General features: G+C 49.2%; 13 protein-coding genes, 3 long non-coding RNA genes and 1 other non-coding gene across 30 annotated transcripts; 8 read left to right on the top strand and 9 right to left on the bottom strand.

Moving 5' to 3' along the window:
- Positions 1-2,681: 2,681 nt before the first annotated feature.
- On the top strand, positions 2,682-27,195 carry EZH1 (enhancer of zeste 1 polycomb repressive complex 2 subunit). The gene is given in 22 exon segments (XM_047707599.1): positions 2,682-3,367; positions 4,263-4,306; positions 5,315-5,442; positions 5,561-5,689; positions 7,252-7,371; positions 8,729-8,849; positions 10,394-10,570; positions 11,414-11,516; positions 12,878-13,041; positions 13,447-13,538; positions 17,287-17,467; positions 17,926-18,039; positions 18,042-18,121; positions 19,540-19,631; positions 20,557-20,597; positions 21,088-21,213; positions 22,245-22,423; positions 22,943-23,038; positions 23,454-23,535; positions 23,983-24,063; positions 24,471-24,555; positions 24,838-27,195. Coding segments are annotated over 20 exon segments (2,241 nt in total). The 5' UTR covers positions 2,682-3,367; positions 4,263-4,306; positions 5,315-5,325; the 3' UTR covers positions 24,899-27,195.
- A 212-nt stretch (positions 27,196-27,407) lies between these two features.
- On the bottom strand, positions 27,408-42,692 carry CNTNAP1 (contactin associated protein 1). Its single transcript, XM_047707606.1, is given in 29 exon segments — positions 27,408-28,835; positions 29,316-29,363; positions 29,464-29,709; positions 29,900-29,993; positions 30,396-30,565; positions 30,702-30,761; positions 30,764-30,796; positions 30,799-30,825; positions 30,828-30,921; positions 30,924-31,045; positions 32,190-32,429; positions 32,686-32,907; positions 33,387-33,572; positions 33,872-33,999; positions 34,083-34,239; positions 34,455-34,584; positions 34,586-34,659; positions 35,028-35,147; positions 35,290-35,396; positions 35,861-36,032; positions 36,292-36,441; positions 37,653-37,914; positions 38,593-38,736; positions 39,274-39,458; positions 40,057-40,260; positions 40,355-40,502; positions 40,968-41,161; positions 41,255-41,356; positions 42,233-42,692. Coding segments are annotated over 29 exon segments (4,188 nt in total). The 5' UTR covers positions 42,297-42,692; the 3' UTR covers positions 27,408-28,530.
- Positions 42,693-43,167: 475 nt separating this feature from the next.
- CCR10 (C-C motif chemokine receptor 10) lies at positions 43,168-47,318 on the top strand. Of its 2 annotated transcripts, none has more exons than XM_047707605.1 (2): positions 43,168-43,191; positions 44,011-45,301. In XM_047707605.1, the coding sequence occupies exons 1-2, from the start codon at positions 43,168-43,170 to the stop codon at positions 45,076-45,078; spliced, it is 1,092 nt and encodes a 363-aa protein (XP_047563561.1). In that variant the 3' UTR covers positions 45,079-45,301. The 2 variants fall into 2 exon arrangements, with proteins under 2 accessions (XP_047563561.1, XP_047563560.1); XM_047707604.1 differs by lacking the exon at positions 43,168-43,191 and adding an exon at positions 46,304-47,318 and having other exon boundaries at positions 43,563-45,078.
- Positions 47,319-47,330: 12 nt separating this feature from the next.
- PLEKHH3 (pleckstrin homology, MyTH4 and FERM domain containing H3) lies at positions 47,331-55,724 on the top strand. 5 transcript variants are annotated; one of them, XM_047707597.1, is made up of 13 exons: positions 47,331-47,905; positions 49,863-49,918; positions 50,280-50,359; positions 50,463-50,654; positions 50,739-50,896; positions 51,007-51,127; positions 51,881-52,187; positions 52,744-52,951; positions 53,164-53,300; positions 53,509-53,641; positions 53,838-54,299; positions 54,596-54,787; positions 55,343-55,724. In XM_047707597.1, exons 1-13 carry the CDS (start codon positions 47,744-47,746, stop codon positions 55,517-55,519), a joined length of 2,385 nt encoding a protein of 794 aa, XP_047563553.1. In that variant the 5' UTR covers positions 47,331-47,743; the 3' UTR covers positions 55,520-55,724. The 5 variants fall into 5 exon arrangements, 3 of the variants coding, with proteins under 3 accessions (XP_047563553.1, XP_047563554.1, XP_047563552.1); XM_047707598.1 differs by having other exon boundaries at positions 53,164-53,291; XR_007123412.1 differs by having other exon boundaries at positions 47,597-47,905; positions 53,838-54,274; positions 55,343-55,480.
- An 886-nt stretch (positions 55,725-56,610) lies between these two features.
- On the bottom strand, positions 56,611-61,449 carry LOC125087362 (tubulin gamma-2 chain). The gene is made up of 11 exons (XM_047707603.1): positions 61,179-61,449; positions 60,790-60,902; positions 60,439-60,606; positions 60,056-60,124; positions 59,629-59,708; positions 59,090-59,216; positions 58,184-58,270; positions 57,915-58,064; positions 57,382-57,534; positions 57,130-57,291; positions 56,611-57,002 (listed from the first exon to the last, which is right to left on the bottom strand). The coding sequence occupies exons 1-11, from the start codon at positions 61,225-61,227 to the stop codon at positions 56,805-56,807; spliced, it is 1,356 nt and encodes a 451-aa protein (XP_047563559.1). The 5' UTR covers positions 61,228-61,449; the 3' UTR covers positions 56,611-56,804.
- A 4,788-nt stretch (positions 61,450-66,237) lies between these two features.
- Positions 66,238-75,600, bottom strand: LOC125087366 (uncharacterized). Of its 2 annotated transcripts, none has more exons than XR_007123416.1 (3): positions 75,415-75,600; positions 70,878-70,962; positions 66,238-66,459 (listed from the first exon to the last, which is right to left on the bottom strand). It is a non-coding gene; the product is annotated as an uncharacterized LOC125087366 (long non-coding RNA). The 2 variants fall into 2 exon arrangements; XR_007123415.1 differs by lacking the exon at positions 66,238-66,459 and adding an exon at positions 68,438-68,826.
- Positions 66,478-70,705, top strand: LOC125087365 (uncharacterized). Its single transcript, XR_007123414.1, has 4 exons — positions 66,478-66,632; positions 69,690-69,834; positions 70,283-70,355; positions 70,587-70,705. It is a non-coding gene; the product is annotated as an uncharacterized LOC125087365 (long non-coding RNA).
- Positions 75,601-89,742: 14,142 nt separating the features above from the next.
- On the bottom strand, positions 89,743-94,861 carry LOC125087361 (tubulin gamma-1 chain). The gene is made up of 11 exons (XM_047707602.1): positions 94,703-94,861; positions 94,273-94,385; positions 93,922-94,089; positions 92,653-92,721; positions 92,300-92,379; positions 91,731-91,857; positions 91,404-91,490; positions 91,135-91,284; positions 90,622-90,774; positions 90,370-90,531; positions 89,743-90,181 (listed from the first exon to the last, which is right to left on the bottom strand). The coding sequence occupies exons 1-11, from the start codon at positions 94,749-94,751 to the stop codon at positions 89,984-89,986; spliced, it is 1,356 nt and encodes a 451-aa protein (XP_047563558.1). The 5' UTR covers positions 94,752-94,861; the 3' UTR covers positions 89,743-89,983.
- A 190-nt stretch (positions 94,862-95,051) lies between these two features.
- Positions 95,052-114,442, top strand: RETREG3 (reticulophagy regulator family member 3). Its single transcript, XM_047707600.1, has 9 exons — positions 95,052-95,382; positions 105,215-105,321; positions 107,246-107,276; positions 108,210-108,336; positions 108,993-109,077; positions 109,878-110,015; positions 111,065-111,147; positions 111,762-111,894; positions 112,323-114,442. The coding sequence occupies exons 1-9, from the start codon at positions 95,144-95,146 to the stop codon at positions 112,778-112,780; spliced, it is 1,401 nt and encodes a 466-aa protein (XP_047563556.1). The 5' UTR covers positions 95,052-95,143; the 3' UTR covers positions 112,781-114,442.
- Positions 114,443-115,244: 802 nt separating this feature from the next.
- Positions 115,245-120,284, top strand: PSMC3IP (PSMC3 interacting protein). The gene is made up of 8 exons (XM_047707467.1): positions 115,245-116,100; positions 116,195-116,295; positions 116,470-116,559; positions 118,422-118,533; positions 119,043-119,188; positions 119,282-119,335; positions 119,452-119,511; positions 119,592-120,284. The coding sequence occupies exons 1-8, from the start codon at positions 116,067-116,069 to the stop codon at positions 119,646-119,648; spliced, it is 654 nt and encodes a 217-aa protein (XP_047563423.1). The 5' UTR covers positions 115,245-116,066; the 3' UTR covers positions 119,649-120,284.
- MLX (MAX dimerization protein MLX) lies at positions 119,592-124,768 on the bottom strand. 3 transcript variants are annotated; one of them, XM_047707463.1, is made up of 8 exons: positions 124,381-124,768; positions 123,970-124,006; positions 123,395-123,484; positions 123,012-123,118; positions 122,655-122,754; positions 122,353-122,452; positions 121,797-121,998; positions 119,592-121,050 (listed from the first exon to the last, which is right to left on the bottom strand). In XM_047707463.1, exons 1-8 carry the CDS (start codon positions 124,651-124,653, stop codon positions 120,994-120,996), a joined length of 966 nt encoding a protein of 321 aa, XP_047563419.1. In that variant the 5' UTR covers positions 124,654-124,768; the 3' UTR covers positions 119,592-120,993. The 3 variants fall into 3 exon arrangements, with proteins under 3 accessions (XP_047563419.1, XP_047563420.1, XP_047563421.1); XM_047707464.1 differs by having other exon boundaries at positions 124,543-124,690; XM_047707465.1 differs by lacking the exon at positions 123,395-123,484 and having other exon boundaries at positions 124,543-124,690.
- Positions 124,769-125,301: 533 nt separating this feature from the next.
- Positions 125,302-129,181, bottom strand: COASY (Coenzyme A synthase). Its single transcript, XM_047707462.1, has 9 exons — positions 128,282-129,181; positions 127,441-127,655; positions 127,042-127,173; positions 126,721-126,910; positions 126,572-126,636; positions 126,301-126,385; positions 126,033-126,130; positions 125,796-125,942; positions 125,302-125,694 (listed from the first exon to the last, which is right to left on the bottom strand). The coding sequence occupies exons 1-9, from the start codon at positions 129,147-129,149 to the stop codon at positions 125,644-125,646; spliced, it is 1,851 nt and encodes a 616-aa protein (XP_047563418.1). The 5' UTR covers positions 129,150-129,181; the 3' UTR covers positions 125,302-125,643.
- A 198-nt stretch (positions 129,182-129,379) lies between these two features.
- Positions 129,380-130,254, top strand: LOC125087290 (uncharacterized). Its single transcript, XR_007123400.1, has 2 exons — positions 129,380-129,535; positions 129,988-130,254. It is a non-coding gene; the product is annotated as an uncharacterized LOC125087290 (long non-coding RNA).
- A 4,126-nt stretch (positions 130,255-134,380) lies between these two features.
- On the bottom strand, positions 134,381-136,590 carry HSD17B1 (hydroxysteroid 17-beta dehydrogenase 1). Of its 2 annotated transcripts, none has more exons than XM_047708127.1 (6): positions 136,174-136,590; positions 135,901-136,068; positions 135,591-135,770; positions 135,375-135,468; positions 134,744-134,912; positions 134,381-134,628 (listed from the first exon to the last, which is right to left on the bottom strand). In XM_047708127.1, the coding sequence occupies exons 1-6, from the start codon at positions 136,268-136,270 to the stop codon at positions 134,404-134,406; spliced, it is 933 nt and encodes a 310-aa protein (XP_047564083.1). In that variant the 5' UTR covers positions 136,271-136,590; the 3' UTR covers positions 134,381-134,403. The 2 variants fall into 2 exon arrangements, with proteins under 2 accessions (XP_047564083.1, XP_047564082.1); XM_047708126.1 differs by having other exon boundaries at positions 134,735-134,912.
- Positions 136,591-136,736: 146 nt separating this feature from the next.
- Positions 136,737-143,912, bottom strand: NAGLU (N-acetyl-alpha-glucosaminidase). Its single transcript, XM_047708124.1, has 6 exons — positions 143,479-143,912; positions 141,662-141,809; positions 140,638-140,784; positions 140,404-140,489; positions 139,304-139,560; positions 136,737-138,238 (listed from the first exon to the last, which is right to left on the bottom strand). The coding sequence occupies exons 1-6, from the start codon at positions 143,862-143,864 to the stop codon at positions 137,028-137,030; spliced, it is 2,235 nt and encodes a 744-aa protein (XP_047564080.1). The 5' UTR covers positions 143,865-143,912; the 3' UTR covers positions 136,737-137,027.
- A 7,778-nt stretch (positions 143,913-151,690) lies between these two features.
- On the bottom strand, positions 151,691-215,698 carry ATP6V0A1 (ATPase H+ transporting V0 subunit a1). Of its 5 annotated transcripts, none has more exons than XM_047706828.1 (22): positions 215,578-215,698; positions 213,174-213,338; positions 198,847-198,925; positions 195,664-195,761; positions 194,812-194,940; positions 187,811-187,893; positions 187,354-187,480; positions 185,432-185,514; positions 184,287-184,380; positions 180,579-180,791; positions 179,272-179,422; positions 177,829-177,968; positions 177,333-177,490; positions 176,584-176,674; positions 172,213-172,331; positions 171,121-171,337; positions 170,636-170,743; positions 165,580-165,687; positions 164,364-164,381; positions 159,389-159,506; positions 158,913-159,084; positions 151,691-153,276 (listed from the first exon to the last, which is right to left on the bottom strand). In XM_047706828.1, the coding sequence occupies exons 2-22, from the start codon at positions 213,288-213,290 to the stop codon at positions 153,183-153,185; spliced, it is 2,517 nt and encodes an 838-aa protein (XP_047562784.1). In that variant the 5' UTR covers positions 213,291-213,338; positions 215,578-215,698; the 3' UTR covers positions 151,691-153,182. The 5 variants fall into 5 exon arrangements, with proteins under 5 accessions (XP_047562784.1, XP_047562782.1, XP_047562785.1 ...); XM_047706826.1 differs by having other exon boundaries at positions 187,811-187,914; XM_047706829.1 differs by lacking the exon at positions 164,364-164,381.
- On the top strand, positions 203,657-203,764 carry LOC125088236 (U6 spliceosomal RNA). The gene has a single exon (XR_007123635.1). It is a non-coding gene; the product is annotated as a U6 spliceosomal RNA (small nuclear RNA).
- Positions 215,699-222,465: the final 6,767 nt, after the last annotated feature.

Below are 222,465 nucleotides of genomic sequence, written 5' to 3' on the forward strand. Positions count from 1 at the left end.
TAGTAGAATGCAGTGTAAGTGAAATCATCTAGTACATAGTTTTTTGTGTGTGTCTGAATTTTTTCACTTAGCATAATGCTTTTCAGTTATATTGTGCATTTGTCGGAACGAGGAACTCCTCATTCCCTTTTATTGCTGAGTAGTACTCCATCCTATGTATATACTGTAATTTGTATCTATTCAGCAATCCGTAGATATTTGTGTTGCTTCTCCTTATTGGCTATTATGAATAAAGGTGCTATGAACATTTGTGTAGAGGACATATATTTTCATTTTCCTTTATATATTTTATAATATATATATATTCATATATATTTTCATTTATTTTGGATAAATAATAGAAACTGTATGCCAAGTTGTATGGTAAGTATATATTTAACTTTATTAAAAAAAAAAAAAAAGCTAGCAAACTGTTTTCCTAGGTGGCCCTACCATTTTGCACTCCCAGCAGCAAGGTATAAGGATTCCAGTTCCTCCACGTCCTCACCAATTATTGGTGTTACCAGTCTTTTTAATTTCAGACATCCTCGTGGGTGTGTTGTAGTCCATCATTTTGGGATTTTTTTTTGCTTTGTTTTTTGTTTTGTTTTGTTTTTGCTTTTTTTTTTTTTAAGATTTGATTTATTTATTTGATAGAAACATAGCGAGAGGGAACACAAGCAGGGGGAGTGGGAGAGGGAGAACCAGGCTTCCTGCAGAGCAGGGAGCTGGATGGGGGGCTCCACCTGGGATCATGACCTGAGCCAGAGGCAGACGCTTAACAACTAAGTCACCCAGGCACCTCCCCTTTTTTTTTTTTTTTTTTAGGGAGAGAGGGCACACTGGTGAAGGGGCAGTCTTAAGCAGACTCCACACCCAGCACAGAGCCTTTCTCCGGGCTTGATCTCATAACCCTGAGACTGTGACCTGAACTGAAATCCAGAGTCTGGTCACTTAACCAACTAGGCCACCTAGGTTCCCCCATCATTTTGGTTTTAATTTGCACTTCCCTAATGATTAATACTGATGTTGAGTATCTTTTTGTGCAGGGGTTTGCCTTTCCTATATCTTTTTCTAGTGAAGTATCTGTTCATATTTTTTGCCAACCTTTTTTTTAAGCCTTTTATTTATTTATTTATTTGACAGAGAGAGATCACAAGTTAGGCAGAGAGGCAGGCAGAGACAGGAGGAAGTAGGCTCCCAGCTGAGCAGAGTGCCTGATGCTGGGCTCCATACTAGGACCCTGGGATCATGACCTGAGCCAAAGGCAGAAACTTAACCCACTGAGCCACCAGGTGCCCCTTTTGGCAACTTTTTATTGGGTTATCTTATTATTAAGTTTTAGGAGATACACACACAAGTTTATTCTTAAATTTCTTGACCAAAGCAGCATATGTTTTAGAGTTTATTTTCAGTGTATAAGTGAATATAACGAAAAGCTCTTAAGCACTGGCCTAGTAAAAAAAAAAAAACAAAAACAAAACAAATCAAACAAAAAGTGCTGACCTAGTACTTAACTGGGATGTAAATGACTGTTTTGCATATGTCAGTAACTAAAGAATCCATCTAATAGAAATATAAAGTATTTTTGTGTGCCGCTCCCTTTGCCCAAGATGAATGAACCCATTTCTCCACATATGTTCTACTGAATGCTGAGTTTTTGTTTGTTTGTTTTTTAAATTGAAAAAAAAAATCTTTGAAGTGATAGTTGTTGGTCAGCATGCAGATGCTAGGAGAACCCATCTTTACGGCTGTGTTTCAGGTGTTTATTTAATACCTATCTGTTCCAAACAGTATGTCTTGTCTTCCTCATACACTCTGTGGGCGCTGACCAACTGCCAAATAAACCTTTAAAGACTTTGAAGACCCATTAAAAAGCTAGGCAAAATAAATATTGGCTCATGGTCGCATGAGAATCAAATATCACATTAATTGTAAAAGGAGGAAGTGTGACTTATTTTACATTGTGATTGGTTAAAATTCAGTGGCGTTTTCATGTGTGTGTGTGTATACTCCTCTGGCCAAATAAAGCACTTGAGTAAAATTAGAAATGGCACCATTAATTATTGGACTGTGTGTCCTTTCATCTCTTTTGACAGACTGTAGATCACATTTCTTTTTTTTTTTTAATTTTTTTTTTTAAAGATTTTATTTATTTGACAGAGAGAGATCACAAGCAGGCAGAGAGGCAGGCAGAGAGACAGGAGGAAGCAGGCTCCCTGCTGAGCAGAGAGCCCGATGTGGGACTTGATCCCAGGACTCCGAGATCATGACCTGAGCCGAAGGCAGCGGCTCAACCCACTGAGCCACCCAGTTGCCCTGTAGATCACATTTCAATTATAAGTCCTTTCTTTAACAAAAATGCTGATATTTTTCCGTGGCCATCTCTAAGAAATCTACCTACACATACCCTAGGAGCTGTGGATTTTATTCTTTTCCATTATTTGATCCCCAGTTTTAAAGGGACAGAGCAACCTGACATAAGCTTATTATTGCAAAAACAGAAATGTGCTCCCCCAGAAAATGGGAGAAGGATTGCAGTTCAAAACCATTTTTTAGGGATGCCTGGGTGGCTCAGTCACTAAGTGTCTGCCTTCGGCTCGTGATCCCAGAGTCCTGGGATCAAGCCCTGCATTGGGCTCCCTGCTCAGGGCGGGGAAGCCTGCCTCTCTCTCTCCCACTCCCCCTGCTTGTGTTCCCTCTCTCACTCTCTCTCTGTCAAATAAATAAATAAAATCTTTAAAAAAACTTTTTTTTTTAGGAGGTTATAAAGTCTCACTGAATTATGATCTATAACATTGGGTCTCAGTAGGGGTAACCTAAGGTTTCTGAGGGAGGTGGTTGTGTCCTAGATTTGAACCATTTTTTCCTTTTCTGGAGTAGATTTTTTTTTTATTTTTGGGGGGAGCAGACTATTATTATGCTTGTTCAGAACAAGAATTATATGGGCAGTGTATTTAATATTACAGGTGAGTGTGTTGTATGTACTTAAATAGTTTTATCATTCCAAAAAAACCCCCTCTTTGGCCCCATTCCATGAGGAATGAGGAGTATTTAAAAGATGTAGGAGGAAGAGAGATGGGGCAGCTTGTGAAAGGAAATTCAGATCTGTTTAATTTTTTTTTTTTTTTTTTTCCTGGTAACCCAGCACTTTAGCAGTCTGGGATTCAGATTCTTAGATTATGCTGTTTTCGTTTCATTCCCTTCCCCCAGAGAGATAATATTTAACTCACAGGGAATTCTGTTTTTAAGAGCTTGAATCACTTGATTGGGTTAATAGTAAACACAGTAAGTCTGTCTGCTTCTTTGCTAGTCTTTCCTTCCTTTATCCTCTAAATTTAGCATTGAATTACCCCAATCCATTTGGTTCTTCAAATGAAACAATCAGGTATAGTCTCTTTCTTAAAGTCCATGTGCATGAGATGTTATAATCATGTCTGACAGATATGAGACAGTGGGGCAAATTTTGCTGTTTTTTTGGTCAGTGCTGTCATTTCTTATGGAGAAAAATAGGTAATTAAAAAAAAATGCTTCTTTAGGGGCGCCTGGGTGCTCAGTGGTTAAAACCTATGCCGAATGATGGGGGTCCTGGGATCTCCCCTCCCTGCTTCCCTTTCTCCCTGCCTGCCTCTCTGCCTACTTGTGATCTCTCTCTCTCTTTGTCAAATAAATAAATAAAATTAAAAAAAAAATGCTTCTTTAGAAGAAATATGTTCTTAAACTCCAAAGGAAAAATTTTTTTCTCCTAAAACTTAAAAAACAAGGCCTGAAACTATAGTTTCTGTTTCACATTTTGGCTTTTCATAGCTTCTTGTAATGTTTTCATTAACTTAAAATGCTAGTTGAAATGAATAGAACTAGTTCTCTAGGAAATCTCAGTAGTTAATATAGAATAAAAACATAACCTCATAGATTTTATTGAATTTTTACATGTACTTAATATTTGTTCTTTATCTAAAACAATTGATGGGTCTGCTGGCTGAGCCTAGAAATTGGTTCAGAAAAGCAGAAATGTGAACTTGGTAATTGTGAGAATACATTTGCACACATGACTGGAAGGCTAGAATCTAATAAAAGAAAGGACAAATGGCATCAAGTGTGATTGGAGCCTGACTTACTTAGAAATAGTGGTAGCAGAAACTTCAAAGTCTTTGTAGTTCTGGGTGAGCATCCTACTGAGAGTATTAGGGTCTAAAAATATGCTCCATTGACTTAAAACCACTGTCTATTCTCTTTTGAACATTTGTTTTGCCTTTGTGTTTTGACATTCCTCTGAAGAACAGAAGGCACATTATAAAACCAGACACTTCCCCTTGCATTCTATGAGGTAGGTAGAATGTGTTACAGTAAGTACTTTTTTAGAATTTTGAACCTTAACAGCCCCCCACCCCCAAAAAGTGATTTGCCTGTTGTATTTCTTTGTGTCTTACTGTTGACTTGGAGATGAGGTTATGCTGTTGTCATAGCCTACCTTTACTGCTAGGCATGTGGTGGGGTTCAGACAATTTGGCAGGTACAGTTTTGTAGTGTGAGTGGATCTTTCCATGGAGCTCTTTTTTTTCCTGTTATAATTACTCTATTTTATTGTTGGTTTCTGTTGTTAATCTCTTTGGGTGCCTAATTCATAAATTAAACTCTACGGTTTCAAGCATCCACTGGGGGTGTTGGAACCTATCTCCTGTGGACAAGGAGGAAGACTGTACTTTGTTCTTTCTTCCATGGCAGGAGTCTTCTGTTTCATATGCAAGTTATGCATGAAGCTCTTTTTTTAATTAATTAATTTTTAAAAATATCTACTTATTTGAGAGAGAGAGTGTGGGAGGAAGGGGAGAGAGAGTGGGAGAGAGAAAATCTCAAGCAGACTCTGGGTTGAGCTTGTTCTTACAACCCTGAGATCATGACCTGAGCCAAAATCAAGAGTCAGTTGCTCAACTGACTGAGCTACGCAGGCGCCCCTGAAGCGCTTTGATATTAACTTGATCCCTGCTGAACATTTCTCTTAGTCAAGGTATTGAGTAGGCTTCCAAATTTCCAAGTAATCCAAATTCCTGAATATCCGTGAGAGAACTTCCTGAATGCTGAATTAAAAACAAGGGACCACAGGAGGACAGAGGCTGAGCTTTTTGGTGATCAGACCAGGAGTTGCTTATGTGAAATCTTTTTTTTTTTTTTAATTGAAATCTTTTGTTGAGCTCACAGATTTGGGTTCTTTAAACACTGTTTTTATGAATAAATGCAGTGGGAATGGAAGCATGACTGACCACGTTTATTTGAGTTTGAGGAATTCTTCATCCTCCGGCAGTAAAATGCCTTTTCTCATGTCTGACTCTCTTAGATTACAGCAAAATGGATATGCCAAATCCCCCAACTTCCAAGTGCATCACTTACTGGAAAAGAAAAGTCAAATCTGAATACATGCGACTCCGGCAACTGAAACGGCTTCAGGCAAATATGGGCGCCAAGGTAAAAAAAATACCCCCCCGGGGGCTATCTATTTTAATATATCGATCCACTGTGACCAGCTTGGCTTTTTAAAACTCTTCTTTTGGAATCCTAACCATTTTCTCCTTGGCTTTTCTAGGCTCTGTATGTGGCAAATTTTGCAAAGGTTCAAGAGAAAACCCAGATCCTCAATGAAGAATGGAAGAAGCTCCGTGTCCAACCTGTGCAGTTGATGAAGCCCGTGAGTGGGCATCCTTTTCTCAAAAAGGTACTTCCAGGCGTCTAAGCTCAGCCTTCCTCGCTTCCTTGGACTGAAGTTGTTTATTTGTTTGTTTTCTGTATTTGTGACTTATTAGAAAAGAAATAAGGATAATGGATACTGTTATTATAGTCAGCTTTCAATAACTAGCTTGGTAAATCTGTAGCTTAAAGAAAAGCCTATTTCTTACTATTCTCCTCAAATAGAGTATAACCATGAGTGGATTTTTTTTAACAGAAAAACATAACATTTAGTGTCTTCTTTCCTGGACTCTGTGTACAAGCTTCAAAACAACCTTGTTTTGCCTTGTTTGGCGCATCTGGTACTTTGATATGGGAAAAGGAGTGCCCAGCGTAATGGACAGGAATATACTGATCAAAGGGATATTCCTTGTTATAAATTTAAAATTCGGGCACCTGGGTGGCTCAGTGGGTTAAGCCGCTGCCTTCGGCTCAGGTCATGATCTCAGGGTCCTGGGATCGAGTCCCGCATCGGGCTCTCTGCTCAGCAGGGAGCCTGCTTCCCTCTCTCTCTCTCTCTCTCTCTGCCTGCCTCTCTGTCTTACTTGTGATCTCTCTCTGTCAAATAAATAAATAAAATCTTTAAAAGAAAAATAAATTTAAAATTCATTCTATTTTCTCAAAGAGATAATATTTTTAAAATATAAAAAGGAGGGGCACCTGGGTGGCTCAGTTGGTTGAGAGTCTGCCTTCAGCTTGGGTCATGGGCCCAGGGTTCTGGGATCAAGCCCCGTATGGGGCTCCCTGCTTGGCAGAGTCTGCTTCTCCTTCTGCCCCCTGCCCCTCCACCCCAGCCCGTGCTCTCTGTCTCGCTTCTTCTCTCTCAAGTAAATAAATAAAATCTTTAAAAATAAATAAAATAGGGGCGCCTGGGTGGCTCAGTGGGTTGAGCCGCTGCCTTCGGCTCAGGTCATGATCTCAGAGTCCTGGGATCGAGCCCCGCATCGGGCTCTCTGTTCAGCGGGGAGCCTGCTTCCTCCTCTCTCTCTCTGCCTGCCTCTCTGCCTGCTTGTGATCTCTCTGTCAAATAAATAAATAAATAAATCTTTAAAAAATAAATAAATAATAAATAAAAAAATATAAAAGTGTATAGTGTATTGAGAGCAATTTTATTTTCCAAAGCAGAATATGACTATAATTTTTATGCTGCTTTGCTTCCCCTGTACCGTCTCCATCAGCTCTGGAGCTAAGTCGATGTCATCTGTGTTAAAGTTGAGGTTCTCAGGAAAACTTCATCTCCTAGGACGTTCAGAGGCCTTTTGCTGTTGTGGACAGCCCAAGGAGACCAGCTCTTTTAAACTGAAATCAACACCAGCTGAGTGTGAGAGGCACAGTGCTGGAGTTTGTAGACGCCACAAAGAGAAGAGTTCCTGCTTTGCAGAGTTTTATAGTCCAGTGAATTTATAGTCCAGGAGCTGATTGTTACAAAGCTCTCAGCCTCTTAACTTGTAAGAATTAGAGTACTCCTGTGATCAGTTCAGAAGGAAACTGCAGTTCTCTCTGGGGTCGTGTGCTTGCCTTTCCCTCTCCATGTCTTTGCTTATATTTCAGTGTACCATAGAGAGCATTTTCCCAGGATTTGCAAGCCAACATATGCTAATGAGGTCTCTGAACACAGTTGCATTGGTTCCCATCATGTATTCCTGGTCCCCTCTCCAGCAGAACTTTATGGTATGTATTGAAAGCACTGGGGAAGTTGTGTAAACTGTATGATTTTCTTATGTTGGTATGCTGGCACTTCTCTTAGGGTAAAGGTTGTTAGATTATACTTAATAAGCCTTGGTTATGCAGGGCAGACTGTTCTTGTAATATATTTACTCTAAAATATTGTGTGGTGTGTGTGTGTATTTATATGCAAGTTTTCTAACTTGGCTCTCTGAAGTGTACTTCTAGGTTGATGCTGTGTTCGTTTTGAATGAATGAGACTGGGCAAGACTCCAATTCTCCCATACTACTTTGGCCCAATTTTGTAACATGTGCAGTCAAATGAAATCTAAATCAGACACTTGAGGCTTAAGCAGGTTGACATCTTCCTGCTGATGGAGCAATCCTTTCTGAATCCCCTAAAGGCAAGATGCTCTGAAAGCACCTGAGATAACAGGTGCACAGGGATCTGTGAGCCTTTCACTCTGGGCCGTTATGGCTGATTCCTTCTAGGATTAGTTGTGGTCCTGATAATCAGTCTTCTCCAAATACTGCCATTGCTTATCACCTGTGTGGTGACAGTTCTGCTGGCTGGAATAGGATACAGGTTTACAAAAGGGAATCGTCTCTTAGAATAAAACTTCACAGTAATTTTATTTGATACTTGGGGAATTAAGAATGACTGTGTTTTCTGCTGGACAACAACAATAGCAAAAATCCATTAGTATTGTTTCTTTAGCCAAGAAATGTTCATAGCTCATACTGTAATTGACTTCAGGTTCCCACCGAGTGTAACTGACATGAGTCGTTATCATAGCTTTTTGGTATGATTGTGGGAGGTCAGTACTTAGTCTGTATAATAGAATATCCAGACACTTTGTGGTTGCTCAGTTTCTGTTCTAACTGTTGTGGTTATATTGCAGGTTATACTCTTGGAAGCCTTCCTTTTCATCTGTGTGTCTCCACTTATGAGAAGAATTAAAATTGAAGACTTTTTAGATTGTTGTTTAAGTGATATTTTTACCTATTTTACAATGATGTTTAGTAGATAAAATTAGATAATGGAATCACTGTGAATAAGTGTGCTGTCAGATTCTAGATGTTGGTGGAAATATCACTGTTAGTACCAGGCTAACCATTTTGTAGTTGATATCCTCAAGTAGTTAAACTGCCTTTCTTCCCGAAGAGTAGCATCACCCCCTCCCATTAGAGGTTTTGCCGGCAAAACAAAGTGGCCAGTCTTTAAAAATGCAGGAAACTCTGTAACCAGAGGTGTTTTCAGGAAATTCAAGCAGCGAAAAAGGCCCAGCAAAGATTCCATTAAACAAGAAAGAGGAAATGTATAGTGGATTCGTGGAATGAATCACATCTGGTTTGATTTCAGGTAGAAGATGAGACCGTTTTGTGCAATATTCCCTACATGGGAGATGAGGTGAAAGAAGAAGATGAGACTTTCATTGAGGAGCTGATCAATAACTACGATGGGAAAGTCCATGGTGAAGAAGGTAGTGGTGCTGGGCTCTTTGGGACAAAACTTTATTATTATTTTTTTTAAGATTTTATTTATTTATTAGAGAGAGTGCACGAAAGAGAGAGAGCAGAGGGAGAAGCAGACTCCCCACTGAGCAGGGAGCCCGATGTAGGACTTGATGTCATGACCCGATCCAAAGGCAGACACTTAACTGAGTGAGCCACCCCGGTGCCCCGAGAAAACTTTATTAGAACGGTGTCCCCTCTTTGGTACATCATCATCTTGCTTTTATCTGCTGCATCCCCGCTGAAGAATATTTCAATGTCATCACATGACTAGGAGCAAAAATTTTATATTAAAAATGTCCCTCATCAAATTTTATTTATTTATTTAAAGATTTATTTATTTTATAGAGAGAGAGGGAGCAGAAGGAGGGGCAGAAGGAGGAGAGACAGTCCTAAGCTGAGCACAGAGCCCAATGTAGGGCTTCATCCCATAGCCCCGAAATCATGACCTGAGCCAAAACCAAGAGTCAGATTTTTAACTGACTGTGCCATCCGGGTGCCCCCTAGGTTAAACTTTAAAAGGAGTTGGGAGCCCTGGGTGTTATGTTGCCACTGATGAATCACTAAATTTTACCTCTGAAACTAATAATGTACTATATGTTAACTAAATGGAATTTAAATTAAAAATTTGGGGAAAAAAAAGAGAAATGTAAATTTTTTAAAAAAGGAGTTGGAACATATATATATTTACTTATATATATAGTAGTCATTTATGTATATAGGAATCAGTGGCTGGAGAGGAAGTTTAGTGCACAAAGAAGTATGGTCTTAAGAGTTTTCCATAAATCCATCCAGAGCCATTTTGTTCTTTATTTCCCTTTCTCTGAGAATGGCGGTGAGCATAATCTTTGTCCTACTTTGATCCAGATATATCCTGGATCTCCAGAAATTATTTATAATATTCTGACTATCCTGAAAGCAAGTCATTTGGATTTAGTTGTAGTTCTAGAAAAGGCTGCCAGTGTGTAAAAAGTGGGAAGATAGGAAGAGACTCCCCATGACTTTGCAAACCAATGGCCTCCGCAGCTGTTTTGACACTTGTGGGTACTGTTGAAAGTGCATTTTCTACCCACACTGCCGCCTAGTGTTCAAAGACTTTATCCTAGGTCATAGTGTAACCCCATAGAGTATTTTAGGAAGATAATGCTGTCTTTTGATTCAAAGAAGTCACTACCGAGCCCTCAGCAGCAAAACCAATACGTTTTCATGTTATCATTCATTCTCTGTTCCATTTGTATTGTCTGTGCACTTTTTTGAGACTTTGGACCATAAATACAGGTTGCTCTGTGACTGAGGAATGAACTGCCCTGTAAGAAAAAAGCCTATAAACCTGGATTTCCCAGTGTAGCCAGCTGAACTGTTCCCTTTGTAAGAGCCAATCAAATTATTGTATATCTCCTGGTTGTTCATATAAAAATGTACATATGTTATCTATCTGGGCCTCAGGAGTGAATACAAGAAAACCTTCCTAGAAGGACTAATGGAGCTCATGCATCTAATCTTCATGTTCCAGAGATGATCCCCGGATCTGTCCTGATTAGTGATGCAGTTTTCCTGGAGTTGGTAGATGCTCTGAATCAGTATTCAGATGAGGAGGAGGAGGGGCACAATGACACCTCAGATGGAAAGCAAGATGACAGCAAAGAAGACCTGCCAGTAACAAGAAAGAGAAAAAGACACACTCTTGAAGGTAAATATTCCATTTTGAAAGAGGCAGAGACAGGGAAGAAGGGAGAAACAGAGAGGACTGTTGGTGATTAAAGGCTGTTGGTGCTTCTCAACTGGTTCCCTTGAAAGGAAGACAAACTAGTGTGTTTGAGAAACATGAAAAGTTATGAAGAAGAAAATGTAATTATCCTATAATCTTACTACCAGGGAATAACCAGCGTTAATATTTCCTTCTAGATCTAAGATATGTGTCTGTGTGAAGACACACACGCACAAGAATATATACATACACATACTAAAGTAAATATAATGCTGTACGCCAGCTATAACTCAGGGTTTCTAAAGTACGTGTATAAATGAACATGTTTATATGCATCCTCTGAAATGGGATCATGACACACACACACACACAATTTTATATCCCTTGTTATTTGATCTTCTGTCATAAGCATTTTTCCATGTTGTTAATATTTAATTAACTTAATGTTTAATTATGCTCTGTGTTACTTAATTAGATGTCTGGGGACAGAGTGTCACGCTCCTGTTCTTCAGCATCATCATTATGGTGGCATTCTGCAATATTCACATCTCCCCACGAAAAACCCTGTGTTCCCTTCTAGTTTCTTTCTTGGACTGTGGGATTTGTCATTAATGTGTACATGACTCTGATTTCCTTACTACGAGGAGCCTATTCAATAAGTCCAGGAAGCACTGACCTCCTTTATGTGTTCCTAAACAGTCAGTGGTTAGGTTAACACAGCTGCTCTAACCAAAATGCTGTGACAAAAGGGAAAAATGACCAAACAGCTTTGTTTGCATATACTCTGATTATAGCACTCAAGAGTCTTTGTCATTTCCAATTCAGGCAACAAAAAGAGTTCCAAGAAACAGTTCCCAAATGACATGATCTTCAGTGCAATTGCCTCGATGTTCCCTGAGAATGGTGTTCCAGATGACATGAAGGAGAGGTAGGGAAAGCTGTCCCACTCAGGCCATGTAGAGTGCTCAGGCAAAACTTTTATTCAAGCCTATTTTTGGTTAATAAAAAGCCTTATGGGGTGCCCGGGTGGCTCAGTGGGTTAAGCCGCTGCCTTCAGCTCAGGTCATGATCTCAGGGTCCTGGGATTGAGCCCTGCATCGGGCTCTCTGCTCAGCGGGGAGCCTGCTTCCTCTTCTCTCTCTCTCTTTGCCTGCCTCTCTGCCTACTTGTGATCTCTCTCTCTCTGTCAAATAAATAAATAAAACCTTTTAAAAAGCAAAAACAAAAAAATAAAAAGCCTTGTTTCTGGTAAGTACACTGTGATTTGCTTGCACTTCCGATTATTTCCTGCTTGCCTCTTTACCTCTAAATGCCCATTCCCATATCAAGGGTCACATTTGCTGGATTTTTAGTAAGTTTGGGCAGAGAACTTTTAAATTCTACCATTTTTCTGGAGAGTTACTCCAGCACCATACTTACCAAGTCTTTCCCTCTCTTTACTTTCAGACATATGCGTAGCCCAGCACAATTGCAATGACATACCCACTTAGTTATACACCCTTCTGTCATCAACGAGACCCATAAAAAACCCGTCTTCCCTTGGCAGGCTGTACCTGGATGACTGTCAGTGTTCAATCTGTACTTTCTCAGTGAAGACATTTCCTTGGAAAGAATTCTTCTCTCTTTCTCTTAAAAAAAAAAAAAAAAAAAAAAAAAATTATTTATTTATTTATTTATTTATTTGACACAGAGAGAGAGAGAGAGAGAGAGCGTGCGCGAGAGATCAATCACAAGTAGGACAGCAGGCAGAGAGTGAAGGGGAAGCAGGCTCCCCACTGAGCAGAGAGCCTGATGCGGGCCTTGATCCCAGGACCCTGAGGTCATGGCCTGAGCCGAAGCAGAGGCGTAACGCACTGAGCCACCCAGGCACCCCTCTCTCTTTTTTCTTTTCTTTATTATTTATTTATTTATTTTTAAATTATTTATTTATTATTTATTTATTTGACAGATCACAAGTAGAGAGAGAGGAAGGGAAGCAGGCTCCCTGCCCAGCAGAGAGCCAGATTCGAAGCTCCATCCCAGGACCCTGGGATCATGACCTAAGCCGAAGGCAGAGGCTTTAACCCACTGAGCCACCCAAGCGCCCCTATTTTATTTTATTTATTTAACAGAGAGAAAGAGCACAGGCAGGGGGAGCAGGAAGCAGAGGGAGAAACAGACTTCCCGGTGACCAGGGAGCCCAACTCAGGGCTTGATCCCAGGACCCTGAGATCATGACCTGAGCCGAAGGCAGACACTTAACCAACTGAGCCACCCAGGCGCCCCTCTTATCTCTCTTTTTAAAAATAGGTATCGAGAGCTAACGGAGATGTCAGATCCCAATGCACTTCCCCCTCAGTGCACACCCAACATTGACGGCCCCAATGCCAAGTCCGTGCAACGGGAGCAGTCTCTGCACTCCTTCCACACACTGTTTTGTCGACGCTGCTTCAAATATGACTGCTTCCTTCACCGTGAGTGGGGCAACTCTGAAATGCTCTCCTGTTCTCCATCCCCAAACTCCATTTCCTTCTGTTTATTTCAGTTAATCACACAGAGTTCCTGGCTTCTGATCTGATGATGGTTTTACAAAGGGCCAGTTCGATATTCACTTGTTCAGTTGTAGTGTGATGTGCTTTGCATGGTCAGAAGTCAGGACAGAATAACCAGCAACCTAAGTGTCCCTGAGTACCTATTAGCTTTGAAAGGATTGTTGATGTCAGAAATGATTAAATTTTGTGCACCCTGATTGTGCACTTCTGTGCACTTGATGGTTTATATCTAAATTTTCCCACAGTGGCTCCCTAATTTGGTTTTGTTCTTCCCCATTCTATCAAGTGGATGGACCATTGGGAACAGGACAGTTTTGTGTTTTTCAGCTTTTCACGCCACCCCTAATGTATATAAACGCAAGAACAAAGAGATCAAGATTGAACCAGAACCATGTGGCACAGATTGCTTCCTTTTGCTGGTATGTTTTCCTTTTTTTTTTTTTTTTTTTTTAAATTTTATTTATTTAAGTAATCTCAGCACCCAACATGGGGTTCAAACTCATGACCCCAAGATCAGGAGTCACATGTTCCTCTGACTGAGCCAGCCTGGTGTGCCTTGCTGATATATTCTTGAACCGTTCTGCCATTGTTAATGCTGTTGAAAATTTAGCAGGAAATGGTCCTTCCGTTTTCTGCTGCTGGGAATATGAACCGAATGAGCCAGTATGTAGCAGTCTGTGGGTCATAAAGCACAGATAAAACACAACTTCTGCTTTTTTTTTTTTTTAACTTTATCCATTTAGAGAGAGTGTGAGCAAGGTGAGGGGCAGAGAGAGAATCTCAGCTAGAGTCCACACTAAGCATAGAGCCTGACGTGGGGCTCAATTTCATGACCCTGAGCCAAAATCAAGAGTTGGACCCTTAACTGACTGAGCCCCCCCCAGGGGACCCATGACTTCTGCTCTTCAGGAATTCCCAGACACTAAGGACTGTGAAGTTAATCTTATGGAGTGAGGAGTGCGTGTGTGTGGCAGCATTTTCTTTGCTGTCTTCCTTTAAATGCATATACATGTAAGAAAAATAACACATGAAAGCACTGATGTCTCGTAAGGTAAACAACCAGATGCCAGGTGGACCCTTCCCTGATGGACAGACTTCGTGCAGCCGCGTAAATTCTCCTGCGTTCATGTGGGAAGGCAGTAGCTTAGAACTAGAAAGGAATAATTTCACTTGGGCTACAAAGACACGGTTTTGCTTTCTGCACCATACAGTGAGGGTAGGTGAAGAACAAAATACCTTGATAAAATTTCTGCTACCAAATAAAGTCATACAGCCAAGTGCCTTTGGGACCATCTTTAGTGGGGTAATAGAAGAAAAGATGGTAGAAAGGGCCACTGGATATATATTTGGAAAATGAGTCATGTGATAATTGCAAAAGAACAAATAGACTTTGTTTTATTTATTTTCTCCCTGATATGTATTGACTCCTTCTTGTGTGCCAAGTACCATGCTGGCCCTTACCATATATTTTCTTACTTGCATGTTTACAACAACATCCTGAGGTGGAGAAACTGTGGGTATTTTGTCCAAAATTTGTTAATGTGTCAGTGGTGAGGCAATAATGAAATTCAAGCTCTGGTCTAACTCCACAGGCCACGCTTGTTCAATTACTCCACACTTGGGGGTGTCTGGGTGGCTCAGCCCGTTAAGAGTCTGCCTTCGCCTCAGGTCTTGATCCCAGCATCCCAGGATCGAGCCCCACATCAGGCTCCCTGCTCAGCGGGAAGCCCTCTTCTCCCTCCCTCTTTGCCCCTCCCCCTACATGTGTGCTCTCTCTCGCTCACTCCCTCAAATAAATAAAAATCTTCGAAAAAAATTAATAAATGAGGGACACCTGGGTGGCTCAGTTGGTTAAGCGGCTGCCTTCGGCTCAGGTCATGATCCCAGTGTCCTGGGATCGAGCCCCGCATCGGGCTCCTTGCTCGGCGGAGAGCCTGCTTCTCCCTCTGCCTCTGCCTGCCTCTCTGTCTGCCTGTGCTCATGCTCTCTCTCTCTCTCTCTCTCTCTCTCTCTCTCTCTGACAAATAAATAAATAACATCTTAAAAAAAATTAATAAATGACACCATGTTGTATCAACATAGCAGCATTTAGATGGTGTCCCTCTCACAGCGGTTACCCTGGGACCCCGTACGTACATGCTTCACAAAGATGCCATCAGTGCCCAAAATGTATGTCTCTGTGTGTGTGTTTCACATACAGAAATGTCTGGGCAGTCTTTCTTTTATTGCTTTTAGAAGTCAGTCCATATTCAGCTATAATGCCCGACTATTTCCCACACACATTTTATTTTTATTTTTTTATTTTTATTTTTTTTAAAGATTTTATTTATTTATTTGACAGAGAGATCACAAGCAGGCAGAGAGGCAGGCAGAGAGACAGGAGGAAGCAGGCTCCCCGCCGAGCAGAAAGCCCAACGTGCGGCTCGATCCCAGGACTCTGAGATCATGACCCGAGCCGAAGGCAGCGGCCCAACCCACTGAGCCACCCAGGCGCCCTCCCCACACACATTTTATTAAGAACATTCTCAATCATGCAAAGAAGGTGAAAGATACCTTTGTCTTGGATCTAAAGACATTTTTCCCGTATTTGCTTTGTCCCTCTCTTTGTTTATGCATGTGTTTTGCTGAGCCATTTGAAAATGAGTCGCGGACATTGAATACTTGTTGGCAAAATATTTCAGCACGTGCTTCCTAAAAATGAAGACATTCTCTTATATAACCACGTTATCACACTTGAGAAAATTCACAAGAATTTCATCATATCATCTGTCCATTCCATATTCATTCCATATTTAAATTTTTTTCAGCTGTACCAAGAGCAGCTGGGTTTGGGGTTTTCTCTAAACCAAGGTCATCCAGCCATACATACGTGCTGTTGGGTTATTATGTCTTTTCAGTCTCCTTTAATCTCAAATCATCACACCATTTTTTTTTTTTTTTTCTTTTTGAAAAATCCAGGCTCATTGTCTTGTAGGATACTGTCCCATATTCTGGATTTTGTTTGTGGTTTTCTCCTAGTGTTATGTAACTTGTTTCTCTATCCCCTATTTCCCATGAGCTAAAATTAGCTCTGCAGGCTTAATGATGTTCGAATAGCTGTTAAGTGCTGCTGTGTGTGCACATGGTAGCACGGGCACATGATGTCAGATTCAATTAACTTGAAAAATTCTCTTTTAGAATTTCCTTTAAGGCCTACGGGATATTAATCTGGATATCCTTAGTAATAGCAAACATTTATCCTTTACATGTAGATTTGGTTTTCAGAAACAGCTAGAAGTGTTTGGGAACCAAGTCTGAGGCGAAGATAGATGATCAAGCTGAATGATAGTTATTTGGTCTTTTTTTTTTTTTTAATAAAGCACAGCTATGAAGTAATGAAGTAGTCCTTCCAAGTTTAATATACGGATTTGGAGGGAAGTTCTAGAAGTAAGTAGTGATATTGTACAAATTGAAGGACTACATATTTTATTATTGAAACATAAGCAATGCAGTACAATAAAAAGAGCAACATGGCCTGGGGACAGGGATTCCTGATTCTTGTTCCTATTCTGGAACAATGAGCTATATACATAACATTATATTAGTACTATACTGTATATTGTATACTATATAGTATATTCTATTAGTGTATATACTAATACATGGTATAGATAGTATAAGAGAAGCCGGTCCCTTTCCCTCTCTGAACCTCATTCCTTCATATACAGGAGAATGTGTTCTCAAATTCTATATAGCTGACATGCAAATGAGTTTTAGATACAACTCACTGGAAAGTTAAAGATGCATATATTCTATCTTTTTTTAAGATTATAGGACAGCTCTTCTGTGGAGAGGTATAAATTTATAAGTTTTAGAATTTTTTTTTTTTAAGTAGACTTCACACCCCACGTGGAGCCCAGTGTGGGGCTTGTACTCACAACCATGAGATCAAGACCTGAGCTGAGATCAAGAGTTAGATGCTCACCAACTGAGCCACCCAGGCCCCCCTGGAATGTTTGTTAAGCAGCTTTTATATGGTCACACTGACATGGTACAGAGCAAGATAATATACTGATTTGGGGGGAAGCCTGTAAGCATAGGTGTTGAAGAAGGTGATTTGTGAGGTTGGGCTCAGGATAGTGACTCTGGGCCTGTTCCCATTTCCCACCTGTACTGTGTCCGCTGCAGGAAGGAGCAAAGGAGTACGCCATGCTTCACAACCCTCGCTCCAAGTGTTCCGGTCGCCGCCGGCGAAGGCACCACATGGTCAGTGCTTCCTGCTCCAACACTTCAGCCTCTGCTGTGGCTGAGACTAAAGAAGGGGACAGTGACAGGGATACAGGCAATGACTGGGCCTCCAGTTCTTCAGGTACACGGAACAGAAAGCGATCTTTTCTTTCAACACAAGGCCTCTGGTAAATGCGGGATCAGTGCCTAACACTTAAAAGTTACTACCTTTTAAAAATTCTTTCTACAGGGCGCCTGGGTGGCTCAGTGGGTTAAGCCGCTGCCTTCGGCTCAGGTCATGATCTCAGGGTCCTGGGATCGAGGCCCACATCGGGCTCTCTGCTCAGCAGGGAGCCTGCTTCCCTCTCTCTCTCTCTCTCTGCCTGCCTCTCGGTCTACTTGTGATCTCTCTCTGTCGAATAAATAAATAAATAAATAAAATCTTAAAAAAAAAAAATTCTTTCTACAGCTTCTGCTATGGGCAGTAGAGACAGGATATTTTGGTTCCTAAAAGTAGCATGAAGTCCTTTAGAGTCTGTGGCAAACTCCTGATAATTGCATTCTCTCGTCTCCTGTTTCTCTTGTCTCCTCCTCTCTTAGAGGCCAACTCTCGCTGTCAGACCCCCACGAAGCAGAAGGCTAGTCCGGCCCCACCTCAGCTCTGTGTAGTGGAGGCACCCTCGGAGCCTGTGGAATGGACTGGGGCTGAGGAATCCCTTTTCGAGTCTTTCATGGCACCTACTTCAACAACTTCTGCTCAATAGCCAGACTTCTGGGCACTAAGACGTGCAAGCAGGTACTGTCAGAGAAGAGCAGGGACACACAGGGCCCTCCTTTCATGCCCTGCTCTGTCAGTCCTTTTGCCATCTTGTGTGGCTGCCCGTCTCAAGGGGGTGCTTGAGGGGGTGCTTCTGGGCCACAAGGTGGGTTCCCCAAACATGGGACCTTCTGCAGATGCCAGGCTTCACAGCGCGTGGGGACCTGCTCTCCTCCTTGCTGAATTTTTATTTCTTCCTCTAGCCATTATTTGACTCTCCTGGATGTTTCCACACTCTTTTAGCTTTTTTTGGTCTTTGTTCTTTGTTTTTGGTTCCTACTTTTCTTTCTAAATGTGTACCCCTTTCCCAGAAGGGGCTCCCAAGTCTTTCAGGGGACCTTCTTATCTGGCGTGCTCCTTCTCCAGCAGCTGCCACTCCCATCCCCTCTGTGAGTCTCCTCAGTTGCTTTTTCCTCCAGATGGTCTCTCGCTAGCTCTTCTGATTGCCACCCCCCATAGCTGGGCCTGGACTGCACCCTTCTCATTCATGCTGTCACCGGAAGCACAGTCTGGTAGCATCTGCTGATGCTCTGGAGGCAGTGGGACTTGATGTCCCAGTGTCCCTCCATCTCTTCCCGACTGCAGTGAGAGGACAGACTGAAGAGCAGGGACAGGGAGTCACCGGGTGTTAGGGCCGGTCTGGGCAACAGGAAAGAAACACCAGAACTGTGCCATGCTGCTCAGCTCCCTGACTTCTGGAGGAGTCTCTCTGGCCTCCTCATGATGCCTATCCTTGGAACAAGCAATAGAACCATAAGGAGAAGTACACTTTGCTTTCATTTTGGAGCTCACACCTATTTCCTTGAGGCCCAGATTCTTAAACTAAACATCTGCAGAATCATATATAACACAGTTTTGTGTGTATTTTCCCAAGAAGAATATTTGTATTCTTCACAGAATCTCAAGAGGGTCCATAGCCAAAAAGGAAACGAAAAAGCAAAAAAAATGGATGTTAGAAGCTCCTGAAATAGACAAAGCTCTGCCCTCTTTGTACCAGCAGGGGGAGCTAGTGGTTAGCCAAGTGGTGCTGCTTGTGTCTTCTGTTTCACTCAGTTACACAGAAGTACCCAAAGTCGCCCTTCTTAAGAAGAGATAGTGTTTGTCAGAATCATCCCACTCAAGGCTTGGTGGGCAAAGCTGTCGATGAAAGCAACTGACCAGGAAAGTTGTAACTGTGCTCAGTATTTCTCTTTTCTAGAGTCAGGCTAGGTAGTTAATTAACTCGGGCTACTGATGCCATATCCCAGTGCCACTCTGTCTCTCCCTGAGTGAAGAGATGCTCAGTCAGCCACCTTGGAGCTCTCCAGAATGCTCCCACGCCCAGCCCCTGGTTGGCTCACTTATCTGACCACCTGGCTCAAGAAGGAGTGACAGGTCCCTTTGGATTTCTCTTCCAGGTCTTTCAGTTTGCAGTCAAAGAATCACTTATCCTGAAGCTGCCAACAGATGAGCTCATGAACCCATCGCAGAAGAAGAAAAGAAAGCACAGGCAAGTGTTGGACAAAGGACTTTCTGTTCCCTGTGCTCTGATCTCCCCTTGGACTCCCCAGCCGCCTCCCTCTTGAGTGTAGCATTGCACAACTAAAGGGCCAGCCTTCTCTGTGCTCCTTGTGGGTTCGTGCCTCAGACCAGCCCTTCTCCCCCGTCCCTAGATGCTATGGACCAGGAGATAAGTGTCTGCTTTCCCTTTAAGCTCCTGGCCAGTGGGACCAGAACTAGCCTCATGGCTCCACCCTGAGGCCATTTCTCCTCGTTGGGTGGTTAGTGACCACTTGTTTGCACTTCTCAACTCTGACCAGAGTTTCCCAGAGTTTCTTCTTTTGGCACTTGTATTGTTTTTCTAAGTTGCATAATAACACTGTCTTTTAGATAGCTTTTGCCTAGGGTTGGAAGGGTTTTTTTTTTTTTTTAATTCAACATTCTGCTTGCCTCGGTTCCCTAATGGCTATCACCTATGGAAGGAAGGAACGGACACCAGTTCTGGATAGAGAAGGAAGTCCCCGTAGCTTCTGCTCCCTCTCAGTTCCTTCACTCAGCAGATTCCTAAAATGTCTTCCCACCTCCCCATCCTGCAGTTCCCCCACATCCCCCCCTTCCCCAAAGAGAAGGAGGGAGTGGAGGAGGAGAGGGTGAGGGAGAAACAATAGCATTATAATAGACACAGAGGGTAGGATTTTGTGTTTGTTTTTTAGGCATCTTTGTTGTTTATATCTAAATCTCAAAGCATAGAGCAGCTGGACTCCAGACGGACTCCAGCAGCCCCCACCAGGGTAGAGGCCTCCTGTGAAGGGACTGGGGGAGGTGCTTCCCAGTCATCACACCAGAGTCCCTCAGAGCAGGTCACGTCATTATTTACTCAAATCTGCAGAGTTCCCTGGAGCCGTGACCCAGGCCCATCCGTCTCTCTTTTTCAGGTTGTGGGCTGCACACTGCAGGAAAATTCAGCTGAAGAAAGGTAAGTTGCAGCAGAGTGCTCTCGGGCAGTTCAGCCCGGGGTCGCAGGGCTGTGGTCCCCCGCCCGCCCCATCTGCAGCTGCACTCCTTGACCCTGCACCGCTTCCGCAGGCTGCAGAATTGTCTGCAGCAGCTGAGAACAGCTCAGCTTCTCACTGCCGCTGAGAACACCTCTCCGAAGGCAGAGTTGTGAACCCTGGGCCTCTGACTTGCATAGCGAGCTCTTTGCCAGGTTCCGGTCTTCATTTACTGTTCGGAATGGCTCTCCTGCAGTCCCAGGCCATTTCCACACTCTCCCCACAAAGAAATCCCCCCCATGGCGGCTGCCAAACAAACATCGCCTCTGACTGCTTCTCACTTCAGGTGCTAAATGTGCGTCCAAGACGGGGGCCAGGGCAGCCTCCCCTAGTGCGGGCCATTGGACAGTTGTGCGTGAGGACAGCTGGGGGCGTGGGCACAGCAGTGTTGTGGTCTGTTCTTTTCTCCCCTAGATAACTCCTCCACACAAGTGTACAACTACCAGCCCTGCGACCATCCAGACCGCCCCTGTGACAGCACCTGCCCCTGCATCATGACGCAGAATTTCTGTGAGAAGTTCTGCCAGTGCAACCCGGACTGTAAGAGTTCTCTGCTTTCCCCGGTAGTCCTCCCAGACAGCCGGCCCTGGTGCAGCCCACCTTCCCCTCCAGCCTGTGGCCCTTGCTGCCTCGGGCCTTCTGATGTTCTCTCTGCTGTGTTTTAAGCATTTTACAGAGGAAACAAGTACTTAAGATCTGGAAAAGTCATTTTTTAAAAATCTGTAGGTGTTTGATTCTAAAAGCAGCAATTACACAGGAACAGAAATGTTCCCATCTTTACCTTTCAGGGAAGAAATAAACCTGGGAATCGTTTTCCTTCTGGTGCAGTCAGTGCCTCCCTTTCTAGGGTGTTGTGTCACGGCATACACCCAGTTACGAGTCTGTGTGTGGCTATTTTAGTTTACTACTTGGGAGTTTTAATATCTGTCCCGTCTGGATGTCAGCAGAAGTAGGACAGAAGCTAGACGTGCTTCTCCCTCGCTTCTTATCTCTCCGCGCCCTTCCCCGCTCAAGGCTGAGCAGTTTGATAACAGCCTCCAGAGCCTGCAGAACTTGGTGCCTGGGCAGATGTGCTGGAAATCCCTTCTAACCCATAGCAGATATCAATCTTAGCCACAGCGGAGGGACACTTGTGCTGGGGAGGGCAGTGGGTGGAGGAGGGTAGCTTAGAACGGATGCATTCTGTTCTCAAAATGATTCTTGTTTTGATGGTGATGATTTAGCAGTGAAAAGCACTGATTTCATTTTCTGTAGGCCACTCACCACCTCCCTTCCAAATTCCACCAACAAGGGGGAGGGAGAGCATTGCTGAGGAATCTCTAGGAAACACCTCTCCATAGGCAAACCTGCTTTTTTGATTCCCAGGCATGAATGTTGGAAGGCACTCCATGTTCTCTGGGAAGAAACTGGACTAGATGCTTATTGGCCAGAGAGTTTCTCCTCTATTTTGCTAACTTTCCCGGAACATATCACATTTACTTCCTTGCTGACCCTCGAGGCAGACCTGAGCCCCAGCATTAGCCTGCCCCGGTTCCTAACCCTCCCCTGTGTCCCCCCCCCACCCCGCCCAGGTCAGAATCGCTTCCCTGGCTGTCGCTGTAAGACCCAGTGCAACACCAAGCAGTGTCCCTGCTACCTGGCAGTGCGAGAGTGCGATCCCGACCTGTGCCTCACCTGTGGGGCCTCCGAGCACTGGGACTGCAAGGTGGTTTCCTGCAAAAACTGCAGCATCCAGCGAGGCCTCAAGAAGGTGAGGCTTTTTATGGGCCTGCAGGCTGCATGATGGACGGGGAAAGATGGACTTGGCCCCAGCGACCTCTTTCCGCCAGCCCCTTGGAGGGCTTCTACGTAAAAGGGCTCGGCAAATCCTAAGTTCTTGAATTTTGAAGTTGCCTGTCCTGGGGAGGAGTTAGAAGCGTGACCCCTGAACTGGCCAGCCTGAGAGGAGCAGAGAGGAGGGACACAGGACCCATCGAGGATGTTGTCTGTTTCTGCTTGACTCGCAGCAGTGAGTTGAGCTCCTCGAGACTCGGCTCCAGGAGGCCCCCGGGCCTAGAGGAGGAGGTGTTACATTTCCTTTTGCCACCTCCCTTCTTTGTTTTTCCTCTCCCCAGAACAGAATGGCTGAGACCTTTTTCTGTTTTCAGATCCTCTTAACAGTTGCTTGTTCTCTCCACCCTGCCCACCCCCCCGCACACGTGCACATCTAGCACACACCCCGCCTGCTCACACATGCCCTATAGTCTGAGGTTTGACTCCTCTTCCCCAGCACCTGCTGCTGGCCCCCTCAGATGTGGCCGGATGGGGCACCTTCATTAAGGAGTCTGTGCAAAAGAACGAATTCATTTCTGAATACTGTGGTGAGGTGAGTGCTATCAGTTTGGACCACATTCCTATCTGGGGAGATACTGATGAGAAACTCTGATTTTCTGTGGGCCAGACCTCTATGACTTAACTCTCTAAATAACTCAACTGAGTTCTTGTGTGGCCTCTTGGGGGATCCCACAGAAGTGTTTGCAATCCTGAGATAAACCACTCTTCTGAAATTCTTTGCTACACAAGGCGGGGGAAGGCAGGGAACTCTCTTCAGGCTTCATACTGGTCACAGTTGGTGGGGATTGGAATGAACTAACTTGAGCTCTGTCTCCTGTGATTCTCATCATGATACTTAGCAAGCACCCCCATGTGACACCGCCCCCGCCCAGCCCTTTCTGTGGGCAGGGGACTATGCCCTGAGTGGGCAGCCCGACCCCCGGTTTGTTCCTTGTCTGTCTCTGCAGCTGATCTCTCAGGATGAGGCTGATCGAAGGGGGAAGGTCTATGACAAATACATGTCCAGCTTCCTCTTCAACCTCAACAATGGTATGGAGTCTCTTCCTCTTGCCCCAGGGTGGTCTCGGGTGGGTCTTTCTACCAGATTGCCCTTACGATAGCCCCCCGTTCAGATCAGCTGTGATTTCTCCAGCAGGTGCACAGAGCGAGGTGGGGAGGTTGAACTTCAAGACGCCATGAGTCTCGGTTCACTTGCTTTGGGAGAACCCCCATTTCTGGGATGTGTTTTAATTGGAGCCCTGAGCACTTCCACCTCAGAAATCTCCCCACCCAGTAGTTGGGAAGAGGAGATCCATAATTCTAGCAAAATGGGGGGATCCAAAGCGAGCACACTCACATGAGGCCATATTCTTATGCTGTGTGCTGCTGGCCTTCAGAATTCCCGCTGGATTATTTCTGTTGCATTTAATTGATTTTGAAATCAGGTTCAAGAAGCTGTGGATTTGTCTGGTGAGCTCATGGTCTTTCTTTGTATAGATTTTGTAGTAGATGCTACCCGGAAAGGAAACAAAATTCGATTTGCAAACCATTCAGTGAACCCCAACTGTTATGCCAAAGGTGAGCTCTCAGTAGTGTGGGAGGGAGGGTGGATGATGGATGCTTTATTTACTATGATTTCTATCCATTAGGTAACTTTTTTTATTGCTGAGTTATTTTTTGTCCAAAGACAGTCATGATTTAACATCTGGTATCATTTTGAGTCTTTGTTTTGTAATTGGCTTTCTTCACTGAATACATTATAACCATTTTCCCACAAACAAGAATCTCTTAAAGATAATACTCTTCCTATATCACCAGTCAGAACAACAGCTCTAAAAGCACAGAGGCAACAGTCATCACCGACTGCTTTTTAATTCCACTTCATTTATGTTTTCAATGGGAATTGGGAGAAAATCAGCCCAGCACCACCCATCATTGGCATGGAGCTGAGCAGGAACCTAGCCTTAGCTTTGTCCTGTCCGCAGTGGTCATGGTGAATGGGGATCATCGCATTGGGATCTTTGCTAAAAGGGCAATTCAAGCTGGTGAAGAGCTCTTCTTTGATTACAGGTGAGGGGGCCAGAAATGGTTGGGAGGTGGTTCCAGGGACAGAAGGGTGGCTGTTAGAATTGATTTGGGGGCTTACGGTGGGTGATATGGAGGAAGCAGACAGTGGCCAAGTCTTGGTGGTCATGTCTTTCTCTTTGTTCTGCTCTCGGGTGCCTTGCATCAGAAGTGGGAGCAATTGTAAACCGCTCTGAGGGAGGGGGAGAGGGAGCAGAACGGAGGGGAGTCTACCTGTTCGCTCACAAAAGCCTTGATAGTAACCTGGTTCCTCCTGCTCCGGGACAGGTACAGCCAAGCTGATGCTCTCAAGTACGTGGGCATTGAGAGGGAGACTGATGTCCTTTAGCCCTCCTGGGCCCCACGCCAGCGCCTATGGTAGCAGCACTGTCTTTGCTTCATGCACACACCACCGCTGCTCGAGTTTCCTGCACTACGTGTCTCCCACACCGAGAATCCCCCCACCCATTCCCTCTGCAGTGAGGCCTTGGCTGTGTCCAGTGGGAACAAGCTGTCTCAGTGAGAGGGGAGACAGAGGCAGCTAGGGCTTGGGCCCCCAGAAGAGAGAGTTGCAGAAGTGCGAGACTGAGTCTTAGGCCTCAGAGGAAGAGAGCACAGGCTGGGGGTGGGTGACTCAGCGTGGTTTCTTGTCTGCCATGTAGGCTGTGAGCCTCGGCAGTCAACCTGGGCAGTTCCTCACAAGCATTGTCCTGTAATTCTAACTTTCCAAGTCAAGGGTCCTTGTGTAATTTGGTCGCCGGCACCTCTCTCTGGTCACGGGACCTGGAGAGGACTGGCTAAATGAAGTTTAGTACCTGGAACTTACGAGTGGCCTGTGTCAAAGGCAAGCCTGGCGGTGGTACAGACTGACTTCAGAGGGGGAGACAGTCACCTAAACTACCTCTTCCCTCCTGGCAGGGTTCAAATTCAGAGTGTGGGTTCTAAGTACAGGTCTTCATCACTGGGAGAAGGAGAGCTAAGTGCCATTCTTCCATAGAGAGCCAGAGCCATCCTGATGACCGTAGTTAAACTGCTAAGCTTGGGGCCCTATAGGCTCTGAGAAGCCTTCTCCATACTCTAGAGATGGGTGGATACGTTTTCAGATTCCTGAAAGCAGGTGCCAGTGTGCAGCCGGCTGCCTCCAGAGCTGCGGCTTGGTGACTGCAGGCGGGCGGCGGCGTGCTGCTCCTGAAGAGGCACGGGGGGTGTGCAGGGCTGGGTGTGAGCACTCTAGTTCCAGGCTGTGGAGTTGTTTTCAGGCCTCTCATTCCTGTTAGAGCCCACGCCCACAGGGCCTCTGTTGCTTCTCTCTTCTGGGCAGATGGGCGAAGGCCTGGGCTGGAAAGGGGGAGGTTGTGAAGGTGATTTATTTTCCTGTCTGATGCACCTGCTGTTGGAAAGGGTGAGTTGACAGTTTGGAAGTGGGTGAGGGGCTCCCAAGTTCCATGTGTTTAGGACACCATCGCGCTCGCCATGCACACTGGCGGGGGTTATTTGAAGTATTAAGAAGTAGCAGGCCAACCCCCGTGCCTGTCCATGCTGCCATTCTCTCTGGGAGTCATGAAGAGCCAAGCACTTTATTTCTTTGAGGAGGTCTGCAGATTGAGGTGGAGTTGAGCTGAGGTCTCTGGGGCCCCTGCCCAGATCCCATTCCTAAGGGGAGGGGAAGGCCAGGGATTGGAAGATTCCCCTCCAGTTCCGTCTCAGCTCCTGGAGGAGTATGGAGGAGCCTTCTTGCCACACACGATGTAAATGAGCATGGGGCTGGCTTGGGGAGCTGCCCCTGTGTCTGTGGCTGCCGTGCTGAGCTGCTGGGGAATAAGGGGCATTGTGCTGGGTAAAAGGATGTGCGCAGGGACAGGCTGGCCCAGGGAATACTGGAGTAGGGAGCTGGTTTCTCTCCTCTAGGGAACCCAAGCCTTTCTTTTCTAGTCTATACTGACCACTCCCTTCCTCCAACCCCACTGTCTGTCCCATGAAGCAAGGAGTGGGGTTCCCTCTGGCCAGACTGTCATATAGGGATTTTGGTGGGATGTGCACACACACTCACATGCCCTCACACACCACACTTGTGGGCACACGTACACTCAGCCCTCAGCACACGCCCAGCCGGCTCCTGACGGAGGCCTCTTCCCACCTGACTGACCAGCCCTGCCATGATTCTGAAATCTCCGGAAGCAGCGGTTTGTGTTCGTTGTACTGGAGACACTCTCTAGCTGACTGTGGGCTCCGGAGTCCTCGTAAAGGACAGGGAAAAACCAGAGACAAATGAAGGAGGAGGAGTTAGGTCTGTCTGAGATGGGAGCTGGCTGTGGGGAGAGATGGGCAGCAAGTGACATCCAGCCATTGAGAGGCAAGACCAACCCCCGTCTTCCCTCAGTGTGCAGAATCCCTTCCTTGCCAGTTTCAGACCACTGGGACTCCTGTTCCACCAGCATTCCCATCCTCTTCCCCTCGCTGCCCCCCACCCCCACACCTTAAATGACGGGTCTCAACCCCTCCCCCCAGACCATGGAATGACGGATGGAGCAAGGTGGTGGGGACTGGGGGAGCCTGGTATATGTGCGGCTTTATTGCCAGTGAATCTCACGCACTTTAAAGTCCTGTGGCTTGTGACCTCTTATCTGAATAAAGTGGTAGGATCCATTTTGGCAAGTTGTGTATTGTGTACTTTGGGGCTGGAAGAATCAAGGGACACCAGTACGGGGGGAGCTCGGACTGAAGTGTTAGCATTCTAACGCCCACTTTCCACTGAGGTCTGGGGTTGGGGGGGGCGAGGGGGTTGGCAAGAGACAGTCAGGCTCCTGGTCAGTGATGCGAGGATCCAGAGGGCTCTTCGTAGAAATTCCTGAGCCCTCAGAAGAGGTCCCTTAAAAGCATCCCGCTTAACCCCTCGCCATGACGCCAGCTACCACGCACAGACTGGGGCTCTGCCACTCTGCTTTATTAGGACGGCTCTGGCTCTGAGCGCACGGCTTGAGAGTGGAGACTGGGTCGGGCTGGGTGAGTGGCCAGCAGACCTCACAAGACTTCCAACACGGGAGAAGCAAAAACTACAGACCGTGGGCACAGCACAGGACAGTCGATTGATTTTTCTTTTATATATAAACTGATAATTAAAAAATTAGAGTAATATATAGAGTTTCTCTGGAGAGAGACTTTGCAACAAAAAATATATATAAAGAATATGACCTCCTGGGCAAACAAAGCAGCATCTCTGAGCGGAGGAAAGAAGACTCCTCATGCACTGGAGAGGGGGCCAAGCCTTTGGACAGGCACCAAGGCTATTGCATATCTTGGGAGAGGGAGGAAGAACAGAGGGCTGGCTAGTCGGTGTGTCTGCATTTTTCTCTCTACATTGCAAGTTTTTTTTATGGCTTTGGCTAAAGCATGTGAAGCAGCGGAGGTACTAAGGTGCTAAAAGCCAGGCCTCTCGGTCTCTGTACAAAACAAAAACGAGAAGGTGGGGAACAGCAACAAAGTCTTCCCTAACCCCCAACTGAGTGGAAGCAGATGGAAGATGTTCTGCGGGGCAGGGGGGAGGCTAGGGGATATGATTTAGCAGCCTCCTCCCCCCATACCCTGTGCATCCCGGCAATCCCACACATCTGTCCCTGCTGAGACTGAATATTGGAAGGGAAGCGGTTAATCTCCCCTGCACTCTGTTGTTAATCCCTGCAGCAGCTGGGACAGGGATGGCAGAGGGGGCCTGTCTCAATCCCATGGAGCTTCTCCTTTGGGGCAGGCAAACAACCAGGAGCCTGGGGAAATGGGGACGGGGAGGGCATTGGTTTAGGCAGTGAGGCTGGCCACTCCCTTTGGTCCCATCTGTAGCTCGGCCTACCAGACTTGGCAGGAGGGGCCTCCTCTGCGTGAGCGGAACCAGCTAAGAGGAGCCAAATGTCCCTGACAGGGTGGGGAGAGGTGGGAATTGGGGGATTCAGAGGAGATGGACTTGGTCCCTAGAGCCCTTCTCCTGATTCACTCAGACCTGGACTCCTCCAGGATCTGGGGGAGATTTTGGTCCCGGGGACCAGGGGCTGGGGCTGGAGCTGGGGCTGGGGTTGGGGCTGGGGCTGGGGCTGGGGCTGGGGCTGGGGTGGAAGCTGCCGTAGGGGCTGGGACCGGGGCAGCGCCTGAAGCAGGGAGGGGAGGTTTGCTGCCAGGGTGGTAATCATGGGTGGCCTTGGGCTCATTGGTGTGGTAGGAGCCCTTGTAGCGATGATTTTGCAGATAGAAGAGCACCAACATCCCCACCAGCCCCAGCAGCAGGAAGGCCACCAAAACTGCAAGGGAAAAAAGAGTTCAGGGCCGATCTTGGGGGTTTCTCCGCAGACACACATGGATGCTTTTGGCCAAAAGGGTACGTGCGTGGCCATCCGCAGTTCGTGCGTGTCAAGCCAGTCCCAAGTGTCCTGCAGGTCTGAATTCCGGGCTCACCCCGCTGCTGTCTTTGGTTTCCCGTATTCTCTTTCCACACCCCTGGGCTTACCCCAGTTTCTCACCTCTCTAGAAACTGCTGCACCCTCTTTCTCCTCATCCCTTTGCTAGAGCCCCATGTTAATAGTTCAGTTCAGAGTCCGTGGTGTCCTCAGACACGGAGGACTCGGCAGCTTACGGCTCTGCTGTCGTCCACACAGCCTGGCTCATCCGTGTGTGTGCCCCCTCGCCTTATGCCTTCGCCGCCCTCAGCCCGGGGGTCCGGGACAGGGAGGGGATGCCCACAGAGGGTGGAATGAGGTCAAGGTAGTGCTCTTGTTACTTACAGCCGAGAAGTATGGCAACCCATCCCTCATCGTGGTAGTACGGGAAGTCTGGAGGGGAAAGGCACCGGTGAGGCGAAGCCTCCTCCGTGTTAAGAACTGCTGCCCTTCCCTGTCGACCCTCCCTCCTCTGTGTGTCCCCCAGACCCACCTGGGGGCAGATACCAGGGGTCCAGCTCGGGCGGCACCTCTGCGACAAGGCGCGGCATGGCTCCGCAGTTAGATTCGGACAGCTCCCCCTGAACGCGGAGGGCCTCGGCCAGCTCCGCTGTCATGGGCCGAGGGGCCCTGAAGTGGGTCTTGAGGGGAGCCACGTTGTTGAATCGAACGCCAGACAGGCACCCCGAAAACCCCGGGGTGTTGTAGCGCTGGATCTCTGGGTCGATGACGCCGGTCTCTGAGGGAGAGGCAGGCCCAGAGGGAGAGGGGCTGGGCCCCCCCAGCCTTGCCCCACTCACTACCAGCGGGTTTCCGGCCCCTCCTTACTGCTGCCTTTGCAGCCACCCTGGATCCCTCATCCTCTGGGGCTCCCTCGCGCCTCCACCCCCATGCTCCTTGCCCCAAACACACTGGCACCCTCAGCTCACCCATAACACGCCCCAAATACAAGGCCTTGGGTGAGTCCAGCTGGCTGTCCACCAACAGCGAGAACTTCTGCTCCGTCAGTGGGAAGTAGTCCACCTGAGGGGCAGGGGAGAGGCGCGGAGGGAGGGAGAACCAGAGGCTGACCAAACCAGGCCCACGAGGGGACTCCCGTGCTGCTGGGGAGCCCTCGCTCAGCCGCAGGTGGACAGCCACCCACTGAAGGATTCACTGTGAACAACCCGGCAGCCTCGTTCTGAGCCCCGTCGTGGCAGCTGCTGGTGGCCTGCCTCGGTGGGGAACCCCGAGACGCCCCGAGCCCGTTCACTGCCTACGGAACAGACATGAGAATATCCACCTCCCCAGATGACCTCCCAGAGCAACACGCAAGACCCCTGAGACTCCTCTGTAAACTGGGATGCACTTTCCCTGTGCTATTGGACACGTCCCTGGGGCCACTGCCTGGGTGCGTCCTGAGGGGGTCCCTGTCCCTCCGCGCACCTGGATGAAGAGGTTTCGGTAGAGCGGGGTGATGTTGACGCTGTGTGGCTGCCGTCCGTGGACCGGCCTCGTGGTCAGCTGGTATACGTAGGGGCTGGTGCCCAGCTGGTACCGCAGCTGCAGGGTCCCTGCGGGATGGGGGTGGGGCAGGGGGAGAAAGGGCGTGTCCACTCAGTACCCCACAGCCCCCTCTTTGGAGAGCTCCGGGTCGGGATGGGGGTTGTCCCAGTGGATAGCAGTGCGACAGTGAAGGGCGTCCTGCAGGAAGCTGGGGGCTGGGGGCCCTGTGGGACCTTACCATCTTACTGATGAGCACGGCCATGTAGTCACGCACGAAGGAGCTGACATAGAGCAGGACCGCAGGGCGGAGTCCGTGCTGAAGCTGAAGGACACCTCCTCTCAGTGACATTGTAGACTGGCCCTCGGTACCGGGCACCGGCCGGCCGGGCCGGGGGTACTCAGGCAGACGGTACCCGGGCCCGTGGTAGCCGGGCACGTAGCCAGGAGTGTCATAGCCAGGGACATAGAACCCCGCTCATAGCCCGGCACCGGGCGGCTCAGCATGTGTGAGAACTCCCGGGCTGCCGAGCGCAGAGCAGACTGCAGGTTGTAGCGCATCCAGGTGCCGGGCTCGAAGAATCCGCCGATATCTGAGGGCACATGGAGGGGGATCAGTGCTGCTGCTCCTGGCTTCAGACATTGTAGGTCACCCACCCACCCATGCACCCTGGACCTCAGCCTCACGTCCTGCCACTATCACAGCCTGCCTTCACTCACTGTCAGGTCCCCTGGAGCCTCTAGGTCCCAGAATGGAGTCTTAAAACCATGAGAAATGGAAAAGATCATCCAATACGACCTGTGCCTTTTACAGATGGGGGAAACTGAGTCTCAGGAAGTGGCTAGTGACTTCCATAAGGATATGCCATATGCAGAGAGCCACGATTAGAATCGAGGTACCATGGGGATGCCTGGGTGGCTCAGTCAATTAAGCGTCTGCTTTGGGCTCGGGTCATGCTCCCAGGGTCCTGAGATCGAGCCTGTGTCGGGCTCCCTGCTCAGGAGGGAGTCTGTTTCTCCCTCTGTCCCTCCCCCTGCTCGTGCTCCCTCTCTCTCGCAAATAAATAAATAGAATCTAAAAAAAAAAAAAAAAAAAAAAAAAAGAATCGAAGTCTCACGATCCTCTCTGGTACACTCTCCACTACTCACCCCCAAACCAAGACCCAAGGTCCTCTGCTGGTCCCTGAGTCCCTGCAAGTCCCTGCTCCGGGAGACTTCTCCCACCGTGAACGCTCCTGCACGGGCGTCCTCCTAGACCAGCCTTAGGAAGGATGTGGTCTGGGGCACGTGCCAGAATCTTGCTAAGGTGAATGTCCAGGGCTTGCCTTAACCAGGAACCAGGCTGTAGACACTGTTTAGGAGCTCAGCGATTATCAACTAGGAAATGGCATGGGAGCGCACTGCACCACCTGAGCTGGGAATGCTTGCAGGGGTGGGGGGGAGCCTGTGATATCTTGGTGACAGTGGGAAGATGGGGAAGTTATCTGGCGGTTGCTTTTGAGTTCTTTCAGTAACAGCCCGCTGCATCATCCCCTCCTCGCGCCTCTTTATGGCTTGGAGTCGCCCATCACCTTCAGCAGTCCTGGCTCAGAGGCGGTCCCAGCTCAGAGCTCAGGAAGCCAGGGACAACTCTAGTTTTCCCTGGTGCTGACCCTGCACCCACCATCCTTCCCTTGCCCTTCCAATACCCCTCTGCGCTCTGTGGCTCCTGGGTCTCCCATAAACGGCTGCACTAACCGTGGTTGCAGTATGGCCCATCAAATGCTGTGAGGTCACAGTCACACGTGTAGTAGCTGTAGCGCTCCACACAGCGGCCTCCGTGGAAACAGGGGAACCGGGGGTGGGCGCAATGGCCTGTGCAGTTGGGTGAGGTACCCTCCGAGGCATTGGCACGGCCCTCCAGGTTCAGAGTTACTCCATTCAGACGCATCGCCCTCAGGCAACCCACGAAGGGACGCCTCTTTAGCTCTGCAGATCCTGGGAAGGGCGGGCAGGTCAAGAAATGGGTGTAGAGCCAGAGGCAGGGGTAAGTATTGGGGCTGGGAAGGGAGCCAAGGGGGGTGAGAACATGGAATAAAATCCATGGCCTAGATAGGAGAGGTGAGCTCTTGGCCCACTCCGCAGCAGAGGGCGTCGGGACCTCAGACACAGGGCTCCTGGAAGCAAGGAGAGCTTCGGTGAGAGGGTGGGAAGGGGCAGGAGGCCTCAGACCTGGCGCAGGGCTGCAGCTCACCGACGTAAAGGGGCTGGTCGTACTCCAGCCAGATGTAGGTCTGCAGGGGCATGGGCCGCAGCACCCAGGGCCGGTGGTCCACACGGAGCCGGGCCTGCTTCACGTTGATTTCCGCCCGGACCAGGTGCCACTCATCGTCATTGAATTCAAACTCATCCGAGTGTACTGTCAGGTTCTCATCCCCATTCCCCACATCGAAGGCAAAGACCACGTCCCGGGAGGCTGGACAACGCAGGGGGTGGGGAGAAAGGACTCAGACCCCACTGGTTCCTCACTCCATACAACCTCTCCTCCTCACTCCTCGGAGTTCCTTGAACGTCCCTCTAGTTCTCCTCAGCCTGGGACAAAACCCATAAACTCCTTAAAACCTTACACTCCTGGTCTCTCCCAAATTTGCAGATCCCCGGAGCCAGCCTCCCAGTCCCACTGCTGAGGTTAGAAGTGTAACTGGTCAGGCAGAAAACACCTCAGGAGTCCAAGTACCTTCTTGAAGGTGAGGGGCCTGAGGCCCAGATTGCTGAAGTGAGTGCCCAAGTTCACAAAGCTGCTACCAAGACAGACCCGGCTCTAGAACCTACCGTTCTCTAAAGCCCTTTCCGTGCTGGCGCCTGCCTTTGCCCCTTCCCCCAGCCTCTGCCTACCCCACCTCCCTCCAGAGATCTCCGTCCAGCCCATGTCCCTCCCAGCGTCTGCCTGCTCACTGTTGAGTTCCACCCTCACGTAAGGCCGGCGCCACTGGCAGTAAGGGCCCCCCATATTCTCTAGGAAGACTCCCGAGGGAGCCGAGGTCCTGAAGTAGAAGGAGACATCAAGGCTGTGGTTGGCACGGATCGGGGGGAAACGCAGGGCAGCCCCAGTGTGGAAGGAGATGGTGTTCCAGGAATTTCCTGCAAAACCAGGAGGAAAGCCTGATCAGGGAGGTCAGAGGGTAGAGAAATAAGGGAGCCCCCCGGTGGGGTGGGGAAAGATGGGGCAAGGAGAACGGTTAGGGGGAACCGAGGGGAGAAGAAGGGGGTCTAATGAAGAGAATGAGCAGCAGGGGAACCACACAGAAGGGGTCCCATCCCGGCAGGAGCTGGGTGTCTGGCAGGATGTCCTAGAGACCTGCAGTGGGTCAGGTGGTCTAAATTTTGGAAACTGGAGAGCCAACCCTGGGGAGGGCACACAAAAGGGTTCTGCCACTCACGATCGCCATAGCAGCGCAGAGGCCTCAGGAAGAACTGGGCCTCAGAATTGGAGCGGTTCGTGTCCCCCACCACCACCTGAGTGACGGGCAAATGGTCCACAAAGGTCAGCAGTCCCTTGTCGGTTCTCCTGTGGGGGCAGGACGCAGCGGTTCAGCCCCTGCTGCTCCGCTGCCCCTGGAATCCTGAGTGCCCTGGCCCTCAGCCCCTCACCACTGGGGCTGGTCGGCATCACAGTTACAGTGCAGAGCGGGGTCCACGCAGCTCCGGTCCAGACCACAGGCACAGCGCTGGATCCCGGGCTGCGAGCCTCCCCAGTAGAAGTGCTGCTCCTCATTTCGCCCAATCCAGAAGCTGTAGGGGTAGCCTCCTGGGGAAGATGTGGGGGCCATTGGCAGGCCCCATCCCTCCATTAGCCCGTGGGCTCCTCTCTCCTCTTTCCAACCAGCCCAGATCCTTGCTCGAGTGTTCAAGAACTCCAGCTGACCTCTCTGGTTCCCTCCTCCCAGCCCCACCCCCGTTCCCCCTCCCAACCAGGGCTCTCCTCCAGCTCTGCACCCCGCCCACGGCAGCCCAGGCCCTCACCAGCAGTGTTGAGCAGCCGGGAATTGTAGCAGGAGAACTCGATCCACTGTTCGCAGTGCTGGGAAGCATTGGCCAGGGCACTGACTTCCTCCCAGGAGGCATTCCAGTACTGGATGGCCCCCAGGAACGGCCCGCTCCATGCTAGAACCTGTCACCCGAGTTGTCCACAGCCTGTCATGCCGCACAACTGTCCATGCCCGGTTCTCTGGGGGAGTGGAAGAGACAGAGTTTTGGCTCGAGATGGCCATTCTCTACCCATCTCCCTGCTGATGTCCACCACCGCTGCTGCTCCTCAGAGCCAATAAGTTGGCCAAGCAGCTCCGTTCCAGCCTAGCTCTGGGCCCTCGACATTGTTGAGGCTAGATGTGATGGCTGGACTGGATCAGGAAGCTAGAATTTATCTGCAAGGCTAGATTACAAATTCCTGAGTGTCCCCTTTCCCCTCTGCCATCCTTTACCCCCCCCACCCACAGTTCAGTCTTGCTAGCCCCTGCCCCCCCTTAACCCCTGTTTCCCCAACACCCCCTCACAGCCTTGTCACCTGCCCCTTCACCACCCATCAGAGTCACTTACCTCGGATATCGCAGTACACTACAAATGGCTTCAGAGGGCCACTGCCATCAGGATCAATGGTGAAGTTTCCAGAAGTTTTCCCACTAAGCCGATAAGCCTCACAAGATTCCTTATACAGAGCTGGTAGGTTGTGGGGTGGAGAAAGCAGTTATGGGGTCAGAGGGCGAGGAGGGCCAGTCCTACCGGCTCCAGCAGCCTCATGATCCCCAGCAACCTCCTGGCCTCCCTGTCCCTGAGCGACCCCCTCCCCCATTCGGCTTACGTTGGTGACAGGTCTCCCCCTTGTAGCCTGTCAGTTCACAGTAGCAGATGAAATCATCCCAGGACTGGTAGCAGCGTCCATCATGCTCACACATGTTAGGGCTACACCTAGAGAAGAGGGTCAGCACCAAGGGAAGGCGCCTTACTGTGAGCGAGAGCGTGAGTGTGGGGTCTGATCCCTACAGGCTTCACTTCCGGCTCCTGAGAGCACCAGGACCCCGAGGAACAAGCCAGGTATATGCCTAAGTGCTGGCACATTAAGGCAGGCCTCAGGGCTCAAGGACTACTGTGTACCCACCCCCTCCCTCTTCTCCCCCACAGAAGAAAACCCTCTAGGACCAAGAGCAGAGGCTTCGTTTCCATTCTGCGCATGTGTCGCTTTAATGGAAGAGCTAGGTAAAGAAGGACAAGAGGGTGAGATGAGAGGCCAAGGAGAAATCATCTCCAGGTGGGACACGGAGGAGCTGGGAGCGGGAGGGGGGAGATTATTGAGAAAGGCCAATCTCATCAGGAGACCACCGAAGAGGGCTTTGGAGGGGTCACCTCTTGCAGGGAGAGGGGCTTCCGGATACCTATCAGTGATGCCACATGTGTCAAAGAGGACCTCAGCATAGTATCCCAGCCGCCGGCCCTCCACCAGAGTCAGGTTGACCAGCTGACCGTCCACCTTGAGCAGCTCCATGCAGCCATGGAACGCCGTCTGGTTGGAGTGGCAGCCCGATCGACTGGCTGGTTTGGGACAACCTGGAGCAACCACCCCTGTGAGGCCCTCCCCAGGGGAGACCCCAGAGACCCTCCCCCAGGGAGATGCCAAAGGAAAGCCAGACATGAAGGAAGGAAGGGGGCCAAGAGACCATGGCAGTGACTTTCCAGTCCCCAAGGCTCCAGAGAGGAGACGGGGATTTATCCCTACCAAACTCTCCAGGCAGCGCCATCTGAGGAGGAGTTTGGTGGTGCCTTCCCACCCAGAGACAGGGGTCTGGCCGGGTTGGCTCCCACTTACCCCCAAAGAAGTATGAGGTGCCGGTGCGGATCAGCAGTGGGTACGAGACCCTGACCTCTGCCCCCTCCACATCATCGATGCTGATGACGGCATGGTTCTCCTGGGCCGCAAAATTCACCTCGTGCCAAAAGCCATCGTTCAGGCGGTACCCTGGGCAGGAGGAAAGGATGGAGTGAGCGTGTGGGAAGCACCACATTCTGAGAGAAGGGTGTCTGGAGCCCGGAGGCAGCGACCTCATTCAGTCCTATGTGCCCTCCATTACACTATATATATGTGTGTGTGTGTGTATGATATACAATATACAAACACATCACACATTAAACATATAAATAGTATATAAAACATGGGGCGCCTGGGTGGCTCAGTGGGTTAAGCTTCTGCCTTCGGCTCAGGTCCTCATCTCAGGGTCCTGGGATCGACCCCTGCATCGGGCTCTCTGCTCAGCGGGGAGCCTGCTCCCCCCCACCCCTGCCGCCTGCCTATCTGCCTACTTGTGATCTCTCTCTGTGTGTCAAATAGATAAATAAAATATTTTTTAAATAAATAAATAAATAAATAAATAAATGGTGTATAATATATATTAAAGATTTATTTATTTGAGAGAGACAGAGGAGAGTGGACAGTGCCTGTGGGGGAGGGTGGGGTCCAGAGGGAGAGAGAAAGAATCTCAAGCTGACTCCCCGCTGAGCATGAAGTTCAACAAGGGACTCATCACCCTGGGATAAAGACTTGAGCCCAAATCAAGGGTCAGATGCCTAACTGAACTGACTGAGCACCCCAGGCACCACCCCCGCCATTACACTGCTCCCACTGCGTGCTGACATCTTTTTTTTTTTTTTTAAAGATTTATTTATTTATTTGACAGAGAGAGATCACAAGCAGGCAGAGAGGCAGGCAGAGAGACAGGAGGAAGCAGGCTCCCTGCTGAGCAGAGAGCCCGATGCGGGACTCGATTCCAGGACTCTCAGATCATGACCTGAGCCGAAGGCAGCGGCTTAACCCACTGAGCCATCCAGGCGCCCCGCGTGCTGACATCTTTGACTGTCTTCCCTGACCCTAGCAGCTGAGGCAGAGTCTGCAAAGCCACAAGCAAGTAACACTTCTGGAGCCCCCTGGAGCTAGAGTGTACCAGGACTCTGGGCCTTCCTGCCGCTCCCAGCACCCTTAGACCCTCAGCTCTGACCCTGAGCCTCTGGCCACTCCCTGCTTTTCCCAGCCGATCCCCCCCCCCCCCCCCCCCCCCCGTGCTCACGCCCCGCCCCGCCCTCGCCCCTCTCCTCAGTGCTGGCCCACACCGGCTCCTCCTGGGGTCTCCTCCTCCCCTACCCACCCCCCACCCCCAGCAACTTTCCACCCCTCACCAGCAGCGAACTGAAGCTTTTTTCGGCCAGTCTGCGCGATGGACACGTTGACCTGCCCTTCACTGAGCATCAGCTCCACGTGGCCCAGCCCGTCCCCCAGGCGGGAGAAAAGCAGCAGCCCCGTGAGATCCCAGGTGCGGAAGCGGAAGGAGACCGCGAAGCGGCCTCGGCGCGGGAAGCCAGGCACCTGCACGAAGTTGTGAGGCCCTCCGAAGTTGACCGGGTGAGGAACCGGGTCCAGGCAACGGAAGGCCACCTTACCCTGAGGATGAAGGTGAGGCTCCATCAGCACCCAAGAGAATGAAGCCGCCTGCCTCCCTGGGGAATTCAGTTTCCATAGTGGTCTCGGACCTTCCTCCCCACACTGCCTCAGAGTGTGTGCGGGGGAGACCTCCCATTCTGACCATTCCCACCCCCCACAACCATAACCAGCTGTGGAGGGGGTCTCCAACCAAGCGGCCCTGGGGGACTCTCTGCTGGCTGTGACTTCTTTACACCATCTCCATGGGCCGCCGCTCCCTCCTTCCCTTCCTCCCAGCCTGGAGAGGCAACTTCCGCCTGGCTTCCTGGCAGGCACTAGAACACTCGCTGCTGAGCTGGGGTGGGGTGGGGTGGCGGACGGGGACCACACCAAAACAGACCTGGGTTCAAGATCGGACTCAACCACCGTACAACTCGGTGATCCCTGGCCAAGCCACTCCCGGTCTCTGCATCTTATTTTCCTCAAACATTAATTGAGGATGTGGTTAGACCAGACCACAGCTTCTCAGCTGGGGGTTAGGGAGGGGTGGCCTTTGCACCTCCTGTGAGTCTGTGATGGTGCCCTCCACCCACTTGAGCATTTGGCTGGGGAGAGAGGAATCCTCAGCTTTTATCTGATTCTCTTTGCTTTCCGAGCAGCTCTGATGTCCCGCCCTCCCTGAATGCCCTGCCCACTGGCCTCGAAGGTGATCCTCGAATGGCGCCGCACAGCCAGGTCTGCGATGTTGACTCGGTTGAAGATTATGTTTTCTATGCAGCCTCGGAAATTATGCCGATAAGCGAGGTTCTTCTGCGCAGCGCCCACCAGACCCCCAATGTACATCTGCGGGCGGGGCAAGGGGGTTAGGTTCCCTGGATGCCAGTACAAGCTCATGCTCCTCTCTCTCTCCTCCTCCCCAGGCTTTCCCAGGCTCCCAGCTTGGCTTTATATAAGACTTGAAATACACATTTCCCCAGCATCGCTATTCAAGCTGGAAGCTTGCTGGGCCTCCCAGGCTTGGGTGCTGGCCCTGACTCCACCACAGATTGGGTGCATGCCCTTGGGTAGGTCAATTAACATGTCTGGGATTCTTTATCTGCAGATCAGGGCCACAGAGTTGGGCAATTCAATGGGGCAATTTTCTCATCTCATCTGATCCCCAAAACCCAGATTTCCAGATCCCATGTCAGTTGTTTTGTGTGTGTGTGGGGGGGGGGTGCCCAGGAAATCTGCCTTCTAACAACACCAACAACCACAACAACCCAGGCCCGTGAACCACAAGTTTGCCAAGAGCTGCTAGGAGATTCAGGAACTGGAGAGCACTGTCCTCCCACGGACCCCCCAGCACCCCAACTCGACTAAATGAACCACTCTGCTCACCTCATTGTCCAAGTTCAGCCTCTCAAAGTCACCGTTGAGCACAAAGCGCTGTACATAGCCGTCCAGGGTGAGGTTTGCGTCCCGGCCAAATCGGTCCACCCGCACGTAATGCCAGTGCTGGTCGTTGAGGACACCACCAGCGCTCACAGTGGTGTGACCGGGCCTGGGCTGGATGGGGCTGCTGCCTGGGGGAACGGAGGAGCAGGGTCAGACCTACAACCTGGAGAGCCCCAGAGAGGCCTAGCCCCCAGGTGCAGCAGCATCCAGGAGCACAGAGAAGGGTTGGCACAGGGCCCAGGGCAGCCTGCTGGGGAGGAGGTATACAGAGATTGGATATCTTCAGCTTGGGATGGAGTGGTGCCCACTGGGGAGTATGTGACTGAGGGTATGTCGTTTAACCCCTCTGGGCCCCTGTTTTACAATAGCTGCTTCTACTTCATCCTATGGTTGTTATGAAAAGCTAATGAGATACAAAATAACAACTCTTTGGGCTTGTATGTGTATGTACACGTAATGTATATAAGGTTTCCACAATGAGGAAACAGACTGGAGAGGTTCCTTGTCCAAGGTCACACCACTGGTAGGTGGAGCTGAGACTGGCATCCAGATCTTCTGACTCGGAGTCCAGTGTTTTGTTAGCGCCAAACCGTGCACAGAAAACGCAAGCCGGTCCAAACAGTAAGGAATGGCAAGATCCGGAGTGGGTGCGGCTTCGCGGAGGCGGGGCCGCGAGGGGCGTGGCAGACAAGCCGCTGGGGTCTTACCCGCGACGGTGGAGCTCACCCAGGCTCATGTGCAGCAGCAAGTGCGCCCCCTGCAGCTCCAGTGTCACGTAGTCGCCCTGGACCCCCTCCGCATGCAGCAGGAGCCCGTCCTTCTCTTCCGTCTTGAAGCTGAAGGCGAACACGTCCCACAGACTCCGGCTGACCCCTCGCGGGAAGCGGTACGAGATGGCATCATCGCCGTCGAAATAGAGCACGTCGGACTCTGCGCGAAGGCCAGCAGGTGGGCCGAGGACACGGAAGACTGATTCCCGAGCCCTCCGCCCCCACCCCCACCCCCACGACTCCCGCAGTCTTACTGTAAGGGCAGCCGTAGAGGCCGAGCCTCAGGCCGATCTTGCCACGCGGGTTCCAAGCCAGGGGCACGATGCGGATATAGCGCGCGGTGAAGTGGTAGTGCAGGTCGTGGCGCACTATCGCCGACTCGTTCACGTTCCCGAAGAAGGTCTGAGGGGGAAGGGCAGAGGGGAGATCAGGTCCCCACCTTCTGCTTTATTTCTCCACAGCCTTCCAGCCCAGCCCGCAGTCGTCACACCCAGCCAATATCAGCTTCCAGAAAGCAGACTCTCCTTGATCTCCTTGGACCCTCGTGGCTTTAGAAAAACAGATGACCTAGCATAGCGTGTCCTCTCCCGCCATCCTATTATCTCCTCCGAGCTCAACTCGGATGTCACCTCATTCAAGAAGCTCTCCCAGATTTGACCCTAAAGTATGTGAAACCCTGTCATCTGAGAAAGTCTTGCACCCACGGTGAGTGGACCGTCCCTCTGGACTGAATCCCCACACGGGAAGCCGCTGTTCCTCACATGTGTCCCCATCTCCTCCTCCTTCATCTCCCCCAAGCCAGTGCCCAGAGCAGGTTGCAGAACTGAGGGGGTTCTCCAAGTGCATGCACAGGGGGCCCTGGAATACCGCATTGTGCCCTTGCTGGTAGAATGGTGTCCAGCTGTCCACTCGGTCCCCATAGAGCAGCATGTAGCGTGTGACCCAGTCCCACGAATTAAATGAGCCCTGGGTGGCCACAGCTCGGATCCGGTGCTTCTTCATTAAGTCAATCTGGAGCCAAGGATTCGGGTCCCCGGTTCGGGGAGACCATCCGCTTATGCCTATAGAAGAGGCAAGGGCTTTTACCCCTGGCTCTCCTGTTGTGCCTGGCCCTCCAGGGCCCCCACCACACCTTGGGGCGGCGCCTGGCTCACCGTGCAGCCGGGCAAATCTCGGCGCAGTGAAGAGCCCATAGTAGGAGGAGGCGCCCAGGGAGCGTGCGTACAGAGGCCCGACCAGCTCCTCATCACAGCCATCTGGGTTGGGGAAACAGACATTTTGGTCGCGGAGCCCCTCCCAGGTCCTTCCAAACACCAGGCACACTGAGCAACTGTAGCTCCTCCTTCTCTGTTCCCCAGCAGGCACCCCAGCACTAACTTAAGCCATCTACTCAACCTGGGCTACAGCAACAGCTGCACACTCAGGGGGGCTGCCTTCTTCTTCTGGGGGGACCCCTAAGCCGGATCTCCCCCAGGTCTGTGACTGCCCTCCTACCAGCTCAGGCTTAGTACTCCCCCAAACACAACCTTAGCATCTTTCAAAACCTGAGTCGGCCCAAGGCACCAATTCAGCCCCAGCCTTATCATGGATCCCACTCATCAGCACCCCCAACCCTCACCAACCCCAAATCCAGGCCTTGGTCCCAAACCCAGCCAGTCATACCAGCATCACCAGCTCCATGTCCAACCTTCGCAGCAATCAGAGACACCAACTCCTGCTTGGATCCCAGCCTTAAAATCCAGCCCCAGCCCCAAACCCTAGCCCCTGGACCAGCTCCAAGCCCAGCCCCACATCCTGGCAAAACCTTAACCCCAGCTGGGATCACCAGTACCACCCTTATCCCTAACCCTCAAGCCCAGGCACCAGCTCCCGCTTGGATCCTAGTCCCAAATCCCTCCCCGGAGCCGACTGATTTCTCCGCTCCTCGGAGCCCAGCACCGGCCCGGGAGCGCGCGCCAGCCTCGGAGCTGCATTGCGGAGCGCGGGGGAGAGGCAGAAAAGGATGGAAACGAGCAAGCGCGCGCCGGCCGGGGAAGGGACCCGCGACCACCTAGCCGCATTGCGGCTGGACCCGCCCTGCAGGCTTCGGACTCCCGGGTCCCACCCTGCTTGCACCTGAGCCCGGCACTCACAGTAGCCCCAGCCCCGGGCTCCCGAGACCGCGGCGAGCAGGATGCAGAGGAGCCGAGGACACATGGTGCAGGGCTGACGGGTCTCGGCGGCCGCCTCCCAGGGCCCGGCTCCGGCTAGGGCTCCAGGTCCACTTCGGGCTCCCAGTTCTCCTCCTGGGGTTCGCAGCGGATCGCTGTCTCTCTTCCTAACCCACCCCTCCCTCTATCCTCTCTCTCCCCCAACCCTTCTCCCTTCTCTCTCTCTCTCTCTGTCGTTCCAGGTTCTCTGCTGCTCTCTCTCTCCTTCCCACCCTCTCTCCTCTCACCTCCCCCTTCCCCAGCCTCTCTCTCCCGGCACGCGCAGCTTTCCCGGACCCCGCGCAAGCGCGCGCCTCAGCCCTGCTGCGAAAGGGCGGGGGTGGAGAGCCTCCAGCCGCCGGGAAATACCCTGAATAACCCGAGGCTGGCAGGGACTGTGGCCACAGGGGTGGGGGAAGGAAGATAATGCCAGTGGAGCGTCCCGAAAAATCCAAGAAAAGCGGGGGTTGGCTATCTGGAGATTGAGAGAAGAGTAAGTAAAAGAATCTAACATTTTCTGAAGGCAAATTATGCTTCAGGCACCTATCCTAGGCACCCTCATAACCCTGTGAATTCGACATTTTTACCTTACTCCACTTTGCAAATGAAAAACCTGAGGCTCAAAGAGGTAAACTTACTCGAGATCACACAGGTAGCTAGCAAATGATGATATTCCCAAACCCATTCTTTTTCTACTGGCAGGGTAAAGAAAGAGAGAAAAAAAAATTAGGGGGTGAAATGGGAAAGTCTGGTAAAGAGAGCCCACAGACCCTAATCCCCGCCGCCCTCTTGGTCCCTCTCCCCGCCCCTTCCTTCCTGTCCCACTAGTTTAACTTCTCTCCCCAGTGGCTATACCTCAGAAACCTGTGTAGCCAGAGATGGGGACGCAACCCGCAGAGCAGGTGGGAGTGGGGGCTGGGGGGAAGGGTCATAGAGAGGGAGGGTAAGGCAAAGGGATGGGATTCTCCACCTGGTAACAAGCTTCTGCCATGCTTTGACCTATCCAGGTTATCTGGAGCCATCTGGGACCTGGGACCTTCCAGATAGATGGGGCTGGTGATGTGAGGCTGAAGTTGGGGGATGGGACTGGGCTGAGGGGAAGGGTGAGCTGAACCTAGGGGTCTGACGTTGCAACAGGGACCAGGAAACCTGAGGCCCAACCCTTGAGATTCCCCCTGTCATGAGCAGTTCAGTGCACCTGTACTGGAGGTTAGAGGTGGGGCCGGCAGGGGAGAAAGGAAAAGACTTTGCGACCCTCTCCACACCATGCCTGGAGTCCAGGGAGGGACCAGCTCTGAGGCAAAGCCTGCATGTGGGTGTTCTTCCAGGAGAGGGCGCTGCAAACAGACCGGAACCTCCAGATTTATTGATAATAGAAACCCTGACCTAAGGAGAGCACAAATGCTTCACATCCATTATCTTCCTTATTTCAAACAACTTTGCCACTTGGGCTGGTCAGGATTTCTAATCTCCACATTGTATATTAGGCAACTGAGATCCAGAAAGTCAAGGTCATCCAGAAAGCTGGATGCAGAGACAGGAAGGGTTCAGTGGAAGCCAAGGCCTGTTGGAGGGTGTGTTAGGAAGAGTTCAGAGAACAGTTTGTATCTTCTCCCTCTGTACTGTTGTCACACAGCAGCCCCCAGCTTGGAAGGTATGTGTGGGAGGGGGAGGTGTGTGGGAAGATGTCTCATAAGGTCCCTCTCATTCTGACCTCCCAGGTCTCCTGGGGCCCCTACTCTGGGGAGGATGAGGAGGCATACTCTGCGGAACCATTGCCAGAGCTCTGCTACAAGGCGGATATCCAGGCCTTCAGTAGGGCCTTCCAACCCAGTGTCTCCCTGGTGGTGGCTGCACTGGGTCTGGCTGGCAATGGCCTGGTCTTGGCCACGCACCTGGCCGCCCGTCGGGCTGTCCGATCGCCCACCTCTGCCCACCTGCTCCAGCTGGCCCTGGCCGACCTTTTGCTGGCCCTAACCCTGCCCTTCGCTGCAGCAGGGGCTCTGCAGGGCTGGAGTCTGGGAAGTGCCACCTGCCGCGCCATCTCCGGCCTCTACTCAGCCTCCTTCCACGCCGGCTTCCTGTTCCTGGCCTGTATCAGCGCCGACCGCTACGTGGCCATCACGCGGGCTCTCCCCGCAGGACCGAGGCCCTCTGCTCCAGGCCGCGCGCACATGGTCTCAGCCATCGTGTGGCTGCTGTCGCTGCTCCTGGCGTTGCCTGCTCTCCTTTTCAGCCAGGACGGGCAGCGGGAAGGCCAACGGCGCTGCCGGCTCATCTTCCCCGAGGGTCTCACGCAGACGGTGAAGGGGGCAAGCGCCGTGGCGCAGGTGGTCCTGGGCTTCGCGCTGCCGCTGGGCGTCATGACCGCCTGCTACGCGCTCCTGGGCCGCACGCTGCTGGCCGCCAGGGGGCCGGAGCGCCGGCGTGCGCTGCGCGTCGTTGTGGCCCTGGTGGCGGCCTTCGTGGTGCTGCAGCTGCCCTACAGCCTCGCCCTGCTCCTCGATACGGCGGACCTGCTAGCTGCCCGCGAGCGGAGCTGCCCTGCCAGCAAGCGCAAGGACCTGGCGCTGCTGGTCACCGGAGGGCTGGCCCTGGCCCGCTGCGGCCTCAACCCCGTGCTCTACGCCTTTTTGGGCCTGCGCTTCCGCCAGGACCTGCGGAGGCTGCTGCGGGGTGGGAGCTGCAGCCCAGGGCCTCACCCCCGCGGCCGCTGCCCCCGCCGGCCCCGCCTCTCTTCCTGTTCGGCTCCCACTGAGACCCACAGTGTCTCCTCCTGGGGCGACTAGGTCTGCGAATCAAGGAGGGGAGGACGGGATTCCAGGGAGGGTAGTGGGAAAGGGGAGTGGCGGGGGGGGGGGGGTACTGAGACGGAGGTAGGGACCTAAAGGAATTGCTTCTGTACTTTGCCACATTAAATTGATAACATGGAAATGAGATGCAACCCAACAACTGTTACTATTTTTGAGTCACCGACTTGGAAGTGATTTGTAGCAGGGCAGAACTGGTGCGTTCCCCCTCCCCTTTCAACTCGCTTGGTTCCGAGTGGAAGGCGCTGAGAGTCTGGGTGGGGGTGTGCAGAGCTGCTGAGCCTGAAGCTCTAGGCACTGTCACTCCCTCCACCTTCACCTGGTCTCTTCGAATAAGATGTGAGGTGGGAAAGCTGCCAAGGGGGGGAGGGCTGGGGTTCCTCTTAAAGTAGCACAAGGAAGAGCTTTCTAACAACTACAGTGCTATCCAGTAATGGCTGCCTTAGCAAATACGGAGTTCCTGGCCTCCGGAATGTTCAGGGCAAGGCTGGTGGGGACTGTGCGTGCCTGTGCATGGTGTGGTGGTAGGTATTGACAATGCCCAGGAGATTCCAGTTTTGGATAGGGTCTTGGATTAGATTATCACTTTACAATCTCTTCTAAGATTCTGTGGCGGGAAAAAAAAAAAAGGAAAAAAGGTAATTTAAAAAGTTGAGTCGGAGTTTTTCACCTTGGAGAAAAACCAAGGAGAGAATGCCAATTTGAAAATTTCCAGAGTCGTTATCATGGGCGTGGTGGGGGTGGGGGTGACTGCTGTTCTCCATCTTCCCTGGGGACAGGGTCAGAGGAAATGTGCTGAGCCTGCCGGAAAGAGAGGTTAGACATCGGAAAGAACTTTCCTGCAGGCAAGGGCCTGGGATCCAGACAGGGAAGAGAGTATATGGTTCGAATGTCTCCGTCTCAAGGAAATCTCAGTGCTGGCCACTGTCATCTGGGGCGAGGGCAAGGCCGGGACGGCCTCTGACGGTCGCATGGATTCCTGGTCTTTGTTTTACACAAGCACGGTAGGCAGGATGGTGTTCACGTGCGACAACTCTTGCAGTTTAATATCCGGTCAGCAAAGCCGCCCGGACCACTCCAGCCTGGAGTCTGGGGACCCCGAGCAAGAAGGGCGGGGCGTGGCGGGGAGGTCTCAAGGGAGGCGCTGGCCCGACGTCCCCGCCCTGTCCCGCCCCGCCCAGCGCTGACTAGCTTTCCTTCCTAGAGCCTCCTGCGGCAGAGACCGAAAGCCACCGCCACCAGGGGACAGAATCCAGGGAAGGCCCGGAGATGGCGCCGATCCTCCAAAGGTCCTACAAGCCAGCCACTGGGGGCCAACCTGGAACCCTCCACCGGAGACCGCGGGAATCGCCGCTGAGTCAGCAACGCACGCGCGCGCCCGCTGTCGTCCTGGCCCCGCCCCGTCCGCGGCCCCGCCCCGCCCGGTCCGTTTAGCGCTTCGCTTAACCCCTTCAGACACAGGACCTCAGGCTATATTCCCCGAGAGGCCTCCACTCTCTTCGAAGACCGTAGAATTCCCTTGAATCTTAAATCACTCTCCCCACTGAAGTTCAGTGAGCTGTGCGCTCGAAATTAGATTTAATTTCCGACCTGGGTCTGCACTTCCCCGACTCTGCCTCAGCTTCTGCACCTTAAAAAGGAGGTGACTGTAGACCAAAGAATTGGACTACTCCATCCAGGGGCGGAGGACCGCCTCCAGGGCTGTGCCTGGCGCAGGTAGCTAAAGATCGTTCCTTTCTCAGGGACCCCGAGACGAGACAGGGGTTCAGAGAGCTGCAGTCGGGGCCTTCCTCTATGCCCCATGCCCTTCGTTCTCCAATGCTCCCTCTCGAGAAGGTTTTTAATCTGCTGGTTGGTGAGCCAAGAGTTAAAACAAGGGCATGAAGGCGGGCTTCCGTGACATCACCAGCACTCCGCGTCCGACCTCGGGGACGGGGGCGTGGCTGACATCGCACCGCCCCCTCCCTCTTTATTCCTCAGCTCCTCCCCGCTGTCACCAAGCCAGGGGCACATGATGCAACCCGCCGAGGTTTCAGTGGCCTGATTGGTGGCCGCGCCCGGCGCCAGGCACAGGGATTGGGCAGGGGAGACTGTGACGAAAACTGCACCCTGCCCTGTAAAGAAGGGAGGAGAGAAAGAGAGGGAAAGGGGGGGCCCTCGGAGGGGAGGGGGCTGGGGAGGCGGGGTCCCGGCGCTGTGCTCGCGCTCCTAGCGCGCCAGTCCCGGGGCTGCAGGGAGCGCAGCGCGCGCGGCCCGGGCCCCGGCCACCGGACACCCTACCGGACACGACCCTCCCTGGAGCTTGGACAACTGCCCACCTCGGACATTGCACCGGACACTGCCCCCCACAGGGCTGGACACTACAACGGACACTACTTCCCAGCTCCGGACATTGCTCCCCCCCACCCAGCCTTGGACGCTTTCCCCCTCCCCCTCCGGGGGCCCAGACACCGAGCCCCCCGCAGGCTCTAGCAAGCGACCCCTTGCAGCCCAGCGCCAGACACTGCCTCCTCCTAGTCCCCCTCTCCCTTCCCCTCCTCCCGCCGCATCATTTCCCCGCTGGGGTCGGAGCCCCGCCAGTTTCTCCGACCCCCCGCAGCTCGGCCCGGCTGCCCGCGCCCCCATCCCCCGGCTGCTCGCCCGGATGCCTCTCCCCGGGGGATTGTGGTGGCTCCTCTGCTGCCGTCGAGGCTTTACTCTTCTGCACCGGGACTACGGGGACGGCGAGCTTAGCGGGGACGGGGACGAGGACGAGGACGAGGAGACCTTTGAGCTGCGGACCCCGAGTCCAGCGGGCGGCGGGAGGGTAAGTCCCTGGGGGTTTGGAGCCTTGTCTCAATCCCTCTCACTACAAGCGGCCGTCACGTCTGATCCTGCTCCAGACTCCAGCCAAACGCCGTGCTCTGGGCAGACGGGGACGTAGGAGAGGTTTTTGCCTGGGGGGCCAGGAGCCCCTGGGAGCTCAAGGAGCAGCCCTACTCGGGATGTGCCTGTGGGCCTCGCGCCGCATGCTGGGCGCTGTCCACCTGCTAGGGGCCCTGAGGCAGGGGAGGCGTCACGCGTGGCCCGACCTGGCCCTGCCTCTCCCTTCCCCGCCGGGCCCGCGTCCCATCCCGTCTCCTTCCGCCTCCGCCAGCGCCGAGGAATGTGGCGAGGCCGGCTGGGCGGCTCGGACGCCTGGGTCCGCTCCGCTCCCAGTTCGTGAGCGCTGAGTGCTGGGGCCAGATGCCGGAGCTCCCGCCGCGGGGACCTGGGAGAGGGGGAGAAGGCATCCTCAGATTGGGGTCCGTGGCAGGGACCCCACGGAGAGGGAGCTGGGGGCCACAACTCTTCGAGGACCCCTCGTCATTACCCTGCCACTCAAGACAGAACTCTCGGCCCTCCCTGGTGAGGCTCCTGGGGAATCCCTGAGGGGATGGTGAGGGACACTTGGCTCCTCGGTTTTGTGGACTCTCCCCGTGGGGAAACTGAGGCTCGATTGGTCTGGAAGACCTCCATACCCTGAGGTCCCCTCCAGAGGCCCCTGCACACCGGCAACCAGACCCCCGTGTGCTATGGCTTGGGTCAGGCTCCCATCCCCCGCTCAGGGGTCCCCAGCAGGCCCGGTGGCTCGGTGCCCGGGTGGGGCGGGCTGCGCCGCTGGGGCCGGCGCCAGCACCTGGCGGAGGCGGAGGGCGGATAAATATAGAGGGGGGTGGAGGGAGGGAAGCAGGGGACTGCGATTAGGAGAGTTGGACTAAGAGAGTGGTCAGCACCTGCCCCTGCGGCGGTGTGGCTAAGAACTCCTCTTGGACCCTCCAAGAAAGGTGGGTCTGCGTCCCAGGAAGGCACAGGACCCAGGCGTCCCCAAGCTTCCAGCCTGGGCTGGGTCAGTTCTGTGAACCACGGCTCAGTGAACCACGCCATTGCCTCCCTCATGCTCCACCTCCACTCCCCTCCCCCGAGCTTGGGGACAGGTGTCCCTGCCCTCTCCCCCACCTCCCCCTCCTGGCTTTAGCAGTCTGGGCGCAATGGGACGATGGCACAGTTCCTGCCTGACCAGGCTCCTGGACGGGATTTTGGCCTCTCTCAGGCCCCACTCTCCTGTTGAAGTTCCAGGGCAGGAGGTAGAAGGGCAAAATCCTGAACTGTACCTCTCCTGGAGAGCGTGTGCCATTTTTCTGCGTGCTCTTCCAGAGCCCCAGCAAAGGGGGAGGGTCTGTCTGTGGGAGGGCATAAGAAGTTCTTGGAGAAAGCCCTTGAAAGAAAGTTCTTGAAAAAGTCCCACTTCCTTTCATCCAGCTCTGTGCCCACCACCTGCCTGTGTGCCAGCCAATGAAGGGGAAATGAGGAGGAGGGGGTGACTTCCAACAAAAAGGAGTTTCCTGACCTCTTCCTTTTCAAAGATGGGGAAGCTAGGGCCCAAAGACTTGAGAGGATCTGTGAAGGTTCCACAGCCAGTGATTCGAGTTAGTGGTCAGACTGTTACTAGAATCCAGGTCTCCCCACGGGACTCCCTGCACAGTGCTCTTTCCAGCGTATCCCGCCCTGATTTAAATCTTCAAAGGGAAACAGAGACAACGCGGGAGCCTTGACTTCTTAGCTGGGGCTGTTCTGTAGAGACTGGCAGAAGGGGCTTCCTCGTGGCATCAGCTCTTTCCCATGATCACGACCCTGCTCCTTGATCCCTCAATTCCCCCGAGCAGCGCTTTCCTGGGGGCAGAAGCCACCGGCATCCCGCGATGACGGCTCTAATCCTGAGGGCTGCTTCCCTGTTTCCCCAGGGCCCCCTGGACGTGACGCTGACTCAGCCGGTGAGGAGTGCGCAGGTCTCAGACAGGTGAGCTCGGCCCCTGCGTCTTAGGGTATGAAGCCCCCCCCCAAGCCTGTTTCCCGGACCCCAATCCTCGCAGTCTGCCCTCCCGCAGTTGTGCAATAAGGGAGAGGCCTTACGCCGGACGCTGTGGTTTGGCCGGGGTCCCGGGGGGGCGGTCCGACTGGGGGCGCGGGGAGAAAGGGGGGGTCTGGGCTATTTCTGGTGCGAGGTCAGAACGGCCCAGCGGTTCCCACAGCCTGGGGGAGGGGTGTCCAGGCCCGGAGCAGGCTCCCCTCGCGGTCTGGGGAGCCCCGACTGAAGAGCCCCCTGGAGGCGGGGTGCTGGACCGACAGCCTCGCCCAATCCTCCCTCCCCTCTGGCCCAGGCTGCAGAGCTGGGAGGAGACGCGGAGCCTCATCCCGGAGAAGGGGCCGCCGGAGGAGGACCCAGACGTCGTCGTGAAAGGTGGGGACCCACCTCAAGCACTCTGGAAGTCCCAATCCCAACCCTCCAGGGGGGATAACGTCTTCTCTTGCTCATCCCCTTTTTCTCCCTCCCCTCCCCCCAGGTTGGCTGTACGGAGAGCCTCGCGGAGGAGGGGCTCGGCCCTGGTTGCCCCCGCGCCGGGCCTGGTTCGTGCTCACCCGGGACTCTCTGGACCAATTCAGTAGCAGCGGGAAGGGGGCGCGGCGCCTCAGGAGCCTCGTGCTCACCAGCTTGTGCTCGGTGACGGGCCCGGAGCGCCGTCCCAAGGAGACCGGTGAGGCTTCACAGGGGGCTCTTGTACCTCCCTGCTATCGCCCCGTCCGGCCCTGATTGCCCTCCATGGCCTCTCTTTCCCCAGGTCTGTGGTCAGTCACTGTGTCTGGCCGGAAGCACAGCGTCCGGCTTTGCTCCCCGCGCCAGGCAGAGGCGGAACGCTGGGGTCTGGCGCTGCGAGAAGTGATCGCCTCCAAGGCGCCCCTGGAGACCCCTACCCAGCTGCTGCTGAGGGACATTCAGGTGTGACAGAGAGGACTTCATGGAGAAAGAGAAGGGTGGTGGACCCAGAAGCCTCCTGAGTTTGTGGGGAGCCCCTTTTTCCATCCTTGTGACTCCTTCCCTGATTCTAGGAGAGTTGTGGGGACCCGGAAGCCGTGGCCCTTATTTACCGACGGAATCCAATCCTGAGGCACACCAGTGGGGCCTTGTATGCTCCACTCCTGCCCCTGCCCTACGGGGTCAGCGCCCCAGGTGAGTGGTGGCATGGCTCCAGTCCTTTGGATGGGGAATCTGAATGCCTCACTTGACAGGGACTTAGAAGTCCAAAGGGGGCTGAGCCCCTCACTTTTCAAAGGGCTGAGAATGGACGCTGGCTGGATTGATACCTAGGGTGGAGGAGAGGGAAGCCAGCACAGGAAAAAATGCCCCCTTTGACCACCTTGTCTGTGGATCTCGTTCTGACTACTGGTATTCCTTCATGAGTTTTTACACTCTATTTTTCTTTATGCTCTTTAGACCCCGGCATACTATGTTTTCAACTGCTGGAAAAGCCAGTACTGTGGGGAATGGGCTGGCCTCATCTGGCTATACCTCTTCCCTAAAAGGAATAGTAAGAGTCCAGGTCCTAAAAGTAGAAGATTAAGGGGAGCTGGGAGAAGAACCCTTGTTTTCTGACTCCCAGTCCAGCCTGCTTTCTGGCCCATGGTGATGGGCTTTTAGTGCCCAGTTGCAGAATCTGGGGTTTGAACCTGTGTCCTTTAGTCAACCCCTGGAGCTCACTAACTCAGAGAGCAGCCCTAGTGGCTTCCCCCGGGGGAGGTGCCTGGGAGGCTCTGTGGGGACCACTGCTTTCCCTTCACTCTTCCTGTCGTTCGTACTCTCCCCTCCTTGCCACCCCCTGTCCCTTTACACTCCCTCTGACCTTTCCCTGGTTCATGCCTTCCTTTCAGGGCCCAGCTCTGTGTCCCTTCTCCAAACCGTCCCTCCGCCCCCACCCTCCCGCAGGTCCGGGCTACGCACCCTTGCGCGAGGAGGCGGTTCGGCTGTTCCTGGCGCTGCAGGCGCTGGAGGGGGCGCGGCGCCCCGGGCCCCTGATGCAGGGTGTGCTCCAAACCTGCCGGGACCTGCCCGCGCTCCGCGACGAGCTCTTCCTGCAGCTGGCTAAGCAGACCTCAGGCCCCGCAGGCCCTCCCGGGCCCCCAGCTACCCAAGACCCTGCGGCCCTTCGGTACTGGCAGCTCCTCACCTGTATGAGCTGCACCTTCCGGCCGGGGGGAGCTGTCCGCGGGCACCTTCTGGGGCATCTGGAGAGGTGAGAGGGGAGGGCTGGGGTAAGGACAAGGCAAGGGAGCTGCAGGCCCGGGAGAGAATGGTAGGCCTTGCCAAACTGGCGGTTGGAGAACTTAGACCCAGAGAGAGGAAGAGACTTGACCGCTGCTAATATGCTCAGGGTCTTTGTGGGAATTACGAGATCAATTCCCACTTTCCGGCAGAAGGATTGCAAAAGGCGCCCCCCTTGAGGCAGAGGAATTGCTAAGGGCTGCTTTTCCTCTGGGCTGAGGCAGTCTAGCCAGCGCTTCTAAGTTGCAGAGCGGAATGGGGCTGGATTTTGGATTTCAGCGCAGAAGATCATGGAGAGAATTTGGCAAGCGGGAGGACGCGGTTAGGAGAGAGCTGTAGGAGCCTTAGAAAGTAATTGAGCTCCACGCAGTGCTCCAAGGGTAGAGAGCGGGTCGTTAAGTCCAAGCAACTTAGAGTTGGAGGGGTGGGAATCCGTGAGAGGAAAGAAACGATACAGTAAGAAGGCGAGAGGGATGGGGAGAAGGAAAGCTCTCTGAGCACTAACCCTCGGGTTTTCTCTAACCCAGGACAGAGCAGGCGCTCCCGGACACGGAACTGGCGGAGTATGCGCGCTTCATCAGGAAAGCGCTGGGCCGGACGCGCGGCCGCGAGCTGGTGCCTTCGCTGGCAGAGATTTCGGCGCTGAGCCAACGGCAGGAGCTCTTATGCACCGTGCACTGTCCCGGGGCTGGTGCCTGTCCTGTGGCCATAGACTCCCACACCACGGCGGGCGAGGTACGGCCAGAAAAGACCCCTGAAACCTCAACCCGTCCTCCCAGCTTCCCATGCCCGGCCGTCCTGGTGCCTGGGCCCTAGGTTTGCCCACGTCTAAGATCCATAATTTGCGTAAGGCGTGTGTGTGGCGGGACCGGGAGACCTGAAAGAGTTCGCCAGCTGGCAAGACCCCAGCGCGGTCTGATTTCCCCCTCATGCCTCCTCCCCTCCAGGTTGCTCGAGAGCTGGTGGGACGGCTGGGCTTGGCCCGGAGCCGCAACGCTTTCGCGCTGTATGAGCAGCGAGGGGCCCAGGAGCGAGCCCTGGCCGGGGGTACTCTCGTGGCCGACGTGCTCACCAGGTTTGAGAAGTAAATGTCCAGCCCCAGCCCCGCTCTCCGGTAACCCATCTGCACCGAGGGGCCCTGACCGCGGGCGGTTCGCTGTGAGATTTCCTGGCGTCCCAAACGTCTGGCCCCGCCCCCAGCATGGCCCCGCCCCCCACCCCCGCCTGCCGCGGCCGACGCCTTGGAGGGGGTCTCTCTTCTGCGTGGCATCGAGTCCTCCTTTCTTCTGCAGTTTGGCGGTGGAGGAAGCCGGGCTGGACGACTCCCCGGACAATGGTTGGAGACTGTGTCTGCGTCTTCACGGGCCCCTGCACCCTGAGGGGCTGTCCCCAGACGGTCACGAACTGCCTTTCCTCTTTGAGCAGGTGAGCATCTCCAGCGTTCACTGCCCCCCCCAAAAGACACCCCCCCCCCCAGCCTGGACCCCTCGCATTCCGGGCCGTCACATTTAACCGTTATGGCAACCTCGCGGGAGGCTTTACTCGAACTCAGACGTCAGACTTTGCACCCCCAGGTGTGCTCGCCGCCACTCCCGCACTGACACCCGGTGCCTCCTCCTAGGCTCACGCTCTGCTACTGCGCGGCCGGCCGCCCCCGCCCGACGACACGCTGCGCGCCCTGGCGGCGCTGCGTCTGCAGAGCCTGCACCGAGACTTCTCCCCGAGGGCGCCCCTGCCGCGCCTGGATCGCCTGCTGCCGCCCTCCGCCCCGCCGCGGGACGACCCTCCCCGCCCCGTCCCCCGGCCTCCCCCCTCCGCCGCCCTGCTGGCCGGGGCGATCTGGAGCCCGGGCCTGGCCAAGAGGCGGGCTGAGCGGACCCGGCGCGGCGGCGGGGCAGGCGGCCCGGCGGGAAGCGCAGCCCGCGAGGGAGGAGGTGGCGCGGGCACGGCGGCTGCTGTGCTGGGCAGCTGGAAGCGGCTACGGGGCATGGGCCGAGCTGAGGCCATGGCTGCCTACCTGGCCCTGGCGGCGCAGTGTCCAGGGTTCGGCGCTGCTCGGTATGACGTTCTGGAGCTGAGCACGGTGAGGGGGAGAAGGGAGAGGGGACTCTGGCGGCCCAAGCCCTACACCTCTGCCCCAGAGCCACAGGCCCCACTGTGGGTCATCTCACCCCCCACACCCAGCACAGCTGACCCTCTCAAACCCCAGGAGTCACTGGCCCTTGGGCTCTCCCCTCTCCAGAGGCGTCAGCCCTTCCACACATGCCGTGTGAATCACAGAGGGGACCGGGACACTCCTGCTCACAGCTGTCTCCCCACACCAAAAATAATGCAGCAGGGTCCCCTACGTCCACCCTGACTCTACCCATCTGTCCCTAGGAGCCTGGTGGGGGCACTCCACAGAAGCTATGCCTGGGCTTGGGAGCCAAGGCCATGTCCTTCTCCCGGCCGGGTGAGACAGAGCCCATCCACAGTGTCAGCTATGGCCACGTGGCCGCCTGCCAGCTAATGGGCCCCCACACCCTAGCACTGAGGGTGGGAGAGAGCCAGCTCGTCCTGCAGAGTCCCCAGGTGAGTGGGAAGAGGGTGTGGAAGGAGGAAGGAAGGGAAAGGATGTTAAACATTTTATTAATGCTGAGCCAGGTACAGGTCTAGTCACTGGGGATCCAGCAGTGATCAAAGATAAGCTCAAGGCACTTACATTAGGGCAGGAGGTCAGACACTAAATAAGGAATCAGAAACTATCTAAGACAGTAATAGATGCTACCAAGGGAAGGGTGGTGTGACACGAAGTGACTGGAAGGGGTCATAGCATTAGGTAGGACAGTCAGGAAGGGATACTGGAAGTGACATTTAGGCTAGCCACAGGAAGATCTGGGGAAACAGCATCCCAGGTAGAGGATATCACAGGTGGAAAGGCTCTGAGAGGACAACAGCATTTAGAGAAGCAGAAAGACACAAGTGTGACTGGCACATAGTGAGTGAGGGAGAGCGTGGTGGTGAGGAGGGAAAGGTTGCGGGGAGGGGGGCAGCTCTCAGAAGGCCCTGGTGAGGAGCCTGGGCAAAGGATGAGACAAAGGAGAACCCAGTGACCCCTACCGCCCTTTGACCTCTGCCCTCTCTTAGGTGGAAGAGATCATGCAGCTGGTGAATGCCTACTTGCCCAATCCCTCCCCTGAGAGGCCTTGCAGCAGCCCTTCTCCTCCATGCCAAGACCTGCCAGACACCTCCCCTCCCAGCCAGCACCCGGGCCTGGACGAGCCCCAGGGACAGTCTGGCTGTTTGGGGCAGCTGCAGGACTGAGCCTGCCAAGAGGTCACGACCTCCCTTCTGCCTCCAGCCTGGACCTGGACTGCTCTGAGATTTGAGGGAACCATGGACCCTTTTGGCCCTGCAGGGACAGGGCACACCCCACACCCAAGGGCTGTAATGGGTGCCGATGATTTTCTAGTTTGTTTCTTAATTTATTTGTAGAAGAGAAGCGAAAAAAAATCCTTATTTACACAAACCCTTCCTGTGGGAGTGTTGTCGGTGGGACCAGTTAGAGCCCCATAACTCAGCGCTCCACCCCTGGGGACGCCCACACTCTGAGCTTTTACCAGCACTGAGGGGAGTCTGGACACCACAGAGCTCCACCCTCCTTGACCTTCTGGATTTAACCTCCTCCTAGCCAGCAGGCTGCCACAGGGTGCTGGGTGGGGCAGGCAACAGGGCAGTTTGGGAAGCTGGCAATTACTCACACTCACTTCTCCATTGAGCAGCACAGGGGTGGCCTCCTGGCATCCCTGAGGCCGGAAGGCAGTGAGTCATCAAGACTGGCACTACCCAGTTCCTACCCTGGTGTCCAGCATCTGGGCCCTCGTTGGGTCCATGTCGGTGTGCCTACTGCTTTGGGTCTGGAATGGAGAGAAGCTTGGGACAGGATCAGACCCAAGAGCTTCTCTGGCACAGATAAACGCCTTATCAGGATGGGCTCAGCCCTACTCCTGAGTTCTGTTCCTGCTTTATCAAGCTAGGTTGAATTGGGTTGCGTTCCTAGGGATCTGATAGCCTTGGGCGTTGGGAATCCAGAGTCCCAGGTTTCCTGACCTGCTCAGTATGCTGCAGGCCCTCCTTCACTAGCCCCCACAGCCTACTCCCTGAGTGGAAGAGTCTGGGGCAGTACTGATCCACCCCGGGGGGCAGAAGCTCAGGCACCAAGGACAGGGCAGACCTCAGTAATCCTCAGGGCTGACTCAGGAAGAGTGGCCTGGTTCTAGGCAAGGTATGCCAATGGAAACAGTGACCACATTGACACCCGGATTAGTGGTAAGAAGCTACAGCAGGTAAAGGACACACGCCTGGGAACTGGGAGGGAACGTGGGTCATCCCCCCATATTCACACTCTGACTATATGCACAACAAAGCTTTATCACTTTATTAGAGATAACAAGCATATCAAGGGTCAGGGCAGAGAAGGGAGGAAGGAGGACCAGCGCCTGGGATGGAGATGATTCTAGAAAGGTTTTAGCTGAGAGGAATCCATGTCACAGGGACCAGGTATTATGGGGACTGTGCTTACTGTCCAAGGGAAGTGGTGGCAAGGAAGTCACTGCTCCTGAGTGCCCCAGGAGATGTAGTCTGGCCGCGTGGCTGCGTGGTACTCGTCGATGAGTTCCTGCACCACCTCCCTGGACGTGTCCAGCTCGTCGAAGTTCTCCTTGAAGATGTCCTCCTTGCGGAACTGCTCCAGGAAGGCCTCCCGTTTCCGCAGCTTGTCATACTGCTGGCAGGAACTTTCAAAGAGCTGAAAGAGATAGAAATCTCCAGGATGGGAACCCGTGCAAGATAAGGGGCTGGAATGGAATGGGGCAGAATGATAAGAGTGGCTAGTGGAACAGACTGGTCAGTGAAGCCCAGGAGATTAGGCTCACCGAGGAGATGCTGGTGTGGTTGGCCATCATGAGCCCACTGACCCGGTGGGCCGAAGGCAGGTAGGGAGACTTCCTTGACAGGGCCACCTGGATGCTGGCAGGGCCCCAGGGGATGAAGTTGGCCAGCTTCCGTTCCCGGATCCTCTGCAGACTCTTGTGGACCTGGGGGGAGGGGTGCACACAGCAGTGGTGGTGGTAGCCTCTCCTCTACCCCTGCGGGGCCCGGGGGTGGCATGAAGGGGCCTCACCTACCTGGGTGGGGTCCACCTCCCCCTGGATGATGTTGAGGATGGCAATGTAGCAGTGATTGGTCTGGCGATCCCGGCCCGTGGACACCATCACGTTCTTGGGCTGCAGCAGCCGCCTCATGACATCCAGGACCGTGGTCTTCCTCACGCTGGCCACCTGAGGGGACAGTGGGCCACAGGGCCCGGGCCCGCACTCAGGCCGCCGTCCAGTACCTCAGCCCTGTCTGACTCGGGCTAGTGTGGTTTCTTGGGGAAGGGTCTCGAGATCCAGGTCTACACTGAGCCTCTGCTGTGGGACTGAGTCCTCCTCAGCTCGGCCAGGTCATGGCCCTGTGCGGCAGCATTCGCAGACCCCACAGAGCCCGGGCCCTGCGGGGAGGGAGCCAGAGGCACAGGGGAGAAGAGAGCGGGTCAGCGTGGAGTTGGATGGTCTATGCCGGTCCTGGAGCACAGAGCCTCTGGGGGCCGCAAGGGGCAGCTCCTGGGGCAGCAGGGGGACAGAAAGGCGAGGGCAGGGCCTGCCGCGACTGCTCCTACCGACTGGTCCGTGGTAAGCGGGGTGTAACCCGTCATGAGGAAATGGAGTCGAGGAGTGGGAATGAGCGAGGCGATGAGGCCGATGAGGTCGTTGTTCATGTAGCCGGGGTAGCGCAGGGTAGTGGTGCTGGCTGACATGATGGTGGACACCTGGGGACAGGAGTGTGTGCCGTGGGCCTTGGCCCCATGGAGGGATGGGGGTTCCCTTCCCAAGGCAGACCCCAGCAAGGAGGGGTTCCGGCCCAGAGAGTCCAGGAGTGGGGGCTCACCAGCTGATTGATCTGGGAGAAGGATGGGTTCTGGATGTGCAGGCGGTCTGTGGCGATCCGGTTCAGGGCTGTGTTGTCCAACACCACCTGGGGAGGACAGAAGAGGGTCACGGCACCTTTTTGAGGAGAAAGGGGGCAGGGAGATAAGTTATTAGCTTAGCAGGGCGTCTGGATGGCTCAGTGGGTTAAGCCTCTGCCTTCGGCTCAGGTCATGATCTCAGGGTCCTGGGATCAAGCCCCACATCAGGCTCTCTGCTCAGTAGGGAGCCCGCTTCTCCCCTCTCTCTCTGCCTACCTCTCTGCCTACTTGTGATCTCTCTCTGTCAAATCAATAAATAAAATCTTTAAAAAAAAAGTTATTAGCTTAGCCCCCTCTAAACTCCAAAACCAGGGCGTAGGTGTGTTGACATAAAAAAGGAAACTACTGTCTCAGGGGCATCACCAGACACTTTTCTATCATCCAGTAAACAAATGTGATTATCCCCACGTGCCATGCACGTGCCTGGCTCTGTAGATACCATGGGGGATAAAACAGGCATGGTCTGTCCTCCTCACAGAAAAGTATAGTTACAGCCTGAAATATGCACAAAGGAATTTGATCTTGAATGGGTGGTCAGGGGAAGTCTGACTCCAAAAGTGACCCTTGGGCTGAGAATTTAAGCATGAGTAGGCATTAAACAGGCTAAATGGGGACATATATCAGGCAGTATACATGTTCTTGAGAGTCCTGCTGCCTAAAGGGACTATAACCAACTTGGAGTCAACTCGTTTCATAATTTGGGCCACTGGGAATGGCTTTGTTGGTCATCTGTTCTCTAGGTAGGGACTTGGGAAGGGCAGGGTGTCCGTGTCTCACAGGTTTGAAGAGGTGGTCCAGAGCCCCCCACTCCCTTTTCCAGTGCTCACCACACAATCTGCGTTCTGGGTCAACCTCTTGAGTGTGAGCAGTGAGTTGTAGGGCTGGACCACCACATCGCTCATCTCATCCTGGTTGGGAAACACTGAATACGTTTGCACCAGCTTCTTGGGGTACCTGGGGGCAAAGAGGGAAAGGGGAATGTGACACAGTGAACTGGAAGGACTCCCATCACTGCCCATCTTGGTCTTCTCTAGAGCTTACACGACCATTCCTTTCCAAGTGCCACCAAGCCCTTGGTACAAAAGGGGGGCAAGGGCAGAATTGAGTGGTCAGAGCCCAGGAGCCAAAAAGAATAAACCTAAAGCATCAAACCCATCAAACCCTTAAGGTCCCTCTTCTCCCTAGGCAAACCCCTTCCTGGGAGTTCTTGCTTCCAAGACATTCCCTGGATGGTCAGGCTCCGTTCCTACCAATGACTCAAAGTGAGAGTGCCAGACCTTCCAGTCCAAGAGAAAAAAATTAATAAAAAGGAAAGACCCTACCCGTAGAACCAGGGCTAATGCCCTGTCCCCCAACACAGGCTTACCTGTCATTCAGTCGTTCGAGAAGGTAGGATCCCAGGCCAGAACCCGTCCCCCCAGCAATGGAGTGACACAGCACAAAGCCCTGCATGGGAAGGGATGGAGAGGCAGTCTCCAGGGATGTGGGGCAGAGGCTCCAGGCTTGTCTCATTCCCCACTCCCAACATACTCATGTCTCAAGGCTTCTTCTGTGTCTATCCAGGCTGACACTCCTTGGGAAGGAAGACTCATGCCTAAGGAGCTGATGCCATCCAGATGAGGATCTCCTTGAGGACAAGTACTGTACCTTATTTACCTCAATACCTCACATAGGATACTCAAAAGATTAGTTTTTAATAGAATTGCCCCCATCACACCACCTGTTCAGGAACACCCTGGCCTTTCCCAGCACTTTTCAGCCTTGTTTTCCATTCAGCAGGGGCGGAGCCTCACCTCTAAGCTGTCACTTCCATCTGCTTCTCGGTCTATGATGTCAAAAATGTCTTCATGGATTTTCTCACCCTGTAGAGAAAGACATGAGAGGAAGGGTGAGGATGAGGGTTCTGGGGAGTATCTCTTTTCAGCACCAAGAACTCTACCCTGGGACACCACTGCCACCCTCAAGCAGAGTCTCGGCCATGACCCTCAACCCCAAAAAAGCTACTTTGCAAATGACTTGCATCTGCCTAAACCTTTCCCTGGCTGTCCCTCTTGTCAGGTTACTCCGTTGTCTCTTATTTATTGTCAGTCTGGTCTAGTCAAATCCCCAGGAAGCCTGAGCCTGCCTTGCCCTGGGGAGGGAACATCGGGGGTTTAGGGGATGGTCACCAGGATACCTGCGAGAATCCACTGGCCCAGTTGTTGCCAGCTCCTCCTCCATGCTCCGACAGGTAGATGTTCTCTGGGTTGTAGAGCTTCGCATAGGGGGAGTTGAGGATGGAGTGGATCACCCGGGGCTCCAGGTCCAGCAGCACCGCCCTGGGGATGTAGTGCTCATCGTCTGCCTGCCAAGGGGCATCCAGCAAGGGGGCACAATCAGCTAAGGCCCAGCCCTCCATCCTCCCAGCTCTGGCTCCTGCCTGCCCTCCCTCCTCAAGCCTCCCGCCCTGGTTCCTCTGCCCAGCGGGTCTCCCGGTACCAGGCCCCTGCCCTTCCCTCAGACCCCCTGGCCATGTCGCTGGGGGCACCTGGTAGAAGAAGACGTCCTTGCGGTCAGTGCCCTCGGTGGCGAACTCCTCCACGATGCCCTCGGGGCTGATACCATGCTCGGCGCACAGCTGTTTCCAGAACTCGAACCCAACTGGGGGATGGGGAGAGATGCCTGCGTCACTAGTCGTAAGGCCTCAGGCGCCCAGAGTCAGGCTCAGAGGCTGTCACACTCAGAGGCTGCACCCAAGACACCTGGTCTGGGAGCTGTCACAGCCCAGGTGCGGCTCTCCAGCTGGGGCGTGTTTGTCATGCGCAATAGGGCACGGGGTTCATGGCAGGGAAAGGGGGACTGGAGGATGCCAAGCACTGGGAAGGACCCGAAGGGGCAAAACCGGAAACTGGAGGGTCCCGGTGCTCGCTCGCTCACTCTGGTTGCCGCACTGGCCCAGCTGCAAAGTGATGATCTCCCGGGGCATGGCTCTTCAGACGTGGGCGCGCCAGCCCTGCCCCGCGGGAGTCACGGCGGAGACGAACGCCTGGCAGCCGGGCTCGCGGGACGTGCGGAGCGCGCGCTCTCTTCGTCTTTTGACGCGACTGCTCGGTCTGCGCGTGTGCAGTGCAGGCCTCCCTGCTGCCGCCGGGCCGGGGAGCCCAAAGGGGACATCATTTCCCCCACAGCACTTACAGCTGGAACTCGGCACAGGCGCAGTGTGAGGCCACGCCCCCTTCTGCTTGCCCACCCCAGCTCCGCGCCTGCGCGGTGAGACTCGCTGGGGCTGCGGGGGCAGTGACCCGGGTGTGGGGGTGGGGAGGGGCGGTCCAGGAGGACCCAGTCAGCTGGGCGTCGCGGGTAGGTGAGTCGGCTGGTGGCTCTTTTGGACAGAGGGGTTGGATTCAAGCCAGTCTTTTTTCAATGTCTATTTTTAAGTTAAATATACCTAACACAAAATTTATTTTAATCATCTTCAAGTGTACAGTTCTGTGGCATAACGACTGTTCTGCCACCGTCACTGTCCTTCATCCCCAGAACTTTGTCACCCTCCCAAACTGAAACCCTGTACCATTAAATAGTAACTCTCCATCCTCATTCCCATCAACAGCCTACTTTCTGTCTCTGTGATTTTGACCAGGCATCTTTTATAAGTGGTATTTTATAGTATTTGCCATTTCGTGTCTAGCTTATTTCACTTAGCATAACGTTCTCGGGGTAACTTCGTGTTGTAGCAGTGTCAGAATTTCATTCCTTTTTTAAGGATGTATAATATTCCATCGCATGTATATACCACGTTTTGTGTTCATCCATTTATCTGTAGATGAATGTAGAAGCCCCAGGGTTGCTTCCACCTATTGGCTATTGTGAATAATTCTGCCATGAACATGGTTGTGCAAATAAGTTTGAGTCCCTGCTTTCAGTTGTTCATTATTCTGAGTAGACACCCAAGAGCAGAATTGCTGGATGATATGGTGATTCTATGTCTACGTTTTTGAGGAATTGCTGCACCATTTTCTATAGTGGCAGCACTATTTTGCTTTCCCACCCGCAGTGCATAAGGTTCTAAGTTCTCCACATCCTCGCCAAGACTTGTTACTTTCTATTTTTTTGTTTTGTTTTGTTTTATAATAGCTATCTTAACGAGTGTGAAGTGGTATCTCATTGTGGTTTTATTTTTTTAAATTCTCTTAAAGATTATTTATTTGAGAGAGAGAGAGCAGGACCGGGAGGAACAGAGAGCGAGGGAGAGAGAGAATCTCAAGCAGACTCCCTAATGAGTGCAGAGCCCAAAATAGGGCTGGATCCCATGGCCCTGAGATCAAGACCTCAGCCAAAATTAAGAGCTGAACGCTTAACCCACGGGAGCCACCCAGGTGCCCCTCTGTTTTAAGTTACAGATAAGTTTTGGAAGGCCTGGGTGGCTCAGTCCGTTAAACATCTGCCTTTGGCTCAGGTCATGATCCCAGCGTCCTGGGATTGAGCCCCGCATGAGACTCCTTGCTCAGCGGGGAGGCTGCTTCTCCCTCAGTCTGCTGCTCCCCCTGCTTATGTGCTCTCTCTGTCTCCGACAAATAAATAAATATTAAAGTTTAAAACATAAATTTTTTTATATTTTACATAAAATATTTTATATTGATTTTATATTTTTATTGTATACTTTTTTGTTTTAAAAATGTATGTAAATGCTATCAGAGTATACTAGCCTTTTGTAACCTGCTTTTTTTCACCCTATGTTAGATTTTTGTGATTCAGCAATGTTGATACATGTAGATTTTTTTCATCGTTTTTGACTGCTTTATAGTATTTCATTGGACGAATGAAATAGCTTTCCCACACAGGGGTGATTAGATTGTTTCTACTTATCCCCTGTTAGGTAGAATGAATACAGGATCAGTCACTTCTGAACATGAAGGAGACTATCTCTACCACTGGCATATGCATCTTCTTTAGAAGGCTTTACACGTTTTCACGTATTTTTTTCCTAGATGGATGTACCAGTTTACACTCTTACCGGCGAAGGAGTTTCCATTTCCTTACACCTGCATCCACATTTGGGTTATCAGATCTTAATTTTTGTCCATCCCATGGCTGCTCAGTGGGATCTCATGACTGTAATTTCCACACAATCTGGTCACAAAGGAGGTTGATTTGATTTGTTATGGTTGTTAGACCTTTCAGAATTGCCTATTCATATCCTTTGCCCATTTTTCTATTGGGCTATTTTTTTTTTAGACATAATAAGATATTCTACGATTTTTTTTTTCTTGGTTGTATGGGTCACAGATATGGCTTGTCTTTTTTTTTTTTAAGATTTTATTTATTTGACATGGAGAAAGATAGCAAGAGAGAGAGAGCACAAGCAGGGGGAGCAGCAGGGAGAGGGAGAGGGAGAAGCAAGCTCCCCACCAACCAAGCAGTCTGATATGGGGCTTGATCCCAGGACCCCAGGGTCATGACCCAAGCCAAAGGCAGACAATTAACCAACTGAGCCACCCAGGTGCCCCTATGGCTTGTCTTTATATTTTGCATCTGGTGTCTTTTGGGATAGAGAAGATTTTAATGTAGGCAGTTATTCTATTATTCCTTTCTGCTTGGTGCGTTTTATACCTTGTTAAAGAAATATTCCCCTTTCCCAGTATCATAAACCTTTCCTTTTATGTTTTCTTCCAAATGCCCCATAGTAGTTTTGTTTCTTCCCTGTGTTGTGTACTGACTTGTTGCGATTTCAAATCCATGTTTTTGAAAACTTGCTTTGGACAAAGTTGTTTGTGGTTTGAACTTGTTTTCGTGAAATTGTTTTGAAGCTGGATATTAGCACTTTCTTATCGAACTCTAGACACCATAGTAACGGGAGGCCGTGTTGTCCACCACACGGTCATTTAAACTTTAAAAACCAAGAGGTATGACCAGCCATTCAAAAGTGTTTGGTCTGGACAAGGCTACTCTTTGCTGATCTAAATAGTTCTCTGGAGATCGTGAGATACTTACTCCTGTGTGGCCAGGCTACCTTGGTCAGCTGTGGTGTTAAACCACGCGGCGGTCTCAGGAAGAGAAGGGACATCTGCTTCTTAGTGAGTCTATCCTTCCTAGGCAGTGGTGGTACAAGCTGTGTGGCAGACCCTGCAGTAACAGTCTTCAGAGTAGCCACCTTGCCTGTCAACACTGGCTCCAACACTCCCGCTAGCTACGTGCCCCAGCAGCGAGGGACCTAAGCAGGTAGCTGATATCCAGCTTTTAGTTGGAAGGACTGACACTACCCAGAACCAACTCGTAGAAAGGTACACCCCAACTAATATTGGTCTTTATTGCTTTCATCTCCCCTTTGCCTGGAAAAATAATGTAACTAATCCATCATTGGTTTGGAATATGTTATTTCTTTATTGGTGTATTAAGAGATAATATACTGTATGCTTGGCTTGTGAAATATTATTATTACTATAAGTTATAATTGTTACAGTGGACCTGTGTTAAATAAATTATTGGCAAAGACAAACTTAGTCTCTGAGCATAATTTGTCCTGAACAAAACATCCTGTAGGTCTTTAGCTCATCTGGAACTTATTTGGAGACCTGCTGTAAGATAGGGATCCACTTTATCCCTTCCATATGGATGGCCAGTGGTCTCCAAGCCAATTGCTGAAGAGTAGGTGCAGCGCCCCTCACCCCCAGAACTTTCTAAGTCCCCACTCTGGTGCGGGGCTGGCTTCTGGCTGTTCTTCTGCTCCATTGGGCTGTCTGTCTGTCCCTGTCTGGCAGGCTCTCTCTGGGAGCTGCTGCAGAGGCCCTGGCAAAGGCACCACGGCCAAGAGTCATGCTCAAACGAAGTTTTTTGTTTTCTTTTCTCTCTCACTTTCTCTTTTTTTATGAGAACTCGGCCACCTTCCAGCCCTGGCTGCCAAGAATCCTCTGGGCTTCTTTAGAAGACTCTGGCTTGCCCCATGCCCGTCCCCTCCCAGGCTTCTGCTCACTTTCCCTCCCCTCACCCTACCCCAGCCTCCCAGCCCACTTTCTCCATTTGGGCTGTTGGGGTGTCCCCCAGGCGGACTGGCAGCCTCACCCTTTCAGGGAGGGTCTAGGTGCTCCCTTTGAAGTCTGAGCTCCTCCATGGGGCTCCCTTCCCCTATCAGAGCTGTTCCTAAGGGCTGGCTGTCTTCAGAGGCTCTGCTAGGCCCTCCCAAAGTGCCCAGGTGAAGAGGAAGGCTTTAAGGATAAGAGCAAACTTGCCAGCCCTCCCGCCTTGTGAGTCTGGAACGACTGTCTGCTTCCTTTAACATAATAAGCTGTCAGGGCACCTAGGTTGCTCAGGCTCAAGTCGTTATCCCAGGGTCCTGGGATCGAGCCCCTCATGGGACTCCCTGCTCAGTGGGAAGCCTGCTTCTCCCTCTCCCTCTGCTGCTCCCCCTGCTTTGTTCCCGTTCTCGCTCCACCTCTCTCTGTCAAAGCAAGAAATAAAATCTTGTTTAAAAATTAAAAAATAGGGATGCCTGGGTGGCTCAGTGGGTTAAGCCACTGCCTTCAGCTCAGGTCCTAGTCTCCCAGAATGGGAAAACTTCCTTCAAATCCTAGTTTACAGGCAAACAGGTTAGAACTCGTGACTTGATCTGAGTTGGGGAAATTGCAAAGGTGGGTTTCCTTGAAGAAGCCATCTCTGGCCAGCCAGAGGCTCCTTCTTACCTGTAGAAATGGGCTGGAGACACGCGTGTGGGCAGAGCTGAACGTAAATCTTCCCAGTTATGGGCAGGTTATTCCCATTTCTGCTGAGAACTGACCCGTGCACGTTGTTGGTTCCAAGAGATGATACAGGAGCATCTACCACAGTGCCAGGCTCATAGAAAACATCCAACACGCACCAGCCGCTGTTATGATCACCCCTAGGCATAGTCAGAACTGAAGGATAGCTTAGCTGTTGCTACAGATGAAAGATCTTATTCAGGGTAAAAGCGAAATGAGTAGTTGCTTCGGATAAATTTCAAAAAATTAAAACCTGGATTATTTGTCACCATCCTACAGATTCGGTTTTGGATCTCCCTTCTACTGAGGTTGAGCAAAAGGACCAGGTTCAGGGTCTTTCTCATGGGTTTCAGATTCAGGCTCTCAAGGTCATCACCCATGGCTTGATCATTGAGTACTGAGTTCAGTTTGCTTGGCTCCATGTTCTCTGATGCAGGAGATAATAATGAAGTGGGATGTGGCATTCCTTTGAGGCTTTGGTTTGCCTTGGATAATAAATGCAACATTTGTAAACTACCAAATCTGTTAAATGTCCTAAGCTTGTATTTGATATTCCAGGTTGAATAAAACATTACTTTGGCTGCACCTTCCTTTCTGGCCTTTCCTGGACACTTGGCCTCCTGGAGCACAGTTATGTTGGGGAAGCAAAGAGGCAGAGGTATGAGGCGGGGAAAGGAGGGTGTGTCAGGGACGAGGAGGAAGACAGCTAGTTAGAGCCCTGAGACTGGGATCCCATTACCCCAGGGGGGTTAACCTTCAAAATGAAGCCAAGAGAAAATTAAAACAATGAAGGTGAAGAGCTGAAGCTTTTTGTATGGAGTTACATGAAATTCATCTTCCTTAGGAAACAAACAAAATAGGCTATTTAATTCTGTATTGTTTTCTCAAGGAATAGCAAAAAAGAAATAACCCTAAAAGTGATCCTGTTTGTGGATCGTTTGCTCATTGTTTCATTCTTTTGTTATGTATCTATACAACACCAGGGCACACTAATATGAATAGGGGAAGCAGAGATAACAGACCCCTGTGTCCACGGCCTTGTGGAGGAGATAAACACAGAGCAAGGTCAGCACAGAGTGCAGAGCAGGGGGCTTTCGTTGGGGGTGGGTGCAGGGAGAGGCCAGAGAATTGGAGAAACCTATTTTGAAAGAGGTGGTGCCTGGCCCAAGCCTTGAATGTTTAGTAGGAACGGGCCAGGTGAAGAAAATGGAGAAGGATACAAACAAAGAAGAGAACAAACAAGGGGGCACCTGACTGACTCAGTTGGTAGAGCATTTGACTCTTGATCTCAGGGTTGTAAGTTGGAGCTCTTGTTTTTTGTTTTTAAGATTTTATTTATTTATTTGAGAGAGAGAGAGAGAATGAGAGAGAGATCACAAGCAGGGGAAGGGTAGAGGGAAAAGCAGACTCCCTTGCGGAGCAGGGAGCCTGATGTGGGACTCCATCCGAGGACCCTGGGATCATGACCTGAGCCAAAGGCAACCGAGTAAGCCACCCAGGCATCCTGGGGGAGGGTTTCTTAATAAAAAAGAACAAGGAGAAGGAGAGGCAGAAGAAGGAGAGGAAAAAGAGGAAGAAGAAGGAGGAGGAGGAGAATGAATAGTCAAAAAAAAAAATAGGTAAAAGAAATAAAGGGTTCATGATAAATAAAAATGTAAAATGATACTCAGTCTCACTAGTAATCAGAAAAATTCAAATTTAAGGCAAAATATTAGATAAGCAAAAAATTTTTTTTTAAAGATTTTATTTATTTATTTGACAGAGAGAGATCACAAGTAGATGGAGAGGAAGGCAGAGAGAGAGAGAGAGAGAGAGGGAAGCAGGCTTCTTGGTGAGCAGAGAGCCCGATGTGGGACTCGATCCCAGGACCCTGAGATCATGACCTGAGCCGAAGGCAGCGGCTTAACCCACTGAGCCACCCAGGCGCCCCTAGATAAGCAAAAATTTAAAGATATTTAGTGTTGATGAAGGTTCTGAGAAATGGATGCTTTAATACAGTATTTTTATATTGGTGGTAGTTTAAATGGATACATTCTGGAGGGTAAACTGGCTATTCTCTTGATATGTAAAATTACATAACTTTTGACTGGCAATTCTACTTCCAGGAATCACCCGAGTCCCTGATAGCTAGGCACGCATGCTGGGACATATGCACAAAGATGTATGTATAGGGATAGGTGCTACAAGGGGTTTATAATGCTGGAAAGCTACCTGGCTGTCCATGTATCCATCCAGAGGGGTGGGTTTAAATAAACTAACAGCGATCCTTATTAAGGAACACAAAGGGGTCATTTTTAAAAAAGATTTTATTTATTTATTTATTTGAAAGAGAGAGCCTGAGAGGGGAGAGGTCAAAGGGAGAAGCAGACTCCCCACCAGGCAGGGAGCCTCATGTGGCACCCCATCGCGGGACTCCAGGATCATGACCTGAGCCAAAGGTGGTTGCTTAACCAACTGAGCCACCCACACACTCCAAGGGAGCCATTTTTAAGAAAGATAAGATAGAGCTGTCATCAGCATGGTAAGGTGGCTAACACATGGTAGGTGACAAAAATAAGTTTTGTCAAAAAAAATGAAAGTATTTTGGAGTGCACACGGAGGAAAAAAAGATGTGTGTGTGTACGCGCATGTACACGAGTTGAGGGGTCCGATGGTGGGGAAGCAGCAGCATGTGTGCGGGCTGGATGTGAGAGGTGGCATGTTGAGTTTAGGGTGAAGGAGGAAAGTGTCAGGTAGTGAAATGGAGAATTCAGCCAGGACCAGACGAGATGTGCCTTGCAAAACAGGAAGCTGATGAAAGTTGCTGAATTGGGCTAGAGAAGGATTCCTCCGGTATCAGTGACACAGGTATTCTGGAATAAAGCAAGGGGCAAGGTTACCACACAGCCCTGAAAGGAGCAGGTCCCTGCCCAAGTTTGGAGAAGAGGGGACCGATTCTAGAGACACTGAGTGGGGAGACTCTGTAGGAGTTTAAGATGATGGATTCTGCAATGGGGGTAAAGGAGAGAAAGGAGTATGAGCAGACAGATTTCAGTCCCAGGGTGATGACCGAAACACAGGGAATTCAGGAAGAATGTGGATGCACAGGTTGAGTTTGAGAGGCCTGGGAATATCCAGATGGAGCTAGGGTCCCAGGAGGTGACAGAGAATTCACGGGTCTCGAGCTAAGGAGCGAATTCTAGGTAGAGAGTGAGGCATACCCAAGTGGCAGTTCAAGCCATAGGGGTAAATAGGGTCGTTTAGCAAGAATTTGTGGGGTGGGATGGTCCCAGACTGGAAAAGGACAGGAAGAGAACCTGACACAATACAACACTTAACGGGGTGGGAAGGAGGAGTGCATTGCAAAGACAAAAGGACCCACCAAAAAGCAGAAGAAAAACTAGTGTGTATCAATGAGGTTGGATTGCCTGTTCACTTCTGGCAGAGCCCTGGTTTTGTTCTGCATTCCACCCTTCTTCCAAGTGGTTTGGCAGTGAATCCTGATTAATCCAAGCCAGTTGTGGTCATCACAGTTTCCTTGCCAGGGACTGATTTAGGAAGGGACATATGATGCAATTTAGGCCAATGTGATGTGAGGAAAGACTTCTGGGGGCTCCTGGGGAAGGTCTCCTCCCGGATTAGAAATAGACATACAGGAAGAGACACACCCTGTTCTTTAGCTGCATGTTATCCCATTTGGGCATGGCACCTGGAACTGCTACAGTTGTTCTTTAAGGTGTAGAGGAGAACATCTTTGAGGATAAGCCATCATGGTGAGGTGGGAGAGCAAAAACATGGAAGGCACCTGGGTCCCGGATGACATCGCTAAGCCACGAAATTGATCAGCCCTGGAGCAGCTTTGTAGCTGGACTTCTTAAAAGGTAGGATTTATTTTGGGGCGCCTAGGTGGCTCAGTCACTTAAGTGTCAGATTCTTGGTTTCAGCTCAGGTCATGATCTCAGGGTCGTGAGATCCAGCTACTCATCGAGACCCTCATCAGGCTCCTCACTCAGCACAAGAGCCTGTTTGAGATTCTCTCCCTCTTCTTCTCCCTCCCCTCTCCTTGCCTTCTCCTCTCCCTCTCCTTCTGCCCCTCCCCCTGCTCACAGAAGCATGAACTCTCTCTCTTTTTAAAAATAAATAAATAGGTAACCCTCTCGGGTCCCTTCTATCTTTTGGAGCTTTGTACTATCATTCAATATACTTTCCTATTGCTCAATAAAACCTTGTTTTGCAGCCCAAATAAATAAATCTTTTTTTTTAAATGTAGAATATATTTTTCCTTATGGTTTAAGCTATATGATTTGGATTCTGTTTTTTTAATTTCAGCTCAAGGTGCAGCCATAGGGAAGGAGAAAATTCCACGGAGGAAATGATTTGGAGTAATATGGAGATGGAAAAGGTACCTTCACATTTAGGGGACCATTGGTGACTTTGGTGAGGATATTGACCCTGGACCATGAGGCCATGACCCTGTGCCATGAAAACCAGATTGCAAAAGATTACTTACTGTTATACATAGTTGGCACTAATGGATATTTGGAGAATCATAAAATTGAGAGACGAATGGAAGATAAGGAGGTGAGCAGAGAAGATGGGCTTTAAAACAAGCATTTTAATCTGGTGCCCACAGGTCCCCTCCAAGGCATCTATGGAAAGAATTCACAGGACGGGGCACCTGGATGGCTCAGTGGGTTAAAGCCTCTACTTTCGGCTCAGGTCACGATCCCAGGGTCCTGGGATTGAGCCCCCTATCAGGCTCTCTGCTCAGCGAGGAGCCTGCTTCCCTTCCTCTCTCTCTGCCTAGTTGTGATCTCTGTCAAATACATAAATAAAATCTATAAAAAAAAAAAAAAAACGAAAAGAATTCACGGGACCCACGAACTTGGATGGGAAAAAAATTACACCTTGATTTTTCACCTACCTCTAATTAAACTATCGTCTCCTCTTCAATTATGACTGCAGGCATCAATCTTCAGTAGTATTAGTAGTAACTGTGACTTTGTCACCTGTAAAAATCACAGTTGTTTTTAATTCACATTACAGTTGACACAGATGTTGCAAAATAGTGTTTATAATAATCACTACATAAAAATACAGGAGTTCTTTTAGACCCACTTCAAGATTTTGCTATTTAATGCATTAACAAAGGATAGCCAAGAACAAAAGAAAGCAGCGCATGTATAACGGTGTCACAAATTTTTAAAATCTATTGTAACAACTGCACTTGCAGTCATTGGTGTTCATGGTAAGTTCCATGCATATTTCAGGCTTTCAAACATTATCCACCAGACAGCCAAAGGCATCCATGGTGTGAAAAAGGCGGAGAACTCCGACTGCAAAGGAAAAGAGGGAAGGGGAAGTTTGCACAGTGGAGATGGGAACGTGGGGTCTGGAGAACACTGCGTTTGAGAATATGGGAGAGCTTTCCACGTGGCGATGCTGTAGGAGCAGACAGGAAACTTCGAGAGCTGAGGTCCCTGAGGAGGCTGGAGCTATCGGGATGCGGGGCTCAGGTGGAGGGATTAACCACAGGAAGGAAACTTTTCCCACAATAAAAGGGAGGAAAGGATGAGTGCAGATAAAAATAAGTGTTTTAGTGGGGTGGCAGTGGGGACAGGAAGTTGAGGGGGCTTCTGACTGATGGCTTCTATTTTCACTGTCAAGTAGGAGTGAAGTTATCTGCTGAGAGTGAGAATGACAGGCGAGGTGATAAGGTAGGGAACAGAAGAGGGCTGACAAGGACGAGTAGAGGGACCAGCGGCTCACCACCCGGTTGTCATGGCAACACTTGGTGTGGGTGTTCAGCTGCTCAAGTGTAGGAGTCAGAGGGCAGAAAGGCAGCTAGAGCTGGGGCTGGGGTTTTACCAGGAGGATGAGGTGAAGATCAGGGGAATACAGGAGGGATGGACCAGCTTGTCCAGAAGCTGTGTGGAGAAGGTGTGCAGCTAGGAAGGGGGTGCTACATTGGAGTAAAATCCACATATCAACATTAGGAGGAAGAATGGGACAAAGGGAATGAGAACATGGAAGTACTAAAAGTGGTGGTCCAAGAGGGAGCTGGTCAAGTTTAAAGTTAAGTTTAAGTAGTTCACAGGATGGCAAGTGCTGAGGTCCATCCATTGTGTGGGTGACAAGGAAAGAAAGAGTAAAGGGCATTAGAGGTCAGGAGGTCAAGTCCAGGCAAAACCATCCATCTGGGTCTAAAAGTCACCTAGGAGGAAGGCAAAACTTGGAGTGGAAGGTCTAGAGGACATGGAGGAGTGATCTGGAAATAGATGGATCATTGGAGCAAGTGGGAGAAGAATCTGATGGTGGTGGATAACATGGGCCTCAGAGGAGGAGGAGGGCCTTTCGGCAAGGTAAAATGTAATTGTCTAAAAGTAGCAATAAGGATTTAGAGAAGCAATGTCCACAGTAGCCAAACTAAGAAAAGAGCCTAGATGTCCATTGACAGAAGAATGGACAAAGAAGATGTGGTAGATATATATATATATACATATATATCTCTAGAGATATATATGTATACATATATATAGACATACATATATATGTGTATGTGTATCTATATTTATATCTATACACACACACACACACGCACACACATACACAATGGAATATTATGCGGCCATCAAAAAATGAAATCTTGCCGCTTGCATCAACATGGATGGAACTAGAGGGTATTATGCTAAGCGAAATAAGTCAATCAGAGAAGGACAGTTATCATATGATCTCGCTGATATGTGGGATTTGAGAAACAAGGCAGAGGATCATAGGGGAAGAGAGGAAAAAATGAAATGGGATGAAACCAGAGAGGGAGACAAACCATAAGAGATTCTTAATCTCAGGAAACAAATTGTGGGTTGCTGGACTGGAGGGTGGTGCAAGGGTTGGGGTGATTGGGTGGTGGACATTGGGGAGAGTGTGTGCTGTGGTGAGCTCTGTAAATTCCGTAAGACTAATAAATCACAGACCTGTACCCCCGAAGCCAATAATACATTATATATTAATTTTTTAAAAAAGGAAAATAATAAAGGTAGCAGTGAGGAGATAAAGGAATACCAGCCCACCATGAGGTAGCAAATAGGGATCTATGTTCCTGTGGGAACATCTTCAAAAACTAACCACGTCTTCAAAAACTAACTCGCTTTTATGAAAAAGGCTAGAGAGAATCAGACAGTTGTAGACTAAACCTGATCTAGGACAGTGGCTTCCAATCCCACAAGATAGTTCCCTCCCATGCCTCACCCCAACCCGGAGGCATCTGCAAACCAGCAGATGTGGTTTCATCACAGTTGTGGGGGCAGGGGGATCCTGGCATTTGGTACCTGGAGATCAGAGATGCGTAGTGTCCTGCCGTCTGTAGGAGAGCCCCACAGTAATGAACCGTCCTGCCCAGAATGCCCATAGTGCATCCCATACACTCTACGGATGAGGAGGCTAGGATTCAGAGAGCTGAGATGTATACGTAGGTTTTGAAGCTTCCCTAGTCTTGATATTGTATTAAGATCTGTGTGTATGTCTGAGGTCACTGTGGTAATTAATGTTGGTTGGCAAATCCGGCTCCCTCACCCTAGTCACCTCTCAATGAAAGACTCCTGGGGCAACTTTTTCAAAAAGGCAAGTGCAGCTGGAGGCCGCAGCCTCTTTTGCTCTGCTCCTAGTCTTCTGCTTGGAACTTGGTCCAGCCGCCATCTTGTACCCATGAGCACCAAGGCCACACATGGGTGATGGTGGGACACAAAGATAGACAGGTCAGATGTTCTGGGTGGCTTCCTAACAGATGCCCCAACCCTGGATGGCCCACCTCTGGATTTACCAAGTGAGAAAAACAAACTATATTATTTATTTAGTTTACTGCTAACTGAATGTTCTCTTAACTGCCGCTGAATGTATTTCTGCCTGATAGAGTCATAGGGCCAGTTAGCAACAGCTGAGGCTAAACCCTTGTTTTCTCTCTCACAACCTAATAGCCTTTCCTTGACCGCAGTGGTTCAGTGTATTTTGAAATTTTTGGTCCATTTTGTCTCTACTGATGTTCACTGTGCTATCAATACATCCCTCCAGCTATGTCAGGCTACAGTATTTGGCTAATTAAAACTATTTAGGGGGTGCCTGGGTGTTAAGGGTCTGCCTTCGGCTCAGGTCATGATCCCAGGGTCCTGGAATCGAGCCCTGCATTGGGCTCCCTGCTCTGCAGGAAGCCTGCTTCTCCCTCTCCCGCTCCCCCTGTTTATGTTCCTTCTCTCACTGACTCTCTCTCTGTCAAATAAATAAATAAAATCTTAAAAAGAAAAACCTTAAAAGAAAACCCCATAAAAGCTATTTAGACACAGCGTGACATACAGAGATATCATACTCACTAAGTCATAAACCTGAAACTAATGGTACACTGTGTCAACTATGTTCAAATTTAAAAAAATTTTAAATAAGACTATTTAGGAGGTTATTAACAATTAACTTTTTAAAAAGGGATTTTATTTATTTACTTGAGAGAGAGCATGAGTGGGCTGGGGGGTGATGCAATAGAGGGAGAAGGAGACTCCCTGCTGAGCAGGGAGCCCGATACAGGACTCAATCCCAAGACCCTGAGATCATGACCTGAGCCGAAATCAAGAGTTGGATGCTTAACTGACTGAGCCACCCAGGGGCCCCTAAAAATTAACTTTTGACATGGCTTTCGTCTTCTGCTTTCTATGTTGGTTTGTTAAATCAATATGACAAAGTTCTAAGGATAGCTACTTAGCAGTCTAATTGCAATCTGGAAGGTCCAGGCCTGTGTTCACCTTTAAGGACTTTTTTTGTTTTAAGGTATATACACCCAGTGCGTATAATCTCTACCCCAATCTCTTGTGGCTTGAACCCACAACCCCGAAATCAAGAGGTGACTATTCCACCAACTGTACCAGCCAGGCACCCTCTCACCTTTTAGTGCTTCTTATGAACAGTTTTTGGTTGTTTTTTTTTTTTTTTTACTTTTTTTTACTATGTTCAGTTCGCCAGCATATAGTAACATCATTAGTTTCTTTTTTTTTTTTTTTTAAAGATTTTATTTATTTATTTGACAGACAGAAATCACAAGTAGGCCGAGAGGCAGGCAGAGAGAGAGAGGGAGAAGCAGGCTTCCCGCTGAGGAGAGAGCCCGATGCGGGGCTCGATCCCAGGACCCTGGGATCATGACCTGAGCCGAAGGCAGAGGCTTTAACCCACTGAGCCACCCAGGCGCCCCACATCATTAGTTTCTGATGTAGTATTCAGCGACTCGTTAGTTGTAACACCCAGTGCTCATCACAACACATGCCCTCCTTAGCGCCCATCACCTGGCTACCCCCTCCCTCCACCCCCCTTCCCTCTCTAACCTTCAGTTTGTTTCCTGGGACTTCTTATGAATAGTTTTTGTTTGCTCGTTTCTGAGTTCCTGTATTCTTAGTCCTGGCCAGCCCGCCCCTCTGGCTCCTCACCTCTCCAGTTCAAGACTGGGTGTTGACCCGAGGGCCTGCAGGTCTCAGGCCGTCCCTTTGTGCAGGTTCTCAAGGCAGTCCTGGGACGGTTCTGAGCATTCCCGAGTGAAAAGTCCCTTCCCCTACTTGCTTTGTCGCTGCCTACGACTTAGTGATAGAAGGACGTCAGCGAGTGTGTTTTCTGGATTGATCAAGACCAAACAGGCTGAAGCAGTGAATTCTCCCCAGCTGAGTCACCCTGTCCTCAAATAAGGAGCCAATGAACCAAGGAGCCCTGGAAACCACCTGTGTCCACCTCCCTGGGCCACCTCTCCTCCGCAGCTCAGAAACCGTGTGTGGCTTCAGGTGGTTTTCTGTTAATCACAGGTTGAAGCCAAGTCATTATCAAACTGTTCTCATGTTAGAATCAAAGTAATTTAAATCTTATCTTCCCTAATCTGAGGTGACATCTGTGTGACAGGTTTCTTCCTCCCTGGTGTATTAATGAAGCGTCTGAGGGTACAGAGAAAAAACCTTAGACTCTGGTACCCTTCACTTTGTTAATGTAGAGAAGCCTTTTTTCTTTTTTTAAAGATTTTATTTTTAAGAAATCTCTGCGTTGGGCTATGGTGAGTGCTCTGAAGTGTGTAAACCTGGAGATTCACAGACCTGTACCCCTGGGGCTAATAATACATTTTATGTTAATAAAAAAATTTAAAAAAATGTAAAAAAAAGAAATCTCTATGTTGGGGCTCCTGGGTGGCTCAGTAGGTTAAGCCTCTGCCTTCAGCTCAGGTCATGATCTCGGGGTCCTGGGATCGAGTCCCGCATCAGGCTTCCAGCTCCACAGGGAGTCTGCTTCTCCCTCTGATCTCTCCCTCTCATGCTCTCTCTCACTCTCTCTCTCTCTCTCAAATAAATAAATAAATAAAATCTTTAAAAAAATTTTAAAAAGAGATTTTATTTATTTGACAGAGAGAGACACAGTGGGAGAGGAACATAAGCAGAGGGTATGGAAGAGGGAGAAGCAGGCTTCCCGCTGAGCGGGGAGCCTGATGTGGGACTCCATCTCAGGACCCTGGGATCATGACCTGAGCCGAAGGCAGCCACTTAATGACTGAGCCACCCAGGTGCCCCTCATTTTAATCATTTTTAAGTGAACAGTTAAGTGGCATTAAGTACATTCACACTGACGTACAACCATCAAGATGGCTTCTCAACACATAACATTTTTGACCAATATATAGATGACACGTATATGAATTCAAAGTGCAATGGGGAACCGGTGTGTTTTGCCTGAATTTCTACTTCAAGAGAGAACAAAATGTAAGGACTGAATTATACGTATAATGAACTTAATAGGCAGTTCGCATGTGGCAGTATCAGATTCCCACCATCTTGGCAAGAAAGGAAAAACACTAATAAATATTTTAAGGGGAGAGAACACATTTTATTCTCTGTAAAATAATAACCTCTAGCCGGTTCAAACATTACAACATCAAAACACATTTTTTTGTACTAAATACAGAAAACATAGTTAGGCAGAAGAAAAAATAACCCAGAAGGTTATTTTGGTTATTAATGATATTGACTTTCTAGGAATTCATAACGTTGTTCCTTTTAGTATTTGAGGACTTCAATAATATTAGCTGGCGCATGAGTTAATTATAAGCCACAATTAGCAGACTCTGTTTAACAGCATCTTGGGGTGACCATTGAGTTTCTGGCAATTAGAGATCAATAGGTTTTATTTCTGGCTTTGTTTGAAAGAAAACCTTATGAGGGATTCATTCTGTGCGTGTCAGGGTTTGGATATTCCCCTCCCAAATGACGTGTTTGTTTCATCAGCTGGTTAAGCAAATGTACGGCACAAGTATGCCTAATGTCTTTGTTGACCTTTGAATTGGAAGGGACTTGATTTGACAAAGTGTCAGTGATCACCCTTCTAGGGTGATCATTAGAACTGGATAGTGCAGAAGTCTGATAAAAAGAATCTGGCTTCTACTAACTCTGAAAGAGGTGTTAGGGCCAACTGGTCAAATGCCAATGGTGAACTCCTTATCTGCGCTAGGGGAGGCCTGGGATTGCACACACGGCCCCGGAGCAGAATATCCAAATGGCTTCTGTGTCCTTTTGGAATGCACCACCATCTAAGAATAACAGACTCTTTGATTAAAAAGTCCCAACTCCCTTATTTTTACAAACCTCCATGCCCCTAATCAGACACAGGTGCTCCCCTCCCAGCTTTCTTCTCCTACCTTGTCCAACCTCCATTATTGTCCTGATCATGCAGCAAATAAGGAGTCATTGACATTAACACATCAACAATAGAGTGAGACCACAGCCTGCTGGACCGTATCTCACTCATCTTTGTTGTCTTGAGCACTTAGCACAGTACAGTGCCTGGAACTTACGAGCTTCTCAACAAACAAATAAATATTTGTTGAGTGAATGAATGATGAAACCAAGGCCCAGGGACAGGAAGTGACCTGCCTAAGATAACAAGTCTAGTTAGTCATGTTCTGAGAGGCAGGTTCTGATAACACTTTAATCACATTGCATTACTTGAAAGCACATAGTGAGAGGCCAGAATTGGGCTGGGTCTTGGAATAAAACTCTGGTGACTGGTTATTCACAGAACTGGAAATTCATCTGATAGTCTACAGCATCAAGAGTTGACTCTGAGGTCCATCTCAAGAGGTGTTTTTTTTTAAGATTTTATTTATTTATTTGACAGAGATCACACGTAGGCAGAGAGGCAGAGAGAGAGAGAGAGAGGAGGAAGCAGGCTCCCCACTGAGCAGAGAGCCCGATGTGGGGCTGGATCCCAGGACCCTGGGAACATGACCTGAGCTGAAGGCAGAGGCTTAACCCACTGAGCCACCCAAGTGCCCCATCAAGAGGTGTTTTTGGTACCTTAGAGTTTTGTTTTTCTTTCTTTTTTTTTTTTTTAAAGATTTTATTTATTCATTTGACAGACAGAGATCACAAGTAGGCAGAGAGGCAGGCAGAGAGAGAGGGGGAAGCAGGCTCCCTGCTGAGCAGAGAGCCTGATGCGGGGCTCGATCCCAGGACCCTGGGATCACGACCTGAGCCAAAGGCAGAGGCTTTAACCACTGAGCCACCCAGGCGCCCCTAGAGTTTTGCTTTTCTTGCTCATACTCTCAGTTAGAATGATGAGTACATGTTTGTGGTGAGGAGGAAGCCACCTTGGTTGTCTTTCCCATGATTGGGAAAGGCTAGAGTGGGAGAAGTCCCCAGTCTGTGGAAGGGCGGGGAGACCTGGGGTCCCTGGGGTCCACAAACCCTTGTTTATATTCACAGTCAATCTTTGTTAGAAATATGTAATCATTTTTGGCAGAGGTTGGGGAAGACTGGTGGCAACCCTGAGTGTGTGTGTGTGTGTGTGTGTGTGTGTGTGTGTGGTAAACACTTAGTTTTGCATCAAGATCAAGGGTGTTATTATTTTTAAAAATATTTTATTTATTTACTTGACAGAGATTACAAGTAGGCAGAGACAGAGAGAGGGGGAAGCTGAGCAGAGCAGCTGAGCAGAGAGCCCGATTCGGGGCTCGGTCCCAGGACCCTGGGATCATGACCTGAGCCGAAGGCAGAGGCTTTAACCCACTGAGCCGCCCAGGTGCCCAAGATCAAGGGAAGATCAAGGGTGTTTTGTTGTTGTTGTTATATTTGAGGCATAGAGGTTTGGAGTATCAGATGAGATATCAGACGACAATACTTGGCCTTTGAGGAGGTCAGAGTGACCCAGAAAATGTAATCTGGCCAGTAGCTGGGTAGCAGTCACCCTTAAACTTGGCTAAGTCCAACCTGAAGGCATGCTTGGGGAGCTCTGCTACAGGGAGCCTTCGAGATGCTGACTCTGGCTCTTCTGAGTGATGGCTGGAGTGCGTGTGTGTTCCTGTGTGTACATGTGAGAGAGAGAGATGAAGGGAGAAGAAGGAAGTGTAGAGAAGGTGTAGTGCAGCAGACCCCATAGAGGTCCTTTTCATCCACTATTCCTAGGTGACAAGGTAGGCATAAGAGTCACCTGGCTTGCCTGGATGGCTCTAGGGAAAGCTGTGTAAGGTCTGGGCTAGACTCAGGTGGGAGTATATTGGTGTGGACAAGGGAGCGACCTGTGTCAGTCTCAGACAGGAGCTGCCTCCTTTGTTGGTCATTATGAGACTGCTGCCATGGCAAGGTGGACAGGTGAGGACAGCACCTGGCTGGACCTCACAGATCAGGTTGACCAAGTTGTGTTCCCACATCCTTTGCAGGCCTTTATGCCTATGAAAAACAAGTGGGAAGACTTAGGCTGCAGCTCTTCCCTTCTACCTACCTCTCTTTAGAAATGTCATCATTTCATGCCATCAAGAATTGTTAGCATTGGCTTGGGGTCTGAAGGATGGGCTTTACAAATCAAGAAGTCTGCGAAATTGTTTTCAAGTCCATATGTCTACTCTTTTTCTGGGGAGGTTCATAGCAGATTCTCAGAGAGCTCCATGAATCAGCAAAGGTTAAGAACCATTGGTGTAGGGGCGCCTGGCTGGCTCAGTCATTAAGTGTCTGCCTTAGGCTCAGGTCATGATTGCAGGGTCCTGGGATCGAGCACCCCACTGGGCTCCTTGCTCAGCAGGAAGCCTGCTTCTCCCTCTCCCACTCCCCCTGCTTGTGTTCTCTCTCTTGCTATGTGTCTCTCTCTCTCTGTCAAATAAATAAAATCTTAAAAAAAAAAAAAGAAGAAGAAGAAGAACCATTGGTGTAGGGGACAGCAGAAGGAATGCATGCATTTATAAGGTCCTTATTCACGTGGGAGGGATATAAATGAATGGAGTATGACCGTGCAGTAATTATCAGTTTGGTGGCTCAGGGCCTATGAATTAACAGCTCTTGTATCACCTGACAATTGTAGTTATCTAGAGGCCTCTCCACACACATGGGTTAGAGGGTAGTGGTCAGAAACCTGCTGAATGAACAGGGGACCCCTGCAGTACCTACGGAGAAATGAATACTGTGGGTCCAAAGGAACACAGCTGGTTGGAATAGACCCGTCACTGTGGGGAGATCCCTGAACACAACTGGACACCAGAGCAGACAGAGTTATTACTGTGATTTTAGGACTGATTCAGTTTATAGAAGAGAGCCAGGTCACAAGGATTTCCAGGGGCCACAGGAGGCTTCCATTAAGGTTGTTCCTTGGCTCTAGGTGGGGGGACTCCCTTAACTGTATTGCCTATGGTTATGACCTAGAAGCAGAAGTAGTCTGGCCTTCATGGGCCCCTAAACACTATTATGTCTGTCCCCACTCACCCTGTTCATAAACCTCAGAGAACCTGGTATTTTTTCATACCATCCCTCTCAGGCAATGGTCTCTGTGACTCATTTCCATCCTTGGGGTCCAGGCTGAGGGGATACTCAGAATAGTGCCTTTTCCAGAACCAGAATCCAGATGGGCAAGGAAAGGTCTTGGGGAGCAGTTGCCTTTAGGTTCAGGAATCCTAAGCAAGGACAGGTCATAAAGGGAGTGGGAGTCCTCAGAGAGAACTGTGGGGTAGGGAAAGGAAGATGGATTGTTTTCAAGCCTTGGGCAAGATTTGGGGGCGTTTGGCCCAGTGTTTTTCTCCTTGGCCCAGCTATAGTTTCGCGATACCCTGAGGCTCCCTCTCAGTCCTCACCAGCCCCTCCCCTCCCGGCCATCTTTTTTTTTTTAAGGGAATTCCACTTTCTTTCTTTTTTTTTTTTTTTTAAGATTGTATTTATTTTATTTATTTATTTGACAGACAGAGATCACAAGTAGGCAGAGAGGCAGGCAGAGAGAGAGGGGGAAGCGGGCTCCCTGCCAAGCAGAGAGCCCGATGTGGGGCTCGATTTCAGCACCCTGGGATCATGACCTGAGCCGAAGGCAGAGGCTTTAACCCACTGAGCCACCCAGGTGCCCCCCGGCCATCTTTTGACAGTGACTGTGCTCTTGGACCAAGACAAGCTACCACAAGGTAGTTTTAAAGGCGCTCATCTGGGTGGCAACTTTGTTTAATCCCATGGATGACCTTCCAGCCGTGTGGGTTCTGAGTGCTCCCTCTTCCCAGTTCACTTTGCAGGTCAGGACTTGAAACTGCCCGCCTTCCGCTGATTCCACGTTCTGCTGCAGCTGTCTACAGATCAGTTCATGATTCGTGACGATTATTTGATATTGTAGGAAGGAAGATACTCGTTGTCACTAGTGTGTTTCCATTCAGGTGCTAATGTCATATTGTATAATGTATCCGTTCAGAATATTTCCAAAGGATCAAATATCAGAAAATCAGCAACATCAGGCCATTTAGTTCCTTGACATGTAGCTACTCTGTGTAAGAATCTTGGGTATATTTTCTTATGTCGTGTATAAAAGGAATCAAAAAAATTCATTTCTAGGGGTGCCTGGGTGGCTAGTGGGTTAAGCCTCTGCCTTTAGCTCAGGTCATGATCTCAGGGTCCTGGGATCGAGCCCCGGATTAAGCCCATATCGAACACTGTGACAGAGGTCACAAGTAGGCAGAGAGGCAGGCAGGGAGAGAGGGGGAAGCAGGCTCCCTGCTGAGCAGAGAGCCAGATGTGGGGCTCGATCCCAGGACCCTGAGATCATGACCTGAGCTGAAGGCAGAGGCTCAACCCCCTGAGCCACCCAGGTGCCCCTGAAGTACCAATCTTGAGCGTGTGAACTTGGCTATCCAGAGTGCCCTCTTTATCATTTTTTTTCTACTTTATATTTACATTCTTTTGAGGAATGTTTCTGAATTCCCGCCCCCTATCAGACTTTAGAGATATGGCGATGAACAGGTCAGTCCTTGCCCTCAAGGAGAAAAAAACAAAACCAAAAACATAAAATAATAAAGCGTGGTGACATTTATGGCAAAGAACGTAGAGGGTGCTGGTGGAATGTCTATGGAAAAACCAGAAACCTTCACTGGAAGTGACAGGCGATGTGGAGAATGAGTAAGGAGCCAGCCAGGTGAAGGAAGTGGAGTGAGGAGGAGACACCCCAGAGGAAGAGACATGTGGAGAAGGCTGGGAAACCAGAGCGTGAGTAGTTGAAGGACCTGGGGGAAGCCGGACATGGAAGTAGCGGAGGGAGCCAGGGAGAGGTGTGGCACAGAGTTGGATTGGGACCAGTTCTCCCTGAGAGAGCATCTTCCAGGTGGGGGAACACGCATCCTGTCAGGTGTCTGAGGAACTACTCTAGGCTCGAGATCAGTTGAAATATTGGAGCCCCCAAATTCCCAGGGATCTTAAGTTTTATTTGCCTAAGTGCTTTGAGAAAACAAAGAAATGTATTCATTAAAAAATTTTGGGGGACGCCTGGGTAGCTCAGTCGTTAAATTTCTGCCTTGGGCTCAGGTCATGATCCCAGGGTCCTGGGATCGAGTCCCGATCAAGCCCCGAATCAGGCTCCTTGCTCAGCAGGAAGCCTGCTTCTCCCTTTCTCACTCCCCTGCTTGTGTTCCCTCTCTCACTGTGTCTCTCTGTCAAATAAATAAATAAAATCTTTTTTAAAAAATTCTTTTTAAGAATTTATTTATTTATTTGAGAGAGAGAGCAAGCAAGTGAGAGCATGAGTGCAGGGAGAAGACAGAGAGAGAGGGAGAAGCAGGCTCCCCGATGAGCAGGGAGCCTGATCCCAGGGACTCAATCCCAGAACCCTGGGATCATGATCTGATGTAAAGGCAGCCGCTTCACTGAGCCACCCAGGTGCCCCTTAACAAAAATTTTTTGAGGGTACATATTTTAAAATCTAGTATTTATTGGAACTTAATTCATGCCAGAATGCCTGAACATTCTATAGAACACATGGGGTTGTATTTGCGAGTATTAGAAAAGGAAATTACATGACAAAAATACAATTATAAGACTAACAAAATAACGTGAAATTATGTGTGGGGTGGACTGGAGACAGAAAGGGGATTGTTGTGGTTGAGTGTGGCAGGAGGCCCCGGGTGTGCCTGGTCAGGAATGATCTGTGAGGGCTTTGGGGGAGGGAAGAAAGTGGGGCAGTTTGCTGGGCAGAGCTGGTCTGGGGCAGCTCAGAGCAGGGCAGAGCAGGCAGTGGCACCGGAGAACAAAATGATGAGCAGCACGGGCGTGGGCAGCTGTATCTAAGAATTCACCTTTAGGAAGGAGCAACAGGACTTAGGCTAGAGTTCTGATATCAGAGTCTGCCAAACACCGGTTTGCAGGAAGAGTTAAGGGAACAGGAGGGCATAGAAAGCAGGGGTGCTGTGTTATTTTAGGTGAAAAGTCCAGAAAGAGCAGGCTGGTGGCTATAGCTTCCCAGCTGCTCTTCAAGGATTCCCCTTTGCTGAGAGAATAAAGTCCAAGCTCCACATAGCATAAAAGACCCTGCATGGCCTGTCTGGTTTTGGAATATCAACTGCACCTTGTCTCCTGCTGCGTCCCCAAATGCACCTCTGGGCTTTTGCAGTTTCCGGAACCCCTTGTCCTGTTTCTAGGCCTTCCAGCCCCCTCAGGTCCTTTTTTCCCTTTGCCCACCATGTTTCTCCCTCTGAATGTCAACACATTAACCGCTCCCCCCTGCACACAAAGCTCCGTTGGCTTCTCTCTGGGAAACCTTCCATCATACCTGGGTTGGGCCATAACTCCTTTTCTCTGCCTTTGGCCTTTCCTCAGCCCCAGGTGGGCTCTGGTGGCCTCATTTGCCTGGTGTGAGCTTCCCCTTCCCAGCTGACAGGAAGGGGGTGGCTGAGCCCCAGAGGAGAAGTAAACTCCATCTCTCGCTTCCCTGCCAGCAGAGCCCCCTGCGAGGGGGCACATGCGAGGTCCCCCAACCTTCCTGTACGTCTCCGCTTGGAAAGCTTCCCTCAGAATTCAAGACCCTGTCAACTGATCGTTCCCCTGTGTGACTTCCACACAGGCCTCACATAGCCTTTCATTCTTGCTAACACTCAGTAAATATTTACCTAGAACACACTGCGGCCATCCTGCTGGTGCGCGCCTACCACCTTAACTGTCACTTTGCTGCGTGGGTGTCTCAGGGTGAGAATTTCTTGACATTCGAGACCTTAGCTTATGCACCTAAGAATCCCCAGTTCCTGCAAAGGGTTCAGGCATACAGTAGGCCTTAATATATTTGTTTTAAAAATGAATTCCTGGGGGTGCCTGGATGGCTCTGTCGGTTGAGTGTGTCCGACTGTTGATCACAGCTCAGGTCTTGATCTCAGGGTCGTGAGTTCAAGCCCCGCATTGGGCTTCACGCTGGGCATGGAGCCTTGTTAAAAGAGAAATATAAATACAAATAAAAAAGGAATATGCTTTATTAGAAACGAAATTGGTTTCCAAGAAATTCCTAAATCCTAAGGCTGGAAGACACGTTGAAGGTTGCCTCATCTGTGTCCTAGGACTCGACCGTTCTGGGCTAGGCATCACACAGAACTTGCTTGACCGAGTTCAGTGAAGGGGGGACTCACAGTCCCTGTGGTCGCTCCTGCCACCTGAAGACAGCAGCGAGCGTGTAGATGTTCTTCCTCCCACAGAGCTGCAACCTGCCCCTTCTTAGTTCCCTCCACCGGCCCCGTTCTGCTCCCTGGAGGGTCACGGTAGAGGCCCTTCCCTCCTGCAGCCCACACCCCACCATATATGTGACAGTTACTGCATCTCTTCCTAAGTTTCCTTTTTTTTTTTTTTTAAAGATTTTACTTATTTGTCAGAGAGATAGAGAGCACAAGCAGGGGGAGCAGCAGGCAGAGGAAGAAGCGGGCTTCCCACTGCATAGGGAGCCTGACTCAGGACTCGATCCCAGGACCCTGGGATCACGACCTGAGCCAAAGGCAGATGCTTAACTGACTGAGCCACCAAGGTGCCCCTAAGTTTTCTCTTTCCAGGGGAGGTAAGACCATTGCCCACCCTTTGTGACCCTGAGCTTCAGTGTCCTTGTTTGTAAACATCCAGATAAGACAGTGCCTATCTATGTAGTTACTGTCAAAATTAAATGAGCTCATATATGTAAAGTGCTTAGAACAGTAGTTGGTATATATTAAATGCTCAGTAATGATTTCAATATTATTTCATATACTATTTTACTTATAGCACTTAAAATTTTGCAACATATATTTTGAGACATTTAATTAAGAAAACAGAATAACGGGGCTCCTTGGTAGAGCATTAGACTCTTGATCTCAGGGTCATGAGTTTAAGCCCCATGTTGGGTGGGCAGCTTACGTAGTTTAAAAACAAAAGCAGAATAATATATGATCACGTACAAAAGTTATATTAATATATTATACCTATTTCATTTCATTGTAGTATATATTATATTCCCTACCCCCAATAAAATTGGAAAACCCCTTAGGTGGGGTTCATTATGAAGCTTGATGGGCAACTTGGTCTCCTTTTTTTTTTTTTTAAGATTTTATTTATTTGGGGCGCCTGGGTGGTTCAGTGGGTTAAGCCGCTGCCTTCGGCTCAGGTCATGATCTCAGGGTCCTGGGATGGAGCCCCGCATCGGGCTCTCTGCTCAGTGGGGGGCCTGCTTCTTCCTCTCTCTCTGCCTGCCTCTCTGCCTGCTTGTGATCTCTCTCTCTGTCAAATAAATAAATAAAATCTTTAAAAAAAAAGATTTTATTTATTTGACAGAGAGAGACACAGCAAGAGAGGGAACACGGGCAGGGGGAGTGGGAGAGGGAGAAATAGGATTCCCTATGAGCAGGGAGCCCAGTGCGGGGCTCGATCCCAGGACCCTGGGATCATGACCTGAGCCGAAGGCAGATGCTTAACTGACTGAGCCACCCAGGTGCCCCTTGGTCTCTATTTTTAATGAATGTTTGCTTAATTAATGAGCAAAATGAATAACTGTTTATCAGACCTTAATTGAGCCCTGATCATTCATATATACTGCTTCAAGATTTTCTCATCATTCTCAGGGGTGTTTCTTCATTTACGGTAACCAACTATCCCGGTTTTCTCAGGACTGAGGGAATGTGGGAATTATAGTTAAAACCAGATCTGAAGGGTTCTTGAGACTCAGAGCTTTCAGTCACCCTATTCATGATTCATAATGGATTTGAGGGCTGGAGGGATGAACTGCCTACCTCTGGAGTCCATGGCCAAGGTCACTACTATCGCAACGCCAGAGATACAAGGAGGGCATTTCCCGCTGGGTCTCACAGGGGTGAGATTGACCGAGCCTGCAGCTTTGCAAGAAACTTGATTTTACCAATTCACACGGCAGCGATCAGGCCCTAGGGCATTTCATTAAAACTTATAAATGATGGATTAGAAAATCAGACTGTCAATTTAAAATGTTCCCGTTACTTTCTTAGAGCAACCCCTTATCTGCTTAAGATACCTAAGAGGGATGGAAGGTGAGCAGGTGGTGGAGATGGGCCTTCCTGGAAGGTGCCCTGATGTTGGATCTGACTCTCCACTGCAGAGAGCCCCTTTCTAGGGAGGTGGAGCATACGGGTGACCAGTGGAGACCACAGATGAGTCTAACTGGACTGACTCACCACCCCTGCCTGGCATCTGCACTGACCGTGAGCTCCCGACCCACCCTTGGGGTGGTCCCCTCTTCTCCTTGTGCTGGTATGCTTGCCAAAGTGACATTCGTGAGTTCCAGATCGCTTACACCACTCTCTATTACAAAGCGCTTCCTGATACCAGAGCTCTGTCCCTGGGCCACATCACACGGGGGTCCTGGGAATATGACCCTGAAGTGGCTGATTTTCTTATTTGTTTAGTCAGAGAGGTTCCTGTTCTGGGCGTGAGCCGTTTTTCTCTGCAGCCGCCCTCACCTCTCATTGGGACAGTTACTTTAGTGGCCTGCAGTCTCTGCAACCACGGATTTTTCACCACCAGCACCACCTGCTGTCTTGATTCCCAGAGGACCTCCTCCCTGTCCACCTGGCCTTGCAGCCCTCTAGTTGACACACTTAGGGGTTTGCCGCTGGCCAAGAACTGGGAGGGGCCGCGCCGGCCTGGGGTGATGGGTGATCTGGAAATAGACTTGGGGGAGGGGCCTGGCCTTGAAGCTGGTACTGAGGTGTGTGTCTGTGTATCTAGCGCCTGGCCCTCAGCAGTGGGGAAAAGAGAGGCGTCTTTGCAGACCCAGCCATCCTTTCCAGAGAGGCCCACCTGCCTAGGGTATTCCCCGCTTGGATTGGTGGATGGAGTCCTAAGCACACACAACTTTTCCTCTGGACTGCCTGGTGCTTCCTCCCCCTAGGGCTCCTCACCCTAGAACTGGGTCTGGCAAAGAAGGTCCTGGGCTTGTGGCCACATCTGCCAGTGCTCATGACCCCCACTCAGCACCAGTTGCTCACGCGGCTACCCTAGGTGATGAAAGGTTGGTCATCGGGGCAGAGGCAGTCAAGGGAGAGGAGCCAGGCAAGGTGCCCAGTGGTGCCGGGGCCAGAGGTGGAGCCCTGAAGGCACCAGGTGCACGCTGGTTTCCCCTGAAGTCATCCTCCGTACTGAGACAACAGGCGGCTGCTTGACACCAACCAGGCTGGCTCTCCTGAGTCAGCCTCCTGCGGGCCCTGGCAACTGAAGGTGACAAGTTCATGCTTTGACTGTGGTGGTGACAGGCTAATGGCCTCCCTGCCACCCCTCAGGAAGCCCAGGGCCCAGCCTCTGACTGCCCATTCTCTGCCTGTCAGTCCCTTTGGTCTGGCCTCAGTGTTTTTCACTGTTAATATTCAAGGCTTTATTAAAGATAAGTGGGTCCATGGAAGGAAAAAGATGTCCTCAGGTCAACAATGAAGCAGGAGAAAAAAATCTTAGTTTGCCCAAGGTTCCTGGGTACTCTTCAGCCTCCATAGGGACTCACAGATACCTTCTGGAGCTGGTCCTTCACCTGTGTGCTAAGCTCCGCCAGCCCCAATCCTGATTCATTGGGCTGACCCTCTGGCTTTGGCCCCAGACATCCTTGTGGTCATGCCAGTCTGGCATGACACTGAGAAGGCAGGCACAGGTCCCCAGCTACCCTGACCTGGGTGATGGGGACACTTTCCAGGCTTACCTGAAGCCAGTTGAGGCTGACCCTCCGTCCAACCCGGGGACTGCACCTGTCCTATCTGCACAGCTGTTCAAGGTCCTCACACACTCTGACAACCACGGGCTCATCCAATGGCTCCAGACCGCAGGAATGGGATGATTCTACACTAACCCATAAGATACCTCAAAAGGCAGGACATGCAATGGTTAGGAATACTGATACCAGTCAGTCCAATCAGGATTTGACTCCCACTCTGTCATTTACTAGGTCTGAGACCTGGTAAATTAGGCATGATTAGTCTCAGTTTCTTGTTTATAAAATCTATTTATTTATAAAATCTACCACGTCATAGAACTGAACAAAATAATGTGAGTACCCTAGCATAATGTCCACATACGTGGTTGTTCTTACCCCCAAACCTCACCTTTGGGGTGCATAAGTACCTAAGAGGGGCCCTGACAATCCACCATGACCTAGGGACAACCTACTTTGCTCTTGTGATTCTGAGAATTTAGGTCACTACATATTTACTACTTCCTTGCAATCTTCCACCAGAAGTGGAGGCCACTGGCCCTTTAACTAGAGACCCCCTGTTCACAGAATCACGGACCCTTAGCTATGGGCCCACTTTGGCCCTGCATGTAGTCCAGGCTTTGGCTTTGGTCTCCTGAGCTGCTTGTCCTGGACTCCAGCTGCCTGACCAGTGGCTTTCTTGGACTGGCTCTCTGGCACACTCTGCTTACAAGATGAAAGGCACTTGGACCAACTCTCTTGCTTGCTCAGGGCCTGGCGGTAGGGATGGTGGCTGCAGGCCTGCTGCTGGGAGGACTAACAGGACACTCTGATGTGGGAACATGAAACTGGTGGAAGGGTCACCTGATCCATGGAGGGCTTGGAGGGGGTGGGGAACCTGGGGCCCACAATGTCATGAGAGAGTAAGGCAGTATCTGTTGGCCTTTTTACCCTGGAAAGAAATGTCTCCCATGAGTGGACCCCAACCATGTTCTCCAAAATGAGGAAGGGGAAGGAAAAGTGAGGGGAGGCATTTGCTCAGCGTTAAAGAGGCTGGAAGTTGGGGAAGACCCTTTCACTGTGATGGAGAGAGAACAGGCATCCCCCTTCTGCACATCTACAAGCCTTTTTTTTTTTTTTTTTTAAAGATTTTATTTATTTATTTGACAGAAAGATCACAAGTAGGCAGAGAGGCAGGCAGAGAGAGAGGGGGAAGCAGGCTCCCTGCCAAGCAGAGAGCCCGATGCGGGGCTCGATCCCAGGACCCTGAGATCATGACCTGAGCTGAAGGCAGAGGCTTAACCCACTGAGCCACCCAGGCGCCCCCATCTACAAGCCTTTAAGAGACCAGTGACTTGATTTATTATGTCCAGTGCTTTATTTAACATAAATAGTCTCATAAGAGGAGACATAAACATGTCCCCAGGCCAGTACAGAGTACGTGTGTGTGTGTGTGTGTGTGTGTGTGTGTGTGTGTGTGTGTGTGTTTATGAGGAAGAGATATGTGAGGTCCCTGATCGGTACTCTGAGGGCGTGGCCCGTCAGGCAGGGCCTGGGCCAATCAGTAAGGCAGATGAGGTCCCCGTCCTGGGGTCCTCACTGCTCCTGGGCGCCCCAGGAGATGTAGTCTGGCCGCGTGGCTGCGTGGTACTCGTCGATGAGCTGCTGCACCACCTCCCTGGATGTGTCCAGCTCGTCGAAGTTCTCCTTGAAGATGTCCTCCTTGCGGAACTGCTCCAGGAAGGCCTCCCGTTTCCGCAGTTTGTCATACTGGCGACAGGTCCGCTCGAAGAGCTTGGTGTGTGCAGAGAGCAGGGGTCACAAAGAACTTAGAGCAGCAGTATGGCCCAGAAAGCCAGGGAAGCAAGGCTGGGCAATCTGTATGTTAAGAGAGCCAGAAGCAGGGGCAGCAGGGATGTGGAAAGGTGAGGCCCAACCAGGGAAGCAAATATGGAAAGACATGTGTAAACAGTGAGCCTCACCGAGGAGATGCTGGTGTGGTTGGCCATCATGAGCCCACTGACCCGGTGGGCCGAAGGCAGGTAGGGAGACTTCCTTGACAGGGCCACCTGGATGCTGGCAGGGCCCCAGGGGATGAAGTTGGCCAGCTTCCGTTCCCGGATCCTCTGCAGACTCTTGTGGACCTGGGGGGAGGGGTGCACACAGCAGTGGTGGTGGTAGCCTCTCCTCTACCCCTGCGGGGCCCGGGGGTGGCATGAAGGGGCCTCACCTACCTGGGTGGGGTCCACCTCCCCCTGGATGATGTTGAGGATGGCGATGTAGCAGTGATTGGTCTGGCGATCCCGGCCCGTGGACACCATCACGTTCTTGGGCTGCAGCAGCCGCCTCATGACATCCAGGACCGTGGTCTTCCTCACGCTGGCCACCTGAGGGGACAGTGGGCCACAGGGCCCGGGCCCGCACTCAGGCCACCGTCCAATGCCTCAGCCCTGTCTCTTAGGGAAGGGTCTCGAGATCCAGGTCTACACTGAGCCTCTGCTGTGGGACTGAGTCCTCCTCAGCTCAGCAAGGTCATGGCCCTGTGCGGGAGCATCCGCAGATGCCACAGGGCCTGGGCTCTGCGGGGAGGGAGCCAGAGGCACAGGGGAGAGGAGAGTGGGTCAGTGTGCAGTTAGACGGTCTATCCTGGTCCCGGAGCACAGAGCCTCTGGGGGCCGCAAGGGGCAGCTCCTGGGGCAGCAGGGGGACAGAAAGGCGAGGGCAGGGCCTGCCGCAACTGCTCCTACCGACTGGTCCGTGGTAAGCGGGGTGTAACCCGTCATGAGGAAGTGAAGTCGAGGAGTGGGAATGAGCGAGGCGATGAGGCCGATGAGGTCGTTGTTCATATAGCCGGGGTAGCGCAGGGTGGTGGTGCTGGCTGACATGATGGTGGACACCTGGGGACAGGAGCGTGTGCTGTGGGCCCTGGCCCCTAGGAGGGGTGAGGGCTCCCTTCCTGAGGTGGACCAGAGCAAGGAGGGGTTCCAGCCCAGAGAGTCCGGGAATGGGGGCTCACCAGCTGGTTGATCTGGGAGAAGGACGGGTTCTGGATGTGCAGGCGGTCTGTGGCGATCCGGTTCAGGGCTGTGTTGTCCAGCACTACCTGGAGGGGGGGGGACAGAAGAGAATGACAAATTTATGGAGACAGAAAGAATAGGAGTTCTGCCTGAGTCTGGGCTCTGAAACTTAATTTCTTTGGTGCCTCATGGCCAAAAAGACCCATCCAAAAGGCACTGGCACAGGACTGAGGAACAAAAGGGCTCAAAATGGACTTTTTAAGTGCAAGAAGATGATGAAAGCAGAGGTGCTGCTGGAGGGGAGAATGGCAGAATCCAGGACGCACCACACAGTCTGCATTCTGGGTCAGCCTCTTGAGCGTGAGCAGTGAGTTGTAGGGCTGGACCACCACATCGCTCATCTCATCCTGGTTGGGGAACACTGAGTACGTCTGCACCAGCTTCTTGGGGTACCTAATGGGGTTGAGAGAAGAGGGTCAGGGTAAGAGACTGGAGATTTGGTTAACGTGGGGCTCATGATAGTCAGAAAGTGGCTGAACCTAGATGGGGAAACTGGGGTGGGACACAGGACCAACAGAGAAAGGAGACTTGACTTTTGGAAGTCTGCAAGCCCAAAGGAGGAATGGCAGAGACACATCTTCAGACCTAGGGTTCTAACTCTAAACCAGCCATGCTCCCTGAACCTTCATCTCTTCATCTAGGGCCTAGATTCTAAGCTGCGGATCCAAATCCCCAGAGTGTGATCAGGTTCTTGGTCATTGTACCTTCCCTTTCCTAACCACAGGACTGAACAAAAGGGCTCTTTCTCTGTTCCAGCAAATAGGAAGGCGTATCTGGAAGGCCTCCCAGCTTCTTGGGAAACCAAGTTTTCCAGCCTCATGAAACACAGACTTACCTGTCATTCAGCCGTTCTAAGAGGTAGGAGCCCAGGCCAGAGCCTGTCCCCCCAGCAATGGAGTGACACAGCACGAAGCCCTGCATGGGGAAGGGGCAGTCAGTGTCTAGGTATTGCATTGCAAACTGGACCCATCCTACGACTTCCAGGACTCCTATCTTCCTGAGGCCTCTCCTCCACTTCCCTCCCCCACACCTACAGCTTAGGAGACCCTGCCTTGTGTCCAACAAAGCCCAGTGGCTTGTTCAGTGGAAAGGGCACATGGGGAGGTCTTATACCTAACGGTTGGCTTCTAAAGGGTGTCGTCAAGCCTTTCCTATGACAAATCCCACCAGCATTCCTAAGACACTCACCTCTAGACTGTCACTGCCATCTGCCTCCCGATCTATGATGTCGAAAATGTCCTCGTGGATCTTCTCTCCCTGTACAGACATGGGGAGTGTCAAAGTGGCACAGGACCATGGACAAGGACTCTGACCTCAGAAGAGCCACCCTGGATTCTCTTTATAGAACCATAAAAGTCCTTTTGTGGAGCACAGTAGCCCTGCTTTTCATTAGTATTGAGAGACAGTAAAGCACAGTGGGTATGAGCAGATGGTACATCCGGGTCATGTATCAGTTCTAGTTTTATTTAATCAAGTGACTCTGGGCAGATTACTCAGTTTCCTCATTTGTATAATGAAGGGAATAATACAACTCTTCAATGCCTTATTTAAAATTCTTGGGGCCAGGTACGTTTTGGGATTCAAATTTTTCCTGTTCAAGTAAGTACTATGGTACATATGATGTATGTTAAGTAAAACACCAGTGGGTGTCTAATGTGTGTTAATCAAATATATTAATATATTAATATAAAATATATTAATATTTCTGCAATGACACATATGAGTAATGACAAGTTGGATAGACGCTAAAATAGCTTATCTCCACTGATATTTGGGTTTTTTTAAAGATTTTATTTTATTATTATTATTTTTAAATATTTTATTTATTTATTTAACAGACAGAGATCACAGGTAGGCAGAGAAGCAGGCAGAGAGAGAGGAAGGGAAGCAGGCTCCCTGCTGAGCAGAGAGCCGGACGCGGGGCTCGATCCCAGGACCCTGAGATCATGACCTGAGCCAAAGGCAGAGGCTTTAACCCACTGAGCCACCCAGGCGCCCCTTAAAGATTTTATTTTTAAATAATCTCTACACCCAGCGTGGGTCTCGAACTCACAACCCCCAAGATCAAGAATCACATGCTCTACTGAATGAGCCAGCCAGACACCCAAGATTTGGTTTTGCTACTAAATAAGTTATAAATCATCTTTTGGTTTCACAGCTTTCTGAAATCTGAAAAAGCAGTTAAGAGGCCATGAACCTATAATACCTACCTCTACAGTTCTGGGGAGGTTTAAGCAAGTTATATGTAAAACATTTAGTATAGCCTGGTACATAGCACTGGCAAGTGCAGTCTTAACCATATTATATAGTAGACTTAAAAAAAAAACTCTCCTCAGCCATCTCTCTCTCCACTACACATACATCCTTGATCTGGTTTCTTCTCTCTCTGGCAAGTCATACAACCTATCCTCACACAGGAAGGGAGTTGTGGGTCCTGCCAGAGAAATAGCAAATGACCTGCGAGAATCCACTGGCCCAGTTGTTGCCAGCTCCTCCTCCATGCTCCGACAGGTAGATGTTCTCTGGGTTGTAGAGCTTCGCATAGGGGGAGTTGAGGATGGAGTGGATCACCCGGGGCTCCAGGTCCAGCAGCACCGCCCTGGGGATGTAGTGCTCATCGTCTGCCTGCCAAGGGGCATCCAGCAAGGGGGCACAATCAGCTAAGGCCCAGCCCTCCATCCTCCCAGCTCTGGCTCCTGCCTGCCCTCCCTCCTCAAGCCTCCCGCCCTGGTTCCTCTGCTCAGCGGGTCTCCCGGTACCAGGCCCCTGCCCTTCCCTCAGACCCCCTGGCCATGTCGCTGGGGGCACCTGGTAGAAGAAGACGTCCTTGCGGTCAGTGCCCTCGGTGGCGAACTCCTCTACGATGCCCTCGGGGCTGATACCATGCTCGGCGCACAGCTGTTTCCAGAACTCGAACCCAACTAGGGGAGAGGGGCAGACGGGGGAGAAAGAGAATATCTGGGTCTGGGCAGATTCCAACTAGGAGCTGAGGGACTGAGCGTCTGGGTTTGAAGGTAGGAAGTCAAGCCTCGGGAGTCTCCCATGTAGGAGGAAAGGGCTGTATGCCAGCGACTGGGAGGGGAGGGCCCCTCGGGGTTGGGCAACTGGACACTGGGTCAGGCATGTCCCGCCTTCGGAAAACTACGATTCTGGGAAGGGCAGATGGAGTCCGGGATCACAGCGAGAGCCCACAGAATCTAAGGAACCTAAGTAGTGGAGGGGCCGGAGGTTCGCTCACTCTGATTGCCGCACTGGCCCAACTGTAGGGTGATGATTTCCCTCGGCATCGCTCCTCAGGCACCGGCGCTGCAGACGCTCCCGCCAGCCAAGCCGCGGCTCTGAAGCCGCTAGCCGCAAGACGCAGGCGCCAAACAACCTGTTCCTCCCACAAACTTTCTCTGCTCCAATGAGAACTGAGTTCTGGCGATGGCAAGTCCTTATTCATCCGGCTTCAGTCGAGCAGACTGCGCATGCGCAGCTCCGGGTCGCGCTCTGCGCTTGGGCGCGGAGGACGTACTTTGACGTAGTGTTCTTTCCTCTGGGTGGACGGGAACTAGAGCCCGCGCGCAGGCGTACTGTGGAGATCGCGGCCTCCCCCGCCGAAACGCGCATCTGCGCAGTAGGTGTTTATTGTGACCGTCGGGCCGCGGCCCCGGATGTTGTGGCTGCCGGGGGGGAGATGGCGGAGGCAGAGGGGGTGGCCGCGGCCCCAGGCCCAGGCTCGGGGCCGACTTTCAGGGGCCGCCGCGCTCTGTCAGGCTCCTGGGAGCGAGACCAGCAGGTTGAGGCGGCGCAGCGGGCCCTGGTGGAGGTGCTGGGGCCTTACGAGCCTCTGCTGAGCCGGGTGCAGGCAGCCCTGGTGTGGGAGCGGCCAGCCAGGAGCGCCCTGTGGTGCCTGGGGCTGAACGCGGCTTTCTGGTGAGAGAACTGGGCCCTCGGAAACCCTCCCAGGCGCGAATTCGTCAGGTTTTTCTAGGGCTCTACCTCTCGCCTCCCTGTTTTCTTCGCTGCATTGGCTCCTTACAGTAACTGTCTAATTTTGCCTCATCTTCCACTCCATCCCGCCTGCAGGCTTTGCACCGCAGTCCTCCCCAGGGCCTTCCAGTCATCGTCCCTGCTTTACTTGTCCCGCAGCCTCACCCCGTACATATGGCAGGAGCTTCTGATAACATCTTGAGCCGCTCGCAGTGAGCGAGGGCGCCTCATTTTGGCTAGGGAAAGCTGTGTCACTTAAGGCTATCACTTCCCGTCTCTTGTTTGCTTAAATGTGGTTCGAAGACCACCCCCCGAGCTCTGATTTTAGTAGTTGTTACTGGGGTAGATGTGTCAGACTTGAGATGTTGCAAAGGTCTCCGTAGGTGTGATAAGAGATCTGAATTAGAATTAGCACGTTAGGTCTTCTTTCTCCTGCTCAAGGGAGTTTGTGAAGTCTGAGCGTCAGTGAGAGCCTCCAAAGCTGCAAGTTGAAAGAAAATTACAAGCTTTTGAAGAACAGTTATGAAATAGTGATAGTGCGGTTTCGCCCGTTTCAAAGCCACTTATGATTGCAACTCCTCCCAAAGAATTAGAGATCCATCCTTAGGCATGGTTTATAGGCAGGGAAATTGAGAATGCCTAAAAGCGTGTGTGAGTTTTCCTCAGCTGGCGAAGTGAGACTGTATATATGCTCTAAGAGACTGTGTGTCATGCTGTGTGAAATGGAACTGCTGCTTCTTGGTTGTCATGACGTAAGGTGGACATAGGTCTTCATACGATCTGCTGAGCATACTTCGGAATTATTCATAACTAAGAAAGGATTATCCACCAAATTCCAAGGGAACTGCAGTATTGGGGAGGGGGTCTACAGCTGAATGAAAAACCTATTCTGGATAAGTCTGAAATGGAACATTTCAAAAAAAAATGTTTTGTTTTTAAGATTTTATTTATTTATTTGACAGAGAGAGAGACAGCAAGAGCAGGAACACAAGCAGGGGGAGTGGGAGAGGGAAAGCAGGCTTCCCAGTGAGCAGGGAACCCAATGTGGGGCTCGATCCCAGGACCCTGAGATCAAGACCTGAGCAGAACACAGACGCTTAACGACTGAGACACCCAGGCATCCCAGACAATATGTTTTTGCTGAAAATACTTTTTCCTCCTAAAATTCTTGGTTTTAAAACCAGCACATTTATTATTTTTTTGTCTGAAAGATTTTTAGTGAACTGGAGCACAATTTAAAATTCATTGACAGAAAGATACAATGTTCAGTTATTACTCCTCACAGTTTGAAGGAGACTCAGATTAAAGGTGTTGCAGCAGTCTCTGACACTAGTTGCTTCCAGAGACTTCAGCAAACTTGGTGATAAAGTTTTCCTACAGCATTCTTCATTTATTTTTGGTAGTGCTTCTTTGATCCCCAGGTGCTTACTTCCTTTCCTCTTCTACTCTGTCAGAAACCTTTAACTAGAGCACATCATTCAAGAGCATTTTCCAAAATGATCTTCTCTTTCTTTCCCCACCTCCCCCATCACAGCCCTAAACCCCAAACCATCCAGTCAAAACTTCATTTTTTTTTACCTACACTGAGATTGTACTCCTAGGGAAAAAATTGGTCCTCATTAAAAGGTTTGGATCCAAGTGTGATTGTCTGATACATAAAAACTCCATCAGGATTTAAATGAATAATGAAACCAAGGGTGTGTTAATACAAATGAATCAGTAGCATGTCTGTTGTTATTTCTCAGGGGACTTTCCATATGCCTCTTGCATGAGAAACTTTAGAAGTAGGTTGTGGAGTTGAGATCTGAACATGGCTGCTCCTACTGTTGGAGTTAGCTTTAATTTTGCCCCTCAGCAGTGTATGTTCAAGTTTACTAACAGGCTAAATTTAGAATCTCACTCAGCTCCTGTTTTCTTACATCTTGGTCTCTTAAAGCCTTGTGATTGGTCCTTATCTCTGCCATTTCCTGGTAGCTTGCCTACTGTGTATCCAGAACATGGTTACTTGTTATATTCCCATCCTTCTCCACAATGTAGGTGAAGAGCTACAGCAGAAGGAAGGTGTGACTCGAGACTCTGGCACTTTGTGGAGAGAGGACTCATACCCATGAAGGTTACAGAGGGACAGCTAAGGTAGTTTGGTAAGGCAGTTCACAGGATTGTTGTTTTAGGAAATGAGCCTCCTTGGGAGGCAGTTCGAGGTTCAAATTGAAGACTAGACTTAACATTCTAGTAACATCATATTTTATATGTGTATTGACATTTCAATTAGTAACTGTTTAGTTTTCAGACTTTATAAATAATGTTTAGAAAATGTAAGAGGATCATTGGCGTTTTTTCCTTTTTTGTTCTGAATAATGATACATCATTAACTGAGATGTTTTATACATTTTGAGGTATTAGAAGATTGGATAGGAGTATAAAAAAATCAGAGTTCAGGTAGGTAGCTCTTAACTTTCATTGATATGTATTCTCACTCAGGGTTTTTCTATGCCTGTGAATGTGCCCTCTTACATCTTAATTAAAAACAGCAACAACGGGGCGCCTGGGTGGCTCAGTGGGTTAAGCCACTGCCTTCGGCTCAGGTCATGATCCCAGGTCCTGGGTTCGAGCCCCACATCGGGCTTTCTGCTCAGCAGGGAGCCTGCTTCCTCCTCTCTCTCTGCCTGCCTCTCTGCTTACTTGTGATTTCTCTCTGTCAAATAAATAAATAAAATCTTTAAAAAAAAAAACAAAACAGCAACAACCCCACCACAAAAGAAAGAGATGTATAGCCTTGCTATATAGTATTCAGGGCTTTCATTCATGTTTTGTTCTGGTTTTTTGTGTTGTTTTTTTTTTTTTTTTTCCCTTCAGGTGCCAGAGCAATTATAGCTATTAGGTCAGAAATCTTCTATATTGCTTCTGGTCACTGATATGTTGTTATCTCTAGGATATTAACAGAAATGTTAACCCTTCCTTTTCGGTAGCTTGTGTTTTCATTAGCCTCAACGCCACCTGTAAATGAGTGATTTGGGGGAAGAATATCTGAGTCCGCAAGAGTGTATCCTCACAGGATCAGAAAAGAACAGGTTAGAGTAACCTGCTGGTTTAACTCTGACCTAGCAGATCAGGGGAGAACCAAGGAGCCTTGGAGATGTGTATGCATTCTAAGCCCTTCCTCTTCTCTTAAGAGTAGCGCATGATTCAAGGAGGGCTAGATGACTCTGGAGCTCCTTTACACTTCTTAACATTCTAGGATTCTAGACAGTCTCTATTAGGGATACTGCTTTAGAGCAATCACAAGTTGATTCCCTGTTGAGATCTGCTTTAACTGTCACTTGTCTGAATTAACCATCCTATACTATACCCTAGGGGATGTTATGGAATCTGTTGTTTCCATGATTAAAAAAATACAGGTGTTCCCTCCCCCACAAAGCCTCCCAAATAAAAAAATGACCGAGAGGGGCACCTGAGTGCCTCAGTGGGTTAAGCCTCTGTCTTCAGCTTGGGTCGTGATCTCCGGGTCCTGGGATCAAGCCCCATGTCCGACTCTGCTCAGCGGGGAGCCTGCTTCCCCATCTCTCTCTGCCCGCCTCTCTGCCTACTTATGATCTCTGTCTGTCAAATAAATAAATAAAAATTTTTTTAAAAAATGAGCAAGAAGTGATTAAGAGTACAACAATTCTGATTTAAACAGTTAGAATATGAGTGAAAAACAATAGTGAGGAACAAGAGATGGAAGGTAGGGTCCGTTTAAGTAAAGACATTTGTTCTATGAGAAAAATTTACAATCAAATTGCAGTTGCAGTCTTTTGAGCACGTGTTTCTAATGCTAGTCTCTGGAAGGTTCTTGTTGGTTTTAGTAGCCAGGGAGACTCCCAAGAATGCCTTGGCTTACTTTTTTTTGTCTCCCTTTCGCCATCAGCTTTTATCTATCCTAATTGCAAGGTTGGGTGCTTTATGTTAATGGACAATCATTAACATAAAGTAGGTGCTTAGCAGCTAGCTGGTTTCATTTCTGGTTTTGTGTAAGCAACAATGATCACTACATTATGTGGGTTGGGTTAATTTTTGTCATTCTCATTTACCAGTGACTGGCTCATTAACCAGACGGCCACAAGTGGTGTACAATAATGGGCTTTTTGTCCCTATAGGATGGGAGGCTTTGTTCTGAAGTGCCAGTGAGACAAGCTTACTCTGTAATAACAAAGGAACCCAGAAATAGTATCTTCTTTGATTGAAGATAGACATATGCCCTTTATTTTTTTATGATTGTAGCATGAACTTTATGATTATAGTAAACTCTAATTTACCTGTACTAATAATGAGGATCCATGGTATAGTTAACCTCAAAAAATTGTTTAGTTTTGGACTTTCTCATGACTTTGCAGGAAACCAGTTTTTTCGAGGAGTATTTTATTTAGACTGATAATTGGATTTTAACCCCTAATAAAGGGGATGGAAGGTTTACAAAAGGACAGGGGGAAAAAGGCAGAAAATAATGAATTGATGGATAGATAATATTTCACTCTCAATAGTAGTAAAGATTTTAAAGTAAATGGCAATGAGTTACTAATTTCTGCTTATTCGTTTATTTTTTATTTATTTAAAAACGTTTTAAGGGGCACCTGGGTGGCTCAGTGAGTTAAAGCCTCTGCCTTCGGCTTGGGTCGTGATTCCAGGGTCCTGGGGTTAAGCCCCACATCAGGCTCCCTGCTCGGTAGGAAACCTGCTTCTCCCTTTTCTACTCCCCCGTTTGTGTTTCCTCTCTTACTGTGTCATTTCTCTGTCAAATAAAAATCTTTAGAAAAATTATTTTTTTAAGATTACTTATTTGAGGGGCGCTTTGGTGGCTCAGTGGGTTAAGCCTCTGCCTTCGCCTCAGGTCATGATCTCTCAGGGTTTTTGAGAGAGAACAGAGGGGAGAGGAAGAGAGAGAATCTCAAGCAGACTCCACGATGAGTGTGGAGCCCAACATAGGGCTTGATCTCACCATCCTGAGATCATGATCTGAGCCGAAACCAAGAGTTGGACACTCAACCAACTGAGCCACCCTGATTTATTAGAGAGAGAGAGAGAGACAGCAAGACTAACTCTAGTTAGTGTTCAAATTTCCAGTTTTTTTCATAAATATTATTTGTGTTTTGGGGCAGTTTGCTGGCTTAGTAGACAGAGCATATATGACTCTTGATCTCAGGTTGGTGAGTTCAAGCCCCACGTTGGGTGTAGAGCTTACTTTAAAAAATTTTTTAAATATTTGTTTTTTTAGTTTGTTTGGGGGGCGCCTGGGTGGCTCAGTGGGTTAAAGCTTCTGCCTTCAGCTCAGGTCATGATCCCAGGGTCCTGGGATCGATGCCCAGCATCGGGCTCTCTGCTCAGCAGGGAGCCTGCTTCTCCGTCTCTCTCTTCCTGCCTCTCTGCCTACTTGTGATCCCTGTCTGCCAAATAAATAAATAAAATCTTTTTTTAAAAAAAGTTTTTACCTATATGGAAGAAACTGATTTCCCAAGAAATGTTATTTTACACCACACAGAAAAACTTCTTCGGAGGTTCCTACATTGGCTTATTCAAGAAAAAAGGTAAATCTGTTCCTAAAATTAATTTATGGACCAGGATTAATCTTGTTCAAGAAGATGTTCACACTTTTAGCCTTCATGACCCAAAAAATACAGCCTTTGTAAAACTCTTTATCACCTTTATCTGCAGGGTAAAATCTAACATGCTTATGATAAAAGGCCCTTCATAATCTGACTCCTGCCTCTCTCCCCATACTCATCTCCTCCTTGTGTTCTGTTTCAGTTCTATCAAAACTGCTTGTCGTTCTTTAAATATGTCATGCCAGCTGGCTCTTCTCCCTGAGTGTCCTCTCCTCCTTCCCCACACCCTTTTGTCTTGTTTTCTTACCATTTATCTTTTTTTTCCCCCCCAGTTATCTCTACACCCAGCATGGGGCTCAAAACCACAACCCAAGATCAAGAGTCACATGCTCCATTGACTGAACCAGCCAGGCACCCCATTCTTACCATTTATCTTTTAAATTCCAGCTTGATGTCCTCCTCTTTGTTGTTATATTGCATGTTATATTGCAAACACAGATAGATGCATAAATACACTTGAGAGTGAGGTCCATGTCTCACTGTTTTCTGTAACTGGGCTGCATACCTCCGGCCTCCACATAAAATGGGCACTCAGTAAGTATTTGCTGGGTTGAGTAGGCGGGGATTATAACAGGCTACCAAAATATAAAGTAGTTCAGGTCTTGGAGAAGCAGTATTTTTTCCTGCCATCATTTTTGGAAAATCAGCCTTTCTTAGGAGAGCTTAATATCCTTTCCCTACCCCAGTTTAGATGGGTGTTAGTAATCATGATCTGGGAAGTGGAAATTGCAGACAGTCTGGATTGCCTCCCCCGGGAGCCCTTTCAAGAACTCTGGAAGGAGCAGTGGTCCTGCCTTATCCTCCTGGGACAGAGAAGCAGCAGTGCTAGGGAGCAGGAAGCTCTAGGGCCCTTATCCTTGGCCTTGTTAAATTTGCTTATTTGTTGCGATGATGAACTGGTCTTGGAGAAAAGATTAATGACCTGAGGCAGCTCGAGAGGCTTATTTTTGTTAAGCTGCTTTCATTCTTTAATCTCATGTGTAATTACAGTGTCCTTTAAGTGGTGGGGTGGAAAAATCGGAATAGGGTTATCATTTGGTGACCAGATTTTTAAGTCCTTGTTTCCTTCATCCTTCATCCTTCGCGTTAGTTTTAAAAATTACATAACATGGATTCATGTTTATTGAAAACAAGTACAAAAATATCTAGAAGCATTGAATTGAATTGAATTGAAGTTCCTCTACCAGTCCCTGCATATGTGTATGTATTGATATATACACGTAGACAAAGCTTTTTTTTTTTCCTTTATGAGGCTCATACTCTGGTATTGTTCTGAGTTACACCAAGCCATTAGGTTGTGTGTTCAGTTGAGAGGAGACAGGTCATTTGTAACCAAACCTTGGTCATCCTTACCCTTGTTTGATCAGTTCCTGTGATAATAGCTGATAACACTTCTACCTTGTAAAGTTGAATAGAACCGTGTGTTAGGCTTGTATTTTCTTGTCTTTCTAGCAAGATATGAAGTATGATATTTTTTTTTTTTAAAGATTTTATTTATTTATTTGACAGAGAGAAATCACAAGTAGGCAGAGAGGCAGGCAGAAGAGAGAGGAGGAAGCAGGCTCCCTGCCGAGCAGAAAGCCTGATGCGGGGCTCGATCCCAGGACCTGGGATCATGACCTGAGCCGAAGGCAGCGGCTTAACCCACTGAGCCACCCAGGCGCCCCTGAAGTATGATATTTTTATAGGCAATTAAGTATGTTGTATCAAAAACTACAAACAGTCCTGCAAGTTTTGTTATTGTTACCACTACAAATAGATGAAGAAACTGAAGAGGTTAAGCTAATTCATTCAAGGACCCATAACTAAGAGTGAGTGTTCAGAGAATCAGATTCAAGCAAGTCTGGCTTTAAAAGCCATCCTCACTGCCCTGCGTAACGGTCTGTGAGGAAGGCTAGTGGTGGTGTTTTCCCTGATGTGTTGCAAATTAGTACTTTTGTAAAATACAATATAAATGAGTTACTAGAAAAATAAAGTTTAAAAAGGGACAGAATATACAAACCCAAATGTGTTCTTAGATTCAAAATTACTTGGTCAGATTGCTATAAAAATTTCTCAGTGTTTACTCTAAATTTAATACTGATTTCCTCACAGATGGGCAGAGTCAACTTGCAGCCCTGCACTGGCCTACAGATACTGAGAGGCACTGCTTTAGAGCCGTAGGTTGCTGTAGTAGAAGGACTCATAGAACTAGTTTTTTTTAGGGATGCCTCGGCGGCTCAGTTGTTTAAACTTCTGCCTTCAGCTCAGATCATGATCCCAGGGTTCTGGGGTCCAGTCCCATGTTGGTGGGTGGGTAGTCCTTGCTCAGCAGGGAGCCTGCTTCTCCCTCTGCCTGCTGCTCCCCCTGCTTGAGAGCTTTCTCTCTGACAAATAAATCAGATCTTTAAGGAAAAAAAAAAACCTACTTTAAAAAAAATTTTTTTTCCACTTTTTGTGGAAGATTTTAAATATTAGAATTTATCAACTTATCATCAATCTGGTTTTACTTTTTTTTTTTTTTTTAAAGATTCTGTTGATTTATTTGACAGTGAGAGAGAGCAGGAGCGGGGGGGAGGCAGAGGCAGAGGGAGAAGCAGGCTCGCAGGCTCCTGCTGAGCCGGGAGCCTGATGTGGGCTTGATCCCAGAACCCTGAAATCATGACCTGAGCCAAAGTCAGATGCTAAACCGACTGAGCCACTCAGGTGCCCTTGTTTCATCTTCTTTCATATTCTTTTCCTTGCCAGACTGTATTATTTTGACATAAATCCCAGATATCTCATCATTTTTTTCATGAATATTATAGTATGTATCTTTTAAAAATAGGGACTCTACCAACCTATTTTTCATAACATTATCACGCCTAAAAAATAAGCAATGGCTCCCTAATATCTTCGGTATGTATTCAGATTTCCCAGATTTTTTGTAAATATCTATTTGTGCTTGATTCCTTCAAATAAAAACTAACTTTTCGGGCACTTGGGTGGCTCAGTTGAGCCACCTGAGGGTCTGCCTTCGGCTCAAGTCATGATCTGGGAGTCCTGGGATCGAGTTCCTCGTCAGGCTCCCAGCTCCACGGGGAGTCTGCTGCTTTCTCTGACCTCCTCTCTCATGCTCTCTCTTATTCTGTCTCTCAAATAAATAAATAAAATCTTAAAAAAAAAAAAAAAAAGAACAATCTTTTCCTTCATTCTGTTATTGTGATGTATTACATTTACTGGTTTTTATATATTAAACTACCCTTGTATTCCTGAAATTAATCCTTTGAATATGTTGCTGAATTCAGTTTGGTAGTTTTTGTTTTTTTTTAAGATTTTATTTATTTATTTGACAGAGGGAGAGATCATAAGTAGGCAGAGAGGCAGGCAGAGAGAGAGAGGTGGGGAAGCAGGCTCCCTGCTGAGCAGAGAGCCCGATGTGGGGCTCAATCCCAGGACCCTGGGATCATGACCTGAGCCAAAGGCAGAGGCTTAACCCACTGAGCCACCCAGGCGCCCCGAGTTTGGTAGTGTTTTATTAAGGATTTTTGCCTCTGTGTTCATAAGGAATGTAGGGCTGTAGTTTTCTTGTAGTGTCTTTGTCTGGCTTTGGTATCAGAGTAATGCTGGCCTCATAAAATTCAATCAAGAGGTATTCCCTCTTCAATTTTTTGGAAATGTTTAAGAAATACTTGTGTTAATTCTGAAGAGTTGCCTTTTAAGATTTTAAGATGTAGCTTCAGTGCTTTCTGTTGACCTTGACCAAATCATTGTACTTTTTGGATCTGAGTTCCTTCATCTGTAAAAGGATATCTGATTGAATTTTGTGCTTTTTAACACATTTCTATCAGTTTGTTGCCCTCCACTAAGGTCTAATTTGGTAGAAAGGTGTTTGCTTTCCTCATAATGAGTTATCAGGAATGAATTTCTCCCTGAAATTAATAGAATTGCAGACTTGAAAGTCGAAAGGGGCTTTAAGAGGTCATTTGATTTAGCCCTCTGCCTTTACAGAAGCAAATTGTTATCATAGGTGAAATAGCTGATATTCAGAAAGTTTAACTGATTTTCCTAAGGTATATAACTAGGACTTAAGTCTGTTTACTGGAGCCTGAATTACACAGATGGTCCCTTCTGAAATTAGCTTAATTGGATAATAATCTGTTTTTCCCTCTCTGTAGGTTCTTTGCACTGACATCCCTTCGTCTTGTGTTTCTGCTTGCATTCAGCTCCATGATCATCGTATGTATAGATCAGTGGAAGAACAAAATCTGGCCTGAAATAAAAGGTTAGTTTGGTAACATTTAGAAGAATCTGAACTGGAAATGGTCTTGCCTTTAATTTTTACCTTTAGTTTTTGGGGTTTATGGGGGTGTATCTAGAACTGGGATATCCTTTCATGTCTGAATTGTTGCTTTAGGAGACACTTGAAGGGTTGGGGCCCCATCTGTAGTTCCTTAGAGCTTTGTTCCAGCCTTCCCATTGTTACCAAGCTCAGGAAATCTGTATCCACCACCTGAGATATTCTTGACCTCATAACTGGCCGGAGGAATAAGTAGTCCTCAAGTTAAAAAAAAAAAATTATCTTTGGATACTGCATCTTTTTTTTTTTTTTTTTTTTTTATTGGACAGACAGAGATCACAAGTAGGCAGAGAGGCAAGCAGAGAGAGAGGAGGAAGCAGGCTCCCTGCTGAGCAGAGAGCCCAATGCACGTCTCCATCCCAGGACCCTGGGATCATGACCCAAGCTGAAGGCAGAGGCTTTAACCCACTGAGCCACCCCAGGCGCCCCTGGATACGGCATCTTTACTGAGGCAGTGTCAGTTTGCCTCCCAGGGATTTCTTATGAATTGTTTATTTGCAAAGCACTAAGCTAAGCATTGTGACTTATGTAAAGTATTTTCTAAGATACGGTTCCTTTTCTCAAAGATGATACACACATAGACAACAGAATGGTACCGGAGATGTCACTCTGCAGCGTGTGATCGGTGTATTTGTCATGTATTTTGGCCCTGGCTCAGGCCTTGATGAAGCAAGAGTTTTGAACAGGTGAAGTGAAAAGTGTGTTTCTAGAGGGGCTAGTAGTTTGATTAATCTGAGAAACCAGAAGCTGCAAAGCATCTCCTGAGAGCAGGGAATTAGTCACTTTTACCAGGACGAAGAGGTCATTATAAAAGGAGTGCTAGAAGAGATAAAACTGAAATTGTTTAGATTTTACAAGCCTTTCAAGTTAGATCTAGAAGTTTAGACTTTATCCCATATGTAGTGTGTGGTCATTGAACATTTTTTTATTAGAGCTATATATTACAGATTAACTCAATAGCATTTTATAGGATCCCAGGGAAGGATAAAAAGGGGAAGGAGAGAGACCTGGTAGGAAACTATGGCTTGTATCTGTGTGAGAAGCAGTCAGAGAGGTGTTCCTGGAAATAAACCATGGGTGACTTAGCTGGGAAGAAGGAAGACACGTGAAGACTGATAAATAGAGGGTTAGGAGGGTAAGGAATAAAAGCCAGCTGTGAGAGTTCAGCGCTAGGAGGGTGGGGGGAATGGCGTTCAGGTACCAGATCCAGTAGTGTCAGGCAGGGGCGTAGGGGTTGAGAGCAAGGAAAATTGATGTATGTTTTTGACATTAATTTTGAAGTGTTGGCAGGATATTTACACCAGAGTATACAGTTTTTAAATACATTCCCATCCTATTTTGCAGAGACTTTAGGCAGTCATGTAGTTCATTCACAGGTCTTATGGCTGGTGAATGTCAAAAGACTTGACCTCATTCATTGTAGTTAATGGAACTTTTTCAAAGAGAAAAGGCAGATTTCCGGGGTTGGAGTGGTTATAACTTGCCTCGGTAACCTGGTGCACGTTGATGTGTATGAGCAACCAAGACACACTTGAGGGGCGGAATGGGTCATTTTTTCATGTGCACCTTGGCTCTTGATTGCAGTAAGTAGAAGGGGCCCTGATGCTCCATTTGGATCCCCTTACCGCCCCACCCCCACCCCTGGAGAAAGGAGCAGGCATCAGCCATCCTCCCCATGTCTGCACTTCCCTAACTCTGTCAGTATAACATTGTGTCTCCTTTTTATTGGCTATTACTATTTTCTTTTCCCCCAAACCTATTAAAACTCGAGCTGTCAGACCAACAGCCTAACATTTTTATGTTTAGTTTTCCCTACCAACTAATGCTGGTGTTTGTTTTAATATTGTAGTGCCAAGACCCGACGCATTAGACAATGAGAGGTATGGAACACTAATTAAATCCCTTTTTGTTGCTCTGATTGATTTTCTTGTTGTAATATTCTGGTTACATGTTGTTAACCCCATGTTATGGATATAGAGTATGACTGAGAACCCAGTCTGTTCCAAATAATCGTCTTAATGAGTCCTAAAGTTTAGGCAGCAGTATGTTGAGATGGCTAGCGTCCTCTGCTATTAACAAGAAACGTTTCTGAAAAAGAAGCATTATAGCGCCATGACCTGGTATGCCAGGGAGTGAGTTGCATTTTTTAGCCCTGCTGTAAAAACGCAGAAGAGGCTTACTTCATTTGTCTCCTGGCTTTTATACCAGGTCATTTAGTGTTTTCTGTGACCTCTGGCTTTTTAAAAGGTCCCCGGTCAGAAAACACATTGGTTCCTGGCGTCAGCAAGCCAAAGATTCATCTTGTGTCTTACAGCTCCTGCTTTATTTCTCAGTTCATTCATCCCATATGTTGGATCCAAGGAATTTCCTTTGCTATGGTTTATTTTGCTCTTGCTGAGTTTCTTTTCTCTCTGAGGGACACACCTACCATTGCCTCCCCTTCAGCAGCAGCAGCGTCAGACTGTGCTCTGCTTTTATCCCTGAATTGCAATCACAGTGAATTGCAATGGTCCGAGGGCGGAGAAGATGTTTCTCAGCACAGAGTGCCTTGGAGCTGGTGGCAGGTTTATACACGTGGACCGGGCGGCTTGCTCATAGGGTGGAGTTGTCAGAACCAGTGTGCTCTCTTAGTCCCTAAATTCAAGTTTCAACCTGGTGAGACAAGAAAAAAGTCCCGCTTCACCTCCAAAGCACCTACGACCAGCCACTCCCCAGCTCCAGTTGTAACCTAGAAGCATTGGCTGCCTACACAGCAAGATGGGGGGAGCCCCTCAACACCCTCCTTTCACAGCTCCCCCTTCTCTCTTCTATAGCTGGGGCTTTGTGCACCCTCGGTTGCTCAGCGTGCCCGAGCTCTGCCACCACGTAGCTGAAGTCTGGGTTAGTGGGACCATTTTCATAAGGAATCTTGTGCTTTTCAAAAAGCAAAACCCAGGCAAGGTAAGACTCTTCCCTTTTCATTTTCATTTCTGGCTTCTTAGTTCAGTTCATGCTAAACTGAAACAGTCCTTTGACTACATAGCCTCATTCAAGAAAGGAAAGACAGTGATGATTGTGGAGACAAAGGGAAGTTATGGGAAGGGGCTTCTGACCAGCCACTAGAACTAAGGGAAGAGCTTGATCGATGACTTCTTTGGGTGCTTGCCTGTTAGATTGAGCCATCTTCCTGCCCTAAGATGGGAAAGAGAGCTTGCTTATGTGTATTCTGTGTCATATTAAACATATGGTAGGTTGTTGGGTTTTTAATTTTTTTTTTACTTTTTTTTTTTTTTTTTTAAATTTAAAAAACCCACCACCAACACTTGCTTTCAGAGAGAATTTTTGGCTGAGCCTATGCAAACCAATTTTCCAGTGGAAAGGGTGCAGCCCTGTTGAGTTAGCAAGGGAGAAGGAATGTGAATAGAATGGACATGCTCCTTTTCATCTCAAACAGATGCACCACGGGGTGCACCGGTGGCTAGACACAGCTCTCATTCTGACCTGCCCACTCATAGTCATAAAGACTCATTTCAGCCACGTCTCCACCTTATCCCTTGTCTGCACCCCAGTCTCCTGCCATGTAACAGAAACTTAATACTGTTTCCTGACTCCTCTAGTTCTGCTTGCTGAGCTGTGGGATACTGACATTTTTGGCCGTCTTGGGCCGCTACATCCCTGGGCTCCTGCTGTCCTACTTGATACGTAAGTATGGCATGTACCTCCCCCAAGCTTCCCCTTCTCCTAGCTTTTCTAGCCAGAGCTAACTCTGGGTCTAGGAAGAGGACTTTTATATCTTGGTTCACCAGGAAATAACCTTTTTATATTTCTGTAACCTGTTTGGTGTCATGAAAATATCTTTCTCCTTGTCTGTAGCAAGCTCCCCAACATCAAGTCCTTTTCTTACCAAGCGAGCTTTAGAAATTGATGACGGTCCATTAACATATATTGTGTTACCAATCATAAAGGACTGTCTGTCCTTATTTAGGAGGAAAGTTTTAGAGTCAGTATATTGTATAACAGCAGAACATAAGTTTTAGGGGTTACTCTACTAGATTCTGCTTATCCTAGAGCACTTCTTTTTCTCCTGGAGTGCAAGGTTTTAAATTCCATTACTTCCTCTTGGCAAGAACTTTGCGTGGGGCCGGGAAACTGAGTAGTTAACGGCTGTGGCCAGCAGCTCCTGTGATTTGTTGAGTCGTTCCTGAGTCGTTGCCGGTCTAGCCTTATTTATGGCTCAGCGACACCCAGATGCAAGTGACCACACCTGGTTCTGTCCTCAATATATCAGCAACACACTCTGCTGTGCGCGGCCACATCGGTGGCCACAGAAGTCTCTGCCATCCAGAACCCCCGCCCCCACCATGTGGCATGGGAGACGAGTAAAGGTCACCGGGAGAATGAAGCAGAACTATGCCCCATCGACTCTCTGGTCAGAGGACACAGTAGAAGAGGGACAGTCCAGCTTCTTCTCCCTTGTGACTATTTCCTACTCCTCCTTTCAGTTGTCACTGTCCTGATGTGGCCCCTAGCCGTGTACCACCGACTGTGGGATCGAGCCTACGTACGGCTGAAGCCAGCTCTGCAGCGGCTGGACTTTAGTGTCCGCGGCTACATGATGTCCAAGCAGAGAGAGAGACAGTGTAAGTGTCAAGGGGAGGCTTCGTTCCACTTGGGCAGTTTGGGGAAGAGAAGAAAAAGCCCATAGGTCTGACATAATGGGTAGGTCCTCAAAAGTGGGAGTGGTGGGATGTGGTGTGTAGGAGGGTGGTAGGTAAAAGTGATATCTTATTCGAGGGAAATCTGTGCAGGCTTACGAGTTTTTGCATTTGAATTCTGGACACTTCCAAGTTGAGTAAAAGTCAGACAGTGAAGATCTCTATCCCTAGAGTTTGCTGCTTTCTGTGAAGCACTTTCCATATACCCAAGCACTGTGGTGGTAGCTCTGCGTATTTTTATTTATTTTATTGTATATTTTTATTTTATTCATGTGTATCTTATTTAACCCTGACAACCTTGAGAAAAGAAATTGAGCTTTATAGTCAGTAAATAGTACCTCCTAACTAAGCCATGCCTCTTTTCACTACTGAAAGCTGCTTTCCAAAGGTGATAGTTTGATACTGCCTGAGAAGCCAGAAGGGTACTAGCCCTATACCCTCCAACACAGGAATGACAGTCGTGTGAACATTCCCCTCCCTTCTGTGGGCTGGGAGGATGGGCTGTTTCATGAAGGCCCAGCATGCTGCCTGTGGTCATGTGGGCCCAGCTCCCCAGCATGGCCAGCTGAATACTATCAGTCCTTAGAAGCCTGATTGAACCAGGGTGGGGCGGCTCCCTTGCCTTCTCTGCAGTGGCATCTACTTTTCGCTTAACATCCTGTTTGCCCACAGCCTATCCTTCGAGTTGCTGATCCTCTGACCAGAACAAAAACGGAGAGGGGCTGGTGGAGGAGAGGCGCTGGGAGAGAGCCTTTCTGTGCTTATTATCAGCTTATCTTGCCGCTGAGGGTCAACAGCTGCCCCCCCACCAGGCATTGTTGTTTTGGTTGTTTTTTTTCAGGCATTGTAATTTTGGTTTGGGTTGTATTTAGAGGGTTCATTTTCTTGTATTCTGATCTTATGCCTTTGAAGTCCGGTGGGTGGGGTTTTTCCTTCAAGGGAAGGTGCCAAGGCCTTCTACTCTTTGCACGCAGTGCGCCGCAGAGCTTTGCACCCAGAGCGTGCCTTGGACAGCCACAGTGACAGTGAAGAGGAGCTCGCGGCCTTCTGTCCTCAGGTATCTTGGATGTGGGAAGTGCACCACCGGCTAGTTTTCTTTTAGCTCCCTTTAACCATATGACGCCTCACATTTAGGCTGTAACTAGGCTTTCAAACTTATGGTGCTCCAGGGCCCCACCCTCCCCTTGCCCCACTAACAGTGAGGAAAGCAGCTCGTGTTATACTGGGACTGTGTGTGTAGGTCTCAGTTTGAACCTGGTGACCAGCACACCCTCTTTCATGTCTCCTTTTAACCCCTGCCATCATGGCAGGACTTCTGGGACTAGTGTGATCGTCTTTTAAACAGCCCAGCTCACCTTTTGTTGGGCAGTGTATCTTCCCAGCCCCCAAGAAAAGTAATCTCTGCATCAGCTACTCGCTTTAGAGTAAGTGGCTGGTTGGCTTCCCCGACTGCTTTCCTTCCTGCTCGAGATCGATAAGTAAGGGTATTTTCCTTGGGGGAGCAACCTAGAAGGATCACGATGCTGACTGAAGTCCCCAGTCGTGTCTGATGGCAGTGCTAGCTGTAGGCTAGCCTTTAAGGCCAGCTAATTAGTAGAGCTATAACTGGGGAACTGCACCTGTTCCTAATGGCATCCGCTCTTCAGGCTTGTTGATCTTTTCTCTCCTAAGCTGGATGATTCTACTGTTGCCAGGGAATTGGCCATCACAGACTCTGAGCACTCAGATGCTGAGGTCTCTTGTACAGACAATGGCACGTTCAATCTTTCACGGGGCCAGACACCTCTAACAGAAGGCTCTGAAGGTGAGGGGGACCATGGATGTGAATTCGTAACGGCTCTGACTGTCGCTGCCCAGCTTCCCGGGGCAGAGAGGATACTGCCCCCTCCTCCCCTATTTTCAGAGGTGTGGAACAGGTGGCAGAGCAGCTTTGGTGGGGGTTGGGGGGTATGGCTGCAGCTGGGATTGTGCTGCTGCTCTCCTTAAAATCCTCAGTAGTCTCGGTTCTAGGCTCCTGTAGAGCATAGGGGAGGAAAGGGAGGGAATTCTTTGGCCAGCAGAGATCACAGCAGTATATAAGTGGAGGGGAAACGCCCACCAGTGCTCCAGGTTTTGCTTTACCCTGAGGAATTCCAGGTAAAAAAATCTGGTTGCATGGTGCTGACTTTGTGGGGCTAAGGCACAGGAGTGCCAGACTGTTGCCATGTCTCAGACACCCCTCTGTTCTCCCAGACCTAGATGGTCACAGTGATCCAGAAGAATCCTTTGCCAGAGACCTTCCAGACTTCCCTTCCATTAATGTGGATCCCACTGGTCTGGATGATGAGGACGATACCAGCATTGGGATGCCTAGCTTGATGTACCGTTCCCCACCAGGGGCTGAGGAGCTCCAGAACCCGCCTGCCAGCCAGGAGGAGGCTGTGCTGCCAGAGCTCCTGCTCAGTGCCCTGCCTGCAGGGTCCCACCTCACCAGCAACCTCGCCAGCCTGGTCTCCCAGGGCATGATCCATCTGGCCCTGTCAGGGGCCTCCCAGCCAGGCCCTTCTGGCCTGCCTCCCCGGAGAACAACAAGAGGCTTCCTCCGGGCCCCCAGTTCAGACCTGGACACTGATGCTGAGGGGGATGACTTTGAACTTCTGGACCAGTCGGAGCTGAATCAGCTGGACCCTGCCAGTTCCAGGAGCCACTGAAGCAGAGACTCCTTTTAGGGGTCACTGTAGTTTAGGTTTTTTTTTCTCCCTATCCCACTTAAGGTGAAGGGGCAAGGGAAGAACCCAGGTCCCATCCGCTGAATTACATATGAGTGCTTGGTGGCCTGGCAGAAGCTCAGGCCTGCCAAGAGGATGGATGCTCACGCCCCTGCTACCCGCTGGACGCCCGGTTCTGAGCTCAGTCGCTGCAGCGAGAGTGCTCCCCTGAGGGAGGCTTGTCTCCCCCAGAATGGTACTTTGGGGGAACAAAATAATCAGGGGTATTGGTTCCCCTTTGAGGGGGTGCTGCTGTTCGCTTCTAGGTATGGGTGCTCGGGGGCCCTCCGTGACAGAAGCACCCTTCCCTTCCTCCCTCCCTCCATCACCTCCTTGGAGCTCCAAGTCAGCAGCAGCTGCCATCCTCCTCTTTTGCGAAGCCATGATTTGATTTGTCTTTTTCTAAGCAAGTTTTTTGGTTGGGCAGAGCAGGCCTGCTCCTTCTGCCCCAGCCCATCCTCATTTCTTGAGGCCTAACCTCCAGTGCTCCAAAGTAGTGCTTGTGAAATTTAAGAACTGTGAACATGTTGTGGGGGCGGGCTTCTTCGACATTACCTTGGGCTGTGGGGTCAGCTGGCTGAGAGGGCGAGTGCCTCTGTGTCTCCTGGTCTCATGGAATCTTCTGAAGCTGCCTGGTTACTTCTGGTGCTGCTACCCCTGGCTCCATTTGACCATCAGCCTGAGCAACGAGCAAAGCAATACCATACCATATCCATGTCCGTGCTCCTGTTGCCTCCCCGGCTCCTCCGCTGGAGCAGCAATGGTTGCGCGGCGTGTCAGGGAGCACTTTACCAGTGGCCCGCCGGCATTCGCGCAGGGCCCAGCTCTTCCTGCACCAGCTCTTCCTACTCCCTGTTCAGTTCCTTTAATACTTTCATTTTTAACTGCTTCCCAACTTGGTGGGGCCTCCTTTAAGGAGAACCCAGTTAGCAAGAATGTGTCTGTAGTCAGTAGAGACTTCTCTGAGGGGTATGTGTTCTACTGCCCCTAGAAAAATCATGTGAGACAAAAACTAAAAATGATCATTCTAGACCTGTGCCAGCCTACAGCCTCTCTTTGGCTCCCCAGTCAGAGCTCAGGCCAAACTGTTCTGTCCTCTTGCCCTCTGCATTAACCCTTTGCTGATCCTCAGGGACCACTCCCCCAACACCCCCATACCTGGGCAAGGGATGTTGGACAGAGCCCATTTTCGTGTGCTGCAGGTGGGAGTGTGCTAACATGTTTGCTCTTGGTTGATGGAAAAGGTAGAGGCCAGAAGTGAAAACTAAGGGAGAAGAGCTAGGTGCCTGTTTCATAGTCACTTGTGTGTGTGAAGTTTAGGGGTAAATGGCATCTCCCTGCTTTATGGTTCTCAGACTTTGGACAGAACCCAGATGTCTCATAGGTGAGCTCTGATGTGGGAAAAAACGGGAAGTGTGGAAGAGGAGTGGGTTTGGGTGTGTTTGCAGGAGTGTGGGTAGCTTCAGGCCTTGGAAGTTGGCAAGAGGGAGGAAGGAAGGAGAGCAAAATCTTCAGAAGGTGTTTCTTGTGCCCGGGGGATCCGGCTCTGAATCTCCTTAGTCCTCCACTGTGAACTGGGGTGGGGATGGGCGGCGGGGGGGGGCGGGGGGGAGTGGTGCTGGGGAATAAATCTTGTATGAGAACAATCTTTAAGAGACTGGTATTGAATGGTGTCTTGCCCTTGGTAAGGACAGCTGGTTAATCTGAGATGGGATTAATCTGAGGTGACAGCCTCAGAAGAGTAAGCCCGGGTGTGAGGGACCCACCTGCCTGTCCCTATTTGTGACCTTTGTGATGGTCAGAACAATCACCACATACGAGGCCACTTCCCCTCCCTAGGAGAGCCCAGGCAGCACAACTGGCACTCTCGGCTAGCATCTAGCTTGCACTCCCATCATTTTTGTTTTTTTAAAGATTGTATTTATGTATTTGTCAGAGAGGGGGAGAGAGCGCACAAGCAGGGAGTGGCAAACAAGAGGGAGAGAAGCAGGCTCCCTGCTGAACAAGGAGCTGGACCTGAGGACCTGAGCTGAAGGCAGAAACCCAGCCAACCGAGCCACCTAGGCATCCCCATTTTTAATTCTTAATATTGTTCCCTAGCCGTGTGAAGACAAGTAGGTGCTTCAAAGGCTAATGAGACTTTAGGTAACAGGTTTTACTTTTTTTTTTTTTAATTTTTTAAGATTTTATTTATTTGACAGATCACAAGTAGGCAGAGAGGCAGGCAGAGAGAGGAGGAAGCAGGCTCCCTGCAGAGCAGAGAGCTCTATGTGGGGCTAGAACCCAGGACCCTGGGATTATGACCTGAGCCGAAGGCAGAGGCTTTTAACCCACTGAGCCACCCAGGAGCCCCCATTCTTTAAGATTTTATTTATTTAGGTAACACGTTTTAAAAAGTAGCACCATGCTCCTCCTCTGGAGTGAGCTGCAGGGACAGCTGCTCTTTGGCCTTCGGCTGACCTCAGAAACTAGAAACACTTATTTCAGGCTTTGTCCCACTGGCCACTGTGGGCAGGAGTGGAAAACACCTGCCAGGTGTTGCCATATGATCCACTCCGCCAACAGGAAACTTTTCTACAAGCTTTGCGGCTTAACAGTATAGCCCCCTCCCAACCCTGCCTTCCCTCGGCGTCCAAACCTCAGCGCGTGTGGAGCGCCCCCTGTGCGCGAGGCTCGGGAACCGGCAAATGTGGGCAGCGCTGTGCTCCCAGGGCTCTCAGGCACTCTGTCTTCCCAACCGCCCTCCTGCTAGTACCTCTTGTTCCTGTTTTTACAAATGAGACTGGCGGTCGAAAAGAACACCGGGCCGTGGGACAGGACACGTCCCTGTGGGTAACTGACCCTGTGACCTTGAGCAGGTCGCTAGCCCGGCGGGAGCTGAGCCTAAGTTCTCTCCCCCTTGGAACACCGTCCCAGCTCACGGTCACGAGAGCTCAGCCGCCCCTGGAAGTGGGTTTCCAGACCCCAAGCAGTGGTTGGCCCGACCTGCGCCCAGAGCCGGAGGGCGCGGGGAGGAGCGGGCCGGAGCCAGCGTCCCGCCCCCGCCGCTGCGACCCTGGGGGCCGACGCCCGACACGGGTCGGACTGAACTACGGCGCCCGGGAAGGTCGTTCCATGCCTCGCGAAGACGTCCGCTTCCGCCAATCACCGCTTGCGGCCCGCCCCGGAAGCAGCCGTTGCCTCGAGCAACAACAACGTCCGGCTTTCCGAGTTGGCGGCGGGAAAGGCCATGAGTAAAGGCCGAGCGGAGGCCGCGGCCGGAGGTAAGCGGGGCGGTGGGCGCGGGGGAGACCCGGGCGGGGGGGACGGGAGAGGCGTTGGTTGGGTGACCCCCACCCCTGCCGCGTGTCTTCGTAGCCCCTGGGATCCTCCTGAGGTACCTGCAGGAGCAGAACAGACCCTACAGCGCCCAGGACGTGTTCGGGAACCTGCAGCGGGAACACGGACTGGGCAAGACGGTGAGGACCCTCTCCTGGGACTCCTCCCCTTGGGGCCCCTCGAATCAGTCCGGGGTGCTGCCCTCTCGGGGTTGCCATTCCAGCCGCGGGCTTCCTAAGGCTTGTCGGGCTGAAATTCCCGCTGCGTGGGCCCCGAAGTCATTGCTCTGACTGCCCGCCGCCCTCCCCCGCCAGGCGGTGGTGAAGGCGCTGGAGCAGCTGGCCCAGCAAGGCAAAATCAAAGAGAAGATGTACGGCAAGCAGAAGATCTATTTTGCGGACCAGGTGAGGGAACCTGTGCAGATTATCGCCCATGTGACACCCCGACACTAGGTCAGCCAGTCTCTAGAATGAACTCTCTTCTGGGGAATTTGGGGCACCCCATGAAACTCACTTGTCCTAGGTCATGACAAGGGCCCCAGGCACCCTTTAAATCAGAGTGGGTACTCCCCTTGCTGTGACCCAGACTTAGTGAGACTTCCAGATTTGGGACAGGATAGATGACAGAAGATCCTGAATTGCTGCTGCGGAGATCCGTTCCCTCTTGGAAGTTTCTTTTTCCCAGTCATCTAGATTAGCGCCACCATCTGCCACACGGTTCGCCTTCTGCCCCCACCCCTCACTCCCAACACAGGTAATGCCAATTTTGTATCTCTGGGCCAGCCCACCACTTGGATGCCTTCTAGACCTTTCTGAGTCAGTATTACTCCTGCTAAGGTAGATTGCCTCATCCCTCCAAATGGGCACCTCTCCCTGCTTCTCCCTCAGTGGACTCATGCTTCACCCAACCTAGAGACTGGGGAGCCCCTCATCTCTCTCCCCCAGTGCCCTGTTGGTTTTACCCCTTCCTGACTTGGCCTGTCCTTTCCATCTGCATCTCCTGATACCCTCCTAGCATCTGCGGGCCTCAGATGTCTTCAGCACGGCAGCCAGAGTGGTCTGCGTGGGTGCACAGCGAGTGCCGTTGCCCAACTTCAAACTCATGCTCCCTAGAGTAGGGAAAAGGAACTAGGGAGACCCGGCCCCCGTGCCTCACTGTCCCTTCTCGGTCCACTCACCAGGACTAGAACATGTAGATGAGTTTTACTCCTCTGTCCTTCTGCCTGGAGTTTTAAAAACCCTTCTTCCTCTTCTGCCTCTTTGCTCAGCTAACCCTTACTTATCCTGTAGGATTCCCCTCAGGGATCACCTCCAGAGACCTTCCCTGAATTCTCTGATCGCCTCTTCTGCAGGCGCTCGCTTCTTTGAGGGACACGCTTGTCTTACGTGTCTCCTCGCTGGACCGCAGTCTTCCAAGGCAGGCCCCACTTCTCACCCGTATTCCTTTGCTCAGCACCCCCCACCCCAGAAGCTAATATCTAGTAGACACCGAATACTAGTTTCACTGAACCGAACCACCACCAAGGCTAATTTTCCTAAATCGGTTTAATTATGTGACAACTCTAGATTCCTTAAGGGAGAGTTTTGCGGATTTTCTTCTGTAAAGAGCCAGACCCTTAATATTTTAGGGTTTTGTGGGCCAGATGGTCTCTTGTCCCAGGTACACAGCTGTCACAAGCCCTCGAGACTGCCACTGGAGAGCAAAAGCCGCCCGAGACTGTGTGAAGGCACAGGCATGGCTGTGTTTCAGTCGGTGTGTGTTTTCAGAACTCCGGGTGTGGCAGGATCTGGCGCGCAGGCTGGCATTCCTCTTCTCCCTAATGTGCTCGCCATGTCGCCGACAAGATCCCCACGTGGCCCATCCTCGGGAGCAGCTGGTCCCTCGGGGCGGGCTGCTCAGGCTTGTCCCTTCAGTACTGTCCCCACCTCTGTCCCCGTCCCTGTTCTTCCTGTTGTGGGAATGTGTAATTCAGGTATCGCTACCTTGGGGAGAATGTTCCTCTACTCCTTTAGCCCAGTGAGTGGTCTTAGCACTAACTGAGATCTCCGCCGTGTTAGTATCCTGCCAGCCTTGACGCCCCTTGAGGACAGGCGCGAGGTTTCACTTATCGATCATACCTTGTTATAAGCTGGGACCAGTACTAAACTGAGTGGTTTCTCACAGGGAGCCCCACAGTCTTGCATGTATGTGATGCTGCCCCCACCCCAGATGAGGTTCCCCTCCCGTGCCTCACATCAGCCCCCTTGTTTTTCCTCACCTCTGGCAGGACCAGTTTGCCATGGTGAGTGACGCTGACCTCCAAGGCCTGGATGCCAAAATCGTGGCCCTCACTGCTAAGGTGCAGAGCTTACAGCAGAGCTGCCGCCACATGGAGGCTGGTAGGACTGGGCAGCCCCCAAGGGTGCCCCTAGGGTCAGGGTCGGTCTAGAGGTCAGGGATTATGGAGTGAACGGTTTGCTGGTTGCAGTGTTGTCCCACGGCAGTGACTCTCTCTGCTGGGCTGCCACAAGCATCGTATCAAAAGAGAGAACGGCTAATGGCCTTTGAATTGAGTGGGCAGGACATGCGTTTGCTTTTCCTAACACCCTCAGTGCCCTGGGCCCACACTCCCTCAGTGCCGGCTGCTCTGACTGGCTACAAGACCAGTCTGTGCAACTCACTTTACCACTGCTGGTAGATGGAGGAGGAGAGAAAACAGGAATAAACCGGTAATTCTGTAAGCCTTCATCTCTGCTGAGCATTTCCAGAATGTGGAACTCATTCTGGACCCTGTGTGTAGAACCGAGAGCAAGGTAGGGGTCCAGTCACTGCCTCAGGGAGCACCCGCTGGGAAAGACCAAGCCCCAGCTTCGGGGTAGGGAGTGACCCCGGAGAGCTGTGGTTTCAGAGCTGAAGGAGTTAACTAGTGCCCTGACCACACCGGAGATGCAGAAAGAGATCCAGGAGTTGAAGAAGGAGTGTGCTGGCTACAGAGAGAGACTGAAGAATATTAAAGCAGCCACCAACCACGTGACTCCAGAAGAGAAAGAACAGGTGAGCCGGGAGCGCGGGCAGTTGTGGGCGGGGCGAGGCCTCTCGCAGCCTCGGTGGGGCTGAGGGGTTAGAGGCAGCTGTTTCCCTGCCCAGGTGTACAGAGAGAGGCAGAAGTACTGCAAGGAGTGGAGGAAGCGGAAGAGGATGGTGAGTGCGCGTGCTCCGGGCAGGCCCGAGAAACGGCAGGGGAACCCGGACCCGACAGCGCGGCCCCTCCAGGCGGTGCTGCCCACCTGAAAAGGGGTGGTTTTGTTTCCTGTCAGGCAACAGAGCTGTCTGATGCAATTCTGGAAGGATACCCCAAGAGCAAGAAGCAGTTCTTTGTAAGTGGTTCTCTCTCCTGTCCCCGACCCCCTGGGTGCTGGGTCCAAGGAGCGCTCACTCACTTGTCTCCCTGCCCCAGGAGGAAGTCGGGATAGAGACAGATGAGGATCACAACGTGAAGCTCCCAGACCCTTGAGGGGTCCCCCGGCAGGATCCGGGGGGGGATGGAAAGAGAAGTCCGGCACTGGTTGGCTCCTCCAGGTTGGCTTCTGTGTTTGTTCCTGCTGCTGTCTTTGGGCAGAGCAGCTGGGAGAGGGGCAGGAGCCAGAGTATGGGGCGTGGGGAGTGAGCGAGCCCACAGCCCATGGTCAGGCTCAGGTTCGTTTTCCTGGCTACATTCCAGTTGCTTGAACTGAACGCTCCAACTGGAAACAACGCTAAAAGAAAGCATTTGGTAGTATTTATTGTAATATAATTTGATATAAAAATACTTAAATTTCCTCTGGATAACCAAACCTCCCAGATGTCAACCCTGCAGAAGGCTACAGAGTAGAGACAGGAAACTCTGGCATTCAAGGAGCCCAAGGCCTTACCCAGGACTTCTTGGAGCTCTGTACCCCAGGAGGCCTTTAAATACCTTCTCTACCCCTTCACCCTGACCCCAAGTCCTGGGAGAGATGCAGGCAGCACGGGGACAGAGACCCAGACACACTTGACAGGAAGGGTGGGAGTGGTTCTGAGGCCCAGTTTGTTTTCCAAAATTGTAAGTTTAGCAAAATTGCACTGTTGGTGTTTATTTAGAAAATTAAAAAAAAAAAACAAAAAAAAACTATTACTACGTAGTGCTGTGTGTCACACTTGACTTCTCTGTGCTGTGCTCCTGCCTGTGGGCACAGAGGGAGCAGGAGCACACAGGAAGGCCGCTTCCCTCTAGCACCCAGAGCAGGATAAGAGAGGCGATGGAGTAGCAGGTGAGGGCAGGATCCTGGCAGCCCTGCCCAGAGCTGGCCAGCAGAGCCTGGGGCCCACCTGGGGCCCACCAGGGAGCCCTAGCCCAGGTACTAGGCAGCCTGTCACACTTCATGGCTGTGAGAGTATTTCCTCATGTTCCTTTCTTTCTGTCCAACTCTGCCAAAATGGCCAAACTTGGGCCAGGTGTTGCCCAAATCTGGCCCAAGAGACCAAACCAAATGCAAACAGTAGCTCCCAGATATGTGTAGATCTGGAGCAAAAGTCTGAGGCTTAGAAGGGGAGAGGACGGGAGCTCTTGGGGATGCCCAGAGCAGACCCCCACCCTGAGGATTTTTACAGGAAGGGGGGAAAGACCAGAGGCTCGAGTTTTGTGGTCATTATAATAAATTAAAGCTTTCACAAAACAAACACCCCAGCCCCACTGAGGATGAGGGGTGTCGGGGAACCAAATGCCGGGAGCCAGCAGACCTGTGTGGAGCATCGAGTCTGATCTCAGAAGGCCAGCGGCTCTTTGGCCAAGCAGGAGACTCGGGCCTCTCGCTGGCTCTTCTGTGGGTTCGGGGCGCCGGTCAGTACAGCTGGTTCTTCAGCTGGTGCAGGACACCAATCACGATCTCCCGGAGGGTCTGGTGGGGGCAGCAGAGGGAGACATGGGTGGTGCTCAGGCAAGGACAGAGCGCCGGCTGGGCGACCCGTGCCGACACAAGACCGCTCTTTAGAATGCAACAGAAAAAGCCCCTGGGCCGCACTGCTATCTGCAGTTTACTCTGAAATGTCCCTGCGAGAGCACAGGGAAAGGGATGGAAGCATGGCTGGCTATGTGGAAAAGCAAATGCAAGAAATGGAAACGGTAGCATTTAGGTGTGGGCTTGGGAGCGTTCGGGACATACTATGCTTCAAGTGTTCCCAGAAAATGTCAGGAAACAAAAAAGTGGGACTCTCCGGATGCAAGTCCAGCCTCAGAAAAGGCAACCAGGCCTCAGGAGCACAAGAGTCCGGCAACAGCATTCACATGCTGCCCCATTACAAAGAACACAAGCCCCGGGGCAGACTACTCCCGCGGGCCTGGGGGTGGCGGCCAGCAATCTTCCAGATGGGCCTAGTGAATCTGCTGCCGCAGTGAGGGCAACACACTAGGCAGCCACACTGGGCTGAGAAGGGCCAGGGTTAGGCCCATGGGATTTAAGTGCTCAATCAGTCCTGCCGAATGAAACCTTATAGGAAAATCTGGGCTAAGAAGCAGAGGAGGGAGACACCCCCCAAGAAACCTGAAAGCTGCTGCTGCCTCCTCCTCTGGACAATTTCGGACTTGGGCCACTTTGCCAGGAGGAGTGTTCTCCCCCACCACCCCACGATCACGGCTACCCCGTACCTGAGGCTTACAGTGCTCCTCAATCCAGCTGAAGACACAGGCTGACAGCTCCTGGAAGCTGGCCACGGAGATGGAGGCATTGAAGGACTGGAACAGGGAGTCCATGATGCCTTGAAACACATTGAACTTGACCTGGTCAGAGACCTGGTCTTCCCCCTCATGGGGGTTGTCCTGGTGTGCCTTCACAATCTGCTCGTAGTTCCTGAAATCGAGGAGTGAACAGGGCTCAGGTGCCCGAGGTTCTCCCCCAGGAAGTGGCTCCTGGAGAGCTGCTGCAAGGTAGTCCACATCAGCCAGACACTGCTCCGGGACAGAAATGGTGCCCCCCCCCCTCCCCACCCTTCCCTTCATGAAGCCCACAGGCACTTCGAGAACGTGCTGTGCGTTAGGGACACGGGGGTACAGAGACCAGCCTCCAAGCGGCCACCTAAGGGAGTGAGAGGATTATCTGGCCTGTAGTATCTGATGTGGCCTTTAAATGAGAAGAAGGTATGAACTGAGGTCTGCCCGAGTCCCCTCAGAAGCCCTGGTTCACCCAGCTCAGTGTCGCCCTTACACTTTCATGATCTTCAGGGCTGTGACATCCTTGCGTAGCATGGACACTTCCTCCTCCTGCTTTTTCTTCTCCTTGTGCAAAAACTGGATGTAGTCAATGGCTGGGATGGGTGGGGGTGGGCACAGAGGAAGTCTCAACCAGAAGGACAAGGCTGACTTTGTCTCCCCCCGCCCCGCCATCCCACTCCCCACCTGCCCCATAACCACCACCCCACCAGGGCCAGGCCGAGAGTGGGTAGAAGGCTCTGGCCTCTTCACTGCCCTGCTGGCCCCAACCACTCCCAGGGTTCTCCCTGGTCATACTCTTCTGTAGAACGATGGCTTTGCTGAGCTTTTGGGAACCAATGGAGAAGTCCTGCTGCTGGCAAGTGGGGACGATTGTCTGAAGGTCATCATAGCCTCTCTATGGAGACATCAGGGGAAACAAGGCTTCCTTTAACTCTGCGGATTAAGGCAAACTCACACCAAGCTTTCTCTTCAAGAACTGAGTTCCATGCTTGAAACTCAAACAGGTGGGGGTGGTGGAAGGAGGGTGTTCTCATCCAGAGACGAGATTAGCTGCCCACAAGGATGCCTGGTGCTGTCTGATGAGGTCGGGGCAGAGCGAATCAAATGTAATGGGCCTTCCTGCGCTGGCTGAGCTGCGGGCCCCCCAGTCACCTTGATGGCGTCTCTCCTCTTCTGCTCGGCCTGCGTGTGTGCTCGCCGCCGCCGGTCCTTGTAGGACTCCTTATAGGACTCCTGGTGGTAATCGCTGTCCTCGTCATCTACGCTCAAAGTTGGGGGCGGGAAGAGGTCATTTTGAGGCCCAGTGGGGCCCAGCTCACCCACCGTGCCCCAGCGGGAAAGAAAAAACTGGTGCCTAGAGACAGCAATGGACAGAACAACCTAAGGTCCTAGATGAGGTGAGAGACAGTGAGAGCCTGTGTCTATCACTAGTTCTCCAGCACCCCCATGTGGGTGACTGGAGCTTCCTGTCTGGGAAATACACTAAAATGATGGTGTAACTGAGTCCCCCCAGGTCGGGGCATGTTGCTGCCTACCTGTATTGGGGACGGAAGAGGCACTGGTGGAACCGATGCTATTAGCTCTGGACACTACACTCCCCTTTCGGGTACTTTCTACAAAAAGCCCTGGAAAAGAGAGGTCCCAATCACTAAGGGGTAAGGGAGGGGAACACTATATTAGACCCTGAGAAACCTGTGGGTACAGTGGCTTCCTGATCCTTAAATCTGACCTCTCCCTTTCAACCCAAAAGCCACTCATACTGGGGCACCCATTTCCTGTTTGTGCCATGCCGCAATGCTCCTGTCCCTGATTTCCATACTGCTCCATGGGCCTGTAATGGTACCACTGGATCACAAAATGGCATATGGGCACAATGAGGGTGAGAGAGCGGCCAGCTGTCACTGCTGTCACTTCCCTGCTTCAGAGCAGAGGAAACCAGCTGTACCCTTATGCTTCCTGCCCCGGTCCTGCAGCTCCTCCCTGTCTCAGGGCAGGAACTCGGCTCAGGGACAGTGGACTGTGCTCAGGTGTGGCTGTCGAGACCACGGGAATCTATAGGGCTGCAGCGGGAGGGTCATGAGGGAGCTGGGGACAGTGGGGAGGCACTCACCGGGGTCCAGACTGTTGTCGCTGTAGGCGTATTCCACCTGCAGCACCAAGCAAAGGAAGCTCATCAGACCTCGGCCCAGGGTCCCCACCTTCTTTCACTACGCGCGCGCGCGCGCACGCGCACACGCACACGCACACACACACACACACACACGTCCTACCCACACCCACCCCCCAAGGTACGCAGGCAATTTCAGGATGCACGCGTGCGCGCACATACACACACTCTCTCTTCCCCCTGGGGTGCGCAGGCGACTGCAGGACTGCCCCGGGAGCCAAGAGCGGATAGGCCATGGGAGCGCCTCCCCTCCGCAGGACCCCGTCTGCCCCTACCCACGCTCCAGCACCTCCCCAGCCCCCAAACCCTGCTCCCCCACACACTTGTGTACACACGCGTCACTTGTCTCCCCACCTTGGCACGCGCGGGGTGAGAGCTGTCTTCTCTGCAGCCCCGGGGCCCGGAGGGCGGGGGGACCTTTAGGGACTGCAAGGAATCCCCTCGTTTTCCGGCCCCCCCACGTGCACGAGCCCGACCCGCCCTCCCCTCGCCGGCGTGCGCGCCCGCGGGGCTTGCCTTGACCCAGGGGTCGTCCGGAGAGGCGCCCGGCTCTGTCATCTCCGACCCACCAGACCGGAAACCAGCCCGCGGGCGGGCCCCCTGCCGCGAGGAAGAGGCGAGGCGCATCCACGTGACCCAAACCCACCAACCCAAGAACTGGAGGCGGAGGGCGGGGCGAGCGCATGCGCAGCCCAGAAACACCGAAACAGTGGACCAGAGCCGCTAGCGTCGGAGCGGAAGCCGGTAGCGTTCCTGTTGCCGCGACGTGAATCGTTCTGTAAAATGGGGTCCCTTCAAAAGGCTCGTCCAGTGTCGCCGACAGTCGTGTGCATGCGCTGTGCGAGCCCAGGCTGCTCTCGGGGCGCGTATCCCAGCCCCGCCCTGCAGGCGGCCCGGAAGGTGCAGACTTGGCCACCTGGGCTGACCCTGCCTGGCTGCCAGCTCCAGTCCCGTGAGGGCAGACACCCCGCCGGGGTTCTTAAAGTCCCGTTTTCAAAAACCAGCCAGGCATCTGGCAGGAGACCAGTGGAAGAAACACTGTCAGAGAGTCTGTTAGCCAAGTTATGCTACTTTACAGACAGGGAAACCGAGGAACCTCGAAAGTCTGTAGCTTCTTGCAAAGCAGAAAGCTATCAGTGATAGAACCAAGGCTGACCTCTGCCTGGCTAGCTTCAAAAGCCAAGCTCTTAACCACTGCACTCCCAGGTTCCAGCTCAAGGCTCCCCAAGATACCCAGAGGCATCGGGGCAGGAAGCAGACACCATACAGGCAGCATCCGGCAACATTCATCTTTAATTCTGTTACAAGTTTCAGTGTTTGCCCTGGCCACAGTCGGCTGTAGATATCACGCGCTGTGGGCAAGAGTAGGCACAGAATGCCAGAGAGGCCTGCTTCCCCAAGTGCCACAACCTCAGTGATGGCCAAAGGCCAGCCAGCAAGCTGCATAAGGCTCCGCATGTCCACCAGGCCGGGCCCTGCGCTCCCCAGTTTGGCTCAGAGCCCTCTAGGCCCAACCAGGATGAGCACGGAGGCCCCCATTCCTCCTCACCACTGAATCTCTGGGCAGCTCCAAGGGCCACTCTGGCCCCACAGAGAACTCAATGTCAGCCACGGGCCTCACAGCGTCTGGGGGATGCGCTTCTGCAGGAGGGCCCAGGCTTTCTCCACCTTTGAGCAGGCCAGAAAGTTTGGAGGAAGAGAGGACAGGGTCAGGCAGGCACCCAGCGGAGACCATTTCCCCACAACCCAGCCCTTCCCTCAGCACCAACCTGGCGTTGGGTGACATGCGGTTCCCATAAGGTGCTCAGCACCACGTGGCTCTGGTCCACGAGCTGCTGCCCACTCATCTGGCTCTGCAACCGGCTTTGAGCTGCAGCCTCACTTAGGCCATCCCTCTCCACAATGCGTCGTATGGCCTTGACACAGACAAGGCATAGGTCAGCCCACTGGCTCAGAGCAGGCTGCAGTCTGCAGTGGGGACAGGCTGGGAGACGGGGTCCGGATACCTCAGTCTCGGGAATGACAACGGTCCACACCTCATGCACCATGTCCTGCCAGCCGGCTTCAAGCAGCATAGCAGCATCGATCACACACACGTGCTTTCCTGTGGGGAGACCCCAGTCACCGGTGGCAGCATACCACCACTTACCAACAGAGAGCCAGTGAGGCCTAGTCCCAAGGAAAGTGGAGGGTCTGCCTTGGGGTGGGGAAGCTCCCAGGAGGAGAACTGGCTTGATGTCCCCCTTGACTGCTCCCCTTATCCCTCCCACTCACCCTCAGCCATAGCGTGCTCCATCTCCTCTCGCGCCAGCTTTGCGATAACTGGCCACATGATATCCGTGAGTATCTTCAGCTGCTTCTGAGGAGGAGAACAGAGGAAGTAGACGGTTTATCTTCCCTCAGTGACGGAGCCAGCCCGAGGGAGGAGGTGACTGGGAACAGATGAGTGGAAAGTGGCACTCTGGACCAGAGCAGAGAGGTCCACTGGGTCCCAACCTCTGTGTCTAGTAGTAGCTGAGAAACCCTTGAAGAGGCGTATGTTTACCTTGTTCCCAAACACCCGGCTGCCTAGGACCTTCCTGTTGATAATGCCATCTTTATGGAGAATATCTGAACAACAGAGACACGGGACTGGGCAAGGAGGCCAGGCCGACTCCTCCCTTCGGGCCACCTGCAGCCCTCCCCAGGTATTACCTGTTCCAAAGGCCTCCACAACAGGCTGGTAGGCAGGACCACCTGGGGCATAGGCCCGATGGCCCAGCTGGTCACTGTCGATGACATATGCCCCCAGGCCCTTAAGCCGCTGAGCTACTGAGCTCTTCCCGGAGCCACTGATGCCCGTCAGCCCAATCACGTAGAGTTGTGTGGGGAGCTCTGGCCTCTTCTGGAGGTGGAGGAGAGGGAACCCCAGTTACTAGGATCTTCAGACTCATCCTTGGGACTGAATTCTTCAGTCTTTACTCTCCAGCATTTCCAGCCCACCCAAGAGGGGAGAGAGTGGGAGGGCAGGCATACATATGGAGGCCGAAGCAGGTTTCCCAGCATTCGATGGCGGAAGCTAGAGGAGCTGACTTTATCTTCTTCATTTTCCTTGTGGCTTTGGTCCTTCAGCAGCTGGATCTGGTATAAGGCAAGCTCCTCCAGGTCCTGTAGTAAAAGAGGAGGGATGAGGAGAGGGAAGGAGGGACAGGAGGACAGTGACAATCGAGCTGTCCCCCACCCCCCGTATCCTCCCCTACATATTCCAGAGGTAGAGCCTGCATCCAAGGGCAAGCTGGGAACCGGTTTCTTCTTGCCTCTTCCTCACCACCCTAAACCCTCTCTTCCCTCCTCTAGGGTTGTACTTCCACCAGTCCCCCACGTGGCCTTCCCCATCCCCATCCACTCCCTCTGCCAGTCTCTCCCAGGGGTTACATTCTCAAGGCGGAAGCGGTTGACGGCCATCCCCCCACGATAGGTCTCCTCGCTGACCACCAGGAACTCCAAGGAGGGGTCAGAGCCAGCGGGCCCATAGGGGTCCAGCAGGGGGATGATATCAAAAGTCAAGGAGGGCTTGATGTCCACCAGGAACTCACTCAGATGTTCCACACGCTCTGCGTAGGGTTGGAGCAGCTCAGGGAGCAACTTGCCTGGGGAAGGAGCCCAAAAGAACAGGGAGATCTTTTTATTGGGGAGGAAAAGTATAAGCAAGTTTAGGGAAGACTGTCCCTAAGCATCCAATCTCCAGATAGGGGTGGGTGGCAGGAAGAAGGGGCTAAGCTGGAAGTGGTCTGTGTCAGGGGAGCTACCAAGAGGGGGCAGCCGCCAAGCACAATAGTCATGGCAGGCACCGGCCTGTTCCCAGAGAACCAGCAGTGCCAGCATCAGAGTCAGATGGAGAATTCCAAGACCCACCCAACCACAAGTCCCCTCTTACTGTGTCTCTGGCACAACTACCTACAACCCACTCATCCATTTATTGCAAGGGTCTCCATCTGTAGGGTTCATCACCCAGAGAACTTCTTAAAAGTGCAGACTCCTTGGCTCCACATTTGGGGGATTTCTGATTTGAATGGTGACTAGACCACACACTGAGAAAGCTGCACTTACTCATTTAACATAATTTCCTTAGCACCAACTGAGCGCCAGTCACTGGGACATCTGGGAAGGGTGGGAAGTAAAGGAGGGCCCCCCTGTTCCTCAATCATGAACTGGGGGCAAGGTTAAGGAGTTCTGAGGGCCTTCCCTGCTCTATTCCAGGGTCCATCTCACTCACTCTTCAACAGGTCTTTGTCTGCTACTCCCACCACAAGCTGCTCCTGGGCCAGGATGCACGCAACGCTGAGCAACACCTTGTGAGCATTGTGCAGGCGGTCAAATGTGCCACCCACAGCCCCACGGTGGTAGCCACGCACTGGCTGCTTTGGAGACCTGGCCACGGGGGAGGCTGGCCTGATGGTGGAGGGTAAGGGGGCATCCAGGGACTCCACAGGCAGCTCTCCGGGTCCATAATCAGGGTATAGTAGCACTGAAGCCAGTTGGGGACAACAACTATAGCAGCTGGTGGCATAACGCTCTAGCTGTTGCTTGACTGGGTTGTACTGGCTTCCGTCCAGGGTCTGGAAGTCAGTCAGCACCACTTCCGGTGGGTGGGCCAGGTTCTGGACTGAACCGGACAGGGGAGGGAGAAAGGCGCTCTTGGCTCCGATATTGGTCAGCAGGACTCTGACGTCCAGGTGCCTGTGGACGTCGGCGCCAGCGTAGAGGTGTGTGATGAAATCCAAGACCTCAAACGTGGCCTGCACGAGGCTGGATTGGGGCTGAGCTGGGGCCCCCAGACTCATGCCCGGCTGCAGGTGTACATAGAGCGTGTGATTCACCAGCCGGGCCGCCGAGGTCAGGATGGGGGCCAGGCGAGGGGCCAGGGAGGCCAAGGGCGTCGTCAGCACCAGGAGGCCCGACCGGAATACGGCCATGCTGCCCAGGCCTGCGGACAGCCAGGGAGACGAGGCGTGGGTGACCGAGAGGTTATGTGGCTGAGGCTGAAAAGTGGGGCCTTGGACCCAAGGGAGGGGACCTGACGCAGGGACGGGGTTCTGTGCTGATCCAGAGGAGGCCGAGGGAAGGCGCGGGGACTGGTACATGGCGCCTCGGGTCTATGTGCTAAGACGCTCTTTCCACATTTCTCAAACGCAGCGGTGAAGTCGCTGAACTGAATCGAAATCCTGGGCAGGGAAACTAGGCTGGACAAGAGCCCCTGAGTCATAGGTCTGGGGATCCAGAAATCCCGGGCCCTCCTGCCACGTTGTACTCGGGTCTTCAGAGACTCGAAGGAGGGGACTAGAGGAAAACGCTCAGGCTCGGGTCGGTCCCCTACTTACTGAGACCTCTGGGCTTAGGTTCCGCGAGCGCCGCCGCGGAGGCTCACCAGGATGCGACCCGGAAATACTAGTTCAGCAGCTCCGTGTCCGAGCTACGGAACGGCAGAAAGGCCAAAGTGTCTGCTCTGTTCGGGATCTCGCGAGACTTTGTATGGCGTTGGGCGAGTCCTGCCGAAGGGGCGGGGTCGGACTCGGGGGTTGGGTAGGCGGGTGATGCCTTATTTCCAGATTCCAGGCGCAGGGGGTCTGGACCGTGGAGGGCTAGGCGGTCCTGAAAGGGTTTTGTGGATGCTCTTCAGACATTAAGAGAAGAGAATGGCTTCGGCCAGGTTACCCAGGAGACAGCGGTAAAGGCAGAACTAACACCTGGCTTTCCTGTCAATAAATTACAGAGATGGGGGACGCCTGGGTGGCTCAGTTGGTTGGACGACTGCCTTCGGCTCAGGTCATGATCCCGGGGTCCTGGGATCAAGTCCCACATCGGGCTTCCAGCTCCATGGGGAGTCTGCTTCTCCCTCTGACCTTCTCCTCACTCATGCTCTCTCTCACTGTCTCTCTCTCAAATAAATAAATAAAATCTTTAAAAAAAAATAAATTACAGAGATGGGAGTCACAGGGTGGCACTGAAGTCAGGACTCAGAGTCCCCGCAGCTCTCCTGGCGCCCTCCCAGTCTGAGGATCCTCCTGTGGAAGGACTACTCTGTCCGAGTCCCCATTTCACAGCTGGGGAAATTGAAGCCCTCTGTGTTCCAGGAACATTATAAGGAAGGTCTTGTGGCTCCGGAGCTCTCCACACCACCCAGAAACAGTTTGAGAGAGAGAGGAGGAGAGCTCTGCCTGGCAGCTCAGTAGGGTTGCCAGAGGATGGTCTCCAGACGGGAGAAAAGGGGAGGAGGGAGGGAGACCTGGTGGCAAGGGTTTACTGTGAAGCTAATGGGGCCCGAAAGGTTGGAACCTGTAGTCTGCACGGGGAGAGGAAGCTAGGATGCCATCAGGAGGTATTTCAGATAAAGTGTCCACAAAGATCTCAAAAGGGAGGGAAACCAATTTCCAAGATTCCAGTAATGTGCTATCATTTATTTTCCCAAACTAAACAATGCTTGTTTTCATAATTATGTGGGTTAATTTTGTATTTTTTTTTAAAGATTTTATTTATTTAGGGCTCCTGGGTGGCTCAGTTGTTAAGCGTATGCCTTCAGCTGGAGTCATGATCCCAGTGTCCTGGGATCCAGCACAGCATTGAGCTCCCTGCACAGCAAGAAGCCTGCTTTTCCCTCTCCCACTCTCCCTACTTGTATTCCCTCTCTTGCTGTCTCTCTGTCAAATAAGTGAATAAAATCTTTAAAAAAAGAAAGTAAAAATGATTTTTTAAAAAAAGATTTTATTTATTTATTTGAGAGAGGCAGACAGAGAGCCAGCAAAAGCAAGGGGGAAGGGCAGAGGGAATGGGAGAAGCAAGGTCCCCACTGAGCAGGGAACCAGACATGGGGTTCTATCCCAGAACCCCAGGATCATGACTTGAGCTGAAGGCAGATGCTTAATCGACTGAGCCACCCAGACACCTTAAAAAGGTGTCCCAAGGGGTGCCTGGCTGGCTCAGTCCGTAGAGCATGCAACACTTGATCTCACGGTTGTAAGTTCAAGCCCCACATCAGGTATAGAGTACTTAAAAATAAAATCTTAATGTGTTGTGATGAGCACTGGGCATTATATGCAAATAATGAATCGTTGAACACTACATCAAAAACTAATAATGAAAAAGAAACAAAAGTAAACAACTAATGAGGTACTATATGTTGGCTAACTGAATATAATAAAAAAATAAAATCTTAAAAAGTAAATAAAATAAAGAGGTGTCCCAAAGGTGTATAAGCCTTTGGCCCCACAGAGCGTGGATCTGCCCCTGGAGTCAAGGATTGGAAGAGTCACAAAAGCACTGAGCCCAGACTTCTAGCAGGAGACACCTTAGATTGGATTTTTTTTTTTTTTAGATTTTATTTATTTATTTGACAGAAAGCATAAGCAGGGGGAGCAGAAGGCAGAGGGAGAGGGAGAAGCAGGCTCCCCGAGAGCAGGGAGCCTAATGGGGGCTCGATCCCAGAATCCTGGGATCATGACTTGAGTTGAAGGCAGACGCTTAACCCACTGAGCCACCCAGGCACCCCCTTAGGTTGGATTTTTAAAAAGAGAACCCAGGGGCGCCTGGGTGGCTCAGTGGGTTAAAGCCCCTGCCTTCAGCTCAGGTCATGGTCTCGGGGTCCTGGGATCAACCCCTGAGTTGGGCTCTCTGCTCGGCAGGGAGCCTGCTTCCCTTCCTCTCTCTCTGCCTGCCTCCCTGCCTACTTGTGATCTCTGTCAAATAAATAAATAAAATATTTTTTTAAGTTAAAAAAAATAAAAAGAGAACCCAAAATAAAGAATCAAACTGCAGACTCTCAGGGAGTACCTTGAAACATCGGAGCACACTCCCACGCAGAATCACTGCTGGAAGAGATCATCAAGAAAACATGGCTGCCAGTTGACTCTCAAGCTGGATGTAGGCAATTATAAGTTCCTTGACCCCTCCTCTGTCAGAATATCCCCACAGCAGGAGCCTTGAGAGAGCAATGTTGTTGAGACCATCTGGACATTGCATGTGACTGAACCTATGGAAGGCTTCCATATAAGCTTTTAAGATTCTGGTGGACAAGTGCAGAGATCCGCTTATCTTGCAGCTGCCCAGGACGAGTCTCCTATGTCAGTCGGCTTGCTTATTAAACCCACCACCTACCACTCTGGAATCGTCTGCTTCTTTCTTCCATCCTCTCTTGCCCTCTGTGTACAAGGACCAGTTTCAGGTTTCATCCAGGGAGTGGCCCAGAGTGTGAACCAAGAGTCATTTTTATTCAGTAAATATGAATTTAGTGTCTCCCATGTTCAGGGATGGTTCTAGGTACAAGGGATCAACCAGTGAGCAAAACAAAAGGGCTGCCCTAGAGCTTAGATTCCTGCGTGTTTTGGGATATGGTGGTGAAAGTTATAAATAAATGTGTAACAATAAAGTCAGCCAGTCAGTAAGTAAATCTAGTAACATCTAGTGATGATAAGTGCTACGAAGGAAAATAAAACAAAGTAAGGGGACTACAGTGGAGGGAAGGGAATGCTATTTTAGATAAGGTTGTCCAGGGAAACAGCAAAGACCTAAAGGAAGAGAAGAATTAGGGAAAGTGAACCAGACAGAGAAACAGCCAGTTCAAAGGTTCTGGGGCAGAAAGCCAGCAGGACTGAATCAGATGATGGGAAATGATGAGAAGTAAGGTCAGGGGGTACCTGGGTGGCTCAGTGGGTTAAAACCTCTGCCTTCGGCTCCGGTCATGATCTCAGGGTCCTGGGATTGAGCCCCGCATTGGGCTCTCTGCTCAGCAGGGAGCCTGCTTCCCCCCACCTGCCTCTCTGCCTACTTGTGATCTCTGTCAAATAAATAAGTAAAATCTTTAAAAAAAAAAAAAAAAAAAAGAACAGCTTGGGGGACAGGAGCTGGGCTCTGAGAGCAGGTCCTATGTCCCAGAGATTCATGCCACATGGTCCTTTCCCCTTCTGTGGCATTTCTGGATCCTGAAGGGACAGCGGAACCATCTGGGCCGGCGAGGCAGGGAGATAGGTAGGGATGAGCCGGCTGAGGTCCCCTGTCCCAGGAGCAGAAGCAGCCCAACGGCCCAGCAAGACCACTCCCTGGAAGTCGCAGCAGGCCAAGATGGGGTGACTCCTTCCGGCCCCCCTCAGGTTCCACACAAAACCCCAGCAGTTTCCTCTCTATTCCAGCTTTCCAAGTTCTCTGCAGCCAGGTCCCTGCCCTCTCCAAATGGTCATTTCCCTCCCCATCTCCTAGTCCCTTCCCTGGTCCCATCTGCTGGGCACCCCTGCCCTTCCTCTGCCTGCAGGAAGGATAGCCCATCAGGCACCAACTTGGCTGGAGCTTCAGCTGAACCTCCTGGTGAGTGGCAGCCTCTGGGCTGGTGGGCATCCGTCCAGCTGAGTTTTGTCAAGGGCCTGGGCAGGAGGAGGACGAATGGAGCTGTGTCCTTTTGACTCACTTAGCTTTGTTTCTTCTTTACATATCTAGCTTCTATATAGGAACACAATTACATAGTAACACCACTAGTAGTAGAAATAATATCAGGGCCTGCTATTAAGACCTCCGTCCCAGGGGCGTTCAGGTGGCTCAGTTGGCACCTGCGTTAGGCTGGGGTAGTGGAGCCCTGGGATGGAGCCCAGTGTTGGGCTCCCTACTTGTGGGGTAGCCTGTTTCTCCCTCTCCCTCTGCTGCTCTCCCTGCTTGTGCGCACGCTCGCTCTCTCTCTGACAAATAAATAAATAAAACCTTTAAAAAAAAGGATTTTATTTATTTGATACAGAGAGAGAGAGAGCGAGAGAGCACAAGCAGGGGGAGCAGCAGAGGGAGAAGCAGGCTCCCTGCTGGATGCAGGGCTTCGTCCCAGGACCTTGGGATCATGACCTGAGCCGAAGGCAGACTCTTGACTGAGCCACTCAGGCGTTCCCAATAAATAAACCTTAAAACAACATCAACAAATCTCCATCCCAACACTTTCAGACAGTACCTCAATTAATCCCCCATACACTCCATGACATAGGTCTTATACCCATTTTACAGGTAAGAGAACAGTCGGAGAAAGGTTAAGGCCCTTGCCTGATTTCCCATGACTAGTGGGCGGGGGGGCAAGTCACAACCTGGCTCTCGCCCTTCCCCGGTCCACCTAACACCTGCTGCAGACACCCCGTGGGAATCCAGGGACCACTCGCCGCCCGGCCCTTCGAGGGCTAGCCTCTTCCTCTTTCTGGGCCTCGGTTTCCGCACAGCTATAACCCGGGCTAACCACGATCTTTCCAGATCGCCCACCCGAGGTACGCGCCACTTGTCCCACCGGAGCAGTGCAGCCGGCAGCCTGGCGCCGTCCCGCAGAACCGCGCATCCCTGGGGCACAAAGGAGAGAGCGGCAGACAGCGGCGGACCAAGCCTTTATTGCGGGGCGGCGGCGGCGGGAGGAGCGCGGAGCGCGGGGCCGCCTGGGGCAGCATCGGTCGGCTCCTCCGCGGGCTCGTCGGCGAACACCGCGCGGTGCATGGCGGCGACGTAGCTGCAGCCGCTGGGGTCGGCCAGGCGCAGGTGCGCCAGGGGCAGGAAGCTCTCGGTGCTGAAGTAGCGCAGCGCGGGCCGCGGGGCGCGCAGCGCGGCGAGGAAGACCTGCGGCGGCGGGAGGAGGCGCGCTGGCGGGAGCTGGGTCCCCCCCCACACACACACACCGCCGCCGCGCGCCGTCCCTGCTCCCGGGACCGCGCCCGACCCCTACCTCGGTCACCTCCTCCGGGTCCTGCGCCGCCTCGCGGAAGATCCGCTCCAGATGGCGCTGGTAGCGGGAGAAGAGGTGGCGGGTCTCGGCGTCCGCGCCGTCCAGCACCCCGCCCGCGACGCCCTCCAGCTTCTCCAGGAAGGCGGTGCGCACCGGGCCGCACTCGATGAGGCTCACGCTGCGGGCCCAAAGCGGCGAGTGGGAGGGGGGCGCAGCCAGAGGGCCGGACCCCAGCCCTGACGCCCGGCAGGGCAGGACCGGCGAGATGCGGGTCTATGCCCGGGCGCCGGCTCCGCCGAGGTAACCAGAGCCTTTGAAAAGCGGCTTACAGCCCGAAAAGCACCCCTGCCTCCCCCCCTCCCACAGCCATTTAGGGGGCGTGAGGGAGATTTGCATCGGAATTCCAACCTGGCAAGCTCCCTTACTGTGTGACCTTGAGCCAGTCACCTAACCTCTTCGGCTTCCCAGCTGGATGGCAACAGAGGCGCGGTAAGGAATGGCAAGTGCCCTGGCACACGACAATTGTGACCCGAAGTGGGGAGGGGCCAGGGAGAACGCCTGAGAGAGGCTCCAACAGGACAGGGGGCTGGAGTTCCCAAAGTCAGGGGACAGGGGTCCCCGGGGCGGGGCGCTGACTCACTGGACCCCGAAGGGAGGCAGGAGAACCGCCAGACTCTCGCACAGACCTTCGATCGCGAACTTGCTGGCGCAGTAAACCGCGTTGAACGGCAGCCCTTCGAGGGGAGAAGAGGCTTCGGAGGCGCGTCTGGGAGGGTCGCCACCGGGGAGCCCCAGGCAGCCGGAGGCACTGCCACCAGACCCCGCCCCTCCCGCTGGCCCCGCCCCATCCACGCACCCATCAAGCCGCCCATGCTCCCGGTCACCAGGACGCGTCCCGAGCGGCGGCGCTTCATGTCGGGCAGGAAGGCCTGCAGTGTCCGCACGGTCCCGGCCACGTTCACGTCCAGCACGGACCCCACTGCGCCAGCCGTATGCACCTCCAGAGGCCCGAGCAGACCCCGCCCCGCATTACACACTGAGGGGAGAGAAGTCGGACCCTGCCTGCCTCTCTGTCCTCCGACCCAGCAGGTCCCTGGGCCTCAGGACATTTTGGTTTGGACACAGTGCCGGGGAGGCTTCTGCACGCGTGTTGCGGGGAGGCTCACCCAGCACGTCCACGCGGCCCTCGGTCACGCGTGCCCGGGCAGCGGCCACAGAATCCGCGTCCCTCACGTCCAGCTGCAACGTCTCCAGGGAGCCAGGAGGGCACCCTCGGGACCGGGCTGCCTCCCACAGCGGGCCCTGCGCCCTCAGGTCCCGCAGCGTGGCATACACTGGAGGTTCGGAAGAAGACGAGGATCTGAATTCCCTGCTTACCGCTACGTGGTCCCCTTGGACCCAGGGCTGCTCCTTTCTCTCCATCCCAGCCTCTCAACTACCTTTGAAGCTCCGGGAGGGGTCGGACGCCAAACGCAGGGCCAGGTGCAGGCCGATGCCGGAGGAACAGCCGGTGATGAGCACCACGGTGCGGTCCATGGGGAGACAGTGGGGAGAGGTCCGGGACTGCACCGCTCAAGACTCAGGTCTCTGAGCTCTTTAATCTAACCTGCTCCGCCCCGCCCCCGCCCTCGGGGTCCCCACCCCTTGTTGTGTCTCCAACCTAATCTCAAGGCTGAGCCCTCCTTCGGGTGTGGGGCCTGCTCTCCTTGTCCTGCTCCCGGTCAAGGTGGAGATGACGCCCCTGCTGGGAATACCCGTTCTTGGGTGGCTGGTCAGAGGCAAGGCAAAGCTTTGACTAGGAGATGTGGGCGCTGAGTGCCCTGGGCACATCTTCCCCTGGGTGTGCCTCTGTCCCATAGAGACAATTACGGGTTCCAAAGTTGGCTGAGGGGGGTGTGAAAGTAAACGTCTTGGGAGGGCATTACGGGTTCCAAGGTCGGGTGTTAGTATCAGAAATGGGGAGGCTGAAGCAAGGAGGCAGGGAGAAAGTGCCTCACGCCAATGTCCATCCTATAGCCCAAGTCCTCCCAGGCATCATGGTAGTGACATTCTGAGAAGCCCAGGGGACTCACCGGTTTATTAAGTTGTATTAAAAGAGTACTTTGATCCCAACTTTGGAGAGGAGGAGGAGGGCAGCTCACCACCTCCACCCCCAACTTCCCATTCCTGATCCTCTGGCAGGTCTTGAGTTCTTTTGCCGGGGCCTGGGGACCTGCTCATCTAGCTCCAGGCCCTGGGAGCCTGCCCAGGTCTGGAATTCAGGAAAGACCACCACCCAAGGGTGGCTCATCTGTCACAAGGTCCCAGCCACCAACCGGGGGTAATATTTGAGGAAGAGCTTCTTGGCCAGGTCCACAGTGTCACCTTGGGGCTGGCTGGGATACCTCTGTGTGCTGAAGACAAAGGTCTGCTCCAGCTGGAAGGCATTCTCTTCGAACTGGTGCTGCTGGAAGGGACGGCCTTGGACCAGGCTCTCAACCAGCATCTGCATGAAGAGCTCCCAGCGGGGGGCGTAGTAGCCAGCCACCAGCCCCGCCAGCTGTTTGTTGGCGTAGTCTAGGATGTTGCCCTCGGGCCCCCAAAGAGTCAGCTGGTAGCGGCCGTTCTGCTCATAGAAACGGGCCTCCGTCTCGCAGACGGCGACCGCGCGGGCCTGTTCCAGCCACGTGCCCAGCAGGAAGCGACTGTCACTAGCCAGCACTCCATCCAGGGCCGGCAGAAGCTCGTAGACCAGGATGCCGGCTGCCCTCATTAGGGGCATCAGCTCCTTGTTCAGGTAGGCAGTCCTCGCCTCCGTGTAGTACAGGCTGACCAGCTCCTGGACCGCCTGGCGAGTCACGTCCAGCAGGTCGTAGCGGAAGGTGGGGCTCTTGGCTAGGGTGGGTGTGGCTGTTAGCAGCAGCCGCCAGGCCTCGAACACGGCCGATCGGTTGTACCAGACTGTGGTGACCATCTGCAGGGACGGCCTCCTGACCAGGGGGCTGCGATTGTGCCCAGTGCAGGCCTCACCAGAACAGTTGTAAACACTCCCAAGAAGCAGTCTCCAGGCGACCTCTGTCTCCTTGCTGTTGACTCCATACCGACGTGCCGCAAAGCTGGTCACCCAGGCCTCCAAATCAGCCACTGGGTCCTTCCGCCAGCCCAGCTCTGCCATGAGGGCATAGACCACTTCGTTCTGGCCGATGCCCTCCGGGGCCATGCCCGTGCCTACCATAGTGGAATTGGGGAAGAGGCGGGCCGCGGCAGGGCCCTGGTTCACAGCCTCCAGGGCCCCAAACAGACCGTGGTTACCCCCAAAGTTATGCAGCATGCACCAGATAAAGGGCTGGCCGTGGAAGGAGGCCGTGCGGAGGTACACGGGCTGGCTCTCGGCAAACAGGTCCAGAACCAAGAGGCGGCCACGGGGTACTGCCCCCAGCACGGCTCTCACCTGGGCGGGTCCCCAGAACTGGGGCTGGTGCTGGAAGAGCCAGCCTTGGAGCAGCCATACGGCGTCAGGGTCCACTGTGGTTGGGGCAGAGGCAGGGAGACAGAGAGAGGACTGATGAGAGGCAAGAGGGTAGGGGACCGTTCACCTCGTACTACAGATGAAGAGACAGAGGTCCAGAGAAGTTAAATGACTCTATCACAGTTGGCAAGCTTTATGAAGCATCAAAATTACCAGAAGGGGGCGCCTGGGTGGCTCGGTGGGTTAAGCCTCTGCCTTCAGCTCAGGTCCTGATTTCAGGGTCCTGGGATGGAGCCCTGCATCAGCCCCGCATCACATCGGGCTCTCTGCTCAGCGGGGAGCCTGCTTCTCCCTCTCTCTCTGCCTGCCTCTCTGCCTACTTGTGATCTCTCTCTGTCAAATAAATAAATAAATAATCTTTAAAAAAAATTACCCAGAAGGCTGGTTAAAACAGGTGCCTGGGCCCAAACCCGAGTCATTCCGATTCAGGAGAATGTGTACACCCGACAGGCTCTGGGACGAGGCTGAGGCCATGGGGCCTGGATCACAGTGCTCTCGAGGCAGCCTGAGCCAATGGGCTCCCTTCCTGGCTGACACGGAGGCCTCCTCACCCAGCCACTGCTGACCTGACCCCTCTCTGCCCCACCCTGTAAGTGGCAGGACAGAACACTGGGTTCCTGGAGGAGGGTTCCTGGAGGACCAGGAAGGGCACCCACCGGCTTTGAACACATCCCCTAACCTCTGGCCCACATTACCTACCACAGCTCGGAGGCAGAGGCCAAATGAAATATTTGCAATAGCCAGCACTTAATGGCACTTTACTCTGGGCCAGGCATCATTCTGCTTACGAGGCAGCCCCATTTTACAGATGAAGCCACCGAGGCACTGGGTGGGAGATAACTTGTTGTAAGTCACACAGGCCAAGGTTCGAGCAGGCTGTCTGGCTCCAGAGCTCATCTCCCACCCACAGTATGGTTAACTGAGACGGTGTATGTGTACAAGTGCTTGGTAAATGGTCAAGTGCTGTCTTTTTTTCCCACCCCACTGACCTCTGTCGCACCCATGTCCCTGAAGGTTGGGGGCGGGGGGGCTCGCCTTCCCGGCTCTCCCTGGCACCGAACCTGTGATCATGGCCTGGTAGACAGAGGCTGTGGCTGCGGCAAGGTAGGAGGGCTCCGAGGAGGGGGGCAGCATCTCGTTGAAAGTGTCGGCCCCATAAATGTGATCCGTGCCAAACTCCTTGGTCAGCTCCCGCAGGAAGAGGCTCCCAATGACAGGGAAGAGAGGGTCTTCTGGAGCCAAGAGGAAGGAGCAGGAATAGGAGCAGTTGAAGTGTCCCCAGCTGCCCAGCTGGGTGACGTTGATCTGAGGGAACAGCCTGGTGGGAGAGGGAGCAGGGGGGCAATCCAAACATTTACTGGAGGCTGATACAGATTTCACCAGCTGCCTCCCTGGCTTATCTGCAGTTCCTGGAACACATCCCAGTCTCTCGTGCTCCCGTGCCTTTGCACAGACTGTGTCCTGTGGCTGGAATCCTTTCCTCCTCCCTCCCTGCTTATGTAGCTGGTGACTTCTCAACATCCTTTGAGTTTCATCTCATCTGTAAAGCTTCTGTTCTCTCTCCCCCTCCCACCAGCTGAAGCAAGCAACACTCATTTTTCAATGCTTGGCTCAGTGCTGCCTCTGTTCTGAGGCCTGGCTGCCCCTCTTCCCCAGGCAGAAGGGGCCTAAACAGAGAAGTGGACCCACATATATTCCTGCCCGTATCACTATACTGCATGCCCCTGCCAACCTCTCCCACAGCAGGGGTGGAACTCACTGCACCTTCAGTGCTGCATCCCCATGACCCAGCACAGAGCCTGGTCTGACAAGCACTTGCTGAATGTAAGAATGAGGCTCTTGCTACCCAGCCGGGAGGTGAGGGGGTGGCCAGCCAGGCCAGCAGCAGTGCGCTAAGCCCTGTGACAATGGTGGGAAGCGGGTGTTCATGGACGCGGAGGAGGTGCTAACAAGGCTGGGGGCCCCAGCAAGGCTACCTGAAGGAGGGGGGTCTCAGCTGGGCCTCAGAGACTTTTCCCAGCCACAAGAGAGGAAGGCCAGGAATCAAGCCCAGGCCCACATCCAGAGCTTCAGTTTTTCTTTAAATCACGTTTTGCAGGAAAAAATAAATTCCCTCTCAAGCCAAGTCCGAGGGCGGGGTGGGGTGAGGGGGGGACGTTACCTGGTGAGAGCCTTGGGGACGTGACCTGCAAAGGCAGGTAACACCGGGATCATGCCAAAGGAGCGCATGCGGTCCAGGATCCGATGCTGGAGGGAATGGAGGGGGGAGGCGATGGGCATGGCCTTGAGGCGGAGGCCCTCACTCCCCCAGGGCGCTGGCCAAATACCGCCCCCCTGGGCCCAGGACTACGTGGCACTGTCTAATGCTGCCTCCTTTCCTTCCCCGTCCTTTTACCTGCAGGTACAGCTGTTTGAGGTGCCAGGAGCGGGGCAGGGGGCCACCCCACGTGTGCAGGTTGCCCATGCGCTCCCAGGCCAGGAAGGCAGGGCCAGTGAAGTACTCATCAATCTCCGACTGGGTCAGGCCCAAGGCCAGGTACACCTGAGGAGGAGGGCGAGCCCCGCACATAAACACATGAGAATACATTAATCTCTGCTCAGTAATTCACGCACTCAACACTCACTCTTCTCTGGGCTGAGCCCTAGAGTTACTAAGACAAAACGTGACCCTTGCCAGGAGCCCACAGTCCAGGAGAAATAGACCTGTGAACAGGGGAGTTGACTTATGGGTCAGTTTTGCTGCAAGAGTGAGGTGAGGCACAAATGGGCTCTCCCCAAAACGGGAAAGGGGTCTTAGAAGGCTTCACAGAGCGAGGCAGGCCAGAATGACGGGTGAGGCCAGCTCTGCAGGGAGATTAAAGAACGCACCAACCCTCCCCGCCCCCACCGCCAGCAGCCAGAGCCCTCAGGGCCCTGGCACGGAAGCCCCCAGGCCAGGGGGATGCCTGCAGCGGAGGGGAGCGCCTACGTGTGTTGACAGGAGCAGGTCTCTCCCAGATTTGCATCTCAGAAAGGACACTGGTGGAACTTAAGAGCCAGGAGTCCTGTTCAGAGGCTCTTGCGGGGTTGGCGGTGGGGGTCGTTCAGGGAGAGAGGGCAACAGCCTGCACTGGGGCCATGAATAAGGATCAAGACGATGAGGCAGATCAAGGCTGCCAATGAGACAGAACCCACGAAGCAGCGGCCTCACCAGCTGTGGGGATGGGGAGAGAGGGAAGCCCGACTCCTTAGCATTTCTAGTGGGGTGCTGGGGTCCAGCCCTGAGCAAGTGCTCCTCTGTGTTCAGCTCAGCAATGGAAGCCTGCTTCTGGACAGCTCGGGCCATCATGCACGCCACGAACACCTCTAAAATCTTTATTCTGTGTGTCAGACCCTGAGCTGTGGGGAGGCAGGGACACAGAAGGGAGGGGGACACACACCCGCTGCCAGATGGCCTCCTGGCCGCTCCAGGCCAGTGCCAGGTTGATGCCATTCAGTGCCATCCAGTCCAGCTCCCGCTCCCAGCGGGCCCAGTCCCACCACACGAAGGAGTAGCTGTGCGTGCACACATTCTGGTAATAGCGGTACCTGCCGGGGAGGTGGGGGGGACAGGGTGGGTTTGAGCTGCAGCATGACCCTGAGGGCAGAGAGTCCCCCAAACTCTGAGGGTCCCTTGCCCTGGGAACAAGCCCCCCCACCCCAGATCGAGCCCAGACGGGAGGAGTTGTGGCCGTCCACTGCTTCACTCCAGGACCCACCCTGGGTGGCGCTGAGACTCAGTACTGAGGCAGGAGGGAAGGGAGGCTAGGGAGACAAGGTGACCAAAGTAAAGCCATTCTGGAAAACTACAACGCCCCACTCCCTCCAGTAGTAAAAGCTGCAAAAGTTGGACATTCTTAAAATTGCTCCCCATGGGTAATTCCACAGCCCGAAACACAACCTTAAAACAATGGAAAACACATTTTTAAAAAGATTTTATTTATTTATTTGACAGACAGAGATCACAAGTAGGCAGAGGAGGCAGGCGGAGAGAGGGGGGTGCAAGTCCCCTGCTGAGCAGAGAGCCCGATGCGGGGCTCCATCCCAGGACCCTGGGATCATGACCTGAGTCAAAGGCAGAGGCTCTAACCCACTGAGCCATCCAGGCGCCCCTAAAATAATGGAAAAATTAACCACCCAAGTAAAGGTTAAACCCAAAGTTAGGGGTGAGTGGGTGGCTCAGTCAGCTAACCATCTGTCTTCAGCTCAGGTCATGATCTCAGGGTCCTGGGATGGAGCCTCATGTTGGGCTCTCTGCTCAGTGGGGGGACCTGCTTCTCCCTCTCCCTCTGCCCCGCCCCCTTGCGCACACTCACTCAAGTCACTCTCTCAAATAAATAAAATCTTTAAGACACCCAAAATTAAAAAGTAAGCCTCTTTCTATATGGATAGCTAATTTGAGAAACAAAAAACGCTTCATCTGGGAGGAGAGATGGCTTCTTTGTGAAGTAGCACATTTCCGACTTCTAGACTTCATAAATCTTTGTCCCTTCTCTAAACGGCTTGTTCTTGAACCTTTCTCCCCAAATGCCAAGAACCTTCTTATGAGGGGCCTGACGCCCTCCCATTCAGGGTCTCCGCCACCCAGTTGTTCTGAGGTGCCCCTAGCCACAGCCAGGCAGGAGTCCGGGATAGCGCACTGCCTTCCTGTCAACTCTTCCAGAGCCCCCCTCTGCACAGTGGTTAAGTGCTCCACGACAACGCTGGTCCCTGTCCTGGAAGGGGGGGGTCCCCTCCCCACTGTCTAATGTGGAGACAGAAGTGTGAGCACCTCTCTGCAGTGGGACAAGCGCCAGCATGGAGGCTGTGAGGCGGTGGGTGTTATTCCTCGGTGAGCATCTTCCAAGATAAGGTGGAAGGAAAGGAATAGCATTTTCTGGCCACTAATTGTGCACTACAAATTCTACGCCCGTCACGGGGCAGATCCTCACGACCAACACTGCGCGATAGATGTCACTGTTTCCATTTTTCAGATGAGCCAGCTGAGGCTCTGAGAGGCTAAGTGACTTATTCAAGGACACTCGGCTTTTAGAGGCAGAGCGACCCTACGGCCGGCGCTAGGATCAGTCTCGGTGCCGTATCTAGCGCCGGGCGCGGCCGGGCCTCTGCGAGGAGGGCGCCTCGCGGCGGGAGGTGGGAGGCAGGTGCAGGCCGCCGCCGGGCGTGGGGGCGTGCGGGGGGGGCGGTGTGGGACCCGGCGGGCAGGCGCGCCGCGTACCTGTTGGGCGTGGCCTCGGTCAGCTCCTCCGGCACGGCGGGCAGCGGCTCCGGCAGGCGCAGCTGAGAGCCGGACCAGGCCACGTGGCAGCCGCAGAAATCACGCAGGTAGCGGTGCAGCCCCGCGGCGGCGGCCACGCCGGTGGAGCCGAGCACCCGCACCCGCGCCCCGGCGCCGCCGCCGCTCAAGCGGTAGGTGTCCAGGCCGGACTCGGCCGCCAGGGCGCGCTGCACCGACACCGAGAAGGCGGCCGCGGGCCCGGGCCCCAGCAGCCGGGCCAGCAGCTCCCGCACGGCCGCCGCCTCCCGGGCCTCGTCCCCGGCCGAGCCGCCCGCGGCGGCCAGGACCAGGAAGCCCAGGACTGCGGCGACAGCTGCTGCCTCCATGGTCCTGCGGTCTCGGGCTGGCCCGGGGCCCGCGGGGCATCAATTGCGACTTGGCTAGGGGGCGGGACGGTCCGCGCCCAATCAGCTGCAGGTCTCAGACCACGTGGCGCAGAAGGTAGCGCCCCAGCCTGGCGGGGAGAGACCGCGCTTCCGGGTCCCGGATCCGAGTCCCGGGGGTGTCTCCTGACGGCGCGTGACCCGTGTCATCAAAAGCCCAGGCTGTGACCCGGTGCCCTTCAGAAGCGTCTTCAGGTACAGTTGTACCTGAAGAGCTTTCACACTGTCTTCCATCCAGCAACTGCCCAACAGATTTTTATTTGGAGTTTTATTTTGTGCCAGACACAGGCACTCTCCTCTAGGAAAAACCTAGAAACTAAATACTTACATATATTGAAAGGAATCCGGACGCCTGGGTGGCTCAGTCCTTTAAGCTTCTGACTCTTTAATTTTGGCTCAGGTCATGATCTCAGGGCTGTGGGATCTGGCCCCCCACCGGGTTCAGCAGGGAGTCTGCTTGAGCTTCTCTCTCCTTCTCCCTCTGTCCCCCTCCCCCTTCCCGCTCAAGTGCTCTGAATAAATTCATTTACTCCTAAAAAGAATTGAAAAGAATCTATTCAAAGTCCACCACCCACCCCAGCAAAGCTAACAGACAAAACTCACAGGTGTCCACTTGCCTCTCTGTTTTTCTCTGTGCTCTCCATCCTCGGAAAGTAGACCCCAACTACGGAGCATATTCTCTACCCATATCCCAGATGAGCCTGGGACAGAGCCCCTCAGAGAACCTGCCATCTCCTGCTCTACCTGGCCAAGTGTCGCAACCCTCCCACATCCTTCAAAACCCCTTAAAAGGGGGTGCCTGGGTGGCTCAGTGGGTTAAAGCCTCTGCCTTCAGCTCAGGTCATGATCCCAGGGTCCTGGGATCGAGCCCTGTGTCAGGCTCTCTGCTCAGCAGGGAGCCTGCTTCCCTTCCTCTCTCTCTGCCTGCCTCTCTGCCTACTTGTGATCTCTGTCTGTCAAATAAATAAATAAAATCTTTAAAACAAAACAAAAAAAACCCTTAAAAGATCCAGCCTGTCAGAAACTCAGGTGACTTCTCTGGGATGTCTGGCCCCTCTCCTCCCTGGGAGAATAGACAAGCTCTGTCCTGCTTGTTCCTCTACTCTTTTTGCAATTCTTTGCCCTGGCCACTGGCCACTGTAACATAAATAAAGTTGTGATGCTGTGAAGAAACACAATAGGTACCCGGCCTAACACTTCCAAAAGGAAGCAACATTTAATATGAATTAAATTGGGTTGACTAGGAAAAGAGGGAGGAGAGAGCATTCCCGGCAGAGAAAATGTATGTATGAAGACTAGGGGGGCGCCTGGGTGGCTCAGTGGGTTAAGCCTCTGCCTTCAGCTCAGGTCATGGTCTCAGGGTCCTGGGATCGAGTCCCACATCAGGATCCCTGCTCAGCGGGGAGCCGGCTTTCTCCCTCTCTCTGCCTACTTGTGATCTCTGTCAAATAAATAAATAAATAAAATATTAAAAAAAAAAAAAAAAAAACTAGAGAAGGGTAAAGAAAGAGCTGGGCAGATTTGAAGAACTAAAAGATCAGGAAGTGGAAGGAGATGGGTCATGTGAGTCTGGACTGACCATGGTGGGACAGGGCAGGGGGGTGGGGGAACGGGCGGGGGGTGGGTTAAAGGCTCTCCGTTTGATCCTTAAAGGGTAGCAGAGCAGGACAGGTGGACCCCTTATCTTCATTGTACCTCCTGGGAAACTGACGGCCAGAGAAAGGAAGTGACGTAGACGAGATCAGTAACCAGTAGGAGAACATGTTTAGGACTAGAACCTGGACCTCCTAATTCCCACCGTTCTTGCCACTGTTCCCAAATGATGCAACTTTTCAGGCTGCCTTCTGGGCCGGGTGGGGTTGGGTGGAGCTGTGTAGGGACCGGAAGTGGTGGGCCCTTTGGGAGGACCATACTTCCTAAGAGGATTCTGAGTCCTTTTGGAGGCAGATGTAGCTTTTTCTAGAGCGTTAGGCCTGAGTGAACTGCTGAGAGAAAGGGGAGGGGTCAGAGGAAGAGTTTCCAGGGCAGAGAATCCAGAGCCTGAACCAAAAGAGAACATGGGAGTCCAAAGAGCTTTTTCCCTGCTCCTCTGCCCCCTGCCCAGCCACAGGCGGGAACTGCAGGCCCCCTGCCTTGTTCCCAGGTCAGTGAACAGCTCCTGCTCCCTGTCGGTTTCTGGTACCAGAAGGTTCCCACCGTTTCCCTGGGAGCAGCTCCAAGACTAGCCCAGAGAGCTGTGCCCTCCTGGGTCCATAGCCTATACCACCGCCCACCCCCCGCCCCCAGCTTCTCTCCACTCCTCTCCACTCTCCCCTCCAAACGCTCTTTGCTCCAGGTAAGACTTGTCAGATTTCCCTCCCAGGACCACTTGACCAGCGTTTCTGGATTTTAGGGCGCACAAGGGTTGGGGGAGTTGGGCTGCAGGTTGTCAGGCTCAGGGGGTCTTTCTGTGGGATCTGGCTTCATCCAGAGTGGTGGGGGCTGCCTGCAGCAGCGAAAGATTAGGATGGGTTTGGTAGAGCCTTCAAGGCCTGCCTTCAAGGCCTGAGCTCATGGATGCTTGGGCAGGAGCTTCGAGGATTACTCTGGACAAGTCATACTGTCTCTGCTCATCTTCCCCATCGGGCTGGGAACTCTCTGCAGACAGTAGGGGGCTGATCGAAGAAATTAAGGTACATCAACTGGATGAAGTATCAAGCATTTGCTTAAAAAAAAGTCGGGGAGGGGCGCCTGGGTGGCTCAGTGGGTTGAGCCGCTGCCTTCGGCTCAGGTCATGATCTCAGGGTCCTGGGATCGAGTCCCACATCGGGCTCTCTGCTCACCAGGAAGCCTGCTTCCCTCTCTCTCTCTCTCTCTCTCTCTCTCTGCCTTCCTCTCCGTCTACTTGTGATCTCTCTCTGTCAAATAAATAAATAAAATCTTTAAAAAAAAAAAAGTCGGGGGATGAGGACAATGTGTGGTGTTAATGTTCTGCAAATTATACATATATTTATATATTTTTTAATTTTTGTTTTAAGATTTTATTTATTTACCTGACAGAGAGAGAACACAAGCAGGGGGAGTGGGAGAGGAAGCAGCAAGCTTCCTGCAGAGCAGGGAGCCAGATACAGGGCTTGATCCCAGGACCCTGGGATCATGACCTGAGCAGAAGGCAGACACTTAATTAACATCTAAGCCACCCAGGTACCCCTATATATTTGTACTTAAAGGCCAAACTAGTAGGTATAGCAAACTCCCGTTTGTGCCTTTTTTTTTTTTTTTTTTTAAGGGCCATGAAAACAGTGGTTGCCCGGGTGGGGCACTGGGACTTTCGGGGTGGGAGGAGGGCTTTTATAATAGAGGCTTTTGTTCGGTCTGATCATTTTACCATGACACTTTTGCAGTTAACATGTGTGGAACGAGTGAGCTGGGCTCTCTGCTCTCCACCTGTCTCCTCTTTTGTTCCTGGCCAGCCTGACCTTCTGCCTATACACCCCAGAATACCTTCAGGGTCACTTACCCCTTTCTGCCTGTCATCACAACCTGTAGGATCCCACCACCTTGTGTGCGAGGAGGAATGTGTGGCTCCTTCCTTGTCTCACCACCAGGGGACAGCCCACACCCAGGACATGCCTTGGGTCTGCTGGGGAGCTGGGAGAGCAGGCAGGTCATTGAGAATCTGAGATCTGAGAAGAGCTCCAATGAATGCCCCTTCTACCCAGGGCTCCTGGGAGCAGAAAGAGGTGCAGTCCTACCCAGGCCCCCAGTGAAGGACAGGATGAGGGGGGGTCCTGAAAATGCTGATGGACTTGTCTCCTATAACACCAAGCCACCCTCTCCCATGCTCGTTCCAGTACCTCAAAGTGGGGCACTTCCCGAACAGGAGCACACTCATTCAGCAGAGGTCTGCGGTGCAGGGGTTTCATAAGAAGGGGATCAGGATACATGGTGTGCCCCTTAAACATAGGAGCAATGGCTCCATCCTGCTCCCTGCCCATACCCCAGGGCTCCTGGGACTCCTCCCCAGCCCTACTTCCATGGCTCCGTTCCTGCTCAGCCCATCTTTAGCTGGCTGGGCTGGAGGCAGCTCAAGGCCACTAGATCCCAGAAGTTCTGCTTAGGCAATGACCTGCCAACCCAGGTCTTTTCCAGTGGGCAAGGGAGGTATTTCTCCCCATGGAAGCCCTAGGTCTCTCACCCCCTGCCCCATTTTATTGATACATAAGTTTACCAATTTAAATGCTCAATTCAGGGGCGCCTGGATGGCTCAGTCAAAGTGTCTCCCTTTGGCTCAGGTCATGATCCCAGGGATCTGGGATTGAGCTCACATCGAGTCCCACATCAGACTCCTTGCTCAGTGGGGAGCCTGCTTCTCCTTCTCCCTCTGTCTGCCGCTCCCGCTGCTTGTGTGCTGTCAAATAAATAAAAAATCTTAAAAAAATAAACGTTCAATTCAGCAATTTTTTAAGTGAATTCAGAGTTGTGCAACTGTCACTATAATCTAATTTTATATCTTCATCATTCCCCAAAAGAAACCCTATACCTACTAGCAGTCACTGATGTCATTTTTTTTTTTTAAAGATTTTATTTATTTATCTGACAGACAGAGATCACAAGTAGAAAGAGAGGCAGGCAGAGAGAGAGGGGAAACAGGCTCCCTGCTGAGCAGAGAGCCAATGTGGGGCTCGATCCCAGGACCCTGAGATCATGACCCGAGCCGAAGGCAGAGGCTTAACCTACTGAGCCACCCAGGTGCCCCCACTGATGTCATTTTAATTGGGCCCCAGCCCCATCCGGTTGCCCATCGACTCTGTCTCTACGGATCTGCCGCCCATTCCAGACATTTCACATGAAAGGAATCACACATTATTTGGTCTCACATCTGGCTTCTTAGCTTGATGCTTTTTTTTTTTTAAGTTTTTATTTATTTATTTGAGTGAGAGAATGAGCAGAGAAAGCAGCAGAGGGAGAGGGAGAAGCAGGCCTCCCGCTGAGCAGGGAGCCCGATGTGGGGCTCGATCCCAAGACCCTGGGATCATGACTTGAGCCAAAGGCAGCCGCTCAACTAACTGAGTCACTCAGGAACCCCTAGATTCAATGTTTTAAAAACTGCCAGAGCTGCTTTCTGAAGGAGCTGCACCATTTCCCATCCCCCCGCCTCACACTGCAGTTCCAATTCCTCCACATCCTTGTCCACACTTTTAATTTTCCCTTTATTATTGCCTTTCATGGTGGGTTTGATGTGGCAGGTCTTCTTATGGTTTTGATTTGTGTTTCCCTAATGATGCTAAGAATCTTTTCATGGGCTTATTGTTCATTTGTGTAGTTTTCTTCCTAGAAATGTCTACTCAAATCTTTTCATTTTTTAAATTAAAAAGTTAATTTTTTTTACCTTTTACTTTTTAAGATTTATTTTTTTACAAAAAAAATTTTTTTTAAATTGTTATTTAGGGGTGCCTGAGTGGCTCAGTGGGTTAAAGCCTCTGCCTTCGGCTCGGGTCATGATCCTGGGGTCTTGGGATTGAGCCCTGCATCGTGCTCTTTGCTCTGCAGGGAGCCTGCTTCCTCCTCTCTCTCTGTGCCTACTTGTGATCTCTGTCTGTCAAATAAATAAATAAAATTTGGAAAAAAAATTGTTATTTATTTGACAGAGAATGCACACAAGCAGCGGGAGGGGCAGAGGAAGAGGGAGAAGGAAAAGCAGACTCCAAGCTGAGCAAGGAGCCTGATGTGGGGATCCATCCCAGGATCCTAGGATCATGACCTGAGCCAAAGGCAGACATTTAAGCCACTGAGCCACCTAGGCTTCCCTAATTTTACCTTTAATTTTTTAAAGATTTTATTTATTTATTTGACAGACAGAGATCACAAGTAGGCAGAGAGGCAGGCAGAGAGAGGAGGAAGCAGGCTTCCCGCTGAGCAGAGAGCCCCATGTGGGGCTCGATCCCACTATGCTGGCATCATGACCTGAGCCGAAGGCAGAGGCTTTAACCCACTGAGCCACCCAGGTGCACCTAATTTTACCTTTTAAATTAAGGTATTTAGGGGTGCCTGGGTGGTTAGACGTCTGCCTTCAGCTCAGGTCCTGATCCCAGGGTCCTGGGATCGAGCCCCACATCGGGCTCCCTGCTCAGCGGGAGGCCTGCTTCTCCCTCTCTCACTCCTTGTTTGTGTTCCCTTTCTGGCTGTGTGTCAAGTAAATAAATAAAATTTTTAAGAAAAAAAAAATACAAAACCTTATTAAGACTAAGGCCCATAGATTTTTTTTTTTTTTTTTTAGAGTTATTTTAGAGAGAGAGACCCTGTGCACATGCAGTGGTGGGGAGGGGCAGAGGAAGAGGGGTAAAGGGAAGCAGACTCCGTTGAGCACAAAGCCCAGTGTGCGGCTTGATCTCAAGACTCTAAGATCGTGACCTAAGCCAAAATCAAAATTTGGGACTCTCAACCGACTGAGCCACCCAGGTGGCCCTAAGGCCCTTATCTTTTCTTTTTTGTTAAGATTTATTTATTTGAGAGAGAGAGAAGTGGGAGGTGGGGCTGGGGCAGAGGAAGAGGGAGATAAACTCAAGCAGACGCTGTGCTGAGTACTGAGTCCAATGCCAGGCTAGATCTCCCGACCCTGAGATCAGAACCTGAGCTGAAACCAACAGTGGGACACTTAACCCATTGGCCCCCTGGGCGCCCCTCTTTTATCTTGTTGTCATTTTGCTTTTAGGGTTGTATCTAAAAATCATCCCCTAACCCAAGCTCACGAAAACATTCTCCTATAGTTTCCTGTAGGAATTTTAGTTTTTAACTTTTACATTGAGAAAAAATGTAGCCTACTTTGAGTTCATTTTAAATGCGGTGTGGGGGCTGCCGTCCAAATGTGTTCTTTCGCACGAGGATACCCAGTTGTACAAATACCACTTGTTCAAGACTGTTCTTCCACACTGAACTGTCCTGGCCCCTTTGTGGAAGCTCAATCTCCCACAAAGTAAATCTATTTACTTCTGGACTCTCATTCCACTGATTCCAAATCTCTCTCCTTTTGAGTCGGTAACCGAGCAGAGGCTGAAAGCGCTCCTCCCCATGAAGGCTCGACCCGCCGGGGCCTGAGGCCAGGTGCGGGTGCCACACTCATGGGCCTGTTCCGGGGCAGGTGGCCTGTCGGGGAGGAAAGGGCTAGAGGAAGAGGAACATGAAACAGGGTGTTCCTGCCCCTCCTCACCCCGCCTCACCCCTCCCGAGCAGCAGCTGTTTGCGTGCTGCTCACATTCCTCCTGGAGGCCCCAGGAGGAATGGGGAGGGAGGGAACTGCGGAAGAATGTGGGTGCCTGACAAGGCAGTTAGGGAGACCTTGCTCTCCCTGCCCGCCCCGCCTGCTGCCTCTTCAGCACCTCACATCCTCCTGCTGCCCTGAGGAACTCCACGCAGAGCCTCCACTTACACCAAGGCCAAGGGCATCAGGGCTCAGAAGGGCCAGGCTACTGAGTCCTGGAAAGCACACTTGTAGAAGAGGCAGAGGCGGGTGGGCAGCTGCCCAGGCCCCCTCTTTCCCTACCCAATGGGTGGGCAGAGTGGGAAAGGAAGAGGACAGGTCCCTAGGTCCCCTCCCCAATGGAGGTTATCTGCAGAGCTGCTGGGCTCGAGGAAGGGGAAGACGCCTGGGAAACTTGAGAGGTGAGAATTTCACAAACTGTCCGGCCTGCAGCTGTGGCCTCTTGATCACAGGGAAGCAGACGTGCTGGGGGAGGGGCAGGGGCGTGCAACACAGGGGCTGTGGGCACAAGGACAGGCAGCCTCCCTGGTAGAGTCAAACACACTTTATTCAGCATAGGAATATGTGAACAGAAGGGCCTTGGGCAGGGTTCCTAAGAGCTCTGCTTCAAACCCTGCTGTAAACAGAGCAAAGGTGACATGTAAACCACGGGGCCCAGAGGGGAGGGGGCTCAACACAGGGCCACACTGGCCAGCGCACAGGGAAGCTCGGGTGGCCCATGCCCAGGAGAGGCTCTAAGTGACTCACTCAGAAAAGCCCGGGTGGGAGGAGCACAGGGCCCCCGCCAACTCAGGGGATTATCTCCACCACTGGGGGCCCAGGGTTCAATTTAGCTGAAGCAGCCCGGGCTGCTGTGTCAACACATGATTAAAGGCCCTGAAAGCCATAGCCCAGCATGGGGGTGACAGGAGAGGTGGTCCCTTGGGGGGTGCTCTCCATCCGCCCAAAGGGTAAGGCCCTGTAGCTCTCGCAAGCAGCGCACTGCAGCCCTGACCCAGCATCCCACTGACAAACTGTAATTGGCCCCGACCTTCACTGCGCATGACCAGGACCGCACTCCCTTGACCGGGGATCCCCAGTGGAAGTGCAGAGGGACACTGGAGGGCAGAGAAGGCAGGTCTGCTGGCAGAACCACCCTGGATGACTATGGTCCTGCCCTAGAGACTCATGATTAGGGGTAGGGGAATGTCTTGGGGACTGCGCCAGGAAACAGCACCAGTTCGAAGCCTCTGCCCAGAGGGCAGGGCCTGCAGCTCCGCCTGAGAAGCATCCCGCCAGAGGAGACAGCCAGGACCTCTGCGCAGAGACCCAGCTGTGCTGTTGTGCTGGGTACACAGCGGGTAGGGAGAAGGAGGGGATTCTGGGAGGGAGGAAAGGGCTCGGATTAGGGAGGTGGTGTGCGGTCCCCTGGGACCCTTGGGAGTGACAGGGAGAAGCCATGCACAGCGGCACAGTTGGGTCCAGCTGAATTCCTGATTAACAACTGCTCTGAAGACCAGAAGGGATGGGGAGAGGACAGAAACACCACCTCCTGGACCCTCTCCCTGCTAACACAAGAGTGGGGTGTGTTAAAGGGCACCCCTGCCCCCAACCAGTAACTAGAGGGGCAGGAAGAGGGGGCTCCAAGTCCTGGTGTATATGGTGACGGCGCTCCTTCCGTGGGCTTTGGGCTCAAATGTAAAATGCACAAACTTGTTCATCACTAGGGGACAGAGAAAGGGCTGTCTCTGGCTGGACGGAGGCTGGGAGGGCAAGGCCAGTGCCCAGTGGGTATGAGTGACAGCCAGAACCCGGCTTCTCTCTAGAAAATCACTACACTACACATGAAGTTGGAGGTGGCGGAGGACCCAGGGAGGGACGGATCTATCTAAATAACTCACAGGTGGCTGGGGGAGGGGTGGCGGGGATGACACAAATACCCTGATACCCAGGGAACAGAACCAACAGGCAAGAGGAGCGCAGCTAACCACTGTGGAGGGAGTGGGGAGGGCAGCCTGCTGGCACACAGCCCCACGACGGGCTCACTCGTCAAACTTCCCTTCCCGAATGTGCTCGAAGGAGAAGGGTAGGAACTTGAAACCGGTTCCGCTGTAGAATTTATTCTGGAACTCGACCCTGGGGAAAGGGAAAAGGAAAGCCATCATTCCACAGAATCCTTTTGGGGTTTCCCAGGGGCTAAAAGGATGCTCTGACCCTCCTCCTGGAGACCTCACTTTCCTAGCTGAGCCTGGACAAACAGCTCAGCCTTCTGCCACCCACCTGCCCACCCACCCACCAAGCCCAGGCCTTAGCCTACTTCCCACAGTGCACAAGCCCTGCTTCTGAAGCTGGGGCCTGCCCTCGGCCAGGCACTCTGGCAAGGCAGGAGTGAGTGCCGTGTACCTCCTCACTGGTTTGTCCTTCCTGCTCCTTCCTGCTAAGCCGAGTGTGTTTACGCAAAACTCTTTGTCTAGCGATGTGCAAAAGTGCCACTGCTTTGAGGCTCTTGAGGGCAATGAGACTAGACACCAGCTCCTGGCCAGCGCTCAGGGGCTCACGGCCGACCTCTCAGGGAAGCCCCTGGGTGGCAGAGCTCAGCGCCAGGGACTCGGGCAAGTGCCCTTGTTTGTTTCTTTTCTTGCAGGAGGAAGGAGAAGGGAGGGTTGTGAGTGAAGGCTGGAGGCTTTGGGGAGGAAATTCCCAGGAGTTGAGGGGGTGGGGGGGGAGGAGTCTTCTCCAAGTAATGGCAAAAATATTCTCCAACGACAAAAACATCTGAGAACGAATTCTTCTCTCAGGGGGCTGAAAGGAAAAGCTGAGCTTCACCTCCTTTCCCAGGGAGCCCAGCAGCCATCGCTGACCGCCTCCCTGGGGCCCTCTCCAACTCCGAGGGGCAGGAAGCCGGCCCTCCTGGAAGCAGAGCCAGGCTGCTGGCCGAGCTTCCCCCTGCACACTTCCTGGAGGGCTGCCCAGCAACCAAATTACCACCAAATATGGGCAGAAAAATGCATGAATCAGAGGATAAAAAAGCCAAGGAGAGCTGCCCTGAGGAATAGTTTCCACTCAGCTGTGTGACCCTGGGGGCACCAGCAGAAGCCCTGCAAAGGACAGAGGGGCTGGGGACTGGAGGCTGGGACCTAGGGCGAGACTCCGTCCTGCCTCCAAGCCCAGAGGCTGCACAGGAAGGACTGTGTGCATCAGGGATGGTCTGATAGTGGCCTTCAGAGGTCCTCAGAGGCCCCTTCAGCCCTGCAGTGCTGGCTGCAACCCCTGGGGAGAAGAGGTGAACAGAATTTTCTGCGGGGGCATTAAGAACAGGTGGCCTTCTCCTCCCAGCCCCACATTCCAGGGGCTGAGCCCAAATCCCAAAGCCTCCCAGACTCTGGAGGGTTCCCTGGGCCAAGGGAAAATAGGACCTGGGGGAGGGGGCTTCACACTGAAGTCACAGGATTCCTGGCAAGAGCAATTTCAAACCGGGATCTGGATTTGTCCCCCTGTCTCAACCCCCTGAGAAGTCCTAGAAGCTACAGCTATTCAGGCCTCCATTGGGGGCATTAGGTAGGGATGGGGTAGGTTCCTGCTTTTCACCCACTGCTGTCAGGTCTGCATGCTTCACGCCGAGCAGGCTGTCTGCATATGGCAAGGGCATTTCTGAACAACTGGAAAGAGATCGACATATCCCATCTGCATTCAACATGTGGCGAGATGGTAGCCAAGTCACCTTAGGGTCTACGAGGGGCACAGAACTCTGACCCCCTGGCTGGCTAATCACACAAACAATTCAAATTCCAAACTGGACGAATGGAATAGGAGCTTCAGGAATTGTTCTGATGCCCGTGGGATCACCATCCTTCTGGCATTCCTCTGTGTGCCTTACCTACCCAGAGGGCCCAGCAGGAAGGAAGGGCTCCAGGGGTCTGGGATGCAGGTGGATGACTTCTGCTGTGTGAGCGCACGGGTGGTCCCTCTAACAAATGGCGCAATACTCCCTCTACCTCGAGCCACTGCCTGTGGTTAGAGGGTTCAGGAGGCCACCACCACAGACACCCTGGGGCATCTCGGGGTCTGCCTGACTTCCCGTCCCTTCTCAGTCTCACTTACTCCAACCTCCCAGAACAAAGCTGGAAAGCAATCTCCCTATCGGGCTCCCCACCCTTTTTTCCCTCCCAGTCAGGAAAATGAGTGTTTCCTGAGAAAGTGCAAACATCAAGTTCTTTGCGCAGGGGCCTAGAGTGCCCTGCTCACAGCCCTCCAAGTTCCTCTTATTTTAGGAGCGTGCTACACTACTCAGGTAGCCTCCAGGGCCCTGCCATGGCCCAAGCCACCTCTAGAATTCCACAGTTGTGAGGAGGCCCAGCCTCAGGAAGTCAGATGGGTTCCTCAGACACCCCTTCCCTCCCTGCTGTGGTACCTGGCAGAGGCCACCCCGTGACCCGAAGGGTAAGGGGGAGTTGCCGGAGCGCTTGGCACTGCTATGTAACAGGAAACCTCGTTTCCTTGAGTGAAGGAAGGGGAAAGGAGTCCTGGGTCTCCTCCCTTTCCTGGCAGGCATGTGAGTGGAAAGAGGCAGTTTTAGAAAGATGATCTGGGGCTGAGCTACTTCTCAGGCCCTTTCTGCCACTCTCTGAGCAGCCCAGGGCCTGGAGCACAAATCTGTCTGATGGCCCCCATGCCAGCCAGGGCAATGATGGCAGCCAGGAACTACACTCCAGGTGTACTCACTTTCAGGCCAGCTGTTCCTGCAACCACCCCGTGGTGTCCTGTGCGCGCCATTTCACTCTTTATGACAGCCTGGTCCCCACCTTCCTTTGCCCTTCAACAAATCTGTGAGTGCACACGTATGCACATTGACACGTGTGTGGATCTGCTCAGTAAGAAGGGATTTGGTTCCTGAAAGTGGGCCAGGAGGCAGCAGTCTTTCTACTGAAGTCAGTTTGGTGTCCACAAACTGACAAATCCTATCCCTGCCTTTGCCTTTCCTGCGCAAGGAAAGACATCTATGACAGGAGGCAAAAGAGAGAAACATGTAACTCAGAAGGACACGAGATGAACAGGCTGGGACAGTAACCTGTTCACTCTTGTTTTCAAATATATCACCCACCTCCTTAGGACCCTACATGAATCTCACACTAGTGGTGTATGACGTTGTTGTTCTTGTCCCCACTGAAGACATCCAGAGCTTTTGTAATGGGGCAGCCCTTGCATAGGATCAGGAAACCCCAGCTGACAGCCAAGGATAAAGTGAGTTATGAGGACGTCCAGGCTCGACCCCAGGAAAAATACAGCAATGTCAAGCACCCATTTTCGGCAGGACCCGCTGTCCCCAGCCTCACAAGAGGGCCACAACTCAGAATTCCTGCATCCCAGCGGTGGTGGGAACCAGGACTAGAAGGCCCCAAATCCCTGCCTCACATCCACATCTGGCCAGGAGGGGGAGCACGAGCACCCGTTTCATTCACCCGCTTTCAGTCAGGGCGATGTTCCAAATGGGCCTCCAACAACGGGATTCTGAAAGCTGGACAAAGGAGTTTCATGTTTCTCTTCTCTGAGATACCTCCGCAACCCACAAGGTTGTCTGATGAGCCTGTGCCTCTCTTGGGGGGAGCGGGTCTCCCCTCTTGAAACACTAAAAGTTTCTTTGCGAGGGACTGGCACCAAGATGCCCTCTCCTTAGGGCAGCCCACTTCTAAGCGATCTGCACTCGAACGTCAGTTTCTGATGAGCCGGGCCACTGCGACAGGCACCTGGTGTGCGCATTATTTCCTATTTATCACAGCAACCATGTTACACGGATACCATCCTCTCCCCACCTGAAAGTGAGGTCCAGAAAGCTAAGTGCTCTCCTCAGGGTCACGCAGCCAGTGACAGCAGAGCCGGAATTTGAACCCAGGTGGGCCTAATTTGAAGCCTGCTCTCTTGTCACTCACTCATCAGGTCCTTGGGCTCACTCATGGGGCCGTGGGAAGACACCTTCACTTGAAGGCCACAGGTAAGCCCGAGGGAGAAATAATCCTTCTGGCCGCAATAGAACATGGCCTCCCAAGCAGCCTCTGCTCACTCTGGAGATTAGGCCCAGGCTCAGGTGACGACGGTGTGCCTGGCTCACTGCTCTGACAGTTCTGATCTAGCACCATGACTGCTCCCGCCCGCCCAAGGGAGGAGGTGACAGGCTCCCCTCTTGGGCTGGAATTCAGGTGGGGTGGCAACTTGGTCCCTCAAGCCCAGGGCTCAGGAGACAGAGAAGGGACTAGGAAAGGAAGGAAGAGACAGTGAGTCACCACAGGCTGGCTACACAGACATTCCTTCATACCGAGCGGCTGAGGAAGTGTGCTGGGGAGAGAGCGTGCTGATAAGCTGAGAACAGGGCAGCGGGCCAGCAGTCTGAGCCACACAGCACCCCTAACCTCCTGGCTGGACAGTAAATAAACAACAGCTGGGTGGGGAGGAGGGCAGCAAGGAGGAGGAAAGCCAGCCAGAGGACGGGTTATTTTAAAAGAGCTTTTGAGGGAAGAGCAAGTCCCAGTTACGCCCGCTCTGCCATTCCTCACGTTCCCCTGTCATTTAGAACAGCAAACAGAGGAGTCTTGGAGGAGGCTCGGCATAACCAAGTCAGGAGGAAAACCAAAGATAAGGGGAATGGGGAAGAGGATCCTTGGGTTCAGGGTTAGAAAACTGATGTCATGAGACATTCCATACACCCTCTGATCTTGAGATCATTGGCACCATAGGCCCTCTCGTCTAGGAGTTCCTACGGTTAGGGTCCCTGAGTTTGTGACCCCATAAACGGGTAAGACTGCTGGTGGGGGTGCTTCTCTAGGGACAGGGCCCAGAGCTTCCACAGCCATTGGGGTTTGAGACGCAAAGAGAGGGAGAATCATAAAGGATGAAGTAGAGACTCAAAAGAGGGAGAGCTTGAGGTAGGGAAACCAGATGAAGTACAGGATGCCTAGTGTTTAGTATGAGTATATCCCATGTACATTTGGGAAATACTTATACTACAAAAAAAAACCCAAAACAAAACCATTGTTTATCGGAAATTCAAATTTCACTGGGTGTCCTGTAATTGTATTTGCCAAACCTGGTAACCCTACCTTGAGGTCACGGGGTCACTGCCTGGACCAGACTCCACCTCTCCCACTCCCTCGGACTGAGCTAGCTCTCTCCAGACAGAGCCATTAAAAGCCACCAACTACTTTAAGGAAAACAAGCAAATCCAAACCTGCCCTTCTGAAGAAGCTGCTTCAGGGTGCTGAGCTACACAAGGTGGAAGCAGGAACCCCCCTACCCACATGAGGCTGCCAGGGCTCCTACGCAAAGACACTGGCACAGTGACAGAAGGAGAGGGACAAAACTGGGGTACAGTGTGCTCTAGCACCTTCCCCGACTGCAAATCTATTCCAGAGTTGCTTCCATTGCTCTGAAGACAGGAGAAAGTTTTTGCCAGAGCAACAAAACAAAACAAAACAAAAACCAAACAAACCAACAACTTCAGCAGGGCTTTTAAGCCATAATTAAGAGCAGTGAAGAAAGCTAAAGGCAGGGAGAGGGAATCAGACAACACCCACCAGAGAATTCTCCGTTGGAGGCTCTGAAAAGTGAGCTGTGCTTTTCTGTGGGCATTTCCTGATGCTCACTCCTAATGTAGGTCCTTGGGTATAATGATGTGAACGAAAGCAGACACTTGCTAGTGTCTCTGGATTCTGTACCAGAGTAAAGTTGCCCTCCGTGCAGCTAAGGACACATCCCAGCCCCCCGAACTCGCTGGCACTCACCAGTGTAATCGCAGTGCATGGAGGAAGGCCGAGAGGCCCTCCATGATCAGGAGGATGGCCACGGTCAGGGTGGCAAAGGCAGCGAAAATGAAGAACAGCGCCAGACCTCCCGCCAAGCTCTTCACGCTGAGGCCGATGTGGATCACCATGGTCCAAAGCACCTCAGACAGCTCTGGGGAATGCAGAGAGACAGGACATCTGGCTCAGCGTGGCAAGAGGTGCCGTGGGCCTACCACTTTGCTCTGCCGTCCCTCACCTGAAGCGTTTGCCGCACCCTGGCTTCCTACAGGGACTCCCGTGCATAGCTCAGGTGGCAAAGTGCTCATCCTCCCGTTTGGGTGTCTTTCTCCCGGGATTCAGGAGTCTGAGTAGTTCCAGACCTCTATGTTATTTCCACTCTACTTAAGCCCCACATCGGGGAGAGCGCCCAGAGAAGGGGCAACCTGTAATTTCCCACCAGAGAGAAATACACTCACGTGCATGTGCCAGGCTGAGGGCCCAGAGCCGCAGGTAGGAGGCCGTGTTTGAGATGCAGCCCAGGCAGTACTCGATGGTGTGGATGGCCTGGTGGACCATGGTGTCCCCAAAGTCAAACTGTCATGGGAGGAAACCAGAGAGAAGACAGAAGGCTGGGAGGCGACGTGCAGATGGGGCTGTGGCCACTTGGTGCTTGGGGCCCAGGCCTGAGCACCAGCACTGACGGCTATCCAGACCAGGAAGCCCCCAGTGTTGACCTCAGGTGGTGATTCAGCTACGTTATCCCCAGAAATCCTGCCTGGCTTAGCCCCCAACTGGGACACCCCATTTCCCTTGACAGACTACATTTTAATGACCTCCATCTTAACGAGATGACTCTCAACACATTTTTTCCTCTCACTAGGCTCTAAGCTCGAGAGAGGAACATATGCCAAGTTAAGAGCACTCAGAGAAATGGGCTGTCTGGACGCGGGACTTGGGCCCTGCTGCTGGGCCTCCTCCAGCTGACCTCCTCCCTCCTCCTTCCTCCGAGTCCTGAGAGCAGAGGGCTTTTCCCGGGCGGCCATGCTTCAGGTGACGGGCTCGCAGGCCAGAAGCTGCCAAGGCAAGACTAAGCCTCTACAGTCACTTCACTTATTATTCTTACGGCCTGTTGGGAGCAAGATAACCTCCTTTTTCTTTTGCGGCTTCTGAGAAGATGACACATGGAAATTCTGACAGAAGTTTCCCTGAATCCTCCAGTTGACCGAGACCACATGGAACATCTATTGTTTTTTGTTTCTGTTTTTCTCAGGCTCCCTTTCTCCCAGCTTTCCTTCCCACATCAAATACTGTTTCGAGAATAAAGGGGTAGAGCTAGAACAAGCTTGCAGGAGTTCACATGCAGCCCGCTCCAAGAGCGGCTAGGGAATAATTACTGGCATGCACTGGAGGGGAGCCAGGCATCCTTCCAGGGCCCCAACTCCCACCCCGCGTGGGGCAATCACAGCCACCAAAAACAGGAGGTGGGCCCTTCCTGGGCTCCTCCCTCAAAGCCCCCACAGAAACCGAGAAGCACAGGGCCTCCCCGCCTGCCCTGCCTTCAGGTCAGAGTCTGTTTTTCACCAGTTTCTTTCAAGACTCACATGACTCCACTCCCTAAGGACACAAGAAATGTCCTGGGAAATTGCAGGAGGGCAGGACAAGAGAAGGAGCTGGCTGGTAAAGCGCTAACAGCCCAGGCCTCGGGGGTGCGGCCAGGAGGGATGGGGGCCAGCTCCAACACACCATCTCTGGGCAACTGCCTCAGTTTCCCTCACCTGACCATCTACACTTGGAGTATTTTTGGGCATTTCTTCTGTAACAGGCTCATCAGGCCTCCTAAAGAGGCCTGTTACCCTAAAAACTAGGGAAATCTTCATTACCCCAATCCCAAGAACACTGCTAAGAGCTCTTTCCCACCAGTGCTGGCTGTCACCCCAGAGCCTGTAGAGGCAGGAACAGTCCTGGCTCTCAGGAGCACTGCTCCTAAGAGCTCCACGAAAGCACGGTCTACTGGGTTTCCTGTAGAACTGGCCTCTTTTCAGTTTTATTCTACCCAGAGTTCCTCCCAGAAGAATGGAGAACACAGAGGGAGCCTCCCTTCCGGGTGTTACCACACTCTCTGTACTTTCTTCCTAACTTCTTGTTTTGTAACCGTGGGCAAGTATTCATCACTATATAATGGAGAAAGTAGGTGAGGATTTAGTGTGAAATGCAGCCCAGCACTTAGGAGCCTATCACTGCCTCAGGAGTCATCTGTGACTGAGAAGGACCGCTACGGACTCCCGTCTACACTCTCCTCCAGGTGTGTGGCCTGTCCCCTCCTTGCCTCCTGGGCCCTGCCCTCCACCCTCTCCACCCGACAGACCCTACCTTCCCAGGACCCACTCCTTTGCCTCCCAGGTGTGAGGTCTAACACATTCTGTGTCCTGACTGAGCCCCTGCAGTGTCTCTCACTGTTGCCTTTTCCTCCTCGCTCTGGAGACGCTCCCCTGCCCTCAGTTTTCCTCCTACCTCCCTGGATGCTCCTTCCCAGTCTCCATCTTGATTCTTCCTTAAATGTCGGAGGTCCAGCCTCAGCTCTCACACTTCTCTTGCAGTGTGGCCGCTCAGTCTTGGACGGCCACCCGTAGGAGTGACTCCCCGATGGACACCTTCATTTCCGCTTTCCCTGTTCCCAACAGGCCGTGCTACATCCCTTCCCAGTGCACCAGAGGCACTTCAAACTCCATGCCCCCACACTCATTCATTGCTCTCTTCTGACCCCACCAGGACCTGTTCCTACTCTAGGTCCCATGTCTAACAGTGTCAACACTAGGGCCCCAGGCACCCAAGCCTGGAAGTCAATCTGGAATCCTCACTCACTCTCACCGCCTTCATTCACTGAAGTCCTGGGACCCGTAGCTCTAACTTCCTTGATCTCCTTAGCTGTCCCTTCCTTTCCAACTCCTCTGCAACTCCTCACTTCAGGCCTCCTGATTCTTTCATGACTGTATCAAACTAGCTGGTGTCCATGCCTCCACACTGTGACCCCTCCCCAATCCAATATCCCCTAGGACACACCCACTAGAGCATTTCAGCAATGCACACAGGCTGTGACACTTCCAGCTGCCCCCGCCTTCTGATCGCTCCTTATTATTCAAACACTCCGTACCACGGTGAGTTTCTGCAGCCTCCAGGCGCCCCTCTCACTGGTCTCCAATTCCTGCCCCTGAGCTCCAGCCAAGTTGTGTGCCTGTTTATCCCCAACACGTGATGGGCCCACATGCCTGTGTCTTTCAGATAACTATACACACTGATGGGTCTGCATTCTCACCCAGCCCCCACAAAGACTCCTGCTTGACCGGACTAAGTTAGCAACAATCTCTGTAGGGAATCACTTCCTGGTCACCTCTTCTCCACCCCAACCCCAGTGCCTGTCTGGTGCCCTCTTTCTGTGTTCCCACAGCATCCTGGGCACATCTTAATCACGCCATCTGTCACCCAGGTTGTTTCTTCAGTTTGGCTGGGAGTTCCTTGAAGGCAACGGCTATGTTTTTCTTCTTGCAGTTTCTGTAGCACCACAGTGCTTGGCACACAGAGGGTGAATGAATGAATGGGTGGGATAAAAGAATTAATGGATGGATGGGTGGGTGGGATGAATGAACAGATGGATGGATGGGTGGGTAGGTGGGATGGACAGATGGAGGATGGGTGGGTGGGCAGGGCAGACGGATGCATGAGACAAATGAATGGGTGGGATGGACAGATGGGTAAGTGGGATGACTGGATGGATGGATGGGTGAGTGGGATGAAAAAAACACATGGACGGATGGAATGAGTACACGGCTGGGTGTGTGGGATGACCACACCTGGTGAGATGACAGTAGGCAGAGGTGCCACTGACCCTTGCTGAATGGTTACAGCCTTTCAAGACTTCCCAGACGATCAGCTGGCCTGGCCCTGATTCGCAACTGGACTGAGTGCTTCCCAGGGAGAGGAACTACAGCTTCACCCAGACTGGAATAATAGCCTACATGGGGCAAATGGGTTTTCACAGCCAAGCAAAAAGGGGAAATTCTAGAAGAATCAGGCTGAACTTAAAGAAAAAAAAAAAGTTTTGTTTGGAATCTTTAGATAATTGTAATAGTTCATCTAAATCTGGCTGTGGAGCACTACACCGTACATATGCCTGATAAAGATAAAATGTCATCATTGTTTAGGAAGCCACGGGAAGCTGAATCCTTGAGGGAGCTGAGGGGCCAGAGACTAGGGAGGCTGAATTACAGTCCATCTTGTGTGGACATCCAAAGCCCCTGGGACATGGCTCACTAATGCGGACCATTCTAATGATGACCATGCATTGGGTGCTCTACTAGAAGACACTTAGAAAGAGCAGTGTTGTTGGAGGCTGTGTTACTGGGAGAGGCCTGGGCTCCTCACTAACAGGGAACACACTCCCAGCCAGCCCTTCCAAGCAGTTCGACCAGTGACTACGCGTAGGTGAGCAGCTCACCGGAACACAGGGGCTCCTGGATGCCAGTGAATGAGCCTCTCCAGCCTTCAGGAAGACCGAACACGGTCTGGTTTTACATCGAACAGCCCATCCCACTTCTCTTTTAGAGAGGACTAGGAGAGCCAGGAGAGGGAAGGTTCACGGGTCTATGTATTTTAGAGAAAAGTTTTGGGGGAAGATGCAAACAGTGCAGCAAGGCCTTTAAAAATAAAAAAATCAATTTAAAATTTGTGTATTGCTAAATGAATTACTGCTAAGCTAGAAGGCCTTCTACTCCAAATGTGGCCTGAATAGCCAACTTTGTTTCTATTACCTGGTATGATATGAACTCCTTTCACGCAAATGGGATTGTTTTTTCCTGGGATACACTGGAGAGACAAAGCCTCCTTTTTGAAAGCTTTCTACCTCCTTTCTGGGTCACAGGGAGGTAGAGTGAACCCCAAGTGAAGGTCCAGCAATTCTCACTTCAAGCACCATCAAGCTGATGAGGACAGGAGGAAGAGACTGGCTGCATCTCAGACAGGGAGGAAAGGTAAGCTTTACTCACAAGCTCTCAGAGAGCAAGGAGGAAACAGCTACTCCCAGCGGCAGAGCAACCGTACCATACATAACACCACAGGAGAGGAAGGCAAAGACCAATGGGATTTAACCCCCAAGGGGGGTCACTTCAAGAATGCCACAGCAGACATTACTTGCGGCTCCTTTCAAAGCCATTCTCAGAGGGATTAGATCAGCAAAGTCAATGAAACCAAGACAGAGATGACCGACATGAGATGCAGTTAATGGAGATGAGCTTTTTCAGAACACAGGTTCACGCACTGGTTAGACATGGCCCGTGAGATGCGGGATGCGCGGGTGTCGCGTGTGGCCCCCGGCTGCAGCAGGGTCAGCAGCGTGATCACAAGGATGGGAAGAGAAGCCCCAGATAAACATGAAGGCAAAGCCAGCTTGTTTCTTACCACTTCATCCTCGGTAGGCTTGTAAATACAAATTTACACTTAGTGGGAAGCCATGCCACACACGGTCACAAGTCACGAGCACAAGGTTACGGACTGTTTCCCGGGGAAAACTGTGGATGTTAAAGGGGCCTAATGCGTTGGAGGCAGGCCTCCTCAGCACACACAGAAAGCAAACCCAGCAGGATTTACAGCATTAAAAGATACATATCTTTTAAAGGCACCCCAATCCTTACAATTTCTTTTAAAAATGTCATACGCATAGGGGAAGCGGTCAGACTGAGAAGTTTAGTCACCTGGGTCCCCAATTCCTATTCTATTTGATTCAAAAAGCATATAATGCAAAAAAAAAAGAGAGAGAGAGAGAGACACAATATAATGAACAGATGACATTCGAAAGTTCAGTTCAGAGGCTTTGTAGTGTGAGTGTCAGGCAAGGAGACTGGATTTTAAAAAACAGCCTGGGGGTGGTGGTTTAAGGAAAAGTCTAATTTGGCTTTACTACTTTTCACTCTCCCTGTAAAAGGTCAGCAAATAACATTTTTTAAAAGCTCAGATAATATATTTGTAGTAAGAGCGCATTAGCTGGGGCACCTGGGTAGCTCAGTGGGTTGGGCCTCTGCCTTCAACTCGGGTCGTGATCTTGGGGTCCTGGGATCGTGCCCCGCATCAGGCTCTCTGCTCAGCGGGGAGCCTGCTTCCCCCCTCCCTCTGCCTACTTGTGAACTCTCTCTGTCAAATAAATAAATAAAATCTTGGGGGGAAAAAAAAAGAGCCCACTAGTGGGACAAGACTTAAAAAATACCCGTGGTTACAGTTCCAACTGGAACCATTCCTGAAAGGGGAAAGGGATGAAGAAGCTGCCCTAAGGGGGCTGTGTTTCTGGTAACAAGAGTGGGGAAGCCTGGGCCTCTTCTGCCCTTGGTCCCCAGGAGCACAGTTAGTCATTGAGATGGGTATGCAGAGTACTGCGGGCAACTCAGAATTCAATGAGCTCAGACAAGCGACCACAACTGCTGCGGGTACTGGACGGGCCACCCGGAGCTCACAGCAGGCCCGCTGGAAAAAGCTGTGCTGCCCGAAGAGGCCCGGAAGGCAGGCTGATCACTAATATGAGCATTTTCATTTTTCAAGAAGACCAGAGGGAGGCCACTTCCGCACATAAGACGAGGGCTGACCCACATGAGAAGGAGAGGAAGCCCATGCCACTGGATCTTACCTCTTCTGCGTCCTCTGAATGGGTGGAGAGCTGGTCATGCTGAATAATCTCAGCATCCTCCTCTGTCGGTCCGTTGCCCACCCTGATCCCACCAAAGTTGAGAGTTCCCTACACAGATGAACAGAAAGAGTAGAATTTGCCTGGGCTTTAATGTGACATTCTGTGAGGTGGGGAAGGGCGATGGTTAGTACATACAAACCTCAGAAAAGCATATATTTTAGCAACAAAATCAAAACCCGCTGATCAACAGCTGAACTAAAAACAAACCACTGTCCCTGCCCCAACCACCACCGGCCCAGCCCCAGCCCCAGCTGCATTTACCACCTCACTCTGATCAGTTCTGCCTGCTGCACCAGGATGCACTAACCTGGCCTTGGTCAAGGCCAGCTGAGAGGCCTGCTCGAAGGAAAAGCTTCATATGAGCAGACTCTTATAACGACTGTAGCTCTATCTATAAAGTTGTCAGGGGTCTAAGTTTTTCTAGAACTAAAGATCAGACTTTCTAGGAGGGAGGGGAGTCAAATGACATGGTGACTATAACCTGGTTGGATAAGATTTCAACTTGAACCTAAGAGCAACCTCTCCCAGAAGCGGACCAGGTCTCTGCCCAGGAACAAAGGACTTCCTAGGATCAGGGAAGGGACAAAAGCTTAATGTACATCAGCTTGTGGCTAGAGAATACAGAGTTTAAAAAAAAAAGAAAGAAAGAAAGAAAAAAGAACAAGGAAAAGACTCCTTTCCTTCAGTGGAGGACTCTGGAATGTTCCAACAATCTTGGAGGCATATGGCAGATGTGGACTGGGTGTTTGCCTCTACCCGTTTCCCAGTCATTGTGTTCAGCGGGCTCCCCAGAACCAGAATTTCTAAGTCAACCTGACTTGAAAGGCTTGGGTTTGCTGAGGCAAAAGGACTCTTTGAGTGCAAAACCCAGGCAGAACTGGAGTGAAATCAGACAAACAGCAATGAGAGCGAACCTGCCAGAGGGAAAATGAGCTAAAGAACCAGCCCTTAGACCCACTGCTTATGGTTTCTGATCAGGGATCCCAAAGGAGGCAAGAGTTTAAAAATTGCTCTCCAGCAAAATGGCCTTCTGGGCAGCAGCACGACGTGCCAACTGCCCTGGGGTCCCCACTCATGGCTCCACCTTCTGGTGTGCACTTTTTAACCACAGCTTATGGACTACTAGAACTCAGTGTCTGGGCAAAGTCTCTCTCTACTTGTAGCACGGGTTCTCCCGTGCTGGTGAGAGAGCCAGCTGCATCAGAATCAACTTGAAATTAGAGATTCTCAAATGCTACCTCCAGAAATTGTATGTTTAGTAGGTCTGGAGTGGGGCCTAGGAAATCTATGTTTAAAAAAATATCCCCCAAGTGCAAACTGTATAATCATTTTCACTGTCTGTCAAAATTGAAAATGTAAGCACACACACACACACACAAATGCAAGTACCCTTTGAGACTCAGCAGTCCCGCTGCTGGGAACATCTGTGTTTATGAAATTTTATCAAGGTACACGGATAACGACGTTCCCTGCATTCTTATTTGTAATAGCAAAGAATTGGGAACCACCAACACATCCATCAACAAGAGAGTGATTACACAATTTTAGCATATCCAACAGAATGTTCTATGGAATACCAGACAACTATAAAAGCGTGAAACAATCTCCCAGGATACACTAAAAACTTTACAACCTAAAACTGTGGGGCGCCTGGGTGGCTCAGTGGGTTAAAGCCTCTGCCTTCGGCTCAGGTCATGATCTCAGGGTTCTGGGATCGAGCCCCGAATCGGGCTCTCTGCTCGGCAGGGAGCCTGCTTCCTCCTCTCTCTCTGCCTGCCTCTCTGCTTACTTGTAATCTCTCTCTCTGTCAAATAAATAAATAAAATCTTTAAAAAAAAAAATAAAACCTAAAACTGTGGCAGAAGAGTGCCACAGTTTAAAACACAATTCCTAGTATGTTTTAAACACATACATATATACATGTACAAACATATATACAGATTTATATTAATGGATAACAGAAATATGCAGAAAAAAATTTGGAAGCAAAACTCCCCTGCCTTTGAGCAGAAGGGGTCTGGGAAGAGGGGGACTTTCTCTTTCTGTACTATTTGCATTCTCTAAACTATTGCTTTAATTTTACTTTTTAGTGTTTTGGTTTTAGTCGGGCTTTAGTAGCCCCAACATGGGGCTTGAACTCAAAACCCTGAGATTAAAACCTGAGCTGAGATCAAGAGCCAGACGCTTAACCTACTGAGCCACCCAGGTGCCCCCTAATTTTACTTTTTAATGTCAATAAGGGATTGTCTAGGTCATGGAATCAGGAACCATCTTTATTACCTCTTTTGTTTCAATACCCTAAGAAACAAACAAATTTAAAGTTTACCAGGTAATTCTGATGTGTAGTCAGATTCAGGAAACCCTAAGACCCTGGGCACCTCCAGGTCATGCACCTTATACCCGACAACCCTCAGCAGGTGGACTGCGGACAGGAGAGGACCCCAGAGTACCCTGACAAGGGTTACAGGGTCCAGGCAGCCTTTAGGCTTTAAGGCTCCCAAAACAGAAGGTCATTTCTGAAGCTTTCCCCAACCAGCAGACAGAGTGAGGGGCAGACAGGTAAACCATCTCCCCAGGCAGACACCAACAAGTGTCCCTTCAGGACACAGGACATGAGAGTTCTAGGAAGAGGGGATGAGACATATACATCAGCAAAAAAAAAGAAAAGAAAAAAGTAAACTGTGACACACTGCTTACAGACAACCAAGAGGACACAGAACAGAAGAAACACAGATCAATGATTGTATCCTCAGCCCTTAGGGTCAAGAATCCAGGGTCCTTGTTGTAAAATGACCGTCCTGATGCCTTCAGGCTGCTCTCTAGAGCCAGACATTTTGCTAAAGAACCAGTGAGGTGAAGAAGACCCTATGAATGTGCAGCTTTCCAGACTGGGGACATTTAATTTGGAGAGTGTCACAGAAAGGGGATAGCAGAATTAAAAGCATCAAGACGGATGCCTCAGAAGCACATCATAAATATGCTAAGACTAGCAAAAAGAAGAGCATTGGGAAAGAATGTTGATAAATGGATAGTATGTGCTTTGTGGGCTTTTAAAAAAAATTTCTCATAGGAAAGGAGAGAGTAAGTCTCTCTTTGAACATAATTTCAAGCAGCAACATTAAATGATCTTCTGGTCCAAAATGTCAGCCCTTTTAGACTCGTTCTAGAAGGATGATTATGGCAGGTATCTAAGTTTAAAATGATCCGAAATACCTAATGAAGGAAATGGTTCTCCATCTAAATATTTCATTTTCTTTTAAAGGAGTATGGTGTCTGTCACTAGATCACACCAGCAACATGTGTGATCCCTGCTGGTGACATTTTAAAAATCTCACCAATTACCTGGAATTGGCTAAGTTGGTCTCAGTGCATTAAAAGAGTTTTGTTAAGAGATATCGTTAAGGACAAAGATTGAAATGATTAACATTTGAAGTGCTGTTATTGAATTATGAGTTGATATTTAAAGAAGGAAAGATCCAGACAGACGACTTTGCTTACTGCATCAGATGCAGAGGGCATAGAGACCCACGCAGACTGGAGGTCTCTGGAGCAGCTGAGGACAAGAGGGCTTCTGAGTTACTCACAAAAGAGCAGACATGTATAAGGTCCCACTGGCAGGAGAGAAAGTCATAGCTAAAATGGACCAAATGTCCACGCATCCCTCCAAACCAGAAGTTTTAAGAGCAGGGAAATTCATTCAAGAATCACAGGAATGTTCTCGCTCCATGCTGAAAAATCATCTAATACATGGTTACAAAAGACAGACATGAAAGTGGATGAGTCCAAGAGCTGTCATCTTGGATTAAGAGGACGGGATTCTGAGAGGGTACAACAGTCACTTTGCTTCCATAGATATGACTGTACTTACAGTTTTTAATAGAAACTTAACTTAGTAGATCAACGGTAAAGATGATATTAGAATCTATTCATAAGAGGTGGGTATCTTTTCTGTCATCATCTCAGTGAGTCACAAGGACGTACTTCCCAAGAGCACACATGTCCCATGCTCTCAATGTAATTGAAAAGAATTCTGCTGCACTGTTTGCCACCTCTTTACACAAAATGTGATGGTTTGTCAGTTTTAATTCACTCACTGTTGCAGCCGCTGCTGCCTCTAGTCCCTGCTGGCTCGGGGTTGGGCTGACTGGGGCCTCCACAGGCTGCCCTTCCTGATAGTGAATGGAAGAGAAGAGGAAGGGGGAAAGAAAAAAAAGAGGGAGGGAGTGAGGGGGGAGACGAATGGAGGGTACATGGAAGGATGAAGATGGTCAGAAAAGGGAGAAGGAGGGTCTTGTAACTCAGCTGCTCTCCAACAGGAATAATAATCTAACAGCCTTTTGAGAGTCATGCAATAAGGTCTTTTGGGCTTTACTAGGCAGTGTAATAAGTAAGCATTATTGCATAGGCAGAAATGAAAATCTGGCAACTTAAGTGTGTGTGTGTGTAGAATTCATAAGCACACATACATTAAGTAAACACAAGTGTATGTGCTCCTTTCTAAAAAGAAAAAAAAAAAATCAGTGTTCTTTAAACCAAATGTTTTTTCCGGATGTCTTGGTTGGTGAAAGTATCATGGTGTCATTTTAAAAGAAAATGTCTCAGCGTCAGCCCTGCGGTTGCCCAGGCAAACCACATGAGTGGATTCACCTCCCTGCAGCTCTGGCAGCCCTGATCTGGCTGACGCTGCATCCAGGCAGGCCCAGACCTGGACTGTGCTGAGCACAGCATAAGCAAAGCATGGCCAGGAAAGGTAAAGACCTATGACTTGTTTTCTCTGCCTGAGCTACACAAAGCTGAAACCAGATGTTCGAACAGCAAATACACGTGGTTTTTGGTTTTTAAATTTCAGCAGGTCCAGTGCTCATGCTGGGATATGACACAGGTGCATTTTAAGATCATACAGACTTATGCACAATTCATTATATCTGATGAGGAATTGCCTTGATCTCAAGGGGGGGAAAAAACTAGTAACTTTCAGCAATAAAAATACACCCACCAAATGCTTCTTCCTCAAATATTGATGGCGAAGGACCAGTGGTTTAAATAGTAGCATCCAAGGCACACACAGTAGTGCAACCACTACCAGGAAACACTGAATTCCTTTCTACAAAGTAAGGACAAGGCACATCACATTAATTAAACATGCAGTTTCCAACTCCAGCACAAATTTCCCCCAAACAGTACTTTCTTACTGATCTAAGAATAAAACCATCTAGCTTCTCAAAATAATTAGATGATGTTGTGGCAAAGCCCAGGAATTGTCTCATAGGATGAGAGTTATAAATTCTGCCCTTTGTGGATACAGGAATTATAATAGGTCCTCCAAAGCGAGGAGGATGGGCTGAATTTAGGTATGGATATATGGGCTGAAAACTAAAACCACAGAAAGAGATTTTTAAAGGCTTTGCCAGAGTCACAGAAATATCTGGCTTCCTGACCTAGGGTAACCATCTAAGACAGTCCACCTCTGGGTTGACGCACCTGTCCGGAATACAGCATCGAATTACTAGAGTCCCCGTAGGAGAAGAGAAACATGTTTATGAAATGGATCAGAAGGCTCGGTGCTTTCTCAGATGTATTAGCATTATAGGCTGTCCACTTGTAAAATATGAGGATAACCAAGTAGCCAAACAAAGAGGTCATAAAGATTATTTCAGGAATAAATCCAAAGTAGATATTCAGGGGCTTCTTGAAATAGCTAGAAAGGAAGAGAGAAAAAAAATGTTAAAGATCAACGGACCCAGGGGGGTGCCATCTGGCTCGGTCAGCGGAGCATGGGCCTCTTGATCTCGGGGTTGTATATTCGGGTCCCACACTGGGCACAGAACTTACTTTAAAGGTGAACAGACCCAGGGTCACCCCTACACGAAATGGAGTACTTAGTAGATTTCCTACCTACAGCTCCCTCAATTCTGTTTTTATCACTTAAAGAAGCAACAGCCAGAAGCACGGGAGGCCAACAGAAACAAGAAGGATTAACCGTGACTTCCAAACTTTTGGACCTTGAACATCCTGGTACCAACCCCAGTAATCTTTTCCCATGAGAAAGAGACTAGAAAATATAGTACATTCTGGGACCACAGTTCATAATTTTAAATGAGTTACCCATAAAAGAAAAAAAGTCACTCACTCATTTTGATAAGAATGACATAAGGTTTTTCCAAAGATCTTTACTGCAGTTATGAATTGTTAAGGGACTAATATTAAGCCTCATTTAAGAATATGAGATTTTTAGGGGGCACCTGGGTGGCTCAGTGGGTTAAGCCTCTGCCTTCAGCTCAGGTCATGATCTCAGGGTCCTGGGATCGAGCCCCACACTGGGCTCTCTGCTCAGCAGGGAGCCTGCTTCCCCCTTCTCTCTCTACCTGCCTCTCTGCCTCCTTCTGATCTCTCTCTGTGTCAAATAAAATCTTTAAAAGAAAAAAAAAGAATATGAGATTTTTGCCAAAGCACTTCTTTAACACAGAACGGGGTTCTGAGTTACTAATCCCTCCCCAAACAAGCCATTATATCTTTATGCAAAAGCATTATCTAAGATATGCGTGTTCTTATGTCATAAATACAGCAACTCACGTATGGTTGAAGAGGCTCAAGGTGACTCCGAACATCATGTGGGTGATACCTAGGATAACAGACGTCTTCATTTTAAAGGAGTTGAGAAAGGTCAGTTTATTGGTAGCAATGTTCCAGATCTGTCACAACACAAGGAAACAAAAAGGCATTACAGAGTTCGCGAATAGGATATTATTCACCTATTTCTTTTTCTTTAAAAGCAAGCTCTACCAAAAAAAAAAAAAAAAAAAAAAAAAAAAAGTAAGCTCTACGCCCAATGTGGGGCTAGAACTCATGACCCTGAGATCAAGAGTTGCATGCTCCACCAGCTGAGCGAGCCGGGTGCTCCTATTCACCTACTTTTTTTTTTTTTTTTTAAAGATTTTATTTATTTATTTGACAGAGAGAAATCACAAGTAGGCAGAGAGGCAGGCAGAGAGAGAGGAGGAAGCAGGCTCCCCGCTGAGCAGAAAGCCCGACGTGGGGCTTGAACCCAGGACCTGGGATCATGACCTGAGCCGAAGGCAGCGGCTTAACCCACTGAGCCACCCAGGCGCCCCTCACCTACTTTTTAAAGTCTTTTTTTAGTTAAAGAAAATTCTAAACACAGACTTAAGTAGAGAGGACAATATAACAAATGCACATTTACCTATGACCCAGATGCACAATTACCTATTGACTCAAGGGCAATCTTATTTTATCACACAGACAACCTACTCTCCACCTCCATATTATTTGGAAGCGAAGTCCAGATATCATATCATTTTACCAGTAAATATTTGACTCTTTTTTTGGTTTGTTTTGTTGTAAGAAAGAGAGAGCCCGCCTGCTGGGGAAGAGGAGGAGAGGTGGGGAGAAGGGCTGAAAGAGAGGGAGAGAGAGAGAGAGAATCTTTTTTTTCTTTTTTTAAGACTTTATTTATTTGAGAGAGAGAGAGAGTATGAGAGAGCATACAAGCAGGTGGGAGGGCAGAGGCAGAGGAAGCAGCAGACTCCCTGCTGAGCAGGGAGCCGGATGCAGGACTTGATCCTAGGACCCCAGGATCACAACCTGAGCCAAAGGCAGATGCTTAACTGACTGAGCCACCCAGGTACCCAAGAGAGAGAATCTTTTTTTTTTTTTTTAATATTTTTATTTATTTATTTGACAGAGAGAGAGAGAGAGAGATCACAAGGAGGCAGAGAGGCAGACAGAGAGGGTGAAGCAGGCTCCCTGCTCAGCAGGGATCCCAATGCAGGGCTCAATCTGAGGACCCTGAGATCGTGACCTGAGCTGAAGGCAGAGGCTTAACCCACTGAGCCACCCATGCACCCCAAGAGAATCTTAAGCAGGCTCCACACCCAGGATGGACATGGGGCCCAATCTCATGACCCTGAGGTCATGATCTGAGCTGAAATCAAGATCAGATGGTTAACTGCCTGAGCCACCCAGGCACCACACCCCACCTTTTTTAGGTAAGGACTAATTTTTTTAAAAACATGACCACAATACTGTTATCACTCCCAAAAGCATTAACAATGACTCTTTAATATCATGAAACATACAGTCAGTATTTAAAATTCCTTGATTGTGCCCCAATTTTTTATTTATTTGTTTTTAAAAAGATTTTATTTATTTGAGAGAGATAGAGCGAGAGAGAGAGAGAAGGATAGCACAAGCTAGGGAGAGAGAGGGAGAGAGGCAGAGGGAGAGGGACAAGGAGACTCCCTGCTGAGCAGGGAGCCTAATGCAGGGGTTGATCCCAGGACCCTGGGATCATGACCTGAGCCGAATGAAGGCAGTTGCTTAACTGACTGAGCCACCCAGGCACTTATGCTTCAATTAAAAGAAAAAGAATTTCATTTATTCAAAGTAGAGTCCAGATTAGGTCTCTACACTGACACAGCTCTTAAATATCTAATCTATAAATTCTCCCTCTACTCTCCTTTTTCATTCCTTACAAAATATTTGAAGAAGCTGGGACATTTATTTTGTAGATGTTCCCACGGTCATTGTTTTCCTGATCATATCCCCATGGTGCTGTCTTTCCATCTATTTTTTTTTTTTTAATTTTATTTGGAAAATAAGAATCTATTTGAAACAGGAAAAAGGCAAAAAAAAAAAAAAAAAACAAAACAGAGAGAGAGAGAGAGAGAAAGAAACAAAGAAAAAAAAAAAGAAATGTAAAATGTTAGTCTGAAGGACAAACGAGTAGTGAGCAAACACCTGGAGCTCAAAATAGTCTCCTCCCCTGGTGCTGGAGTTTTGCCGTCCTGTGGGATCCATAAGCTTGTCATTCACCTGTTCTTCTAGTCTGTCTTCTAGGTGAGTTCCATCTATTTTTAAATATCAGTTGCCTTAAGCTTTGTCACCTGGGCCTGGACATCTGCAGTATTTTCCACAGTTCTGCCTCTACTTGACCATCAGATTATGTTTCCTGAACCAACGCCTCTGATGCAGGCACTTCCCTGTGCCTAAACCCACCCCACACTCCCACTGTCTTCTTCAGGACGAAGTGCAGACTCAGGAACATGAGGGGCCAGGTCTGCTGCCAGCTAACCTCGCATCATGTTTCCTGAACCGGGGTCCTTGTGAGGCGCTCATGTTCGGTGACTTCTAACCTGAAAACTTGTAGCTGATTCTCTCTCAGACCCAGTGTGCCCTGAGATTCAGTTCTATAGCTCCAACGGCCTGATGGACATGTATACCTGTGCGTCCAACAGGTTCTTCAAACTCAACACCTACCCTTAAGCATCAAATGAGATGTATGCAAGACAACAACAAAACAAACAAAACCAAAAAACTTTCTGTTAACTACAGAACACTATAGAATGTTACCTAGTATTATTATTAGACTCTAAGCTACTTGAGGGCAAGGGCTACAACTGCAATTATGTGTTTCCCCCAGCAAGCACTATGCCTAGACACAACAGGGATCCAGTAAACATTTGTTATGTGAAATGTTATTCAACCTCTTCAAGCCTCTGTCTCCTTATCTGTATGACGGGGAGAGCAGTACTTACTTCCCTGCTAGAAATATTTCAGGGCAGAGTACAGAGATTGGCCCACAGCAACCATTTCAGTAACATTTGCTTTTATAATAATCAAAATGAGTAACTTTGTATCTCCCCACTTCTATGCTTTTGCATATACTTCTCTCTCACCTGTAACAGTCTGAAATTATTAACATTTTCTTTATTTATTCATGAGAGATAGAAAAAGAGAGAGAGAGGCAGAGGGAGAAACAGGCTCCCTGCTTGGCAGGGAGTGGGACTTGATCCCGGGACCCTGGGATTCTGACCTGAGTTGAAGGCAGACGCTTAAACAACTGAGCCACCCAGGCGCCCCTGAAATATTTTTTAAAAGCCAAATTAATGCACATTTTTTTAAAATTTAATTTTATTTTTTTATGTGACAGAGAGAGAGATCACAAGTAGGCAGAGAGGCAGGCAGAGAGAGAGGAAGGGAAGCAGGCTCCCGGCTGAGCAGAAAGCCCGATGTGGGGCTCTATCCCAGGACCCTGAGATCATGACCTGAGCCGAAGGCAGTGGCTTAACCCACTGAGCCACCCAGGCGCCCCTTAATGCCCATTTTTTAAAGAAACCTTGATCTTTCTGTCCCATAACAATCTGCTTTTCCTCTGGAATTCTGTACTCCTTTTTGTCTAATGCTCATTCTTAAATTCCTCCCTCTATCCCCCTTTAAGCAGACAATACAAAAGATTTGATTACACTTTATTTGCCTAAGTTTTTTTTGTTTTTGTTTTTTGTTTTTGTTAATTCTGGGAAAAGTTTCTGTAAGTATATAAGGATAAAAATGAAATCTAAAAATCCATAGAAAGAACTACTTCTGCTTTGTTAAAACATCTGCTAAAAATAAAAGCCAAACTAAGTTAAACAGAAATAAACTGGGAAGGAGTCTTAAAAGTCAATCTTCCCAGGGTCAAAATTATCACACACCTCTGAAATAAATAGTGCAGGAAAAATTATTTGGCTCCCCAAGGCATTTGGGTTTCTTATGGTTTGGAAGTACTCTAGACCGCTACACAAAGGCTTTCCAAAAATACCTCAGCTGAAAACCAAATTAACTATCTTCAATTTAATTCTCTCACTTTCGGGTTACAGTTTAAAAATCTGGTGTTAGGGGCGCCTGTGTGGCTCAGTTGGTTGGGCGTCTGACTCTTGGTTTCGGCTCGGGTCATGATCTCAGTGTCATGGGACCAAGCCCTGGAACGGGCTCTGTGCTCAGCAAGGAGTCAGCTTGGGATGCTTTCCCTCTTCCTCTCCTGCCCCTCTGCCCTTCCCCCATACACATGCACACTCTCTCTCGCTCTCTCTCAAGGAAGTAAGTAAATAAACCAATAAATCTTTTTTAAAAATGTGGTGTTAGACAAAAGGAAAGAAGTGTTCTTACTGGATCGATGCCAAAAGGGTATGGTCCACCAAAAACTCCAGGGACGGATGGGTTCAACTGCAGAACAGGGTTCCCCCGAAGTGTCTCCTCCCTACCACGTCAGGAGAAAAGTTCCATTTATTTTTATCAAGAGAGGGAAACTGCTGGCGTCCAAAACTGATCCTAAAAGAACCTACTACAGCTGTCTTCTCTCTTCAATAAAAGAGGAGCGACTAGCATCTGAGAATAAGAAGGGATCAGAAATAACAAGACCACAACAAACAAACATACCTACACAACTAAGTAAGGAATTTGGGGACTCTGCTTTTAATTTACAAGAAGCAATGTGCCTAAATTTATAGTCTCAGTTTCTTTCTTTTCTTCTTCTCTTTTTTTTTTAAGTAGGCTCCACACTTAGGGCTGCCTGGGTGGCTCAGTTGGCTAAGCATCATAAGTAGGCTCCACACCCAGCATGGAGCCCAATATAGGGCTTGAATTCACAACCCCAAGATCAAGACCTGAGCTGATTTCGTCAGATGTTTAACTGACTGGGCCTCCCAGGTACCCCAGGCACTCAGTTTCTTGATAGTGCTGAAGGAATCACAAACATTTGCTTGGCTGGGGCATAAATAAGAGGGGACACTGGATTCTTCTTAAACAGAGACGCTGTCAGCCACCTCTTCAAGAGGTAGAAGTTTACCTCTTGTCTGGACAATCAGAGCTGAACAGAAAGGGAATGAACTTTGACTTTTAGCTTCTTTGCAACTTACGTCCAATTATATAAAGTGAACATTGGCCGTACGCTCCAGGATGACCCGAAGATATTAAGAGACTTGGAAAAGCAATCATTGTAGATGAGGCCAGTGTAGATGGAAAACACGCCCATCAACAGGATAATGTACCGGCCGCTGAACACGGTGCTAAACATCTGGGAACCAGAAGAAAGAAGTCAATGAAACATACTCCTCATGGCTCATGTTGTGACAATGTTACAGAGAATATATGACCCTTCTTCTCACACTAATCTACCCCACCCACCTCGGGTCAAAGAGCTTAGAGTAAAAGCCAAATACAGTGCTAACAAGAAATTACTTTCACAACACATGACTACTTTAGAGTTAAAATGAATATAACTTCTCTACTCCTGTCATGGCCTCTGTAACTTCTCTGTAAATGCATGGATAAAAGACTCCCAGATCATAATTTTATAATGAATGCTTGAGAGATGACAAAGTTTCAGTCCAATGCAGATGGAGCAAACATTACCTCATTCTCATTCTTCTGCGAGAGGATCCGGCTCTCCCTCAATACCATCCATACAGCAAAAAGGGTCATCAAAATACCATGGCCAAAGTCCCCAAACATCACAGCAAACAGGAAAGGGAAAGTGATGATGGTATATGGAGCTATAAAGAAACCAGAGGAAAAAAACGAAGTACAGAAAACCGCGACCATCAGCAGCAGATCACATTCCTCCTCATACACTAAGATCAGTATAAGCGGACTTATTCTCTAGCTGTTGGTCAGACAGACTCCCAGAGAAAATCTTCCATGACAGGATCCCCACGTCCTCACAAAGCAGCTCTGATGGGATCTGGGCGACCATTAGCATTTTAAACAAAGAACACAGGAAGTGAAAGTTCTGTCCCTAGACCTGGCAACGGTGTGGTTTATTCTTTGATTCCCTTTCTCTAGCCCCAGAAAGCTGCTCCTTTGACAGGCAAGCTTTCTTCTCTTGTGCAGCAACCATTTCTCAGCTGAATAAAGTTCCCAGGTAAGTGGGAGGAAGACCAGAGCCCAGAGAAAAGCCAGTCCCGCAGACTTTAGCTAAAAACAAATTCTCAGACTTGTGACTTAATAATTACTCTCCTGTTTTTGCTTTGTGAAATCTGCTTTGTGTCTAAAATGGTCGATAATTGCTAAGTTTTCTCTAACCTGGAATAGGGAAGCCATTTAAAAATATCAGAAATCGGGGTGCCTGGCTGGCTCAGTGGTTAAAGCCTCTGCCTTCAGCTCAGGTCATGATCCCAGGGTCCTGGGATCGAGCCTCACATCGGGCTCTCTGCTCAGCAGGGAGCCTGCCTCCTCCTCCTCTCTCTCTCTGCCTGCCTCTCTGCCTACTTGTGATCTGTCAAATAAATAAAAATCTTTAAAAAAAAAAAATCAGAAATCTTGGAAAAAACTTTTTGCTTAAAGCACTTCCTACAAATGGTGTGCTAGAGAAAGCCAGGTGTTTCATAGTTGAGAGCACACAAAAGAATCCAATCCCCTGGGGCACCTGGGTGGCTCAGTCGTTGGGCATCTGCCTTCGGCTCAGGTCATGATCCCAGGGTCCTGGGATCGAGCCCCGCATCAGGCTCCCTGCTTGACGGGAAGCCTGCTTCTCCCTCTCCCACTCCCCCTGCTTATGTTCCCTCTCTCGCTGTGTCTCTCTGCCAAATAAATAAATAAAATTAAAAAAAAAAAAAAAAAGAATCCAATCCCCTGAGCTCACTCCTATAAAACCATGTCTCAAAGGAGAGCCGCCCAGTAATAAACTTCCCTCCCTGTGTCAAAATGGGCACCTCCTTACAGGAATTCTGCCAGGGCTGAGGTCTTGACAACATCATTAGTTTTACGCCAGTTACTCAGGAACATTTGAAGGGAGACATTAGAAGAAACAAACAAACAAATAAAACCTTTAGAGGGAGAAGATTCAAGCTTTTTTACCTGGATTTATCTCTCGGTAAGTTCCAATTCCATAAGCATCTACTATGTTCTGAAAGCCATACGTGAACTTGTTTGTTTTGTTATAGGTTGGGGGCGTCTGATTTGTTTGCATCCTGTTCAGAATAGAGGGCACAGTGGAACCACTGTGTTCCTGGGAAACAGTAAACACATATATCAAACTTAGATCATATGTATTTATCAAAACTCATTAAACTACACATATAAAATAGGTGCTTTTTACTTTATGTAAATTGTATGTCAATCTTGCCCAGTCTTTGGAGAAATATGAGCTAGGTATAAAATCTACAGTGAAAGATTTAAATTAAGTGTTACAAAGAATATCCTTATGTGAGAAAATTCAATTCCAAAATGTGCAACCAAAGAAAACACAGAGCTTCCTTGTCTGGAGACATTCTCATGTGCCTTTCTAAGAGTATCGTTGTTCTGCCATTTTATGGAGAAAGCAGCGTTGAGTATTGTTGTTCTGCCCTTTTATGGAGAAAGCAGCACTATCTTCTCGAACTCAAACTACTAGACAGGACTGCCAGGGTTATCTCTCAGAGCAGTCTGATGGGAGCGCCTGGGTGGCTCAGTTGGTTAAGCTGCTGTCTTTGGCTCAGGTCATGATCTCAGAGTCCTGGGATCAACGACCCTGCACCGGGCTCCCTGCTCAGTGGGGTCTGCTTCTCCCTCTTCCTCTGCCCCTTCCTACCCCCTGCCGCTTGTGCTCTGCCTTCCCCCTCTCTCAAGAAAATAAAATCTTAAAAAAAAAAAAAAAAAAAAAAAAGGGAACCAGTCTGAGGGGCAAAGAGAATGGATAAAGAAACTGACATTCTGGTCAGGAGCTATTCTGAAGAAGCATGAGTATATAACCAAGTCATTTCATCTTTTTAAAAAAATATTTTAATATTTATATATTAATTTTGAGAGCGAGAGAGTGTGCGTGTACATGAGTGGGGGAGGGGGAGAGAGAGAGAATCCCAAGCAGACTCTACTCTCGGCACGGAGCCCAATGTGGGGCTGGATCTCACAGCCCTGAGATCATGACTTGAGCTGAAATCGAGTCAGATACTCAACCGACTGAGGACTGAGCCACCCAGGAGCCCAGTCATTTCATTTTTTTGAACTGCAGTTTCCACATCTGGAAAACAAGGTTACACAAAATGTATTGTTAGAAGGCAAGAGGAGTACAAGATGAGTCTACCCAAGAACTCTGAAAGTAAAAATGCCATAAAATGTCATCAATTAATGTTAGTACGGATGGGAACCGCTCCTCCCAGCTGCACTGCCAGCTGTGGGGGACTCACCGTGCCCCTTCTGAGCGCAAACTGGATGGAGTCGAGGTCGGTAACGGGGCACCAGACCTCTGCGATCAGGCACTTCTGGGTCACGTCGATGTTGCACAGGTTCAGGGTGTGGTAAATGGCCTTCATCTTCCGCACTTTGATGAACCAGACTCGGATGTTCTTAGCAGCCGCCTGCAGGACCCGCTGGCGGTGATCCTCTGTTTGATTGAGAACCTTATGGGAGAGAAAGCAGCACGGAGAGATCCTTCTACACCAGGCTTAGGTCTCAGCATATGAATAGCAAAGAGCACAGCTTTCTGAGCAGGATTGCTAGGGATTTATTCTTCTTCTGACTAGAATGGCTTTTTTTCGGGGGGGGGATTATAAGGAATTAGAATTTTAGTTACTAATATTCATTTTCATTCAGCTTTAGCTAAAAAGAAACCTGAGGAGATAGTTTTTAGGTCCTCTATATTTATCTTCCCCCCAACTCCACAGCTTATCTGATCATTAAAGAGCAATGACTTTCCATGTAGAGTCTGTAACTCAGACTCAAAGACGTCAGCAGCATAGGGCTGGGACTGGACAAAATCCACTATTAAAAACAGTAAGCTGCAGAATGTGATGAACATAAGCCAGCACTGGGGAATGATGGGAAAGAGGCAGGGCTGAATGCCGCTGCCCGCCTATGCCAAGAGAGACGCCATGCCAGGGAACAAGGGATGCCAGGGAACAAGGGACAGGAGACACTGCGGGGTCAGAAGGACTCAAACCCTTAGAAGATATTTAGACTGCCACATACCACTGTTATCGTGGGGCAGATAAGTCTTTATCTTTCTGTCAGGATTCTTGGGGGGAAAAAAGACGTTTCAGTGGTGATCCTTTGGAAACCAGTACACATTGCCCTTAAGAGCAGGAATACTTAACATTCTACTGCCTTGTTTATCACCATTTATGATTTCAACAGCAAGAGAGGGGCTAAGCCAAAGGGCGAGCAACCCGCCCCTCACACTTCTGCATGAAAATTGACCTTAAATCTCCACATTTCTTTAAAATGCACAAGGCTGGGGTGCCTGGGTGGCTCAATGGGTTAAAGCCTCTCCTTTTGGCTCAGGTCATGATCCCAGAGTCCTGGGATCGAGCCCCACATTGGGCTCTGTGCTCAGCAGGGAGCCTGCTTCCTCCTCTCTCTCTCTCTCTGCCTGCCTCTCTGCCTGCTTGTGACCTCTGTCAAATAAATAAATAAAATCTTAAAAAAAAAAATACACAGGGCTCCATCATACCTGGTTCATCAAGTCAATTCAGAAAAAAGTAGTAACTACTTTCTGAAGGGCAATAGGTGGTGACTTCCATAAAAAACACACATGCTAGAGAATCTCTTGTATCACTTGAGAAGGAACAAAGTTATTTTCACACCTTCTGGCTGTTGACAATTTTACAACTACTATTCAAACTTCAGGAAGGATGCTGGATAAACTTGTAAGCATTGCCCTATCTGCTTTTCTCTTTCCCTATCCCCCACATCCACACTTTTTTTTTTTAAGATTCTATTTTTAAGTAATCTCCATACCCAACATGGGGCTCCAACTCACAGCCCCAAGATCAAGAGTTGCATGCTCTACCGACTGATCCAGCCAGGCACCTCTCAATTCCTTTTTTTTTTTTTTAAAGATTTTTATTTATTTATTTGACAGACAGAGATCACAAGTAGGCAGAGAGAGAGAGAGGAGGAAGCAGGCTCCCCGCTGAGCAGAGAGCCTGATGCGGGACTCAATCCCAGCACCCTGGGATCATGACCTGAGCTGAAGGCAGAGGCTTTAACCCACTGAGCCACCCAGGTGCCCCACCCTCTATTCCTTTTTAAAGTTTCAGTTCAGGGTGCTTGGGTGGCTCAGTGGTTGGGTGACTTCCTTTGGCTCAGGCATGATCTTGGAGTCCCAGGAATGAGTCCCACATGGGGCTCCCTGATCAGCGGGGAGACTGCTTCTCCCTCTGACCCTCCCTCCTCTCATGCTCTCTCTCTCTCACTCTCTCTCTCAAATAAACAAATAAAATCTTTAAAAAAAAAAAAAGTTTCAGTTCATACAGCTGGGTATTTCAAAGATCAAATTTTGCATATTGCCCGTGCCTTTTAAAAACCTATGCATTGGGGCGCCTGGGTGGCTCAGTGGGTTAAAGCCTCTGCTTTCAGCTCAGGTCATGATTCCAGGGTCATGGGATCGAGCCCCGCATCGGGCTCTCTGCTCAGTGGGGAGCCTGCTTCCTCCTCTCTCTCTGCCTGCTTCTCTGCCTACTTGTGATCTCTGTCTGTCAAATAAATAAAATAAAATCTTTAAAAAAAATAAAAATAAAAAAAAATAAAAACCTATGCATTAAGTAAAGGAGGAGATAAGATAGCTCTAGAACCCAGAATGTACTAACTGGCCTATCACCTGCCAGCAGGTCTAAAAGTCTAAAAAACTCTCTTCCCTTGGTTAAACAGGTTAAGTGTATCTCAAAGGAGATGGGAATAGGTTGTTGGTGGGTCACAGACAATGGGGGCTAGAGGGAAAGATGATAAAGGGAGTTGAAATAGGAGTGAGAACATATCTCTGACAATTCTGCCCCTGCTGGAAAGAACTATCTTTGATATTAAGTACAGTGGCCCCTATCTGTAGGGGACACCACCCGATCCCAGTGGGTGCCTGAAACCGTTAATACTATCTAACTATTTATAGTACATTTTGTTCTACACACACATACCTATGACAAAGTTTAATTTAAAAAAATTACGTACAGTAAGAGATTAACATTAATAATAGAACAGAATATAACAATATGTTACAATAAAAGTCATGCGAATGTGGTCTTTCTCTCTCAATATCTTATTGTACCATACTCACCCTTCTTGTGAGGATGTGAGAGGACACAATGCCTAGGTGAAGGGATGGAGTGAGGAGAATAGCGTAGGCTGCTACTAGCCTTCTGACATCATCAGGGGGAGGATCATGTTTCAGACCCGCAGTCAATTGTGGGTAACTGAGCTCTCAGAAGGCAAAATCACAGAGAAGGGGGAGCGGGGACTGCTGTGTGTTTTAATGCTTCAAGAGGACAATCATCACATCCTTTCAACTGGGAACAAAGCTCCAACTGGCCATGCTTTCCCTCCATGGATGCCTCAGTCATGACTCCAACCTTAGGACCTCATGATAACCATGGAGTGTATAAACCACACTGGTGATGTCAGTCTCTTCTGGGGTACAAGACTTACGGTAGGCCTCTCTGGCTAGACCGTGTGGTTAAGATCTGAGGTAACCAGAGTTACACACCAAGCTATTAAGAGCGGCTGCCTCTGGAAGGAGAGAGAGTGTGAGAGACGAAGGAACTGACTTTATGTGTACTTCTGTATTGCTTGATATTTTTTTCTCATCTAAGTATACTTTTTTTTACCTCATAAAAATTATCTCAGACTCATAAGGAGGGAAACTGAAAACTCAAAGCAGCAACAATTTCGGAGGTATAGCATTCCTGTCGCGTTTGAGGATGATTAACACTGTCATGCTATTTTTAGCAGTCATTCCCTGCAACTTTTCCCCAGCGCCCAACAGCACAAGTCACCCACGGACACTTTCGTTTTTGGCATCCTGGCTGCTATAGGTGTCTCATAAACTGTTAATATTTCAAGGAAGGAGAATGGTCTTCGATTATAGTATTTCACACACACACAAATTCCCTCCAGCCCTCTGATACCATTTGGAGATCGTCAATCCTGGTGTTAACTCCAGAAGCCATTTCCTTCCTCTCCTGTGGTGTCTCAGGACAGGGATAGAGTGAGGCCCGGAACCTGGAACATACAGACACAGCCCAGTGAAAAACAAAGTTTCTTTCTTTTTTTTTTTTTTTAAGATTTTATTTATTTATTTGACAGACAGAGATCACAAATAGGCAGAGAGGCAGGCAGAGAGATGGGGAAACAGGCTCTCCCCTGAGCAGAGAGCCCAAAGTGGGGCTCGATCCCAGCATCCTGGGATCATGACCTGAGCTGAAGGCAGAGGCTTTAACCCATTGACCCACTCAGGCACCCCGAAAACTTAAGTTTCTTAACCTGTCCAATTTAAATAACCTCAGAAAGCAATCTCAGTGTACTAGAAGGACCAAAACAGGATTAGCTCAGACTGGCACACTGATCATTAATAAATTCTAAGTGTCCTATAGATAGAGCAAGAACATCTGAACTACCCTTACATTCTCTGCAGCTACTGAATTCCCTTAAAGTGTTAAAAACTCAGTGGTGAGGGGCGCCTGGGTGGCTCAGGGGGTTAAGCCTCTGTCTTCGGCTCAGGTCATGATCTCCGGGTCCTGGGATCCAGCCCCGCATCGGGCTCTCTGCTCAGCAGGGAGCCTGCTTCCTCCTCTCTCTCTGCCTGCCTCTCTGCCTACTTGTGATCTCTGTCAAATAAATAAATAAAATCTTTAAAAAAAAATCTTTAAAAAATAAAAATAAATGAAAACTCAGTAGTGCAAAATCATATTGTAAATTATTAGAAAAAGGTGGCAAGGAAAAGAGATCCTATGGGTAGAATTTCAGAAAAGTATGAGGGCACAGTGCCTATATAGCATACTACTGGGTACACAAACCCATTGTCCTAAAACAATGTAGCATTTGTAAACCATGAGTCCTAAATACATTTTTTCAAAGAAAGGAAATTGTGGTTTTGACAGTACTTTTAAAAACGAACTTAGGTCATTTCTAATTGTTTAAAATAGTCCTAATATAATTAAAAGATACTTGCACTGTGTCAAAGTAGACTAAAAGGGTTACTGTTTCACTCTTCTATATTCCATGGCTTAATAGGCAGCCTGGCTGCACCCTCTGGGAGGCACATTTCTCTTACCCTTCGCAGATTTTCTTGACTCTGTTTTTCAGCTGATCGCCTTGGAAGAAGATGATGAATACAGACTTGTGCACGTGGTCACCCTGGGCCCCAAACCCAAAACAAAGAATTCAGATTTCTGAGCTGGAAGAAAATTTCTTAAATACCCTACTTGGTGCTACAGGAACAATGGGAGTCCTTGAAGGATATGGCAACCCTGCACTTTTTAAGCTCTGTTACTAGAACATTTGCCCTGTGGTCTCCCATTCACACAAAAAACCCTTCTGTATTTGTTTTTAAACTCAACCATGAGCTGAAATACAGATGCTAAGATGATTCTCCTTGTAGCACCATATAGCCCTTTTTACTAATTCAACCTCAGACCCTACAATGCCTGAGTAAGGAGGGAGGAGAGAAAAGGAAGCCATTCCTGTTTGTTCCACGCTTAGAAGTTCCCAGATAAAGGGGACTGAGGAACCATAAGGAGGTGAGGGTTTGGGAAGAATGCTGATATAGAATCTCATGCTTCATGCTAAGTTTGATTTAAGGGCCAGGGAGGAGGGCCATCTGCTACAAATACCAAGTTCACACGTGGAGTCTGACACAAGGACTGCAGGGCAAGGTCAGAAAATTAAGCACAACTGGGTGTTAACCAGTATTGTCTCTGGTTGCCTGTATTTTCTCATATTCCCAGAATTCTTATAATAAAAAACAAACAGGCTTTAGAAGAATAAAAGGAGATGAGGAGTGAAGAAAATGAGGCAAAGAGTCTTAAATCCCTAAGTTCTCCAGGATGGAAAATAAACTGGAGCATGTGCCTTGTGTAGCCGCTCTGCTGTAGCTATCCAGACCCCTTTCCTCAACTTGTTGATAAAATAATCTTTCTGTTGCCCAGAAATTTGTCCAAATATTCCCGAGAACAGCTCCACATTAAGAGTCACTACAGACTGCAGTGTCTCCACAACGCGAGGACAGCCTGCGGGGAGTCTGCCCAGCTCTGCTCCTCTGGGAGCTCCCTGAACCCTAAGTGTCACCACTCTCCTGTTCAGGAGGATAAAAGGATAAAAGCCTCAGGTGCTCAGACCATTTCAGCTGCATGACCCACTCATTATGAGAAGTCTCACAATCCAATCTCTCTTTGTGGAGAGCAAAGGATACTTATTTTAGAAAATCCAAAGGATAACTTTCAACAGAAAAACAAAGCCCAGGCTTCCAAATAATACCAATATAAAAGTAAAGTAAATTTTTTTGCAGAACACTTCACCTTGCTTGCTTGGGAACTTTGAAATCAGGATTCACCATACTTAGTGTATGTTGATGTTAAGAGCTCTGCCCCATTATGTCAAATGCCAAGATGTTCAGCCATTCCTACTTTGCAAAGCACAAGGTAGGGAAGATCCTCTGATCTTGCACAATGTATTAGTTTTAAACAAAGTTTCTAAATCTCCCAACAAACAAGTAGACAAAAAATCTTACCAAGTAAAACTTTCATCAACTTATAAAGGTCATAGTTGAGGAGGAACTCTCTCCTCTCCTTACACATTGAACTGGAACTGGAGTTGGAAACTTGGAACTGGAAAATTCAGATGTCACACTCTGAATTTTCATAGAAAGTTAATAAATTTTCTTTTGGCCTCTGATAAGTAACAGAAAGTATATAAAGCTGAAGTTTAAAATAAGGGGAGAAAATATACTTATATTCCAAATAATACTGACACAGGTGAGGCTTGAAATGTCTATGCATCTGTCAGTACACATCATCGGCACATAGAGGACGGAAGTTAAGAGGAAAAGATCAATACTTCCTATTTGCAGATCGGGGCAGGGGGAAACTTAAGGGATCCTCTGTGGGAGGGCCAGACTCAGGGGGTACCATGCAGGGTTACTGCTCTGAGCTCCCTTTTACAAGACCTATGCCACGGGACACAATTTCCTTGTCTTACAGTCACAGGATCCTCCAGGGGGTTCTCGATTTCAGCCTGTCGCAGGAACACATTCCCCCGGCACACCCGCCAAAGCATGCGCTCAAAAGTAGGGATGCGCTCCCGGTTAATCACACCAGCCACGAAGCTGTGGGGAGAAGAGCCAGATGGGGAACTCTACTCCACGCCATGGGTTGGAAGGCTTTAAGACAAAGAAGGGAAGTGAGGGGAAAGGTGCAAACATGACAAACACACAGCTATACAATGTTATGTCAAAAGGGCTCCCAAAGTCTTCTTCCCAGAACCAGGAGAGGGTTGATGGAACAGCTCAGGAACTGAATCCAAAGTGACATAGGAATGTCTCAAGAAGTTCAGAAGAGAATGCATCCTGGAAACAATCGAATGCCCAGCCTCACTACTCTTTTGACAGCAAAAATGAATGTGACCCCGAGTTATGGAGGGCTGAAGCACGACTTACCCAAGTCTTAAAGGTGTGCCTCTTCCCATCTCACTTGGCTCCAGGAGGGACGAGGACTCTTCCAACAAGTCTGGATCCGCCATCTGCTGATGATGCAATTCAGCCTGAATTCACAAATCAATTAATATCTAATGAAAATAGTTAGTGGCATGCAGGGAACGAGGAACCAGGAGATAAGTTCAGAAAATAAAGACGGAAAAGAAAGAAACCACCAAAAGAAACGACATACCCACAAAAACAATAAGGGAAGAAAACAAAGGAAAGAAACAAGAGGAAAAGAAAGCTAAAATGCCCCAGTAAAGCATCTGGGGAAATGGTTTTTGAAACAAGGAAAAAGGAAAAAAACATTAAATAATGGTGACAATGTATAAATCTGTTATTTGGTGGAAACCATTTTTTTCTGTGTTTCCCTGAATGAGCCATGAAAGTATCAGGAAATATGTGTGCATACGGATGGAAGCTGAAATGTTTCTGTTTTTAGCAGAACCAAAGCAACTGTGAAGATACTCGCAACATCAAATTTCCAGGCAGCTACAGACTAGAATTTTCCCTGGGTGGGAATGTGAAAGATGGAGACTCTCCTTCCAAGGAAGAAAGCAAGGCACAGCCACCGTCCCGAGCACAGTGGGATCAGGAGAAAGGCGGAAGGGGCATTTCCACATGTCTGGGTTTCCATGTTCTTCAAAATTCAGAACATGAGAGCTTTCAACATGGCCACCATATAAAATGCCCCAAGCCATGGGATTTAAAGAGTATTTCTTGGGACGCCTGGATGGCTCAGTAGATTAAGCCGCTGCCTTTGGCTCAGGTCATGATCCCAGGGTCCTGGGATTGAGTTCCGCATCAGACTCCTTGCTCGGCAGGGAGCCCGCTTCTCTCTCCACCTCTGCCTGCTTGTGCGTGTTCTCACTCGCGCTCTCTCTCTCTCTCTCTGACAAATAAATAAATAAATAAATAAATAAATAAATAAAATCATACAAAAAAAAAGTAAATCATATTAAAAAAAAATAAAGAGTATCTCTTTCTCCACAAGCACAGTAGACGGGCAGGCCTAGGCCTCCACTGTATCAACAAAAGGAAGAAAAGGTGAAAACCTCTCTGAGTGGCCTAGTTTCTGACCGGGAATCTAAGAATATTAAAAAGGTGATGTTAGGCTATACAGCTTAAGTGTCACTGAGAACAAAGTGGAAGCCAATAATCTTAATCAAGTGAAGATAATGTAGCCGATAATAAGCCAATATAGAGCATGTACGCTAGTTTAATTGTTCAGATTTAAAATGATTTCCACCATGACAGTTTATACAATGAAATGAAGGAGAGGGACCTTCTCAGATGGAGATCTATACTTCCTAGACACTCTCTACCCAACACATCCTACCACCTTTTATTCTTATCAAAAAGGAGAAGCTGCTCTAAAAAATAAAGGCCAATCAACGTCTCTATCACTTAATCTCCCCAACTTTAATATCCACACACTGCTTGCTTGACCAAAGACTAGAAATCAGCCAGAATAATCTCCCTTTTCAAAGCAAAACTAAACAAAAAAATTAGGAGAATTTTTCTCTATCATTTTCATCCCAAACATCAATTCAACTCCCTTCTTGTTAACCCTGTGATCAAAAAATGTCACGGGGTGGGGCATCTATGTGGCTCAATTGTTAAGTGTCTGCTTTCAGCTTAGGTCATGTCCCAGGATCCTGGGATGGATCCCCACATCAGGCTCCCTGCTTGCCGGGGTGGGGGGGTGGGGGGACTGCTTCTCCCTCTCCCACTCCCCCTGCTTGTGTTCCCTCTCTCGCTGTGTCTCCCTGTGTCAAATGAATGAATAAAATCTTAGAAAAACAACAAAAAAACCCCAAAAAACCTTAAAAAATGTCACAATGGAATCTCACCTGATAAGTGACAGGACCATAAAGGTAAAGCCAAGGGGTGGGGGGGAGGACTTTAGGATTGAGTATAAACCTACAGATATAAACCAAATGATAAGGCTGAAAGCCTAAAAAAAAAAAAAAAAAAAGAAAGAAATTTTTGGGGAAGTGAATTCTAAAAGTTGATGCAGGATCAACATTCAACCCTCCTTTCACTCCCTGACCCCCCGAAAAAAAAAAAAAAAAAAAAAAAAAAAGAAAAGGAAGGGCAGGCACTGAGTACATCAGAGGGCAGACAGATACTGTCCTCAGATGTTGAAATCAAGTTTAAGATGAGAAAATGCGGGCAACAGGTTTCCATTTCCTATCAAATGGAAGTTTAGCCTTTTTGTTTCTACTTAATATCAAATCAGCTGATTGCAAGCCACAGGTAACTCATTTTAAGGATCTAGATGACTACCTCATTTCAACTTCTTCTAGGGATGTCCCTTGGCAAAAACCAGTGAAACTGACTGCTACCCACAAGACTTCTGCCTACTTCCTGCCATGGTTCATAAGACCTGGTTTCAGTAAATCCAAAAGATCAGGCACAGCGCAAACCTATGTGCTGTACAGGGGACAACTGCTGGAGCGGCAAAACCAGACTACCCTATCATCTACTCCCACCCTGGGGCTCTGTGGGTGTACACAATCCTCAGCAGAGTTCAAATTAAATGGAAACTTGCAATAAGATTCTAATTAATAATTTCATTACTTGCTACTTAAGAATCCTAAATCTTATGGGGCGCCTGAGTGGCTCAGCAGGTTAAGCTTCTGCCTTCGGCTCAGGTCATGATCTCAGGGTCCTGGGATCGATCCCCGTATCAGGCTCTCTGCTCAGTGGGGAACCTGCTTCTCCCTCTCTCTCTGCCGGCCTCTCTGCCCACTTGTGATCTCTTTCTCCCTGTCAAATAAATAAAATCTTAAAAAAAAAAAAAATCCTAAACCTTAGAGAGGAAAGTCAAACATTTTTAAATAAAATAATTGTGCCTCAATGGGGAACTAGGAGGACCAGAACTGCTCACTGAGGGCCTTTAAGACGATCTCTAAAACTGCATCGTGGGGTATCTGAATCCTATTCTGGGTTCCCTAATAACAATAACAACACTGCCAATGTGTGTCTGAATTACTTGCTATGCTCTCCGGTTCACCTTTCCCCCAGTCAGAACACGAAAACCATGCCCTGAAAGAGGAAGTGGCAGAATCTCAGCGGCGTCCTGTCCACAGCGCGTCCGGTTCAAGCTGCATTAATTAACGAGAGTAAACGCTTTTACTTCCAGCTACACTGCGAGAGAAACCACATTTCATCACTGAAGGTATTCACCCAAGCCCCAGAGGAGATGGCAGATGGGAAAGAAAAGTAAAGTAAAGCAGATGGATGGAAGACGCAGAAGGAAAGGAAGGCAGGGAGACCTGCATGCCATTAACCATTACTTTTCCAGTCTTCTTTACACTCTCATATGTTAGGGTGCTTATGGTAAAAGATGCAGAGAACGCTCTCCAGCTCTTACAGTTCTTCATAAGCAAGAAGACTGAGAAAAGGATAATCATTAACAAGTCATTTTAAATGCTCTGGATAAGAAATGGCTAAGTTGAATTTGTAATCATCTTAAATCATAAGAATGCACAATTTATGTTTACTCTTCCCCTTCCAGACATCTTGCCAATCATGACCACTATGCCTAAAGATGGAAAGAACCACTTCCTGATTTAGCCATTTTTTGGTAACTCATTATTATAAATTACTGATCATGTTCACCAAATTTTATGAAAAAAAAAAAAAAAAAAAGAAGGGTTTGAACTGGTCGTGTTTTAGGCCATTTGCAAACATTATAATCTCAGGCATGGAAGACAATCTTGTGAAAAAAATTACATTTCCGAGATTTGAGGGTGGCAAGTTTCTTTATCTTTCGCATTATTTAAAGTGTGCGCTCACGTGCACAGATGCACTTACTCTGTGAGGTCTCATTTCCTGTCAAGGCAGTGACACCTGATGCTGCTGTCTGACAACAGTAGGGCAAGGGCCACTGAAAGGAACCTGGCTGAGACTCTGAGCTAGTGACACGCCTCTGCAAGGCATGGACTCTGCACTCAAGAAGAAAGGCAGAGTAGCTGTTGCCAGAAGACTCCCCACACTATGGTGAGGGTGCTAGGAACAAGAGAAACTGATGACAAAAGCAGCCAAAGAATCTCTCACAGCCAAGGCCTCATGCTCAAAAGTACTTCAAAGATTATTACCCACCCCCCACCCGGGGTGCCTGAGTGGCTCAGTCAGTTGGATACCTGCCTTTGGCTCAGGTCATGATCCCAGAGTCCTGGGATCAAGCCCCGCCATCAGGCTCCCTGCTCGGCAGGGAGTTCTGCTTCTCCCTCTGCCTGCTGCTCCCCATGCTTGTACTCTCTCTCTCTCACTCTCATTCTAGCTCAAATAAAAAAATCTTAAAAAAAAAAAAAAAAAGGTTATTCCCTGCCCCCCACCAAAAAGTGTTTCGTGTAAGGGGGAAACAACACACTATGGATCGGGCATGAAGGTCATGAAGACTTCCAGAGTGCCTTCTCAGCATGGGTGTTTCATGTTGAGATTTATTAATCACAAAGCAGATTCCTAAATCCAGAACGTGCGATTTTAAAACTGTGATCATGTTTCCAAGTGATTTCTCTTATTTTGTTTTTAGTATCTTGTTTTTAATAACATTAACAATTCAAGTAATTATTGCCTGTAAGGGAATCCACTTGTCAGTGTTTATTCAGATTTTCTCTCAGAATGAACTAGACAAGGAAATCTATTCCATTCCTTAAACTCAGGAGGTTATGAAAGACATGTGCATACATTTCAGCAACAACCCAGCAATAAACTAAGACTATATCAAAAGGGGAAGAAGGGGGGGTAGGGCAAAAGAATTAAGCCCCAAATGATACTCAAAGTACCTGAGCTTTGACTCTGAGGCCAGCTGAAAATGGACCTGTGGGCAGCTTGGACAGCTTTAGAAGAGCACACGTCTGGGAGCATATGGAGGTACTGTATTCTGGCGTGTTTCCTGATATGACTCAGTGATACATTCCGTGAGCACAGGGACCATGTCTTACTCATCTCGTGACTCACGAAGAGTAGGTGCTCATTAAAGCTCAGTGAGTTAATGAATATAAATACAGTAACAGGTCAGGTAGTGAGCAACTGGAATTCCAGATTATTTGTTCATTAAAACCACATGGCAAAAGTGGCCATGCCTGTTGCAAAAGACCTGAAACACTTGGAAAGAGTTCATCACACTGTCCCACACCCTCTAATGCAATGAGATATCGAGTACTAGTGAAAGAAGTTTCTGTCAGTCTCAAAATTCTCCACTCAGTCAGCAAGCTGAATATTCACACCAAACCTCTCTGGGTACATAGCCAGATTCTGATCCTTGGGATGATCGCGCAATTAAATTCCTCTGAGCTTTTCCCTGTTCTCTTGCCCCAACGGATTTTTTTTTTAATTAGCGTGGCTTCACTGAGTCAGTTCTTAGTTACTGAGGAATGTGTCACATCTTCAGCTAACTTTCTGGAGCCCAGCGGTTCACAAACTAGTGTGCCTCAGAGTCACCTTGTGGAAACATATTGCTGGGCCCCACCTGCAGAGTTTCTGATTCCCTGAGTCTGGAGTGAGGACTAGTAATGTGCATTCTGACAAGTTCCCGGGTGAGGCTCACGCTGCTGGTTACAGAGCCCGTGCTCCAGTCTAGAGGGCTAGAGAGTTGGTCTTTCCCTAAAAGACAGATATTAAAAGTAGAACTGAGAATACGTCACATGGGGCGCCTGGGTGGCTGAGTGGGTTAAGCTTCTGCCTTCAGCTCAGGTCGTGATCCCAGGATCTTGGGATGGAGTTTCACATCGGGTTCCCTGTTCAGCGGGGAGCCTGCTTCTCCCTCTCCCCACTGCTCGTGCATGCTCTCTCTCTCTCTCTCTCATTTTTTTTTTTTTATTTTAAAGATTTTATTTATTTATTTGACAGAGAGAGATCACAAGTAGATGGAGAGGCAGGCAGAGAGAGAGAGAGAGAGAAGCACACTCCCCGCCGAGCAGAGAGCCTGATGCGGGACTCGATCCCAGGACTCTGAGATCATGACCCGAGCCGAAGGCAGCGGCCCAACCCACTGAGCCACCCAGGCACCCCATCTCTCTCTCTCACTCTTAAATAAATAAGTAAAAACTTTAAAAAGAGAGAGAGAATACATCATGTGCTAACTAAAACAGGCCTTCTATTTTTAAAAAGCTTTGCCAAATTTGATGCTGTTGTTGAGCAAAGGACATGAAGAATTTTATGGAAGGCACACTGAACAGTGGCTGGACCAACAGCTAAAGTGTCTGATATTATTAATTGGGTGGCCAAGACACCTGACCATAAAAAAGAGAGTTACCAATATCTTGGGCCACCCATAAAGCAAGTCCAGGCTGAAAATCCTCTCCAGGTGTAATTAGAAGGAAGCCTTCCTTTTAAAAAACCTACATTTTTAACGCAGGAACTGATTTACATTTTTCCCTATAAAGTAGTGCAATTGAGTTTCTGTGAAAATCCAAGAACTTCAAAACAGGCATCCTTCCAGTATTTCCATAAAACATAAACAAAAACTCTTGAAAAATTAAAATGTGATATGTGCTAGGTGGATAGTTACAAATGTGCTCATGACTGATAAGCAAACATAGAGAATAAAATAAAAATAAAAACTTGATGATAAAAAGTTCAGAGGTTAAAACTTCATTATAGTTTCATGTAGGACCGAATGTTTCTTGTTGCTTTAACTTTTACCTTAACCCTTTACTTACCTTAAAATATAATGTAAAAATTTCAACTATGTATATACAACTACTTTAGGGTTCCTTTCCCCAGCTTGGGATGAAAAACTGCAGAAAATGCAAAAATATACAAAACCATGACTGGCTGTGTACTACATGAAAAATGGAACATAATCTGATATTTCTTCAACTAAAACGGTGCAAAAATGGTATTGCTTTCAAACTAGCAAATTAAAATAATTTCTGGAATAACAACATGGCCCACTTGTGCGGGTGTGTTATCAGCTGCTCAAATACTAAAAGAAACAATAGTCTGACCTCATCAAAAAACTGCTGAGTTTTGCGAAGTATAAATTTTAATTCAGTCAGTTCCAGGAAATTTCTCTTCAGAGCTTCCTGGTTTGTGTTGATTTCCTTCAGTTCATTTTCAATCTTCTCAAAATTGGCCTACAGGAAAAAAAAATCAAACTATTAACTTACAATAAGCTCAATATGCTTGTTCTGAAAGACAGATGAATTCATCCATCCCATAGAATTCTTGCAACCCTCATGGTTCAAACATATTTTATATCTACCCAGCAAATATGTGATTTTGCCAGGCAATTTTCTTGATGAAAATTTTTTGCTTAGCATCTTCTGTCTTTATCTATAGGTTCTATTACACACTTGGTTGAATTTCTCAGGGGACTTTGGATGGATAAAATAAATATGGAAAAGTCTACTGCTGGGGCGCCTGGGTGGCTCAGTTGGTTGAGTGACTGCTTTTGGCTGGGATGGAGTCCCATATTGGGCTTCCTCTGCTTTGCAGGGAGCCTACTTCTCCCTCTCCCTCTGCCTGTCACTCCCCCTGCTTGTTCTCTGTCAAGTAAATAAATAAAATCTTAAAAAAAAAAAAAGTCTACTGCTTATTCATTTAGTCTATGAGATTAATAAATTGGTAGGTAAGTTGACATTAATCCAATAAGGTTTCAATAAGGCGACAAATGTTTATTTGGTAGCATGCGATATTGTTCAAGAGAGTGCTCTATAATAAGTCTCCACAAGAAACTCACAAGCAAGAGACAATGTGGACAATGGCAGCAAGAATTCCTCTATTCTCTATTCACACGGGAAAATAATTTCTGCATTTAAGTAGAAAGAAACACATCTGGCTTCCTTAGAATTGTTTACCTCTAAGTCAATCATGTCCCGGGGGAAGGGCACCTCTGGGTTTTCACCAGTGTCCATAATTGGGATATTAGCTTTTCTTATCTCTTTCTCAACAAATCCTAAAACGACAGAATCAAAACATTCATGTATAACATAGGCCTGGAATTGCCAATATTTGAGGAAAAAAATAAGAGCAAAAATCTGGCTAAAAAGAGCTTTGTTCTATAAAGATACTTTCATAGAAAGAAGCACAACATGTAAATTATTTTTCTTCCACGTTCCTTTTCTTTCATTGCACGCTCTCTAAATCACAGACTCCCCAGGGGCGCCTGGGTGGCTCAGTGGATTAAAGCCTCTGCCTTCAGCTCAGATCATGGTCTCAGGGTCCTGGGATTGAGCCCCAAATCGGGCTCTCTGCTCAACAGGGAGCTTGCTGTCCCCACCCCACCCCCCCGCCTGCCTCTCTGTCTACTTGTGATCTCTGTCTGTCAAATAAATAAATAAAATCTTTAAATCACAGACACCCCAAAGAGGATTATCAACCCACAACCATCTTCTTTCTCTTTCGTGATCTTAAATGCTCATCTGCATCAGCTCTCCCCGCTGTGCAACCAGTACTCCAGAGTACGATGGTTCAATTTGTAGATACTGCTATATAGCAGAGCTACAGAAGGGCACAATTCAATAGAATATTTGACATTTAGCATACTAGTGAGACAACTCCAGATCAACAGTTTCATAAAATATGAAAACAATAATTATCAGGGTTTTTTTTGTTTTTTTTTTAAAGATTTTATTTATTTATTTGACAGAGAGAGATCACAAGTAGACGGAGAGGCAGGCAGAGAGAGAGAGAGGGAAGCAGGCTCCCCGCTGAGCAGAGAGCCCGACGCGGGACTCGATCCCAGGACCCTGAGGTCATGACCCGAGCCGAAGGCAGCGGCTTAACCCACTGAGCCACCCAGGCGCCCCAATAATTATCAGTTTTAACAGAACAAAAAAACAAAAAGTGACATAGAGTAAGGACCCAAAATACCAGAAAAGTGACAACCAGTGACATTTTTTTAGGGCAGAGACCAAATTCACCCCATCAGCTAGCTGAAAGCTGGCATAGGAGAGTAGCAAGATCATTGGTTTGGGAGCCAGAGAGAGCAATCAGGATTCAAATACTGATTCCAGCATAACTGGTTATGTTCTCGGGCAAGTCACTTAACCTCTCTGGTTTCCTCATTTATTTACTTGTTTATTTATTATTTATTTTAAAAGTAATATCTACACCCAATGTGGGGCTCGAACTCATGACCCTGAGATCAAGAGTGAGATGTTCTACCAACCATGCCAGCCAGGTGCCCCAGCTTCCTCATTTATTAAATGAGGTTAACACCCACCTGAAGGATGAAATAAAGTCTGTGAACACCCCAACTCTCAACAGGACTCTTAAGTGTGTTAGTTTCTTCCCTCATAGAAAGTCTATGTTGGGCGCCTGGGTGGCTCAGTTGGTTTAGTGACTGCCTTCAGCTCAGGTCATGATCCCAGAGTCCTGGGATCGAGTCCTACATCTAGCTCCCCGCTCCATGGGGAGTCGCTTCTCCCTCTGACCTTCTCCCCTCTCATGCTCTCTCTCACTGTCTCTCTCACAAATAAATAAATAAAATCTTAAAAAAAAAAAAAAAAGGCTATGTTGACATCTTAGATAGTGGGGCATCTAGATGGCTTAGTCGGTGGAGCATACAACTCTTGATTTCAGAGCTGTGGGTTTAAGCCCCATGCTGGATATAGAAATTGCTTAAAAATAAAATCTTTAGGGGGGCCTGGGTGGCTCAGTGAGTTAAAGCCTCTGCCTTCAGCTCAGGTCATGATCCCAGGGTCCTGGGATCGAGTGCTGCATCGGGCTCTCTGCTCAACAGGGAGCTTGCTTCCCTTCCTCTCTCTCTGCCTGCCTCTCTGCTTACTTGTGATCTCTGTCTGTCAAATAAATAAATAAAATCTTTAAAAAAAAAAAGATTTTTTTTTTTTTTTAAAGATTTTATTTATTTATTTGACAGACAGAGATCACAAGTAAGCAGAGAGGCAAGCAGAGAGAGAAAGGAAGCAGGCTGTCCGCAGAGCAGAAAGCCCAATGCGGGGCTCGATCCCAGGACCCTGAGATCATGACCTGAGCTGAAGGCAGAGGCTTTAACCCACTGAGCCACCCAGGCGCCCCAAAAAAAAGATTTTTAAAATAAATAATTATTGGGGCACCTGGATGGCTCAGATCATTAAGCATCTGCCTTTGGCTCAGGTCATGATCTCCAGGTCCTGGGATCAAGCCCCATGATGGGTTCCCTGATCACCAGGAGTCTGCTTCTGCCTTTCCTTCTCCCTCTGCCTTTCCCTCTGCTGTGCTCTGTCTTTCTCTGTCTCTCATATATGTATAAAAATCTTTAAAAAACTAAAAAATAAAAAGTTATTTAATAAAATAAGATGGGGGTCTGTGCCCTGCCTCTCATAATTCTATAATGCAGTACTGGTATAAAAACCTTCCCACAGGGACGCCTGGGTGGCTCAGTTGGTTAAGCCGCTGCCTTCGGCTCAGGTCATGATCCCAGCGTCCTGGGATCGGGTCCCACATCGGGCTCCTTGTTCTATGGGGAGCCTGCTTCTCCCTCTGCCTCTGCCTGCCACTCTGTCTGCCTGTGCTCGCTCTCGCTCTCTCTCTGACAAATAAATAAAATCTTTAAAAAAAAAAAAAAAAAAAAACCTTCCCACAGGGGCGCCTGGGTGGCTCAGTGGGTTAAAGCCTCTGCCTTCGGCTCAGGTCATGATCTCAGAGTCCTGGGATCGAGCCCCACAACGGACTCTCTGCTCAGCAGGGAGCCTGCTTCCTCCTCTCTCTCTGCCTGCCTCTCTGCCTACTTGTAATCTCTGTCTGTCAAATAAATAAATAAAATCTTAAAAAAAAAACCTTCCTACAAAAAAAAAACCATTATGTTCAGTTTTCAGCCTTGTCATCTCAAACAAGGTTTCCATTAAGCACCACCTACACCCAATACCATAAAATCTACTTGTACACAAGAAATTCATCTTAATATCAGGATCGTAAGACTATTCTTCCTTCCTTTTTCTTCTGTAGTATTTTCTTCTTTTGTGAAGAGGACTAGTGTCTCTAGTTTAAGACAAATGACTCATTACAGGAATATAATATGGAACCAAAAATGCACATACGAAGCTTTCGATCCATTTCTTCGCATCTTCTAACTTCATTCACAAATTTCCGCTGGAAAACATTCACATCTGGATTTAACTGCAAAATAAGAACACAATACCACATATTTAAATGCTGCATCTATTTTCTGTTTCACAAGCAACACTCTGCAAAGCGAAAATCTAACATGCTGTGTCAGTGCATGATGCAACACTAACACAAATGGCCTACCGATCTACGTGAACTGTTTTGGGGCCAATCACATCAATTGAAGGTAAAAAACCCTCCTGCACCATAGCACCATATTACTAGAATGGAGGCAACTTAGAGAAAACAATACAGTACAAAATGGTCTTCCCAGGCCAAGGTCTCAGTAAGCTCCCACAACCAAAATTTTGAGCAATGGCTGTAATAGAAGCTCTGCCAGGTTTTCCTTCTCTTCATCCCCATCAGAAGACACAGAAGGCAAACTTCTCTTATTCTTCCAGGGTCTTCACTTCCTAGCGGACAGGCTGGTTTTTCATTCATACATCACAAGTAATTTTCAAAGCAATGTGACAGACATTCTGGGAAATACAACAAAAATAAAACTTCCTACTTACTAAGAAGCCTGCAGTCTAATAAAGAAAAAGGATGAAGACAACCAGTAAGATACCACGTGATAAATTCTTTTTTTTTTTTTTAAGATTTTATTTATTTGGGACGCCTGGGTGGCTCAGTTGGTTAAGCAGCTGCCTTCGGCTCAGGTCATGATCCCAGCGTCCTGGGATCGAGTCCCACATCGGGCTACTTGCTCGCCAGGGAGCCTGCTTCTCCCTCTGCCTCTGCCTGCCATTCTGTCTGCCTGTGCTCGCTCTCTCTCCCTCTCTCTCTCTCTGACAGATAAATAAATAAAATCTTAAAAAAAAAAAGATTTTATTTATTTATTTGACATCCTGATATCACAAGTAGGCAGAGAGGTGGGGGGGGTGGGGGTGGGGCAGGGGGTAAGCAGGCTTCCTGCTGAGCAGGGAGCCCGATGTGGGGCTTGATCCCAGGACCCTGAGAGCATGACCTGAGCTGAAGGCAGAGTCTTAACCCACTGAACCACCCAGGTGTCCCCCATGTGATAAACTCTATAAAAGTAATACAGATAAGGGGCACCTGGGTGGCTCAGTCTGTTAAGGATCTGACTCTTGGTTTCGGGTCAGGTCGTGATCAGGTCAGGCTCTGAACTTAGCATGGAGCCTGCTTAAAATTCTCCCACTCCAGGCCTCCTGGGTGGCTTGGTTAAGCATTTGCCTTTGGCTCAGGTCATGGTCTCAGCCTGGCATCGAGCCCCATATCGAGCTCTGGGGGTAAGGAGTGGGTCTGCTTCTCCTTCTTCCTCTGCACCCTCCACCACTTGTGCTTCTCATTCACTCTCTCTCTCTGTCTCAAATAAATAAATAAACCTTTAAATAAAAAAATAAAAAGAACCAAAAAAAAAGATTTCTCACCCCCCTTCCCTTTGCTCCTTCCCCCTGCACATGTACACACTCTCTCTAAAACAAATAAATCAAATTTAATTTAAAAATGAGCTTAGAAGTAATTAAAAATTTTTTTTAAAAAAAGCAATACAAATAATGAGCTATGGCTACTCACTCAACATTTATGGAGCACCAACTATGTGCCAGGCACTATAACAGGCACCAGTGTAGATACCAAAGAGTATGCCCGAGCTTTGAGGAGTTATCAGACCCATGGATGAGACAGACACAAACTAATAAATACAATTTGTTGTGATAAATACTATTTTTTAAAAAGTAAATATTGTCATTTTCTTATACATTTAAACATACACCTACCTACCTTATGACTAAGCATTCCACTACTAGGTATTTGCTTAAGAGAAATGAAAACATGTCTCCAGAGACTTGTACAAGAATGTTTACAGCAGCTCTAGCCACAGTAGCCCCAAACTGGCACTGTTCCAAATATCCAACAACAGGAGAACAGATAAAGAGATTGTGGTATATTCATGCAACAGAATACTACTCTGTAATAAAAAGAGAATCAACTATAGATACACATAAAAACAGACACATCTCAACACTAGCTTGAGTTAACAAAGTCAGACATAAGCCTTTGCAATGTATGATTCTATTTACATAAGTTCAAGAAAGGCAAAACTAATCTATGATGGTAGGAATCAAACTAGTGGAGAATGACCAGAAATAGGCAGAAAATACTTTTCTGGGCTGATGCAAATATTCTATATCTTGACTGGAGTGGTGTTTGCAGAGGTATAAAAATGTACCAAATCATCAAATTGTACTCTTAGGGTCTATGCATCTCAGTGAATATAAATTTTACATCCAAAAAAAAAAAAAAAAAAATGTGGGGGGGGGGGAAGGAAAGAAAAGAAAAGGGAAAAAAAAATGAAAGAACGATGGGGCGCCTGGGTGGCTCAGTGGGTTAAGGCCTCTGCTTTCGGCTCGGGTCATGGTCTCGGGGTCCTGGGATCGAGCCCCGCATCGGGCTCTCTGCTCAGCGGGGAGCCTGCTTCTCTCTCTCTCTCTCTCTCTCTGCCTGCTTGTGATCTGTCAAGTAAATAAATAAATAAATCTTAAAAAAAAAATTAAATTAAAAAAAATGAAAGAACGAAAGAAAGAAATGAAAATATACAGGAATAACTATAAGAAAAAAATGAGTAAGTAAAAAAAAAATGTATAAAGGAAACACCTGAGGTGGGACTCTGGGAGATGAGGCAGAGTTCACCAAGCAGAAATAGGCAGAATGAAGCAGAAAGACTAAGACAAGTGACACAGAGACATAAATTGTATATTCAGAGAAGGGGAAGAATTTTTCCATAGGCAGAATGGAATCAAATAATCCCATTTCTTAGAAACACTTTTTAAAGATTTACTTTTTAAAATAATACTGTATATGCAGAATAAATTGTAAGAGGGATAGACTGATAAATGGAGAAACCAGTAAGGACATTATCAGTATTACATTAATATTAGAGAGAAGCTAAGGCAAAAAGCATTATTAGAGATTATGAGAATAACTATTAACAATTTCCAAGAAGATGTAATAATCCTAAACTTGGATGTCTCTAAGAAAATGTTTGTTTTCTTCACTGAGCAGGCAGTATCTTGGCCTTCCATTCATAAATTTCCACTTCAATAAACATGAAACTAAGGCGAAAGGAGCCACAAAAGACTCCTGATAACTCTACTGGTTTCATTATCTGTAGGCAAAGTTCAACTGCAACCAGTGTCAGGTAAGACGTTTCAAAATATCTGGGCAAGGCACCCTCAAAGTATTTCCAACAGAAATTAACAGAATCACAAGAAGACAACTGACAATCTGTCTATGTAGTGGAAAATTTTAAATACAATTTTAAATTATTAATTCAAAAAGTCTACCAAATAATGTGGACAGAGAAAATGTGAACAACCTAATCAATGAGCTTAATCTAAAACGTACATACACATATTTTTCTTATCCCAGTATCCAATAGTTCTCTAGGAATTCATTATGAAAATTGAGCACAAAATAGGTCATACAGCAAATATCAGTAAAGAACTTTACTATACAGATAATGTTCTATGATAACGCAATTAAGTTAAAAATCAAAATCAGGGGCACCTGGGTGGCTTAGCGGGTTAAAGCCTCTGCCTTCGGTTCAGGTCATGATCCCAGGGTCTGGGGGGGCGAGCCCCGCACCGGGCTTTCTGCTCGGCGGGGAGCCTGCTTTCTCCCCTCTCTCTCTGCCTGCCTCTCTGCCTACTTGTGATCTGTCTGTCAAATAAATAAATCAAAATCTTAAAAAAAAAATCAAAATCAAGGGGCACCTGGGTGGCTCAGTTGCTTAAGCATCCAACTCTTGGTTTCAGCTCAGCTCATGATCTCAGCATCATGAGATGGAGCCCCATCTGTTTCCTGCTCAGTGGGGAGTCTGCTTGAAGATTCTCTCTCTCTGCCCCTTCCCCCACTAGCATAAACACACGCTCTCTCTCCCAAATAAATAAATAAGTCTTTAAAAAAGAAAAAGAACTCAGTATAAAAAATACAACCTAGGGCGGCGGGGGTGGCACACTCAGTTGAGTGGCCAACTCTTGGTTTCAGCTCAGGTCACGATCTCAAGGATCATGAGATCAAGCCCCACATGGGACTCTGCACTACTTAAAAGGACTCTCTCTTCTAGGGCACGGGGGTGGCTCAGTCGGTGGAGTGTCCAACTCTTGATTTCGGCTCAGGTTGTGATCTCAGGGTTGTGGGATCAAGCCCTACAATGGGCTCCACACTCAGTGCAGAGTCTGCTTGGGATTCTTTTTGTCCCTTTGCTCCTTTTCCCCACACATACTCTCTCACTCTCTCTCTTTCTAAAATAAATAAATAAAGTCTTTTTTAAAAAAAAAAAAAAAAAAAAAAAAAAGGCTTTCTCTCCCTCTCCCTCTGCCCCTACCCTCCTGGCTCTACACACAAACTCTCTCTCTCTAAATAGATTAATTAAAAAAAAAAATACAATCTAAAGGACATATTTGGAAATTCTAAAATAGTACTGAATAATTCATGGCTCAAAGAAGAAATCATGGGGTGCCTGGGTGGCTGTCAGTTAAGTATCTGCTTTCGGCTCAGGTCATGATCCCGGGGTCCTGGGATTGAGATCACATTGGGCTCCCTGTTCAGTGGGGAGCCTGCTTCTCCCTCTCCTACTTCCCCTGCTTGTGTTCTCTTTCTCTCTGCCAAATAAATAAATAAAATCTTAAAAAATAAATAAAAAGACAAATTAAACAAAATTTCGTTAGACTGAGGGAAGTCATAAATATAAGAATCTAAAAAGGCAACTATAGTGCTTGCTTTGGCAGCATGTATGCTAAAAAAAAAAAAAAAAAGGGAAATATACAGAGATTAGCACAGCCCCTGCACAAGGATGGTACGCAAAATCCTGAAGTGTTCTGTACAACAAAAAAATAAATAGGCAATTATAGATGAATAATACTAAAATACTAAAATGAGTGTTAGGCCAATAACTCCTCAGACAGTTTAGATTAAAACAATTTTCTAGAAAAATATAGCTTATCAAAACTGACAAGAAAGACAAAAAAACAGAATAAGCCTATAATCAGTAAAGAAATCTCAATGGTTAAAATATAGCCATCTAAAAATATCAGGCCTAAATCCATCAAAATCCTAGAGGAGAACACAGGCAGCAACCTCTGTGACCTCGGCTGCAGCAACTTCTTGCTAGACACGTCTCTCCACAGGCAAAAGAAACGAAGGGAAAAATGAACTACTGGGACTTCATCAAGATAAAAATCTTTCACACAGCAGAGGAAACAGTAAAAAACAAAAACAAAAACAAGACAACTGACAGAATGGGAGAACATATTTGCAAATGACATATCAGACAAAGGGCTAGTTTCCAAAATCTATAAAGAACTCATCAAACTGAACACCCAAAGGACAAATACTCCAATCAAGAAATGGGCAGAAGTCATCAACAGTCATTTCTCCAAAGAAGACATCCAAATGGCCAACAAACACAGAAAAAAATGCTCAAAACTACTTGGCATCAGGGAAATACAAATTGAAACCACAATGAGATACCACCTCACACCAGTCAGAATGGCTAAAATTAACAAGTAGGAAACGACAGATGTTGGCAAGGATACAGAGAAAGGGGAACCCTCCTACACTGTTGGCGGGAATGCAAGCTGGTGCAGACACTCTGGTAAACAGTATGGAGGTTCCTTAAAAAGAAAATAGAGCTATCCTATGACCCAGCACACTACCGGGTATTTACCCCAAAGACACAAATGTAGTGATCTGAAGGAGTACCTGCACCCCAATGTTTATAGCAACAATGTCCATAATAGCCAAAGTACGGAAAGAGCCCAGATGTCCACTGATAGATGAATGGATACAGATGTGGTATATGTGTGGATACATATATATACACACATAATATATGTACATATATACACAGAGCTGTGGTATCTGTGTGCACACACATACACACACACACACACACACACAATGGAATATTACACAACCATCGAAAAATGAAATCTTGCCATCTGCAATGACATGGAATTAGAGGGTATTATGCTAAGCAAAATAAGTCAGTCAAAGAAAGACAATTATCCTATGATCTCACTGCTATGTGGAATTTAAGAAACAAAACAGAGGGTCATACGGGAAGAAAGGAAAAAAATAAAACAAGACAAAACCAGAGAGGCAGGGCGCCTGGGTGGCTCAGTGAGTTAAAGCCTCTGCCTTCGGCTCAGGTCATGGTCCCAGCGTCCTGGGATCGAGGCCCGCATCGGGCTCTCTGCTCAGCGGGGAGCCTGCTTCCTCCTCTCTCTCTGCCTACTTGTGATCTATCTCTCTGTCAAATAAATAAATAAAATCTTAAAAAAAAAAAAAAAAAAAAACAAACCAGAGAGGCAGACAAACCACAAGAGACTTTTAATCATAGGAAATAAACTGGGTGTTGCTGAGGGGTGGTAGGTGGATGGATGGGGTAACTGGGTGATGTATATTAGGGAAGGCATGTGATTTAATGAATACTGGCTATTATCTAAGGCTGATGAATCACAGACCTGTACCTCTGAAACCAATAATATGTTAATTTTTAAAAAGCAAGAAAGGAAAAAATTAAAATCAAAATTAAAATATCAGGACTTAGAGGCGCCTGGCTGGCTCAGCGGATAGAATGTGTGACTCCTGATCTCAGGGTTCATGAGTTCAAGCTCTCCATTGGATATAGAGCTTACTTTAAAAAAAAAAATAATATAATGAAGAAATAAGAACATCAGGCCTGGAAGGTTTAAAAAGAGTTTCCACTAATCTTTCAAAAACTAGATTAAGCCCAAATCTTTGAAAAATTATTACAAAGAGGAAAAATGAGGGAACACTCCTCAACTAGTAAACAGGACTGGCCAGTATAAATTTGAAACCAGATAAGAACAGTTTGAGAAAGGACAGTACAAGCCATATCACTTATCGATACAGTAAATCCTTATTCGTGGTTTTAGTTACCTGCAGTCATCTTAGTCTGTGCAAGTGATCCTCCTTCTGACATACACTCAGAAAGTCAACAGTAGCCCTACACTTCGTCACCACGCCTACATCATTCACCTCACCGAGTCTCCTCACCTAAGCATTTTATGCTCACATCCTCACAAAAAGGGTGAGTATAGTACAAAGAAGATATTTTGAGAGGGACCAAATGCACATAACTTTCATTACAGTATATGCTATAATTGTTCTATTTTATTATTATTGTGTTGGTATCTTACTGTGCCTAATTTATAAACTAAAATTTACCATAGGTATATATATAGAGCAAGAAACAATATATGTACAGGGTTTAGTACTATCTCTGGTTTCAGGCACCCACGGTGGGACTTGGAATGTGTCCCCCATGGATAAGGAGGGGGATTACTGTAGAAGCAAAAAAAAAAAAAAAAAAAAAAAAAAAATCCTCATACAACATCAGGAAACTGACCCTCCAAATTCTTTTGAAATACACCTCATGACCAACTTGAGTTTACCCAGGTTTGCAAGGACGATTTTACATCAAAAACAAAAAATCAGGGTGCCTGGGTGGCTCAGTTGGTTAAGCGACGGCCTTTGGCTCAGGTCATGATCCTGGAGTCCCAGGATCAAGTCCCGCATCTGACTCCCTGCTCAGCAGGGAATCTGCTTCTCCCACTGACCTCTCTCCTCTCATGCTCTCTCTCTCTCTCAAATAAATAAATAAGATCTTTAAAAACAAAACAAAACAAAAAAATCTATACAAATGGCCAATAAGCATATGAAAAGATACTCCATATAATTGGCCATGAGGGAAATGCAAACCAAAACCACTATGAGATACAACTTCATAGCCATTAGGATGGCTAAAATAAAATCTTTAATTTTTTTTCAGATTTTATTTATTTATTTGAGAGAGAGAAAGTGAACAAGTATGAGGTGGGGGGTGGGTACCAGAGGGAGAGGAAGAGGGAGAAGCAGCCCACTGAGCAGGGACCCTGACAAAGGGCTCAATCCCAGGAACCAGAGACCATGACCTGAGCCCAAGGCAGACGCTTAACTGACTTAACCACCCAGGTACCCCTATGATAAAATTTTTCAAATAGAAAACAACAAGTGTTGGTAAGGATGGGAAGAAGTTGGAACCCCTGTACATTGCTGGTGGGAATGTAAAGGGCTGTGGCTGTTGTGAAAAGCAGTTTGGAGGTTCCTCAAAAAGTTAAACACAGAATTACCATATGACCCAGTAATTCCACCTGTAGGTATACAACCAAAAGAAATAAGAACTCAAACAAATATTTGTACACAAATGCCTGCAGCACCATTACTGACAAGACTTAAAAACTGGAAACAACCCAAATAAGTTCATCAACTGATGAATAAATAAACACGAGTATTACACATATAATGGAATATCATACAGCCATAAGAAGGAACGAAGCCCTAATACAAGCTACAAGGTCGATGAAACTGGAAAATAATATGCTAAGTGAAAGAACCAAGACAACAGAAGGCAACATATCCTATGATTCCAATTATGTCCAGAATAGGGAAAGCCCTAGAGACAGAGATAGATTAAGTAGTTGGCCAGGGCATGAGGAGGGACGGCTAATGGGTACAGGGCTTCTTTTGAGGGTAATGAAATGTTCTGGAATTAGACAGTGGTGACGGTTGCACAACCCTGTGAATACACTAAAAACCAATGAATTGTACACTGTGAAATGGTGACTTTTTTGGCTTATCTCAATTATAACGAACATAGGCAGTAGAGTCAGACAGTAGAGGGGTACAGATATGTGTATCCTGGGTAACTATTTTCATCTATGTCATAGGTTCCTAGTGTGGAAAATGCAAATGGTGGGTTCCACTCTTCAAAAGTAGGTTCTATTTCTCCAGTGCTGCGAGGAATGCCCACAATAATGTAAAATGCTCAACATGCATTGATCAAAAAAATGCAAACTATCCTTGTGATTTTAAGTGTTAGACAGTAAGGGACAGAACAGCAGAGAAGAAGTATGTCAAAGAGAAGAGTGGATGAGGGGACCGATGAGTCACAGAAGATCTTGAATGGGCTGAGTGAGAAAAATGTCTTATTCAATTGTCTCTCTAAAACCCAGAGTGGTATCTTTTGCAGAGAAGATAGATAACTCTATAGCTCTCTCTTATATCCAAAACCGGAATTCATTTTAATATGTTGCGCATTTTCTCAGGAAAAATAGATACAAAAAACAAAGTACAGATACAAGCTGCAACATGGATGAACCTTGAAAACATGCCAGATGAAAGAAGCCAGTCATAAAAGACTACATAGTATATGATTCCATTGACACGAACCATTCAGAATAAGCAAATCCATAGAAACAGAAAGTAGATTAGTGGCTTTCAGGGGACGGAAGGGGGAGAGGGTATGGGGAGGAAATGGGCAGTGACTGTTAATGGGTTCAGGGTTTCTTGTCAGGGTAATAAAAACTCTAAAACTGTGGTGATGGGGGTTGTATAACTGTGAATATACTTAAAAATCATTGAATTATACACTTCAAATCAACAAATTATATGGTACGTGAATTATAGTTCAGTAATTCTGTTAAAAAAAAGACCGTAGGAAATAATCTGGATATGTAATTTACCAAATTAATAGATTAAAGGAAAAAACATGGGCGACTGGGTGCCTCAGTCAGTTGGGCGTCAGCCTTTGGCTTAGGTCGTGATCCCGGGGTCCTGGGATTGAGTCCCACATTAGGCTCCCTGCTCAGTGGAGAGCCTGCTTCTCCCTCTTCCTCTGCCTACCTCTCTGCTTACTTGTGCTTTCTCTTTATTAAATAAATAATATCTTTTTAAAAAAATGCCATGTGACAGATACATAGCCCTATTTCCTTATCAACAAAAATCCCAATTTTGTTAAAAGGAGTTACTGGTCAGTTGAAAAAAAACCACTTTCCCCAGACTCCCTTGCAGCTAGACTACGCCATAATTCTGGTCAACAAAAATTAGGAAAGTCTCCTGATGATTTCTGAGGGTTTTTTTTTTTCCTCTTAATATAAGTACTTGTTCTTCCCTGTACTTACTTCTTCTTGCCCAGAATATGGATGATTTAATACCTGGAGCTGTGGTGGTCGTCCACAAGGACAAAAGCCAAATGCTCAAAGATGCCAAAAAAGAGATACAGAAGGGGGCACCTGGGTGGCTCTGTGGGTTAAAGCCTCTGCCTTCTGCTCAGGTCATGATCTCAGGGTCCTGGGCTCAAGTCCCAGCAGAGAGCCCGTTTCCCTTCCTCTCTCTCTGCCTGCCTCTCTGCCTACTTGTGATCTGTCAAATAAAATAAAAAATAAATTCTTGGAAAAAAAAAAAAGAGATACAGAGGGCACCGGGGGGCCTCAGTCGGTTAAGCTTCTGCCTTTAGCGCAGGTCAGGATCTCAGGGTCCTGGGATCAAGTCCTACATCGGCGGGGTGGGGGATGGCGGTGGGGGGGGTGTCCCTGCTCAGCAGGGAGTCTGCTTCTCCTTCTCCCTCTGTGTTCTCTCTCGTTCTCACTCTGTCTCTCAAATAAATAGAATTAAAAAAAAAAATGGGTGGTTTGCATTTCCCACACTGCTTAAAAAGAAAGAGAGAGATAAAATGATCTTAGGACACTGATGATAGTGTGAAGCTGGGCTTCCTGTTACATGAGAAAAGTACACCCCTCTCACTTGGGTTTTCAGTTACGTACAGCTGAACACAATCCTAACCAGTATTAGTTTGCTGTTACTCTTCTTCAACATGTTAGTAAACTCAACGTATACGGCAACATAAGGGGGAAAAAAAGAATACAGATTTGAAAGGAAGAAACAGCCTACACTCCAGTGGTGCAGTAGAAAAGATTATATCAAAGTAGCAAAATGTTAACAACTGGCGAATCTACATCAGAGTATTCAGCCTTGGAATTATTCAAAATAAATATTTACGGCAAAAAATACTGATGAGTAAAGCAGTGAATTCTGTGACAACATATACCATGAACAAAGGGAAAAGACAAGCCAAGTTATCAGTAAAGGATTAGAAAAAGATTAGCTTCCAGAATACATGAAGAACTTGAACATATTCTACAAGTCAATCAGTAAGACAAGCAACCCACAAGAAAAACAAGCAGATGACAGGGACTACACACTCATGGGAAACGAAACCCATTATGCCCAATAAACAAAAAGATGCCCCGTGTACTAATCAAGAAAATGCAAATTAAAACAAAAAATAGAGCACTTCACACCCACCATGGTGGCAAATTCCTTTAAGCTTGAGCACTGACACAACTGTAAAGTGACAGGAACTCTCAACCAGCAACAGAAGTTTGAACAGGTTCGACACTGTCAAGAAGCCTTTGACAACACCTGACAGTTAAAGAGGCGCAGAATACTCAGCCATGCCCGTCTTGGTTACAATCCCCAGAGCAGCAGCAAGTCCGTTACTTTACGCAGTAACACCAGAACATCATTTGCCTCTTTCATCTTCACTCTCTCATGAGTGTTCAGTGAAGTTTTCCAGAGGCTCATGGTACACGTCACAGCCAGATGACTGCCGAAGCAGACATGAGAATCCAGCTGTCTTCTATTAATTCGGACATTAAAGAGATTTTCAAAAGCGTAAAAGCAATGCCATTCTTCTATTTTTTTTTTCTCTGTTTTGGAAAATACTTATTTTTCACAAAAATGTTATTTATGATAACACATAGCAGGTTTATTATTATGATTTTTTAATAAATATGTTAAGCATATCTCATACAATAAATATTGATAGCTATAACTCACATAAAAGGTCTTTGGGGTCCTCAATCATGTTTTCAGGGTGTAAAGAGGCCCTTAGACCAAAAAGTTTGAGAACCACTGCCCTGGAGAAGTGATCACATATGTATACCAGGAGACATAGAAAAATCTTCCTGCAACACTGAGCAAAGAACCGTCCATCAGAAGGAAAAAATGATAGACTGTGTATAAAATAACTAGATAGTCATTTAAAGAAATGAACTAGGGTGCCTAGCATCTGCCTTCCGCTCAGGTCATGATCCTGGGGTCCTAGGTTCAAGTCCCACCTCAGGTTCCATGTTCTAGGCGAAGCCTGCTTCTCCTGCTTCCTCTGCTTCTCTCTCTCTCGTGAATAAATAAAATCTTTTTAGAAATTAAAAATTAAAAATAAATGAACTAGCACTACATGTATCACATGGCCAAATCTCACAAATAATGAATTTAAAAAGCACAGGGCTGAAAGATATATACAATATACCATGCATATAGTTTTAAAACATCTAAAATCATACTAAAATATATGATTATTTAGTGATACACATATACATAAAAAAAGTAAAAAATAAAAACAATTGGGAATGATAAAAGCAAAAACTGGGGCACAAGACTGGCTTAGCAGGTACAGCATGCTAACCTTGGTCTCAGGGTCATGAGTTCAAGCCCCATACTGAGCATAGAGCTTACTTTAAAAAAAAAAAAAAAAAAAAAAAAAAAAAAGGAAAAATCTTCACAGAGGTTACCTCTGCAGAGGTGGGGAAAGAAATAGCATGGGGGAAAGATAAACAGGAGCCTTCAATTATATATGGAGGCTTTCAAGTACATATATCAATTACATATGTACTTGAAACACAGGTATTCATTATATTATTCCCTATAATTTTTTGTATGATTGTAATACATCATAAGCAAAGATTAAGAATGCTAAATAGATACAAAGGTGTTAGGAAGGGGAAGACACCATCGGACCAAATGAAGGATTGCAAATTAAAGGTGACTTCGGTTTGACTTAGGTCTCAAAAACTCTAGAAAATTGGAAGAATACCACTGCAATAGCTCAAATTTAGCAAGTCAGGATGAAGAAACAGTTTGGGAAAAGGTAAGGTGGTGGGATTTAGACATGCTACCAGGGGCAGCAAAGATGTAAAGAGAGCTGTAAATTTAAAGATAGTGTTTGGGAGCTGTCAGGGCCAGAGATACAGATTTGGGACTCACTGGATAAGGATGGAAGATTTGAGAATAGATGAGATCAAAAAGGGTAATAAAGGAAAAGGAGCGTGTGAAGAAACTTATTAGAGAGCAGAGGATAAAGCTTGGGGAACAGACACAGAGGCCCGTGGTGGAGAAGATAAAAGAGTGGCTAGGGGAAGATGGCAGTGAGTCCTCAGAAAGGTCAGTGAAGGAATCAGAGTCAGACAGGAGAACATTCAAAGAAAGAAGGTATAAAAAGGTTCAAAGAGAATGAGAAATGTGCTAGGTCACTGGATTATATTCGTATAATTTCAGTGTGCCAATTTCAGGAAGCCAATATTGATTGATCCCAACACTTTCTAACCACTTTTCTTTCACCCATTCATTCCAACAAAAGCTGACTGAGTATCTTGTATGTAGACACTAATGATACAATAATTATTTCTGTCTTCATGGTCCTACGATCACAGTAGAAGAGAAAAACTAATCAATTACTAACACTGATGAATGTAAAATCACAACTATAATGAATGCTATCAATGGGAGTACATGGAGCTTTGAGACTGCGTAATTAGAGAACTGTTAACTCCTCCCTCCTTTCAGCAGTGTATACTGTGCCTTCCTGAACAGAATGTAAGCCCAAGAGGACATAGTTTTTTTTTTTTTTAAGATTTTATTTATTTATTTAACAGACAGAGATCACAAGTAGGAAGAGAGGCAGGCAAAGAGAGAGGGGGAAGCAGGCTCCCTATGATGTGGGGCTTGATCCCAGGACCCTAGGATCATGACCTGAGCCAAAGGCAGAAGCTTAACCCACTAAGGCACCCAGGCACCCCGAGGGCTTACTTTTTTATACTCTTATACTGTTGATTTTCTTTTGATATCTTCTCCAACTGTTCAGCATAATGCTTCAAAATAATGGGTATTTAGTATATCCTTACTTACACATCTGTAATGGGATGCATCAGATTTTGTAAAAAAAAAAAAAAAAAAAAAAAAAAAAAAAGTCCTATTGTACAGAAGAGCTGTGACTTTTTTTTTTTTTTTTTTTTTTTTTTAATAACCTGCCATGGGTGTTAAAGAGGCCAAAAGAAAAGTATAAGCCTTGAAAAGGTTAGCCTGGTGTCCTCAACCAATTACCTTGAGACTGCTTAGGATGATTCTCAAAGAGGGAGCTAGTAAAATCATGGAACGACTGGCACAAAATATTCTCACCTCTAGAGAGACAATTTGAAATGTACATTCTACCAATAGTAACCCAGTTCTATGTTATTTTTGCAAATAAAAAGCAAAACATTCATTATAAGGTGATTGGCTCTGACAACAAAAACAGAGTTGAGCGGTATTCAAGAGGCACCCCACAACTACTTACATCACGAAACTGAACCTTTCCCAGTTCTCCTAATTCACTGACGCAACAATAAGCAGCTTCTGACTGTAGAAAAAGCTGGGCCAGCGTCATCTCCTCACTCCGGAAGAGCTCCCCCATGGTGGCGGAAAGCACCAGTCAACGGGAGTACCTGAATTTCTCTCCAACCTTAAGCAAAAAGAGAAAACTGCATTACTAAAAGGAGCAAACACCACAACAGTAAGCCTCTTTTGTTTTGCATTTCATTATCTTTCACCCCATGCAGACAGATCTTTAACATCCTGCTTCAAAGGATGGAAAGGACAAATTGCAAAAGGCTGTTACTAAATCCTCTCCCACAGAATACCTAACAAAAAGCCACTTCCTTCAGTCAACATCAGGATCAAATGACAAAATTTGGGGGCGTCCCAATACATAAGAGTGTATCCAGGTTAAAAACAGGAACTGGGATTCCCAAACAGCTCTTTAAATACCCTAGACAGGGTATTATGAGGCAGTGATGTTCATGCTGCCCGATCTTTTTTTGGCTTGTGTCAGGAAACACATGGAAGAGACCTAGATTATTCTCTCATAAAGGATGTCTCCTTTGAGACTAGTTTTCTACCCTCTACTGCCCATTTCTTTTTTTTTTTTCTTTAAAGATTTTATTTATTTATTTGACAGAGAGAGAGATCACAAGTAGGGAGAGAGGCAGGGAGAGAGAGAGGGGGAAGCAAGCTCCTTGCTGAGCAGAGCGCTTGATGCTGGGCTGGATCCCAGGACCCCGAGATCATGACCTGAGCTGAAGGTAGAGGCTTAACCCACTGAGCCACCCAGGAGCCCCTCTACTGCCCATTTCTAACTGTTGGAGTCCCAGCATTACCCTAGAGCTATAGGTACCTTAAAGGGTTTAATCTTCCAACTCCTCAGGAAACACCACTTTCTCCCTAAGGAATCTAAACACATCAGCATTATCTGAAGAAAAAAAAAAGGTGGGGGGGGGGAGGGAAGGAGAGGGACACCTGGCTGGTTCAGCCAGTACAGCATGTGACTCTTGATCTCAGGGTCAGGAGATTATGAAGCCCCACGTTGGGTGTGGAATTTACTTTAAAAAAAAAAAAAAAAAAAAAGAGCTGCCTTGCATATTAAGCTAAATTTCGAGTCCAGCATGACAGGAATATGTTGATAATGACAAAGCAGTTTTATCAAACCACAGAGGATAAACCTGCCACTTCCATAGCTTTCAATTTCTTATCCCCACCTTCAAGATTAATTACATTCCTCCATCTGTTAAAGCTTCTCATGCATGAGCCAATAAAGGTTTCCTTTTAGGGCTGTCTTATCCTTGCCCAGTATGAAAGACAATGGCGCTATCAGTGGTCCTGAAACTGCAATTATTTGTTCTCAATCAGCTATTGTAAGGCACAGACTGTGCTCTATCTAAACTCAGCAAACCGTACAATATTTTTAGTATCATGAGGGCATCCATAAGGATAGGTGAAACTGGCATCAAAGGAAGAATTACTGTTCTGTAAGGCTGGAAGACATTTTGAAAAATCTGAATGACAAAACCTTTGTGCATTTGTTCAAGGCAGCAAAACAAAAACACTCAGATATAAGCAAAGATTTCTCAAGAGATTATGTAGCCTGTCTTTAAAATTGTCTATACTTGAATCACCCAAAACAGCTGTTATCAACCCTCCCACATCCTCCCCCAAACAAGAATAGAGTCCACAACCTCTAAAGCAGGTAAAATTATGCCTGATCAGCATAGTTCAGGGGCTGCCAATAATGACAGCCTCCAGAGTTGCCTCCCTCCTTCTGTTCTTTAATGATTACAAGTCTCCCTAGAACATCTCTATCCCACTGGAGCCAAACAGAAAACTAAACAGGCTAAAGCGATTCCGGGATGTCTTGTCACAAAACAAAATATGAATAAACAGCAATTCTGCACAAGATGAATATAAATAAAGCGCCCGGCACCTAGCCTCACTATTGTCATCCAGCCCTCGCCTCCTACGAGGTATTCAAATTCACCTGCTTCATTTCCTGTCTACCCAGTGAGAAAGCAGGAATTCTCTGAGCCCAGGCACACCTACCTCCCCAAGTGGCGATTAAAAGGCGGGGAGGGATCATCAAATTGGGAGCCCCTTTAAAAAGCCCCCCAAATTCTTCTGCCTACCCAATAACCTTCTGTTTCTCCGCCTACGCCTTAAATAGGGGAAGGGTCGAGGGCCTCCAAAAAGGAGTGAACCTCCGATTCCTATGCCCCGGGGTGGGGGTACCCGAAGAGGGGTGAACCCCCACTTCCTCTCAAAGACCTAAGATCTCTGCTAATTCCTTTGACAAGCGAGGAGACTAATTAGAATTTCCCATGCCCTTCCGAGGCCTCTCCGGGCCGCGCCGTGCCTACATCCACCCCGCTCACCTTCAGCCCCCGGCCGGGCCGCAGCCAAAGCAGCCGCCCCAGACCGAGCCCGCAGCCTCAGCGGGTTGGGACATCAGCGCTCGACGTGCGTGCGTCCGCAAAGCCCTGCCCCCGCGCAGCCGCCGGCTCCGCCCCCACGATGACATCATTGTAGCCAGCCAATGGGGGGAGGCCTGGGTCGGCTGCCGCACTGCAGAGTCGCGGGGGCGCGGGCAAGACCCTGAATGCTGACGCCATCTTGTTCCCCGGGGCTGTGACTCCCGCCCCGCGGGACGGGGTGGCTGTGGGCGCTGCTGGTGCGGGTGCTCGAGGACCTCCACTCAAATGCCCTTCAGAATTTCTTCTCCCTGACACTTACCCTCGAGGCTGGGCTGTCTGCTTGCAGATTAATTCACAACTTTTCTTCCTTGAGGAAAGTCACATCAAGGAAGGGGAGACATTATGAAATGACCTGGAAGCTGGAGGAAGAGCTTATTAAAAGCGCTTACAGTCCAGTCTTCCCTACATTACACACGCACGCTTTTTCCTTATTTTACAGAGGAGAACATTTAAGGCTCCGAGTGAGCAAGGCCTTTCTAAGATCGTAGTAGAACCTTGAACAGGGGCTCGTTCACTTAAGTATGGGAAAGCCCTTTTTAGGAAAGTGCTTGGCTAAGTCCCTTTAGCAAGCGTTCAGGGTCTATTTTTCTCCAATTAGTGGGGAAATCCCCATAAGACCCTATGTAGTGACAGTACATTTTTATCTTGTTCGGTGGATTCCTGCAGGCCGTTTGACCACGTAAGGGTTTTCTATTCCTCAAAAGGTTTTAAAGAATAACTTTTTTAAACGGCAAAAGTGGAGCATCTGGGTGGCTAAGTAGGCTAAGCGTTTGCTTTCAGCTAAGGTCATGATCCCAGGGTCCTGGGATGGAGTCCCATGTTGGGCTCCCTGCTCCCCGGACAGCCTGTTTCTCCCTCTGCCTCTGCCTCCCACCCCTGCTTGTTCTCTCTCTCAAATAAATAAAATCTTAAATAAAACCGCAAAAGTGATGCTAATGTGGGAAACAAAGGCAAAAAAATCTAAATTTCCTTACTAGCTACAGCCCACTGACAAGTCCCTAGGGACATTGCTTTAGGAACTCAGCTGCCTCGAATTTTGTTTGTTTGCTTGTTTTAGCTCCCTCGATGTTAATACCTTGCTAAGGGCAAAAGGTAATCTCAGCTGGACCCCCAGGATGCTGTAAGTCTACTTTAACATATAAAAGTTCCTTTGGAAAATTCCTTGCTCTCTACGCCCAGAGATACATGTTGGCAATCATCCTCCAAGCATATGACCCACCAGTATACATTGGAAGGGTCTCATGACTACGGTTTTTTTAGACAGTAATAAACAGCTTTTTCCTAACAATAACTAATCCCCTCAAAGGTCCTGGAAACCTTCCTTTCAAATTCCTTAAAGACTTAACGCTATCCCTAACCCCTTCCCAACTTGGAAGTAAATAATGGGCCACTTCTCAGGACCCCAGTGCAGCTCTTTCTGCCCACAGATCCTGTCCCCATGCTTTAATAAAATCACCTTTTTGCACCAAAGACATCTCAAGAATTCTTTCTGGGACATCAGCTCCAAACCCTAACATTTCCCACATCAGTGTTACCTACTATTTATAAAAATGTCTTTCTCAAATACTGGTATCAACTCCATAAGGAGGAGTAAGGATCCCAAATCGTTTGTAGTAACTAGAGCTGTGTCAGGAAAAACTTGGAAAACCAGTTTTTCAGGCTCGGTGGATGGTGGAACCCTATTGAGATTCAAGTGTAATGAGGGAGATACTTCAGATAAAAACTTGATGCTGATAATTTTGTCCACCTGGCAAAAACATTATCAATCCTGTTTTACCAGCCTAAACAAAATAATGAAGGACAAAAACGGACATTTTATTTAAATTTTCTATCTCCTATTGTGAGTGAAGATATAACTTGACTCCATTACGATTTAGTTGAGAAGCAGCACCTTGAAGAAGGCTAAACCCTCCCCTTCCCTGTGATCTTCAATGTCCCCTAGCTGTCTCAACTTTTCCTGGCAGGACAGATAGAGACCCACACTTGAAAGCCTGCCAAGTTTCAGAAAACTATTACACAATGATTACCATTTCCTTCCTCTGAGATTTAAAAACAAAACAATACCAAAAAAAAAAAAAAAAAGCCCCCCTCCCCCCGCCTTTCTTTTAAACCTCAGAGTCAACTTGCTAACCACAAATTTTTGGTACTCCACTTTTAAGACAGGCTTTCATCTGGACTTGCCTCAATCCCCTTGAACTCTGTTTTTTCATGGTTTCCTTGAAAGTATATCCTCTCAAGAGTTCATTTTCTGGCTCCTTTCATCTTCTGCCATCAATCTTTCTCCAGTGTTCAGTGTTCTCATTCCCTCCATGCTCTCTTCCTTGGCAGTCCTGCTTCTTGTTGGGTGTAAATGTCTATGTGTGGGACTCACACTGATTTTTCCATCCACCTCCCTTATCCAAGGCTTCCAGATGGAATTTCAAACAGCCTGAATAATGCCATTCAGGCAACAAATGCTTACTGAGGGCCTAACACATGGCAAACATGGTACTAACTGCTGGGGATAGGAAAAATGAAATAGACCCACTTTCTATCTTACAGTTCAGTGAGAAATAAAGTTCCAATAATTATAAGAGAGAGACAGAGATGAGTGCAATGACTCATACTTACTATGTGACAGGCACTTTTCTAAGTGCTTTATAAATATGAATTCATTTAATTTTCATAACAATACTAGGAGGAAGATACTAGTATTATTCCCATTTAATACATGATATGGTGTGGGGCACCTCACTGGCTCAGTCAGTAGAGCATGCGACTCTTGATCTCAGGGTCGTGAGTTTAAGCCCCACATTGGGTGTAGAGATCACTTAAACAAGTAAGTATTTCTTTAAAAGTAAAGTAAAATCTTTTTTTTTTTTTAAGATTTTCTTTTTATTTATTTGATAGAGAGAGACACAGCAAGAGAAGGAACACAAGCTGAGGCTCGATCCCAGGACCCCTAGATCATGACCTGAGCGAAAGGCAGATGCCTAACAACTGAGCCACCCAGGCGCCCTAAGTAAAATCTTTTTTAAAAAAATAGATGATGTGGTGAAACTGAGGCTCAATAATTTGCCCAAGGTTGCTCAGCTAGTAAATGGTAGAGCAGGATTCAAACCCAGGCAGAATGGCCCATTTCCTGTGCTAAATACTGCACTGTTCTACAGATTTCTAGTGTTCCTCTGCTGTACTGTCTACAGAGTGCTGTCTGAGTCCAATCTGAGTTCAAGTCTTAGTCTGTCATTTAATATCTATAACCTTCAGACTCTCTAAGCCCCCGTTCCCTCCTCTGTAAAGAGGGGTTAATAATGATACTTTTCTCATATGGTTATTGGGAGGAATAAAAGGAACTTTAGTACATGTTTGGCACTCAGTCTGTATTAAAAACTGCTAACTAGGGGTGCCTGAGTAGCTCAGTGGGAGCCTGCTTCCCCCCCTGCCCCGGACCCGCTCTCTCTCTGCCTGCCTCTCTGCCTACTTGTGATCTGTGTCAAATAAATAAATAAAATATTTTTTAAAAATTGCTAATTATCATCATCATCATGACTGTTGCTGTTGATATACAAAATACTGTATAATGGACCAGAGAATCTCAGAAAAGTTTACATTGAGGAGGTGATATGAGAGCAGAGTTTTGTTTTGTTTTGTTTTAAAGATTTTATTTATTTGAGAGGGAGAGAGGGAGATGAAGAAGACTCCCTGCTGAGCAGGGAGCCCAACTTGAGGCTCTATCCCAGGACCCCAAGACCATGACCGCTGGAGCCTCTGGCACAGGCTTAACCAAATGAGCCACTCAGGTGCCTGAAAGAGTTTTGAAGGATTATACTCTCACTGAATAAAAACTGGCCCTTCCCCTCAGATCATTAATCCTGCTAATGGCATTATTGTTTTCCTAGTTACCCAAGTTCCAAGCTTAAGCCATCTCTAATTCCATTCTTTTTCCTTCCACATTTAATCAGTTGCCATGTCATGTTAATTATGTGTCCTGCATTTCTTGCCTCTACCCACTTATCCTTTTTATTTTCATTGCTAATAACCTATACAGGTCCATTAGCCTCTCTCAGATACTAAAGCAGGAACCAATGGGAAGCAGCATGGGGTAGTGTAGTAGACCACAGGCTTTAGTACCATCCTGAACTAGGCTTGAATCTCAGATCCTCCATTCATTCCAATATCAAATGTAAGAGAAATCTCAGCTCTAACAATTACAAGGTGTGTGAACTTGAGCAAGCTGGTTCACTTTCTTGATCTTCATTTTCCTCATTGAGACTCTCATGGGCTTATCCTATCTCCTTTAGAAAACACAGTACTTGGGGCGCCTGGGTGGCTCAGTGGGTTAAGGCCTCTGCCTTTAGCTCAGGTCATGATCCCAGGTCCTGGGATGGAGCCCCGCATCGAGCCCCGCATCGGGCTCTCTGCTCAGCAGGGAGCCTGCTTCCTCCCCTCTCTCTCTCTGCCTGCCTCTCTGCCTACTTGTGATCTCTCTCTCTCTCTCTCTGTCAAATAAATAAAATCTTTAAAAAAAAAAAAAGAAATAAAGAAAACACAGTACTGGGGCTACTGGTGGTGCAATTGGTTGAGCTTCTGACTCTTGGTTTTGGCTCAGGTCCTGACCTCAGGGGTGTGAGACTGAGCCCTGTCTTGGGCTCTGAGCTTAGTGAGGAGTCAGCTAAAGTTTCTCTCTCCCTCTTCCCCTGCACCTCCCTATGCTCTCTCTTTCTAAAATAAATAAATCGTAAAAAAAAAAAAAAAAAAAAAAAAAAAAAAGAGAGAGAGAGAGAGAAAGAAAAAGAAAACACAGTACTTTCTTCCTGACTTCTTTTCTCTTCTATCACCAAATTATAAATTCCTTTTCTCCTCCTAGCTTTGGGCCTACTCATTCAATAGTAAGTACTATTTCTTGAATGAATGAGTGGACAGATGGATGATTCTGAAAGAAATGGGAGCCTCCTAATAGAAATCTACTATCAACGAAAGAACACAGGTTAACAGACAAAAAGGAATATGATTACACCCTGCCTCTTTTCTTTATCCCCTTTATTTTATGGGCTTCATTATCTGGGAGAAGAGCGTGTGACAGATTCTTCTTTTCTTTTCTTTTTTTTTTAAATATTTTATTTATTTATTTGACAGAGATCACAAGTAGGCAGAGAGACAGGCAGAGAGAGAGGGGGAAGCAGGCTTCCCGCTGAGCAGAGAGCCCGATGCGGGGCTCGATCCCAGGACCCCGAGACGATGACCCGAGCCGAAGGCAGAGGCTTAACCCACTGAGCCACCCAGGCACCCCTTCTTTTCTTTTTTTTAATGTTTAAAGTTTTTTTTTTTATAAAGATTTTTATTTATTTGACAGATCACAAGTAGGCACAGAGGCAGGCAGAGAGAGAGAGAGGAGGAGGAGGCAGGCTCCCTGCTGAGCAGAGAGCCCGATGTGAGGCTCGATCCCAGGACCCTGGGATCATGACCTGAGCCGAAGGCAGAGGCTTTAACCACTGAGCCACCCAGGCGCCCCAATGTTTAAAGTTTTTATTTGAATTCTAACATAAAGTGTAAAAGCGTCAGTGACAGATTCTTCTAGTTTTGTAACAGAGATATGAGAGACAGCTAGGAAAGCTTCAGAGGAGAAGCTAAAAATCAGAAAATGTGTGTGGAGTCAGGGCCAACTCTGTAGGATCACCAAGTTTAGCACAGGAGTGCTGACGTTGGCATTCCATTTACAGTTCTCAAAGTTATTCTACATCAAAGCATACCTACGAGGAAAACACTCTTTGAATACTTAAGAATATTTCTTAAATTTATTTTTAAATTTTTTAGCCAGTGAAAAGGACTGATCAACAAAACCAAAAGACAACTGACAGAATGGGAGAAGATACTCACAAATGACATATCAGATAAAGGGCTAGTATCCAAAATCTGTAAAGAACTTAGCAAACTCAACACCCAAAGAACAAATAATCCAATCAAGAAATGGGCAGAAGGGGCACCTGGGTGGCTCAGTAGGTTAAGCCTCTGCCTCCCCCTCAGGTCCTGAGATCAAGAGTCCTGGGATCAAGCCCTGCATCAGGCTCTCTGCTCAGCAGGGAGCCTGCTTCCCCCACTCTCTCTGCCTGCCTCTCTGCCTACTTGTGATCTTTCTCTTTGTGTCAAATAAATAAATAAATAATCTTAAAAAAAAAAAAAGAAATGGCAGAAGACACGAACAGACTTTTCTGCAAAGAAGACATCCAAATGGCGCCAACAGACACACGAAAAAGTGCTCAACATCACCCGGCATCAGGGAAATACAAATCAAAACCACAAAGAGATACTACCTCACAGCAGTCAGAATGACTAAAATTAACAAGTCAGAAAATGACAGAGGTTGGCGAGGGTGCAGAGAAAGGGGAACCCTCCTACACTGTTGGTGCAAATGCAAGCTGGTGCAGCCACTCTGAAAAACAGTATGGAGGTTCCTCAAAAAGTTGAAAATAGAACTACTCTATGACCCAGCAATCATAATACTGGGTATTTACCCTAAAGATACACATGTAGTGATGCGAAGGGGCACGTGCACCTGGATGTTTATAGCAGCAATGTCCACAATAGCCAAACTATGGAAAAAGCCTAGATGTCCATCAATAGATGAATGGATAAAGAAGATGTGATACACACACACACACACACACACACACACACACACACACACAATGGAATACTATGCAGCCATCAAAAGAAATGAAATCTTGCCATTTGCAAAGATGTGGATGGAACTAGAGGGTATTATGCTGAGCGAAACAAATCAATCAGAGAAAGACAATTATCATATGACCT

The sequence above is a fragment of the Lutra lutra genome, chromosome 16 (genome assembly GCF_902655055.1).
Source record: "Lutra lutra chromosome 16, mLutLut1.2, whole genome shotgun sequence".
Classification (NCBI taxonomy): Eukaryota; Metazoa; Chordata; class Mammalia; order Carnivora; family Mustelidae; genus Lutra; species Lutra lutra.

Bases quoted from the DNA above. Each gene is read 5' to 3' on its own strand.
- CCR10 (XM_047707604.1), top strand. From the start codon at position 43,975: ATGTCTCATAAGGTCCCTCTCATTCTGACCTCCCAGGTCTCCTGGGGC.
- PLEKHH3 (XM_047707597.1), top strand. From the start codon at position 47,744: ATGCCTCTCCCCGGGGGATTGTGGTGGCTCCTCTGCTGCCGTCGAGGC. The intron at 50,655-50,738 runs GTGAGGCTTCAC...CTCTTTCCCCAG, and splicing joins GCGCCGTCCCAAGGAGACCG to GTCTGTGGTCAGTCACTGTG. The intron at 53,642-53,837 runs GTGAGCATCTCC...GCCTCCTCCTAG, and splicing joins TGCCTTTCCTCTTTGAGCAG to GCTCACGCTCTGCTACTGCG.
- LOC125087362 (XM_047707603.1), bottom strand. From the start codon at position 61,227: ATGCCCCGGGAGATCATCACTTTGCAGCTGGGCCAGTGCGGCAACCAG. The intron at 59,217-59,628 runs GTAAGCCTGTGT...CTTTGCCCCCAG, and splicing joins CTCGAACGACTGAATGACAG to GTACCCCAAGAAGCTGGTGC. The intron at 57,535-57,914 runs GTAGGAGCAGTC...CTGTCCCCTCAG, and splicing joins CGCTTACCACGGACCAGTCG to GTGGCCAGCGTGAGGAAGAC.
- LOC125087361 (XM_047707602.1), bottom strand. From the start codon at position 94,751: ATGCCGAGGGAAATCATCACCCTACAGTTGGGCCAGTGCGGCAATCAG. The intron at 94,090-94,272 runs GTGCCCCCAGCG...GCCCCTTGGCAG, and splicing joins AGGACGTCTTCTTCTACCAG to GCAGACGATGAGCACTACAT. The intron at 90,182-90,369 runs GTGAGGCTCACT...GCACACACCAAG, and splicing joins ACCACACCAGCATCTCCTCG to CTCTTCGAGCGGACCTGTCG.
- RETREG3 (XM_047707600.1), top strand. From the start codon at position 95,144: ATGGCGGAGGCAGAGGGGGTGGCCGCGGCCCCAGGCCCAGGCTCGGGG. The intron at 109,078-109,877 runs GTAAGTATGGCA...TCCTCCTTTCAG, and splicing joins CCTGCTGTCCTACTTGATAC to TTGTCACTGTCCTGATGTGG. The intron at 110,016-111,064 runs GTAAGTGTCAAG...CTTTGCACGCAG, and splicing joins CAAGCAGAGAGAGAGACAGT to TGCGCCGCAGAGCTTTGCAC.
- PSMC3IP (XM_047707467.1), top strand. From the start codon at position 116,067: ATGAGTAAAGGCCGAGCGGAGGCCGCGGCCGGAG. The intron at 116,560-118,421 runs GTGAGGGAACCT...CACCTCTGGCAG, and splicing joins AGATCTATTTTGCGGACCAG to GACCAGTTTGCCATGGTGAG. The intron at 118,534-119,042 runs GTAGGACTGGGC...CTGTGGTTTCAG, and splicing joins CTGCCGCCACATGGAGGCTG to AGCTGAAGGAGTTAACTAGT.
- MLX (XM_047707463.1), bottom strand. From the start codon at position 124,653: ATGCGCCTCGCCTCTTCCTCGCGGCAGGGGGCCCGCCCGCGGGCTGGT. The intron at 122,755-123,011 runs GTGACTGGGGGG...ATGTCTCCATAG, and splicing joins AGAGGAGAGACGCCATCAAG to AGAGGCTATGATGACCTTCA. The intron at 121,051-121,796 runs GTACGGGGTAGC...TGCCCCCACCAG, and splicing joins AGGAGCACTGTAAGCCTCAG to ACCCTCCGGGAGATCGTGAT.
- COASY (XM_047707462.1), bottom strand. From the start codon at position 129,149: ATGTACCAGTCCCCGCGCCTTCCCTCGGCCTCCTCTGGATCAGCACAG. The intron at 126,911-127,041 runs GTATGCCTGCCC...CTCCACCTCCAG, and splicing joins ACCTGCTTCGGCCTCCATAT to AAGAGGCCAGAGCTCCCCAC. The intron at 126,637-126,720 runs GTAATACCTGGG...TCTGTTGTTCAG, and splicing joins TGTGGAGGCCTTTGGAACAG to ATATTCTCCATAAAGATGGC.
- HSD17B1 (XM_047708126.1), bottom strand. From the start codon at position 136,270: ATGGACCGCACCGTGGTGCTCATCACCGGCTGTTCCTCCGGCATCGGC. The intron at 135,469-135,590 runs GTGCGTGGATGG...CTCCCCTCGAAG, and splicing joins GAGCATGGGCGGCTTGATGG to GGCTGCCGTTCAACGCGGTT. The intron at 134,913-135,374 runs GTGAGTCAGCGC...TTGGGCCCGCAG, and splicing joins CTGCCTCCCTTCGGGGTCCA to CGTGAGCCTCATCGAGTGCG.
- NAGLU (XM_047708124.1), bottom strand. From the start codon at position 143,864: ATGGAGGCAGCAGCTGTCGCCGCAGTCCTGGGCTTCCTGGTCCTGGCC. The intron at 140,785-141,661 runs GTGTGTGTCCCC...CCTCCTCCTCAG, and splicing joins AGGAGGCCATCTGGCAGCGG to GTGTACCTGGCCTTGGGCCT. The intron at 138,239-139,303 runs GTTCGGTGCCAG...CCCCAACCACAG, and splicing joins CTACCAGGCCATGATCACAG to TGGACCCTGACGCCGTATGG.
- ATP6V0A1 (XM_047706826.1), bottom strand. From the start codon at position 213,290: ATGGGGGAGCTCTTCCGGAGTGAGGAGATGACGCTGGCCCAGCTTTTT. The intron at 198,926-213,173 runs GTAAGTAGTTGT...CTTATTTTGCAG, and splicing joins GAAAGGTTCAGTTTCGTGAT to TTAAATCCAGATGTGAATGT. The intron at 195,762-198,846 runs GTATGTGCATTT...CTGTCGTTTTAG, and splicing joins AGAAATGGATCGAAAGCTTC to GATTTGTTGAGAAAGAGATA.